The following is a 276,566-nucleotide window of genomic DNA, read 5'->3' as shown; positions in this document are numbered from 1 at the left end:
AGTATAGAGTTTTTTTTTTTTTTACAACACAGGGGGCAAACGAGCATGCGGCTCACCTGATGGTAAGTGACTACCGCCGCCCATGGTCACCCACAACACCTACGGCATTGCAGGTGTGCTGCCGGCCTTTTAAAAAGGAATATGCTCTTTGAATGAATAGTTACGTTACTAGTTATCTCTCCCTTATAAATAGTTCGCTATTTTTTATTACAAATAATCACTAGAAAATATAGAAAATTGTTAAATTTCTTTTAAAAATTTACAGAGAATTCTGATGATGCTACACTTCAGCAAGCTACGAAGAGGATACGAACTCTTTTAAAGCTAAAATAAAGTGGCATATATGTCGAGAGAGATATAAGTCACTTTAAAAATCTACGAACTATCATAAATTTAATTTGATCCTTCAATTTACTACTTTAGCTGTAGAGAGTGAGTAATTTTATCGAAACTGTACTTATACAACGGACTGTGCTCAGAGGAATCGTTCAATATGATGCCCACGGCTACTTTCTACCATCGAACAGCTCGCCATCGACAGGGGGATCATCCCCATACCTTAGTGTCACCTCACCTGTTTCACCTCAGTGGTATTAAGAAAAAAAAACATTTTTCACTTTCTTTGCTCACTGGATAATAATGTATTGGTTCAATAACATGTATCTATATTGATATTTACTTAACAAAATTGTAATAATATAACAATATTGCAGTAGTTGTTTATTCTCAGTGGATCTTAAATATTTTATTATGAAGCATAATTTATGATTGGAAATAGTAAATCTAAGTCAAACACAATAAAATTAATATTCTACAATGTTTAAAATAATGTTATTTTAAAATAAGTAAGATAATATTTGGATTATGAATTAGTTTCGAGTTGTTGATTTTATAAATAACTACTACTTCCTTTATAATTTAACCAGAGGGAGACTTTGTACAAAAGTCGATCGCTTGGGTACCTCTGTCCCATTCGTGTTTCTACCGTGAAGCAGTTGTGTTTGCATGGCTGTGTTTCGGTTTGAAGGGTGGGATATGGCGTGAATTTTCTGGGTACAGAGGAATAACACCTGAGTCCTCAGAAATAGAAACGCATGGGGGGTATCATGGGCGAAACAGTATACTCTGTTATGTCCATGGTACTGCTCATTTCTATAGGCGACGGTTACCACTTTCCATTAGGTGGGCCATCAGTTTGTTTGCCATTCTAAGTTGTATAAAAAAAAAGCAGAAGTAGATATAAAGTCAGCCTGTTTTAGTTAGTTTAGAATATTGGAAAAAATGAAGAAATGACATAAATTATAAGTAATTAACTACATACGTGTGTCAAAATTACAAATAAGTTCGTATTTCATGTATAGAGTATACATGAAATACACTGTTATGTCCATGGTACTGCTTATGTCTATAGGTGACGGTTACCACTTTCCATCAGGTGGGCCATCAGCTCGTTTGCCATTCTAAGTCGTATAAACAAAATGTGTTTGCAAAAAAACCTAGTCATCATATGTACCGCTCTAACGTTTTAGAAAAATAAAATCCTTACATCGCGTCAGTCCTTCTGTCCGCATGTCATATGTGTATATATGTATATATATATATATATATATATAAAATTTATCTGCACCATTGCTCACAATCTTTGTAAATTATGAATGTAATAAAGAATATAAAAAAAAAAATACTGTACCTTGTAAAACATGATGGCAAAATAATGTAATACAACTGCAAAAAAAAGAATGTCTCGATGTATTGTTCTTTAAATTCTTCTCTCAATATATAAATAATTCGAGTGATGAATGTAGTAATGAAAAGATTATTTTAACAAAAATATTAAAATGGAACTAAATCAACTATGGAACCAACACCCAGCAGCAGTATTTCTGAACAGATAAAACACTGAAACTTTCAAGAAAGAACGTATTCCTTTCTAAAAGACTTACGATTTCTCTGATAATGCGGGTTCTTATGGGCGGCGACTTATTACTACTATCAGGTGAGTAGTATACTCAGGTGAGTATCATAATAATAAGCCATCAGGTGAGTAGTATACTCACCATCAGGCTGTTGGTGAGTTTTCTCTCTATGTTTAGAATACAAAAATAAGTTACTGTCTAGACATTTAGTAAAAACTATGATATGTCTGCAACATCAGTTTATTTGTAATAAAGCCGCATACACAAGTATACGTTGCATACATTTTCACTAGAAAAAGTAGCCTTGTTTACAAAACTTTGCATGGAAAAAACATTCTGTTATTTGGGACTTATTATATATATATATATATATATATATATATATATATATATATATATATTGGTTATAATAAGTGTCTTATTTAACGCTTTTATTAGCATAAATCGAAACATTTGGACATACTATATCAACAAGTACCTATATTTTGCTCCACAAAATAGCTAATTTAATCATGAAGTTTTTTGTAGAGCAAAATCTGTTTGTTAATTTAATTAACTAAAATAATACAATGTAGACAACCTCAAATGCATTGCAAGGAGTCAGAGGATGCAGGTGGATCAAGACCTGTTACCTATGACAGACTATGAGGAAGGCCTTTGCCCAGCAGTGGACAGATAATGGCCGAGATGATGATGGTGATGGTGACACAACTCTGAGTATTAAATATTTTAAAAATAAAAATAATCTTGTTTTTAATCCATAATCTATAAAAGTTCATAAAATACGAGAACAAGTCAAATAGTATGAAAATTAAATGTTTCTCTCAAATTTAAGCACTTATTAATTATCTGCCAGTATTTAATTGTTTCTTAGTACCTGTAAATACTTAATTACAACATTTTACTTAAGTAGTTTAATTTATTACACGATAACTATAATTCTCTTCAAACAAATTTATTTATTCCAAACACTATTTTGATAACTATTCTAAATATCCAATGATTTAACTCCTATTTTCATGATACCTATAACGTAATAAGTTTTAAAATGACACATTCGTATGCAATTTGATGTATCGAAGAAGTTGTGAGTCCACTTGTTTCTATAGTCATGAAGTACCAGTAGACGTCACAAAATATACTGTGACGCATATTTCTCATATTTTTCTCATTGCGATTCCCGAGGACTATGTTGCTATGCCTCCGTATCCTGTAATTTCATTGCCATATCCATATTGCCACACCTTTGAAACCAAAACACAAAACTTGTGAAAATTGTATTCAATTAATTTGGTATTTCATTTTCAATTTCGTAATGCGAGAACAAACATATACAAAAAAATGTATTAAAACCCCTCATATATTTTATTTTAAAATATCACCCTTTTATACAGCGACTAGTTAGAATTTTATTACATTAATAAGTTTTTATAAGTTTTCAACCATTAAACAAATGAGAATGTGCTCTGAAATGTATGTCTTATTGTATTACCAGCTATAATTCACGCGTGTATATATTTTTCTCTTCACATACATGTATATTTTCACATATGTAAGTGATCATAATTTTCACATAAGCCGCGTGGTCTCGGTATAGGATAAGTCACCTCTTCCTATCTCGTGGGTGTCGTAAGAGTCGACTAAGGTTGGGCTTGGGATGGGCAGCAGCGTCCCTCTGAAAAATATCCCAAAGCCTAACTGCGGTTGCCAATCCGCCTGCCAAGCATGGTAACTAACTGGCGAAACCCCCTAAGATGGACGCTTATGTTCAGTGGATAGTTAAAGGCCGAAACGATGATGATAATTTGCACATGGAGATTTATTTGAATTAGTTAAACATGCGGGTAGGTCATAAATAATGAATAATCCCTTTACCTGCAACGGACGGACTCAAAGTTCCGTAATATTATCAAACAATGCAACCTCAATTCAATTATCGGGTTGATTTTTTTTCGAGTTTTTCTTTAATAAATAATAGCTTTGAGAAAAAAATTGGTTACCGTGTCGATGAAAGAATGTAATTTTTTATAAAAGCAAATTATTAATATTGAATACATTTTTGTTAATGTTTTCCCAAAAAATAATATTGAGAAGACTGAATGCACAGGATCGGAATTTTATAAATAAAAATGTCCCTTTTTTCATTTATAGAATTCAGACTCATTTTAAGAATTGAACATAAATAAACATATAATTTATGGCGTAAATATTTTTTTTTTAACTAGCGATTCGCTTCGGATTTGCATGGCTTTTTTTAATGAAATAAGAGTACAATAGTCAATGCCTATGTTAATCATAGATTATATAGATAAATGAATGTTTAAATATATTTAAAGTTTATCTATTCGAAACGGAAAATCAAACCTTTCTTGTAACTATGTATAACTATTTAAAAGTTTGAACTTTTAAATCCGGTCAGGTGGTTTAGTACAGGCTTTTAATATTGAGTTTTCCTTTGTTTTGTAATGGTATACTGAGCATTGAACTTGTAATCGTCTCTTCTAATCAAGAATAATCCAAAAAATATAATATATATAATATAAAAATTAATAAGAAATGCTCCACAATGATATATTATACTAACGATCCGCCGTGGTTTCACACGAATGCAATATTTGTTTATGTAACTTTCAAACTGTTGAACAGTTTTCAATACTTTTCGAAACATTTGCCATACTTCGGTAAGGATGGTATTTTGGCATATGTGAAAGTACTGCACTAATACTAATAATAATAATAATATAAGATTATAAAATGAACGGCCTATTTAGCAAATTGATATAGTTTTTATATATTTTTATACGCACGTTTATTTAGTTCTTCCTGCGCCCCTCACCTCCGCGCCCCGTGTACTGTTCTCACACGGCCATCGCCAGTGACAATGCAATAATTTTACCCGGTTATTATTTTTATTTCGCATTATCTTCTAGCCAATTGCATCAATTAATATGCTTTAAAAAATGAACTTTATCTCCATGGAATTTCCATTTTAAGTATTTGTTCGTATCAGAATTTGTAAAGTATACGTCAAACTTATACTTAAACTTAATGTTGTAAAATTTATTGTACTTATAATTTTTTGGTTGAGATACACTTATATATATGGCGTCGCTTACTTTTTTGTAAAACTAAATAGGTATAATGAATATATTTTAAATAGATTTTAATTCTATATTTTAAACCATTCAGCCAAACCAGCCATTAAGTCAACCAAGTCAGCGTCCGCCATATTATAGATTTGTGTCGATTTCAATTAAATTTATTGGAAATAATTATTGAAAAATATATATTTTTCAAAATAAAAAGTAGCCTATAATACATAGATATAATATACCTTTCTAACAGTGAAAGAATTTTAAAAATTGGATCAGTAGTACCGGAGATTACTCCGAATATCCAAACTCACTTCTTTATAATATTATATTTGTAGTAATAAAGTAAGATATATAGATTAATGTGAACCGTCATGATTTCTTTCATTCCTTTATTCATATAAAAACTTTGGGTGGAGGATGGAAACTGCCAGTCATAATTGTGAACTAGTCTTAACTTGCAGCAGGAGCACAACTTAGTGAACTATTTGACAAGCAGACGTCACAGTGGGGGGACGCTCCACTTATCGGCTAGTTAGCGATCGAACGCCCTTGCATTTGTCATTTCACATAATTTATGTACGTACAGTTAAGATGTAAAGTGAAATTTTATTGTGATTTATTTTTCCGACTAACTCTTCGGCGATGGAAAAGATCCAATGGCAGGCTCGCGCTTCGTGTATGGTCATCACAACGGCATCAGTCGATAAACACCTCTGACTACCCCATTAGGCTTATTGTCATGATTGTATTTAATTGCTGATTCGCTATTTCTTGCGACTTTGGCAACGTGAATCTGTAGGTAGTGAAATTTATACCAATCTCTACAGCTATTAAAGATGATTGAATAATAAATATAAAACATAATATTAGTGGGGTTATTACACATTTGTATAACTAAAAAAAAAATTATATCACTAGGTGGCAAACAAGCATATGGCCCACCTGATGGTAAGCTGTTACTGTAGTTTATAAATGCCTACAATACCAGGGGTATCTATTATGCCCGTGTTGCCGCCCCGCTCTTTACACCTTTTTTGAAGAACATGTTACCATACCATGCTGTAGTCTCTTGGGATAATCTTGGCAGGGAGCTTATAGCATAACCTGAGTATTGGTGGGAAGAAGCATCTTTGAAATGGCTCTGTACGTGACAATCCAGATTTAAAAGTATGGGGTGTAATCTTTATCGGCGGCGAGCAGTGCGATGATAGAAACAGGATTTTTTAAAATATTTTTATGCTATGTTTTAGAATTAATAAATTAAATATATTTATTACTGTTATTCAATACTTGGTTGAATGTGGTTTTAAACTTATGTAATCGATTTTTATTCCGACATCTTGTTAACACTTTTAGTCGCATATTCCTTAGTTACGTGAATTATTGAAAGTAGCCGAGCCTCTAACGTGATCAACTATCCGTTCGTGCATTATGAATTAGAGTTTTTCGAATGACGTCATCAAAATATTTTTATTTACTAACGTGATTTACAGATTAAATACATGTACACAATAATATTATAAATATGGATTCGTGATACGGAATCGTTGCTTTTATTATCAAAGATAGAAACTGGACTTCACGACACGGACTGGGTGTCCTAGTACAACGACAACGAGATCATGTACTTCTGTATAATATATATATATATATATATATATATATATATATATATATATATTATTGCACTTGTAAGTTACATATATTTTAGTTGTTAGTAGACTTCTTTCTCTTGTTTTTTTCTCTCGCCTTCCTTCAAATGTAATGCAGGAATTCAGGTGGCACAGGACTGTTCTTTAAGGCAGTCAGTGGAGGTTTATGTTCAATACTGTACAAGTAATGGCTGAAATGTTGATAAAAATGTGGATAAAAATCCTAAAAAAGTCCAGGGAAAATCTTATTTTAAAACGAAACATACTGCACTTGTTGTTTTTTCGACAGTTCTAAATAGTTTCGTTGTGTTGGTTTACATTGAAAAATACAGCAGGTTTAGTTTCAGTCTTCGTACATACGTATTTACCAGTGAAAAGTTGGACCAAGTTGTGCTCAATACCTGTAACAGAAATTGATGTTATTCTACTCTATAGATCGACTGAATGAATGGAAAGATTGAAACTTTATTACTCCCATCAAAGAAAGACGCAACATAAAATATGCACGTAAAAGAATCAGCATTGCAGGAAACAGTAACAATGCAAACAAGCAACAATGGGTAGCATTAGGATGTTTATGAATAATCTTATGACATATTACTTCAAAATGCCCTCAAATATACAGAATAACATATTTAAGAGAAATATCACAAACTAACTCGCGAATACTAGGACTGAGAATGACATTTCAAAATTAGTTGTATGTGTAAATAGTTAAAAAAGAAATCGAATCTAAGAACAAGGAATTACATAGGAGTGATAAAATTGTCAATTCATAGTAGGCTAGTGTATAGAAAATGTTAAACGGCCGTATAACCCTACCAAATTCAGATACAATCTGCTTGCATACTTTCTACATAAACTGTGTTGAATATATAATCTAGTAATGTAAAATTTGTTATTGATAAATAATTGACATATGAAACATTTACTATACAGTAGTCTGCTATGAATTAAATAAAATAGCAACTGATGGTTTATCTTTCGTCCCTTTTTTAAACGGTTTTATTTAGCTCGACCTGTACGGTATTTATTTATTTGGGTCAAAATTAGAAATTGGAATTTAAGCACCTTCCCGTTGTCAGATTGATCTGAAATTTGGTACACACATTTAATTCAGATGACAATACAATATAATAAAATCAATAACATTATAAATCTAAGATGGCCGCCGATACAAAATGGCGGATTACATATTTTTCCTTAACCCCCGCAATATGGGTATCAAATGAAAGGGCTACACTAGTAAAACACGATGATTATGTCAAAATTTAAAATTCAAGATGGACGCCGTTCCAATATGGCGGACTAGGTACATATTTTTCCACAACCACCACAATATGGGTATCAAATAATAGGACTACACTGAGACACCCAGACACTAGACACTCGGACACTAGACACTCAGACGCTAGACCCTCAGACACTAGACACTCAGACACTCAGACCCTAGACACACAGACACTAGACACTCGGATACAAGACACTCAGACACTAGACACTCGGACACTAGACACTCAGACACTAGACACTCGACACTCGACACTCGACACTCGACACTCAGACACTAAACACCAGACACAAGACACTCAGACACTCGACACTCAGACACTAGACACTAGACACTCGTCACTAGACACTCGACACTCGACACTCGACACTCGACACTCGACACTCGACACTCGACACACAGACACTAAACACTAGACACTAGACACTAGACACTCAGACACTCGACACTCAGACACTAGACACTCGACACTCGACACTCGACACTCAGATACTAAACACTAGACACTAGACACTCAGACATCCAGACACTAGACACTCAGACACTGGACACTCGGATACAAGACACTTAGACACTAGACTCTCAGACACTTGACACTCAGACACCCAGACACTAGACACTAGACACTCGACACTCTGACACTCGACACTCGACACTCAGACACTAAACACCAGACACTAGACACTCAGACACTCGACACTCGACGTCACTCGACACTCGACACTCGACACCCGACTCTCGACACTTGACACTCGACACTCAGACACTAAACACAAGACACTAGACACTAGACACTCAGACACTCGACACTCTGACACTAGACACTCGACACTCGACACTCGACACTCAAATACTAAACACTAGACACTAGACACTCCGACACTCGGATATAAGACACTCAAACACTAGACTCTCAGACACTTGACACTCAGACACCCAGACACTAGACACTCAGACACTAGACACTCAGACACTAGACACTCCAAACTCGACACTCGACACTTGACACTCGACACTCGACACTCGACACTCAGACGCTAGACCCTCAGACACTAGACACTCGACACTCGAGACACTAAACACTAGACACTAGACACTCAGACACTCGACACTTGACACTCAAATACTAAACACTAGACACTAGACACTCCAAACTCGACACTCGACACTTGACACTCGACACTCGACACTAGACACTCAGACGCTAGACACTCAGACACTAGAGACTCAGACACTAGACAGTCGAAACTCGACACTCGACACTTGACACTCGACACTCGACACTCGACACTCGACACTCAACACTTAGACATAAGACACTCAGACACTCGACAATCTGACACTAGACACTCGACACTCGACACTCGACACTCAAATACTAAACACTAGACACTAGACACTCCGACACTCGGATATAACACACTCAGACACTAGACTCTCAGACACTTGACACTCAGACACCCAGACACTAGACACTCAGACACTAGACACTCAGACACTAGACACTCAGACACTAGACACTCCAAACTCGACACTCGACACTTGACACTCGACACTCGACACTCGACACTAGACACTCAGACGCTAGACCCTCAGACACTAGACACTCGACACTCGACACTTGACACTCGACACTAGACACTAGACACTCAGACACTCGACACTCAGACACTAGACACTAGACACTCGACACTCGACACTTGACACTCAAATACTAAACACTAGACACTAGACACTCCGACACTCGACACTCGACACTCGACACTCAGACACTAAACACTAGACACTAGACACTCAGACATCCAGACACTAGACACTCAGATACTGGACACTCGGATACAAGACACTCAGACACTAGACTCTCAGACACTTGACACTCAGACACCCAGAAACTAGACACTCTGACACTAGACACTCGACACTCAGACACTAAACACCAGACACTAGACACTCAGACACTCGACACTCGACGTCACTCGACACTCGACACTCGACACTCGACACTCGACACTCGACACTCGACACTCGACACTCGACACCCGACACTCGACACTAGACACTCGACACTCGACACTCGACACCCGACACTCGACACTAGACACTCGACACTCGACACTCGACACTCGACACTCGACACATGACACTCGACACTCGACACTGACACTCGACACTCGACACTCGACACTCGACACTCGACACTCGACACTCGACGCTTAGACACTAGACACTCAGACACCCAGACACTAGACACTCAGACACTAGACACTCGGATACAAGACACTCAGACACTAGACTCTCAGACACTTGACACTCAGACACCCAGACGTTAGACACTCAGACACTAGACACTCGACACTCAACACTCGACACTTGACACTCGACACTAGACACTCAGACACCCAGACACTAGACACTCAGACACTAGACACTCGGATACAAGACACTCAGACACTAGACTCTCAGACACTTGACACTCAGACACCCAGACGTTAGACACTCAGACACTAGACACTCGACACTCAACACTCGACACTTGACACTCGACACTCGACACTCGACACTCGACACTCGACACTTAGACACTAGACACTCAGACACCCAGACACTAGACACTCAGACACTAGACCCTCGGATACAAGTCACTCAGACACTAGACTCTCAGACACTTGACACTCAGACACCTAGACACTAGACACTCTGACACTAGACACTCGACACCCGACACTCGACACTCGACACTCGACAATCAGACACTAAACACTAGACACTAGACACTCAGACACTCGACACTCAGACACTAGACACTCGACACTCGACACTCGACACTTAGACACTAGACACTCAGACACCCAGACACTAGACACTCAGACACTAGACCCTCGGATACAAGACACTCAGACACCCAGACACTAGACACTCTGACACTCGACACTCAGACACTAGACACTCGACACTCGACACTCGACACTCGACACTCAGACACTCAGATACTAGACACTCAGACACTCGATACTAGACACTCAGACACTCAGACACTAGACACTCAGACACTCGACACTAGACACTCAGACACTCAGACACTAGACACTCAGACACTCGACACTAGACACTCAGACACTAGACACTCAGACACTCGACACTCAACACTCGACACTCGACACTCGACACTCGACACTCGACACTCGACACTCGACACTCGACACTTAGACACTAGACACTCAGACACCCAGACACTAGACACTCTGACACTAGACCTTCGGATACAAGACACTCAGACACTAGACTCTCAGACACTTGACACTCAGACACCCAGACACTAGACACTCTGACACTAGACACTCGACACCAGACACTCAACACTCGACACTCGACAATCAGACACTAAACACTAGACACTAGACACTCAGACACTCGACACTCAGACACTAGACACTCGACACTCGACACTCGACACTCAAATACTAAACACTAGATACTAGATACTCCGACACTCGGATATAAGACACTCAGACACTAGACTCTCAGAAGCTTGACACTCAGACACCCAGACACTAGACACTCAGACACTAGACACTCGAAACTCGACACTCGACACTTGACACTCGACACTCGACACTCGACACTCGACACTCGACACTCGACACTCGACACTCGACACTCGACACTTAGACACTAGACACTCAGACACCCAGACACTAGACACTAGACACTCAGACACTAGACACTCGACACTCGACACTCGACACTCGACACTTAGACACTAGACACTCAGACACCCAGACACTAGACACTAGACACTCAGACACTAGACACTCGACACTCAACACTCGACACTTGACACTCGACACTTGACACTCGACACTCGACACTTAGACACTAGACACTCAGACACCCAGACACTAGACACTCAGACACTAGACCCTCGGATACAAGTCACTCAGACACTAGACTCTCAGACACTTGACACTCAGACACCTAGACACTAGACACTCTGACACTAGACACTCGACACCCGACACTCGACACTCGACACTCGACAATCAGACACTAAACACTAGACACTAGACACTCAGACACTCGACACTCAGACACTAGACACTCGACACTCGACACTCGACACTTAGACACTAGACACTCAGACACCCAGACACTAGACACTCAGACACTAGACCCTCGGATACAAGACACTCAGACACCCAGACACTAGACACTCTGACACTAGACACTCGACACTCGACACTCGACACTCGACACTCAGACACTCAGATACTAGACACTCAGACACTCGATACTAGACACTCAGACACTCAGACACTAGACACTCAGACACTCGACACTAGACACTCAGACACTCAGACACTAGACACTCAGACACTCGACACTAGACACTCAGACACTAGACACTCAGACACTCGACACTCAACACTCGACACTCGACACTCGACACTCGACACTCGACACTCGACACTCGACACTCGACACTTAGACACTAGACACTCAGACACCCAGACACTACACACTCAGACACTAGACTCTCGGATACAAGACACTCAGACACTAGACTCTCAGACACTTGACACTCAGACACCCAGACACTAGACACTCTGACACTAGACACTCGACACTCGACACTCGACACTTGACACTCGACACTCGACACTCGACAATCAGACACTAAACACTAGACACTAGACACTCAGACACTCGACACTCAGACACTAGACACTCGACACTCGACACTCGACACTCAAATACTAAACACTAGATACTAGATACTCCGACACTCGGATATAAGACACTCAGACACTAGACTCTCAGAAGCTTGACACTCAGACACCCAGACACTAGACACTCAGACACTAGACACTCGAAACTCGACACTCGACACTTGACACTCGACACTCGACACTCGACACTCGACACTCGACACTCGACACTCGACACTCGACACTCGACACTCGACACTTAGACACTAGACACTCAGACACCCAGACACTAGACACTAGACACTCAGACACTAGACACTCGACACTCAACACTCGACACTTGACACTCGACACTTGACACTCGACACTCGACACTTAGACACTAGACACTCAGACACCCAGACACTAGACACTCAGACACTAGACCCTCGGATACAAGACACTCAGACACTAGACTCTCAGACACTTGACACTCAGACACCCAGACACTAGACACTCTGACACTAGACACTCGACACTCGATACTCGACACTCGACACTTGACACTCAGACACTCAGATACTAGACACTCAGACACTCGACACTAGACACTCAGACACTCAGACACTAGACACTCAGACACTCGACACTAGACACTCAGACACTAGACACTCAGACACTCGACACTAGACACTCAGACACTCAGACACTCAGACACTAGACACTCAGACACTCGACACTCGACACTCGACAGTCGGCACTCGACACTCGACACTCAGACACTAAACACTAGACACTAGACACTCAGACACTCGACACTCAGACTAGACACTCGACACTCAGATACTAAACACTAGACACTAGACACTCAGACACTGGACACTCGTATACAAGACACTCAGACACTAGACTCTCAGACACTTGACACTCAGACACCTTTTTGGCCTCAGTTCCGTCGAACCCAAATGTACGAAACAGATATATCATCAGTTTTAATTGACTTTGGCACAGACGGCATGCACGTTATTTACCCTAAAGCCATACAGTTTCCAGCAAAATTCAATTATGGTACGGCTGAAAAAAGGATGTTGCCCTTAGTTTTGTCATGAGCATTCACCGTCCATAAAATGCAGGGCAGCACCGTCGACCATGCAGTAGTATATTTGGGCTCAAAATGGTTTGAGGAAGGACAAGCATACGTGGCTCTAAGTCGAGTCAAGTCTCTGGAAGGGCTATGTATTGAGGAATTAGATTGTACTAAATTATCAGGTAAGAAACCATGTAATAATGATGCACTGAATGAATTAAATAAAATGAGGAATATTCGGTAAACAATTTCACTAAATACTAAAAACAAGAAAATAAAAATCGGTAAAAAAACTTTTAAGTTAAAACGTGGGGCCCCTCTGAAATCATACCTATAGCAGAGCATATCTTATACTTTGGTAGATCATGAGCTCGGCGTTCGCTGGTGAAGCCGTAACGGCTGGTTATTGATGGTCAAAACCTCCAGTTACGATTATAGTAAGTCGATTCAGCGGACCCTGGACTCCGGAGCTATGAGGTTTTGGCTGCGACCGGGATAAACTGCTAGGATGATGATGACGATTATAATAAGTCGATGCAATCCACACTTAGTATAGTAGAAAGTAATACAGAAATAGTTAATGGGCCCCACGTTTTTATTTTAGTCTAATATGCCTAAAAGCTATTCTGCCTAGTACTAAAATATTTCTGAACTAGAAGGTCAAAATACCTACTTGTTATAGTGCGGGCTGCTTAGTTTACCTACCAAGCAAACCCTGGTGTTAGTGTTCTCTCATGAACTGCCTTTCGGCCGCTGACATGGTTCATGTTATGACAACCACTACCATCAGAGATATTAATGACCGAGATCACCTACGTAGGTTGATAGGTAAGTAACTATTTATTTATTTTGTAGTTTTCAGTGCACATAAAATAAAACCGTTTAACTTAAAAGTTTTTTTACCGATTTTTATTACCAATTATATTCGCATAAGAAGACAGGAGGCAACCATATGATTTACGAGTACAGTTTTTATTTTATTATTCTTTCTATGACCTATTCCTAGTCCTTAGACTACGACTGAGGATGATGTTCCAAAATTAGTTACATGTATAGTTTAAAAAAATCGAATCAATATAACGGAAACATTAACAAAGGCTTATTCATACTCATAGAGGTACTTATCGTTGAACAAACGTAATAATCATCGTGAGCCTTACTGTATTATTTTTTATCAATTATTTAATAAATATCGTACTAATTAATATTATATAAATTATTTATTATTATTACTCAACTCGTGAATCGCGCTCATGAATAAGGGCGCCTATTGTGTTCGAAACTAGTTTGGTATCTCCGAATTTCAAACGTGAATATAAATGATTACAATAAAGTACAGGTATTTTAAGCAATATTATCTTAGATTAGTGAATGAGTATTATATTTTTTACATTTTATTATTATTATTTACATTTTAAATGATAAAATTGTAATATTTAAATTAAAATTTTAGTTTTAGGGATAAATGAAGCAGCTGTCTGTTTTCATGGCTGTGTTTCGGTTTGAAGGGTGGGATATGGCGTGAATTTACAGGGTACAGAGGAATAACACCCGAGTCCTCAGGAATGGCAACGCATGAGGGGTATCATGGGCGAAACAGTATACTCTGTTATGTCCATGGCACTGCTCATTTCTATAGGCGACGGTTACCACTTTCCATCAGGTGGGCCGTCAGCTTGTTTGCCATTCTAAGTTGTATAAAAAAAAAATGAGAACTCAACTGCCACAATTAAAGGTTTAATTGTATAACAGCTACCGTTGAGTGTTTTACGTCCCCTTGTACTCGTGTGTCTTGATGTCTAAGTATACTTAGTTGTATACTCTTCTTACTTGTATGGTAGTTTCCATAGTGTTGATGTGCGCTAATTGCTAGCTGAATATTCGGTACGAGGAATGCGGCAGATCTCCTATTACGAGATGGTCGACCCACTCGGTAATTTAAATATTGTTTGGAGAATTTATGCAAATGCATACTATTATTCATCGACTCAGAATTATTCCTGAGTTGGGAAATACGACCTACAGGTAAGATGTTTTACCTGAGTGACTTCCAAGGAAAGGGAGTCCTCACTTCGTCCTATTTTTTACGAATATGCCACACGATTGATACACCAATTTCGAACGGAATTCCACAATTATTTTTGCAGTCGATAGTCTTTACTTCTGTTTTAATTTTGTGACGATGGAAGCTGTCGTTTCTCTTGATTGTGAAAAATGATTGTTACAAAATAAAAACTAGAAGTAAATATGTTATTTTACATTCTAAATTCAAAGTGTACTTACTCGAAACTACGAAACATCTTAGTATTTATTGGTTTGTTTGTATTTATTTATTCATGACTAGGTGTGTCCCGCGGCTTCACCCGCGTGAATCAGTACATAATGTATTTTATGTGTTAAGTTAGGATATAATCTACACGTGTACCAAATTTTATTAAAATCTATTCAGTAGTTTTTTTGTGAAAAAGTAACAAATATCCATCCGTCCGTCTATCGTTACCAACTTTCCCATTTATTATATTTATAGGAATGAAGTAGTTTTTTTTTGGCCGAGCACTATTATTGAACTTGTCTTTTCCTCTAAAACTTGTCGAAGTCGTCACGAGGGGCTGACCTGCTTTTTTCCTCACCTAATCAAATTTCACTGGTGCCCTACCAGTATATATCGATAACACAGATGGGGTTACCATCCAATTTTCACCCATTATAAAATAAACATTACAAAATAAGTACCTACTTATGTAAACAAAACATGGCGTCTTGTATTATTGACTAGCTGTGCCCGACTTCTTCTGCGTAGAAATCAAAATTAGCTATGGTTTTTTTATGAAGTACACAGATGCCTTTATGAGTTATACGTGATCATGCAATGTTTGAAGTCGCATAAATATAAACATTTGTAGCGCCTTATCAAATATAAAGTCAAACATGAGTCGATATTCGATGTTGCTGCATTTGTTTCGTCAGGCTTTTAAAGGATTTGTTTTTATGCGATACTAGCTATATGGCCTGGCTTTGCACGGATAGATAAAGGTTTCGAAAATAATGTTACTGGCTATAATAATATAATATAACTTTATATAGACGAAATTTTTAAAATACGCACGCGCACGCACGCACGCACGCACGCACGCACGCACGCACGCACGCACGCACGCACGCACGCACGCACGCACGCATGCACGCACGCACGCACGCACGCACGCACGCACGCACGCACGCACGCACGCACGCACGGTGTGAATTTACAGGTTACAGAGGAATAACACCCAAGTCCTCAAGAATGGCAACGCATGGGGGGTATCATGGGTGAAACAGTATATTCTATTATGTCCATGGTACTGCTCATGTCTATAGGCGACGGTTACCACTTTTCATCAGGTGGGCCGTAAGCTTGATTGCCATTCTAAGATGTATAAAACAAAAAAGTTAAAAGCTATTATTAACAATCTTTTTTTCCCTCTATAAATGTCTATTGATTGAAACAACTTAAGATATAAGGATAGTGTTTACTTAATAAGAAAAACCCGGTAAGTGGCGATAGAACAATCAACTATTGTACAATATATGTACATATACAGTAGCAACAAACAATACGCGTACGTTGATTGTTGTTAGATAAAACAAAACTGTAGGTGATCAAAGGGATCACTCAAACAATTTGTGTTACAAACAACGAGTATAGTGTTATCTAACATAATAGTTGAAGGCGTACATGGATAAAGGTGATATTATATGTATGGATGGATGGAGGTATTGTGTACATATTAACAACTAGAAGTTATGGTAATTGAGTGTAAGTATGAATTATGTTAGTAGATACATAGCAGCTTCTGAAACCATGACTGGACATCTATATCCATCCAAATCAGCCGTTAAGTGTCCATTGCTAAACATAGTTCTTCCCTATTGAGAGGTTTTGTCAGTAGGTACTACGCTCGGCAGGCAGGTTGTCAGTCTCAGTTAGGCTTTGGTGATGTTTTAAGAGGATGCTTATCCCTCGACCAATAAGTTCCTTTAGTCGCATCTTACGATACCTATGGGAAAGGAAGGGTCCATTCTATGCCGGGACCACACTGCGAATGAAATGAATAGACATAGTATGGGGGGAAAGGGATTGTTAGTAATGGAGACTGAGAATTCCATTGCTAGCAATATATCCAACCAGGTCGACCTCCTTGCGGGTCTCCCTGGCAATTATCATGGTTAATTCCTGATGAATTCATCATGATTGGCTAACTGGTCTGTTTTCATTCTCATCTATCACCCTTCACTGGTGCTCCGCCAGCGTATCCCGTTAGCGCAGGCGGGGCTACCATACCATTTTCACCCATCAAAAAAAAAAAAAATTGAGCTACTAATCCTCATTATTAACGATCCCTTCTCTCCTCAAGTCCGCCGTTTGTACCATTATACTTCATTGAAAATTTTATAGGTCAATTATGTTTAGATAAATAAATAAACAGAATGCGTGCAACGGGGCGCGTCTAAAACATTACTTTCAAAATTTCTTGATATTTTTTTTTTATCGAGAGAGCGGAAGAATTTCTTGCATACCGATCGACTGATATTTCAAAAATTAAAGCAGGTATTCGTAACGGGAGCCTTAAGCAAATTTTTAATAGCGAACGATGGAAACGCAGACTACGATAAAATGTTGGTATTTGCATTCGTGACATCGCAGAAGATTTTACGATGTTTTTTTTGCAAATGGCTCTTCTAAATATGTACTCAAACTAATGTATTAATTCCTCGGTATCTATTTGACCGATGTTTGAATTCTTAATGTACACGTACGTTGCATTTATGAATACTTCTATTAATCAGCAGCGAGTTTATTAAATTCAAGCTAAGAATAAATTAATATAGGAAAGGGAAAATAAAGACCTGCTAGTTTAAACATAGTCATTGTCACTGCCTTTTAAGTAAAATGAAGAATACATAGAATTTTAACGTAATATCTATACTTTATATACCAGAGGGAGACTTTGTACAAAAGTCGATTGTTTGGGCACCTCTGTCCTATTCGTGTTTTAACTGTGAAGCAGTTGTGTTTGCATGGCTGTGTTTCGGTTTGAAGGGTGGGATATGGCGTGAATTTACTGGGTACAGAGAAATAACTCCCGAGTCCTCAGGAATGGCAACGCATGGGGGGTATGATGGGTGAAACAGTATAGTCTGTTATGTCCATGATACTGCTCATGTCTATAGGCGACGGTTACCATTTTCCATCAGGTGGGCCGTCAGCTTGTTTGCCATTTTACGTTGTATAAAAAAAACTCAAATTTTAATTAATGGTTGTATCTATATACAACCATAACTATGGTACTTTATCCGCGTGATCCCGGCATGAAATAAGCCACCCCTTTTTTTGCCATGGGTGTCGTAAGAGGCGACTAAGGGAGGGCGAGGGATGGGCAGCAGCGTCCCTTTTAAAATATCCCTAAAAGCCTAACTGCGGTTGCCAACTCGCCTGCAAAGCGTGGCAACTACTGGCAAAACTCTCCTTTATGGGAAAGGCTTATGTACAGCAGCGGACAGTTAACGGTTGAAATGATGATGGTACAGTTACTCATATTTAATTTAATCATTCACTTTATTGATACTTATTCTTGTAGCCATTTATATTAACAGGTTACCTAATACTACATTGTTCAACACTTAAGGAATAAATATGGATCTAAATATTAGTACGATAGGATTAAAGACTGCCTTTTGTTCTATATTCCCTAATCTAGTATTTATAAGTACAAAAGATTCGCTCAGTAACTTACTTCATTTTTATTCTCTCATTTGTTCCTACGCGTCTAACGTATTTATTAATTCTGTCTACAGTTGGCCTATAAGTTCTGATTATTACAGATAATTAGAACTTATAGGCTAACTGTAGACTAGTTTATACTTGCGACTTTGTCCTAATAATCGGGATATATTTATCAGGATATAAAAAGTAGTGTATCTCCTTTTTTTTTACACAACTTAGAATGGCAAATAAACTGACGGCCCACCTGATGGAAAATAGTAATCGTCGTCTATAGATATGAGCAGTACCATGGACATAATAGAGTATACCGGTTCGCCTATAATACCCTCATGCGTTGCTATTCCTGAGAACTCAGGTGTTATTCCTCTCTACCCTGTAAATTTACTAAAACATAGCCGTGTAAACACAACTGCTTCACGGTAGAAACACGAACAGGACAGAGGTACCCAAGCAAACGAATTTTGTACAAAGTATTCCTCAGGTTTCTCCTTTTTAGAACTAAAAACAAAGCATGTACCTACATACATATCCGTCAGTATTCTACGACTATGACGATTTATATTAGTAAGAACTAGCTGTATATCGCGGGTACGCCCGTGTCAGAAAAGGCAATTTATTATTTATAATATTTATATATATATATATATATATATATATATATATATAATGATATTTGGGGTACTACGTAATACTAACTTTACATATATGTATATAATATATTCTTTAGCAATATAAAGGTTGTAAGCCTCTTAGTAATAAATAGAAATAAAGCACAAGTTCACTTACTTTAGATATCATACTATTAAATCATATATTTACTTATTTTCCTTTATATTTGATATATAACAAATAATATAACATAAATACCCAACTTCTGTTAGTCCATTGACACTTATTTAAATATAGCTTCTTTAGGACTTCCATTAACAAGAATTGTGATATATTTTATATAATGACCACGTGGTTCACTATACCTGTTCTCTTGATACGGTAGGGAGCTCTGCTCTGTTCAACGGTTGGATAAGAAGTGTTGCCTCCCCACCCAAGTAACGGTCTTTTATATCTACAGGCCGAATTCGAGTGAACAAGTCAGTGAGACCACGTGTTCTTACAATTTCATTACTTTTTGTTTAAGTATCATGATAATAAAAAATTATAAAATTTATTAAAATATAAATTAGTGTTCTATATACATTACAAGAGTAATTTATTACCAAATTTGGTATAATAACAATTTTAACGTTATATTATATTTAAAGTAGTTAGTCTGATTTTTATTAATAAATGTAGGTACACATTTTAACACAATATGTTTAATAAAGTTAATATAATTTAAAATAAATATCTAACACCAAGCATGTATAAGCATGTAACGTATTCTGTATGTTAAGTCAATATATATCAGTGTACTAAATTTCATGTCTTAATTTAAAGCGATATAAAAATGTAAAATCAAATTCAAATCATCTTTATTCAAATACACTTGTTTTTTTTTAATAGGTGATAATGGTATGATAACCCCGTCTGTACTATCGGTATACACTGTCTGAGCACCAGTGATAGATGACTGATGAGGATGAAAGCAGGTCAGTTAGCCCACCCTGACGAATTCAACTAGAATTAGCTACGATGGTTTCCAGGAGGAACCACATGGAGATCGATCTGACAGGGTATATTGCTAGTAATGGGGCTATTTGACCCCATTACTAAAAATCCCTTTCCCCCAAATACACTTGTTTACAAGCACTTTTAAATCGTTAATTTTTTAATCTACTACAGGGTTCGCAAGGTTGTTATCTGTTGAGAAGAGCCCGCAGGAAATTCAACAGTATGTTAAGTAAATATACCATATATCGATGCACCAAATTTTATATTTATTCTATCAGTAACAAACGGATGGATATCCATACATCCTCATAAACTTTTGTGTTTGTTATATAAGTAGTAGTGATGTTTTTTTATACCATTGAGGTGGCAAACAAGCATACGGCCCACCTGATGGTAAGTGGTTACCGTAGCCTATGAACACCTGCAATACCAGAGGTATTACGCGTGCGTTGCCAACCCTGAAGAAACCTCTTTACCCTCCTTTTAAGAACCCCGTGCTATATTTAGTACAATTATTTATTTATTCATTTAACTTTTTATTGCACCATAAATAAAAATCTACAATGACAAGTGAATAATTCAAGTGAAATACAGTAATATATATACAGATTGAAATATACACATAAAGGTACAAAAGGCGGTGTTATCGCTAGGACAATCTCTTACAGACTACCTTTGGTTACAGGAGAACAGATAGAAATGTTATGTTATATTTAGTACAAGTTTACAAATAAATATAGGGAATCCCGTTAAAAACCTGCAACGGTCATATATGTTACCTACATAAAACAATTTCATACGAGTATCCCTTCCCCTCACAGCAAGGTAATAACATATTTTGTTACGAATTACCGACTCGCAATGAATTACCCGCGTGCAGTTTTATGGTATCTAGTCAGAAATTACATAATAAAAAGAAATATATTATAGACGTAAATATGAGGTGTTTATATGGTAGTATTAGCTGAATAGGCAATATTTGCTTTGGTGACGGTGTGGCCAGAGGTGCGGATTCTATACTTGTCACTTCGATTTTTTTTTGTTTATTTATTCATTAGTACAAATATGTGTACATGGCGAACTTAATGCTAAAAGCATTCTCTCCCAGTCAACCGTAGGGAAGTGTCAGAATACTCGAATGCGGTACTAGTAATTATTGATATACGTACATACTAAAATTATATATATAAACGAATAAATATATATAAATAACAAATATACTTACACATATATGACATATACTATATTATACACGAAATTGAGAATAATATAAAGTACTTTTTTGTCTACAATAAAATCAGATTTTTTTTTGTTAATCAACTTAGAGTAAGTTTCACGATAAAAGAAATAACATCATATTAAGTAGATTCTTTAGTCATAAAAAATTAACTAAAAACTCGAAAATTTTTCTGTATAATAGACAGCTATATATTAATTTATTATGAACCCGTTTTAATAACTGTTTTTAATCGAAACGATTTATTAATCCACTGGGTATTGATCCCATATAAATTGTCAAAATTAAAATTGCTTATTGACTGTAAAAATATTAAATTAATAATATTATTATTTATTTTATTTTAATATTACATCTGGAATCAACAGCTTATATTTAGAATAATTAAAAATATAATGTTTACCCAATTAGCCAATTACAGATTCCCGATTTGTATACCAAACAATATTATGCTTAGTTTTGGAGAGTAGGTTAAATTAAATAGAAAAAAATAATTACATTAAAATTACGTTTTATATTTTTATTATTATTTCTATTATACTTTTATTATCTAAATCAATTTTAGTAAATACAAGTATCCGACACAGCATATTATAATATTTATTTTAAAATAAGTTGCTCAAACTGGGTACTGGAAGCGTCGTCACGTTATACGAGTATTGTGTGATATCGAATTAATTGCTGACAATCGTACTTCAGAACGGCTTTGTTTCTATTAATACGAGGGAAAACAATCGCATTGTCTATTGTAGAAAATAATTATTAAAGTCATTATATTGAACTTATTCACCAATTACAACTGTACTAGTGTTATTTCACGGCTTTGTGAGCGTGAATTGGCATATAAGTAGTGTATATGTAAACTTTGCATGCGTGCATTAAGATGGTAACTGAGGCATTTAATTTGCCCGCATAAATTAAAATAATGGAATCCTATATATTTGATTCGCCTATATAAATTAGGATAAAAGTATTTTATATTATATTATTTGTCTTATATGAATTAAGATAAAAGTATCCTATGTGTTAGCTTGGCCCATATGAATTATGATAAAAGTATCCTATGTGTTAGCTTGGCCTACATGAATTAACATAAAAGTATCCTATATGTAAGCTTAGCCCATATAAATTAGAGAATTATATAGGGTACTTTTAGTACCCTATGTGTGTTACGAATATCAATTATCAATAATTACTACATTCAAGCAAATAAAGTTATCATTCATTAATTCAATTACAATAGTTAACTAATGCCTCTAACAACCCCATCAAGTATTACAGTCGTGATTATATTTATTATTTTTTTATCTGGATGTATAAAATATATATTTTTTACAATTACAAGAAGGCAAACGAGTTGACAGATATGGAAAATGGCTGTAATTATCCATGAACCCTTTCAAAGAAGGTTGCTAGTCCATTGTGGGCGCTTTAAGATTAACCAAGCAGACATAATAAATGGCACCGAATATGGTAATAATGTGTGTGCTGGCTTAGTGCAAACATTCGAAGTTGTTTTACTTGGGGCCGGCATATCAATTGCGGTTTAAATTTCTTTCTTAATTTAAAGCGATATCAAAATTTACAATCTTTAGTTAAACTCAAATTAACTTTTTTATTATTGTACATTAGCTAACGCAAATTGTTCATGTATTAATAATCTATGGTTTCATTTAAAAAAAGAATCAAAGAACTTGACATCTGTATTTACATTTTGGTTTTAAAGAATATTATTTGCATATTTATTTTCTAATATTTTCTGTTTTAAAAAACAGATAAGAGAATAGTTAACTCTGTTATCTGAACAGTTTCAATAAATAGTTGATTTTATGTGACAATTTGTTTAATGGATATCCATTTAATACAGTGTATAGATAGGCGACGTTGGAACATTGACCTTTTGGTTAATCTCAGAATATTCAATGTTTTAATTGTAGGTAACACTGTACAAAATATATACGCTTTGGTTAATATTTGTAGCTGAATATTTTTTAAATATTATCTTTTTATAAAATCTATTAAAAAATTTACTGACTGTTTAAATCATATAACTCAACATTTTAGCTATGTCTTTATCTTTAAATATGTACCAATAGCTTATGTTATTTGTGTGCTGTGATACAAATAAATTATCTACCTATTTATCTATCTATAAATATTTACTGAATTTTTAGAGGCTGTCCCTTATAATTATATATTAATGGCTAAGTAAATATTAAACGTTTATAGGAATTTCCACGGGAACGGAGTTGTGCGATGAGAAACAACTACTCCGAACTAATATGATAAACACGAAAGTTTGTAAAGATGTTTATGTTTAGCTGTTTGTTATTCAACGGTGCTTAAACTGATTCACTGATTTGAATAATGTTCGTTTATTAAAATCTAATACAAATATAATTCTTTTTTTTTTTTACAAAATTCCTTAAATACTAATAACAATTAAAAGTAATCTCCCAACGCACCACACCGAGGCAGCGTACCCAAGATACTGGCAGCATTACCTCTTTGGATTGCCAAACTTATCTTTTGGGCAAAGTAGCTACCAGCTCTTGGGTCACCAGTAACCTCGATGAGGCGCGCTGCGATCGTCCGATAAAAATAATGTTCTGTACATAGATAGATCTTCGAGAATTAAATAGGATATTTTTTTCCAAATGATGTTGCAAGATGTTGTTTTCATTCATAAAGTTCAAAGATAACAAATTGACAGATGTGTTTAGTTCTCTACTTTTGATTTTGTGTTTTAAAAATGTAAATATTTTATGAAATGTTAATAAATGTCTAATTATAGGCTGATAATGTAACGCGCCGCGACTGACCGTGTAAACGTGCTAACATTTCAAATAAACTTTGGATTACAGTTACGAAGTGAACGAAGAAGATTATTAACTTGCAATCATGGTTTAAACCACAATTGATATCACGGCCCATAGCAAGTATGAGAGGGTTATCTTTTGATCATCTCGAGTCGGTAACCTAACAAAACAAACCGAGTTTAATGTATGTAATAACTGTGTAATATATAGACGAACTTAAACATTAGTACAGTGAAAAAATTACTTGTTGAATATTTAAATCAATTGAGTAGTTACGAAAATTAAAAATGTCATAGTGTTTAGTGGATTTATTATGAAACCTAATACCAATATTTCAGGCGTAATATTTCGTACAATGAAACACATTCATATCCAAATCGGGTCCATAGACACATAGACAGACTGCACAGTGTTTGTTACTTGTACAAAGATTTATGTTATGATCGTGTTCACGTTTACTCGATAAGTTTACAGGAAATTTGTGTTCCCGTAACTATCCGCTGGAGGCGCAGTTAAGTTCTTAATACAAACTTGGTCTTCCTCTAATAAAGGTATTTTAAATAAATCTGCGTAAATCTAATTAGATTTATTTAGTTTTTTTTTTTAATGTTGATTTATATATTCAGATATGGTTACTAGTGACGTAATAGACCAAACTTGGTAACATAGTCATTAAGTTAATGAACATAATTATTGTCAGTAACTATCTATAATAACTATCTTCATTATATTAACTAAGTAATAGGTCTATTAAATTCGATCACGGGCGGCCTTGTTTGTACGAGGCCGTATAATTCTGTCAAAGTAGTCTATAAAGTACGGATATTAGATCCTCTTTAAATAGTTCTCGCGTCGACTCTTTGAACCCACATTATAAATGGAGCGTATGCTCTTCATGTAATATAAATATAGTTGTAATATTAGTGACCTCAAACTCACGTTACAATATAGTGTACAGGGTATCTACGGGTATATACTTCATTATGACATAAAATTGTTCTTGATTAAAAAGTCTAAATTAGATTTTGTCGGGATAATTTGTAAAAACCATACAGGCTTTTCTTTATTTTCAAGTAATGTTTTAAGGTCTTGTTATAAATATTTCTAGTACTTAGATGTAATTGATGTAATCTTATTTACTTTAAAGTATGTATATTACATAATCACCTTGGAAATTACCTCGTAGTAAAAAATATTATCTATTTAAAAAAATCTATTTAAGACCAATCTGGAACACTTTTCTACAATTAACAGAAACATAATAATTATAATGTTATGGTAAATAGTTCAGATATAAACATATTTGAAAATTTCAATACATTTAAATCTCATTTTAATAAAAAAAATCAAATAATTATCAAATAATCATCCTCTTTAATATACAATGAATAAGCATATATTGAAGCTTACCTACATAAATTTTATGCACGATATATTTTTGTATTATTTTGGTTAAAATAAATAAATTATTCCTTTTCTTCTGGAAAATAAATTAATGCCATGGTAATCAGTAATTAAGCCAACACTGTACCTGAATTATTTGCACGAAATAAAAATTGTAATTATAGTGGATACACACATAAATAAATAAATAAGAAAATAACTGAAAATAAATGAGATTTTCTAATTTAATATTTTTCATAGTTCCACCTGTAACAATCCTGAACATGTGCAGGAATATTTAGTATATTATTATAAATTTGCGAAAACTTGTGTTTAATAAGAATTGGACGATTAAATTATCAGATATAGTTTACCAGATGGAGACTTTGTACAAAAGTCGATTGCTTAAGTACTTCTGTCCCATTCGTGTTTCTACCATGAAGCAGTTGTGTGCATGGCTGTGGTTCGGTTTGAAGGGTGGGATATGGCGTGAATTTACAGGGTACAGAGGAATAACACCTGAGTCCTCAGGAATGGCAACGCATGGGGAGTATCATGGGCGAAACAGTATACTCTGTTATAGCCATGGTACTGCTTATGTTTATAGGCGACGGTTACCACTTTCCATCAGGTGGGCCGTCAGCTTGTTTGCCATTCTAAGTTGTAAAAAAAAAAAACATTTCATTGTATGAAATGTAAGGAGTAGAATATACGTAGAATGTATGGAGTTTGGTTAATTGGATAACTATATTTACGAACAAATCTCTAGATATATCCGTTAAATTCATCACCACGGACCAACTGACCTGACCTCATCCTCACTTATCATCAGTCACTGGTACCCCGCCAGGGTATACTGATGGTGTGGGCGTGATTGCCATTTCATTTTTATGTATGTACATATATATATATATCTGTCACGCCTGTCTCCCATTAGGGTAGGTAGAAACAATACAACGCCAAATGCTTCGATTCTCATATATGTATATTATATGTATATATAGGTTTTTATTTATATATAAGTATTGTACATTAGATGATATTCAGCATATGATATTCGAATGTACAAAATACAAAACACAAAGGGAAGTACTGATACAGAAATATAGTCTCAATAGACAGGATATTGGTTTATTTTCAAATATACTCGCAGATCCACATTTCGAAATGGTAAAATCTTTAATTGATATATTTTTGTATCAATAATTCTCTCTATTAAAATAGACTACTAAGGTATTATTTATTATTTATTTATGTATTAAGTATGTGAAATACTTTTTAAGATTAGGGTATGATGGAGCTGACATATCCTTATACGATAAAAGCCTCTAAATAAAAAAGATAAAAAAAAGTATTGTATCTTTTATTTATTTATTTATAGCAAGGCAACAGATTACAAATTAATACATTTATTAAATAAATATAACACAAAACAGCATTAAATTTGCACTCCAACAACTGCTCTGCATAACATTCGATATTATATACATTAAAAGAATAACGGCTATAAATTTAAAGTAACAAATTGGCAGCCTTAATGTAACATTGCAAGGATTGTTGGAAGATATCAAGCTCCTTGCATACATTGTTACATTTTTTGCACACGCGGATAATTGGATTGTGATACGATACATTATTATTACAAATCGGTATATAAAATAATTTTTGTATTCTCTTATTACCTGTACGAATTGAAACGAGGCTCAACAATGTGCTACTGTCCCATTTATAATTTATTATTTTATAACCTATTATCTGTCAATAAGTGTTGTAATATTTCATTAAAATAAATTGTGATTATTAATTTTTTTCTTTTTTTTCCGGCCTAGAATAAGCCGCCCCTTTCTTTCCCGCTTTTAACCAGCTTGTCAAGCGTGGCAAAAACTGGCAAAACCTCCCTTATTGAGGAGGCTTATGTTCAGCAGTGGACAGTTAAAGGCTGATATGATGATGATGATGATTTAATTTTTTATAATTTTTCTTAAACAATATATAAATAAGGAATATTAAATAAGCTACTGTATAATAATATACTGTATTTCCCATGGTATCTCCATCTGTTACCATTCCTAAGGACTTTTTTTTAATGAATGATAATGAAATGGTAACCTCGCCTGCGCTATCGGTATACGCTGGCGGGGCACCAGAAAGGAATGATAGGTGAGAATGAAAGTCAGTTAGCCCACCGTGATGAATACACCTGGAATTCAGCACGATGGATTCCAGGAGGTATTGCTAGCAATGGGTCTGATAGTCCCGCATTAATAACAATCCCTTTCCCCCTTTTTCTAAAGACTAAGGTGTTATGCCTCCGTACCCAGTAATTTCCTTGGCTGTAATTTAATTCAGTTAATTTTGAGTGCCGCGCGAAGTCGCAGGCGCGACTAGTCCGCAATAATACTTCCAAAGTAGCTAATCTAAACAAGAGGAATCGATCCGTTCGAGGAATTATTACGATGGATGCTTTAAATTATAAGTTTAATCTCTTTCGTACCTACTTAATTTGGATTAAGCTTCATCGTGTGATACGACTTCTTACCTACAGCCCAAGAAAGGAGGATAATGTATTTTCGGATTTTATATTTAAAATTTTAAAATCTTTGATATAATATATATTTTAAATAATAGCGAGAAGGGTTTGTTAGTAACGGAAACTAGTCTTGTACCTGATAACTATTACCATATTTACCAGAGGAAGACTTTGTACAAAAGTTGTTTGCTTGGACACCACTGTTCTATTCGTGTTTTTACCGTGAACCAGTTGTGTTTGCATGGCTGTGCTTCGGTTTGAAGGGTGGGGCATGACAGTGAATTTACAAGGTATAAAGGAATAACACTTGAGTCCTCAGGAATAGCAATGCATGAGAGGTATCATGGGCGAAGCAGTATACTCTGTTATGTCTATGATACTGCTCATGTCTATAGGTGACGGTTACCACTTTCCATCAGGTGGGCCGTCAGCTAAACAAGCCATTCTAAGTTGTTATACCTTAGCTGGTTGATCTCTGATGGTGAAGTTTACTCCCCTCAATTATCGTGGTTAATTCTTTCTTGCCAGTGTAAAACAATTACGTAAATGGGGTAACTATTTTATTTATATTCAATAAAAAAAAATGTGAAGATTGAGACTAGCTTATTATATTATTATTAATAAAGTTATTAGTGTATTTAATATTAGTATAACATAAAATAGAATAGGGTTTTGTCGACATTTGCGGTGTTTACACTCTCCCTTACCTTCCTATTACTCTGTTTGTTTGTGGGTTCGATTCCCACGCAATACAAACATTTATATTCACGGGTCTGTTTGTATTTGTTTGGGTGATTTTATATACTAGATATAGTGTACAGTTTATGGACCAGGTGGCGTTATGTAATATACCAGATATTTTTTTTTGTGTTAGACAATAAATTCCATTACATTTCCAGGCCAAACAATAAACTCGTTTGCGAGCAATGCAAAATATTAGGTACATTTGCTTTATGACAGCACAGTAAGTTCCGCTTATAGTAACCTGTTTTTAATCTACATTATAGTTCTTAATTTAATTTCGTAACGATTACGCGATCCCTTCCGTTACACTTCGGTATTGACATTGACTCGCCCGACAACTTTCTCTCCACCACAGCTCAACAGCAATTATGTATGATTTTTAGCAAAAATGTTCCTAATATACACAATGGTAATAAGACTCATCAAATTTGATTTTGTTTGGAATTGATGAAAACATTTAAGATTGATTGACCCAAATTTCCTTGTGATACGGGCTCTTTGGATATCCAGTTTAGGCACCAGTTCTCTACAACTTTGATGTATCTATGGTATTATTTTAAATGTTTCATTGTACTTAAAAAAGTTGTGAGATAAATAAATAAACGTTATTATTAGTATTCAAATTACGTAATAGTTTAACGATAGTAATTTGGTCAAATCAAGAACGATAAAAAGTGTTGCCTCTCACTCAACTGTAAAACACACCACATTAGTATGGGAGACTCAATAATTGCTTGTCATTTATAAACACATGTTCATAATGTTTTAGGATAATTAAAAAAAAGGAAAATAATAAAGATCTACTGCACAATAACTAAAAGGAAGATAATAATTTAAATTTCAATAGAAAAATAGAATTTAATTGAGAAATTCTGACATTTTTAAATTAGTTAATAAATAGAAGGACATTTTTTTATGCAACTTAGAATGGCAAACAAGCTGACGGCCCACCTGATGGATAGTGGTACCCGTCGCTTATAGACATGAGCAGTACCATGGACATAACAGAGTATACTGTTTCGCCTATGATATCCCCCATGCGTTGCCATTCCTGAGGACTCAGGTGTTATTCCTCTGTACCCTGTAAATTTACAGCCATATTCCACCCATCAAACCGAAACACAAGCATGCAAACACAGCTGCTTCACGGTAGAAACACGAATGAGACAGAGCTGCCCAAGCAAACGTCTTTTGTACAAAGTCTCCCTCTGGTACATTAGTAGCACGCTGGGGTAAGTTAAGTTTATGTTTAATTGTCCAATAGTAATTTTTTTTTTTTTTTTTCTCTACTAACATAGTTTAAGTCAATTGTTACTAACAAAAATGGATCTTAGTAATCCGTAAATAAAGAAATATTATTATTATTATTATTATTATTATTAAAACAGTTCCGGTTATTGAGCTCCTTGAAATTATAGTTGGAAGCAATGACGCAGGTTGGTCTCATCTGTCATGCTTGTGAATGGGCGCTACTTGTAGGCAGCGATCTGCTCCAGTCACTACGGCCGAATTATTTTATTACTTAGCACGTGTTTCATAGATATAATCTCGGAATTTCGAACGCGAATCTTGATTAAAAGCAAATTTTGCTTTGGAACAAACAGTGCTTGCTGTATAAAAAAAATGTGTACAAATCAACTCATAAAATAAATTTATATGTTACATTAAAATGGCGTATTTTGAATACTTACTTTACCAGAGGGAGACTTTTGTACAAAAGTCGTTTGCTTGGGCACCTCTGTCTTATTCGTGTTTCAACTGTGAAGCAGGTGAAGTGGGATATGGCAGTGAATTTACAGAGTACAGAGGACCTGAGTCCTTAAGAATGGCAACGCGGGGGGGGGGATCATGGGTGAAACAATATACTCTGTTATGTCCATGGTACTGCTCATGTCTATAGGTGACGGTTACCACCAACATTACATATTGCCCAATAATGTGGTTTACGTAAACGTTACTTTATACATTTGGGCACCCTAACGGTTCCATTTTATCGATTGTAATAAGCATTATGCAGTTTAATTCTGTGCAACAGCGAGATAGGATTTTCTTTATACAACGAGGATAAAGATCAAGTACGTGTAGTGGAATTTTACAGTAAACCATAGAACCTCTTAAATTTTGTGACATTAAAGACATTGCTTGAGCATTACCGACCCTTTAGACTTTTGAGTTATGGTTCAATTTGCAGAAATTCACTACCACGTAGTTGAATAAATGGATAGGAGAATAAATAAATACGTAATGGAATAAATGAATTATAACTTTATATTGTACAACATAGATATTTAACAAAAATATAAAAATTCTCTTGTACAAGTCCATATTATTGCTGAAAGCTATCATTGCAGGGCGATCTTAGAATAATCGATTTTATTGTCGAACACATACTTATATTATCACATATCGTACCTTATTATATCTCTCCTTTCCAATTTGAACAAATCATATGAGTAGGCTGTTATTGGCAGAAAGAGGTACGATCCATGTAGACGAATTTCTACAAAATTACCCAATAAATGTAAATTGAAACTCATTTTTCGTGCTTAACCTCTCATTTGGGCTGATGTGCGTGTAAAGTTACCCTAACTAAGCCAGGCAAGTTCCACCAAGAAACACAGCACCTTTCTTTTCTATTATGAGCCATTAATAGATTAAATTGAGCTGTCCTGTAAATTGACACTGAAGTATATAAAAAATAGGCAGGTTTGTAGTTATACTCGTATGACCTGAACCTATTAAGCCCCCTAGACAAAATTACATACCAATCTATTAACGTAATTATATTGCTGGCGAATACACGAGATAGAATGGCATGGCGATATGGGCTGTCTTGACCTTCTCATGTAAGTGTTGACCGAAATGATTCTATCTATAGATTCCTTTACATCTTGTTTATGGGGCAGGTTTTTAATGTTATTGTTTTAAAAATTTGTTCATGGGAGACCACAGATACTGATTCAAGGATTGAGTGAGCAGATATTCTTCGGAGTCAAAGCAGCCTCCACATACAGGACTGTTTGTGGCTTCTATTGTGTATAAGTATTTAACAGATATCTAATATTGTTCATTGTTGTCCCTAGCCATTTATTCAGTTTGATTTTATTTCTCTCGAATATATATATATATATATATATATATATATATATATATATATATATATATATATATATATATATATATATATATATATATATATATATATATAAGAAGTAAAATAAATCTATGCATAAAAAAAATATTGGTCGTACCGGAAATCTGTTTATTTACGAAAAGCAATATTCCGCCGCTGCCTACAAACGCTATGATGGAGGACGCAGAAATTGCATGTTGCATAACAATGTGGGTCACGTTTCGCGTTCATAGGTGACGATGTGGTTGTATGTATTTGGGTGTCATATACAAGTAGCTTCTATAACCGGTATAGGTTGTAACGTGCTGTCTGTCTGTACAAGTGAGACAGGTGTAATGAATGCGAGTAGAGTGCAGTGTAGGGGGGACATTACTGACGTAACAGCTGAGCTGAGCCACAGCTGAGGTGGGACGGACAGTCAAACGAACGTCATTGTGCAGTAGTGAATTGGCACCGATCGCCGACCTCTCGCCGCTAGCGGTAGGTTCAGTGAATGTTCATTATTATGTGATTTGTTTGTGATGTGACGAAGTATTAATAATATTATGTTTGATTAATTGCGTTTAATTAGCAATGAGTTGCAGTACAGTGTTTAAAGGGATCTACGAAGAGTACATTGTCTGTCAAAATACATAAACAATTTTCAATTGTTTACAAAAGGGTTATCAATTTGACTATATATTTTTATGTGTATTTATTCTTTGCCAACAAAAAAAAAAAGGTTTGTGCATGTGTGTGTATTTTAACCGATTTAGATGATACATTTTTAATTGAAAGAGTTTTCTCTCCTGTTGATTTATTATAATTTTTTTTAAGTTGTAGGTTACATTTTGTGTAACAAAATTTTAAAATAGTCCATTTTTGTAAATTGAACAATAAGATTTTTAATAATTTATTAATAAAATATTGATTTTTCCATATTAACATGGTACATCCAGTTGTCCAGTTAGTATGGGGATAATTTATTGATGTTTTTCGACCCATGTCCCTTTAAGGGAAGTATCTAATTCCATTGGTTGAATTCTGCTTTAAAGGGATTTCAGTTAGATTTCACCGTATTGAAAATATATATCTTCTTTTTAATTTTAGAAGATTAAGGTATATATTTATGGGTATTAGGAAAAATTTAGAAAAACGTTTTTCCCGGTTACGTAACTCATAAATTTATCGCGATGGTTTCCATGGGGAATCGCTTGGATGATGAGTCGACAGGTTATTTTGCTAGCAACGGGGTTGGATCCTCATTACTGACAATTTCTCTTGTAGTTTTAATGGCAATGTAGTAATGCGTGTTTAACAATAGGTTGTAGTGCGTAAGGACGCGAAACGAACAATAGCGCGGGTCAAAAAGGCAGGCAGTACACGGCACACGCGATTGGCGCCGCGCGGCGTGCGACACATGGCATTCGGGCAATTCAATAGTTTCTACTACTTTGTATGGATATGTAATCCGACGACTCCTTACACGGCACATGCTTCATTCATAATAAAAAAATATTAATAAACATCACTAATCATATTTTTTTTTAATGGATGATAATGGAATGGTAACCCCGCCCGCGCTATCGGTATACGCTGGCGGCGCACCCGTAAGCGATCATAGGTGACGATGAAAGCAGGTTAGTTAGTCCATCGTTACGAATTTCACTAAAATTAACCACGATGGTTCCCAGGGGGAACCGCATGAAGGTCGATCTGATTTGCTACCCTAGCAATGGGTCAGTTAGATTCCGTTACTAACAAATCCTTTCACCCAATCATATTATATTAGGTATTTGTTTATACTTAAATTTTGCGAATTTCACTCTTTACATAACTTTTAGATATTACGACCTTATGTATATGACGATATGTTTTTTTTTTATAAATATATATTTAGAAATATTATAGAACAATGCAAATATATACTCATGTATATAAATGATTATATTGTGCTGGAATCGAATCCGCAACCATCGGAACGTAGAACAGTGTTGGCAATACGTATTAGAATATATATATTACAAAATAACATTGAAATAAATCTTTAATTATGTTTTTTTATTATAATAATTATCTTTATTATTATTAACCTTTTTTCGCACGAATCAATCTAAAGATACATTGAATGAGTATATACCTAATTGATTACAAGGAAACTTCATAAGAAGCAGACAAACGTCCAATTCAGCACCAAGCAGATTCAGGCCACAATAACAATATCGTCATAGCCGTAGAATACTGACGGATCTATATATGTAATCATTGTCAGATCCGTCAGTATTCTACGACTATGACGATATATGTCTTATATGATACATGATTACGACTTCTTTAAACATTTATTTATTTTGAATCATTAAAATCGACATTGATTATACGACATTTATGTATACATATATAGGTATCTTTGATTGTTTATAAGATTCATTTTTTGTTATTACAAAACATCAGCTTCTTCAATTTGTCTCTGCGATCATTCAGTAGCAATCAGTCGAGTGGATAATATTCAGACAATGAAAATTAATAAACAAAATATGTACATAAATTATCAACTCATTTTACCTTTAACGTTAGTACGGGCTACAACTACCTTTCTACCTACTAAATATTTATTAGACGAAATGCATAAATTTACCACAAAATATATACATTCATCATCGTGATTAAAATATAATTCCTTAATTAATGGAAACTAGAAATAATTACTTATTCATCATTTCGTTTAAAATTTATATTGATAAAGTCAAGTGGTACATTTATTAGGTAAAATCTAATAAACTAATTTATTATTTATTTAGTGATACAATAAATTAATAAAATATAATATATTTAATATGTAATATATATTAAATAATAATAATAATTTATTTATATATTTATAATTAATTAAATATGACATTCAAAATAAATAATACACTGAGTATAATTTTAAAACAAAACAAAAAAATTCTCCGTGTTATAAAACAGCGATTGCAATCGTGATAAAACAAGTTGTTGAACAATCAGATGTTTCATAAACACTTCATGTGGAAAATATTTAAATTTGCAAATCAAAATCGTGTTCAAATTATAGATATTTTTTCGCAGCACACAGTACTTTTTGTACTGCAAATAAAGTCGTCAACTATTATTGATTTAAAATTAATATGGGACCAACAAGGGAGCAAACCCTATCAGTTTCAAAAAGGTATCAATACATCAGAAGTAGTAATGTAACATAGACATATAAATGTGCAGACAAATTGGGAACCTCCCACTTAATGCAGTACCTTAAAAATTGTATCCATACAGCGCCATCATCATGTTTCTGCCCTAAGCCCGTACCGTTTGAATATATCTTTCTCCTGTATCGATCGACATTCAATCATCCCAGGATTTCCTACCTTTTCGGACCATATCATATTTCATACAGTACATTGGTAGATATAATTTTAGGTCTTGCTCTTGATAGCTATAAAAACTTGAAAGCTACTGAATTAGTGCCAATGTAGTGAAATTTTATCGGGTTTAACTACCTTATTTTTCTAGTTAAAGTAAAAATACATATTTTCAAAGTCTAGACAGTCGGTTATGTAGTTTGAGATTAACATGAACGAATTATTTTATATGTATGTGTTTTTTATTATACAACTTAGAATGGTAAACAACAAGCCCACCTGATGGAAAGTGGTAACCGTCGCCTATAAACTTGAGCAGTATCGTGAACTTAACAGTAGTACACCACAGTATACTGTTTCGCCCATGATACTCCCCATACGTTGCCATTCCTGAGGACTCAGGTGTTATTCTTCTGTACCCTGCAAATTCACTGCCATATCCCACCCTTCAAACCGAAACACCGCCATGCAAACACAACTGCTTCACGGTAGAAACACGAATGGGATAGATGTGCCCAATGTTTACTCCATAAATGTTTGTATGTAATTACCATCTTATACAAATTTATAAATAATTATATTTTTTAAACCGCCATCGAGTGTTTCTGCATATCCTAAAGGTTGACTGGTAGAGAATGTCTATAGCATTAAGTCCGCCTTTTGTACTACTTACTTTTTATTGGTACATAATGTTTTAATAAATAAACAAACATACATTACGCCCTAGAATTTTTGTAGAAATATTAAAATTGAAATTATAAGAATAAAATTTTATTTATTAATTATTCCATATCTAATACGATAACATAGTAATTACGCACTAGTTATATCAACGAATCTGAACTCCAGTACAGGTCTATAGCAATTGCGCGATTATCCATAAAGAACGATGCTCCGTGAACAATCGAATTATTGATTGATAGAGTTTCTGATAATACAATTGTATACAAATACTACTATTCAATACGTATAAGTGGTTTATATAATTACTCAATACATATAAATATTATTGGAAATTATATAATGAATAAAAAATAAGAAATGACGATGTAAATGATAGCAGTTATTAGTTAAATTATGTATCCTTATATAATAGACTGTTATTTATTTATGTTATAATAGTGGCAAACAAGCTTACAGTCTATCTGATAACAAACAGTTATTATAATTTATTTATTTATTTATTACATCCACTGGGTGAGCCTTACAGTCTCCCAATACGCCCACCCAGGAAAGCATGAATACAACAACATATAAAAAAAGGAATATTACATATATACAACAAGAATAATATAAAAAGACTTAAACAAAAACGTCTGAACACAAATACTCTGTGGTCACCCGACGAATAATGTATGGATACCTACGCTATTATATTTAATTTTACGAGTAACTTATTACACGTCAATGTCAAAACTTAGATTGACAGTTCACTTTTTTAGATTTAGTTTTATTAAATATAGCAACACTATACGAACGCTTTAGTCGCAGTATTGCCGTATACAGAAAATAGTATCTACGCAATCATCCAGAAATAGATATGTTGACAAGTTGGCAACTGCTTTTGTCACATTCTAGTTTAGTTTTGTTCTATTATATAATATAAATTTTCTACAATTGTGCACTTCTTTCTTAAGTTTTATTTACGCCCGTCCCGGTTTTGTACGGGTGTACTAATGAAGAGAATGAGACCAAATCTTTCGTCTCACTCACCCACTTTTTTGTATGGAGATTTTTAATTGTAATTTTTCTTTTTTCCATATTATTTTTCAAACATTTTCACACACAAAAAAGTACTGGCCGAATAGTCGAGGTAATGTATTTACATATATTTGATAATAGATTTTTGTTTATATAGATAGATATTATACACTTATCCCTTGACTGGAACAATAAGAAGCCAATATCTCGTATCGTATCCAGAATAATCCCGACTAGTTGTGTATTTAAAATTTTATGTTGATCGCTTTATCGCAAGAGGTAATAAATAAAAACCTTTTTATTATCCTGTTAAAATTATAAACAAATTGTTTATAATTACTCCTCTCCATCCAAAGGTTGCCTGGAAGAGAACGCTTTTAGCGATAAGGTCGCCCATTGTTTTCTCACTGTGATTATTTCTTACAATTGTTTGTATCTATAATAAGTTACTATTGTAATCTTTTGGAGGTAACAATAAAGAGTATCTATCTATCTATCTATCTAAAAGTTTCTAAGGAAATTTGTATGTTTGTTACGCTACCACGTTATAATGAATGAATGGATTTGTATGAAATTGAAAAATTTATGCATAATAGTAATGATAGTTTATTGCTTAATAAATGACACAAATATTTTTAAAATTAAAACGAAACCCTGCTACCTAAATAGATAAATCCTGTACATTAGAATAAGATCTTTCCAATTAACACATTAGATATTTTTAAGATATACACGGCTAAAGTTACCGTTACACTGTAATTAGTAATCATTATTTAAAGTACAATTGATATTACAGGTGTAAGTTAAAAAATAAGTACATTAAGTAAAAGAAAAGCCTAAGATTCACTTTTTATACACTTAAAATGTTAAAACTGTTTCGAATTAAAATCAAAAGCATGAGCGGAGTTGAATACTTGGCGTAAATATGAAATTCGAAGTTTAAATTTTAAATTTTTAAATAAGTTATGAGACCATTTCGGTACGTTTAACTACAAAAGTCACTGGCTGGTTCGAAATGAATACATAATTTGGTTGAATGTATTCCGTTCGACTTTCAAAAACAGAAGGTTCATTTAATTCGTTTACATGTTTATACATTTACGTATGCCACACGATTAAATCGCCAATTATGAATCGATTATTTATATATTGCTTTTTGTAATAGATAAGGTTTACCCCGTGTTAGTCCAATATTAATTCTGTAATGGTATTTTTGTTTCCGTACTGTAAAATCCATCTGTATAAAAACGATTTCGCTTTATAAATACATCAGTACGTATTATTACTTTTAAAATAGTAAGATTGTCATGTGGTCCCGCCATAGAATGGACCACCCTTTGCTTTCTCGTAGGTGTCGTAATGAAATGAAATGAAATGAAATGAAATGAAATGAAATGAAATGAATGAAATGAAATGAAGTGAAATGAAATGTAAGAGGCGACTAAGGAAACTTTATGGTCGAGGGATGTGCAGCTGCAACCAAATCCTAACAAGTTTAGGGGAGAAAAGGGATTGTTAGTAATGTAGACTGAGAATCCCATTGCTAGTAATATACCCAACCAGGTCGACATCCTCGCGGTTCCCCCTGGAAACTATCATGGTTAATTTCTGATGAATTCATCATGATGGGCTAACTGGCCTGTTTTCCAGCAAGCGTATACCGTTAGCGCAGGCGAGACTGCCATTCTATTTTCACCCATAAAAAAAATGGGTCCAAAAAAAATCGTCCGCCACTCGTAGTAATTATTGGCAGAGTCCCCCGTATGGGGGAGACCTATATTAGTTCAGCAGTGGATAGTACAGTTAATAGATGTACTGTCCACTGATGAGACATATGATGAGATTTATTATCAATTTTTTTTTATACGACTTAGAATGGCAAACAAGCTGACGGCCCACCTGATGGAAAGTGGTAACCGTCGCCTATAGACATTTATATTATGACTATTTTGTCGGTTAACATTACTTATAATTTTAAATTGTCTATTCTTTTTTTAGAAGCAAACTCTGTCAGTTCCACTGTTTAGTCTCTACATCAAGGGTCTTTATGTACGTACGCAACTAACAAAGTATAGTACTTTACACTATTATAGAAATACTAGACAGAAACTACGCGGCTTTCTCCCCGCGGCTCATTCCGGTGGAAATTTAAAACCTTTTGTTAGTGGATGCCTACCTACATCACACGAGGAATTTCAGTTTAGAATTTCAAGTTTCCAGACTTGATATATTTGCAGTAGTTTTGTTAAAGTATTTCGCTTTTATGAATAATAGTGAGTGACCTTGATCGTATTAATATAATGTGGATATTCGGGTGTCTGTTATTCAAGCAGGCTGCAACGGCTGAATGGGTTTGAATGAAACGCGGTACATTGAACGTATCCTGAATTAACACATTAGGATTGTTTTCAATGTAATTCACGCGAGAACTGCGTATTACATCTAGTTTAGAATATTAGTAATGGGATATGAAGTTCCGAGAACATGTTTGTTACCTAATTATATACAGTTACTGGTATACTGAATTTACAAGGTACGGAGGCATAATACTGTGTTCAGGAATGCATGAGTGATACCATGGACATGATATACATAATAATAATAATCAAATTTATTTATTGTGATTCGATACATTAGCACGATTTAAGTACACACATAGATCTTACACAATGTGATGGCTTAACAGCTAGAAAATATTAAAACTTAAGATGTGATAATTATGGTACTGTTCTAGTTTAGAGTCTACGGTTATTATTTTTCATCATGGGAAACGTCATCTTGGTGGGAGGCAAAGGATTGTTAGTAATGAGGAGGTTAGTCCCCATTGCTATTAATATACCTCATTAGGTCGATCTCCACGCAGCTCCCCCTGGAAACGAACATGACTAATTTATTATTGAATTCGTCACGATGGGCTCACTGACCTGCCTTGTTAGCTTCACCAATAATCCCTCAATGGTGCCCCGCCAGTGTATACCGATGGCGCGGGCGAGGCTGCTATTCCATGCATTAAAAGAAACGTCAGGTTTCAAAAATAAAATTAATTGAAGTTTTAATTAAAATGTAATAATCTAGATTATGGAACGAGCTCCCTACCAAGGTTTTCCCTAGAGATTACAGTATGGAACTACTTCAAAAAGGACATATTAAGGTATCTTCAGGGTCAGCATGATGCTCCTGTTTTTACGGACATTCAATGCCTAGAGCGACCGTTTTATATCAGATGGATTATACGCCTGTTTACTACCTTTGTGGTATAAAGAAAGCACAGTTAGAATATAATAAATATAAGTCCTCAAGAATGGCAATGCATGGGAGGTATTTTGAATGAAACAGTTATGTCCATATATACCCTGTTATATCCATGGTACTGCTCATGTCTATAGGCGACGGCTACCACTTTCCATCAGGTGGGCCGTCAGCTTGTTTGTCATTCTAAGTTGCATAAAAAACAATTTAGTGAAATGACTTTTATTGCAATTTAATTGAGTTCATATTTAAAATCACATCGATTTAATGACAAATAAGTAAGATAATGTTCACTTAACGTTAAATGAATGTAGTGATAATTGAATTCAATTAGATGTTACGTCATAAATTAATTTGCACATTTCATATATTAATATTTTTTGTTTTAATTAATGTTAGTAATTCTACGGATATTAGCTGTCGTCATCATCATATCAGCCTTTAACTGTCCACTACTGAACATAAGCCTCCCCTTGGGAGGTTTTGCCAGTAGTTGCTACGCTTGGCAGGCAGATTGGGAGCTAGGCTTTGGAGATGTTTTAAGAGGGACGCTGCTGCCTGTCCATCGTCCTCCCTTTGTTGCCTCTTACAATACCCAAGGGAAAGGAAGGGGTGGCCTATTCTATGCTGGAACCACACGACGAACTTTAATTACACATAAGTTGAATTACATTAAAGTTTATTTATTTATTACAAAATCTAAAGCTCTTAAAAAGTTAAAGTCATTGTAGTGTTATTTTTAGCACTTATAGCTAATTATGGATCTAACATATTTCATATTATCCTTATTAAGCACTAGTGACCCGCCCCAGCTTTGCACGGGTGCACATTACATCACATCACGATAGAAATCTTTAAAATTATCAGTGTTTCTCTACAATATTATGCATGTATTATACATATAAACCTTCGTCTTGAATCATTCTATCTGTTAAAAAAACTGCTTCAAAATCCGTTGCGTAGTTTTAAAGTTTTAAGCATACATAGGGACGGACAGACAGCGACATCGACTTTGTTTAATACTATGTAGTGATTTACAATACTTAAGTTATATACGAATAAGTGAGTGCGTGTACGTAAGTGCGTATGTGTGTAGGTATAGTAAAATAAAATACCCTTAAAATTTCAGTCTCTTCTAAATCATTGAAAATACCGCACAACGCACATATAAGCAACCATACTGTAAGTCCTTCTTAAATTTATTAAAAAATAACGAATATATTGTTTGTCAAATATCTATAGAAGATATTGCATAACACAGAGGTCACAGGTGTTGAGCAATAAGATTGAAGGTACACACGCAAGCGACCTCTGACGGATAGTTTTAACAATATTAGCATGTTCGATGAAATATTGTATAAGTAGTGGTAATTAACATAACTTAAAATGTTGATGATTAGTGACTATAATGTAATGATATAACTATTAAGTTGAACTAATAACTATCGTGAGTCATACTCTGTTTTAATTATTTATATCGCTTTTATTCAAGCATTAACATCGGAGTTGAGATTAGGTTTGGACGTGTGAAGTGCATTTATTAAAAATCTCGGATAACCCGTCTGTTCAATTCGTGAGTAAAACCTATGCAAATAATTATAATAAGTTATAGTAATTATTAATATTAAGTCAATGTAGAGTCATTTTTTAAAAAGGGACAACTATGCTGTCTGAATCTGGATTGTGGTTTGATTTTGTACATTCCGTCAATTCTTTTAATATAAGTTCTTTTGAGGACCTCCAGATGAAGACTCCAGTTCACAATGGAAGCTGTACGGCTATAGAACAATTTACCAGTCTCTATACAATGTATAATCTATATATGTAAATGTTTGCCTAGTTTTAAAACAGACTACCAGAGCGAGACTGTACAGAAGTCGATTGCTTGGGTACCTCTGTCCCATTCGTGTTTCTACTGTGAAGCAGTTGTGTTTGCATGGCTGCGTTTCGGTTTGATATGGCGTGAATTTACAGGGTACAAAGGAATAACACCTGAGTCCTCAGGAATGGTAACGCATGGGGGGTATCATGGGCGAAACAGTATACTCTGTTATGTCCATGGCACTGCTCATGTCTATGGCGACGGTTACCACTTTCCAACAGGTGGGCCGTCAGCTTGTTTGCCATTCTAAGTTGTGTAAAAAAAAATAATTAAGGATTTTTATTTGAGCAAGTTGTCATCTTCTTAATTAGTTTATTTGTCGGTGTAGCATATTTCTTCAGATATTTAAGAATTATATAACTTTGTGTTTTACGTATACATGTGTAGTAAGCAGTATTTATATATTTTTATGTATTTATGTAGGTATATATACGAAAGATTTAAATTAAAACAGGACAAATTAAAACTGTAACTAATTATGGAAGTAATAACTACAATTAAGGTGGAAATAGTTTTAAAAAGATTTACTCGACTAGAGATAGATAAATTAAAAGGTAAAAAACAAGTAAGGTGCTGATTGCTATCATCGTCTTATTGAGTAAGACAAGTATTGTAAATTGTTAGAGATATTTCTGTTTATTCAGTTCTAGTTAAATATTTTAGTTTTTTCTTTTTCTTTTTAATTAACAGTCTTATAATATAATGCATATTCTTCTTCATTCTTTATATGTCAATCAAATTCTATGTTTTTTGTTGTAATTTTTTTTTGTTTATTTCTCTATCAGAACGACATACTGCGCCAACCTCAAATAAGGCAAGGAAATGTTGATTTGTCTATCAAAATGTTTGTTTGAAATTACGACTACAGTGACTTTTGATTTATAAAAAAAAGTTCCTACAATCGTAATACAATTAACATAAAATTGATACGTTACAGGCACGGGCATTAACAAAATCCGTTTAGAATTGGGGAAGATATCGCGTAGCATACGAAAAATACAGGTAAAACGAGGATTTTAAAATTGCATTAAAGCAAAGAGATATTGAGGTCGCGTGTGGAACGTAACATTCGATTTTTATCTTACTTCTGCAAAAAATACAACGCTCGTTATTCCTGCCAAAAAATAATTAACAATTTTTTTATTATAAATAAAATTATATTCCATTCTCTTGTTCTCAAAGCTTGTGTAGAAACTTGAGGTTCAAAAATGTTTTTGCTTGATTTGTTTTAAAAAATCAAATGAATGGCCACGTCTTTTTAGCACATTGTTTTATTGCGAAATAAACTCAAATATTTTTTACTAGTACTTGTATAATATTAGGTGACGGCGTGTAGTATGTTTGTGTGCGTAAGGTATAGATATAAAAAGTATATCGAATGGATTGGTGTGTGGACTGTATGTTACATTTTACATATATTCCTTTAACTCTATAAACAGTATACTTTAAATAGCTACAACAGTCTTGTTATAAAATATGCTTTAAAAAAAAGATATTTTTAAGATTCAATGTACAGTAAATATTATATTATCTTAGTAAATGCTAGCTAATACGATGGAAGTTGTAATGAATACATTTTAAAATATTATATATTTTCTAAAAACGTTTTTTTAGTGAATATATCAAATCGAATAGCAAAGAAGCCGGTCTATCTATTGATGGTTTACTTGATGGAAAATGATAATTGGATTATTAAAAATAAAAAAATAGGAAAATGAATACTCGACAGACGTTTTGTGAAAATCCCATTTCTTTCCTTTCTCTAAAAATCTTAATAATTTTAGTTACATATTTTTATTACGCATTTTAACTTATTCTTAATAAGTATACAAAAAATCGAGCTGTCCAAAGTGTATACAATTATGTAAATATAGATTCCTTATTAAGCGGCGGCTCTATGTAATGAAGCTTGTTAACAAGTTTGAAATATCTTCATATTAATTAACAAGCAACAGTGAAGTAACACAATAAGGAATCACTCAGGAAATCGAAAACCATGTACTTGTAAATAAATATACTGACATAAATATAACCACGTAAATATCTTATTAATGCAAGAAAACTGTAGCTAGACGATATCTGTACATAGGAGATATTGTGGTTTTAATGAGATCAGTAGATGTTAATATATTCTTTTTAATTTTAGTTATTTGCCTGTCTCACTGTGTGCTAATTTTTTTTTTTATAAAAGAAAGATGGCAAAGAAGCAAACAACTTTTCTGATGGTAAACAGTCACTGTAGCCTATGGATGCCTGTAACACCAGGAGTATCAGTTGCACGTTACCGACCCAGAAGAAACTTTAATATACCTTTATTGAAGAACCCCATACTGTAGTCTTTAGGAAAAACCTCGGCAGGGAGATCATTCCACAGCTTGAGTGTTCGTAGGATGAAAATTTCACTGAAACCGCACTGTACGTGACCATTTAGGTAGGTTCAAGTTTGTTCCGGCATTATGCTAAAACTATTACATCAAATTGAATGTAATTTTAACAGTTGTGTTTCTAAAGGTGTACCACAAAAAATGGTACATGTTTTATTTTCATACCCTATTTATATGTAACGTATGTCTTTGTTTTCATATTTTTAAAATTCACATGTACGATGTAGCGGGCAAAAAGTTAGTACATGTTAAAGTCTTTGGTTGCATATAATATTTTAATATGTGATTTTGTTACCATCATTTTAACGGCTCGATCAATAAAATTTTGTTAAAACGTAGTATATACGATGGAAAAGGGCCTAGGCTACATGGGTTGCGACTAATAAATAGTTAGTAATCTATAAATAGAGAGAAACGAACGTTTCTGTGTGACCCAGCTGTATTGGTGAGTTGAGAAAGACAGAATCGCTGAAGTGGACAGCTCGACCCTGAGTTACATTATGAAAGTAGATTCTCTAGTCACAGATCGCAACAAAAAATGAACGCTGTCTGTCGTCTTCGTTGTGTGTTGATTGGCTTACTTAGTGGGCTAGTTGGGGACATAATCTAAGAGTTCATTTTTGGCCACGACATAAAATCAGTGTTATGTCCTATTGATAGTAAAGTAATAAATTGATTTGAGGGTATTTTGTGCTACTGTAGTACACAAGCGAAAAAAGTCTTTGTTAATATTTTTTTATGTATTTTCTCTTCTTTTTTTTTGATATTTTTTTCTCTTTGTGTGTATGTCAAATTTAAATTTAATATCTAACTTTTAAACTGATGAAATTGCATACAGAGTTTCAAACACCTTTTTACTCCTTTAGAAATGAATTTACAAAATTACTTTTTTATTATTCGACTACGCTATATAAAGAAACCTTTTGTAAAATTTTAAAATGATACATTCAGCAGTTTCGGCTGTGCGTTGATATATAAGTCAATCTGTCAATCTATATCCTCATTTATATATGAAGATTTTTGTGGTAATGTTACGCGATTACGTCGTTAATTTTAACAAATCGTTGTTGCAATTAATATTGTTTACATCCGTGTTGGTTGCTTATTAATCTTGTGATACTCGAAGCCATTTATCTTTATAAATTAAACACTGCATATTGAGAAATAGGATCTACCTGTAGACACATTATAACCTAATGAATTACTATCGAGTACTATAGAATACACATCGAGTATCCGAATGCTACATTACAGTATTCATTAAAATTTTACAGGAAAAACTCTAAAATTGTCTGGTTTTTTTGTTATCTATCAAACAATAATGGATACCAATTTTATATTCCATTAAACGAGGTGTCGTTATGGGGATTTTTTTTAATGTAACTAGAATTGTTCTATTAGTTCCATTTTCGGTAGCCATCCTCGCGACCTACAAGTCTCCAGCTAAAGAAACCGACCACCTGTTGAAAGTAATAAAAATTTTGCGAATGACTTTTTTACAGCTACGCATGTGGCCAATATAATCTACCACAATAGGTATTATTACAGCTTGCTTGCTCACAAAAAAAAATGCGTAAAAAATGCGTGGAAATCCTGACAATATTGTAATTTAAGACTTTTCTCTATGTTTCACGTAAAGAATTCAATCTAGGCAAAATTACTATGAGATATACAGAGATTTTAGATACATCAAGATTCAAAATTAGAAAAAAAATTGCTAAATATTGTATTTTTTTTAATAATAAATACTCGTTTAAAAAATATGAAATAACTTTTTTTTTTTATTTAGCAAACAGGCTTGCGACTCACACATAATGGTAGTTGTTATTTTCGAAGTTGATGGAAAAACGAGTATCAGTTACATCATACATACACCTTTAATTATTATTCCTTTATATAAGTATTTAGAGTGCTTGTCTCTGTACATCTGTTTTAGAGGATTAGAAAAGATTAAGTAATGTTCCTATGTTCACATAACACCTTTTACCTATCATAGGTACATCACGTTTCCATCTCAAACATCCATTTATGCCCTACGTAGCCGCTATTTTCTTAGCTATTCGAGTTTAGTAGACCGCGCTCAAATTCATTGTACCAACAATACTTTGTTACCTCGAAAAGGGACTTGTCTGCATACGCCATTTTGTTGTACATTAGGATAATCCTCGGATATAAAAATGAACATAGAAATATACAAAAACATGGTGAAATAAAATGTTTATTTCCGTTGAATATTCATTTTGTATGTCGACTCTTGACAACCTTCCGGTGGGTGTGGGTTCGATCCCCGCATAATACTGACATTTGTATCCTCTAAGTTTGTTTACATTAGTTTGAGCGTTCTTTCATGTATAAAAATAATTGTATTTGTCTTGTGTAGCTTTATGTATTAGGTCTTTATATATGAAATTAGCGTTTTGTTGTACTGATCACTTTGATCTAAAATATCTCCTCTATGGTTAAGAATTCCAAATTTAAATTTATACATTCATTTAGCTGTATATTATATTGTTGCATATTTAGGGTAAAATAGAAGTCGTTAGACATAGAATATACTTAGGATAATTATATATATATATATATATACTCTCTTATGTCTATGGTACTGCTCATGTCTATAGGCGACGGTTACCACTTTCCATCAGGTGCGTCGTTAGCTTGTTTGCCATTCTAAGTTGTATAAAAAAACGTGCATAAGAAACATGCTCGTTGAACTGTATTAAAATTTATATAATTTTTAAAATTTATTAAATCGAGTGTTACGTTCACCACAACGGCGACAGTTGATATTTGTCACTACTAATGGGGTCGTCAAAAGCATTTGTTTTTGACTATTCCATTAGCGATTATAGTCGTGAGCATAACTATTTTATTTTAATTTTAGGATTTCTATTAACGGACTTTTTTTTTAATGAGCGATAATGGATTGGTAACTCGACTGCGCTATCGGTATACACTGGCGGGGTACCTGTGAGGAATTATAAATGAGGATGAAACAAGTCAGTTGGCCCATAGTAACAAATTCATAAAAAAATAACCACGATGGTCTCCAGGGGGAACAGCGAGGAGGTCGACCGGATATTGCTAGCTATGGAGTCGTTAGATCTACAATACTAACAATCCCTTTCCCCCTCAGTCAACGTATATATATATATATATATATATATATATATATATATATATATATATATATATATATATATATATATACATACTATACGTACTCGTATGAAAACAATATTTAAAAGTAGAACGTTTAGAATTTATCCCTGATATTTTGTAATTAATAAACATAAATAAATAATAAATTATTTATTCAAGTAACCAACAATCACACTATTTAGACTATTTACTATACAGATTGTTATATATCATATCAGCTTTTAATTCTCTACTGCTAAATATAAACCTCCTCCAAGGGAGGTTTTGTCAGTAGTTGCCACACTTGGCAGGCGGATTGGCAACCATAGGTTAGGCTTTGGAGATGTTTTAAGAGGGACGCCGCTAAGTGGATTAACAACAGCAGTTAGGGTTTGGGAATACTTTAAAAGGGACGCTGCTGCCCATCCCTCGCCCTTTCTTAGTCACCTCTTACGACACTCACGGAAAAGGAAGCTGTGCCGAATTTTATGCCGGGACCACACGGGAAAAATTATAAAGCTTATGAATAAAAAAAGCCTAGCGAACATAGGACGAGGAAAAATTTTTTTAGGTACTTAGTACACCTATCCCCCGATTTACACGGTACTTGTTTTACACGTTTTCGCTTTTACACGGTTTTCCAAATAAGTTTTTTTTTTGTTTTTATCGCACTCTACTAAATGCTACTGTGTTTGAACACGTGCGCTGTGTACACATCTCACGGGGAATCCCGAGCTTATGTGCTGACTTGCTGCACATGCACACTGTGTCTGTATTTCTTCGCATAAAATTAAAGTTTGATCTACGGATATTTGAGTGAAAGTTTCACAGTGTCAGAAAGATTTATTTTTTCATATTCGTAAATTACAAGTGAGTGCATAATTAAGATTTTTATAAATTAACATAAATAAAAAAAAAAATATAGGCTTATAATGTCGAAAGAAGTTAAAAGAAAAGTTATCTCTTTAGAAACTAAAATCGAAATTTTGGATCGCTTACGAAAGGGAGATAGAGTAGTAGATGTTGCAAAATCATATAACATGAACGAAGCTACAATAAGAACTATTAGAACAAATGAAAATTTTTATTTTTATTTCTGTGTACACGTAAAAATATTGAAAAAAATCACAACTGTTAAATAGCAAAATTATGCATTTTCTGCAAGCTTTTCGATTTACACGGTTTTGACTTGAAAATTTTTAATTTTCGATTTACACGTTTTTCTCAGGAACGTATCTACCGTGTAAATCGGGGGATAGGTGTATTTGAACAACCGAATTTTACAAAGATATCTACCTAGTATCGCGCATATCACAAAATTAATATTTCGTTTTATATTCTAGACATAATAAGATTACCCAGTAAACATTAAGAGCATAATATATCGATGCCGCAGAACGTTCAATAACCGCAAAAGAGTACTATTTACCTGAAACATTAATTATTCATATTGTTACAGACGTGATGTACGATATCCATTGAGGAGTTTGTATTGGCTTCTTATAACAGTACAATAACAGAGACGTTAGTGCATAAGTTGTTATTCCAAGATATAACACATTATGTTCGTATAAAGAGCTCCTCATACGCGCGTTGGAGGCTGTCCTTTCACTTTCGAATAACCAGTCACGTATCTGGTTTTTGTCATAATAAACGAAAATATTACGTTTGTTATTCTTATTGCAAATATTAGATAATAGTGAATCCCGTATGTATGTCATAAAAACAAATATAGGAGGCAATCAGCACTGCGTTGGCTTCGTCCCTTTATTGGAGCGAAGCAGGGCGTTGCTTCAAAGAGACTTGGTGAGGTTCACAATTGTCCTGCATTTCTTTTGTAAATATGTTGCATTTCATTACTTTATATGGTTTTGTACATTCACTTATAGTATACATATTAGGTTATATCAAAATATACACAGGCCGACTTATCCTTCAAAGGATTTCTGCCAGTAACCTTGAGATCCCGAAAGGGTTTTCAAGGGGTGATTTATAGAGTTTGTAGATACACACATATATATACATATACATATATACATATACATATATACATAAATATGTATATAAAAATGTATATATATATATATATATATATATATATATATATATATATATATATATATATATATATATATATATATATATATATATATATATAGTACATTTTTGTCAATTCTGAAACTTTTTTGATATTTCCTTTTCTAATTTCTAAGTTATTTTTATACCTACCTGCGCTAGGTAATATCGACTATGTATTGTTTGATTCCTTGTTTTATATACATTTTACATTACCTACACGAAATCTCATGTTAAATATTCAACTTTATCTTTATGGGGATGTTGCTCTTCATTGCCTGCAATAAAGCCTGTCAGGTCAAACTTCTGGAAACCACCACGGTTAATTGACCTAGTATCCGCATTGTTTCGTCTTCTCCTAGTGCCCTGCCATTGTATACCGTTAGTATAGGCGTTTTTTTTTAAATGGACATTAATGGAATACTTACTTCGCTTGCGCTATCAGTTTGTTTGTTTGTAACACTTTATTCTATAGCAAAATATTAAATTATAGGATACAGAATTTTTAGGAAAAGAATGAGGTGTATGCTGGTAGGGAATCGGTGAGAGATGATAGGTAAAGAACTATCGTGGTTATTTGGCGGAATAACCATGATGGGCTCCAGAAAGAACCAATTGGAGGTCACCCTGATAGGGTATATTGCTAATAACCGGAACCGGCTATTCAACTTCATTACTCACTTCAGCATAGACCGTTAGCCTAGTAATTTAGGTTGCACCGTTTCATCTTCAACTGTTTAAAAAAAACCACAATTATTCCAGAAAACATTGCACTTCTTTTATTCTTCTTTATTTCACTTCTTTTAATGCTCCGTAAACATATCACAAATTTCTCTATTTGAAACCGACCTCTTTCGTCTCCAAAACATATCTCAATCTATTCACACAAACTCACCGGTTACGTACACTTATACAATATACATAGCTGTTAAATTCATAACCCTTTCTTTATTCGCCAGTCAGGTAAAATATGGTTGGTTTACTTACAAACAGACACGTGGGAAAGACCTTGTTGCGTCACATCGGCCATCAGAATTTTAATGAGCCCGCGCCGAGCGCCGTAGAAAGTAGCCGTTGCGTGTGTTTCCAGCCAATCTTCATACAGTATCTGTCGCGCTTGTTAAATTAAATAATACTCGCACATAATTAGCGAGATTTTATCGTTGATCAACGACCTTCATCATCTCATAGGTGTGTTTTGTGTAAATGAGTCTTTAGGTTTAATTCTTAAGTGAACCAGTTTGAGTAAACGATTTTCTCTAAATAATCTGAGTATTTGAAAACGTTTCTGAGTATTTAAAATACTGTATTTTTCACCGTGAATATATTCAAGGATGTGTCTAAGATTATTATTGTTCCTTTTCTGATAATAATATAACTTAAAAATCAAGCAATTAAAGTATTGCAATTATTGTCTTAAATAAAAAAAAAAGTATTTAATAATACATACTGCACTTATATCTAAAAATATTAATTTCCTTATGCCCCTGTCTGTAGTTATGCGTGTATTAAATCTACAGAAAATAATTAAATTTCACTTTTCTTTCAAATGTAATATTTAATAATAGTAGATTTGAGTTGTCTATTAATACTACTTTCTTTTGTTTACAGACGATGCACCTGTTACAATATTACTGGTTGGCGACATCGTTATTGACAGTTTTCGCTGCTATCGATGTGGAAAAAACAGTAAAACAAGTTCAAAACATACTGCAAGCTAATGCTCAGCTACCGCGTTTATCCAGAGAAGAAATAATTGAATTATTAAATAACATTAGAGATGAAGATGCAAAAAGCATATCTTCAACAGAACGATCACAAGAAATTAAAACGTCCCATAGCTTTGAAGAAAATGTAACAAATATATCAACCCAAATACCAAATATAAATGATAATGTCATTAATAACGAGAACGAGTTTGACATCTCATCACCTTCCATCCTTACAACTGTTGCACCTACTACATCTTCTGAAGTAATTACTACGGCTATTGAAAGTACGACGAAAAAAGGTGAACCAACAGTAATGGTAGTTTTACCATATACACCTCGCGATGGATCATCTTTGCAAGAGTTGTACACCCGCCCACCAAGAGTAGAAGTGGTACCAGTGTCAAAAGTTACATCAAATCCTAATAAATCATCAAGTTTAATTAAAAAATTACGAGATAATAATAAAACTTCTCAGGATTATAAAGAGAAAAAACGAGATTTTCCGGCTGAGTTACAAGCGTTCCTTGACGAACATGGTTTAAAAGGTACTCCGGGAAATGATCATTTCCTGTTACCTTTAGAAGGGTTCAAGCCTCTACCTCCAGCTAAAGTTGTAGATGGCTCAGTTCAGTTACCTGAAAATATTTTGCTGACTTATGATTTGATTTCTTCAAACTCCGATCAAATACCTGTCATTAAAAACTATGACGAATATCCATTGACACCAAATTATTTGAAAGAACCATTTTACTCTGGCATACCATTTGAATTGCAAACATCGTCATCAGAAAATGAGAAAACTGTATTACCGTTAGATTTGCCAAAAAATCGGAAAACAAAGTCAACAGACAATAAACCAAATTATGACCCAATATCATATGACTCAGTCAAAGTTATACCTTTACAACAAGGTATTAATCCATTAGATAGTGTAATCGATAAACTGAATGCTGACAGTGAACCTAATAAGAGACAAATAAATGCAAGTATTGAAATTTCTAATAACGAAACTACCAAACCTATTGATGCGAGTGATAAAGATATTGCGGTCACTACTGATGCTGCCCAGTCCATGGATTCAGAAGCAGCTGATACAGGGGCATCTATTACAGATTTAGAAGACTCTTTTGGTGGTGCAGCACCAGAAAAACCGGGTGACTCAGAGTTACCTCCTCCAAAGAAAAATGGATTTTATTGGATGCTAGACTGGAATAGTTTCCTAGAAGTAGGCGATGGTGACACAAAAGTAAACATTCGCTTTGAACCAAAATTGGGTGATCCACAAATGTTTATACCTGTAAATGTTCCTTGAAAAACAAGCGTTGGAACATTTAAGCAATATTGATTCTAGTCTTACGGCTAAAAATTAAAATTTTACTGTACGTTAGACTTATAGTGTTCATTCCATGTCTGGAAAGGTACTTGATTTATATTTTTTTATATTAATAAAATTAATAGGGTGTCACTATATTACACTTCGGAGTGTGTGACTGTAGTGGGAATTAATGTAATTTATTTTCTACGAATTTTTAGTGAGATTTTGTAAATTAAGGTTGTATTTACAATAGTAAAAACTTTTTTATACTCGTCATATATTTCAATACAATGTTTGGGTTGGACGTATCTATACGCGAAAAAACCATTCTGTGGTATTCGGATAAAGAATAAAATATATATTTTTACGTTTACCTATCAATAGTAATAATAATTCTGAGAATTCTCTAATGCCTTCTGGAATAGGGATACGATTTGTAAAGGTCGCCTATATTCGTATACGACTCAATAGTTCAATTACTGTCATTTATACTATCGGATCGTATTCACTCGATAGAAATCTAACGTCTGTTGCCAGCCTTAGTATTGTATGTAACACGATGTATAAATTAGTGTAATAGATTACACGGTGAAATGAACCATTGGAATGTGAAATAGGTCGAAGTTACCAGACCAAAACGAACAGATTGAAAGTGAATATCATAATGTAATTTATAGTGAAATACACAGTATTTTTTGGTAAATATGAATTTGAATTGACTGTTTTGCAGACAAATTATTTATCAAATTTATATATTCAGTACTAGTATGAGTCTTTATACACCATTTAGTCCCCTTGTTCATGGGATATGCTGATTCCGGATAACAAGAAGTTTTTGCTTTTCCTTATTACAAATATTATGTATATATTAAATTTCATAATAATTGTGAGCCTCTAAGTTGGTATAAGGCAACAAATAATTTAAGAAACTCACTTTCTCTATATATATTAGTAATAATTTAATTTTTAAAATTACTAAAAGTAAATATTATAGAAATAACCACAAGAGTTTATAAAAAGAGTAAAATATAAGATGGTATGGCAGGTAGCTTTAAATATTGATCCTGAATTGAAATAAGAGTAGTATGTAACGTAAAATTTATATAGTTAACCTGTAAATCTAGTGATTACGGACAAAATCCTAAAATTAATCCAGCTTTATAACTCAAGCTCACCAGAACCAAATTATTTCGTTAGTTAAAATAATACAATAAAGTTACGTTAATCCCTGATACTCAGAGGATACTCAAAGGAAGTTTATCGATTGTTGTTTGTTTGTATAAGCTTTATTGTACTCGTATTCATAGTTGAAAAAATGGTTATAAAGAGAAAAAAAGGTAAAACACACAGGTGGAGTCATTTCTCGAAAGAATTTGTATCAACCACATTGTTTCAGGGCACTAACAAATAATATATTGCTTTTATAGAAATAGTTGCACCCTTTTATAATAACAAATAAAATATTGCATTCCTACAAAAGCAATATGTTATTTGTTATTATCAAATGTAACAAATATAAGTGGATTTAGATCCGTAATTAAACGGCTTTGCAATCATGAAGAATTTCATATTTATTAGTAAAATCGCTAAACTGATTTTAAAAAGAATTAATTGAATGAATGTGCGATGTGACATTTCATAGACACATTTGAACAAATAGATGTTTGCTATACATATATAGCTGACACGTGATGAAAGAAAGTTAGATTAGAGACAAGAACAGCACCGTGACACCACGGAGTATATGGTACTGCCCATGTATATAGGGGACGGTTACCACTTTCCATCAGGTGGGCCGTCAGCTTGTTTGCCATTCTAAGTTGCGTAAAATATACACATTTTACAAAACAGGCATGTACCTAAAATTAGGTTTTGCTTTGCTTGCTACAATATTTTGTATTATAAAAAAAAAATGGAGACTTCAGTTGTGACAATTTTAATATAACAGGACGAACACGGGAGCGATTCAAAATAAGTTTAGAATTAGCCAAGATTGAGATAGAGAGCCCCTTGCTTTTGCAATTTACTTAAAAATAATTACTTAAATGGAATGTTAATGAGTCTTTGTTTCGAGTTGTAGCAGCAAACGGATCCAGAACTTGAAGGTTTGTTAACTAGATGCGGATTAATATGCTATTTACCTCCGTTCAAACGGATTATGTCACCTCTCTAGGAGCACTATAACTAACACCTCTGCGTATATTATAAGCAGTGTGTTCACAGCTGCTACACAAAATTAGTCAGTAATTCACAAACTTTGAAACTGTTGTCAACTATTATTAAGGATTTCTGTATAACAAACTTTAGATTGGGATTTTGAAACAATGCGAACAGCAATGTTTACCACTGTCAATAGAAACAAACAAAGAATTATATTAAAGCAAGTCATAATACGGAATGAAAGTACGAACAGGAGTTGAAAATATATGTTTTTTTTTTGTTTTTAATTTATAACTTACCTATCATTTTCTTTGTTCTTTGAATAATTTCTATCTTGTGGTATTTCGAATTGTAAAAGTTTCACTTTGAACTACAATACAAGGTATAAATATTTCGAGAGCTGTTGGAAAGTTTTCTTGTAAATAAGGTCGTTTCGGTTAAAAGTTAAATAATACCACTTCTAGATGAAGTAACGCGTAAATGTGTCGCAGCAATTTTGTCTTAGATGGCTCAGATGCCATTTTAAAAAGCCTCATTTTCGGAAGTAAACGACTTATAACTGCAACGATGATGCATTTACTATCATCATCGTCATCGTCATTTTAACAGATCTAAGTGATGTCGGTAGGTTGTTTATATTGAATTATACTCAGTAATACATTCGACGAATTTTGGGCATATCTATGGAGTAAAAATTGTAAGTATTACTTTTTCTGCGAATATCAATAAATGCATCTGACTTATAAAGAGATATGTTTACGACTTAGCAATTATCAATGTGATAATTGCTAAGTCGTAAACATATTTATTTCATCATTCTAATCAATTAGTTTCCGCTAAAAGAATGGTAAAAGATTGGTATCTTTCATATAAGAACTGTCTCATTTACAGTTTAATCTCTATTTATTTGAGATCCCTATATGGTTTTAGTAATTTAATCTTAATATCAACAGGATTAATTAATTTATATTTTTAATTAAAAGGATAAAAAATAGATATATTTTAGAAGTATATATGAAGAATGTATTGTGTTTACAAGAAGAATTGGTCGTATGGTCCCGGCATAGAATAAGCCTCCCCTTCCTATCCTGTGGGTGTCGTAAGAGTCAACTAAGGAAGGGCGAAGGATGGGCAGCAGCGCCACTTTCAAAACATCTCTAAAGACTGACTGTGGTAGCTAATCCGTGGTAGAAAAACCCCCCAAGGGGGAGACTTATTTCAGCAGTGGACAGCTAAGGGCTGACATGATGATATATGAAGAATAAATATTATATTTAGTAACACAGTAGGATAAAGATACTTGCTTACGTACGCACGTTACGTACTTAATAAAAAACAGACAAGCAAACAGAATCACTTTTCTGCACATTCGTGTGATTATTTCAAATCCTTCTAAGAATATTTAGAATGTAATAAGAGCCCGCTAAATCAAAATGGAGACGAGACATAATATCCTTGAAATATCTGATTGCCAAAAGCCTTTGAACCATTGAGCCAAGAATTTTATAATATCTTGAGTCGGATAAGTGCTGACTTAAGAGAGAAAATGATTAAAATTTCATTATCCGAAATGTAAGAGAGAGATTCTTTTAATAATTGAGCGGGAAACCAGTAGATAGCGAGTATAGTGGCACAGATATTATATTTATACGTAGCGCTGTGGCAAGGGAAGACTGCACTTATATTTCATTAGACAATATTATACTACACTGGGAGATGCTCTATTTGAATTTACAAATGAAATATTATTGTATAATTAGACAGCGTAGACAGTGTAGTAGTTTAACAGATTGCCCTATAATTTCAGCCATTATTCGTCCACTGCTGGACACAGGCCACTCCTATAGATTGCCATGAGGAACGATCCTAAGTTACCTGCATCCACTGACTCCCTGCAATACTTTTGAGGTCATCACTCTATTTAGTGCGCGATCGTCCTACACTGTGTTTGCCCGTACGGGGTTGTCACTTAAAAACCTTTCTTCCCTATCAGTTATCGGTTTTTCGAGCTATGTGACCAGCACATTGACACTTGTTTATCCTTCGGGCTATGTCGGTTACTTTAGTTCTTTTGCGGATATCCTCGTCTCAGATTCTATCTCGCAAAGAAACTCCAAGCATAGCCCTTTCCATAGGCCGCTTAGTAATTTGAACCTTTTGCATACGGGCAATCGTGTAGGACCATTTTTCGGTTCCATACGTCATCACTGGCAACCTGCATTGGTTGAAGTCCTTCACCCTATATTCTAGTGTAAATACTTACATTTTTGAGTATAACAGCTTATAGTAGTTTTTTCTAGAAATCTGAGAGATTTGCGAAAAAGGTTTTGCAAAAAGAAAGCAGTGAGTTCAATTGTGCACACCGATGAACGACGACATATTTCACAGACAAATAGATTTTGCTTCGTAAGAAGCGGTATTTGAAAGAGAAATAGCTGTTTCAATAGTCACAAAATTAATTTGAAAAAAGTTAATCCACTGAAAATGAATCCTCAAAATCGGATTAGTATTGGCTACGTAATATATTAGAAATATGGACGAATTGGAAATATCCTTATTTTGGAAGTCGCTTCAAAATTTATAGAATTTATCAAACTGTTTATAATAACTCCTTTATATCCTAGGGTTGTTTAAAAGCTATTATATTCACATTAAATACTGCTCAAATGTTATGAATAATGCTAAAAAAATGCGCAAAGTGTCGCTATTTAGTTTTTCAAAGTATGAATTCTGACTGAGCAAGATTTATACTGTTTCAACTTGAACTTTGGCGGAAAAACTTGACAACATTTTACATTAATTAGCGCAGCGTAAGTTGATTTCCAAAGTTGTTAATGCGAATTCTTCAGGCAGTAGTGTTTATCAGCTCACAGCATCTTTTGTCTCCAAGATTCTCTGTTCTGAATAATGAGAAAAGTTCGCCTATGAATGCCGTAGCACGAGGACGCTTCGCTCCGCTATTTTTGATACAAAATACAATTTGTCCAAATTAAGATACACTTGTAAGTACTTTTATCGTGTACCTGCATCTACTATCTTGATTATATTACAAATGTATTTGTAACGTTATAAAGATATTTGCATATTTGTGACCCGATCACTCTTAAACGACACAACTTATATATGACTTATAATATTTCAATGATATTTAAAGAAAGCAAGGAAGTAAACATTAATTGCCAACAACACACATATATTTGGTACACAATATATTTTTATTATTTTTATTTCAGCCGTTAACTAACATAAGGGGAGTTTAGCCAGTAGTTGCCACGCTTAGCAGGCGGGTTGGCAACCGCAGTTAGTAATTTTAAGAGGGACTCTGCTGCCCATCCCTCGCCTTCTCTTAGTTATCTCTTACGACACCCACGGGAAAGAAAGGTGTGGCCCATTCTATGCCGGGACCACACGCCGAACATTAATATAGCATATAATAATAACAATAACAATAATATATAACTTAAATTACCACTTGAGTTATATTTTCTAATTTCCAATATGTAGTCACTACATGATTCATGGTACTGTTAATTCAGAATTTATATATTGCAAAATAATTCTGTCTGAAGTAAAACTACAAATGTAATTTATTTTTAGTAACTTAGGTCACTAGCATTTATAATAAATAAAAAAAAAAAAAAATAGAATCATCAAATCACATTAAGTTTTATCAAAGACATTGCCTAATATAGCCAAGCATACAAATAATACAATCGACACAAAACATAATCTTTCGAAGGCAACTTAAAAATCGGTTAAAATTTGCTGTCGAATATTTGGCTCACAAAATTATTTGACGTTTTATAAAATATCTAAAGCAGTCTGAACAAAGTCAAGTAAGAACTCCTAATTTTATAAATGTAAAAGTTTGTAAAGATGCTTAGATGTTTGTTAGGCGATCACGCTTAAATGGTAGAATGAAATTTGGTAGAAGTTTGGTAGATTATATCCTAACTTGGCCGTATGGTCTCGGCATAGAATAGGCCATCCCTTCCTACCTAGTGAGTGTCGTATGAGGCGACCAAGAAAGGGCGAGGGATGGGCACCAGCGCCTCTCTTAAAACATCTCTAAAGCCTAACTGCAGTTGCCAATTCGCCTGCTAACTGCGGCAACTACTGGCAAAAACCCCCAAGTAGGAGGCTTATGTTCAACAGTGGACAGTTCAAGGCTGATACGCTGATGAACATATCTTAATTTAACACATAGGTACCTCGTATACCGATTCATCTAGACAAAGCTGCAGGAAACAACTAGTTTTTTTTTATTATTTTTTTATACAACTTTTAATGGCAAACAAGTTGACGGCCCACCTGATGGAAAGTGGTAACCGTCGCTTATAGACATGAACGATACCATGGACATAATAGAATACACTGTGTCGCCAATGATACCCTTCATGCGTTACCTTTCTGAGGACTCAGGTGTTATTCCTCTGTACCCTGTAAATTCACGCCATATCCCACCCTTCAAACCGAAACACAGCCATGCAATCGACTTTTGTACAAAGTCTCCCTCTGGTAGTGTTTGTCTATGTTATGTTATGGGATGTAAAGTACATTGCGACGATCCCATTAGTTTTCCCCTTTGATCGTGATTATCTAGTATCGAGCGATATCTCGGAGGCGAGTCAATAAGTTTACAATCTCATCAGATCTGATACCGTCACCGGGAACACATCCGGAGAGTTGCGAGATAGTCGAAGTTCAGTAACTGCCGCCGTAGCATACTACGACACGACTCCTCAATCTCGCTAGATTAATGTGCCAAAGCTAAGGGATTAGTGGTTTATTACGAAACTACACGGTCGAACTTCATTACCGAAATGCTTGCACGAGTCTTGAGCTGAATTGGCATTCTTTTTGCCTCCACGATACTGTCTAAGCATGAATGATTTGTTTGCGATAACGAAAATGTATGAAAACAAATAATAGCGTCGACCATGAAACAGTTTGTTGACAGTTAATTTTAAACTTTAGCGTTGTTTACAGCATTGTTTACACTTTTTGTTATATAACTTAGAATAGCAAACAAGTTGACGGCTCACCTGATAACCTCACCTGTAACCGTCGCCTATAGACATGAAAATATCTCTGAAACTGCACTGTACGTGACCAAGGTTCAAGCGTATGATCGCCTAATCAAAAGTGATAATTATTACCTGTAATCATGAAATGTATCATGAAGTTCTCTATTTACTTTGACGTCCTTTATACTCCTCTTACGTTGCTATTCCTGAGGACTGAAGTATATGCTTTTGTATCATATAATTTCATTATCGTATCTCAGCATTGAAACTGAAATAGAGCAAAGACTTCCGCGAAAATCTAAATAAGCATAAGTTTTATATAGGTAAGTTCGGTTGTTCAGCGAATATTCCTATTTACAATTCTTTCACGCTAACTTATTAATGCCATTCTAAGTTATTAATTTAGCTTAAGTGCCTTTGAGTGTTGTCGATTGGTGAAATCAAATTTTATTCTATCATTTTTTGTTTCAAATTGATATATCACCCTGGTTTGGTGGTACTAATGAAGAAAATGTGACCAAAGGGTCTCGCCGGGTTTCCTTATGCAATTTACACTGGCATTTTTGTTGATAATGGTACCTTTAATATATTGCTAGTTGTTGGAAATAATTCTTGACCAATTATTAATCCCCTAACTTTATCCGTTTTTGAAAAATGCGGGTTGCAACTCCACATTTTAAAATTATTTTTCTACGAAACTATGATAGGTATTTGAATAAAACAAAAGCTACATGGAAGCTCCTCACTAGCTGTATATTACATATTTTGTTATTTTTTCAAATAATTATAAGGTCGCAAAAAATATTGAACAATATAGGGGCGGTTTTTAGCAGCTATTTCTTGAGGTATACTTATTTCATAAGGAAACTCAGCGAGAACCTTTCTTTAATACAAACTTTGTCCTAACAATAACAAAGATAACAAAACAAGAATTAACTAATAGGGGCCTTTCTGCAGTATTGCGCTTACATACCTTCGGTAATTGATTTTCATTTATACAGACTGGTTTCGCATACTTTTTATAGTAAAATAGAGTCACGTCAAGACAAACGAATGCTCGTAGTTCTTTTATATTTCCATTTTTAACCGACATTCAAAAGGAAGAAGTTTTTGATTCATCCGATTTTTACGTTCATGATATGAGAGTAATTGTGAATGGATTGTTATTTATTTTAATTATTTTTGTTATCGTATCGTAGCCGTGTGGTCTCCTCAAAGAATAGGCCTCCCCTTTCTTTCCTGTGGGTGTCGTAAGAAGCGACTAAGGGCGGGCGAAGGGTGTGCAGCAGCATCCGTTTTAAAACATTTCCGAAGCCTTATTGCGGTTACCAATCCGCCTGCCAAGCGTGGCAACTACTGGCAAAATTTCCAAGGGGGTAGCTTATGTTTAGCAGTGGACAGTTAAAAGCTGATTTTTGTTATCGACAGAGTTTATTTTCGCATTAGTTTCTCGTTTATTTTGTGACGGTGGCTTACTAGTTTTCTTTTAGTTTTACAGAACAAAACCTGCTTACTGTACATATTCTATTTACAGGCATACAGACATGCGAATCTTCTTACTAAATCTAAATATTTACAATGTAAGGTGTCTGCGAAACATTGTATCGTTTATTGGTAGTAAGTAGTTTTTTGCGGAGTGAAATACAAAAGGCATTGTTTTACAAGCAAAAAATGATTTTGAGAGCATTCGTTTTATGACGATTTTGCAATAACCCAAAAATGTTCACGTAAACATTCACACAAAAATGTGAAGATTATAGTACAAAAGTTATAACACTTGTGTAAGTTGTTAAAACCTGCTTGTAGGGCAAAAGGTTCTAGTTGCAAAGTCAATTGACCGCCGACTCCGCTTTTAGTTGAGCAGCGAGCGAGCGGTTGAACGCCAGCTCCTGCCAGCCATAACCATCTGTTTCTCGACATAATCAAATTTTGTTTAATTTATGTGTACATTTGTACAATTTATTGTTATTCCGCTATTGAGATATTTACTTGTAGGGATTTAATATTACTTACTTAACCGTATTAAGTACGTTGTAAGAACTGATTTGTACAATCGTATTTTTTTTTTGATGGGTGAAAATGGTATGGTAACCCCGCCTGCGCTAATGGGATACGCTGGCGGAGCACCAGCGAAGGGTGATAGATGAGAATGAAAACAGGCCAGTTAGCCCATCATGATGAATTCAACAGGAATTAACCATGATAGTTTCCAGGGGGAACCGCGAGGAGGTCGACCTGGTTGGGATATTGTTAGCAATGAGATTCTCAGTCTCTATTACTAACAATCCCTTTCCCCCCTGTACAATCGTATTGGAGACCTGTGGGCGATATTATGGACTGTATATTGATGTATATGATGTAATCAAACAATGGGTTTAAAAGGAAAATAACTATAATAAAGAAAACTACGAAAGATAGACTATGACAGCAAAGAGCAAAAAGTGACAATAGTAAAAACAAAAGTATAAATATACAATAAAAATATAATCTTTAAAAATAACGAGGAGTTTGAACAAGACCATTTGAGAATTTGTTTCTTCATCATCACCATCATCAGAGAATTTGTTTTTCTATGAGGAAAAAGACGTGTAAACACTTTCCATAATTAGGTTTATTGGATATTTATGGTTTTTATGGTAATGGGGTGATAGTAATAGTAAAATGTGAGGTCATGCTTGAACGGCTGAATGTATTTGTGTGAAATTTAGTACACGGATAGGGTATTTTATAAAGTACCCGATGTATTACGTTAAAATGCTATCTTTCCGCATATATTTTTTTTATTTATTTCAAGTAAACAATTACATAGACAATACATATTGTTAGTGTTGCTAAGCTGCTTAGCAATTTGTCTGCAGCTTTGCACTATTGTGATTTAGTTTATGATTATTATTATAGTTTATATATTTTTTTTTAATTTTTTTTTATACAACTTAGAATGGCAAACAAGCTGACGGCCCACCTGATGGAAAGTAGTAACCGTCGCCTATAGACATGAACAGTACCATGGACATAACAGAGTATACTGTTTCGCCCATGTTACCCCCCATGCGTTGCCATTTCTAAGGACTCAGGTGTTATTCCTCTGTACCCAGTAAATTCACAGCCATGCAAATGTAACTGCTTCAAGGTTGAAACACGGGAGAGAGGTACCTAAGCAATCGACTTTTGTACAAATTCTCCCTATATATATATGATATTGATATATGTATAAAAAACTGAAGGAACCAACTAGTCGCGCATAAATAAAAATTAAACGAATTAAGAGTTGTCGCTTAAAATTCACGTTACGAACAAATAGTAATGGTCACGAAGTATTCCATATTGATGTGCCATCAGCGAGATAAGGGCTCCGATAAGTGGGGCCTAAAACTTGGCAACTCACTGATAGCACCAACTTCTTCCACAGTTTGCGAATCGCTTAATACAAGCACAAACTTATGTTTTTGTCGTTAAACATTCTGCTTTATAAACATACCTATTAGTCTTGCTCAAGTTTGGCTTTTAGAAATTGAAATCTTTGAATAATTTATTTTTATATTTATTACCTCGTAACTCTGTTAGTTTTAAATCGATTTGGAAAATTCTTTTTTTTTTTAACTGAAAAGATATAATTACAGATTGGTCCCATAGAAATTTTATCAAAATCGGTTTAGTAGTTTAGTTTTTAGATCAAAATAACTGGGTTTGTCACAATTGAAGTCGGTTATTTGTTGAACACAATATTTAATTAATTTATATTATTAATAATTTAATTATTAATATTCAATATTGTATTTATTAAGTTATACTTAAAATAGAAGGAATATATTAATTCAATTACTGTCGTATTTAAAATTTTTCACAAAGAGGTTTTGTCTCCATAAATATGTTAGACATGTAATAAAACATAACAGAAACAAAACAGGTTTGCACTTATCCTGGTGTAGTTTTGTTTTATGCAATCTAGAATGGCAAACAAGCTGGCGGCCCATTTTAAGAAAGTGGTAATAGTCGTCTAAAGACATGAGAACAGTACCATGGACATCACAGAGTATACTGTGTTTTCTATGATATCCTTTATACGTTGCCACTCCTGAGGACTAAAGTGTTATGTCTCTGTACCTTGTAATTTTACTACTATATCCCACTAGGCAAATCGGAACAAAGCCATACAAATAACTGCTTCACAGTAGAATTATGGATGGCTGTCTTGACTTTTGTACAGTCTCTTTGATTGTGTTCATGACCGTTACAAAATGGTATTAGTGTAAAGTTATTTAAATAAATAAATAATGTTTACCAGATGGAGACTTTGTACAAAAGTCGTTTGCTTGAGCACCTCTGTCCTATTCGTGTTTCTACCGTGAAACAATTGTTTTTGCATGGCTGTGTTTCGGTTTGATGGTTGGGATATGATAGTGAATTTACAAGGTAGAGGGGAATAACACCTAAGTCCTCAGGAATGACAACGTATGAGGGGTATTATGGGCGAAACGGTACTGCTCATGTCTATAGGCGACGGTTACCACTTTCCATCAAGTGGGCCGTCAGCTTGTTTGCCATTCTAAGTTACATAAAAATATGTTACGTTAATAATGTCATCAAATAGCTGTCTCCCGCAGCTTTGTCCGTAGAAACTCGTTATGTTCAAGATCTCTTGAGATTAAAACAATATCCTTATTACCATAGTATAATGCATAAATATTTTTGTCAGTTACTCGTGCCGTCTGCTGCCTGCCGCCTAATGCTTTTATGCTCTGCCTCATAAATATTTTTTTTTTACCTGTTGTCAATTTCTATAATTTTGTATTACAGTACTCAATATCTGATTAATAGAAGCCGAAACGAATTTGAGAATTTTGTTCAATATTCAAACAATTAATCATTTATTTGCATAAACATGGGAACAGTTATACATTTGATGTTGTAAGACATGTAGACCGCCTTTTGTACTTTCGTGTATATATTATAATCTGTATTTTATGTCACTGTATTTCACTTGAATTGTTCAATTGTCATTGTATATTTTTATGTTCCTGGTGCAATAAAGAGTTGAGTTAAATAGTAAGTTATGTTTTACTATCATAGGGGGTACAAATATTTTTTTGCATAATGTTTACTCTTAAATTACGATTTTTAATAATAACACTTTCATAATTACGTAATAACTTATGCCAATTCAAGATTGAATTATCACATTATGTTTACTATCTTGTCCTAATATAAGCCAAGCGTGTATCTACTATGGACAGTTTAATACGTTTACTAAAAATATCCAATCAAATATTGATGTATACAAATACTAATAATGTGTACGAATAGGTAGTAATAACTTTTATATTTATTTTGTTTTATATTTTTTTTTTACATTTTTAATGAGTAAAAACTAAATTTATGTATTAAATAAATTATTATAGAATTTTACTAAGAATTAACATCTACGTGCTATAAATATCAAGAACAATTAATTAAAAAATTAAAAAAATATTTAAAAATAAAAAATTTAACTCGCGGTTTAACGAAGGTTGCCATAAAGCCTACTGCTTTCACAGGTAAGACAAATTTAACGATCTATCAAACTATTTTTGTTACACAAAGATCCTGACATATTTTCACTCATACATCTCTATTAATATAATATAATACGAGGTCTGTCCGGAAAGTTCGTATAAAAGTGTTCTGGAATGCGAGAAAGAGGAGTGGGGAGGCCAGGGAAGCGCAGGACCCCTTCCTTATGTCCCTAACAATGCTTCAGTTCTGGTCTGCGAGTTCTGCGGTGCGAACTGGCTTGTCACGCCATCTGTGAAGTTACCTCTTAACGAAACCCCGTCGGCATGGAGCCCGCTTCCGTTGAAGAGCAGCGCGTCGTAATCAAGTTTCTCTCGAAACTCGGCAAGAATGGCCGTGAAATTTTTGCCGATCTCAGAACAGTTTATGGGGATGATGCTGTGAAGGAACCAACCGTCCACAAGTGGCTAAAAAGATTCAGAGAGGGCCGAGAAAGCGTTCAAGATGACCCACGTTCAGGACGTCCTTCCACTTCACATTCCGACGAAAACGTGGAAAGAATTCGAACTTGTGTTAATGGGGACCGTCGTTTAACGGTCAGACAGGTGGCTGAAGAGCTTAATTTGGGCAAAACCGTGGTCCACGAAATTCTAAGAAACGAACTTCAAATGAAAAAAATTTGCGCCAAGATCGTTCCGTGAGTTTTTGAGTAAAAATTCCATTACGGTGACCGAACACCCCCCTATTCGCCGGATTTGGCCCCGTGTGACTTCTTCTTGTTCCCAAAAACCAAATTGGTACTTCGGGGGCGGCATTTGGGGGACATAAATGAGATAAAAAAAGCTACGACGGGGCAGCTGAGAAACCTACAACCAGAGGACTTTCAAGGAGCCTTCTCACAGTGGAAACGGCGTTGGCACAAGTGCATTATGTCACAGGGGGAGTACTTTGAAGGGGATAAAATTGATTTACCTGAATAATTGTAAAATAAAATTTTTAAAAAACTTTTATACGTACTTTCCGGACAAACCTCGTAAATATGAGTGAAATTTATGTCACCTCTTAACATTTTAAAGGCTCAGTCAATCGTCATGAAAGGTATATACTTACGTAGTATTTAAACGGAGGCACAGGTAAAATTAGTACATTCGTAAATGCATACCTACGCTTCATTGTTCGCGACCCCGTGCGGGTAAGCGCAGTATGAAGCGACCGAGATGCAGTAACGATCTTAATAGTATTACAGAGTTGCTAGGATCGTACTCTGTGATGTAATACGGGGAAAATCTATGTTCAGGAGTGGGCAATGAATGAAAAAAATACGTATCATGAATTTTACCCTCGTTTTTCTGTAGTCTGAAAAACAATAGAGCAATTAACATTTCAAGGCTGACATTGTTTCACAACATGTCTACTGTCATTATTTGCTAATGAAAACAAAATATTGTCGGGAAAGAATTATATTTTCTTAACGGCGAAACTTTATTTTTGTTCGTGTATATTTTAACCAAATTTCCAGTAGACAACGACTTCGTTCACCGTGTACATATTTTATAAGCGTATTAGGCATGTTGTCTTTACGAGCTAAGGAGATATTTATTTTATGCAAAGATGGGAGGAATTTTCCATTTATGTTGTTGTATAACGGATCTTTATAGTTTGCGTACCAGCATCTGCTGTATACATATCTAGTCATAACCGTACTTTAGAAAACTCTTTGTTTTGGTTGCGGTTATGTTTTATTTAAAATTGCATAGGTATAAACGATACGACTGTAATTTTATCCATTATTTTCTTTAACTTGTAAACTCGATTTTGTTTGTTTAAAGCAACAGCTGTTTCTTATATGTTCTTCTCCAATTGTAAACGTTTTCACTTTGAACTGAAATAACACTTCGTCCAGACTTTTGGAGTTTGTACTACATATATTCTAATAATGTATTTTGGTGCAAGTTATTAGTTTAACCACGAGTATTTTTAATCGTAATAATAATAAAGAAGCTCAATGGTCGAGGAATTGGTAGCAGCGTCCCTCTTAAAACATCAACCAGAGAGACACTTGGTACAAAGGTCGCTTGCTTGGATACCTCTGTCCCATTTGTGTTTTTACTGTAAAGCAGTTGTGTTTACATGGCTATGTTTCAGTTTGAAGGGTGGGATATGGCAGTGAATTTAGAGAATACAGAGGTATAATACCTTTGTCCTTAGGAATGACAACGCATGGAGCGTATCATGAGTATAACAGTATACTTTGTTATGTCCATGGTACTGTTCATGTTTATAAGCGATGGTTACCACTTTTCATCAGGTGGACTAGCTAGTTTGCGATTCTAGGTTATATAAAAAAATTACTAAAATCCTAACTAAGATTGTCCACCTGTCTGCCAAGCGTGGCAACTATTGGCAAAATTGTCCAATAGGGGGAGACTTATGTCCAGCAGTGGACAAATAATGGTTAAAAAGATGACGATGCAAATATGTGCATCGTAATTAAATTCTCGCAGGTTCTCTCTTTATACCTGCATGAAATAGTAATTTTAAATAGATTTTGAAATAAATGTAGCCGGTACTAAACTTAGCTCTCACGAGTTGTTTATTTTATATTCATTATCATATTAATCGAGTTTCATGGCCGGTGATACGAGAAGACTCTCAAGCTGCTTCTTAAATATTTTATCTTCTAATTCGGTTAATTAAAAAAATCTTACCAGATTAATTAACACAGAAAATTTCGTCTTACTATGCTATAGTATTATATCACGTATGGTATAAAAACAATACGGCGTTTTTTTTATGCAAACAAGCTGACAGCCCACCTGATGGAAAGTGGTAACCGTCGCCTATAGATATGAACAGTACTATGGACATAACAGAGTATACTGTTTCGCCCATGATACCCCCCCATGAATTGCCATTCCTGAGGACTCAGGTGTTATTTCTCTGTACCCTGTAAATTTACTGTCATATCCCACCTTTCAAACCGTAACACGGCCATGCAAACACAACTGATTCACGGTAGAAACACGAATGGGACAGAGGTGCCCGAGCAAATGAATTTTGTACAAATTCTCCCTCTGGTACGGGATGAATAATAAGGTTTGGAGGGTGGGTATTGTGATAGAAAAATTCCTCGGTACGGAAGCACAGTACGAGTACATTAGTCCACTTGTATATATGAAAAATACTATGAACGCCATTGTATTCTCTACATTATTATGCTATAAAGTGTATTCCTTTACAAAGGAGCCAAGTTGTAATGTAAAAGTAATTTGTAAGTACTAGAATAAATTAAGTCTCTGTCCAACAAAAAACTGACTTCAGTTCTGATGAAACCTTATTTAATTTTGATTTTAAAACTAAGTTACTAAATCGATTTTGATGAAATATCTATAAAACAAATTTGTAGGTATATGTATTATTTATTTATTTATTTTTTTAATCTACGTTTAATTTGGGACTTTTGTTTTTTAACATGTCAATCCCATAAAATCTAAACAAGTTATCTACTATTATAATTATGACTAAACAATACTACTTACTAATTCACTTAAGCACAAAGCAATATTGGTAGTAGGAGCATGCATCATGCTCTGAACAATACCCATATCAAATTTATTAATATTAAATGTTTTTAAAAAAGTTTCCCTTTCCCTTCGGTTCCTATCACATTCCATCAATAGGTGCTGTACATCTTCAACTTTTCCACAGACAATGCAATTTAGTGGAGGTATATCCTTTCAGTTAAAAAAGAATTTTGCAAATCGGTTTACAACTGACGGAGTTGTGAGGTAACAAACATTAAAAAGTATAATGGAATTGGGAACTGCTTTCTTTTTGATGTCGATTCAAAATAAAAGAAAAAGTATACTCATGTCTATAATGTTTAATAGAATAGTCGGAGGTAAATTTCGTTAATAGTTGACGGTGTGGTGAGTTGAATGTAACATTCGACATTACCATATTTCGCCGAGCATATTGCAATCCAAAGTGGCAGGGGACAAGTGTACCACTGTCAATCGGATTGATTTTTTTATGCAACATAGAATGTTAAATAAGCTGACGGCCCATATAATGATAAGTGGCAACCGTCGCCTATAGATATAAGCAGTACCATGGATATAACAGAGTATACTGTTTCGCGCATGATACCCCACATGCGTTGTCATTCCTGAGGACTCAGGTGTTATACCTCTGGACTTTGTCAATTCATTTGATTTGTTATCATTGTTTTCCATTACCGAACAGATAGTTGAGTTCTAGATAGACTGTTTAGAAATATAGTATATTACTGGTATCATGAATTAGTTCTGAAAATGTCTGTAAACTCTACGAAGTATTTTTTTTTATACGACTTAGAATGACAAACAAGCTGACGGCCCACCTGATGGAAATTGGTATCCGTCACCTATAGACATGAGCAGTACCATGGACATAACAGAGTATACTGTTTCGCCCATGATACCCCCAATGTGTTGCCATTCCTGAGGATTCAGGTGTTATTCCTCTGTACCCTGTAAATTCACGCCATATCCCACCATTCAAACCGAAACACAGCCATGCAAAAACAACTGCGTCACGGTAGAAACACGAATGGGACAGAGGTACCGAAGCAATCGACTTTTGTACAAAGTCTCCCTCTGGTAAATGTAGTATGTAGTATATCTATATAGTATATATTAAATATAAAGAGAGAAATCTTGATTAACTGACTGACGCGAGTACATATGTATACGAATTAATATTTGCGGCATTTTCATTAAAACCGCTGAAGCAAAATCCGTCGCATGTATGTAGATATATAACTGGAAGCACTTTGCTATTATAAACATTTGTTTTATATTTGAGCAATGTTATCTTTGTTTACAGTCGCATAGATATTTATAATACGAAATGAACTTTAGTGGGACACTGACATGATTTCCGAAGCAATTTTTTTATACTGTGCGGTTGGTGCAACCTAAGTGTTTGAACACGAAAGTATTTAGAAAGTGCATGTGGCCAGTGATGAGTTATGGAACAAGACATGGTCCTACACGATTGTCTGTATGCAAAAACTTTAAATTACTCAGCGATCTATGGAGAGGGCTATGCTGGGAGTCTCTTTGCCTGATAGAATCCGAGAAGAGGATATCCGCAAAAGAACCAAAGTAACCGACATAGCCCGAAGGATAAGCATGCTGAAGTGGCAATGGGCTGGTCATATAGCTCGAAGAACCAACAACCGATGGAGAAGAAAGATGGAAAAGGAAGAAAGATAAGAAAGAAAGAAGACAAAGTTTATTTCAAATGACAATTTGTTTATCCGTGCGAAGACGGGGCGGATCACTAGTTTTTTTATAAAACTGTCACTGCTGCTGGTCATAAGTATGTTTTTAGAACATTTTTAATTGTAGTTGTTTATGTCTTGCCAGGTCGACCTCCACGCGGTCCCCTTTAGAAATTCTCGTGGTTAATGCTCTGTGAATTCTTCATGACGCGTCAACTGGACAGCCTTATTTCTCATGATAATAACAGCGTAATTCAGTAGCGCGGGCGGGGTTACCATTCATTTTTATCTCTTAAAAACCCATCCTGGGCTAACTTGATAGATCCGTATTCATTACATGGAAATCTCTATAGAAATATACGTTAAAATATGAACGGTAGGTACATATTTTCTTTAGCGATCCCCCAGATTATGGGAACAGATTTATCATCTTTTAAGCTATAAATAGGCACTGAATGCCGGATTTGCCATGTGCCACTTCACGCTCTCGTTGAAATATATTTGATGTAATTGAATCAGACGTGAGTCTTAGGGTTCCGTAGTTATATACAAGCGAAACGCAGCTACTTTCGGAGAGCCGGTGGTGGTGTGTTCGGCGCTATGTCACATGTCAGTTTTCTCTCACGCTCAAATCAAATTAATATTATAAATGTGTAAGTTTGTAAAGATATTTGGACATTTGTTGTTTGAGTAATATTTGAACGTCTCAACGAATTTGAATGAAGGCAAGTTATAAGCCAACTTAACTTATATTTACATGATGATGTATGAGGATGAAACCGCGGAAATAGTATTAGAAATTTGGAAGTTTATAAAAATGTTTAAACATCTGTTTATGAAAATCTCCTTTTATGAAAATTGTGCGAATGGAGGAGTATGTAATTTGGCACATTTATACTTTACGTAGAGAAGGAATGCAGATAGCTAATATTTTTTAAAAATTATGCATAAAAAATAAATAAAAAAGAAAAAAAAAAACATTACATACACTAGCATGTATTTGACACACACATATATACTCTTTTGTTTATTGTTCAAGTCTGTGGTGAAATTGAGAATAGATTAATTAAATTAATTAAATAGATTAATTGAATTAGATTAACATTGTTTGTCTTTAATATTATTTGTTTACAGTCTTATTGAATGTCAAATATAACCATAATAAATTCATTTATTACAATATATGTTATGGTCGAATTTTGACCACGGGACGATCACTAATTATGTTTAAATAGCTAAACAGAATTAAAAAAAATTGGTGCACGAGTAGATTATATTGTAACTTAACGTAAAGGAAATATTATACTAATGTATGCGGTGGAAAAGTCGCTACAAATAGCTAAGATAAGCTTATAAAATATGCTACAAGTTTATCTAAAGTATGGATATATTGTATAAAATATTATATACTTAATTGACCTCTAGTCAAATAGATTTTTTTTATGGATGATAATGGGAAGGTAGCCCCGCTTGTGTTAACGGTATACGCTGGCGCGGTACCAGTGAGGGATGATAAGTGAGAATGAAAAGGCATGTCAGTTAGTCTACCGTGATGAATACACCTAGAATTTAGCACGATGGTGTCCAGGGACACGTGGACCACGTGGAGATCGACCTGACAGGGTATATTGCTAGCAATAAGACTGGTAATCCGCATTACTAACAATCCCTCACCCCCAGTAAAATAGATTCGTAAATGGGTGATATATTTTTACTCCAGCTTATGTTTGACATTCTATATATGTATTTGTGTATGTGAAATATAGCTGTTATCGGTAACACATTGATATTCCACGAGTGTGTGTTTGTATAAAGAGCTAGTAGGTAGGTATTCTATTTTTAGTTAAGGATGTGAACATACCGCAAAGAAAATTTCATTTAAACCCGTTTAGCAATATTTTCACGATTGAGTAACACTCAAACCTTAATCTACGCTCGGCCGAATGTATATTTAATATTTTAAGCCACTTTGAAAAGAGTGAATCTTAATTCGCATGTATTTTTTCCGTTTGTGATGCACTATTTTATATATATAATAATGAGTAGGGATAATTTTTATATTATTATATGTATTACATCTCCCATATCTAGAACTAACAAAATTTTTCATCGTGCCTCCCACCAAATTGTTTATAATTACTCCTCTCCATCCAAAGGTTGCCTGGAAGAGATCGCTCTTAGTGATAAGGTCGCCCATTGTTTTCTCATTGTGATCATTTCTTGTAATTGTTTATATTTATAATAAGTTGACTATTGTAATCTTTTGGAGGAAACAATAAAGAGTTTGTCTATCTATTTGTCTTATTCTATATGTATATCTATTTTTATATATACCGAATTGACTTTAATAGTTCTTACTCATTATTTTGTTACGACTGACGCCGCTTTTTTTAATGCATAAATATCAGTGTAAGTAGTTTTTCACTATAACTCTTTCAAAGAAGCCAATAGACAACATTTCTAAAATAATATTACTTGGTTTCTACTTTTAAAGTGGTTGACATAAAATAACACTCTGCTTATCTTGATAGTAAAATATTATATTCAACAGTTCCATTCTCTTACACGATCCAAACACGACTGCCCTCTCCAAAAGTGTATCGCCATTTTTATATACATTAATAACTACTATTTATTTACTAAATATTTACTAAAAATTTATAATATTTAAAAAAAGGTATATAAAACTATTAAATATTAAAATATAATCTTTATAACGTAAATAAGATTAATTAATTGATATTTCATATTAAAATAAACAGTGATTTGACATAGGTTCGTAAAAGAATCACTGACAAAATGGCAGTTCATATTAGACAACCCCTGCCGAGGTTTTCCCAAGAGACTACAGCATGGGGTTCTTCAAAAGGGGGGTAAAGAGGTTTCTTCAGGGTCGGCAACGCGCGCGTAATACCTCTGGTATTGCAGGCGTTCATAGGCTACGGTAACCGCTTACCATCAGATGGGCCGTATGCTTGTTTGCCACCTCAGTGGTATAAAAAAAAAACACTATATTAACATAATTTTACTACAGTATACAGATAAAGGCACTTTAAATTATAGTCCGTTGCAATATAACTTAATGATAAGGAAATGTAACTAATTGTAACAAATCGAAATATTTAATCGATTAATTCGATTTTAGTATTAATTATAAACATCAGCAGTTCGTGCCAGAACGAATATACTAGAATTGAGAATATTATTTTTAAATCGGTTAAAAATATGTAGAACTGATCTTTCTACAATTTTGTTAAGAACACTCAGCACTCTGCAATTCTCTTCTATTGAAACAAGATAAACTAAAAGTTGCGTTCTCAGTTGAAATGAATTTCTAGTGGTTACGGCTTATTGACAGAAAACTTCAAGCTCGAACTAGTTAGGCGCTGTACTGACTGACTTCTCGCTTTTCCGGTTTGCCTTATATTGCTTCCAAAAAGTGTATATTCAAATTCATAAAGTAGTATTAAATTCTGGTGCAAACTTGGAGAATTAGTATTCTTGAAGTTCTTTAAGCGTTGCAGACGTTCATAAGCTACGGTGACCGTTTACCATCAGACGGGCTGTAAGCTGAATAGACGATATATTCCAAAATGATACCTCGAAGCGATTTTGCCACTTGTCCATGACGAGTATACTCGTCAATCACAGTTAACTGGTGAGGCTACAGTCAACACAAATCGTAGTACTACGACACCCGCCTTCAAAACGTTAATCATTACATTAAATTTAAAAAAATGCATAAAATCATACCTGCTGCTGATTTTTACCATCGTATAACCCGCCATAAACTAAAGTTTCATCCCAATTATCTGTACGAGTGGCGGTCTTCCACTGTGCGTTTTTCAAAGCACTTTCTTCCACGCACAACAACTCTTTGGAATCAACTTCCAGCAGCAGTATTTCCGAACCGATACGACATCATAACCTTCAAGAAAAGAGCATATTCCTTTTTAAAAGGCCGACAGCACACCTGCAATGTCGTTGGTGTTGCGGGTGATCATAAGCAGCGGTAGTCACTTACCATCAGGTGAGCCGCATGCTCGTTTGCTCCCAGTGTTGTAAAAAAAAAATTTTTCTTTTTTAAATATTCTATATGGCTTCTTTCCAGCCATTACCACTAAATAAGATTGTTTATTTGTTACCTCTTGGTACTTTGACAGTTCAAGCGATCATTATGAAGTTGCATTTTTTGGAGTGTTAAAGGACCTAAGCTAGTTTTTATCGCGGCCAATTAATATATCTCGATATATTATTAATTTGCCGGGACGAAAAATATTCTCGATAACACGGACAAAACCGCGGGTAAAGTAAACAAAAACTTGAAATTCCACCAAGTGCCAACAATGAAACACCACAATATAAGCTTATTAATCAAAATGGCGGCCGCTTTCAATGACTCTGACAACAAATAAATAACGAACGACAAGAAATATATTTCAAATCTATTCTTAGATATTGATCAAAATGCTCGATGAAAACAAGCATTATTACGAATCGGGACGCGCTGTCTACCCTCTTTTACCAAATATACTGTATTGTTTATATTTTTCAACTTGAGAAAAGAATACATTCAGCAATAAGACCGTCATGTTGCACTCAAACCAATTGTCTCTGCGTACGATATTGTTATTTTTATCCAAACGTATGTGAGGTGCAAATAAAGCATATTCTTTCTCTCTTAACCTTAAAATAGAATCTTAGTATTTTCTATTTATTGCGTAGTAACTTTACATCTGGTATTCTAATTTTACTAAAGTTTGTTGTATGGTCCATTATTTTTCATGTAGGCAGGTGTTTGAACGAATGAACTGAGACCTAAATCCTGTTACTATTATAAACAAGGTAACTTGTGAGAATAGATGAATGTTTGTTACTTTATCACGCAAAAACTATTTAAAGGATTATGTTATATTCTAAATTGATATGTTGGATACTTTATATACTTTATATTTCACGGATAATGTCACGGGATTTAGGTAGTTGAAAATATACTTTATAACTAAAAATTAGGTAAATAAGATCGGTATAAAAGCAATCCTTGTAAGGATTCGTTTAAACGTTTTACGTCTGTCTATTCGTTTATATTAGTACTTTAAATTGTCTAGTACTTAATGTTAGACTTGAAAGTTGAAATTATATTTTCATCGTGATTCCACTGTAGTTTAGTTAGTTTTAATTTAAATTCCATTCTGTTACAAAGTTTGTAAGTTTATAAAGAAATCGAGATAAACATCTCGAGTTACAAACGTAACTCAATAATTTTAAAACGACTCAATATTATAAAGTTTTATACGTAGACTGAACATATTAATCTGGATTAATTATTAGGATTTTAACTTAGCCATTTTTTTTTATACAACTTAAAATGGCAAACAAGCTGACGGCCCACCTGATGGAAAGTGGTGACCGTTGCCTATCGACATGAGCAGTACCATGGACATAACAGAGTATACTGTTTCGCCCATGATACCTCTCATGCGTTGCCATTCCTGAGGACTCAGGTGTTATTCCTCTGTACCCAGTAAATTCACGCCTTATCGCACCCTTCAAACTGAAACACAGCCATGCAAACACAACTGCTTCACGGTTGAAACACGAATGGGACAGAGGTACCCAAGCAATCGATTTTTATACAAAGTCTCCCTCTGGTAGACTCTCTCCCTCTCTCTCCATTTAAATTAAAAGAGGGAATTTTCCACCTTACGTATGTTGCATTGTATGGAGCTACACACATAAGTAGGTATGTTTGTAAATAATACAGAACGTGAAATGTTGCGATTCAAGCAAACCTCATTCGCCACCTCTACATCCATCAATCTATTCATACAAGCTCGGCAGTTACAAGTACTTCTAACTTGGTCCTTTCCCGCGCGTCATCTATTTGGTAAACATATATTTCCTAGTGCGGCCCCTATATACCCCTACCAATTGACGTATTGTGTGTGAATATAAATACCTATTATACAATAGGATGAATATTTATTGAAAAAACATATACACAATTGAGTACGTCCACTTATCGGCACATTGGCTATGGTAATTGGCAATATACCCTATTGTTAAGCTTTTGTTAGCCTGTACTATTGTTATAAGTCGTACTTATTTATTTTATACTAGTTTTGGGTCCTCCACTTTGTACGTGAGGATTTCAAAGGAAAAAAAAAGTAATGTAATTCGTGTTTCAAACGTAAAGCAGTTGTGTTCATATGGCTGTGTTTCGGTTTGAATGGGTGGGATATGGCGTGAATTTACTGGGTACAGAGGAATAACACCTGAGTCCTCAGGAATGGCAACGCATGGGGGTTATCATGGGCGAAACAATATACTCTGTTATGTCCGTGGTACTGTTTATGTCTATAGGCGACGGTTACCACTTTCCATCAGGTGGGCCGTCAGCTTGTTTGCCATTCTAAGTTTTATAAAAAAAAATAGATCACTTCTAAATGACATACAGACAGTCTAGAGTACCTGATGGAGTACTGCTCTCATCTGTAGGTCGGAGCATCTGGATATCAGCTTGGTCTTCTTGACTCGATTCAAAGATGGGCTATGAGAATTGTTGACGATCCTAAGCTCACAGGAGGTCGAGTTCTTGAGTCTATGCATCGATGTGGGACAACAATGAAAGCTGGCCAATGAGCCCATTTTCGGGGAGTTAACCTGACAGAGCATATTGATAATAATGGGGATGCTAGTCCCCGTTATTAACAAACTGTGCCCTCCAAAGTACTTGCTTTGTCTACCTCTATGTCAATGTATAACTTATTACTGTATTACTATTTAATGTATTGCAATTAAAACATACATGCGAATTGGAATCAGCTGTTACTACATACCAATATATATTGGCCAACGTAAGATGGCACGTTACTTTAATATGTTAGCATACTACTATAGTGAAGGAGTACCAATGTCCGTTTAAGTTTACGGGTCTTACTAAGTTGGTGATATCCCGAGTTTACTCAGTAGATCTAAAATGGCCACCCTCTTGGTGGGTCTGTACCGACTGGGATTAACTGTTAAGGATTATTTGAATTGCTTAAGTTCACGACTAGGATCCGACGTCTCTAGTCGCCATGTAATGCTACTATAGATTATTTGATTTAACTCTTAAATATAAATACGTATAGACGTACCGGAGGGAGACTTTATACAAAATGCGGTATCTCTGTCCCATTCGTGTTTCAACTATGAAATGGTTGTGTTTGCATGGCTGTGTTTCGGTTTGAAGGGTGGTATATAGCAATGAATTTATAGGGTACAGAAGAATAACACCTGAGTCCTCAGGAATGGCAACGCATGGGAGGTATCATGGGCGAAACAGTATACTCTGTTATGTCCGTGGTACTGCTTATGTCTACAGGCGACGGTTACCATTTTCCATCAGGTGGACCGTCAGCTTGTTTGTCATTGTAAGTTGTATAAAAAAAAGTAGTGAAATTATGGAAACGGAGCTTGAGAATTGTCAATGAAATTATAGGGTACGGAGATAACTTCTTAGTCCTTAGAAATAGCAATGCATAAGAGGTGTCGTGGGCGACACAGTATATTCTGTGAAGTCTATGAGACTGTTCATGTCTATAGGTGACGATCACTATTGTCTATCAGGAGGGCCGTCAGCTTCTTTACTATCAAAGAAAAATCACATTAAATATTGAACATATCAAATTTTATTAAAAGGAAATATTAGATTTGAGATATTAATTTATTGATTGGATTCAAAGTTTATAAAAAAAAGATCACTAGTATCGAATAAAATAGAAAAGGATCATTATAAAAAAAAAAAAAAATACACCAATCTTAGGAGTGAGTTTTATCAATTATTCAGACATTTATTTATTTATTTAACACTTTATTGCACCAACATAACAGGATTTGTGTAACAATTTTCAATACGTATAGTGTAGTACAAAAGGCGGTCTTATTGCTAAGCAATCTCTTCCAGACAACCTTTGTGTTTACATACCTAAAGTACAGGATTTACCTATTTAGGTAGCAGGGTTTCACCTATATTTAAAAATGTTTGTAACATTTATTTTGAAATAAACTTATTAAACTTAAAAAAAAAGATTTTGATTATATATATATATATATATATATATATATATATATATATGTGTATATATTTTTCAGAATATACAGAGTATTCGTACTGATAATTCATTGTAATTTTATTGGGGTAGACAGGAACACAGGAACATCATGTGCTCCTATTAAAATTGTACATTATAAAATAAAGTATCTTGTATTTGTTTTCCTCTATATCCCGTTCCTTTTTTCCTGTATACCGTGAATTTGTACCCTTCTCTACAATGATAAGATTTAGTTTATAAAACCCGAGGACGCATGAAAAAGTTGTTTTATTTGATACCAGAGGGTGACTTGCAAAAAACCATTTGCAAGGGCACTTTTGTCTCGTCTATTAATTGTAATGTCAAGCTGCTTGTGTGTAATGTTTTAGATTAAAGTAAGTAAAATATGTCAGTGAAATTACTGGGTACTGTGTCTCAAGTAATTTATAGCTTATAAGAGATGGGATTTAACGTGATACATTTATGGTTTACAAGAGATAGAAATTAACACGATCATATAAGCAAAATATAATAATTTACTTAGGGTCTCGAAATTTCGGCTAACCTCCGTAGAGAACTAGCAACGAATGGGACAGAGGTGCCCAAGCAAACGACTTTTACAGTCTCGCTCTGGTGGTCTGCGATTTTGTCTACGTACCTGAAATATGTTAGTGATAATCCAGAATAATATACGGGATGATAGTGATAATAATAATACGAGATAAAAACTACGTTATGTCCTCTTCTGTCACAAATAGCAATTGTATGGCAAATTTATAACAATTGGTTGAGTTGTTAAGGTGTTAAGAGATAATAAATAAATTCACTTTCATGTTTATAATATTAGTAAGGATATTTGATCAGAAAGTCCTAAATAAACAATGCCAACCTTTATACGTGCCAATTTCGACAGTATTAAGTTATTTTGGCTTCAGTTTTTGATTCGTAAACTAAATCTTGAATCAGCAGATTTAATAGAGCGAGAGCTGACTCTCCATTCTTATTCCTGTGTTTGTGTTTGTTCCGTGCCGCCACTATGAGAGTATTTACACGACTTTTCAAAAAAAGAAGAAATATTTTCTTCTATTTCAGTTTTTATAAATATATTGATAAGAATAGAGTCTCCCGTATTGACAGTTGGTCGAAGTCATGATGTCATGTTAATATCTGATCTATCTCTGTCCCCAGTCTTGGGTACCATTATTTCATGGCCTTTATCCATCGTCTGACCTCCTAGCTAAGACCCATGCCCACTTTAACTTTGTAATTCGCCCACCGATATCATCGACTTTATACTACGTCGAATTTCGACATTTGGTATGCGATCATGTCAGTAAAATACCTAAGGTTAATATGTTAAGCTTAAAATAATTTGATGTTTTTTTGAGTCGTGCACCTTTGGGAGCTGTGTTCAGTTTCATTAGTAATTCTTAAGAATGTTTATATCAGAACTAGTTGTCTGCGGCTTTGCATGCATGGTGTCGTGTTCGCCTTTTAAGTTAAAATTTTCAATACGCTTTTCTTAGCAAATACTTATAAAATAAAAATATTCTAAACTTCAGCTTTCTAAATTTAGTAGTTTAAGTTGTGCGTTGATAGAACAAACGACTTTATAAGTATAGATATAAAGGTAGAAAAGTACCATATATAATATATGAATAATTGAGTTTTAAAATTAAGAAGACTCACACGAGGCAAACAAAGGAATGATTCATAAAACGGATTATGCACACACAGTGTACTAAATAACAACATATTCACTGTGCTTCTCTAGCAATCTTTTCGTACAACGTAAAAACTTTATGTTCTGCGTCAAAATAAATTACAGCACGTATTTATGTTAAGCTGGCTATACACTGGAGACGCCTAGAGTGGAAAAACTGCCTCAAATTAAGGCACGCCATGCCACGATTTAAATTTTGTCGCCTTGGGACGGGCTTTTATCTGTTCTTTTTTTCAAACTCAAAGATATCTCAAAAGTTCGAGAATAAACACAATGTTTATTAAAAATTATGTTTGGATTTTTGCATAACTATACCGTTTCACCATTAAGTTACGATTGCGACACGTCTCGGGATCTGCATTAATAGTAAATATGCTTAATTGAAATTGGTTTTATTAAAATGCGATTTTAGATAAATAATACAGATATATCTACTCGATTTTTTTATGTTTTTAAGTAGACTGCACCCCGTTGTGATCATGACAGGTCTAAGGGAAGGTTATCTTATTCTGACAATTGGTGCAGTTTTTACAGCAACATTCTGCATTATTACAGCTTACATTTTCTACTTTATTATTCATATGTACTCTATCTGTAATAAAATACTAAATCTATATAAGCTATTAACGGTCTACTGTTGAACGTAGGCCTTCCCCTTGCGGGTTTTGTCAGTATTTTTTACGCTTGTTAGGCGGCTTCGCACCGCACTTAGGTGAATTTTAACCGCCCTTAGTTGCCTTTTACGAAATCAACGAGATAGAAAGGAGTGACCCATTCTTTGTAGGAACCATATGTCTAATAGATCTACATCGCGAGACAATTATTACATTCCATACTGTAAAAACTTAACAATAACCTTTTTAGAAGCTTTTTTTAATAACTAAATTGATATTAATTATGCAAAAAAGTGATGATTTATTCAAAATTAAATCTCGCAAGTCTATAATCATCATTATCATCGTTCATAGCATGTTGTCTCTTATTATTGAGCAACGACAAAAGCTGATTTTACCTCTCACATTTGCTGGTTATATTTTTTCTTTAAATTTCATTAAATTAAGGCTGCACGGCCTAAGGCTACATAAATGGAGACCCGGCTTTATAAACACAGTATATAGCTGTACTGGTTATTTTAAAGCACAATAACTATTCTTATGTTTCATAAAATTGTTATAGAATACTGTAAGGGACAGGTGTATGAGAATGTGCATTAGGGCGATAATTATTGTCTCGCGACAATGTTGCCGTCGCTTACATAATTTGTATTGATTGAAAAAATTTATGAAAAGATATAATATGGCGGTGAGAATTTTTAATAATCTTCCAGATGATTTAAGACTCCACTCTGGAGTGATATTGAAGAGAAAATTGCATGAATGGCTAGTTAAATCGTGTTTTTACTCTATTAAGGATTTTATATCAGATTAAAATGATGGAGATTTGTACGTATTGTTAATATTATTGATATTTTACTTTTTTTTATTACTACATTTCATTTTTATTGTTTATCATTTGACTACTTAAACGTACTGATTTACTGAATAATTTAAATTACACTCCTTTTTATTTTAATTAATGTTGTTTTATTATTATGTAAAGTTGCAACGTTTATTATTAAATAATTGACTTTTTAATACTACAACAAAATTGAAATAATTTTTTTTTAACTTTTGTTTTCAATATTTGCACGTTTGACCTAAGTAGATTTTGTAAGGTACCTTTTTAATTTATAAGATCTAATATTTTATACCCAAAATCAAAGTAAATAAAAATGTTAATATATTAAGAAAGTTCTCAATTTGAATGTCTTTTTTATGGCTATGTTACAATGGTTGCGGAGCAAAATCCACTTGTTGTGACGTCACAAGTGGGGCGCGCATCCACATTAATAAGAGTGTATTGAACGAGTCCAACAATAATTATCTTATAATGAATCAAAGATCTAAGGTATTAAGGGAGATTTATTGGCTTAAGGCCAATAAATCTAATATCCTTAATTTAAGCTAATGACAGTCTAATTAATTGATGCACATCTTTTTGGCCCAATATTATAGTAGATTAAAAAATTCATTACCGACTTACCTGACTGCCAAAAAAAGGAGTATAATATTTTTTTGGTTTTATGTACTTTGGTGTCTACATGTTGTAGGAAAATGGAAATACCGGGGATTTTTGATAGATAGATAATATATTTGCATTACTTACAGTACACAAATAACAATACAAATACACACATAATACAGACATACACAGTAAAAAGAGATAAAAGAATGAAAAATAAAAATCAACAAATAAGCAACATATATAAAAAAACAATTTCCTTCTTTCATGCGTGTGCCATAGTAACATTTAATATTTTGTGAAACACCTAGCTAGAGACACTACGAAATCACTGAAGATACTGATTTGAAGATATTTCAATCTATTACATGTTCTTGTAGAAAAAATGTAGTCATGTGATAAACAAGTACATTATGCTCCGCAAATTAAAGAGACAATTAAGATTGATTAAAACTAGTAATATTAAAAAAATATATAGCCAGAGTTACTCGGGATGATGTAAGGATTCTAACAGTATCCCATATATCCAAATCTGTTCAGTTATTTAAAAGTCATGTTAGAATAAAATAACGTATGTATCTTGAAGTTATTACATCCCTTTTTTTGGTTAGATGTATAAATACTACAATAATTCAGTGATATTATATTAATAATATATTAATGTAATAATATATACAATATATATATATATATATATATATATATATATATATATATATATATATATATATATATATATATAAAAAAAATATGTACAAATGGCGAGTGTGTATAATAGCACTAAGCTCGCCATTTGTACACATTTTTGTCCAATAAAGATTAAATAATAATATGTCGTTATAGCTAAATCTAGTGAAATACGGGAGATATCAATATATTTCGTTATTATATTCGTATTTTTGGTACAATGAATGTCTATATACATTGCCACGAGGTGGCGCCACACTCTTCTTACTTTAGGAAGTGCTCCAAGCTGCACGTAGATACCATGGGCGTTACTTTATCTCTAAAGCTACGTTATGATGATAAGTAAGAAAAAATGGCTGCTATAAATTGTCATAAAATGTCTTTATTTTAAGCCCTTTGACTTATGAGCATAAATACACTATTTCGATATCTAAATTAATATTTTAAAGAGGGATGATTTATTTTTTTATTTGTAATAAAAAAAAATACTTAACGGATTTCAAAAGTTCTTTTACTTATAGAAGGCTACATTATGAGCGAGTAAAGTGGACTGTATTTAGATTTAATAAAAACCGTGCAAAGCTAGGACAGGTTACTAGTTCTAGATAATATATATTTGGAATTGGAACGTTCAATGCCAATATAGATATGACCGAGTGTTTACTGACACATTTTTGGAACAAAGCAGCAAGGATCTTCCGGCCCCTCCCAAATAAAATGGGCTATCAAGTCTTTTAAGCCCCACACATCATCGGGGGAAAACGGAATATTTCCAGGTCTACTACAGCAGGGACTTGAAATTCTGACACCAATTCTATTTATATAGAATCAACTTCTACCTGGGGACTAATTCCAGAAACACTCATAAAGACTAATGTAACCTTTGTACCAAAAACTGGTCGAACGAAACTATGTGAAAGGCGAACCGGTATGTGAAAAAGCAGCCAGCTTTCTATCATACTGACAACTAAGTAACTGCATTGTTAATTAATAATAAAATTAATAAATAAAGAGACTACTCGCATCTAAAGTTTCACAGACCAATCAGTCTTATCTCTTTCTTCATCAAAACGATGGAAAAGATACTAGATCAGCATATAAGTCCTTCTGTCCTCAGTAAGTTTCCATTGCATAGGAATCAACATGACTATTGCAAGGGACAAATAACTGAAACCACCTTGCACGAGGTCACCGATGAGGTCCAAAAATTTCTTGAAGACAAGCAAGTAGCACTAATAACACAATGTGCTTTTCTTGACAATAAGGATACATTTGATACAATCCCTATTGACTCTATTATACAGGGTCTCTCCCGAAAGAGGTCGACGAAACATTCATCCAACGAATGAAAATAATGCTCTCCAACCGGATAATAGAGACAAACCTTCATGATAAATTACATGAAATTTATGCTACTAGAAGATGACCTCAAGGAGATGTCTTATCGCCTTGTCTGTAGCTTCTAACAGTAGATAAACTCTTGGAACGAATAACTGATAACTACATCAAAGTACATGGTTATGGCATTGACCTTGCAATTAGGGTCAGAGGTTTCTGTGAAGATACCAAATCAGAACGTATCCAAACAGTTCTTAACATCATAATAAAATGGTGTAATGAAAACAAATTATCAGTAAATTCTGATAAAACTGTAATCATTCCATTTACTAAATGAGAAAGAAACTAGAAAAGTTAGTTACACCTACAGTAAATGGTGAAGTTATCAACTTTTCTAAAGAAGTTAAGTACCTGGGTGGAACCATAGACCAAAACTTGATATGGAACCCACATATGGATAATATTATTCAAAAGGTTAAAGTTGCTCTGGGCATTAGTCGTTGTTTAGCTGGATGTAGATGAGAGATATATAGAAAAAGGTTAAATACAGTGTGCTTCGAAATAGTTCTCATAGAAGGACGCTCAAAACCCTCGAAGAATTAACAATGAGAGATCTCATTCTGGGAATGCCAGAAGACATGATTACAGAATGCAATTTTGAAAAATACTATAGAATTGAAATTTCTGAAAGAGACAAATAAAGATTACCTACTATTTCAATCAGAACACAACTTAGTTTAGTTCACAGATCACAAATCACGAAAAACAAGGAAATGTGGGATATGGTATCTATGGTATAAGAACAATAGTCCACAGCTCTTTAAATTATTGGCACGTATGCTACAATCTTTCAGGAAGAAACTATGGCCATAATAAGGTGTGTAGAACTAAATTTAGGTTTTAAATACATAACTAATAATATATTTATTTATATTTCGGATAGTCAAGGGGCATTACTTGTACTTATTAAATCTAACTATTAAATTACTTGGACAGCAGAAATAACATTTTTTTGAATGGAACCCAGGTCACTCAAATATTCATATAAATGAAATAGCTGACCAATTAGTAAAGAATAGGGAAACGATACCTCAAAGCTTAATGCTTAGACATCTCAAACTTGACGCTTAGAAGTAGCAAAAAATAATAGAAGTAGCAATCCTGACTCTTGCTGTCAGGATTGAATTATTCGAAAGCTCTGATTAAGGGAGTTTCAGAAAATTACTCTAAAAAATGAATTATTTTGAGTAAAAATAATATGTATGTATTAACAAGGTCTCTCACTGGACATTGCAAACTAAACAAGCGCGTGGCCGAATTAGGCTTATCCTTAAAAAGTGTTTGCAGATTTCATCACAATGAGGAAGAAACGCCGCAGCACTTAATTTGTGGCTGTAGCCCACTCATACATAAACGATATACGTGTATCTTCTTGGAAAATACATTTTATATCCTGAGGAGTTAAAAACATCGCTACAAAAAACATCTTAAATATCCTGTCAATGATAGGAATTAGCAGTGAACTTTAAAAAAAGGGCGAGTGCGAAAGATCATGGAAAGGTCGCAATGTCACAAGCTTTTTTTGCCTGAAAAAGCCCTTCAATAATAAAAATATTAATTATAAGATTTATATAAAAGCTGACTCGGCAAACGTTGTTTTACCATATACATTATTTTGAGAACTATACATGAAAATTCATCGTTCTACAATTATTTATTCAATTGCCATCTTGAAATCCGCAATAGGATTATAAAATTTGAAGTTATATGTATTTTTCAATGCTAAAGCATAATAAAATAAAAATAATAAATTTTGTTTAAAAATTAAAAAACAATATTGAGGGGTAAGTTACCCTTGTCATTGAGGGGTATGAAAAATAGATGTGTGTTTGTGTACGTGTGTGTGTGTGTGTGTGTGTTATAAAAGTCACCAATTACAAGATTAACTCACTTTTACTCTTTTGGATCAGTGAGTAATTGTTAAGAAAATTTTACGTTTTATCGAAGAATTTTTAGACAGATACCATCCGAGTGTTATTGATCAAAGAGACATACCGTACAATTGAAATTTATTTTATACTTGAATGCGTATCATCCTATAAACCTACATCTTTAAATAAATATAATCAAATTATTATACGTACAAATATACTCGTGAAAGCTTTGAGCTATCAGTTCGCTTCCCAGAAATGATACAATTATTATGAATCCCCGATATAAATTCTCAAATATTCCGGTCATATGAACACATTCGGGTATAATGCGACAACTTCAAGTGAGTTTACCTCAATTTTGGAGAGAGCGAGAAAATAACCCCAACTAATTAAAACAGTGTTAAAGTTTAGCCCTAGGGCGTCGTAAAAACTTCGCGCAGTCTCTGTACAAAGGAAAGGTTTTAAAGCGTGAACATTTTGGGGCGTAAGTAACTAAGGTGAGTGCCTGTCGTACGTTGAGGTTTACTGTATGGTGCCGTTATTTTATCCGACTGGCTCAAGTTCAGATATAAGCCGAGATTATGGCGTCTCACGCTCATCTGCTTATCAAAGCAAGTATCATAATAATAAGTTATTATGACATTGTTTTTATTTTTTTTACTAATATATGCGTGTATGCATTCTCGTGAAGTGCTGGCATAGAATAGGTCAACCCTTTCCTTTCCCGTGGGTTGTGTAAGAGGCGACTAAGGGCGCTTATGATGGAGAGGGTAGCAGCGTCTCTTTTAAAACATTACCAAAGTCTAACTGCGGTTGCCATTTCGCCTGCCAAGCGTGGCAACTACTGCCAAAACAATGTTCAGCAGTTGGCACTTAACGGCTGATACAACAATATCTTGTACGATAGTATTTTTTTTTGTATTTTATTTATCTTTTGTGTTTTATTTTTTAATTATGTAATCCATTTATTTCATTGTAAGAAGTTTGTTAAATTTGTTTCTAATTTTAATGCGCCATATAGAATACCCCATTTCTGACCATCGTCATTAGAATTAAAGCCGCGAATACCTTTTACCTCTATGTTTTGGGTATTTTTTTGGGTATTTTTTTAATATTCGTCTTAAGAATAGAAATCGAAATTCACTATTTTTAAAGTTCTATAATGAACTCCAGCCACAGTGACGTACAAGCAAAATTTACTGAAAACATTATATAAACCCTCAAATTCATTCTAAAATACATTATTGGATTAAAATATTACGTGGTTTAATTTAGGAATCATGCTGGATTTCTAAATTAAACCTCCAAACAATTCTGTTATTATGTTTACCACACCTTTTATTTTTAATAACGACCTCCTTGAAAATATTATTCAGACACGTTTTCAATTACAAAACTGTTTTTCTCGTAATGCACGATGCGACAGTATTTAATCTCCTTAAGATTACAACAAATTTAATTATAAACGGTACAGTCAATGGGGGTGTAATGAAAAATAAACATACGAGCAAATATTTCAACATCAACTTTTAATTCAATAATTCAAAGTAACTGTACAACAAATGGTGTATATTATTCAAATTGTCAATTTAAATGTTTAATTTTGTTTTTTTTTAACATAAATTATGATTTTATGTAGTTTTAGAATCTACGCAGATTTGAAATCTACTACATTTATCTGTCCCCCTTACGGGGGAGAGATATGTTCAGCAGTTGACAGTTGACGGCTCATAGACGATGACATTTAGTTATACAATATTTTGTTAAACTGCATATAATAACTTTTTTTTTTGTAAGTTTGCAGAGATTGAAATTGACGACATATAATATTTACTATTTGTATTAAATTCTATTGGTTTTAACTTGTAAAAGTATAAAGTAACATAATGGTGGCGACATAAAATAAAATTGATAAAACATTCATTAAATATTTCAAAGTAGTATTTCAATTTAAATTTGATTTATACATGTTAAAAATTAATTCCTTTTTTTTTTTAATAAATGGTATCTACATCCCTGATTATATAATTGAAAATGCATCGTGTTGTCTTGTAAATAAACGCAGTTTTAAGTAACTTTGAAAAGTTGCATATATATATGGTATATATATATTATCAAAAAGTAAGCAATTTGATATTAAAAAAAAACACTGAACAATTTTCAGCATAAATCTTGGATAGTTAATTTTACACTTTCGCGTTGTTTACACATATTTTAAATATACAATCGGAACCTAACGCGATGTCAGTTCTAGTGGATAGTCAGTCCTAATCCGTGTCATAGTCAATGCATTCCATATCGAAACGTCGGCAATAAAGAAGCAGGTATGTAGGTACAATTTACCTGCAAAGGTTATCCATCGCGCTAAGTCCCGTTTGTGTATTTAAAATCTTTGCTATGAACTATATGAACAAAATAAAAAGGAATGTTACAGATTTAACAAAATTATAACACTATAACACTAATTTCAATGAGACTTAATGTTTACGTGTAGTTAATTTATTGAATTACAGTTACGTTTGTATTGTATATTAAAATATTCGACATTTGTAGTTCCTTAATAGTTACGAAACAATGTGATAAGTATCTATGTACATTAAATATACACATTTAGAGATTTAATTTTAAATACTAACGTATTTTAAACAATGTATACAATTGTTATACATGTTTGTAAAATAAAAATATTGTTTAAAGTAAGTTTGTAACAAATTTATTTTAATTTTTATACGTAAAAAGGATAATACTTATATAAAAACAAGAATAATACACAAAGTTAAAATAATACACTAACTGCGGTTGTCAACTCGCCTGCCAAGTGTGGCAACTGTTGGCAAAACCCCTTAGTAAGGGGAGGCGTATATTTAGCAGTGGACAGATAAGGGCTGATGTAAAAAAAAATTGAAATATATTAACACTAATATCGTGTAATTAATTTAATACTGAAATTTAAATAACAGCGAGTTAGTGCATAGATTATGTCTGAATTAAGTTTCAAATGTATGACCAATTCAATAATTTTATCATCACCCTTACTATAATAAGTTCGAGAAACAATGTTATAATTATTATACATAATACCATAAGGATTATGTACATACGTTTTTCTATTTATTCGTACAACCTAAAATTATGTTTCAGTTTTTGGCGTTGGCGAAAACAATTTTGAAATAATAATTTGAAGTAATTTTACAAAGAAGGTTAATGACTTAGTGTGTCCACATTGACTATATTTTTAACTAACTGTATTTCGCGGATCTAGGATAGAATATAATATACTCGTATAACAAATTTCGTTCAAATCTGTTCAGTAGTTTAAGCATGAAAAAGTAACAGACACTATGTTTACAATGTGTTTATAATATTAATATATTTATGTATTAATAAAATCACATAGTTTGAATTTGTAAAATTTTATAACATTATCACATGTTAGAAATATAAATTATAGCACATATATTAGTTATTTAAAAAAATCACTGTTTATAATGAACGATATAATTGTGTTCCTTTGGTTCCCAAAGGTTATACCACATCTATGTTTCACGCTAGGTCCCATACCGGGTATGTAGAGAAAATTATATTTCGTTGCGCAGCTAATCAAAGTAACAACCTAAGTATAGTTAATGCACGAGCCCCTATCTAAGAACAAGAGCACTGTCACCATGCTACCCATTGGAGTAATCCTGGTTTTATAGTAAAGATTTTATTATAAACAATAAATACAGGAAAAAGTAAAGAAAACAACAACAATAAGAATAATCATTAAAGATTTTAGTAATAAAAACTGTACTACTAACAAAGAAATAATAACAAATAATCAACAGCGAAAAAAATATATAATAAAACAACAAAAACAAAAATGAACAATAAATATTTTAATGTTAAAAACAATACTACAGCAAATATATCGCTTCAACCATACGAGCTTTTTATCATTCTAGCAGATATCGGATCGTTTCCCGAATATTTTTCATACTTCGTATCACCTGTTCCATTTCTTACATTCTCCTTGACAAGCTTTTATCATTCCACTTTTGGCCACGTCTACGAGTATTTCCTACATGCTGGTATCAGTTTACCTTGTGCTCAGAGTTTTGCTACGAAAATGTTTGTTTTTATGTTTTCATATTTTTAGCAAACAAGATAACATATTCACAAATGATTTATTGAATGAAGAGAATGTTAACAATATTGGAATTTATCCATTTTAGAAGTTAGCTAACCACTCCAGATCCAAGATTTTGAGAGAAGAAGAGAAGTGAGGGTTATTTGTTTTATCTACCTCCGTAATTTTAGTGTTATTTGATTACTTGGCGTTATTCTCGTTTTTGTCACGTAAATCTTTACAATAAATCTTGCTTTACCTCTTTTTGGCATTACTGTACTGTCGGCGCATCGGTGATAAACTTTTACATTAAAAGAAGATACACAATTCTGTCATGCTTTTCCTTCGACGGGGACAGTCGGTCTAGGTCCAGATTGCAGTCAGTTGACTGGCAGGGGTCGCGACGGGCACGCTCTGGACATGACCCCCGCATGACCCAGTATTATAGAAACGTCATTTGAAATGTAAATAATCATGCATGTTAATTGTCCAAAATGATTATTTAGTTACCCGCTGTAATAAATGATGAAAGTTATAAAAATAAAAACATATCTAATGAAAGATATAAGAAGATACACGTAATGTATTGAAATTTAAAAACAAAAATAATTTAAATGAGTTTATAATAATATAAATAAAATTTTAATATTAATTTAGGTACATTGAAAATTCTTTGGAAAAATTTCACTGATAAATAAGTATGTAAAATTTTAACCGGCATTTATGTTTTTAGTTTCTCTTAGAAAATCACAATGGAATATAACATTATAGCTTAATATAAATTATGCCTAAACGTTCTTTTTAAAGTTACACTTAACATTTATATCACATTTTTTTTACATAACATTAAATAACTATTTACATTTAAAATGTAGATAACACACATTTAACAATAAATATATAATCTAGAGATTAATATAATAAAAAAAAAACCGATCAAAGTATAATATAGATATTATATAAGAACAATTAAATTTGATAAATTTTTGGGATACAAAATACTGTAGTAAGAAATTATCTATTTGGAATTATTAAATGTAATTCTTAGCTATATATTCTCCCACAAAAAAATACGATTTAGGAGTAACGAGGAATCCCTTAACATATCCTAATATAATACATGGTCCTCGAAAATACATTTTGTCCAAAAGTTCAATTCAAATATGTGGAAATTATTAAATTATATCAATTTTATATTTATTTTTCAGTCCATTGAATAACATAATATGTATGATTAAGTAGTTAATATTATCAGTAGTACAAGGAATATTAAAAATGATATTGAAATATTAGTATGAAGCTGAGAAGTTTTTGACGAGTGGATTAGATTTCTGTAATCTTTCGCTTCGTTTTGTGATGGATAGGTGTATGTCCTGTCTGTCACTTTTACGTCTTGAGGACAGGGTAACAAATCAATAGGTATCTGAAGTAATGTACCTTCGTTCTCCTTTTTGACAAGTTGTACTTCCTGAGCGCTAGTTTCGTCCATATCATCTTGAAAAATATCATCAGAATTATCATCAAAATTATCAGCATTCTTATCGTCTATGTTATAATTGTTATTTGGACTTATGACGTTCTTTTCAAAAAGGGCAAGTTGCGAGTTTAGAGCTAGGTCGGGGCTTAATTTGCAAATGAAATTTTCCAACGATGTTCTTGTTTTGATACTCTTCGTTTCATGTCGGAGTTTATGCATCCAAGCCAGGTGACAATCGCAAAGTAGTTCGTTGCCTGTAACAATTGAAATCTTAATTAACTCTAATTGGACTAATGATGACTTTTGTACGCTCTGACTGAGCGTAATTGATTTTTCTAAGATAATTTAATTATATCCAACGCGAATATTCCAATTTTCTAATTAACACACGTAATGTTCTTGATACGGTATCATATTTTTTTATTATGTTACATTCTCTGTTAGTAGCTATTTGATTTCCTGTCGCATTAGGTATGCAAAAATCTTAGGTCAGGTAAAGGAAGATTTTTGATTTAATAATGTCTCATTATTACACCTCTTGTTTACAATTATTATTTTAGATATTTAGAAATGAAGTGGTAAATTATTGCACTATACGAAGTTGTAGTTGGTATAGGTAGTGACTCTTAAGGTACTAAATTAAATGTAGTATTATGGTTGCTATATAATATGTAAGTTGCAATGTTAAAAGCTCCAGTAAAGAAATCTCTTTCATTTATATCAAGTAACTTTGTTTATAAAATGGGAGCTTATGTTTATTTACCAGAGGGAGACTTTGTACAAAATTCGTTCGCTTGGGCATCTCTGTCCCATTCGTGTTTCTACCGTGAAGCAGTTTTTTTTATACAACTTAGAAAGCAAACAAGCTAACGGCAGTTATGTTTGCATGACTGTGTTTCGGTTTAAAGAGTGGAATATGGCAGTGAATATACAGGGTACAAAAGAATAACACCTGAGTCCTCAGGAATGGCAACGCATGGGGGGTATCATGGGCGAAACAGTATACTCTGTTATGTCCATGGTACTGCTTTCCATCAGGTGGGCCGTCAGCTTGTTTGCCATTCTAAGTTGCATAAAAAAATCCTTTAATTAAATCGGATAGATAATACAAATAATAATTACAATTGCATGTGATATGCAAGTATGATCTTTTCTTGTAATTTTCGTGTCTTGATAAGTTTACTAATGTAATCTTTTGGAGCGAATAATCTGTCTTAAGTTAGTAACTGAGTGGGCGACAGAATCTTCTTTTATAGTCTATCTCATTGTTTTAGGATGTTAAAGTTCATTTTATAAGTAATAGGTGTTTCCAAGACAAACAAAGCTAGCCGGCACCTTATCTAATAAAATGTTTCATAGAGATGTTTACATAAAACTTCACAGTTGATAAAGCAGAGCGAATATTCTCCTACTGTATCTTACAAAATGTCGTTATATTTATCCTGTCAGTGTTTCGCAGATCAAGTAGCGAAGCTTAGGTAAAATTTATAGGTTACATAATATTAATACGATCCATAAATTCGACTGTACCTTTCGCCGCAGGCTTGATTTGCGGAAATCCGTTGACGGTTTGCGGTGCTGTATCGTATAAACACTATAATATATCTATAAATAAATATATTATGTAGTTTGTAGTTGAAATATCTTAAGAATCTGGTCGCGTATAGTGCGGTTGGTGAGAAGTATCTTTCCCCGAACGCGGTTTGGGATGAGCTTCCTGCCAAGATTTTCCCGAGAGGGATAGGAATCTATAAAAAAATGTGAGAAGGTTTCTTCAGAGTCAGGAACGTGCACGTGATGGCTCTAGTTACAGGGATTCGATGTATGGAATTGGTTAATAACATATGTGCGGGATTCTTGTTATCCAACTTGTGTTCGAGTTTCAAATAATTTTAAGACGGCCAAAGGTAATCGGCGTCTATCGTTAGCTAACACATTGTGAACAAGTTTATGACAATAACGTTGCTTAGTACCAATTTATTTAGGAATGTAAAAAATTCTATATACTTAAAAAATAATTTTATTATATTATATATAAATGAATTAAACTTTTGAAAAGATAATATAAATCATATTAATATTAGAATCAAACTTAACAGTTACTTCTAACCGATGACTGATAATGATGACCAAATGATTTGGAATCTTTCCTATTTAATTTTTTGTTTGCCTTATATCAGACTATTGTCTCAATTTCTGTTCATATGTGAATGAATTTTGGATTGTTTATTTTAACTAGATCTATTTCAGTCCATTAAAATGACATTCTTATTACAAAATTTTGTAGAACGTTAATAAAAAAAGGACTTCATTAAAATTACACATATCTATGTATATATGTATGTACGGACAAATACTATATATTTCGGCATATCAGTGACATGTTGCGGCACGCGTAGTTGACTTCGTTATTACAACTTTAATTAATCACAGTCCATGTCAGTTAAGTAACGCAAATGCGATTGCGCGTGCCACAAAACAATATCCATTTATATCAAACAAATGTAATAAATACTTATAAATATTTATATTTCAAGAACTCCGCAAGGAGTTACATTTATCAAGAGAACGATACAGCAACAAACCTCCACAATCTTTTAAATGGTTATTTCTAATGACGATTTTAACTTACTGCTCGATTAGGTTGTGATTTATGCATCTTTAATTTTTTCATTAAATATTTTAATAATGTTGCAGCAGAAAAAAAAATATAATAAATTGCAAAATAACTAACAACAATGAATAAAATGCGTCCTCTATCATATTTTAAAGTGATAATATTTTTATTATCATTCTTTTGAATGAAAGGAGAAGAGTGCTCGGCGAAATGTGGGCAATTGAAATGAATTGAAAATTTGTGGTTAATTTTGTTATGCAACTTAGAATGACCAGACAAGTCGCCAGTCCTCCTAATAGAAAGTAGTAACTGTTGCCAATAGACATTCACAGTGCCATAGGCATAACAAAGATGCCCACGATACCCTTCATGTGTTGCCATATTTTAGGACTAATATATCTGTATACTCTTTATCCTGTAATAATAATCATTTCGCTCACGACTACAATGCCGGGTACAGTATTCACTGATTCATGTAAATACTAGCTGTTTCTCGTGATTTTACTCACTGGAATATAAAGTATCCTAAATGTTGTGTTAAGTTAGAATATTCTTCTGTATCAAATCTATTCAATCTTTTAAGAGTGACTGAGTAAGAAATATATATATATATATATATATATATATATATATATATATATATATATATATATATATATATATATATATATATATATATATATATATATATATATATATATATATATATATCGATATATATATATATGGAAAGTGGTAACCGTCGCCTATAGACGTGAGCAGTGAGCAGTACCATGGACATAACAGAGTATACTGTTTCGCCCATGATACCTCTCATGCGTTGCCATTCCTGAGGACTCAGGTGTTATTCCTCTGTCATTCACATTTGTAATATTAATTGAATGGTGTAGTGTGAGTGATAGTATTTATTACCAGTGTGAGTATATTATTTTAGAATAATTAAATTCAGTATTAAAATACGTACCCTCAAGATATATGTAACTGTTCTCTTTTAATAAATTTTCGTAAATTGGATTCACATCATCAAATGTAAATCTCTTCAGGATATTATATCTTAAATCTAATCCAAGTAATCCTCTTACACCTGCAAAGAGCTCTCCTGCCAGAATTATGAGGTTGTTGTGGCTCAAATTCAGCTTTTTTAATTGCGATAGTCCATCAAAACTTCTCTGAGCCACAATGCTTATATCATTGTAATGTAATAACAACAATTCCAGATTCCACAACTCGGTGAATGTAAACGAGTTAAGAACAGATATCTTGTTGTGACTTAGATCGAGTCGCTTCAGTTTAGCGAGCCCTTCGAAGCATTCTTTCCTGAGTTCACTTATATTGTTCTTATCCAATTCTAGCTCTAGTAAATTGACAAGATGCCTGAATGCTCCATCTTGTATTATACTTATATTATTACTTGTAAAATACAGTTTCTGCAAGTTGGGTGTCTTATAAAATGTATCAGTTACAAGTTCTTTTATATTGTTCTCGTCTAAAATGAGCAAAGAGAGGTGCGGTAGATTGTTAAAAGAATGCTTACTTAAATATTCTATTTCGTTTTTAATCATTGTTATTTCTTCTATATATGTTAGATTAATAAATGTATTCTCTTCTACTTCTGTTATGGAGCTAAATTTTATGCTAATTTTTTTCAGTTTTTGCAGGTACCTTAGCACCTTTGTTGGCACAAATTTTAGTGCACCGTCAGCTCTCACGTTGAAAGCTAACGTCTCTATATTAGTTTGTGTACTGAAACTTGTCCATACTGGATCTGATTTTTCTATGCCACCGTTGAATACCCAACATTCTGTTTTAGATGCTCTGTTTATTTCTTGATTTAATTCACAGTAACAGTGAAGTTTTGAGTTTCTGTCTCTTATATCACATACATTAATTATATTTTGTGTGGCTTTTTCCTTCTCTTCATCGTTGCTCCTGCTTGCACGAAGTTCCGCTAATGCAAGGAGGAACAGTAGCAAGGTAGCGGGTACCCTAGAAGCCCGCATACCTTCTACCTGTAACAAAGAGAAAGTAACAATTAACGAACGCATACAAGATATTCCATCGTAGACGTCATACCCACATTGATCGTGGTTTCTTAATTGGCATTTTTTCTGAGAATCATGTTGAAACGGGAATATTCGCATCGGCGATTTTAATAACATTTGCTCTAAATTAATTGAAGTATCATAATTTTCTTTTTTATTACAAACTATAAATGTTAATTTTTAAACGATATACAACTGCAGAATGATGGTATTCATACTGATGACTCATAGAAAACTTAATAAATTTGCTGTAAGTAGTTTGTAGTACTGCAACATGTAGTAACTAAATACAGCTTGAAACTAAAGAATGTTTTTCTTAGGCTTACATTTTAACTATAATTTGACATTAGCTAAGTACAATATTGTTGTCTACTAAAATTATAAAGATGACTGATTAACTTATCATCGTTAAATCAAAAAAATATACGCTGAAGGACTTAACGTTTATAAAGTAAGTACGAGGCCGATATAGGAATAAAGATTAAACAAAGAATCAATCAAAAGTTCTCAATTGGCAAAGATATCGTGAAATGTACGATCAAAGACATAGATACAGCCTAATTGATAATGTATTCCTTTTTGAAATATTACAATGGCTCCGATTGATCTTACTCGAGGTCATGTCTTTTGCAAAATTATAACAAGCATTATATAATTCACTAACAACCTTCTGAGTTTGAAGCACAATCAATCATTTTGTAACATTTATAATTAATATGATTGATGCCTACGGAAAGAAATGGAAAGTAATTTGCGAAGTTTTAAAATGCCCATACAATTACTTCAGTATATTATGAAAAATAAAGTTTAAATACAATTTAGAAATTTAAAGACGAGCGAAGGAAGCGAAAAGGGAAGAGCCTCCCCACTGACACAGGTAATTGTCCTACTTCCATCTAATAATATAAACGAGAAAGTTTGTAAAGGTTTCTATTTTTTCTTATGAAAATTGAAATGCCAGATAAGCTGATGGCCCGCCTGATGACTGTGACCTACATGTAAACGTGGTTTTTCCTGAGGACTAAGGTATTATATATATTTTAATCTATTAAATTGATAATAGTGAGGGATGATAGGTGAGAATGAAAAGGCATGTCAGTTAGCTTATCGTGATGAATACACCCGGAATTCAGCACGATGGTTTCCAGAAGGGATCACGTGGAGGTCAACCTGCCAGTGTAATGGGACAGGTGGTCTAGCACTTTCACCCCGGACTAAGGTATTGTGATGCTGCACTATGTTATTTCACTGTCATATCCCGCTTTTCAAATAGAAACACAGCTATGTAAACAAAGTTGCTCGATGGCGGAAACCCAAGCAGGGCAGAGGTATCCATGAACGTGACTTTTGCAGAAAATTTTTTCTTGGTAAAAATAAAACAGATTTCTTTTGTAAACAAACATAGATGTAATATGCGAAGAAATATCCACATCTTAGATTATATAGATGGAGTGCCTCCATACAAATGCTTCGAGAAAAGCATGCCAATTTTTCGTACATTTTTGCTTAATAAATAGTTATGGGTTATTTCTTTATAATTTTTATATTTATTTTGTCTTATAAATTCTGCATTATTTTTAATGCGTAAATACTTATTTTATTTATTAAATAATAAGTCAAGATTTTGTATGCATAAGTATATAGAACACTGACAAAAAAAAACGGGTTAGTAGTTAGCTGATAAAAAGTTGATCCGTTTTTGAGGCTCGAGGCTCTATCTATGTAATTTGGGGCCCAGATTTACACAAATAGAACGACTAAGAAATATGATGCAGATTCACATTATTTAGAAGGAGTACCAAGACTGTGTTAGCGTATATCAAACGCATGAATCGTTTGTATCTCTAATTTTTTTTTTCACAATAGAACAGACACAAAAGACATTGAAATACTGAAAATGAACTTATATTTAATTTCCCTACATTCATTACTCTACAAAGTCTAAACGAATGCAAAAGAATGAGCGAGAATTTCGACCGAATTTAAATTAGAATTTCTTAATTCGATTTCCGAACGACTAATTTATTTTTTAATTCACATTTTTTTCAATGATGTTTTATTTTCTGCGGAGAACGGAATCGGTATTTTAATAAAAAACGCTTTATCGTTGTTTTTACAATGCTCTGAAGTAACAGGATGTACGACATGCCAGCTAAGCTAACATATTTTTGAATAATACTTTTTGCTACAACCTCTAACACTATAGATTTAACAAGCTTACTAATATTATGAATGTCAAAGGCAATCTTTATGCTTTATCAGCTCAATCAATCGTATTGTTTTGTTTGTTGTAATTGTTTCATATTCTTCTTCCCTAATTCTTTATTGTACACAAAAAATTACAAACATATAATATACAAAATGAAGATGTACAACAGGCGAGCTTAACTCTGTAAGAGTTCTCTTCCAGCAATCCCTGAGTGGAAAGGAGCAGTAATTACCAGCGGGCATTGTGCGTACAGTAATTGGAGGGAACAGTATAGTTGTTTCTATTAAGAAATAATAAATATACCTTCGTTCCAATATTACTCTCCAAACTATATTTCCCCTCTCACCGTACTGGTTTCGCTTCAAACTTTTTTCTCCTACATTCTTCACGACTCTGGAACGCGCTTCCTGATGCCATTAAGAGGCTACCGGCTAAACCGTCTTTCAAAAAAAACGTTCACGCTCACTTTTTTACTATATCCGAGCAGTAAGTGCTTTATATTATTCTCAATTTCGTGTATAATATAATATATGCCATATATGTGTAAGTATATTTGTTATTTATATATATTTATTCGTTTATATATGTAATTTTAGTGTGTATGTATATCAATAATTACTAGTACCGCATTCGAGTATTCTGACACTTCCCTATGGTTGACTGGGAGAGAATGCTTTTAGCATTAAGTCCGCTATGCACACATATATGTACTAATGAATACATAAATAAATAAATATATACAAAATAACTCATATAATTAAAATCAAAATAGATACATATCTGTATATAATAATACATATACATATATTCATAACTACACATTATAAATGTTTTAATGTAGTAACTACCTCTGAGCGCAAATTGGAGACCGACGCGCGCAGTCATGTTCGAGACACAGCCGCTCAAGGTTAAAGGTCCCGAATGATCCCGAAACTAGTCGAGCTTTCTCGACCAAATTACACGAAGCTAAATCGGTAGTTATTACATTGGAGTTCATCATCATCATCATCATTTCAACCATTATCCGTCCACTGGTAGGCATAAGCCTTTCCCATAGATTGCCATAAAGAACGGGCTTGAGCCACCTGCATCCACTGACTCCCTGCAACGCATTTCAGGTCGTCACTCCATCTAGTGGGGGGTCGTCCTACATTGCGTTAATTACAGTTACAGAAGTTCACTTGATCGTCATAAAATATGGTATACACGTATGTAGTTACAATTATTTTTAATGGGTAAAAATGGAATTATTATAACATTAAAAAACACTTTTTCCATGATCTTTTTTGACACGCCGACTTTTCCATCAGTATCTTTTTTGCTCTTTGTAGCGTGTTTTTCATCTTCGCAGAGTGCTCGGATTTCTTATCAGTGATAGGAATTTTAAGATGTTTTTGTAGCGACGTTTTTTATCTCCTCAGGGTACAGAGTGTGTTTTCCAAAGGAGATATATCGTTTATGTATGAGTGGGCTGTAGCCACACATTCAGTGCTGCGGCGTTTCTTCCTCACTATGACACAATCTGCAAACACTTTTTGGGCATAAGACTAGTTGGGCCATATGCTTGTTTTGTTTGCAGTGTCGTAAAAATGGAATAGCAACCCCTCCTGCGTTATCGGTATACGCTGACGGGGTAACAGTGAGAGATAATAAGGGGAAGAAAGCACGTCAGTCAGTCCATCGTGATGAATTTAAGAAGAATTTGGGTACGATAGTTTCCAGGGAGAACCACGTGGAAGTCAACCTAACAGTTTTTTTATACAACTTAGAATGGAAAACAAGCTGACGGCCCACCTGATGGAAAGTGGTAACCGTCGCCTATATACACGAGCAGTACCATGGACATAACAGAGTATACTGTTTCGCCCATGATACCGTTGCCATTCCTGAGGATTACCTGAGTCCTCAGAGAGTTATTCCTCTGTACCTAGTAAATTCACGCCATATCCCACCCTTTAAACCGAAACACAGCCATGCAAACACAGCTGCTTCACAGTTGAAACACGAATGAGACAGAGGTACCCAAGCAATCGCCTTTTGTACAAAGTCTCCCAGTATATATTGGTAACAATGGAGTTTCTAGACTCCATCAGCAATGATACCTTTCTCTCCGGTAGCTGTAGTATTTGGGATAGAGGAAGAAGGTAGATTACTTTTTATTCTGTTCATACAAATGAAGTCGCGAGTGAAAACTAATATTACCATACAGTTTTATCTTCCCAAATGAGGTTGTAATGTATTCTAATTGTAATTTACGATTTGGTCCATTTGTGCTGTGTGTCGAATTTCATTTACATTTGTAACAAATCTGTGATTATTACAGGCACAAATGTGTAATAGCGGACTACAAAATTGTGTCACCAGAGGGCGACACTCTCATACGTAGTAGAATATAAGTATTGATTAAAAATTAATTAATAATTACCCCTTTATTGTGTCCATTTTGATTACAAAAAGAACAACCATTATCGGCTTATAATTGGTTTCAAATAGTGAAATGTAGCAACTGTTATGTAGTATAAAATTATTTAAATTTGGCTATGATCATGGTTGGGGGCCTTGAGTAAGTCGTGCTCACTAAAAGGTTCAAACACGTGGTGAAGTGGTGGGCTGGGTTATTGTATTCCCTAAAATATAGTTGAGCGCAATGTTGGCTGGCTCACCCGTCATACTCGTGAACGGTTGCTACCTATAGGGGCTGGTCTGCTCTAGTCACTGCAACTAATTTATTTTATTGATTTGTCTTAATTATATACTATATACACCTATCCCCCGATTTACACGGTAGATACGTTCCTGAGAAAAACGTGTAAATCGAAAATAAAAATTTTCAAGTCAAAACCGTGTAAATCGAAAAGCTTGCAGAAAATGCATAATTTTGCTATTTAACAGTTGTGATTTTTTTCAATATTTTTAGATGTACACAGAAATAAAAATAAAATGCATTGACAGGTTAAAATATGTAATATATTACGGAAACACTGTTTTTTTATTTAATTACAATACATTAAACGATCCAAAGCGATCCAAAATTTCGATTTTAGTTTCTAAAGAAATAACTTTTCTTTTAACTTCTTTCGACATTATAAGCCTATAAGTTTTTTTTAATTTATGTTAATATATAAAAATCTTAATTATGCACTCACTTGTAATTTACGAATATGAAAAATTAAATCTTTCTGACACTGTGAAACTTTCATTCAAATACAATTTTCCGTAGATAAAACTTTAATTTTATGCGAAGAAATACAGACATAGTGTGCATGTGCAGCAAGTCAGCATATAAGCTCGGGATTTCCCGTGAGATGTGTACACAGCGCACGTGTTCAAACACAGTAGCATTTAGTAGAGTGCGATAAAAACAAAAAAAAAAAATTATTTGGAAAACCGTGTAAAAGCGAAAACGTGTAAAACAAGTACTGTGTAAATCGGGGGATAGGTGTATTTTAAATTTTATGATCTGATACTGCTTAGTAGTTTATATTCACACAAATTCATTATTTATATAGTTGAACTTTTTGAAAAAAGTAACAGCTAAGTTTCTTTGTCGTTCTTCATGGCTGAAATTGTGTTTCGAATGGGCGGTAATTAAAAAATGACTATTCAAAAATGCTTAAATCTAAGTCTTCTTGTTTTCATTTAAGAGCTTTCTCTTGTCGGTGCAACTAATTCATGCATCTTCCTTCAGCCAGCTCTATCCCAGGCCATATCCTTTATCTCCCTATACGACATGACGCCTAGTGTTTCCTTTATCTGTCCCATGTAGTTAATCCTCGGTCTTCCTCTTCTTCTTTTGCTCTCTATCTTTCCTTCTACTATGCTCTTAAAATAATCGTCATGTCGTATAAGGTGGCCCAGCATTTTGCCTCTTCTATTCTTTATTATTCTTATTATTAAATCTAAGTATACGTGAATAAAATAAAAAAAAAGAAATACCAAATGTATACGAAAGTAGAGTCAAATTCAGAATCACCTCTTTTTATAACTCGGTTAATGAAAATATTACTGTATGGAAACGAAAACCGATTACTTAGTCTCGTTTATTAACAAAACCCCAATTAACCTCGATACCACATGAAACATATTCGTTACATTTTGTGTAATTAACATTATTAAGTTGCGATGGACATAAAATAATATTAATATTTGGTTGTATTCCGCGATGTTTTCTCTGGAATTAAAGTCATTATTAACAAAGTGTCAGTTACTCTGTTTGAGTGTTAAATTTCTATTTGTTCTTCTTTTACAGTTAATCGATTTATATAGTAATATTTTAGGAAGACCGCCTACGTATTTCTCTGTATGCCCAATGGTTGACTGGTAAAGAACACCGTCCGGTGTTAAGTCCGCCAAATGTACATAGAATTTTACTGTGCATTAAAGTTTAAATAATTAAAGATATATAAATAATTAATGTCAATGTTAATTCAGTGTAGATACTGATGGATTGTTTTTGCATAAAAATTTATTTAAATCCGTCCAAGCACGACTGATTAACAAATATCTAAACATTTACAAATTTAAATGAAATATTTAAAAATCAAAAAGTTATCAAAAAAATTCAAAAAGTTTCCTGGAAGAGATTGCTTTTAACAATATGGCCGTTTTCCCTGTGTAACCACGTCAATGAAATATTATTTGTGATTTCTGCTTCTGCTATTCTGGTGGAATTTCTTATTTATCTGAATATGCTTTCCATTTTTCATATTTATACATTTCTTTGCGAAGACCGGACACTTTTTTTTTTGTGAGGAAAACAGTTATTAAAACATATTCTACTGAATATAAAGGTTTTTTTTTTATCGAAGTCTGGCCAAAATCTCAGAAAATTCCATTGGAACGATTATTTTTTGTTGGTGAGATTAAACTTTGGCTATCACTGAACTGCATTAACAGATGCACGTACACGACTCTAGCAAAATGGAAGAAAGAAAGAAAAATATTTAGCACATAACATAACAATTAAAAACTTAAAGAAAAAGGAAATACAAAAATAAACTTATACCTAATTAGAAATTATGCCATCAAAATGGTCACCAAATTGGTGTTATAAATTTTGTTTCACAAAATAAGAGAGCACTGACGCCTATAGCACAGGTTTAAAACCTAGTTTAGGCATACAGGGTCCTCACTGTTCAAGGGGCCTGGAAGAAATTGCTATTTAGCGATAAGGCCACCTACCGTTGCATATTTATCTTACTTTTGTGTCATTTTTTCTTAATATTATTCATTTTGTTTGTGTACATAAGTGGTGAGGCATTCATACGTAACGTGTAAACGCTGATTTTCTGTGGAACCAATGGGAGTGGTAGATGGCGCTACCGACTAGACATATAGATACATATAACTATTTATTAACACTGTCAATTATGCCATAATATTGTTTAGTTTTTTTTTATACAACTTAGAATGACAAACAAGCTGACGACCCACCTGATGGAAAGTGGTAACCGTCGCCTATAGACATGAGCAGTACCATGGACATAACAGAGTATACTGTTTCGCCCATGATACCCCCCATCATGTTGCCATTCCTGAGGACTCAGGTGTTATTCCTTCTGTACCCTGTAAATTCACGCCATATCCCACCCTTCAAACCGAAACACAGCCATGCAAACACAACTGCTTCACGGTTGAAACACGAATAGGACAGAGGTATCCAAACAAACGACTTTTGTACAAAGTCTCCCTCTGGTAAATTTGTGTCGTAATGTTTATAATTTGATGTGGTTCTCTGTAAATACATGTGTGTGTACTGATTTGTTGAATAGATGGATCATAAGTTATTTATTGCAAGTATATATGTATGTACAATATATGCATATATATAGATGAATAAAATGCATAGAGAAGTTGAGATTGTTATCGAATACATGTCAGGTATACTCATAATATACACTATTATGAAAATTAATTGCATCGCGTTTCATTACCTCTATATAATACTATGGTTTAGTTGTAAAATATAAGGGACAATAAACAGATTATGTTATACTTAATTATTTATATTGGATTTACTCACGTTCGTATCGTTTTAAATTCAAGGATGCTGGATTTTTATATACATATTATTAAATATAGATAGATATTACTATTTAAATATGAGTAAAGTTCATATACATATATACATATCTGTCACGCTTATGTCCCATTAGGATAGGCAGAAACAATGGAACGCCAAATGCTTTGATTCAAATAAACCTCGAAGCATACAAATAAATACAATACAGTATGATTCACTTTAGTTACTATTAAACGAATTATATTATTATTATGTAGTTAATTCATCATCATCACCGTCATATCGAATAATAATAACATGCTCTTGTTAATCATATAAATGAAAATACTGGTCACATACATACAAAAACACACACACACACACACACACACACACACACACACACACACACACACACATACACACACACACACAGACACACACCACAGACACACACCACAGACACACACCACAGACACACACCACACACACACACAAACACACAGTCATTCATAATACTTATTTATACATGTGTATTGGTGGTGAGAGAAAGAAAAAAATAAATAAATAAAATAATTGTATTATACAGATTAGTTACACAATCGTGAGTACTGCTAAAAAGCCTATGTTTAATATCTATATGCATGTATATGATAATTCTGCTTCCTGGACAGGCTCAGCCATGTAGGAAGCAATGATAAGTTCGAATACAAACATACTTTGTTAAATAAATAAATATCTAAAAAAAAATATCTAAAATATATAAATAAATAAAATATAAAAGATTATGATTAGCTACTATCGTTGTAACGAGTTTATAAGATGAGCGTGGACTTTTGCTTTGAGCGTAAGCTAATCTTCCGTTTATCTATATCGATGATATTCCAAAATCAAAGTTACAAGTTACATAGAAGCGTTTAAGTAATCCCATATGTGTTTTACAACAAATTAACCCGAAACTCGTGTGTCTAACAATAAATTTTCCAATACAACTTCTAACCCAAGTCACAACTGGCTTGGTTATGAGTTGCTTGAATAATTTATGATTTGGCGAACCGCGCCACTTGGGACCCACGAGTATGATGGAAGCTGTGGGAGGGCTGTCCCTCTAATACAACATAAAAGATAATGTCTGTGTGCACACCGCCGATACGAGTTTTAATCGTCATTAAGCTTATTTTGTCGCTCATGTGATTTTAGAGGTAGTTAACTTTAGGTTCATCTCGTGTCCTCAGTATGCGGAGGTTGGAGGTATGGTATGTTTTAAGCGCCATATGGAGGTGGTGTTAATTTATCTCAAGTACACATTACATTAAATCTAAATAATTTTTGAACACATTTTTATGATTCTTTTTTACTTACAAGGATGTGCTTACATTAATTTCGGTGCGGTCGATCCTGAGACGCCATTTCTCTAAATCTATCACTGAAAACAAGATTTTAAATTAATATAAAAGCTATAGCTTTATTATAAGTATCAATATGAAATTAATTTCTAGTAGAATTTAAGTATGAAATAAATTAGGATTACCAAGACTGTTCCTTGTGGCAGTTTGTAGGGAGGCTAATGTTTAGCAGTAGAAAGATAACATTTATTTTAACAAGTCTAGTTTACCATACTCCATAAAATTTTGTCTACTATTCATTTATCAAAGTAAAATATTAGGTTAAAATATAGTTTCTCAGAATTAACCTCAGTGAGTTACAAATAACTTATTCTCTCCCCAATATTGATTTTTAGGTCTTATAAAGTCTTATTTTGTTTGAATCTTTGTACTTCAATCGCTTTTAGTCCACAGAATGAATATGTATGCAATTTGGTACAAAGATAGATTATATCCTAAATTAATATTAAGAATACTTTTAACTAGTTTATGTAAACTAAGTTACAGTAAATAGTTAGTTAATTCTAAAACTTCTTTCACTAATAGAACTTTCACTACACTACTTCCGATTTACAGAAAATAACTGTAATATTCCCAAATACCGAACGCAAGCGATATTTTATTGCAGAAATCCTCATTGGAACGGGCGATAACGTGTTCGCACGAGCGAATCCACAAGAAATGGCTAGTCGTAATGTCAATCGATTCGTCTTAACTCCAAGTTGTTATTAATAATTCATATTGCGATATACGTAGCAAGTCGGAGACTAAAACTGCTAACTCCATTTTCGTGATCATTGATGTTTTAGTAACCCTTACTAATATTATAAATGTACAAGTTTGTTTGTTTGTTTGTTGTTATAATAGTTTAATTGTATATATTTTACAGAGCAGACATGAAAAATATTTAACTTAAGATCATTAATGATCATTAAACTAGATATTACCTCAATAGAGTTTCAATTTTTGAGTAAATAAGTCCCTTTCAGTAAGTATAAAATTGTATTAATCTTGTATTAAGATAACCGTGTGGTTCTAGCATAGGATAATCTTTTTGGGTTATATCCTAACTTAAAACATAAGATATTTCATAGAATGATTCACTTGTCGAAACTGCGAAATACAGTTGGTGTTACATGTACTAGCTGCCCTGGTGGTCTCCTAGCCATCTACCGGTTCAATTACTTCTTATTGAAATAAAATCCTCTCTTACGAGTTAAAGCGATCAATACACATTTAGAAAATTTCAATAAAATTGCTTGACATTATCGAGCGAACGCACGTCATGAAACTTATGTATATTAAGATCTGAATGCTGAATTTAAAGTACTAAGTCTGACACACATCAGTGACAAAGAAGTGACAGTATACTGTTATCAAAAACTAAGGCTATAAGAGGACGTCTCTTTCACTGACGTTTAGTTCACGATATTATCAGCCTTATTCTAACAGTTTAGTGCGTTAAGTGTCCCCCGGGAACCAGAGTAGAGGTTGGGACCGTGTCCACTTTTCTCTTTTTAACACAATATATTACTTTAAGTTCACAAATAGATGCTGTTGTTGATGTAAAAGTTAAGATATAAATTGCGTCCTGGGACACCACATTATATGCGATAGTATCTACATGTAACAATATCGTACCGAAGTGAAAATAGTATATTCAATATCTTAAGAAATGTAGCTAATGAGATAGATAGATAGATAGATACTCTTTATTGTTTCCTTCAAAAGATTACAATAGTAGACTTATTATAAATATAAACAATTACAAGAAATAATCACAATGAGAAAACAATGGGCGACCTTATCGCTAAGAGCGATCTCTTCCAGTCAACCTTTGGATGGAGAGGAGTAATTATAAACAGTTTGGTGGGAGACACGATGAAAAATTCTGTTAGTTCTAAATATGGAGATGTGATACATGTAATAATATAAATATATATCCCTACTCATTATCATGTATCATTATCGAATCATCATCATTATCATATCAGCTTTTAACTGTCCACTGTTGAACATAAGCCTCCCCCTTAGGAGGTATTGTCAGTAATCGCCAGGCTTGGCAGGCGGACTGGCAAACGCAGTTAGGACTTGGAGATGTTTTAAGAGGGACGCTGCTGCTCATCCCTTGCCTTCCCTGAGAATAATACTTAAAAATTATTTTTGCACAAGTGATCCAGAATCGAATAGGAAACTTTAAAAATTTTTCTTTTATATTTATGTCAAGTTTCCAGACTGCTTTCGTTCTAGACGAAGGCCTCTGACGTGAATTCGCAGACGGCTACGTGCTCTGTGAAGTGAGAAAAGAGATAAAAATAATTTTCAAACGATTAAGACATTAATTTGAAAATTCGAAGTTTTAGTGCTAGAATCTTGTGATCTCCGCAGTCAAGCGCTGTCCAACTGAACTGTCTACACTCTAAATAACATTAATACCGGCAGAAAGACTCAGCTAGGGGCTACTCGAAAATATATACATATTCAATGAATTATGTATACCCAAAGTAATGAAGTTACACACTTTGAAAGATTGCTTGGTAAAATTTTCGGGAGTGCAATTAAATTAACTCTCAAATATGAGTAAAATAAAATACGAGTGTATAGTTGCCAATTCGCCTGCCAAGCGTAGCAACTACTGGCAAAACTCCCCAAGAGGGAGGCTTATGCTCAGCAGTGGACAGTTAAAGGCTGATATGATGATGACGATATAGTTCTACTATTCAGTTTTAACACATTACAGATAGTAGAACAAACCTGATTGTTTTGTCCGTTTAATTCTCTTATTTCTAGTACAATTTTAATAGGACTAAATAAACAAAAAACTATACTTAGTACTTTACAAATATAAAAATCGATTTAGTCCTAAGAATTTAATAGGTCAAAATGACAACCGATAGGGAAGACAGGTTCTTGAGTGGAGACCGCGTATGGGCAAACGCAGTGTAGGATCTCTCCCTACTAGATGGAGTGACGACCTGAAATGCACTCTAGGGAGTCAGTGGATGCAGGTGGCTCATCGTAGGATATGGCGTGAATTTACAGGGTAAAAAGGAATAACACCCGAGTTCTCAAGAGTGGCACCGCATGGGGGGTATCATGGGCGAAACAGTATACTCTGTTATGTCCATGGTATTGCTCATGTCTATAGGCGATGGTTAACACTTTCCATCAGGTGGGCCATCAGCTTGTTTGCCATTCTAAGTTGTATAAAAAAAACAAAATATCCAATATACTCCTCATCTTTAAAATAATAAAAAATACACCCGGTACCGTCCCACCCAAAAAAATAATTAGGATTTCGGAAGACATTATTTCAGCGTAAACAAATTTGCAACAGGGGTTGGAAAATAATTATTAGATTGAAAACGAAGAAGACCAGGAAAGGAAAACATAATCCCATTTGCAACCAACGGGAACTACCCCCGGGCGGAAAAATAAATCGAGTCTATAAAGCCAGCTGAAATCTGATTGATCAGGACACCGAGCAACGATTATAAAATTCGACGCATCGATTCAATTCTTTCAATTATAATTTCTATAGAGCAGAACAAAAAAGAAAAACGTGGCACTTGAAATGACTATCGAGCTAACGGCCTACTTAATGGGAATTTATAACAGTTGCCTATAGTACTTGGATGTCATCATGAATATTATAGAATATACTGTGATATTCTTGACACCCCTCAGTGGACTGGTAGACAGCAGAGGTCACCAGTTCGGAGGCCGACTGCATACTCATTTGTTGCAGTATCCGGCCGTAGTACCTTCTCAATGCTCCTCAAATATTGCGTCTAAATATTGCGTCTAAACTGCGCCCACCATGTACCCTCTTGTATAGGCATTCCGTCACCCGTATCTAATAGCGAGGACGGGATGCCTTAAATACTGTACCGCAAACCATAAAGAAAAGACACCCCTCAGGAAAAAAATGCATACCCTGGACATTACAGTACATTTTCTGATATGGCCGGAATAAAATAGGCCACCCCTTCCTTTCCCGTGGGTTTCGTAAGAGCCGACTAAGGGAGGGGAAGGCCCTTTTAAAACATCTTTAAAGGCTAACTGCGTTTGCCAATCCGCCTGCCAAGCGTGGCAACTACTGGCAAAAATTTTCACAGGGGAGATTTAAGTTCAGCAGTGGACGGTTAAAGGCTGATATAATGACGGTGATGATGATGGTACCATAAATGCCGTTCATGTCAACAGGCTACAGTTACAACCTTTCATCAGGGAGGCCATTAGCTTGCTTGCCACACTGAGCTTCATAAAAAAATCCAATAGCAAACTTTTATGTCATATCAATAAGGAAGTTATGTAATATCGTATACTTGAAATTAAGAATGAAGCTCCACAAATGCGCTCCAAATGAAATTGAGTAGAAGCCGTAGACGACTGCACGCCAATACAATGATGTTAACAAATATAATTAATTTTCTTCAACAGTGGTTGTAATATGAGTATCAAGTTTTTTTTTATAACACAGGGACACTGTACAAAAGTCGATTGCTTGGGTACCTCTGTCCCATTCGTGTTTCAACCGTGAAGTAGTTGTGTTTGCATGGCTGTGTTTCGGTATGAAGGATCGGATATGAATTTACTAGGTACAGAGGAATAACACCTGAGTCCTCAGGAATGGCAACGCATGGGGGTATCATGGACAAACAGTATACTCTGTTATGTCCATGGTACTGCTCATGTCTATAGGCGAGGGTTACCACTTTCCATCAGGTGGGCCGTCAGCTTGTTTGCCATTCTAAGTTGTATAAAAAAAACAGGGGGCAAACGAACATGCGGCACACCTGATGGTATGTGACTACCGCCACCCATGATAACCCGTAACACCAGAGGCATTGCAGGTGTGCTGCCGGCCTTTTAAAGACGAATTTCTTGAAGGTTAGAAATATTTACTCCCGTGGTAGTCTCATTATGTATTAAAAAAAACTGTTTTTCTTTTACCTAAATTTTTTTATACAACTTAAAATGGTATACAAGCTGACGGCCCACCTGATGGAAAATGGTAACCGTCACCTATAGACATGAGCAATATCATTGACGTAACAGAGTATAATGTTTCGCCCATGATATCTCCCATGCGTTGCTATTCCTGAGGACTGAGGTGTTATTCCTCTGTACCCTGTAAATTCATTGTCATATCTCACCCTTCAAACCGAAACACAGCCATGCAAACATAACGAATTTTAAATTCATGTTATTTTTCCTCTCCTTTTTTGGAAGTAGCTTAAAATACAAACGTATTGAGTACGTATTCTCTTTTGCAGGTATTTAAAAAGTATGCTGGGTATATCTTTGACTGTGACATGAGAATAAATTTGACGGGTCTTGATGTCTCGCAAATAATTTATATATTAAAGCATACTTCCTCCACATTATGTATATATTATGTATAACTAATATTATAAAAAAGAAATATAGAAATACGGATACATATGTATGTATGTTTATATACAATAGTTATTAATTTTTCACCGCATATTTACATTTCTGTTTTGCCAAATGTTGAGTGGGAGAGGATGCTATATAGCATTAAGTTTGTCTTAACTCATCAGACATTTTTTGTAACGGGGTCAATAAAGAATAAATAAATAAATAAAATAAACATAAAAATCTTGTTTGTAATAGATAAATTCAAAAATACTTAACGAATTTTAATTTTTTTTTCACTTATAGATAGTTACATTATTAGTAAGTAATGTAGAGTGTATTTTATAAAAAAAGAAATAACTGTACGAAGCCGGAGCGAGTTGCTAGTTATTATTTAAAATAATAAAGCATAACAACTTTTAGTATAACCAACTTCTAAATTAATATTTAGAAGTTCCAACTCGCCAACAAACCTGTGAGTAGACGGATTAATAACTCTCCGTTCGTCCATTAACAAGCTAATAGACTCCCATACAGAGTTTTGGGTGCGGAACACTGATTTGGCCAAAAGATAAATGATAGTTAAATTTAATTGAGCTTTCATTCCAACAATTATTTCAGTAAGCCACAATTTAATTATGATACAAAATATGTTAGCAGCTAACGTTGAAATAACACAATACATTAAGCCAAGTCCATATGTCATAGAGCCAGCGCACACTCAAGTCGAGAGGAGACAGCGCTAAATTAATTAATTTGGACATTCTGAATGAAGTTATTGTGAAAATAAATTTAAGATACATTTATACTAGATTTAATGGCTTATGGAAAATTATTGTTATTCTTTGCGACAACTTGTAACTATCAAATATATATTACCAGAGGGAGACTTTGTACAAAAGTCGTTTTCTTGGGCACCTCTGTTCCATTCGTGTTTCTACCGTAAAGCAGTTGTGTTTGCATGGCTGTGTCTCGGTTTGAAGGGTGGGATATGGCAGTGAATTTACTGGGTACAGAGGAATAATATCTAAGTCCTCAGGAATGCCAACGCATGGGAGGTATTATGAGCGAAACAGTATACTATTTTATGTCTATGGTACTGTTCGTGTCTATAGGCGACGGTTACGACTTTCCATCAGGCAGGCCGTCAGCTTGTTTGCCATTCTAAGTTGCATAAAAAAAAACAAATTGGGTAATTTAATTGTAATGAGACATCATTAGCTTTGTTGGCGAGGAGAGCAGTGTACAAGGGTATTCTCTTCGTACTTAGTGACATAAGGAAAGGCTAAATATGCAGTTGAAACTGGCAACATTGTATGAAACGATGTATGAATGTGGAGAAATTTGGCAGGTATATCAAGATAAATACAAGTGACGATCTGTAGTTTTTGTCTACTCTAAAATGAAGCAAGGTTTGAGAAATATATTATAAAAAATAAAAAAAAAAGTATATATGCTCTATAATTCATTGTAAGTTTTTTTATAATTAACTTGCTGTGTGTGGTAATGGCTAGAAGGAAGCCATATAGTATATTTAAAAAAAAAAAGAAAAAGAAATTTTGAAATTTATCATACCATTCTTGTATCTCTTAATGTAAAGTTTAATAACTATAAATTTAATATGTAGTTGAATAACACAAGTGGAACTATAGAATAGGTATCATTTTAGAGTACGTCGTCTAATGTGTTTATTTCCTTTTTTTAATATTCGAATAATAAGTTATGTGCAAATTATGGATAGATAGATAGATAGATACTATATATTGTTTGCTCCAAAAGATTACAATAGTAAACTTATTATAAATATAAATAATTACAAGAAATAATCACAGTGAGAAAACAATGGGCGACCTTATCGCTGAGAGCGATCTCTTCCAGGCAACCTTTGGATATATTATGTACTTATACCTTACAATGTACATATAGTCTTCAGGCAATAATGATGAACTTGCAATTTTATAAATATGGTAATTTTGTGCCCTCTTGTGATTTGTATTCGTGGAGCGAACGGATGTCTCCTGCCATATTAGTGTCTTTTTTATTTAAAAATATTATTTTAACGGTTTCGTCTGGGCTGTGAGTTCAAGAATCTGCCATAAGTAGCTAACTTTAAATATTTTATTTCTTGCAGAGCATCTTGATAGGCGATTAATCCCATCGTGACTAATTCCACTAGTATTAACCACGATGGTTCCCAGGGGAACCGCGTGGAGGTCGACCTGATACTGCTAGCAATGGGTTCATTAGACCCCATCACTAACAATCCCTTCACCCCCGGTAGCCGAATATCTGCCGAAGATTCTTAGCACCCTGCTCCATCGCTACTACGACCGTTACTTTGGTTAGGAATAGGGAAACTGTCGGAAACTAGAGGCTATTTCTGTTTGGTGTTTACCATTTGGAGGTTTTGCCAATAGTAGCCACGTTTGGTAGGCGGGTTGACTACCGCAGTTAGGCTTTTAAGTGTGACACTGCTGTCTGTTCCTCGACCATAAGTTCCATTAGTCGGAAAGGAAGAGGTGGACTATTCTATGCCGGGACCACTCGGCATAGTAAAGGATATGCGAGGATGAAAAGGCAGTTAAGTTAGGCCATAATGATAAATTCACCTGGAATTAACAGGATGGTTTCCAGGGAGGCCAGAAGGAGGTCGACTTGAGAGGGTATATTTTTAGTAATGGAGCTCTTATTTCCCCTTACTAACAATCCCTTTTCCTTATATAGGAGATTTCGTTTGTATGACTAAGACATATTGTATTGTAGAGCAAATAAAAACATATAACAAATAAATATAAATAAATAAATTCACTTACATATTGATACTATTAGTAAAGATCTGATAGTGTAATAAATTCGAGAGATATTACTTCATGTAACGGGGGAACACGTTATTTATTATGAAATTGTGTGTATTACAATAAAACTTAAAAAGAAACAGTATTATAATGACGTCACTGGAACACTCATCGCCTTACTACTATATCGTCCGTTAGCCGCGAACCTGCGAAAATGGAAGCGCGAGAGGCGCGCTCCTATTGGTCGGTCGCGCGGTATACGCGCGACGCGCATGCGCTGTACGTTTAGATGGATCTCGCGCCGTAGCTACTTACTATACATATGTAATACGTATACATTTCTGTGTTACATTCATTATTAGGTCTTATGTGGATAGATATGACTAAATGTAGATTAAACAAAATTATAGGATTAATCTCCAGAATTCATTTTGAATTAAAACTGTGTAATGTATGAGCATGTCTGCCATATGCCTGATTAGTTAATTAGATTTAACACTATAATTAAACGAAGAGAATATTACATAGCGATCAAATTATATTGTAAGGTCAGATAGCTGCGTCATCAAATACCAACGATAATTATGTATTAAGTGTATACTCGAGGACACAGTAATGTTGATGAGTTTCGTCACGTAAAGGACTTGGCTAAATTACTTCTGATGAAACGAACTAAACTTAAATTCAATAAAATTAATATCAAAGTAATTTCTTTACAATTATGAACGTCGCACACACTGATAAATGATAAGATTTCTCGTATATACTTTGCCATGTTGCGTAAAATTAAACGTGTTGGAATGAAGGTGAAAATCATATAATTCTCTCTCTTTTCTGCTTGAGCCGAAATTGTCTGGATGAGCGCTCTTGTAACTTTTCTTTAAGTAAATAATTTCTTGTTATTATACTCTCATTTGCTTCAAAAACCTATTTGATATTACATTGAAAATATTTGAAATTAGAACGCCTGTCTATGTATAAATATATTTTAATTGGTTACAAATATTTTTTTTGCTCCGCAAAAAATAATCTTATTTTCAATTCTTACAGAATTTTTATAGGACTAATACTTAGGAAGTAAACCCTATCGATTACCAAAAGAATGGTAAGCGCGTAATATAGAAGAACCTTCGAAAGAGGTTTTCCCTAGAGACTACAGTACGGGGCACTTCAGAAAAGGCTATTTAGGGTTTCTTCAGGGCCGGCAACGAGTACGTGACACCCCTGGTGTTGCAGGCGTCCATACACTATGCTAATCATTTGTCGGCACACGGGCTGTATGATTTTTGCCACCCTTGTGGTATAAAAAGACGGTATAAATACTTAGTAACAGCTGAATCGAGATCCTTCACATTAATCACAGAGATTTTTTGTCTGAAAGTAAATATTAATTTAAAAGTTGGAAGCGTATTGCGGATTAGAAACTTTCAAAGTCCTTGTATCATCAAAAACATTTTAGCTGTCAAGCATATACGCATTTGAAACCAAGTTACGGTGTTATGGCCCTCAAAACAATTACGGAATCAAAATTTAATATAAACCGCATTATAACTCGGCGCCCGGTGTAGGCTGGAGGCGACTGGCTCGTTATTAAAATATAAATAAAGCTCCCATTTCGGATTAGCGCATCACTCTGCCATCGTAAATAGTGTATGTATATAACAGAGGGATTTTTAAAATTCTATATTTTACACAAAGAATTTAATATTTACTTGCTACACTAACACTAGATTATTCTATTACGAGATACAGTCTAGTGTTTACTGAATTCGTAGCCATTAACGGAAACTAAATAGACAAAAATAATCTATCTTAAAACGGACTTGTTTATGAGCTCTTTTAAATCGTCAATCTTTTATGATTCTCCCCCTGGGTTCGGAATGTTGTTATCTGCTGATAAGAATCAGTAGGAAACTCGACAGTTACTCTTCACAATTTATTTATGTACAATATAATTTTACATTAGAATTTTAAATCAAAATTTTTTTAGACAAAAATTAAATTAGTGCTGGGAAAATCGAGAGAATTTTTTTAAAGAAAAGAATAGAAAGGAGAATGGTGGATATATTTCCGCAAAAAAAAAAAAACAATGACTTCCTCAAACAAGTAACCACTATTTTAAATGAATAAAGTACATAGCTGAACAATGTAATAGAAACATTTTATTTGTTTTTATTTAAATTCTTTTAACTTTGAACACGGAATTGTGTGTCTATAGTATATTTTGCTCTGTAATTTTAATTCTTCGTAAAGAAATATTTTTTTTACGGCACTCAATGAAAAATTTGCTGATTCCATCTGATGGAAAGCGGTAGACGTTGCTTCGTATGGACTGTGATGCTTGTGGTACCACTCATGCGTTGTCATTCCTGAGGTTACGATTTCATTTTACCCTCAAACCTCAAATGCTTCATGCATGCATGCGAACGATTGTACTAAGTCTTCCTCTGGTTAAAAAGCTACTTTAATTATATAAATTATTTATATATCCAACAAGAGAATAAGTATTGAGTACAAAAAATAGTTAACAAAATCAGTTTAAAATTGGGGATATTTTTGTGTAATGCTAGTAATAAGGGAAGAGGGAGACCGAGACATAGTTACATCAGGTAGATCAAGGAAGGAGTTGGTGTCGTGTCGTATCAAGAGGTGAAGAGATTCGCTGGAAATCGTAGTGAGTGGCAAGAGCTCCACCGACAGGAGCGCAGCTCTTAAATACGATAGATAGATAGATCTAGCAAGTAATAAAAAATCAAATTAAAGAACTTCTTCGTTTGGAATTCGTTTATAAATAGCAACAGAAATATTGACAGTTTTATGTATTTTATATCGTTTAAATATCATATTTAATGTAATATAATTTCATTTCATTTTAAAAATTATATGTATTTCGAACAGAGTTTATTACACAAGATGAATTATTGTAATCAATAATCGCAGTATGTAAAATCAATAAGACTGAGGTATATATATATATATATATATATATATATATATATATATATATATATATATATATATATATATATATATATATATATATATATATATATATATATTATACCACTGAGGTGACAAACAAGCATACGGTCCACCAACGGTATACGCGTTCATAGGCTAGCGGTTACCGTAGCCTATGAACGCCTGCAATACCAGAGGTATTACGCGCGCGTTGCCGACCCTGAAGAAACCTCTTTACCCCCCTTTTGAAGAACTCCATGCTGTAGTCTCTTGGGAAAACCTCGGCAGGGAGCTCATACTTTTGCATACATTAAAGTATGGCTACATGGCGGACTATATCTCCACTCATATGAATTATATCAAGTTTGAAGTCGATGATTTATTTTTTACTATTGAAGAGCCCCACGAATTATCACGATCTCACCCGATGAAAAGCGATGATGTTATCTAAGATGGAGCTTGCGAGCCCACGAATAGCCTAGAAAGGATGAACACTCAATTTGTTAGTAGAGATCTAATATATTTTCTATACCAATATATAGAATTGATATTGCTTTCTGTTTGTAACGATAGGTACTGTGGCAATATAATAGGACACGTGTTCAGTGAGCACGACGGTTTACAATATTGTTAAGTAACTCACATTTGCTTTTATGAGATATCGCAAGAAATATTACGAATATATGGAATGAAACTTATATATATATATATATATATATATATATATATATATATATATATATATATGTATATAACATAACTTATCATCATTATCATACCAGTAGTTGCCATGCTTAACAGTCGAATTGGCAACAAAGAATATTTTTACAGACTAGTCTTATAGAAATTTTATCAAAATTGGTTTAGTAATTTAGTTTTTAAATTAGAATACTGGTTTTTCTATATTTTTTTTATGGAAGACAATTATAAGCTTTTTCTTCTTGAATTTATTAATAAGTGTAAGAGTAAATTTGTGACAAAATAAAAACAAATAATATAAAAATATCAAAGGCAATAAAAACAAATATATATAATACCTATTACCAGTTTTTACCAACGACTTCGTGTGTTCGAGATAAAAATGTAACCTATGTTTTTCTCCAACCCATTTTTTTATACAACTTAGAATGGCAAACAAGCTAATGGCCCACCTGATGGAAAGTGGTAACCGTCGCCTATAGACATGAGCATGAGACATATGAGCATATATCCATAACAGAGTATACTGTTTTGTTCATGATACCCCCCATGCGTTGCCATTCCTGAGGACTCAGGTGTTATTAATGTGTTACGTTTAATATTACGTATAAGTTAAAAACGATTAGAGGAGCCGTTAAAATGGAGTTAACTAAGAAATAATCTTACTTACATTAACATTAGTAAGGATCGTAGGAGATCCAAAGTGCCAGTAATGAGTTTTCACATATTAGACAATGCTTTCTAAGCACGTATCTAAATGCGTTGAGTACAATTTTATAACTAAGTAAAAGTCGGAATATAATAATATACTATATAAGAGGCGAACACAACACTGCGACCCGCTGAGCAAATGGAGGTAAAACTTTACTTAATGGCAACCACACTTGCCGTTTGCCGGATATTATCATGGACCCGGGCAAATATAGGGTGTTGTATATAATTGGAACACGCAAAATATTGCGGGAAACATCCTGTAGGGAATTACTTCGATATAAATCGTCCGGTGGGACGTTCGTTGAATTATATATGAGCATTTAATTGGTATTGTGTATGCAAATGTACCGTCTTAATTTGGGAATAATATGCTTGTGATACCATTGGAGCTTTTATCTGGCAATTCTATCGATCTCTCTCCTATTTACGCTTGAATTATTAATTTTGATCAATTTGTATGTTTATAAAATAACATATGTATTTATGCAATACTAGTCTTCATTGATTATGGGTTATCAATTTACAGGGTACAGAGGAATAACACCTGAGTCCTCAGGAATGGCAACGCATGCGGGGTGTCATGGGGGAAACAGTATACTCTGTTATATCCATGGTACTGCTCATGTCTATAGGCGACGGTTGCCACTTTCCATCAGGTGGGACGTCAGCTTGTTTGCCATTTTAAGTTGTATAAAAAAAAATATCAAACAAGCTCACTTTTATATAAAATTAATAAAGCCGATTATATATGAAAATAAAAGCAAATTTATAACAATGCTGTATCTACTCATGAACACAGCCTTTGTATTCTGATCGAAACAATTCGGGTAAATTATCACAGTTTACCTAATAATTGCGTTAAATCTTGTTTATTTTTTTTACAAATTAAAAGAATGTGACCCGACCGACTTCAATGTGAACTCTGTTTTACCTTCGCTGCCGGTTTTGAATCCTGCTCCCTTTCTCGCGCCCTGGCGTACTTGCCTGGTCCAGTCTAAAGTACTAAGATTATCTACTTGTAAGATCCAGTTTTAGGGAACTCTTTCTCATTCCGCACTGCGTAACTGCGAAACGGACTTCCTTCTTATATATAGGATAGTTCTTCCATTACTTCCTTCATGAAAAGGTGGTTTATATAATTTTTTGCTTATACTCTCTTTACGGTGCACTTGTTATTATCTGTATTGTATATTATTATTATTTCAGCCGTTAACTATCCTCTGTTGAACATAAGTTTTCCCCATAATGGGAGTTTTGCCAGTAGTTGCCACGGTTGGCAGGCGGGTTGGCAACCGCAATTAGGCTTTTAGAGATGTTGTAGGAGAGACTCTGCTGCCCATTCCTCTACCACTAAGTTCCCCTATTCGCCTCTTACGCCACCCACGGAAAAGGAAGGGGTGGCCCATTCTATGCCGGCACACACGGCGGTATTGTATATGTATAGATATTATTAGTTATTATACACACACACACACACACACACACACACACACACACAAATATAATTTGTGTACGTTTATTTTTATTGTATTCTATTTATCTTGTATTTAGGTTCTTTATTTTCTTGTATTTTTTTTCAATTGCAATAAAAATATATATATATGTATAAATAAATTATTATTACATGAGCAGTACCATGGGCATAACAGAGTATACTGTTTCGCCCATGATACCCCCATGCGTTGCCAATCCTGAGGACTCAGGTGTTGTTCCTCTGTACCCTGTAAATTGACGCCATATCCCACCCTTCAAACTGAAATACAGCCATGCAAACAACTGCTTCACGGTAGAAACACGAATGGGACAGAGGTACCCAAGCACTCGACTTTTGTACAAAGTCTCCCTCTGGTTTTTTTTTCATTTTATAAGTTGCTTAAAATGAATAAATATAAGGTTAATGCATATAAATTTATATTCGGTACGGTGAATCCGGCTCTATAAGTCTTAGCGAACGTATTAGTTTCATGAGCCCGCTATCGAGAGAGACACTTGGCCGAGTACAAAAGCAGCCACTTTTCTCGCTCAACGGATTAGGTTTATGTATGTTATTATATTTATATTTAGAATTTGACCATTTACGAGTAGCGAGCTCTTGGAAGCTTATTGCAATCATATTGCAACTTATTGCATCAAATATATACATACAGTATTTATTTTACATTTAACAATAGTATTCTAGAATATGCTGGTGGTCACTCTGTTCTCCCAAATTTGAATTTAAAAATAAGTCTGTATTATTGTAAAAATGTATAAAATTTATTTGAAAAGAATACGAGCTGAGTTTCTTGTCAGTTTTTCTCATCTCGAAATCATTCCGAACTGACGGTAGATTTGACATGTCATAAGAGTCTGGTAATAGACCTACATGAATAAAGATATTTTGAATTTGAATTTGAATTAAGGGAGTACAGAACATTTTTTTTTATAAAGAAACACTAATCAAATATGGCAAAAATTTAGGGATTTCCATATTAATACGGTATATCAAGCTTTCGTGTTAGAATGGGAAGATCTACATATATATATTTGTCATTTCTTGACCCACTATTTTTTGGGACACATCCTTAAAACTGTGATTTCAATTCCACCTTTGAATTTTAATACAATTCGTCTTCGAGACTTTGTATAAAGGTTGTCTGCTTGGGTGCTGTGGTCCCACTTGCGTTACTGCTATGAAGCAGAGGTGCTTACGTAAATTTTTTATCGTGCCACCTACCAAATTGTTTATAATTACTCCTCTCCATCCAAAGGTTGCCTGGAAGAGATCGCTCTTAGCCATAAGGTCGCCCATTGTTTTCTCATTGTGATTATTTCTTGTAATTATTTATATTTATAATAAGTTTACTATTGTAATCTTCTGGAGGAAACAATAAAGAGTATCTATCTATCTATCCTACGTTGCTGCTTTAGTTTGAAGGCATATTTCTTATGAATGACAACGTTTGAGGGGTACCGTGAGAATTACAGTGTCTACAGTGTGTCCATGTGTATAGGCGATTCTTACCACTTCTAACCATACCATATACCGTATCAGCCGTTCACTGTCCAATGCTGAACATAGCCCTCCCCCTTTGGAGGGTTTTGTCAGTGGTTGACACGCTTGACAGGCGGCTTAACGACTGCAGTTAGGTTAGATGGTGTTTTTACAGAAACGGTGTCCTATCTCTCAACCATTAAATTTCCTTAGTCGTCTTTTACGACGCCCATGGAAAAGGAAGGGGAGGCTCGTTTTTTGCCATCACTATATGTTTTATATACGAGCCGTCAAACGTATCATTCGATATTATAAAAAAAATGGATTATAGCTTATTTTTTGCTGGAATCATGGGTAAAATCAGTACTGGAGTAAAAAAGGGAGGGGGGGGGGTGGACAATGTCTAGAGGAAAACATTGACCATTGACCTATCACCTATAGCTGTCAGATATTTATATTCACTTTGATCAAGTCATCCAATTGTATATTTGTACAATATTATATTATCAGTCTAATATAATATTGTAACTGTATATGTTATATATCGTCCACCCCTATTTTATATTAAATCCAAATAAATTAGGCACAATAACTATTACATTATAAGCGGCGCGAGTCCGTGGGTGAGTGCCGTTTCCGCCATGTTATCTATGTTTCCGCACAGTCGCGCACCAATAATCAACACGCGCCTCGGCGAACACTCTCGCCGCTACATAACAGCTGAAATGGTGACGTAGCTGTCAAATTTGTTACAACTGAAATCGCGTTTTTAAATAAGTGTACACAAAAATCCTCGTAGATAGTTGTATAAAAGTTGTTTGCATGAGTACTCGTGATTCACGTTTTTGCTGCCAGGCAGATAGGTATGTTTGAATGGCTAGTATTTTTTTTATGCAACTTAGAATGGCAAACAAGTTGACGGCCCACCTGATGGAAAGTAGTAACCGTCGCTTATAGACATAAGCATATTTATTTTTTTAACACATTCACGCCGGGGCCGACTTTAATGTTTTTTGCTGCGAGGCGGCGCTCTAATTGATGCTACGCTTTATCATCGAATACGCACCACTGGTGGTACGCGCCGCCAGAATAGACAGTCTAGTGCGGGCCACCGGTGGTACGCGCCGCCAGATAAGACAATCTAGTGCGTACCGCAGGTGATACGCGCCATCCAATGAGACAATCTAGCGCGGGCCACCGGTGACCCGCGCCGGCGCGGCGTGAACATGTTAATAAAACTGAGCAAACAAGTTGCGGCATGTCTGGTAGTTTATGGTCATCGCTGCCCATAAACACCTGTAACATCGGAAGAAGTGCAGGTACTCTGTCAGCCTTTAAAAATAAATGTGCACTTTTCTTGAAGGTTATGATGTCGTATCATTTCAGAAATACTGCTGCTGGAAGTTTACTCCAAAGTGTAGTTGTACGTGGAAGAAGTTGCCTCAAGAGAAACAAGGTGGAAGATCACCACTCATTCAGAAATTTTATTAATTAAATTAGAATTCAATACTTTTATATTTTTATTTAATGCATCCATTTGTTCATGCATTTATTTCTTATCAAATTAACGATCTACTATTGGATACAAACTAGAAATCATTTTAGGTTAATATAGATTAGTTTTTATAACATATATACAGTGCTATATTTCCTAATTTAGTTTTATTTAACTAGCTTTTACCTGCAACTTCGACCGCAGATTTGTTCGTTGACCACGATAATGTCATTCTACATTTCATATAGTACATATTTACTAAACTTCATAGTGATTGGTTTAGCCATGAGGTAATAAACAAGCAAACTCACTTGCCAGACACAGTATAGATTTTTAATTCGTGTTTTACTTCACATTTGTAAGTACGAGTAGATTTTTTTTATGCATCTTTGAATGACAAACAAGCTGACGGTCCACCTGATGGAAAGTGGTAACCGTCGCCTATAGACATGAGCAGTACCATGGACATAACAGAGTATACTGTTTCGCCCATGATACCCCCCATGCGTTGCCATTCCTGAGGACTCAGGTCTTATTCCTCTGTACCCAGTAAATTCACGTCATATCCCATCCTTTAAATCAAAACACGGCCATGCAAACACAACTGCTTCACGTTTGAAACACGAATGGGACAGAGGTACCCAAGCAAACGACATTCGTACAAAGTCTTCCTCTGGTGAAAGAATATAATACTTTGTTGCGGCTTACAACATTCTAAGAATGGGCTGGGAAGAGGAGGGACGACACATTGTGGGTACACTCTTCACCGCACACATGTGTAACGAAACTAACAGTAATATCAAAATATTTATGATTTTAACGCAAACCGTAAACACAACTGGGAGGAAAACAAACACAAGGGCACTTGTATCACTTCCTATTTATCGATTTGAGGAAAATTCACGTATGTATGGTACATTATATATTATATACATGCAGCTGATTGTGTAATAAACAGGTCGTATTTGTGATTAAATAATGTATCTCTCTTCTCGAGAAAATATGTTGAAACGTCACAGTGATATCGAATTTGCAGATAATTTATTAAATTTACTGTGATATATTTACATCGTAATGAAATTGTTTAAGTACATCCATGAGACGGGCGTACATTGAATACGTTAGATATTTTTAATCGGACCCCTTCACTTTCATATGGTGAGATCCCCCCCCCTGACTCTTACGTGGAATTTACCTGATGATTGAATTTATTGTATATATTGATGTATTTATTTCATGTGCTTCTTTCATTGAAATAAGAGAATAATAAACAGTTGGCATAATATTACTATGCGTTTCTCTCTTCCATGTCAGAGAGAGAAATTTTAAATAAACAACAATAATGTTCTATTTAAAATTAAAAGACAATACAAATAGATGTGAAGAAAAAGAAAATTTAAATATTTCATACATAAAGTATATTATAGAGTATAGATAAGAACAAATAGTTGGAGTATAGTTTTCATTTGACAATTTTATTTATTTATTTATTTATTTATTCTTTATTGCACAATAAAATTTTGTACAAATGGCGAGCTTAATGCCATATGGCATTCTCTACCAGCTAACCATTGGGTAAAAACAGAAAGCGTATGAAGGGCAGATGTGGTGAAAAATATGTGACAATTATAGTAACACATTAAGGAAATACACAATATAAATATAATATACACATAAGAAATGCACATATAAGAAAAAGTACATTTTTTATGGAACATTACTTTTAATATATATGGATAAACTAATACATATGAAATATATACACATATATACACATATACACACACATACATATATATATATATACATATACATACATATATATACACATACATACATACACATATACACATACATATACATAAATTAAAACAACGATAAGCATTATGAGATATAATAACTATTGAGTGACCTGTAATTTTTTATGGCAACATAGAATGAAGTAGGTTATGGAACAAACATAAATGCAAAATAATAGAAAGAGTATTAATGAAATATGAAATTAATATTATTATAAAAAAAAAAATATTTTTCATTGTATTATTCATTCCTTGAACATGAAAATGTTAAATTAACATCACGCAAAATAATTAAAAACCATAATAGAGCGATCCACAATGAACCCTTCTAACAGTCGTAAGTCGGTCGGCCTCATTAAAATAATGTAGGGACTGAAAAAAACAACTTCCGCAGATATTTGGGACGCGAATGTTTGTTTTTGTAGGGTTGGTGGTATTTTTCATTTAACCCTATTCCCCAGTGAAAGCGGATGAAACATTAGCCGGGGCAATTGCCGAACTCCGGCCCGTTAAACATCTCTGCGTGCCGCCCTCAAACTTTAAGAAGCTTCACAATTAAGCGCTTAAAGAAAACAGAAAAAGTGTTGACATTTTTTTTTTTTAGATCGATTCATTGTTCGTGGTTCTTTTTCTTGTTTTCCATTAATCGTGTTAGGAACAAAGAGAGACGTTTTAGGTCGCATTTTATTTTGTAAATAATTAAATTTTGTACGCAACACTGATAAATGAAAATGTAAATAAATTAACGTCTTCTATCACTTTATTACAAACATTAATTGCGTTTCTAATAAAGTAGAAGTGTTTCTTATTTAACGTGTTAATAAAAAGTTATTTTTTTTTGTAAATTATCAAGTACTTCTTATTATGTTTAAAAAAATACAATGCAAAACAAGTATTGCTTCAGAATAAAAAATAAAATGAGGTCAATCGTAAAAAAAAATACATTGATGGACGATGCAACGTTTCATAGATACTGTAAATTATATTGTATTGTATAAGCTTTATGGTATATATACATTTGACATAGACATTAAGTTTGGTAGAAAATGACAGAGTATACAGACGGAATCCTTTAAAGGGATTTCTTCCAGGCAAATTTGAGAACACAAATGGAGAAAGTGCCTATAGTGACATATATGGTGCATAAAATACGAGTAAATAATATTATAAAGAGAAAATTATTGTTTTTTTTTAATGAAATTAAATTTTTTTTTTCGTGAAAAGTGTAATGAACCAGACTTAACGCGACCCGATTACAGGTAAATCCTACATCATCATATCATATCAGTCTTTAGCTGTCCACTACAGAACATAATCCTCCATTTAGGGCGATTTTGCCAGTAGTTGCCAAGCTTGACAGGCGGATTGGCAACCGCAGTTGAGCTTTGGTGATGTTTTGAGAGAGACGCTGCTGTCTATCCAAGCCCTTCCTTAGTCGTCTCTTACAATATCCATGGGAAGGAAGGGGTAGCCTATTCAATACCGAGACCACAATTTGTAATGGTGAAACTTAAAGATTGATATGTAATAGTAAATAATGAGTAGGGATAATATTTATATTATTATATGTATCACATCTCCCATATTTAGAACTAACAAAATTTTTCATCGTGCCTCCCACCAAACTGTTTATAATCACGCCTCTCCATCCAAAGGTTGCCTGGAAGAGATCGCTCTCAGCGATAAGGTCGCCCATTGTTTTCTCATTGTGATTATTTCTTGTAATTGTTTATATTTATAATAAGTTTACTATTGTAATCTTTTGGAGGAAACAATAAAGAGTCTATCTATCTATCTATCTATCTAAATTCAAGTATTATAATTTATAAGAAAAGTATCTATCAATTTCTAATTCACGTGGCGTCGTCCGTGCGTAAATTTCTCCATTTCCCAGTGGAATTTACTAAAACGTTCTCCCCTTGACGTACGTTTCTATAGTGGTTACCGTAAGGAACTACCTGCCAGAGTTCCGTTTCATAGGTCAAATAGTTGTTAAGCGACGTTCAAGATGGTTCACAATTTGCCTTATATTTTAATGCGAAATGTTTGCCCCATTTTGATAATTTCTTTTTGCATTTTATCTAGTATTGGTTTCGTATTAATTTGTTATTATTTAGTTTTCGTATTAACAAAAAAGCATAACTATAACATGTTAAACATACTACCAACAGTGGCTAAACAATAGATTTAGCTTTCACTAATCCCGCCCACCATAACATATTAATTTAGACTCCAAATTTATTCAAATTCAAATTCAGAATATCTTTATTCATGTAAGTCTATTACAGATTCTTACGATATGTCAAATCTACCGTCAGTATTTATAATATAATATTAATTTACGTTAATAATGATATTTTATAAATGAAGCGTCAATAATTAAAACGTAAAACGAAACTCTGTATTTCAATTAATTAACAATTTTCGATGTAATATAATTTTTAATTTAATTTATAAATATAGATCTTCCAACTTAAATTGTATGTTAATTTTTAATCCTGAATTAGGTGCATAATTGAATACAGGTAAATTTTAATTCGGAATTTTCGTAGAAAATGTGGGTACATCTAAAAAATTATTGTTAAATCTATACTTATAATAAATCTGTAGAGAGAACAATTCTGTACATGAAATATATTTCCAAAATAACTATCAGGGGGTGATTAGTGATCGATACTGATGCCAAAAATGCAATCAGTAAAATTTTTGTCTGTCTGTCTGTATGTTCGTTATAGGAACAAAATCTACTCCACAGATTTTAACGAAACTTGGTACAATTATTCTTCATACTCCTGGGCAGGTTATAGTATACTTTTCATCACGCTACGATCAATAGGAGCAGAGCAGTAAAGGGAAATGTTGGGAAAACAGGAGAAGTTACTCCATTTTGAAGCTTCCATCGCGTGTGCAGCCTTAATGGCCACTTTTTAAAATGTAAAAATGTCCACCCGTGCGACGCCGGGACGGGCCATTACTTTGTAATAAAAACAGTATTAAAGATGACATTTACTAAAGAGCATATGCAAACACAGCTGCTTCACGGTTGAAACACGAATGGGACAGAGGTGCCCAAGCAATCGACTTTTGTACAAAGTCTCCCTCTGGTATCTGTACCTATGTATTAGTTATTTGAAATAGAAACAACATTGTCAATGTCGTAGAAAATTATATTCGCGCCAGATAAATTTCAATACGAGTACCTGGCAATTATAATGCTGAAGTAATATCTATGCTCCAAAAACGGATTCCTTTGAAATGTGCCGGTAACATACGGAAATATCAAAGGGGATCTATTCTGGAATGTTCAAAGGGTTTTAATTTATTGAAGCAGTTCGCAACGGACGGCATACAATCTTCAAGGATCTCAATACACCAAAACAAGATTTAGCTTTCAATGTGGTAATCACTCCACTTATTTTACAGCGCCCTTTATGGTGTGGTACGTTTGATGAGGGTTTATACTTTAACACTGTGGGTCTGAATGCCTTGCAACATTCAAACATAATTAAATTATATTAGCTACTTGTTTTTGATCTTTAGTATTGCGTTTGATCATTTGATCATAATAAGATTGGTAATAAGTATTCAAAAAGACATTTATACTGTTATTATATATATATATATATATACTTATATATATATATATATATATATATATATATATATATATATATATATATATATATAATATTAAATATATTAAACTTTAATGCACAGTAAAATTTAGCGGACTTAACACCGGACGGTGTTCTCTACCAGTCAACCATTGGGCATACCGAGAAATACGTAGACGGTGCATTTTAAATAGACGATAAATAAAGCAATACTTGATAAATTCACATAATATAAACATACACATAATACATACATACACTAAATACATATATAAATAAATACATAAAATATTACCATATAAAACAAATAAAACAACTGCAAAAGAAGAGCAAATAGTAATCTATGACTCAAATAGAGTAACCAGCAGAAGAACCTTAAAGGGAATGTGATTTTTCTAAAAAATAGGTGTGCAATTTATTCAACAACAAAATTCAACTCTTTGTCAAATTAGCTGACTCATTTATGTTCTAATACTTACGCGCACAATGTATCTTGACGTATCTATATTTCATTATTTAATAAATATAAATGAGTTTTCACGTATTAAAAAAATTCAGAATTTATAAGACATAATAAATATAGAAGTTATAAAGGAATCATTCATAACTATTTATCACACAAAATTGTTTGGAAAAGTTGACCCGCTTTACTCGAAACATTTGTATGAAAACACTCTATCTATATAATAAAATATCGAACAATCCAAGACAACATCTTTAATTAAAAAAAAAGTACACCATAAATTCAAATCCAGCACGCTATGGTGAATATATGGCGTAACTTCTCTATGAGTTATGGTTTAAACAATCATCTATTTGTAATTTTGTAGAGCAAGTTTATACAGATATCATTTGCGTAAGCAGCTTACCTTACCTTATTTATGCCCGCCGTGTTTGGATTCTGAAGGATAAGGTTTGTAAATTTTTATTCATAATAATAATAATAAATTTTTACGTAGATGAGAATGGTATTTTAACATCACTATACGATTGGTTTATACTGGTAGTAAATTTATTTATTATTTATTATACACTTTATTGCATCAAGTAAAAAAATAATGAATACAGTAAATATTAATGAGAAGTGATACAAAAGTCCGCATTGCTAAGCAATCTCTTCCAGACAACCTTTGGGTAGAGGGGGGAAAGGGATTGTTAGTAACGGAGACTGAGAATCCTATTGTTAGTAATATACCCAACCAGGTCGACCTCCTCGCGGTTCTCCCTGGAAACTATCATGGTTAATTCCTGATGAATTCATCATGATGGGCTAACTGGCCTGTTTTCATTATCATCTATCACCCTTCACTGGTGCTCCGCCAGCGTATCCCGTTAGCGCAGGCGGGGCTACCATACCATTTTCACCCATCAAAAAAAACCTTTGGGTAGATGACAATGAGAAAAAGACAAAGGGTAGGTACCAGTGAGAGACGATGATAAGCATGCAGTTAGGTTTCTTTTAATGGATAATAATAAAATGGTAGCCTCGTCTGTGCTAATGGTATGCGCTGGCGGGGCACCAGTGAGGGACGATAGGTGAGAATGAAAAGGCAAGTTAGTTAGCCCATCGTGATGATTACGTGCGATCACGTGGAGGTCGATCTGACAGGGTATATTGCTGGCACTGGAACTGGTAGTCCATATTACTAAAAATTCCTTCCCCCTTCATGAAATTCGGTTGACGAACATCGGTAAATAACTACGTAGGCTTCTTGCAGGATCGTTAATCTATTTTAATCATTACAATTCAACAAGTGGATCGCTGACCAAAATGGAAAGTTTTTTTTCAATCTTATCTTTATCTTTATCAGTCTTAAAGGCATACAAAATATTATTGAGTTCTTTTCATGTTTTTTATACAAGTTTGCGTGACAAATAATTATAAGTGATTCCTTTATAACATTTATATTTATTTTGTCTTATAAATTCTACGGCTTTTTAAAGAGCAAAAATTAATTTTATTTATTAAATAATTAGATTTAGATTCGTCAAGATATATTGCGTGCGCAAGTATACATAAAAATAATAAAAAAAACGAGTCAAATTATTTGATAATTAGCTGAAAAGTTAACCCGTTTTTGAGGTTCAATGCTCTATCTATTGTAATCTAAAATAAAAAATGTATTCCCTTTTATATAATCAAGGAATAGTCGCCCCTAACTCATAACTTGCGTATAGTTGTTCTGTTTCCTCCACTTGTAGGATGTAATAGTTCATTAACTCTATAAGCATGCACAGGGCCCTTAAGAGGATTGTTAAAAGAAGATAGGGTTTGCAACATTACACCTACCTTTGTATTGTTTACTCCCAACCGGGGTACGGAACCTTTTGTTTCAAACCAATACAAAGGTCTCCTTTAATCGAGATCGACGTTTATCTCTCTGGGGTTGTTTCGAAATTGATGTAGGAAAATAGGACAATGTTGACAGCTATTTGACGGATAGTGATTTATTATATTCGAATGGGACGTTACTGGAGCGAGCAGTCAACTAGATACTTGGAAGGTAGTTAAAAATACGTATATATTATATATAAGGATGGAGAAAATGGTAGATAGAAAAAAGGTAGGCAACTTTACTACACGCCTGTACTACTTCCTAATATTTTTTTTTTTACTATATATTAAGAATTTATCTCTCTTGCCTTATCAATCATCTTTGATATCTGTGGAAGGGTGCTCCAACTTATAAAGGAAGAAAGTTCCAATATTTTGATAAAGTAGTTAAAATAATTGGATAAAGAGGATGGATTCCAAATTTCACCAAGCGAACAACATGAGTAGGTATTTAATTTCAGATAATATTTCTTTTACCATTTATTTGGAAAATGTTTTATTACTAAAAAAAAGTACGTACTTTTTAAATAATAAAGTATTTTCCGAATTTTTCGATCAACATGCCAATAATTATTGAAAATTGATGGATGTTTTTTTTTTTTCATTTTTACTCACATCCCAATATGATAATACAGAATACAGTTGCCAGATTTATTTTTTAATTAATATAATTTTAGACCACTATTAATTTATTTTTATATGCTAACCCTATAAATACTTTCTCCTTTCGGGTTCTCGAGGTTCATTGGAAGAAATAAATTTAAGAGATAAGTCCGCCTGTGTACATTTTGGTATAACCTAAACTATTTCCTTGATCTGCGTGATGTATACCTTGTATATACTATACCTTAATCTTCCTCTTCTCCTTCTTTCTATCTTACCTTCTATTATAACGTTCATAAGTACGTCGTGTCATATCAGTACAGCTTTCCATTGCTAATAAAAATATAAATAAATATACATGTACCCGTATATAATGGGGATCATAGGGGTCTTGAGCTGTATGACCTTGACCTTCACACATTGCTTACAATAACGTTAACACATTCAGCGTGTTCCCGGTATTTGTTTATGTCTGACAATGATATATGACAGGGCCTAAGGATTAGTTTGTTTACATGTAACATAAGAACATATATTATTCTAGATTTTCGCCATGCCATTTTATGGGCCTTGTAAAACTATCATATATATGATCATACGTTCTATGTTAGTCATAAACACAGCTCTTCTTCTTATGGTTTAGTTTTTGTGACAAACACGAGACAGAAAGAAAGATGACGTACTTTGCTTTTTCCTTCTATCTTGTTAATTTGATAGCGAAAACGTGTCTATTGAAAGGTTCAATTGCCTGGTAGGGGTAGTGTAAAACGTAAATAGATCTCGCTCGTTGATGATTTTTAGAAACAAAATCCTAGTATTTGTTTTACAATTTGTTTTGTTATAAAGTTTATTGTAAGCATCAGACTTAAGGTGATTTTGAATCGATTCAAACTTGAACAAAAGTAATGTTAGTGGTGAGATTTAAATAAAAAAAATGCATTATATAAACTAGCAGATAAACAATTATCAGTAATACTAAAAAGCCTATGTTAATCTCTGTATGTATGTATATGATAATAGGATTTCTGTTTCCTGTAGGACAGGCTTAGCCTAGTGTAGGAATCAATGATAAATTCTGTGCTTATACAAACATACTTTGTTAAATAAATATGTTTATCTTTACCTTATCTTTAATATTTTTCTTTATACCACTGAGGTGGCAAACAAGCATACGGCCCACCTGATAGTAAGTGGTTACCGTAGTCTATGAACATCTGCACTACCAGAGGTATTACGCGCGCGTTGCCGACCCTGAAGAAACCTCTTTACCTCCCTTTTGAAGGATCCCATGCTGTAGTCTCTTAGGAAAGCCGCAGCAGTGAGCTCATTCCATAATCTGAGATAATATTTGACCTTTTTGTAAATAAACAGAAACAATAATTAAAATGCATTTAATATACAAATTGAGAAGATATTGCGTAAAATATAAACAAAATACAGTTGATTGTATAACCTTCTTTATCTAAAATATGTTAAAAAAATAAGGGTGAAGTATAACGAAGATGACGCAGCGAAAACAGGTGCTTCCGTAAATATAAACATACAAAAACTTCACGGGCCCCGAAAGTTAGAAGACAGAATAAAGTAAGGTAAGGCGATTCAATCAACGTTCACTGGGAAGTTTACCTCGTTTTTTATTCCATATAGAATCATAGAAAGTTCCCGCCAACTATTTACATTTTATTTCAGGCACGCAGCTAATATAAAGGGAGCAAGCATTCAGCTTTATTAACAACTTTTTGCATTAAACTAAGCTGCGTACTTTCAAATAATAAATGGACTTTGAATGTACTTTTTAAGTAATATCGTTACAAAGATAGTTTTCCTTCGGAGACTACAGTATGGGGTTTTTTAAAAAGGGTATTACATTAAGGTTTCTTCAGGGTTAACAACGCGTACGTGATAAAGGCGTCCATAGATGATAGTGACCGTTTACCATCAGACGGGACTTTCCCAAAGAGGGTTGACGTCAGGCAGGTGACCGGTCGTAAAACTAAAAACCAATTCTTTTTGTAATATGGATAAAATCATATTACACCGACCCCAAATGATTGAAAGGGTAGGAAAATGATGATGATATTTACACCATACATTAGCCAATTACAGATTCCCAATTTGTATACCAGACAATATTATGATTATTTTTTGAGGGTAGAGTATTTGTCGATATAGTCGAATACAAAGGAGCTGACTCACCCAAAGTAGCAGACATGTCTTCATGTACAGCTTTTGGAGTTAAACCTTTCAAATTCAGGTATTTTATCACTGCACAATGTTAAATTTTATCCATTTTCAAAAATAGCTCTGACTTGACTTACGGTGTCACGTGTAAACGAACAATGAGTTACTGTGAATAAACTAAACTGTGCATACTTGTTGCTAAATAATGTAACTACAAAATGAGGGTAGTTATAAAAAAAACCAATGACTTTAACCATGTTAGGCTAAGAACTTTTCAAATGACCCTCGTAATATATATATATATATATATATATATATATATATATATATATATATATATATATATATATATATATATATATATATATATATATATATATATATATATATATTTCTGATGCTTATCATCAATCCCTATGAAATTATAGAAGATAAAAATATTTTTTTTTATTCTAGTCAGATTTTTGTCATCTATTAATAACGCTTTCGCAGATGAAGCACGAATGCATTAATGCACTTTCATTCTAAGTCACGATTACAGCGGATAGATCTACACAAATGCAATCTCTATTTTTATTTTCAGATTTCCACGGTATTGTTAACGCGTCTCCCTACCGCATATAAAACGCCGGCTACAATCAGACATAAGGGCTTAAATAAATATTGTGTCGTGATAACACTACGAATGCTTTGCATTTGCATTTTGAACTCAAATTTTACCAGAGAGAGACTTACAAAAGTCGCTTGCTTAGGCAACTCTGTCCCATTCATGTTTCAATCGTGAAGCAGTTGTGTTTGCATGGCTGTGTTTCTGTTTGAAGGATGGGATATGGCAGTGAATTTACAGGGTACAGAGGAATAACACCTGAGTTTTTTTTTTTTTTTATACGACTTAGAATGGCAAACAAGCTGACGGCCCACCTGATGGAAAGTGGTAACCGTCGCCTATAGACATGGGCAGTACCATGAACATAACAGAGTATACTGTTTTGCTCATGATACCCCCCCTGCGTTGCCATTCCTAAGGACTCAGATGTTATTCCTCAGGACTCAGATGTGAGTCCTCAGGAGTGCCAACGCATGGGGGGTTATCATTGCCGAAACAGTATACTCTGTTATGTCCATGGTACTGCTCATGTCTGTAGGCGACGGTTACCACTCTCCATCAGGTGGGCCGTCAGCTTGTTTGCCATTCTAAGTTGCATAAAAAAAAATGCTAATTTATATTCAAATTAAATACCCGAAAAATAACTGAAAGTAGCATCTACGTATGAAAATCTTGAGTCGCCATTGTTTCAAACAATAGAGCGAGGCAATGGGTTCTGTTTCGATATTTCGCTGGATACTTCATTATCTACGCTATACTGTCAAACAAAGAAGCTTTTGTGCTATCCTCGATAGGAATAATGAAGCTGCGATAGCTTCCAGTGGCAAGTCATTATTACGTTTGCAATTTTATGTTAAGATATCCACTCCAAAGGGAATTGGAGATGTTTGAATGATGAATCGCTAATACTAATTATACTATAGGACTTGAAATGGCAGTTACAAACTTCAGACTTGGAGTAACTAGTAGGCTTAGTGTAATATTCTATTTTTACATAATGTTTTATGTGTAAGGTGACTGTTATTGAAAATTTTGTTTAACAAAAAATATATTTATTTATTTTATATTGAGCACGTTTCAAAAAGAAAATGTTTGGTATAAAAAGCATATACATAAAATGCTACATACTCGTAGCATTCTCTTCCAGTCAACCTTTAACTGGCTTTGGTGAAAAATTGTTGAAAATTATTTTTCAGCTGTTAACAGTTCATTGCTGAAAATAGTCTCCCCCTTGGGAGGGTTTTGCCAGTAGTTGCCACGCTTGGCAGATTGATTGGCAACCGCAGTTAGGCTTTAGAGTATTTTAGGCATTTCTCCAACCTAATCTCCCTGGGGGGAAAGGGATTGTTAGCAATGGATTTTGACAGCCCCATTGCTAGTAATATGCCTTATTAGGTCGACCTCCACGTGGTTCCCTCTAGAAACCATCGTGAACAATACTTGTTGAATTCATCACGATGGGCTAACTGACCTACTTCATCCTCACCTATTATCCTTCACTGGTACCTCGCCGGTATATACCGATAGCGCGGGTGGAGTTACCATTCTATTATCATCCATTAAAAAAAAACCTAATCTCCCTTAGTCGCCTCTTACAAAACCCACGGGAAGGGAAATGGTGGCGTATTCCATGCCGGAACTTCCACGGCTAATATTGGACACATAATTACAGATGTATACATACAAATTATATAATATATATGGAGAACTACTATGCAATTATCTACTTTAATCTTGATATAAATCCAATGCATGAGAGTATCATGAGCGAAACAGTATTCTCTGTTACGTCCACGGTACTGTTCATGTCTGTCGCCTATAGACATTACGCCTATATGTTACCGCTTTCCATCAGGTGAGCCATCGGCTTGTTTGCCTTTCTAAGTTGTATAAAAAAAAACTCAATTCAACGTAATTACCTTTTTTTAATTAATCAATAAAATAAGTCTAGAATTGGGAAATATATCCTTGGAATGGACTCACAAAAAATAAAGGAATACATTTATCAATTCATATGTTTTATACAATCTTCAAACACGTGGAGTTTTTTTTTTTTCAAATAAATATGTTTTTCAGTAGAACTTCCTTCTTTTTAAATGATTTGATATTGTTGGTAAATCCTATTAATATTACAAATGCAAAAGGTGGTAATGATGGCTGGATGAATGGACAGTTTATTACTTTTTCAGGAAAAAATACTAAACAGATATGAATAATACCAGAGGGGGACTTTGTACACAAGTCGCTTGCTTGGGCACCTCTGTCCCATTCGTGTTTCAACCGTGAAGCAGTTGTGTTTGCATGGCTGTGTTTCGGTTTGAAGGGTGGGATATGGCGTGAATTTACTGGGTACAGAGGAATAACACCTGAGTCCTCAGAAATGGCAACACATGGGGGGTGTCATGGGCGAAACAGTATACTCTGTTATGTTCATGGTACTGCTCATGTTTATAGGCGACGGTTACCACTTTCCATCAGGTGGGCCGTCAGCTTGTTTGCCATTCTAAGTTGTATAAAAAAAAATAAAAAAAAGAATAAAATTTTGACACACGATTGGGTTTTATCCTAGCACATAGAATATTTTGAACATAATGTAACTAATAAATATTTAAAAGTTATGTAGGTTAGTATCAGTATAATGTAATATATAATGTAAAAAGAATGCATGCCATGAGAAACAAAACAATTGTATCTAAAAATATATGTAATAAAACGTATGTAATTCATCTGCCTATATTTTTGCAAAATAAATGATTTGATTCAATTTATAAATTGGTTCACATTGGCAAAGCTGCGATATAAAGTTACTATACAAACAATTTACAACACTGTTATAAAATAAACAGATATCAATGAATTATACCAGAGGGAGACTTTGTACAAAAGTCGTTTGCTTGGGCACCTCTGTCCCATTCATGTTTCTACCGTGAAACAGTTGTGTTTGCATGGCTGTATTTAGGTTTGAAGGGTGGGATATGACAGTAAACTTACAGGGTACAGAGGAATAACACTTGAGTCCTCAGGAATGGTAACGCATGGGGGGGTATCATGGACGAAACAGTATACTCTGTTATGTCCATGGTACTGCTCATGTCTATAAGCGACGGTTACCACTTTCCATCAGGTTAGTCGTCAGCTTGTTTGCTATTCTAATTTGCGCAAAAAAAAAAATTAGAAAAAAATACAAATTTGGTATCTGTGAAAATTACGCATAACTTTTACTTTAATTGAATTATTTACAATTACAATTCGATAATGTAATTATATAATTTACAGGGAGGACAGGCCTTCGCATTGTAAACGAAGGTAGATAGATGTTCTCTATCGAGAATGCTCAAGTGAAAGAATACTTGTAGAAATTTCCGAAACGACATCTGCAATGAAAATTGAGAATTTTATTTCCACAACGCTCGTATTCTGTGTAAAAGGTTTCCTTATTTTCTATAAAACGTCCCCGACAGGCCGGATGTTGCAAGCGTCATGTTTGCCATCTTTGTCATACACTCACTGTGTAGTATCAGTATAACTTTATCAGTATTACATTAAATTAGATTTCGAGTCGTTATCCTACATATTTAGTGAATCTACTAATTTTTAGTTAAGTTTAATTTGATATCATATTTTTTTTTAGAGAGAGATTTTGTACGAAAGTCGTATGACTTGTATGCATGAGTACCTCTGTCCCAGCCTTGTTTCTATCGTAAATCAGGCCCTCTAGACTAGTGGTAAGCGAATTCGTCGATGGAATCGACATCGCTAGCGAGTCCGTGAGTTGGAATGAATCACCCGGCGTTGCTATCTCATTCTATCTCACAGACTCTCTAGCGATGTCGATTCCATCGACGAATTAGCTTGCCGCTTGTCTAGAGAGCCAATGCTTTCATGGCTATATTTTGGTTTGAAAGGCAGTGAATCAACAGAGTACGGTTGTATATTTTAGTCCTCTGTAATGGAATAGCATACTAAAGGAATCACATCGTATTTTCTGATATCAATGCTACTGTTTGCTGCCTGTAGGCGACGGTTGCGATGTTCCACCAGGTGGTCGTCAGTTTGTTTGAAATTCTTTATTGCTTAAAAGAAACAAAGCTGTTTCTATATTTATATAAATTCATACCTGCGGGACAGAGTCATTGTAATGACATTCGGTAGAATGCGTGTAAATATTGTAGATTGATTCGTTGATATTCTTTCTTATTCGAGTGAACTCTTTGATGTGAAAACATACATGTTTCGTGTTTAACAGAATAATGAATTCTTGAACATTCAAAGGAAATATTTACGTATAGTTAAACATTACGATACAAATATCAATTAATTTATCGAATTTATTCATGTCTTTTTTTTTCAAAGTATGTTATTTTTCAATCTTGAGTTCTTTTTTGTCAAGATAATTATTATATTAGTATTTTACCTTTTACTTGTAAATTCTAAAATTGCATTTATAAATAAATTTTAATAAACTACACAAGTTCTTTACCGTTTCATCAATACTGTGGGCGAAAGGACTGTATGCTGGTATGGAAAGACGGTGTTTTTAGAAAGATAATATAATTATATAAAAAATATACAAAGCAAACCAACGGAGCAAAAAAGCGAACGAAACAAAAACTAAACTGACACAGAATTCAGATAATAAACAAAACATCCTATTAATAAAATTAAAAAAGAAACTAAAAAGGTGCGTCGTTCACAAATACTTTAGATTTCTTTAATTATTTTTTTTTATATTCTGAAAAAAAAAATTAACTCAAAAGCTTGCAAGTTATATTGGCACTTCTTTTTTTGCAGCTTTAGTATTTATGTATACTTTAGTCATTTTATACTATATTTTACATATAGTATATGTATGATCCTTCATTAATTATATTATAAATATCACATTTAAACCACTGCTGTTACCACTGTACAGGTCTTTACTTATTAAACTATAAAATGTATTGTCTTATATTTACACATCACTGTTGTGTTAAAGAAATAGAAAAACAGAATAAAAAATTAAAATATTTTTTACTCAACTTGGTATGGTAAATAAGACTGATGGAAAGCGATATAGTAACTCCATAGTGTATATCATAGAATACATTGTGATGTTCATGGAAGTCTCTATAGTGTGTAATTTAACTGTCATCTCCGCCAGCTGTATATCTTAGTAAGCTTAGCTGCCAGGCGACAGATGCAGGAGTGGAACAGATATGTCTATTCAGACGGCTTGTATAAAATCTTACTTTGGTACTTTATTCATATACCTAGAACGTAAAAGCCTGTTTTTACCTTTAACTTTGTGCTCGTAAATAATGACTTCTAAATTACATACACACATACGATTTTAAGTTACAGATTCAGTTATACAACCATGAAAATCAAGTATTATGTTGTTGTGGAAAAAGCATACAAAGAAACATTCTAAATATTATATTTATATATATATATTATATATATATATATATATATATATATATATATATATATATATATATATATATATATATATATATATATATATATATATATATATATATATATTACACCACTGAGGTGGCAAACAAGCATACGGTCCACCAACGGTATACGCGTTCATAGGCTAGCGGTTACCGTAGCCTATGAACGCCTGCAATACCAGAGGTATTACGCGCGCGTTGCCGACCCTGAAGAAACCTCTTTACCCCCTTTTGAAGAACCCCATGCTGTAGTCTCTTGGGAAAACCTCGGCAGGAAGCTTATACTTTTGCATACATTAAAGTATGGCTACATGGCGGACTATATCTCCACTCATATGAATTATATCAAGTATATATATATATATATATATTTAAATAGGTATCTTCTATGTACAAATATCATTATCATCGTCATCTCAGCCATTATCTGCTTAACATAACCTTCCCTTTTAGATTGTCATAAGGAACGCTCCTGAGCCACCAACATCAATTGTCTCCCTGTCATGCATTTGAGATCGTCACTCCATCTAGTGGGGGGTCGTTTACACTACGTTTATTCGTATTTGGTCGCCACTCAAGAATCTGGTTACCATTTTATTATATTAACATGCTTTCTAACTGCATTGGGTTGACTGGAAGAGATTTCTGTCAGAGATAAGTCCACCCTTGCTCACAACATTTATAAATGTATTAACAATGTAATTTACAAGTGCAATAAAGAATATATATATATATATATATATATATATATATATATATATATAAATATATATTAATAAGATTTTCGTCGCATTTTCATGCACGTCATATATCGTCATTGTACTCCCCCTCTGTCACCATAAGCCGGTGTGTATCACCTCATATCGTTAATTACATTGCCTTACTTTTTCATTTACTTCAGCCGGTCTTTGTCCGTGGCCGGACATAAGCCTCTTTTATACACTATCACATAAATGGTTCTATGCCACCTACGGTATCTACATCTATCGATTGCCAGCGACACAATGTGAGTTTTTGTGTCGTTTCGTTTAGTTACTTGTGCTGTTATTTATTCTATGATATTATCAGAACTGGCTCTTCACTGCTTTCCCTCATTATTTGTTATAAGTTTTTTTATTTATGTGTTATTTATTTATAATGTTAATACGTATAAATAATAATTACTACAAAAAATTTCCTAATGTTATATTATTATTCATGTACTTTTATTATTTACATATATGCCCTCTCCATAACTCGCCGTCACATTTGAAGGTTTTTGCATACGGGGAACCATGTATGACCATGTTTCAGTTCCATAGGTGATTACTGAAAACACGTACTGTTTAAAGATAAGAGGGAGACTTTGTACAAAAGTCGATTGCTTGGGTACCTCTGTCCCATTCGTGTTTCAATCGTGAAGCAGTTGTGTTTGCATGGCTGTGTTTCGGTTTAAAGGGTGGGATATGGCGTGAATTTACAGGGTACAGAGGAATAACACCTGAGTCCTCAGGAACGGCAACGCATGGGGGGTATCATGGGCAAAACAGTATACTCGGTTATGTGCATGGTACTGCTCATGTCTATAGGCGACGGTTACCACTTTCCATCAGGTAGACCAAGAGCTTGTTTGCCATTCTAAATTGCATAAAAAAATAGTAAATAACAAAAACATTTTAATAAAGTCAGTAAAACAAAGTGCAAGTATGTAAAATGTAAGTAAAATGTATGTATGAAACATCTAGTTAAAATTCATTTTATAAAAGGTACAGTCAAGTTATTAGTCAATATTAACGTTGTCAAGGTAATGGTAGTTATTTTTTGCTAAGTAAAATGTAATCTCAAATTGTAAACGTAGACGAGTTCGCCTGGGAGCTCGCAGACGCGCCTGTAGACCTGTATCGCTGCCAGATAATATTATTGCCATAATTTTGCTCGCGGTGTTATGTGCTCGGAATAAGATAAATATTTCATTTCATATTCCTTTTTATCTCTTGTTGGTTTTTTGATTCTGATGGCTTCATCGTTGTGTTGAGCGCGTAATGTTCTCTTAGTACGTAATATGCATAGACATATATTTACATTTTGCCGTAAGTGTGTATTTCAACTCATTCCGACCGTTCTGGCAACTAAACTTACTCTGTAGTATGAATACATTAGACTGTCCATTACATTCTGAATGTTTTTCAGGGGATTAAAATGAGTAACTTTTCAAATTGTATGAGTTTTTTTCTGTTATTTGATCTCTATGGAAATTTGAGAAATATTTTAAAAACGATTTTTACATTATATATAATTTAATGCCATATTGACCTTGTATGATTTTTTTTGTATAATTAATAATAAAATATGAGTAATATTTTAAATTACTGACATTGCTTTGCTATTACAGAGACTATTTATTTGGAGTACAGTCTCATGGAAGAGCTACAGTTATGTTAGTCGAGATACAGTGGGTGTATCACAGTTTATTATAACACTAACAAACCTCACAACTTCTCGTGATTTTTTTGTAAACAATATGTTATGTTATATCCATGTTATTCGCTGATAATGTAGCTTTATACAGGTGAATGAATTGTTTAAATCGGTTAAGTAGTTATCGAGTTTATTCATTACAAACGAACGGGAAAAAATAAAATCTTTTCTCTTTATTCGTTCAAATATTTAATTAAACGTCAATGGCAATTGAAGCGATCAATTCTTTAAAGGCGTTTCGCAAAGGGTTCTAGTTTACATATATTTAATTTAAAATAGGTCGGTTGTACAGTTGTAGAGCCTAATTTTGAGGTCCATTATTTATTCTGTGGCTAGGGTGAGGCGTTTTATAGAAATCCTATAATGGGTTCAGGCACTAGGTATTTAGGTACTAAGCGAAGTATCTACATTGAGAGAATACAAGAAATTAATGCTCCGTTTTCAATAATTACAAAGTATGCCGACAATCGACGAGATATTGCCACACACAGACACATTAAATAATGTTAAATATAACCATCATATCAGCCTTTAACTGTCCACTGCTGAACATATGTCTCCCCCATAAAGGGAAGTATTTCTTATAGTTGCCACGCTTGACAGGCAAGTTGACAACCGCAGTTAGTCTTTAATAATGTTTTAAGGGATGTGACCATCTCTCGACCACTACATTTCCTTTGTCGCTTCATACGACATATGAGGAAGGAAGGGATACCGTTATCACTTTCAATCAGATAGATCATTGGCTTGTTTACCATTATAAATTTCATGAAAATGACCTTCATAATTAGCTCAATCTCTACCTCTTTATATTCAGCAATTGGGCAAAAATCTTTGTTTTCATGTATAAGTCATAAACTTTTCAGTCCAGATATTTATTTACCTGTTAGTTTAGAATTTAGAAACGAAATGACTAATTATTTATAAATTGTCTACCAAACTACGAAGAATATGGAACAATATGGATGTGTCGTTACCTGACAGTGCTAAATTAATAATCCTTATGTCTTCACTGTGAAGTAACTGCTATTAAATTGTAGTTTACTATTGTCTATAAGTTTTGTACCAATATTTTGTCTAGTAAATGCACAGTTTTCCTTAAAGAATTCTAGTATTTACGATCTCTCGGCTAATGGGAATTAAATGACTCTTTCATAATTATTATATATGTGTATACATTTATGTTTAGGTAAAGTATAAAATATATTAATACAGTATACTAATAAAGTGTCCAAATAGACATCTGAACGATGTTTTATCTAATTTCTTTTGGGATATATATCTAATTTTTTTTACTTTATTTATTTATTTGAATTACACACGCCAACAGCGTACATATTATATATAAATTAAATGAGGTTTTTTGCGTAGCGTGCTGATATGCATACCTATTTTTTTTATTGGTAACCCCGCCTGCGCTGATAGAATACGCTGGCGGAGTACCAGTGAAAGGTGATAGATGAGAATGAAAACAGGCCATTTAGCCCATCATGATGAATTCATCAGGAATTAACCATGATAGTTTCCAGGGGGAACCGCGAGGAGGTCGACCTGGTTGGATATATTGCTAGCAATGGGATTCTCAGTCTCCATTACTAACAATCCCTTTCCCCCTTATGCATACCTATTGCTGGCGTACACAATATTGACTACAGATTACATGCAATAAATGTCACAATGCAATTAATATAATAAATTAAATTTACAATTACGTCTTAATTATTATAAAATTCGAATATAAATATAAACTTTATATAATATAATTATAAGTCTATATCTTATAGAAAATCTGTGCTGATAATTAACTTTTTATCTATAAACAAAATTTCCTTTAATGTAAGCTGTGTATTTTTAACCTACTTCAAAAAGGAGATCTCAATTTGGTTATATATTTTTTTTATGTTTATTACCTTATAAATGTATTCGAGTATAAACTATCAAAATCGATTCTGTGGTAAAGTAACTTACTTTTGAAATAGGCGGTGACTAATTAGTGCTGCATCCAATTTTTTTTCGATTAGACATTTGATCGATCGTAGAGAATTCAGTAGGAATTAACGGCGTCTAGGGTGGACTGCTCAGAGGTCAACTTGACAGGCTATATTGCTAGCAATAAGGAAACTATAGAATAAAACTCTTTTCATTACATGCTACCACAGTATTCCATTGTGTAGACGTATGCACTCAAAAGGGCGTAATGTAAGTGGACGAAAAAGTACGTCGCGTATTGTCTCTCATCCGGCTAAAAAGTTCGAAAAACGAGACAAATATAAAGGGATAATTTGTCCGTTAGCAAAACATCAATCCATTACAGAGACAATCCCACCATACGTATCGATCACAGTACAGGTATATTCAGGTGGTAAATGGAAAACAATGAACGATGAGGCCCATCAAGGGCCCGGGGGAAAGCTGAGGCTGTTTTATAAAACTCATAACGGATTTCGTCATTAAGAAGAATAAATTGGAAGAGTGGGAAAAAACTGATCGTTTCCCGTAGCTTTGACTGCATAAATCATTAATATAAATATGCTGTGTATCGAGTTAGGATATACCCTACCCGTGTACAAAATTTGTTTTAAATCCGTTAAGCCATTTAAGCGTGATTAATTAATGAATATAAACATTCTAACAAACTTTCACATTTATAATTTTAGTATGATTATTACTTTAGCCAGGCTGTTAGCTATGGAAAGTCATTTCGAGTTTTTCTTCATTTTTTTCTCTCTGTTTCTATTTCTTACGATTTCCTAAGAATAAAAGGCAGTAATGATAATATTTCTACTCTCAACGTGGACAAGAATATATGAAAATAAATTTAAAAGAATTAAAAAAATACATGAAATTGTATCAGTTTTTATTCGCAACTTTTGCTGTAACTTCAACTAGGATATATTCACAGACCGGGACAAATTAGCTTATGTCCTTCTTAGGCATGAAATTTATTGTTACATTTAATTTTTTATCATGTAATGAAATTGTTATTTAAATTCACAGTGATATCACTAGTGACAAATACCAAAACGTGATTTTATTTATAGTGATTTGTATCACTCCTGTGATGCGACGTAGCAGATGTGACGTGTGATTTGGCGCGGCAAATGAAATTTCACAACTATACCTCACATGGTAAGTGTATTGTTTACTAAATTTTATACTCATTAATTAATCCATTGAGGTGTTAAGATATAACAAACAAACACACTCACTTTATAATTCATTATATTAGTAATGATATCGTTTCTAAACTAAGCAAACATCCTACTGTAAAACAAAAGTGATTCGTATTTGCATATTTAACGAGAACACGCACCGTTTGTAAATAGGTCTCTTATTATTCGAATGCCGAAACGAAGAGTTGTAACTTGTAATGCTTCTACAAGCAACTGTGAAACTTCGCAAGTTGTCGACCTTAGTGAGGCAAACTGGTGCACAAGTGTCGTTTATTGCTACGACAAATGCTACCGTAACATGTGAGCAGCAATCTGTATTATTGTTTAAGTTATTACGATTGCGTTGTGACTCTATATATTATTAACAACTAACAGTTTTTCGCGGCTTTGTTTGTGTGAATCAGTATATAACATGTATTAAGTTAAAATATAATCAATACTTATACCAAATTTCATTTAAATCTGTTCTGTTGTTTTCGCATGGTAAAGCAAAATACATTTATAAATCCAAACATTTTCACAACCTTTCACATTTATAATAATATTAGGTTAGTTTTTTAATTAAAATTATCAATTAATGTATGGTAATTTAAAAATAAAATATTAGTCATAGTTCACTCTTTTTAGAGGAAAATATTTATCACTTAATAATATAAATATTTATGAACGCTAATAACAGCATCACTAGCATTTATTTGGAATATTTAAATGGTCTTGATATTTTGTAAAGTTTATGGTTTGATTTCAGATAAAAACAATATATCGGTATCATTAACTACTCACATTTGATACATTTCGAGACTGGAGTTAATTAAATTGAAAACAGCCATCTTCACCATAGGAGAGTGTTTTTTTTTATACAACTTAGAATGGCAAACAAGCTGACGGTCCACCTGATGGAAAGTGGTAACCGTTGCCTATAGACATGAGCAGTACCATGGACATAATAGAGCATACTGTTTCACCCATGATAGCCCTCATGCGTTGCCATTCTTGAGGACTCAGGTGTTATTCCTCTGTACCCAGTAAATTCACGCCATATCCCACCTTTCAAACCGAAACACAGCCATGCAAACACAAATGCTATTATTATTATCATCGCTATGGCTATTTGGCTTGATATAGTCTATGATACATATAGTGATTTCAACTTTTTCTTGTACTTACTGGAGATATTGCTTTGTTTTTAAAATTAACTCACATGAAATCCACAGCGATGGAGAGGCATAATAATATATTATTAATATAATAATTATATGCTGACGATTAACAATCACTGCCAATGACTCACTGTTAGATACAGAAATAGTACTCGAGTTAAGTCGCGTAGGTCCCGGCATAGAATAGGCTACCTCCTGAGTCTTCTATCCGGGAAATATGTATTGGCGACCCACACGCATGCTAAAAGTAAAGGAGTTAAGGGGCCGCCTGAAAATCAGCGCTATATAGGTACATCTCGCTGGAGCTGTACATATATAGCAACAGCTGAGGCGGCTCCTATTACCAACAACATTGTTTTTTTTTTTGTTGTTTTAATTTTTAATTTTCTTAATACTGGTAATAAAAGTTATCTGTCTATCTATCTATCTATCTCTTCCATTCTCGTGGATGTCGTAAGAGGTGACTAAGAGAGGGAGAGGGATGGGCAGCAACGTCCCTTTTTAAACATCATCAAAACCTAACTGTGGTTACCAGTTGTGGCAATTATTGGCAAACCGCCCTTTGTGTCAGATACCTATGTTCAGCAGTGGACAGTTAACCTAAATATATGTGTTTTATTACTATTATGTAACTTGAACTATATATTGACATTAAATGTGTTTTTAAATAAATAAAAGCTTATTTATATCAAGTCGCGAACATTTTCATGAGACACGATCATTTACAGACGAATTTGAAGATGTCTTCGAGCCAGTGGGCGGAATTGATGAATTGTCAATACGGTTCGCATGAATACATTTGACATATTTGATTTGCAAATAACACAGTTATGAGACTAACTAAACGGTAGCGAAACGACCGACATAGAAATATATGTATATCCAGGTGGAAGTGACACTAGTGTAGCTTCCTTTACGAGAGAAGGATTGCAGGAAGAAAGAGAAGAGATTATATAATATATAATGCCCTGTATGTCATATTGGCATACTAGCTGTATCTCGCGCCTTCACTTGCGTGAATCAGAATATAAAGTATCCTATGTGCTAAGTTAGAATATAGTCTACTCGTATACAAAATTTCAAATCTGTTTAGTAGCTTTTGTATGAAACAGTAATAAACATCCATCCATCCTTACAAACTTTAGAATTTAAAATATTAATAGAATTTAAAATAGAAGTATTATAATGCAACTTATTCGATCAAACGTAGTTGTCTCTATATTAAATTAATTAATTTTGTATTGGTGCTACTATTGGATATCACTAGACTCTTTATTGTTGATTTAATGTCTTATTTTATTTGTTAAAAGTTACGTAGGCGTATATTATATTTTAATGTAATAATTATCGATTTAACTTATGTGTTATTTGATCGAGAAATCTCAACTAGTTTTGGGATCAATTCGTGATCCTTATTAACGAGCGACTGAGACCCGAGCACGAGACTGACCAGTCGAATTTTCTTTATTTAATTATACGTAAATTAAACCGGTAGTTAATGTAATCATTAAATTATAATGTCTTATTTATTAAACTTTATTAAAATAGACTATAGAATTGTGTTATGAAGTGGCCGGCTCCAACTGATTATGAATATTAAATTGAATGGATACGTCGCACGGTTGTATCATTATTGAATTTGCGGCAGTGTCACTTCCACCCAGTATTGATTTTATGTATCCTTACTGATGTAAACTTGACTACATGATCATATCATGTTTAATAAAAATATGGCGCTCTACGGGTTATACTAAAAAGAGATACATGTATGATTTTTTTAAATGGAGACATAGATTATTCGGTTCAGTGTTTATATTTATTTTATTTATTTAACACATAAAATAGATCATAATCATAAAAAAAACTTAAATAGTAGTTATATTTGTGATTCGGCTAGGTTACAATCCATTTACATTATGTGGACAGCTTGAGTAATTTATGTGAAGCAAGAACATAAAATAAATAAAATGCTATGTAACATCAAATAAATATAAAATATAAAACTATGTAAAAAAATCATATGTTCAATCATATTTTACAAAACAGAGAATAAGTTTTTTCTAAAGAGTAAATATTTTGTACCGAATATGTCGATGGGTTTTTGGTCGAGCAGTAAGTCGTTATTATTCACAAAAAGCTGATAAGTATTGTTTTGTTTATATATTGTTATTGTATCAGCCATTAAATATCCACTGCTGAACATAGCCTTTCCCATAAGAGGGGATTTGCCAGTAGTTACCACGTTAGGCTACCGGGTTGGCAACCGCAGTTAGGCTTTGGAGATGTTTTAAGAGGGACGCCGCTGCCTATCCCTCGCCCTCCCTTAGTCGTCTTTTACTCAAGGGAAAAAAAGGGTGACCTATTCTATGCCGGGACCTACACAGTTAACCTAGGTACATTTGTTTATATAAAGACTAGTTTTTAACCGCGACTTTGTCTTTCCAATGATTTAGCTAATTGTCGTGTATTTATGATTTCACTATCCCAAATACATGATAATTGGCTGAGTTTCGTTAACGAGCCAAGAAGAAACAAACAAACAATATTAGTAAGAAATATTTTCACCCGCTTCTTCGACCTCGTGACCGGGATATATTGACTAGCCGGGATAAAAAGTAGCCATTCTCTTTCTTCACCCCAAATAAAAACAAATGCTGTAACGAAAATAGGTCACCATTACCTACAAGTATGTAGTAAAAATACACGCAGATTACGTTCATAAAATATGAAAAATAAAAAATTTACTTACCTTACCTACAACGGAATATAAAATAGTGTTTTATTATAACTACTTCTCTTTCAAAATAAAGAACAACTGTATTCGTGGAGTTTTTAAAATTATTTTATTCATAAGCGGCTACTAGGGAATAAAAGCATAATGCGCTAATGCATGAAAATGAAAACTCGGTATCTATACATTACTATGCCAAGACAGTTGGCCAGAGTAATAAAAGTAGGCTTCTTTACTAATATTTTAACTATAGTCTATTGTTGAACATAAGTTTTCCCTTTGGGGGTTTTTGCAAGTGGTTACCACACTTGCAGGCAGGCAGACTGGCAACCGAAGTAAGGCTTTAGAGATGTTTTAAAAGGGACGCTGCTGCCCATCCCTCGCCCTCCTTTAGTGGACTCTTACGACATCCACGGGAAAGAGAGGGATGGCTTATTCCATGCCGGGACATAGCCTAATTAAAATGCCGAACCAAAATTTTATAATAGTGGTAACAGACTCTAGTGGGAAATTCAGCTAACAGAAACAAAACGGAAAATAAAATATGTATTGTACTAATCTACAAAGTCAATATTAGCGATACATTCTAAAAGAATACAGTGTGCACTGTAAACAACAAACAAACCGATGAAATGTATTGCAGCATTTTTTTATGTTAAATAAATACATTTTATTGAACTAGGTGTTATTTTGTGGAAATCCACACTACTAGTTAATTGATATAATTATTTTGTTTAATTTACCAGAGGGAGACTTTGTACAAAAGTACATTGCTTGGGTACCTTTGTCCTATTCGTGTTTCTACCGTGAAGCAGTTGTGTTTGCATGGCTGTGTTTCGCTTTGAAGGGTGGGATATAGCGTGAATTTACTGAGTACAGAGGAATAACACCTGAGTCCTCAGGAATGGCAACACATGGGGGGTATCATGGGCGAAACAGTACACTCTTTTCTGTCCATGGTACTGCTCATGTCTATAGGCGATGGTTACCACTTTTCATCAGGTGGGCCGTCAGCTTGTTTGCCATTCGAAGTTGTATAAAAAAAAAATCCGCTATCATTAGTATGCGTGCGACTGCCAACACTCGAAGACTGACTATTATTATTTTACCAGTCCCTCTTTTTACAATTACTATTATTAATCCTTCTTCATTTATTCATACATATCATACATACATATCTGTCACGCCTGTCTCCCATTAGGGTAGGCAGAAACAATGGAACGCTAAATGCTTCGATTCAAACAAACCCCTTTCGTTTCTTCCACATCCATCAATCTTTTCATACACGCTCGCCTGTTACGGGTACTTTTAATTTGGTCTTTCACGTCGTCAGTACGTCGCCTATTTGGTCGACATATGTCCATCTAGAGCGGCCCCTACCGACATCTTCATTCATCCTTCTTAATTCTTACTCCAGTCCCTCTTTATAAGCCATCAATCTCCAACAGTTATATAGACCACGCACGTTTTGTGATACGTGTTTCACTTCTAAATGAGGCACTTTCAAGTAAATTATTAGATCGTTGCTCGGAGCCTTATGTTAACCGTTCGGCGTTTGGACACCCAGCGTGGACTGAATGGCGGTTGGAGATTGATGGCTAATATGGAAAGTTATAGAACTTCTGCTAATAATATTCGTAGATAATTTTCGAGTGTTAGCAGTCACACACATACTAACGGTAGCAACGTGTTGTAGTATAAAAAAACCAAGTTTTCATTACGTGTATATTTCTTATTATTACCTATGTAACGCGATCCGAATAAAGGACTAACATACCTTTAAACTTATTTCGATATGTTCAGTAGAGTCATACATATATACATAAATAAATATTATTTCTTATCTCCTTCAAAATATTACAGTACTAAACTTATTACAGATACAAACAATTACAACAATTGATCACACGGAGAAAACAAACTTTATTGCTAAAAGCGATCTCTTCCAGACTAACTGCCCGGAGCCATGATGAAAATTCTGTTGATTTCAAATACACATGGAGATGTAATACATGCAATATTGTAAATAAATAAATATATATATTTCATTATTATCATTTCAGTCATTATCAGTCCACTGTTGGACATAAGCCTCCCTCATAAACTGCCACAAGGAACGGCCCTAAGCCGTCTGCATCCACTGACTCCTTGCAATGCATTTGAGGTCGTCACTATATATATATATATATATATATATATATATATATATATATATACTTACTTTTAATTATTAGGTATATATATCTAAATACCAACATAAATACATAAAAATGGGGGTTAGGTACCTCCGAGATGGTCGTATATTAATTTAGTGGTGCCTGTAGTAGTTGTTTCTTTCTCTTTATGGAGTAAAAACCTGTTTGTTGTGAAATAAAGTCAATGTAATGCATCTAAGAAACATCCGGTTTACCGCTGTATTATGCCACTAACTATTGATTTAGTTTCGTTTAGAAAGAAAAACATTTCGTATCAAAAGGTTACGATTTCACTTACTTTTTTTTATACCACTGAGGTGGCAAACAAGCATACGGCCCACCTGATAGCACCTGCAATACAAAGGGTATTACGTGTGCGTTGCCGACTCTGAAGAAACTTCTGTACTCCCCTCTTTTAAAGATTACTTATAATAATAATAATTTATAATGAATAACATAAAATTGTGCTCACAAAAAAACCGATTTCAATTGAGGTAAAATCAGTTATTTTGATTTAAAAATTTTTTTTTTTATTTTGATAAAAATTTTATAGGTCCAATCTGTAAGTATATCCTTTCAGATAAAAAAAAAGAATTGTTCAAATCGGTCTATCAATGATGGATTTATGCGATCATAAATATAAACAAAAATACAACTAAATCCAGCAATACAACCTCCTTTCTTTTTGAAGTCAGTCGTAAACCCGCTAGCTGCGCTCGCATGAATGTAAACGTTACTGTTTGTAATCTATGTACAATCATCCCTCATACTAATTTGGGCACTGGACAGCGCGAACAATAAGTTATCACTCATGTCTGGCGAGTTTACTAGCAGTGCGTGCGCCAAAATGGTGAAACTTTACTCGGCTCATTTAATTCAACTTTATAGATATTAAAATAGAATTACTTCTCTCCGTTCCCAGCGGGGTGCTTGCGTTAGTTGGCGGTAAGTGCCCAGTTGAAACATTCAACCGAATAAAGAACTAAGTTCTGTATAATTTAGACGCAATGCAGTAGTTTTTCTGAAAGTATAAGTAGGTAAATTTAAGGTCAATGAATCATTTTTATGATAAAGACTCGAGAAGATTATTTGCCTGTACAAAAGTAAAAAACTACAATGCCAAGATGATTTTTTTATTTATGCCAATATTATAAATGTGAATAGTTGTAAAAACCTTTGTCTATTTGTTACTCAATCATTTTGCTTGTACATCTACACGGATTTGATTGAAATGTGGTGCACGATTAGGTTAGATCCTAACTTTTAAAATTTCAATTTCTTTAAAATTCTAATTTTATCATAGACTTAATATAACATACTGATTTCATAAACTGCAGGAAACAGCAGAATAGTAAATAACATACATACATACATATCTGTCACGCCTGGCTCCCATTAGGGTAGGCAGAAACAATGGAACGCCAAATGCTTCGATTCAAACAAACCTCTTTCGCTTCTTCCACATTCATCAATCTTTTCATACACGCTCGCCGGTTACGGGTACTTTTAACAGTAAATAATTACTTAATTATTTATATAAATAAATAAATACTTGTTTGACTTGCTATGAATTATATGTAGTTTTATTTTAATAATATATCACAGTTTATAAGACATTGCTAATAATGTTTTTGTTTTAGCTTCTACTTAATTATTATTTATTTTATAAAGAAGCGAAACTAAGTGTCGTTCTTTTCTTTCTTCACATACAGGAAACTTTACACATCTAAATAGAAATATACGAGAATATTAATTTTCATTATAGTAAATGTTATAATGTGTTTATTTATTATTATTATTATTATTTCAGCCCTTAACTGTCCACTGCTGAACATAAGCATCCCATAAGGGAAGTTTTGCCAATAGTTGCCCCGATGGCAGGCTGGTTGGCAACTACAGTTAGGCTGTTACAGATGTTGTAAGAGAGACGCTGCTGCCCATCCTTCCACCATAAGCTCCTTTAGTCGCTTCTTACGACACCCACGGGAAATGAAGGGGTGGCCCATTCTATGTGAAGTAGTTGTGTTTGCATGGCTGTGTTTCGGTTTGAAGGGTGGGATATGGCGCGAAATTACTGGGTACAGAGGAATAACACCTGAGTCCTCAGGAATGGCAACGTATGGGGGGTATCATGGGCATAACAGTACACTCTGTTATGTCCATGACACTGCTCATGTTTATAGGCGGCGGTTACCACTTTCCATCACGTGGGCAAAAATGTTGGGACCGACATGGCGGTAATGTGTTTATTATACTCTTTTAATTTTCAATTCTATAATATAGTTTACAATCATTTGATTATGACGAATTTTACATTTATAATTATTACATAACGAACAGCGCCTGTAAACCGTAAGGCCGTAATATTTGGCGTTTCAGCTCTGTAAAACATCAAATATGAGTAGACGGTGCTGGGAATTTAATAATTTCAAAGAAGAATACGACGGAGCAGTCTCCCCTTGACAGTGAGGAGCGCAAAAAAAATAACTACTTATATTTTTGCGCCACTTTCCGTCGACGTTCCGTACCTAGTGGATCGTACCTCATATTTATGATTATGAAGCTTGTCATTTTACGCGGTTTTGACGGCAGCTACAGCTTAGACGCCGATCCCTCGGGATGTGACCTCACGATGTCGACACAGGTAGCATCCCTAATAAGGGCCCGACCCCGTCCCACGGGATCGTACTTTATGTTATTTTTAGTATTAACTGGATATTATGTTACTAATATAATAAAATTGTTACTGGAAGATGGATGTATATAGGAGTTATTTAAGACAAATTTATATGAGGGTTTTTAACCAGAGGAATAGGAGATAAAACTGCAACTTTTAGATTTTTTTGTTACTATGTACGTATATTTGTTAGACGTGTGGTCCCGGTATATAATCGGCCACTCCTTCCTTTCCCGTAAGTGTCGTAAGAGACGATTAAGGAATTTATGATAAAGAGATGGGCATACGTAGCAACGTCCCTCTTAAAACATCACCAAAAGCCTAACTGCGGTTGCCAACCCGACTGCCAAACATGGCAACTACTACAATGCTCTCTCAATTATAGGAAAGACCTATATTAAGTAGTGGACGCATAATGGCTGAGATGATGTCGATGATTTAGCAAAAAGTACTGCACCTATTTGGATATGCTTTGCACAGTTGTGTTCCTGAAGGTACAACTTAAAATGTGATGTATGTTTACCTTGATACACCATCTAGAAATCTATTTTCAAAATTTACGTCTATGAAGTTGTGGGCAAATACTAAAAAGAAAAATATAACTAACAAGTATATAAGAGAAGGCATGTTAGAGTTTTGCCTTTGGCAGTACAATTTTTACCCTCGAACATTCTTTTGATTCCTTTCAGCTTCACAAAGGTTGACTGTAGGAGATCCCTCTATGGGATAAGTCTCGCATTGTATATTAAATCTTCTTAATATAAAATATGTTCAATAAAGATTTACAACAACATTTTATTTCGCAAAAGAAAATAGTATTGAATTATGTGACAAAATCGATAATTGAGGAGATGTTTCATAGATACATAGGATTGAAAATAATTTGAATTTAGAACACAAATACGCTACACTACGCTTACCAAATTTGCTTCGAAGGGAAAATCGGCAGCTTCCATCACCATAAAATTAATATAGTACCAACACGAGAGCAAATTCCACCACTTACAATAAAATATGAAAATCAGTGCGGATTTCACGAAGTAATTGCGTAATACGGTCACAGGAAATAAATTTAGACGAAATGAGGTTATAATCGCTGATAGAATGTGTAAATGTGAATAAGTTTTTTTTATACAACTTAGAATGGTAAACAAGCTGACGGCCCACCTGATGGAAAGTGGTAACCGTCGCCTATAGACATGAGCAGTACCATGGACATAACAGAGTATACTGTTTCGCCCATGATACCCCCTATGCGTTGCCATTCCTGAGGACTCAGGTGTTATTTTTCTGTACCCTGTAAAAACACCCCATATCCCATCCTTCAAACCGAAACAGCCATGCAAACACAACTGCTTTACAGTTGAAACACGAATGGGACAGAGGTACCCAAGCAAACGACTTTTGTACAATGTCTCCTTCTGGTTTTATTAGTTTAAAACAAAATTTATTAATTACTAAAATAATTACAATATTTAAACGGGAGTGATTCTATCAATTGCAAAGTCAAAATTGTTTTAGAATACATGCACGAACGCACGCACTTAATAAAATATAAATAAATTGAAAATCTTCTTTTGAAATCGCAAAAAAACAATTGTATTATATGTGTGCTAGTTATGTTTATAATTAACCGGGAGTTTTCGCTACTTAACTCGCGTGGAGTCTATTTACTTGGCTCATTTACATTATTTACGGAGGCTACTTCATTTAATAATTTTTCTGCGAAAATTTTCAAGTTTTTAACTGTGTCTAGATCTTCGGTTACGCGTTGGTCGGCTTTTATAGATTAATAATGATAATAATATTTATTTATTCAGACAACATAAGGTCTATTTTGTTAGTTATAATTTACTTAACCTATGTTAGTAAATGAGCGGTCATGACACTCTTGCATTGATAATCTGTCCCACCCAATATTTTAGGATGGGACAGTCCATTTTATCAGCAATTGTCTCCAGGACACTGTTTGAACTAACACGTACCCTGCCTAATAACGAAATAATTCGTTTGTGTCGTATTGCGTAAAATCATCCGTGCGCTCTGGTGCAAACATGTGTGACGCACTACAGCGACGAGGTAGCCCCAACAGTGCCCTGAAGGCATTATTATATTGGACTCGAAGGGCATTGTAAGTCTTGATTATAGTTGATCCAGAAGCTACTCGTGTAAAACACCTGACAAAAAGTTTTAAACAGCGTTGTTTTTACTTCTTTTGTGCACCTAGCAAACCTGCGGACCAACTGTTAATAAAGTTAATTAATTTTTTTTATGCAATTTAGAATGGCAAACGAGCTGACGGTCCACCTGATGGAAAATGGTAATCGTCGCCTATAGACATGAGCAGTACCATGGACATAACAGAGTATACTGTTCCGTCCATGATACCCCCATGCGTTGCCATTCCTGAGGACTCAGGTGTTATTCCTCTGTACCCTGTAAATTCAATGCCATATCCCACCCTTCAAACCGAAACACAGCCATGCAAACACAACAACTGCTTCATGGTAGAAACACAAATGGGACAGAGGTGTCAAAGGGAGACTTTATACAAAAGTAAACGACTTTTGTAAAAAGTCTCCCTCTAGTTAACTCGTTAACTGTTACTTTACATGTGTAGACGTATGAGTTTTTTTTTATACAACTTAGAATGGTAAACCAGCTGACGGCCCACCTGATGGAAAGTGGTAACCGTCGCCTATAGACATGAGCAGTATCATGGATATAACAGAGTATACTCTTTCGCCCATAGTACCCCCCATGCGTTGCCATTCTTGAGGACTCAGGTGTTATTCCTCAGTACCCAGTAAATTCACGCCATATCCGACCCTTCAAACCGAAACACAGCCATACAAACACAACTGCTTCACGGTTGAAACACGAATGGGACAGAGGTTCCCAAGCAATCGACTTTATTATTTGTTTCTCGACGATATTACCTATTATTTTTATAAAGATATTTAGATGTTCAGATACCAATATTGTTTAATAACAATATTCAAACTTGATTAAATGCCTGACTATTTGGTATTAGTACATAAATATATTATTACTAGATTAACATATAGGACGTTTTTCATCCAAATTTTCGCAAGCAAAGTCACAGTCTATAGCCAAATATCTCTGTCTACGTAATAAACAACTGCGGAATATAAAAGTTTTTTAAATTAATAATTTAATTCCAATAACGTTTATCGGTATTGGTCGATTTTTGCATTCCTCTTTGACGGCTTTGTAAATACAACTTTTGTTCCGTATACTTTTTTAAAAGGAAATAATATTTCCGTACAGGCTCGCTGTCTGTTTCAGACGTTTGTTTTTTATCGCGTTCGGAAACTTTCAGTGAATTTCATTGCATTATTTCTATAGCGACTGCCTTTTCTTTATTCTAATAATTCTAATACTCTGTAGCGTTAGGTACGTTTAGCTGATTTCGAAAAAAGAGATATGTATAATGATTTCTCTGATAAGTTTATTTGTATGATTCTTTTTTAATGGAAATGTTGATAATTTATTATATTTCATTTTAATTGATAATTTTTTATGGAACAGTATTTTTTTACAGGATGGCAATGGAACGGTAACTCCACCTACGTTAACGATATATGCTGGCGGAACATCAGTGAGGGATGATAGGTGAGAATGAAAAGACAGCTCAGTTAGCCCATCGTGATGAATACACTAGGAATTCAGCACAATGGTTTCCACGAGAGACTACGTGGAAGTCGACTTAGCAGAGAATATTGCTAGAAATGGGACTGATAGTCTGCGTTACTAACAATCCCTTCCCCCCAATGAACAGTGGTATATAATTGTCACATGAATGTATAACAGAATACTCTGTGATTGTTATTTCTTATTTTTTGCCATTCCTAAGGACTGAGATTCCTAAGGAGAGAGACAGCCGCGTGTGCCCCGGCATAGAATGGGCCATCCCTCCCTTTCTCGTGGGTGTTGTAAAGGCGATTAAGGGCAAGCGAATGATAGGTAGCAGCGTCCCTTCGCCTGTCAATCGTGGCAGCTACTGGCAAAACTCCCCTTATGGGGAAGGCTTATGACCAGCAGTGGAAAGTTAAGGGCTGAAGTAATAATAAAAAAAAAACAACTGAGACGTTGTGCTTCCGTATTCTAATCTAAGTGACCTTCAAACCGAAACACAATCATGAAAGTTACTTCGCGGAAGAAACATAAAAAAATATTATAACGAGTAAAATATTTTTATTAATTACTGTTTTTTTCTGCTCTATCGGCCATCGTGTACACGGAAAACGTGGAAAATAAATTTCCTTTTACTGTTTTCCCTGGCTTGATAAAGATTTTAATAAAACATCTAAAAGTAAACTGAAATGGGAATATTTAAAAAAAAATCAATACGAGCAAATCTTAGAGTGAATTTACGTGCTATTTCTATATCCAGCATCCCGAAAGGTAACGAGCAATGGGGAAAATAGAAAATTATGTGAACGGAAAGTAATTAGTTCGCTGCAAATGCACTTGTATATATTTTTAGTGAAAATATTTACTGGAAAATTGTCGAGTAAAGGTAACATTAATCAAATATTAATAAACTTTTACATCTATTAAAGATATATCAATAAAACGCTGGGATCCAGCTTTGATTCCTCGGATAAAATTTCTAGAGAACTAAGCAATTGGTATGATTCATCATCGTCATCATATCAGCCTTTAACTGTCCACTGCTGAACAAAAGCCTTTGACATTAGGAGAGGTTTGCCAATTTGCCAATAGTTCCCACGCTTGGCGGACGGGTTGACAACCGTAGTTGGGTTTTGGTGATATTTTAAGATGGACGCTAATGCTCATCCTTGACTATTAAGTTCTCTTAGTCGCCTCTTACAACACCTACGTAAAACGGAGGGGTGGTTGTTGGAAACACTAAATTTAATATTATACTATGGCAACTCTAAAATTGCCTTCGCTCTCTTTCGTTACAACAATCGTCCAATGTGCAAGTCTTTGTGTAAAAATATAATAAAAATAATTACCTTTTAATTTTAAAATATAATAATATATTGTAAAATTAAAAGGTGGTTTTGCAATATAAAGTACAAATTACAACATCTTTGTGATCCTTCGAGCCGGATTTGAACCAGTAAAATAAATAATTTTTAATGATTAGAGCAGACCGGTCCCTACAGACAGCACTCGTTCACGAGTATGACGTATAAACCAGCCATCATTGCGCTCAATGATATTTTAAAGAACTCAATAAGTGACTTTCATACTTATAATATATACTCGTATAAATTAATATAACATATTAAGAAATATTCTTCAAGTTAATGTACGACTTAGTCTGTGTATCAAATTTCATTTAAATCCGTTCAACTCTTTCAGCCTCATTGTGTAACAAATATATATATATATATATATATATATATATATATATATATATATATATATAAATAGCTGGAAGATTATTTACCGGCTATTATCAGAAATAAAAGATATTTTTAATCTTGAATACGAATGTTTAATGTGTTCTCTCGGCAAAAATCAAAGCAGGAATGAATGACAGCCAGTCTATTCATTACTGCCCTCTCCAAAAATTATAAAATACAAAAAAATATGTAACGGATACATGATCGAATCAATTGCAATACTTAAATTCAAAATTAAAACAATTGACATTCCAATAATCTAATTAACATTTACGTGACAATATTTTATTAACATTGTAATATAAAATATTGTATTGTATTTATTAAAATAATATAGTAACATTTAATAATTGAATTATAACAACGTCAACAACAATCAATTGACTATCTATTTATAGTGTTTAGTTAATAACAATATGTATTTGAATAAAATATAATCATATAGTCTAACATTCGGCCATTCTGACAAAAGAAGTATGTATATATATAATAAAATACACACATATATAATATATAAATATTATCCATAATAACTATCGCTAATTTCATCCAAATCAATAACTATCGCTATTCATCATACACACATAGACACTTGCTTCAATCTGCAGCGGACCCCTCGTCGTAAAGTCAGATATTTTGTTCACTACCGGACTTTACGACCGTGCCACGCATTCCAGATATTGGCATCAATTCATACAACTCTATCTGCAGCGGACCCCTCATTGCAGAGTCAAGAGTTTTATTTACTACAAGACTCCACAACCGTGTCACGCATTCCAGACTCATTCAGCATACTATCTGCAGTGGATCCCTCATCGCAAGTCAAGTGTTTTTATTTACTACAAGACTCGACGATCGTATCTCACATTCCAGATACTAGTATGCACCAACACACTCACTCACAACAGAATCTGCAGCGGACCCCTCATTATAGAGTCAAGAGTTTTATTCACTACAAGACTCTACAACCGTGTCACGCATTCCAGATTCTTTAATAAATTACTTTCCTTTAATTCGAACTTATTATTTTATTTTAACTTTTATAATATATAAATTCTCTTTTTATTATATTGATATAAATACATATAACTATTTTAACTTTTCTCTATAATTATAACTGTACACAAACAATTACACTTTATACGCTTGATTATTACAAACATAATTACTCTTCATATATTGAAGTCATAAAATGCATACACCATTCGTTAACAACAATAATTCAGTACACCTAATAGAACACTGATATTCTATGAAACATTTGTGTAAATAATTATCATATTTTCGTATATAAAAATAATTGGTCAACTATTACTACGAGTATCCTATATTAAGCCCGTGCCATCATCATCTTCATCAGAGGACTTACTATTATTATTTAGAGATTTAGATATCGATCCAAGGTTGTATACTATCTACTGACCACACATTTCTATATTTACCTCTAGAAACATGAGACCCTGGTATACTATATATTTCATAACGACCATTTCCTAGTACCCTACTAACTCTAACTCTACTAATAGTTTACGCCTTTTCCATCATTAGAAGGAGTAGTTTCTTTCTGGTTTTATCAAATCTTGATATGTTCATATATCTTATAATGTCAGTTTGTTCATTTGTTATATATATATATATATATATATATATATATATATTTGTTCGTACAGTGTTGTATCATTCTGCCTAGTTTCTATGACAGTATCACCTAATATCCCTTCACCACGATTAAGAAGCCGTTTGCAAAATAAAACTTTAGCGTGTGTTTTCCCTATTCTTTTATTGAGTGTATTATTAAAACCCCATTGAATCTTTCCTAGGTCTATATTCAATTGAGCAATCATATTCCTGTAACGCTACCCACCAACATGCCACTCGGAGTATCAAGTCATGTTTTGTAAAAGTTGATAGCAACGCACTGCAATCAGTTACAATTGTAAAATGTTTACCTAGTAAGTAAACTCTAAACCGATTCAAGGACGCAACAACTACTAGAGTTTATAATTCGTACGCATGTAACTTTCATAAATAAAAATATACAATGACAAGTGAATAATTCAAGAGAAATACTGTAACATAAATACAGATTGAAATATACACATAAAGGTACAAAAGGCGGTCTTATCGCTAGGGCAATATCTTACAGACAACCTTTGGTTAAAGGAGAACAGATAGAAGTGGGCAGGTGGCGCAAGAGTGAATTAATAATTTTTCGTGCATAAAATACAAAAACCTGTAATGCACAAAAATATCAAATATATATCATTTATTAAACTACTTACTATAACAATATATATAACATACATACAAAATACATAAACATACACATATAAATACATACATAGTACACATAAGGAAATACGACAAATCTAATTAAAAAAATTACATAGGAATGGAAAAGAAGTAACTACAGTGAAAGAAAATGTGATTTGACTTGTCCTTTAAATGAACATCTATCGTTGTTGTACAACTAAAGAAAGCAACTGGTTGCAGTTTTGCAGAAACGGATTCTTTTTGCAATAAGATACCTCCTAACCTGATTTTTGAAGCGTCACAATTCAATTCTGTTATATGATTCGGATTGTATAATGCTAATATGGGGCGCTGTATTAATTTTTCCTTTAAGGTCGTAAAAGATTTGTTCTGATGTGGTCCTCACTCCCATGGAACATTTTGACGCATAAGGTCAGTTAATGGCCTTGCTATGACTGCAAGGTTTTGAATGAATCTTCTAAAGTAACTAGCGAGACCAACAAATTGTTTAATCTCGTGAATATTCTTTGGTTCAGGAAAGGATCACATTGCTTCAATTTTAGCTTTACCAGGTTTTACTCCTTGGGCTAATATTTCAAAGCCTAAATAATCAATAGTGGTATCAAAGAAACGGCACTTTTTAACATTTAAAGTCAACCCTACATCTTTTATTAATATAAATATCTGTTCCAATTTTTGCATACAATCATCAAAACTCGTCCCAGAAATAAGTAAATCATCCATATACGCTATGGCACATTTATTCTTAGCTTTGTTTAACATTTTATAGATAGTATACGTTGAAAAACCGCCGGGCACTTAGCTAATCCGAATAGCGCCCGTTTAAACTAAAAGATCGGGTGTGATCAATGTTTACAGTTCTCTTTAATAGGGATTTGATAATAACCATTAGACATATCAAGAGATATGAAAAAAAAATGTTACCTCTGTGAAGGTCTAGCTGATCATCAATGCGCGGTAATAGATAAAGATCTTTTATTGCTTTTTTTTTTTTTCAATATGACTTAAATGATAAGGACGGTATACTACGGGTGTATCATCAGATAATTTTATATCTAACTCAGTGGTACTTGTACAACCTATCTCAGACAAATCAAGTCGAACACTTTAAATTTTTGTTCTTCATTTAAATCATGATTTATGTTAATTTCACTCTTATCAATAGGTTCCAATAAATGTGTTTTAAGACAAGTCATTGTATTTGGAGATATTGTATGTAAAAAGTATTGTCTAAATGAGTTGGGTATACACGAGCAATTAAAGAATCTTTTATAAAATAAAGAAGTTGACCAAAATTATAAATTCTTATAATTACTAAATTACACTTTCCTTCTTTTAAACTATACGACTTCTTTTTGTATATAGTATCCTTTCCTCCCATACTACGATAACTACATTTACATATACATCGGCGTTTTTATAATCTCTACAGTACAGGCCAGTAAGTCTACATTATAAAGATCAGAGTCAGATGCGACATACAGCTCACATTTACCGTATGTATTATCATTCAAATCTATATTAAATAATTCGGGATCAAACACGCGGGACATAATACTCAAGGAATCTTTATTCTTTGTGACAACAACATCCAGCAATTCGGTGAAGTTCTGACCTACTAATGACGGTATATCTAGTTGGTCATTGTTAATAAGGTATGCAATAATCTTAGCCTTCACTGAATCGATACGTAACTGGAATGATGTTTTGCCTAACAGTGGTATGTTAACATTAGCAACACCACGTATTGTGGGTAAATTCCCAGTAATTATAGATAATTCTAATTTGAGGGTAGTCTCATGAGTAATAAGCGTGTAATCACTCCCCAAATCAAATGAAACATCGGATTGGATGTGAATTATTAATGAGGGCTTGTTTATAATATTTTTGATTAACTGAAGTAACACCGCCAATGTATAAAACACGCTTCTCATCATTCTTAGGCTCATGTTTTTGAAAACAGTTATTGATCATATGGCCAAACTATTTGTATAAGTTTCATTTTGTTACCGGTTTAGGACATTGATGTACCCTACGTCCTTTATCTTTACAATTAAAACAGACTATAGGTTGATTAGATCCCTTTTTTTTTTTTGGGGATTGGTTGCACGACTTTGAGATGCTTTATGACCAAATTCATCGCATTTACTACAAACTATATTACTAAATCCTCTGTTTGTATTCAAACGTGATGTACGGGATATGTCCTGTTGTTCTTTACACACATCTTTCAAGTATTTAAAAAGGTCCTCGGGTGCAGTAAAACGCGCAGAAGATGCGCCTGCACGACTAGTCCTATCATCAATTCCGTGAATGATACAATCCACTGCCTGTCTACCCGATATGTTACATGCATTCAATAACATAATCTTATCATAATAATATTCATCTAGATTTTCTCTAAATTTAAATCGACGTTCAAGCATTTCCGTCAAAAGGGCTCCATAATTTGTTTTAGTAGGAAAGGCTTTTTAGTATTCTGTCATTGTTGCCAAGTATGTAATTATTTTAAAAAAAATGTTTATTATTTGACAAAAAAAAAACACAAAGTTACAAACACATGATACAATGGGCCCCACACTAGGCGAACCTATATCGTGAGCACCCGACAAAGATTAACAAATCACAATGTGTTATAATAAAAAGTACATAGCGGGCGGGTATTAATATAAAAAGGAATATAAAATTGAAATAGTGAAAGAAGTAATAAAATCAATATTATAAATACACAAGCAATTATAAAACACTAATAATATATTAAGAGAAGCTTATAAGAAGAAGCTTATATGTAAAATAGATGTTTGAGCCTGATACCATTTTTTCGCATTACCCGACAATTTGAGTAAAGCATAATGCATAATTTGCATAGTGTCCCAATTATATATTCGAGCACACTTATTAACTTTTGCTATCCACAGGTCTATACGGTATTTTTTTTTTTATCGACGGGTCAAATTCGGGTATCATGTTTGCACTATAATTAACCGATGATGATGATGGGTTAGGCTTAATAAAAGATTGCAACAATTTCGAAAAATCATTAAAATTTACTAACGCATTAGGAACAACATTAGCATTATACTCACAAAATGTGCCTGCTTCTGGTGGAGGTTCCATGGTAGGCGTGGCGGCCACTAACGACGCCCGCACTTACGTCGGTTGAGACTGGTCTGCAAATTCTGCTGACCGCTCGTTCACCGACCACTTCTCTGGAACCTGCTGGCATCCCGACGTTGCCAAAGGGGTTCCCCTCTCTCGTCCGGTCGCAGAAATTCTTGAATTTACAGATTTTGAACTTCTACAGCGTCTTGTGCATGATTCTTCGTTTGTAGAGGAGTCATCTGATCAACCGAGGAATCGTCAGTTGAATATTTTCTATTCCGTCGACTTTCTTTTTCATCACTAAGGCCGTGACCCTTTTTTTTTTTTTTGCTTTTGACACATTTTATGTGGGAATTTGTGTGGTTATCCCACTTCTGATAATAGCTGGAAGATTATTTACCGGCTATTATCAGAAATAAAAGATATTTTTAATCTTGAATACGAATGTTTAATGTGTTCTCTCGGCAAAAATCAAAGCAGGAATGAATGACAGCCAGTCTATTCATTACTGCCCTCTCCAAAAATTATAAAATACAAAAAAATATGTAACGGATACATGATCGAATCAATTGCAATACTTAAATTCAAAATTAAAACAATTGACATTCCAATAATCTAATTAACATTTACGTGACAATATTTTATTAACATTGTAATATAAAATATTGTATTGTATTTATTAAAATAATATAGTAACATTTAATAATTGAATTATAACAACGTCAACAACAATCAATTGACTATCTATTTATAGTGTTTAGTTAATAACAATATGTATTTGAATAAAATATAATCATATAGTCTAACAATATATATATATATATATATATATATATATATATATATATATATATATATATTAGTACGGCAATACTGTCAACAAAGTTGTGTGTCATACAATATATGAGATATCTATATTATCTGACTCCCAAAAGATTGATTCTAAAAGTATATGGAGTACGTTTTCCTATTATTTCGTTTCAAACTATTCGAGTTTCGAGAGCGCGGACCAGCGGAGTAGGGGGACCTTTCGAGGCCATCGTTTCGTGTCAAGTGTAATACCACATTTTACTCCGTCGAGAGGTTGTTTTCTGTATTCCCCATAGCCTATTAACCTATAATTGGTTAATACTTAAGAAGTGCTCCAATTTTGAGCATAAATAGTCGTTATTGGCTTTCACAAACCTATTAACTTTTATGAAAATAATTTTCTATGTGGTTTTACGCGTCAAGAAAAAGTTAATTCTCTTTAATGTAGATCAAATATTAAAGTAATTGTTTTTATAAGGTGATAATTAAAGTATTGTATAGTTTTATCAAAATTGAATCAGCGACTTTTTAAATAATGACAAAAATGTTTGGTATTCTTATAGATTGTACACGGAAGGTTTTTATGAGTTTATGACATTTGCAGATTGTTTCAATAATTGAAAAAGATCACTAAGAAATATATAATTCAGATAGTAATAAAAATCTGCAATTATTTTTATATCTTATTATTTGCAATGTAATTTCTTGGGTTCTTATACAAAATGAAGAAAACAAGAAAGAATGTAATTACCGCATAAAATATAAATATGGTAGTACCACGGGCGTCACAGAATACACTGGTACTGCTCATGAGTGGCCATTCTTGAGAATTTTAGATTTTTTTTATACAACTTAGAATAACAAATAAACTGACGTCCCACCTGATGGAAAGTGGTAACCATCGCCTATAGACATGAGCAGTACCATGGATATAACAGAGTATACAGTTTCGCCCATGATACCGCCCATGCGTTGCCATTCCTGAGAACTCAGTTGTTATTTTTCTGTACTCTGTAAATTCACGCCATATCCCACCCTTCAAACAGAAACACAGCCATGCAAACACAACTGCTTTACGGTTGAAATACGAATGGGACAGAGGTACCCAAGCAAATGATTTTTGTACAAAGTCTCCCTCTGGTAAACTAGATTAGATTAGATGCTTTTACATTTCGTAATTTCATTAACTACTGATTATTGTCTTTCTAAAAATAATCTTCAAAAAAGCAAATATGTAATATACACGATCCTGCGTCATTTTCCTACGTTATAATGAAACTTCCCAAATGATAAATCAACGCACGCACCAAATCGTTGAGGCTTAAAATTTTCGATTTGGAAAATGTACTTTACTGATTTTACTTTGATATATTTGAATGTATGACGCTTTGACGCGGTTCAAACCTTATTCACGACACTCCATGTCACGGTTTCGCTCACATGAAAATTATTATAGGGAGTAGGTGTCTTAATTATGCAACATATATTTGTAATATAATAGTAAATATATAAATTAACATTATATATTTACATTATTGTATATATTTCCGCTCTTCAATGTATCCGTATCGTGCCGGCATAGAATAAGGCATCCCTTTCTCGAAGGTGTCGTAAGAGGCGACTAAACTACTGGCAAAATCTCCCCTAGGAGGAGGCTTTGCCAGTAGAACCATTGCTGAACATAGTTAACAGTGGACAGTTAAATGCTGATATGGTAATAAAGAGTGTATGTATTTCTTTGTCTATATTTAGACACGAACAGAATTTCATCATGCACCGACCAAATTGTTCTCTGAATTTAAAATGGCTCAGAACTGAGTGTTTTGAATGCCCCTAAATGTTTTATTTTATGCAACTTATAATGTTAAACAAGCTGACGTGCCACCTGATGGAAAGTGGTAACCGTCGCCTATAGACATGAGCAGTACCATGAACATAACAGAGTATACTGTTTCGCCCATGATATCTCCCATGCGTTGCCATTCCTAAGGACTAAGGTGTTATTTCTCTGTACTCTGTAAATTCACTGCCATATCTCACCCTTCAAACTATGTTAGTTGCGTGGTTCTTCTTAACAGAGGAGGTCTTAGTTTGAGCAGCAGTCGACTGTTGTGATTGTGGAGTGCTTATTCTTATACATTATTATTAAATTATCACGTTTATTATATAATAACAGTCCTTAGAAATGAAAACGCAGGAGAGGTACCTTAGCTGGCAAATTATATATTATTTGCGCTGTTTACGTCTGTAGACGAAGGTCACTTGTCACTTTTTAAAGTAAATATAGATAGATAGATTATTTACATTATTTACAGCACACAAATAACAATATATATATAGATAGATATAAATAGTAAAATGGGACAAAAGTATACATATACAAAATACATAAAAGAACTAACAATATTTACTTTCCATGTCTGTATGCCATAGTAACATATAGTTCAAGTAATAATATTATATTGTTGCTAGTAAAATATTATCTTTCTTTCTTGCACGTTCTTCCAGAGAGAGAGAGAGAGAGAGAGAGAGGGACTGGCTGAAAACCAGCACTGTGCAGCTGTTTACATTGTGCTGGGATACTCACAGCATCAGCTGAGCCGGTTCCTTTTGCCTAGTATGGGACACTTCTTGTACATATATTTTCTCTATTTTATATTGTGATTGTTTACTGACAATAAATGTTTTCTATTATATATATATATATATATATATATATATATATATATGTATATGTATATATATGTATATATATATAATAAAAGTTTATTCGTAAGATAATATATATCACATAATATGTACGCTAAAATACTCGTATATAGATAGACAAGTTATAATAACAGATCGATTAAAAGATAAAAAAGGTAATCATTGGACGTGGTATTACAATTTATTATGACAATCAGAAAGTTCTTTCATCGACCAAATTAGTAGCGGAACTACTAATTTGGTAATTCTGGCCGTTTGCCAAAACCGCTCGTACTCCGTTTAATGATAGTATTATTTCCAGCAATGTTCCACTGGTGATACCTACTGTCTTTGATGTTTTTGTTTTCATGAAATACTTTCAGTGAAATCATACATATATACATACATATCTGTCACGCCTGTCTCCCATTAGGGTAGGCAGAAACAATGGAACGCCAAATGCTTCGATTCAAACAAACCTCTTTCGCTTTCAGTGAAATCAAATATGAATTAATTTATTGCAAGAGGTAATATGTAAAAATTTAAATAAGCACCCTTTAAGACACTTCTAGAAAGGTAAGGTTTATTAATTTAGTTACTCTTTTAAAGAATAATAGTAGAAATAAAATAAAAGTAAAAATCTAATAAAAGAAAGTGTTTAAAAAATGACTTAGAAAGTACAAGAAGCCGTCTTATCCTTTAAGCATTGTCTAAATAATCTATTCTTTTATGTCTATCCATCATTTATCGATTATCGATGCTGTTTACTTTTTATAAAATAAAAATACAGATTAGATAGAAGTGTCGACTAAAATTAGATGTAGTGACAAGGATTAAAAAGGAAACGTTGTCTCGATTTGGTTATTTAGAGAGGATGGATGAAAGAAGTATTACAAAAGAGATATATTGGGCACGACCGAGTAAATATGTCGGTAAAGGGTGCCCTAGACGGACGTGCGTTGATTAAATAGATGATGTGTTTAAAAAGGGTAAAATTAGAAATACTCGTAACCGGCGAACTTGGAGGAAGTGAAAGAAGTTTGATTTCCTTCTAATTTTTTGTTTTTAGATATGTATATATATATATATATATATATATATATATATATAAAGACGAGTTGCATTATGTGTAGTATATTATGTAAATACTGGCCGGTAATAATTTGTTCTATTTATTCTTTCAATGAATAAATTAGTGTTTAACCAACTCGCTTGCGTATCACTACATTATGTAGATAGATTCCTATTATATAAGTAAAATAAAGGACAGGTATTTTTATGTATAACATAATATATATTTAAAACAACATAGTACTAACCCTGCTTAGTTTGGGATTAGATGATACTAAGTCCAGTATGAACAGAATTTATTTATTAAATATCAAAATTGTATTGTAATAAAATATCTTATTTATGTATTATTTTCTGATTTATTATTTATTTGTTTCTTTATTTATACTTTATTGTACACACTAATAATACAAGTACATAAACAAATGTGGAAAGCAAACGTACAAAGACGAGCTTAGCTCTGTATGAATTCTCTTCCAGCAAAACCAGACTCCTTTCTAGTTTGGTTTTGCTGAACATCAATATTAGCAGGTAGAATGGTATACAGTGACAATTTATAAACAAAAAAAATTACAATAGAAAAACTTAATTTCATACATAGCTGATTATATTACATATATTTAATTATATTTGTAGCAATTAAATCGATGGAAAGTGGTCACCATCGCCTATAGATATGATACCATGGACATAACAGAGTATACTGTTTCGCCCATGATACCCCCCGTGCGTTGCCTTTCCTGAGGATCCAGGTGTTATTCCTCTGTACCCTGTGAATTTACTCCATATCCCACCTTTTAAACAGAAACACAGCCATGCAAACACAATTGCTTCACGATAGAAACACGAATGGGACAAAGGGTACTTTTGTACAAAGTCTCCCTCTAGTTATTTATATATTTATTTACACTCGAAAAATACTTCAAGAGGAGGTGTTTATCAGCAGGATCATTAGTTCAGCCTTATATAGGTAATATAATGCTCCGTCTGCGGATGCTCGTTTGAGTCTGTAATGATCTATTCTCCCGAAGGACCCTACCATCCGTTTACTGTACAAACAATACCAATAATAGGGAAAATCACCTACACAGGCATGTTTTCTTCTGAGAATTGTATTATTTATTTATTTAAACTTTAATGCATAGTAAAATTCTATGTACATTTGACGGGCTTAACACCGGATGGTATTCTCTACCCGTCAATTATTGGGTAAACCGAGAAACATGTTTTTTTATCCAACTTAGAATGGCAAACAAGCTGACGGCCCACCTAATGGAAAGTGGTAACCGTCACCTATAGACATGAGCAGTACCATGGACATAACAGAGTATACTGTTTCGCCCATGATACCCCCCATGCGTTGCCATTCCTGAGGACTCAGTTGTTATTCCTCTGTAACCAGTAAATTGACGATATATCCCACCCATTAAACCGAAACACAGCCATGCAAACACAACTGCTTCACGGTTGAAACACGAATGGGACAGAGGTACCCAAGCAATCGACTTTTGTACAAAGCCTCCCTCTGTAGGCGGTGCATTTTTAAATAGAGGAAAATTAAAGCAATACTTAATAAATTAATATAATATAAACATACATATAAATAAATAAATATACACATACAATAAATTCATACATAAATAAATACATAAAATATTACTATATAAAACAAGCAAATAAAACAACTGCAATAGAAGAGCAAATAGTAATCTATGATTCAAACAGAGTAACCAGCAGGAGAAGCTTAAAGGGAAAGTGATATTATCTTTGGTAGTTTTTTTTTATTAGATGAAAAAAAAAAACAAATATAATGATTATGTATGATATGATGGTGAAACATATCACACTACCTATTCTATAACATTAAACATATAACTGTATCTATGTGTATGAAAATTTATGATTGATTGATAAAAATGAAATGGTAATCCGCCTGTCCTATCGTTATACGCTGACAGGGTACCAGTGAGGGATGACAGGTGAGGGTGAAGTCGGTTATTTTTTATGGATAATGGAATGGTAGCCCTGCCCTATCTGATATATACTGGCGGGACACCAGTTAGAGATGATAGGTAAAAATAAAAGCAGTTCAGTTAGTCCATCGTAAAAAATTATACAAGAATTAATGATGTTTTTTTTATGGGTGAAAATGGTATGGTAACCCCGCCTGCGCTAACGGGATACGCTGGCGGAGCACCAGTGAAGGGTGATAGATGAGAATGAAAACAGGCCAGTTAGCCCATCATGATGAATTTATCAGGAATTAACCATGATAGTTTCCAGGGGGAACCGCGAGAAGGTCGACCTGGTTGGGTATATTGCTAGCAATGGGATTCTTAGTCTCCATTACTAACAATTCCTTTCCCCCCTCTGAATTAATTATGGGTTCGCATTTTCAACGTTCCCTTCCTTTTTCCTCAATCCTTTCCTCCATACCGTAAGTAGCGGAAACCACCAACAAATAGAGGGAAAGGGATTGTCAGTAATGGAGTTTGCTAGCCCCATTGCTAGCAATATACCCTATTACGTCGACCTCCACGTGGTTCCCCCTGGAAACCATCGTGAACAATTCTTTCTTGAATTCGTCACGATGAGCTAACTGACCTGCTTCATCCTCACCTATCATCCTTCACTGGCGCCCCGCCGGTGTATACCGATAGTGCGGGTGGGGTTACCACACCATTATCACCCGTTGAAACAAATCATCAATAAATGCATTACCAAAATTGCATTGGATTCACGTCAGGCATACGCCCGGTCGTAAAGTTATAAGCCAAATCTTTTTGTAATATGGATAAGAGAAGAATGGAAGAGGAAAACATATTACGCCGACCCCAAATTATAATTGGGATAAGGGTAGGAAGACGATGATGATGGTTTCCAGGGGAATGTTTTGGAGAAGTAGATATCTGAATTACGGAGATGTAGATACAAGCTAAGTACTAGCATTGTATAACTACATAATTTATACAGCGGAATGAAATTTTTAGTAACCAAGACTTTTTTGAATCTATGGGGAAGAAAGGTTCTGAGTGGCGAACCCATACGGCCAAACGCAGTGTAGGACAATCGCCCACTAGATGGAGTGATGACCTCAAATGCAGTGCAGGAAGTTGGCTCAGGTGGTGGCTCAGGACTGTTCTTTATGGCGGCCTATGGGGGAGGCCTATGTCCAGCAGTGGACGGATAATGGTTGAAATTATAATGATAAGTGTCATTTCTATATATATATATATATATATATATATATATATATATATATATATATATATATATATATATATATATATATATATATATTATATTCTGCTGTTTTACCAAGGTTGGACAGTAAATAAGCTTTCAGTTTAAATTTTATGTTTTTGACAGTGATATTGTTTCGTAAGTCGGTAGGTAGAGAATTTATTAATCGCGGTATAAGGTAGGCGCTCGTTCGCTCGCCATAGTAATTTTTTGCTCGAGTAGTGACTAGCTTGTTTTGCGTGGCGGAGTGAGTATGTATAGCATGATTTATTTTTGTTTGAATTTCCTGTTTTAATTCCTGTTGTCCTGAATTAATAAAGTATTTGAGATTGTACTATCAGTAAGAAAATACTATTAAATATATGTATTACCAATCAATCAATTAATCAATTAATAAATATATTACCAATCCTTACTCAAAAAGCTCTATATATTAAGTCATGCAAACAAATCCGCTGGCAACAGCTAATATAAATAAACGTATAAAATATAAATATATCGCATTAATAGCGTTGATCGGCGCTGAAACACTCGGACAAATTCGATACCACTGTTGTTATATGATTCCCTTCGATCTTAGTCGTTCTTAAGTAGTCGATTATCCGAATTAGGTCATCTTAAGTCCGTCTCAATTAGTAGCCGTTTGTACTATTTAACCTTTAGTTTAGCCGCCGGATTGTGTACTGTTCTCATAGGAAGAACATTTCGGTGCATTAAAAAAACTGATTAAGCGCAAGTTGAACTCACATGCCGAGGGTTCCGCATATAAACATATAATTATTAGATAAAATTATTGCTCTTTTTAATGTCTAATAATTATTATTATGGCTATTATTGATGTAATTTCTCATTTTGGGTCAAAATTGTGGTTAAAAATTGAACCTCATAACTATGTTTGTTTTTGGTGGTTTTCCGACAATTTCTCAGAAACGGTACTAGTTAGAAACATTGTTCTATTTTTTTTTTTGTTATATTCAAATCTTCTTCAAATTGTTCGCTATAAAAACTTAAGAGATAAGAGGGAGGAATTGTTATTATTATTTACATTTTACGGTCATAACTAAAAAAATAAAATAACATAAATACTACGCATAATAAAAATAAATAAAAATTGGATTTAAAATGTACGAATGACCCTATTTCATATATATATATATATATATATATATATATATATATATATATCCTCCACTTGGATTACTAGCTATTAATATAAAACTATTTTTTCAGTTATTTATATTGCCATATATGTGAGCCAACGATATGTAAAACTATTCCAAATTTAAAATCGATAGCAGTAGTAGTTATTGAGATATAGTGTTGTGACAAATGGACTAACGGACGAACAAAGTCACATCGTAAGGGTTCCTTTGTAGCTTTTATAGTATGGAATCCTAAAAAGAAGGATAATTAAGAGCTGTTTTCTCTCGACTTGATATTAAATTATATAAATCGATAATAAAACTAATATGCTAAAATAATATAATTTATAGTTGAGAAAGAGAAGAAATAATAATAACAATACAATACAAATTATATAAATAAAATTAATTCATTATATCATCATATCAGCTTTTAACTGTCCACTGCTGAACATAATCCTCCCCCTTGGGGGGTTTTATCAGTAGTTGTCACGCTTTGGAGACGTTTTAAGAGGGACTTTGTTGCCCATTCCTCGCCCTCCCTCAGTCGCCTCTTACGACACCCACGGGAAAGGAAGGGGTGGCCTATTCTATGCCGGGACCACACGACCATCTAGTAATATACATAGAATAATTTAATATTTTACTCACAAACTAAACGGAATACAATTATAACAATATTATAATGGCACGAACATGGAAATAAAGCCGTTTTTCTTTGGCATAGCTTCCCTCCAAACTAGTTATTAACTAGTTATTATATAGCCACAGCTAAACCTTAAAATAAGATTAATTATAACACTAAATTCATTCATGAATAAAGAAAAACGCCTATCAATTAAAACATTTATAAATGAATGAGTATACTTTATTTGCATTATACAATATATTATGTGTCTAAACATCTCTTAGGGCTTTTATGGAATCAAGAAAATCTAAGCAAAATTATAACAATCAAAACTTTGTTGTTTTTAATTATTGTAGGTGAAATTTCAAATTGCAGGTATGCTGCTGGCCCTTCAAACAGGAAAATAGTCTTATCTTGTAGCTAGCAAATGTTTTACAATGTGACTTCTTACGCGAAAGAATTTGGATGTAATCGTAGTCACATCGAATAGACGTCAAATAAAGGTTAAACGTGACTTTGATTTGAACCCAATTCAATTGCATCAAAATTGATCCTGCTGTCAGTTTGCGAAAGCGTAGGGCAGAACAATCACCTGCCGGGCTTTTTATACTCGCTTAATGTTACAGTTTAGAAGCTGAAGTTACTCTGATCAGAACCATGGCTGCCAGTCAAAAGGCCGTGTGAGGTAAATACTTTATTCAGTGTTAGCCGTTTTTCACGGAATTGCCTGCGTTCATTAATGTATAAAGTATTCCATGTATCAAATTAGGATACACCTACACGTGTACCGTATTTCATTAAAAGTCGTTTAGCCGTAATTGGTTAACAAACAAGCAGCCAAATATCCTTACAAACTTTCACATTTATAATGTTAATAGGATTAAATATAGAATTGATGTCAGAAAAGTGATAGCTCTTCTAAACGGGTATTAATCACTAAACACTAAACTGCTATACAGATGATGTATAGAGGTTAAGGAAATGAGCAGGTCTCATGAAGTGATGAAGCTTGGTCAATAGATGGACACGAATTTTTGGATCCCTTTTGCTTTTTGCTCTAACAGTATAATTTAAGTTGACTGGCATAACTATACTGTCACGTACAAAGGCCCAATTATGGGGGGAAGGGATTGTTAGTATCAGGCACTAGTTGTCCAATTGCTAGCAATGTACTTTGTCAAGTCTACGCGGACCATCTTAAAAACCATCATGGTTAATTCCTAGTGAATTCATCACGATAGATAAATAATTCTAACCTACCATCTTCCACTGGTGCCCCGTCAGCGTATACCGAAATCTCTGTACAAACACTAACTTGCCATTCAATATATTTGTATATAAGGACGCAATAAATTATATTAATAATTGCACATTATCTCGAACAGTCGTTTCTTATACGGTCATTAAGTCGTTATGCGTCACATCCATCTTTATATCATTTTCACACTCGCGTCATATTCGTAAACGTCTCTCGTCCATTGCTTTAATGGCCCGACATTAAGATCCATACAGAGAAGTACCTAGGTCTTATTATGCTATCCTTTAGTTTGACAGGCATTTAGAGGTCACATTGTGATGCTGCGGGGACAATATGTGACCGCCATTCAGTGCTATTTAATTCATTCAAAGGTAATTCAAAGCCTTACATTTCAGCCTATTTCGAACGGCATTAATCTATGTAACTAAGTGAATAGGTTTGCTATTTAATACTGGCTATTCCTGCTTCTCTCGTTTACAATACCAAAATTTTTTTGTTAACAAACCAAGAAAATATTGTATATTATTCTCTGTACCAAAGACGAGCTATATTTCAAATTTCATGATGCGTTAACTGGCATTCGCAGACAAAATGACTTTCATTTAGGAAAATCATTTCGTCGGTTCTTATTAAGTATTATTGAAGGTGAAAGAGTATATGTGTGCCTATATATTTTGTGACTTATTGCTTTTTGTGTTATGATACTGTCGCTACCATGACGCCACTGTGTACTCACTTTATGTTATTTAAATGTAATAGTATCAATAGTATATGTGTAAGTATATTTGTTATTTATACATATATTTATTCGTTTATATATGTAATTTTAGTATGTATGTATAATATATCAATAATTACTAGTGCCGCATTCGAGTATTCTGACACTTCCCTATGGTTGACTGGGAGAGAATGCTTTTAGCATTAAGTCCGCCATGTACACATATTTGTACTAATGAATAAATAAATAAAAAAAGTATACAACAAAATTACATAGTGTTTTGTGTACCTTAAAATATATAGATAGAGCATCGAGCTCAAAGGCGGTTCAACTTTTTGTCAGCTAATTGTCAAATCAACTGACTCGTTTTTTTAATCAGTGTTCTATATACTTACGCACATAATGCATCTTGATGTATCTTTATTTAATTACTTAATAAATAAAATTCGTTTTTACGCATTAAAAATATGCAAAAAATATAAAACACATTAAATATAGAAGTTGTAAAAGAAACACTTATAACTATTTGTTACGGAAAATTGTATAAAAATGTTGACCCATTTTTCTCGAAGCATTTGAATAAAGACATTCTATCTATGTATATAATCTAAGGTACCCACTTACCTTAGTATTGTATGTTAATTAATCCGGTAAGCGCTGTTTTGCCTTTTAACTGAGTAAATTTGTGAAAAAAACTACTTTATCTCTCAATTTATATCTATATATATATATATATATATATATATATATATATATATATATATATATATATATATATATATATATATATATATATATATATATATATACATACAGAGAAAGAACGTAAATAAACTAAGTTAGCCCGATCCCCGTCACCGTTGGATCGAGGAAATGATCTGTCCCCACAAAATCTCCGCTCCACCGAACGCGTCGCCCGATTACTCTGCGTCGAATGCCGGGTACCCACCGCAAAGGATGATACAATTTCGGTTATGATCCGAGCAGCCGTGTATCTCGAGATACGCGCCTTTCCATCACATCCTCGTACTAGTTCAAGTGTGAAGAGAATAGTAAAATCTTGTGTTTACTCGATATAAAGTTCAACTCGTATGCTGGAAGAGATACGTTGATTTTATTACGCAAAAAAAATTGTGAATTCTATCATAAAAATATTGATATTGATCGTTACCATCAACTGTTACTCACTATATACTTGTATTTTTATTTTAAAAAAGTTATTAAAAAAATGTCCATATTCATTTTTATACATTATGGAAGCAGTATTATTTGCTATTCTTATATTTGTGTGTAACATAGTATATCTTATACATGTGTAAGTATATTTGTTATTTATATATATTTATCAATTATTACTAGTACCGTATTTGAGTATTCAGGGGTAGTAAATAGTACCTACGTAATAGGAAGACAGGACCATTTCGTGACCACGACGTGGTGCAATCCACATTGAAACGACGGCAATAAAGAAGCAGGTATGTAGGTACTGTTTATCTGTAAATACTTTTACATCGCGTCATGACCCAATAGTGTATTTAAAAAATGTGTAAACAACGCGTAAGTTTAAAATTACCCTGTTTCGTTTGTAAATATATCAAATAATACAAATTTCTGGTGATATACATCAATTAAGGGATGTAATAGGAATTTGTATTTATAAAAAATATTGCTCCCCGATCCCTTATCGTATCTGTTACGCACTTAGTCGCCGTACTTTGTCGGAGCACAGAGCTCCCACAGGGCTAGTGTCATACTTACTTTAGATTCATTTCGTTTTATTAGGGGCGTGTGAAGTGAGTAATGGAATCGTATTCTCATGTCGACTGCTGATCAACTATTCGATTCACGATTTTAGTAGACGATGTAAGTTAATGATGTTACGTATAGGGCTTTTTTTTGTACAATAATATTTTGCAATCAAGCTTATGTATTTAAAAAACGAATAGAGTTTCGTGCTTTCAGTCAAACTGTTTTTTTTTTATACAACTTAGAATGGCAAACAAGCTGACGGCCCACCTGATGGAAAGTGGTAACCGTCGCCTATAGACATGAGCAGTACCATGGACATAACAGAGTGTACTGTTTCATCTATGATACCCCCCATGCGTTGCCATTCCTGTGGACTCGGGTGTAATTCCTCTGTATCCTGTAAATTCACTGCCATATCCCACCCTTCAAACCGAAACATAGCCATGCAAACACAATTGCTTCACGGTTGAAACACGAATGAGACAGTGGTGACCAAGCTAACGACTTTTGTGCAAAATCTTACTCTGATAAAATTATAAATGTTTATAATTATTCTTCTCCATCCAAAGGTTGCTTGGAAGATATCGCTCTTGGCGATAAGACCGCTCATTGTATTCTCAGTGTAATCTTTTCTTGTAATTGTTTGTATTTTATAAGTTTACTATTATAATTTTCGGAGAAAAAATATAAAAAAATATCTATCTATCTTATGAAGAATAGGTAATTTTGTTTACAAAACGGTGGCGGGATACAAGTTATGGATGTAATGAAGTAGTAGTAAATGCAAAGAGGTAATGCTGCCAGTATCTTGGGTACGCTGCCTCGGTGTGGTGCGTTGGGGGATTACTTTTAATTGTTATCAGTATTTAAGGAATTTTATATTAACTTTAATTTATTGTTCTATTGTTTTTATGTCATGAAGTAGCTGAAGATGAAATAAGATCAGTTGGGTCGTGAGGAAATCAGCGAGATTTAATTATGGTAGTGTCTAGAGAGATCGTGTGGTGAACCTGACTAGGTTTATCGTTAGCAATGGGGATACTAGTCCCCATGTTTTGACAATCTACACCTTTCAACTGTCGCTTGTAGACGTAAACAGCGTCATAGTGCTCAGAGGTACTGTGAAGCTCGCAGTACGTCTCAAACGTTGCGATTCCTGAGGCTGAAGATTTTACACCCCCGCACCCTGTAATTTCACTGGCACACTCCACCCATCAATTTAATTAATCCACGAAACTACGTACGGAGACTACTATAATTGCAATATAGTGTTATCTGTACTGCGCAGTTTCGGAGTTCAAAGAGGCTCGTACTGTAGACCTGTTATTACTGTCTCATATCGTAAATGTAAGCAAAGGATTATTATATTATAAAATAGTTGTAAGTATATAATATAAATCATGTTCTAGTATGCTCATTATCATCGTCATCATATCAACTTTTAACTGTCCATTGCTGATACGCCTCTCCCTAAAGGGGGTTTTCCAGTAGTTGCCACGCTTGTTAATTGACAACTGCAGTTAGGCTTCGGTGATGTTTTAAAAGAAACGTTACTGCCCATCCCTCGACCTCCCTTAATCGCCTCTTATAACACTTACGGGAAAGGTAGGCATGACTTATTCTATATCGGGACCACACATTATTTATTATGCTGTTAAAATTTTTTTAAATTATGAATTTTAATGGTAAAATATAATTTGAAAAATTCTGACGCAAAATACGAAGCAAGTGCTAGTTTTTAGTGGTACATTATTTTTTTTTTTTATACAACTTAGAATGGCAAACAAGCTGACGGCCCACCTGATGGGAAGTGGTAACCGTCGCCTATAGACATGAGCAGTACCATGGACATAACAGAGTATACTGTTTCGCATTAAATTCAACGTATTCTGTGATTATCATTTTTATTCGCTAGCAAAGTACTTTTTTAACAGAAAATTTTAGAAATATTGATAATTGTTCAATTGTTTTTGTAAATTGACAGATAATTGTGACAGCAGTAGCACACTTAAGTAAGTTAAAGTAGGAACGCTTTTAACAGCCAGCACTTATGTAAATCAATATGTGGTATATACCTACTTAATATCACATGTCCTCAATGCTCGCATATATTAATAGCACTGATAAGGTACAGGAGTTATGTCTTATTCATAATAGAATTCCATTCTAAGGATTTTCCATACAAACATTTCATGAACTCCCTTGAAAATAATTTTTCATGACATTATGAATCATTAAAGACTCACCAAAGAATCTGAATCATTCAAGTTTCCAGTTAGGTTAATTAAAAGTATGTATTCGAACTTAAAATTTGACAGACTCATACAAATTTTTAATTTCTTTGTACTCTTTTAGGGAGTGAATTTAAAAAACATTCATTATCTCTCTAAATGTATCTTCTTTACCAGAGGGAGACTTTGTACAAAAGTCGATTGCTTGAGTACCTTTGTCCCATTCGTGTTTCAACCGTTAAGCAGTTGTGTTTGCATGGCTGTGTTTCGGTTTGAAGGGTGGGATATGGCGTGAATTTACTGGGTACAGAGGAATAACACCTGAGTCCTCAGGAATGGACCGCATGGGGGTATCATGGGCGAAACAGTATACTCTGTTATGTCTATAGTACTGCTCATGTCTATAGGCGACGGTTACCACTTTCCATCAGGTGGGCCGTCAGCTTGTTTGCCATTCTAAGTTGTATAAAAAAAAAGTGTATAATATTGAAATAAAATAAACAAGCAATGTTGCTTTTCTGCTGAATTTACGTTTAAATTACATTACTTTTTTGGTGATATAACAATTTATTTAGACAGCAATTTCTAGTACAATTTGGAATAGTTCTTACAATAATTAATATAATTTTCCCATTGGCCAATATTTTTCTATTTTCTTTCTATTAATGTTAGTTTCAAGGATATGAGAAATAATATTATAATAACAGTCTCGCCCTCTGCTACACTCGAACAATATTATTCTTTCTCGAGAACCGGAGGCATCTAGTTAGGAAGCTAGTATTGTAGATACTTTATACGATTCAATAGGGACACGCAGACGCTAATGGGCGTATTGAAGTCATGAATACTGCTATACAATTTACAGTTGCTATGTAACAAATACATACGTATTATACATACCAGACGATGTAGTGACAGAAATCGAAAAAGGAATGTTGCGTTGGTTTGGCCATTTGGAGAGGATGGAACGAAAGAAGAATTACGAAATAGATTTATAGAGCAAGAATGAATGGAGATATTGGTAGAGGCCGCCTTAGATGGACATATGACGACCAAATAGGCGACGTGCTGAAAAAGGACTAAATTAAAAGTAAACCCGTAACCGGCGCGCGTGCATGGAAAGATTGATGAATGTGGAAGAAGCGAAAGTGGTTTGTTTGAATCGAAGCATTTGGTGTTTCATTGTTTCTGCCTACCCTAATGGGAGACAGGCGTGACAGATATGTATGTATGTATGTACCTATCTTTTAGTTTTGTATCCTATCAATAAATCAACAAGGGCACATTATCATCATTTTCCTATCCTTATCCCAACTATTATTTGGTATCGTCGTAATATGTCTTCAAGGACACACTAGTCGAAAAATATTTTAAACATTTAACTTGACAGCGATATTACTATATTCTAATAGAAAGATAAATACTCTTTATTATATCCTCCAAAAGATTATATTAGTAATATTATATTTATTGTGTAAATCAAATTTGAATTGTATCTAGTTTAAAATTATTACGTAATTATATATATTGTCTAAATCTAACTTGATTATATCTAGTTAACTTTTTTACAATTATCCGTTAACTTACTTTACAACTCCACCAAGTGGGGGGATAGGGATTGTTACCAATGGAGTTTGACAGCCCTATTGCTAGCAATATACCCTATTACGTCCTGCAGGCCATGGATAGCCAGGCATGTAATAGGATATGTCATGCCCTATCAGGTCAACCTCCACGTGGTTCCCCCTGGAAACCATCGTGAACAATTCTCGTTGAATTCGTCACGATGGGCTAACTGACCTGTTTCATCCTCATCTATCATCCTTCACTGGTGCCCCGCCGGTGTATACTGATAGCGCGGGTGGAGTTACTATTTCATTATCACCTATAAAAAAAAAACTCCACCAAATAGGTCGTCAGTTCATTTCTAGTTGTATAACTCTAACATAGATTACGACAACAGATAAAATGCTAATGTGATAAATTCATAAACTATATATTATATTTATATAAATAAATACTTTTAAGTATAGATCTAAATTTGTTTATTTTTAGACCTTTCGAAAAACAAAACTATTTTGTCGGTACATTAGTATCATACAATTCGGAATAATGACTTCGATTATGATAAATACACTAAAAGAGCTTTATGAAAAAGAAAAATAAAGTATGGTAGAATACCATTATTATAATATAATTACCCAAATGGGTCTAACGAGTGTGAACAAGTGAATAGTTTAGCATTGAATATTATACAGATGGAGAAGGTGATTTGACAGTGTACAATATAGCAATGATATTTATAAACATGAATAACTTTACCCCATTGGTCACGCACAATGGTACAATTACGAGGCTGAGTGCGGAAATAGTAAATGGGAAATAGCCCTCAGACACGTTACGTGGCGCCATCTAGTCTAAAAATAAGTAGTCCCTGTAATTATGGTAATCGGCATATAATACATAGAATACAAGCACACCAAAACAAATAGATGGGCATGAATATAAACGTTTGTATTATGCGGTGAACGAGAGAGCGACGACCAAAAAACAGGTCGGAAAAATTAACTAACATTCCTCACGGAGGCGCGTGGATCACACTTTACTAATTTGATATTAATTTGTTTGTGTCGCGTATTGAAAACTCAACATTTTTTGTCGTCTTACGACCCATTTCTATGAGAGACAGTTTCACTGTTCGAATAGAGGGGGTATTTTAAAAGGACTCATGAATTTGTTTTAACCTATATAGAGATATTAATGAGCAACTTTGGAGCAGTGGGGGGAAAGGGTTTGTTAGCAATGGAGTCTGATAGCCCCATTGTTAGCAATTTGCCCTATTAGGTCGACCTCCACGTGGTTCCCCCTGGAAACCATCGTGAACAATTCTTGTTGAATTCGTCACGATGGGCTAACTGACCCGCTTCATCCTCACCTATCATCTTTCACCGGTGCCCCGCCGGTGTATACCGATAGCGTGGGTGGGGTTACCATTCCATTATCACCCATTAAAACACTTTGGAGCAGTGAAACGACAGGGTATGTAGATAACATTTGGGTATCACAGTGTATTATGTGATGTTTACACTAGAGTGTATAGTTCTAGTCTATAGGCGACAGTTACTATTTTCTTTGAGGTGGGCCGTCAGCTTGTTTGCCATTTTAGGTATCATAAAATAAAATAACAAAATGCTGTTAGGTATATATCGTGACAAACATTTTATTTCTTTAACGGTTGAAAATGTTTGCAATAAAAGTATGTTCACCAGTTTTGGACTAAACAAAACATTGGGCTTCAAAGGAAACTATTAAAAAAGGTATTGAAAGAATTCGATTAAAAAAATTCGAATTCCAAGCTAAAGTCGTTGGTTTTACACACAATACGTCTACCTTTATTGAAAGGAAAGCGGTGCTTATAGAATTTCTGGCGATAAATTCATGAAAATACAAGCGATGTTATCAGATCCAGTCTTTATGCTGTCTCATTAAATTTCATACTCAAAATATAAACTCTTCGGAGCCGCTGATTCTATGAAAATCAACATTTATATTCATCATAGAATTAGAATTTATACGATTTTGGTAAATATTCTTAAAGTTAACGTCTAGGAGATCAAAGAGTTTTTGCATTTTTTTAGCGTACTCGTATCTGAACGAAGTAAATATAAATATTTAAATACTAGTGCCACTATGCTAATAGATATATTTGATTTGATATGCATTTGATTTGATATGCATTGGAAAGTGGAAATAGACATGAGCAGTACCATGGACATAACAGAGTATACTGTTTCGCCCATGATACCCCCCATGCGTTGCCATTCCTGAAATATATATCAAACACAACTGCTTCACGTATTTTCGACTTTTGTACAAAGTCTCTCTCTGTATTTTTAATCAATATCCTTTTTCTGTTTGGGGAATATCTTAAAGCTGAAACTAGTTGAGTGTTCGAAAAATAATTTCGTTGCTCGTTTTTCTTAGAATCCTTGCACCTCTTGTCCTTTCGGGTATTTCCAAAATACTTTCTTAATGTATAAAGCCATAAAGTTTGTATATGTAGTAGATTTTACTTTGTTATATCTATAATTGATTTGAGTAAGGTAATTTGTCTTAGCTTACAAGAAGAAAACTTCGCAGACTGGCTTGAACTAAGCCTGTTATCGTTTTTGTAAAAATTTCAAAAAAGTTTTAGTGGATTTTAGGTTACTTTAGGAAGTCTGTTCTATTATGGGAGAACATAATATTCTAACGAATGGATGGAGACTTCAAGTTGTTATATTTTGTGGGCGAAAGGATTGTAAGCTGATAAAACACGATGTCTTTAGAAAGGTAATATAATTATAATATATACACAAAGCAAAAAGAAATAGCGAAGTATCAAATATAAATATCGAAATAGTAAGTACGAAAATTTATGTCATAAAAATATTTTTAATATATAAAAAAGAAATTAAATAGGTGGGAGACTATTTACAAAAGTTGTTTGCTTGGGTACCTCATCCCATTCGTGTTTCTACCATAAAGTTGTTTGCATGGCTGTGTTTCGGTTTATAGGGTGGAATATGGCGGTGAATTTACAGAATTTATAGGATATAGAGGATGAATACCTTAGTGCTCAGGAATGGCAACGCATAGGGGGTATCATGGGCGAAACAGTGTACTGGTATGTCCATGGTATCCGCTCATGTCTATAAGCGACGGTTACATGCATGCATGTTTGCCATTCTAAATGGTATAAAACAAGATTTGGACAGTATTAGTCCTATACAATCCTATATAATTGCGAAGGAGGGCCTTATTGACGATCCACTATCATTGTAAAAACCACGACCACTCTGTCAAGAGTGTACGACTGAAGAGAGAGTCCTGTGTAATGAAATTAAGAAATACATGAAACCTCTTTAGTGCGGAGATTTTTAACTTTAACTGATAAAACTGTAACAATGTTAAAATTTACGACGCATTGTTCTTAAAGATTAATACTTCTCAAAAAAATCCGCTAAGCAAAATTGTCAATCAACAACTTTTTCGTAACGCAATTAAAAAGCATTGTTGGATAAGCAAAATCCCGTTCAACGTTGCCCCAGAAACAGAGATGTTATTATCGACGGGCTGCGACTAATTTCGACTTTGTTGTTTCTAAACGACTTCCCGGTAATTTTTCTTCTTTTTTTTTTTGACAAAATTTTACCTAATAAATAAATGGATAAAAAGAAATTTACTTCAAGAAACTTTGTGCGGAAGACTGATATTATGGTAAAAATTTTAAGGTGGATTAAAACCAAGTGAGCGAATACTTTGTTTTCTCCTATTCGGCTAATTTTTATTTGGCGTAAATGTATTGTGAGTATTTTTGAGCGCTATTCGGCGAATTTACATACATTTACTGATGTATTGCGTTAGTGATGTGAAATATACCAAAAATGTACTTGGTATTTGTAAGCTTGATAAAAAGTATATGAAAAAGTGCCTTTATCGAATATGCCAGTTTTGACAAAAACAGATGTACCTGCAGAATATATGAGTTAATTTATGTCATCTACGTACCCATAATACTGTTGACAAGTTTAATGGCTATAGGCTAATAGTTGTAATAGTTTACAGTAAAGTAAACCTTTATCTCTTCCTTTGAAAATTGATGCTCTAATATCAGATATGCAGCAAGAGATTTCCTGTTACATACAGTTTGTTGAAGACATTATCTTTCTTGAGAATGGAGACAAGATTTAGAGTTGGTATTTAAAATACGAATAGCAACAAAAGCTATAGACTTTTATCAGAAAATTAGCAGGATTATACTGGTACTATATGTAAAATATATTCTGCAATTAAATGTATCCTGCAAATTGGACAATCTTAGTTTAAGTTTTTATACCAATCTACTCCAAATCTAGGGGTTTTGGTGCAAACAATGGTAAAATAATATCTAATCGATATTATAACATCCATTTTTGAAATATCAAATTAATGCAGGGTGCATGAAGTCGCAGCATATTCCTGCGTAAACGTTACGAACAAAATATGACGAGATACAGCAGAAGTATATTGATAGAAAATACTGTTAATAGTTTAAATATATTAGTGAACATTAGCTGCCCGTTAGGCCAATTTTGATTTAAGCGCTCTCAGGGAAAATATCGACAATTTAAATATTTTGTTTCCCACAATGGGAACAGTCAACACAATGGGTTTAACTATTACGACAACTGTATACTCAGGCAGATTATCTCGGATTATATGTGTATGCGCTTGCAATTTAAACTGTATTTCGTTTAACCACAGGTAGAAGTTACAAAATCTCGACTGTTTCCTTTTATAATTTTTTTAGTTTTATGTCAGCCGTACTTACTCTATGCTCTTGTAATACAATTTTATAGTTTTACTGTAATAACATCTCATCTATTATAATATTTATAATATACATAGATATCATAATTTTATGTATTATATTTTGAAAAATTATATAAAATTATATACCTAAAAATTGTCCCCTTTTATTAGTAGTCTGGCAAAAATAGGGCTTTTAAAAATATTGGCAAAGAGTATTTTTATTGGGTAACTATCATTCACATTTTATTTATCTGTCTTCTTTTAGAATATGAGTTATTGCTCGGAAAATACCATATCGATCAAATAGGATACAATACAATGGATACTGTCAACATTTTATGCATTGACAAATGCTTAATATTTATTTCATTCTTTATTCTCGTGCGAGACATTGTACTGTGATTTGCTCTTAGATATATTGTTAGTTACTGACGCATTTGACAAAGACCTAAAATCTTATACTACGAAATTGATACTACAAGATTGATGATAATTCATTATAAATTCTATCTACTTATATACATCTAGAAGTAATCCGTTAAAAGTTTTGACTACTTAGTAACCTGAAACTTGTTAAAGAACAACTAATTATCAAAGTTAAAATATTTCGTTTCGTTCGCTTACAAATTGGTTTCTAGAATTTGTTTGCAACTATTGTCACTTCGCAGCATGGTTACTGCAACACATTGATGTGAGTATAGTTCGAATTAAACTTAGCGTATCACTAAAGTAGATGTAGTTTTACAAAGAACAACAGCTGTTGCTATTGGCAAGAAAAAGTTTTCTCGAACCAAGTAAACTGATTAAATAACAAGTACTTTTGCTTGTGAAATATGTTCAAACGTATTTTGCTGTAATCCTCAACTAACTGAAGGTATAGCGAATGAAATCTGTAATGTTATTGAAGTTACTTGTATATCGAATAATCAAAATGCTATTTGTTCTGATACGTAGACAAAGACAACTCGATAAAATATTTTTGGCTGATGCCCAAATGGCCTAAAGTGAATATACATTTTTAAATTCATTTCATTTTAACTCAGATACAGTTGGTATGTTTGAGTAAAAAGATATAATATGAACTATAGAAAACAAAATGGCCACCATAATAATCGATATTACATCATCTTCATTAAACTTTTTAAAACTATATTTATTTTTTAAATTTATTGGTTATTGTAAATTTACATGTCTTTAGGTACGATCAAGTAATTGTAAACAATTTTATATGTCTTATTAATATAGAAGAAATAGGATCTCAACTTTTTCGATTTATAGTCATTAGTCACTTATTCAAAAAACAATGTACATTGTGTCTGAAATAAGAGATAAACATACAAAAATCATTACATTAATCTGAATATTACAACCATCCAATAACTATAATAATAACAATAAATTATAATAAATAAATTCTGTAATAAACAATGTCAACTTCATCGTAATATTATATACATATGTCAAATTCATTTTTAATTATTTATATTAATCATCAGTATAGTAGTCATGTACGGAGTAGTAACATTACTCCAGTAAAAGGGATCGTAATCTAATCTTAAAAGAATTGAGGCTTCGTATAATTTTTAACTGGACAGGTAATTTATTAAATAACCCTACTGCCTGATGACGTGTACCGTGTTTGACTATGTCCAGACGGGGCACAAAGTTAGTACTAACATCCTTCCTCCTAGTACTCTCTCGATTTTTTCTATTTTGCTCCGTTTATAGAGTGTAACATCGAATCTAAATTATATTATGTTATGTATTGATAAAAATCTCGATTCTTCGATCTCAGATTGCCATGCCTACTCCATACTAATATTATAATAGTAAAATTGAGTTTATTTGTTTATTACTTAATGTACCCGATCAATAATCATGAAATCTGGGACACTATTATATTACCATAGTAATTAATACATATATTATATATACTATTTGGGATAGTAAAAGGAGATAAGCCAATTTTTATCACAGTGTTTATTTTAAACATATCCAATTCAAGCGAATAAAATAACTGGCAAAGGCTAGGAGATCACATAGTTTCATAAGTTAAATAGTTCTAATATGTAGCAGGGGTAGTTGGCAATAAGATATTGAAATTTTATAGGATGAAGTTACGTTATGTAGCAAAATGGTAACATAGTAGAATTATATTACCTTAGAGTTTAAGAAGGAGACAAGATCCGATGAAACAATTAGGAATATTACATGAACCTATTAAAACTACGTGAATTCAAATTGGATGCAGATGGAACCTATTAACATAATTTAAGATTTTATGTGAAGAAATTTAAGTTCTTGCAAATCAAATGGAATTCTAAGACTATACCGTTAAAGGTGAGATTATAGTGCAATATAAATAATTGCAGAAACGTCAATACGATCATTGTCGACCGCTAATTAAAATTCAAGAATCAGATTTGTAAAGATAAAATGATAGGAGATGACTTCAAATTTTACACAATACTTACTTGTATAACAAATAGAGTTATATTAATTTGCTATACCACATACAAGATGTAAAATTTTGTCCCATCACTACATATTTTACTGAAGAAGTCTTTGAAAGATGATAATAATTATCAACTCGATAAATTTCCTGCGCTGCTAAAATTTAACTGCGTACTAAACAAGCGTATCAAGTTACATTCGTTCAAAGAACTTTCTCCGCAATAAGCTTTACATTAGGTAAATCAAACCGACGGCCCGAAACCAGATTATTAAGGAAGTTTGATAAACCAACTGTTTTGTTGACTTATCCAAACCGCTTGATTCTGTCAACTAACATAAATTATTCAAGACCCTTAAGATTCATATTCAATACCCGAGATGGGTACACTAATAAAATAAATACATCTTCTGAGGCAACGTTACCAAGGAAAAAGGTCCTGCAGGAGTCTAATATCCCATTATGAATAAATTTACACTGCAGCCTAAGGGCTCATCAAATATGTATTACAATTCGTATACCTTTTTAATAACTGCACTGAAATTATTTTGGAATATATCTTTGAAGACTGGTCTTAAAGAATGTTTGCCAAAAAGAAAAAGAAATTTAACTCCCATAATAATTTGTTTTCGAGTCTTCTATTTACTTTCTTTCTATACTAGAATTTTTATAAATATTTTAAAAAATAGAAAGGGATAATGGGGTATCCAGGTTCTGAACGTAATCGATGATTATTGTTCGCACCAGTTGAAAATGCGATTCAATAATATCATCATTTTTACATTGCATTTGTTACAGTATCTGAGATCCTCTTTTAGTGATCTCTATCAACTGTTATACTGTGACTCGTTCTTCTCTTTTATCACCATACTGCATGACGAGAACCTCATAAAAGCTGAAGCCGAGAAAAAGAGAAAATATCTCGACCTGGCTCACGAGGTGACCGAAATATGGGGTGACGTCCACCGAAATCATTCCAATCGTTTTGTCGGTGAACGGTCTTATCCCAATAAGGGATTTCGAGGCGGCTCACTTCCGGAAAAGATGCAGAAAGCGGTGCTCTTAGATACTGCCCGCACTGTACGCCGGTTTCTCTCCCTGGGGCCCTGAACCCCGGCCGACTATGCTTCTATCGGGGGTAAGTTACCATCTCCTCTCCTAAAGAGGGGAGATGAGAATTTTTGTAAAAATAAAAAAAATATAATATATTTATTTATGCCTCTTATAAATTTACACATGAGATATATAGGATAAAATAAAATTAAAAATAATACGAAACTCTATTGTGAGGAGGTGGTGTCTGAAATATACCTGTAACCAACATGTCTTTAAATAACAATAAAAAAAAATACATTTCACTGAAATTACACAATCCAAAAACAAAGATTAATTAATAGTAGGAGATAAAAGAAGTATTCATTTACGTAGTAGTAGAAGTTAATGAATGTCGTATGATGGAATGGATGCTGCATCGCATGATAAGCTAGAATGTGAAGCCAGAATGTAAATACCGCAAACCGACACCGCATGACACGTGATAGTTGCTCTACACCGTAGATCGATAGCCGCAGAAAACTCGTATGGAGGCAAACTGTTCGCCTGTGTAGGCTTTACTCTAGACTAAGTTAATTAATCGATGCTTCTAATAAGGTAGTTAATGTATTTATAGATATTACATACACTACTACAAATATTAAAAACAAAAAAGACACCAGGCGTTTTTCATTGCATGGCAATGAAACGATAACCCTATATTCGCTATTGATATACGCTGGAATGACACCAATGAGTGGTAGTAGGCGAGGATGAAGGTCATATAGTCCATCGTGGTGAATTCATTAGGAATCAACCATAATCGGTTTTCAAGGAAAACTACGTGGAGGTCGACCTAATAGGATAGATTGCTAGTAAAGAAACTATGAGACCCTATTGCTAAAAATCCCTTTCTCCCATAACCAGTAGATATTATTTTGTTTTATCTCATCCAAATAAATGGTATAAATAGATAAGTTTATCATTTATCAGAGGGTCAAGTGAACCCAAATACAAAAGTAATATAATTACATATATACAACTATATAAGTGCATTTAAGACTAAACGAAAAAGTTACTGCCACCTGAAGTAACGTAATAAGCCTCAAGATATTAGATAAACACATTACATTATTGTATTACTTGCCCAGAAAGGCAATTATTACGAAGTAAATAGTGAAACATAACTTTCACAGACGGTGTATTTTATTAGATCAACAAGTACTCTTCGGTCCACAAAAACATAGGCTATAATTGTGATTAAACGTGCCGATGTTTTATAGACATCGCCATCATTAGGCACATATATTTCTCCCATAAAGAAGGGTTTTGTCAATAATTGCCGCGCTTGGCAAGCGGATTGGCAACTGCAGTTACGCTTTTGGTGATGTTTCAAGAGAGACGTTGCTACCCATTCCTCGACTATTGAGTTAACTTAGTCGCTTTTTACGACAACCATGAGAAAAGAGGGGGTGGCCCATTCTATGACCTGACCATATGGCTATATACATATTAAATACAAAATATTTGAATTTAGACTACGAATTCGTGTCTATGAGGAGATTTTGCTGTTCAATAAACAGTTTATTTGCTCTAGAGATAAACGACAGCTTCGATCGTTGCAAAATTAATATGAAATCGACCGATTGAAAAAGGAATTATCCAAATAGGTTTACAAAAGAATTGAAAAGCACTTTTCATTTTACTTGAGGAAAGTGGACGATAGAATGGGCAGACATCGCTTTTTCAAATGCATTCATAAGTAGTAAACTTAATTTTAAACATATTTTAAATTTATTTTACTTTATGTATAAGTTTAGAATTAACAAAGATATCAAGTATATCTTTGTTAATTCTGAACTTTAGTTCTGAACTGATTTTAGTAAATATATGTACATATACGTACATATCTGCCACACACACACACACACACCTGTTTTCGTTGGGGTAGGTAGAATCAATGGAAGAATCACCAGAGGGAAATTTTGTACAAAAGTCGTTTGCTTGGTCACCTCTGTCCCATTCGTGTTTCTACCGTGAAGCAGTTGTATTTGTATGGCTGTGTTTTGGTCTGAAGGGTGGGATGTGGTAGTGACTTTACTCTGTATCTTGGATGAAACAATATACTCTGTCATGTCCATGTTACTGCTTATGTCTGTATACGACGCTTGCTACTTTGCATCAGGTTGGCCGTCAGCTTGTTTGCCATTCTAAGTGCATAAAAAAGAAATGGAACGCCAAATGCTCCAATTCACACAAACCTCTTTCGCTTCTTCCACATTCATCAATCTTTTCATACACGCTCGCCGATTACGAGTACTTTTAATTTGGTCCTTCTTTAGCAGGTCGCCTATTTGGTCAACATACGTCCATCTAGGTCGGCCTCTACTGACATCTCCATCTATTCCTACTCGATATATTTTTTTTTGTTCTGCTTTCATTCGTCGTCACTAAATGGTAATTATATGATTATTTTTTTAATCCACATGAGTTTACTCTCATGTACTATGTAAATAGGTCTCATATTAATTTTGTTACGATTGTCTTCGTTTTTTTTTTGAATAGACTATATATTTTTTATTACTTAAATTTATTAAATGAAATGAACTTATTTTGCTAGAATGCAGGTAATTTTAGATGATAGAGGTTTATATTTCTCGTGTATATTCTGCCTCTATGTCGGCGTGGAAATTTTTAACAATATAAGAAATTTATATATATATTCTACATTATATTTCCTTTCCTTTGTCATACAATATATTATTATTATTTATTACAGTAAACGGAAAATAAAAGCTTGTACAATAGTTGTCGAATTTAATAAAATATTTTAACAAACTGTGATATTATTTAGTGTATAAGAACAGAAGCATCAATGGTATCTCTAGTGTAGGTTGTGAAGTGCATTTGTTTTTTTAGCGAAATATTCATTAATGGTATAAAACCCATTACATAACAGCCAATTTTTAAGTTTACGTTTAAACAATATAGCAAACATGTTTATAATATTGTAAACATGTTTGCTATGTAAATTCTATAAGTTATTACATTGTATTTTTTACAGATATTTTATTATGAAATACAAAAATGTTCATCTTTTGAAATAAAATGAATATTTATTTGGCAAAACACTTTCACATGGATGATTATTTATAAGAATTACACACTAGGCATGTAAACCCGTATCGTGTAATACAGAATTTAATAGATAAGGTATTTATAATTATTATATTTGCGTGTTTTATTTTATTACAGTATAATTTATTTTTTAAATTTACAAGTTAACAATAATATAGAATATTATAATGTTAGCAGGAAGTAGGAATTTACTGCTGCTGTGTGACTTGAATTGCATAGAGACTCGTTACTTCGCTTTCGCCTCGAGGGAGACGACGCGAGGACCGGTGTGTTGGTAACCGTAGCGGTAATTAGCACACATGTGTAATCTTTCATAATTATGACACGATTTGCTATAATCAGACCTATATTGTGTTTAATGAAAAAGAAAATAGCCAGTACAATATCTATATAAATAAAGATCAATTATATATCTTTTTTTAATGGATGACAATGGTATGGCAACCCCGTCTGCGCTAACGGTATACGATGGCGGGGCACCAGTGAATGATGACAGGTGAGGATGAAAAGGCAGGTCAGTTAGTCGATTGTGATGAATTCACTTAGAATTGAACACGATGGTTTCCAGGGAGAACCGCGAGGAGGTCGACCTGACTGGACGTAGTGCTAGCAATGTGGCTACTAGTCTACATTACTAACAATCCCCTCTCCCCCCAATTATCTAATGTTTGTAAACGCATAAACGCAGCCGTTCTGACTGCATCTATTTGGTTAATATTTTTTTTTGTGTTTGTAATTACCAGGACAACGTTTGTTTGAGAAATCGTATGAAAAATTGAAAAATTTGTGTTAAAAAATTTCCGTATAAAAAAGTGAGTGAGCGGGAAGGTTTGCTTTCATTATCTTTATTGGGACACCTGAGCGAATCCGGGGCAGGCAGCTAGTATGATATAAAACACTATCAGAATATATAGATACCTAAGTAATCTAGTAATATCACTATTATTGTAATCATATCAACCTTTGACTGTCCACTGTTGGACATAATCCTCTACCTTGGAGTGTTTTGCCAGTAGTTATCATGCTTGGCAGGCGGATTGTTAACCGCAGTCAGGCCCTGGAGATGTTTTAAGAGGAACGCTGCTGCTCATCTCTGGCCATCCTTTACTCGCCTCTTAAGACACCCACGGGAAAGGAAGGTGTGGCCTATTTTATGCCGGGACCCCACGGCCATCTAGTAATATACATAGAACAATTTAATATTTTACTCACTAACTAAACGGAATACAATGGTAACAATATTATAATGGCACGAACATGGAAGTTAGAAGTTTACCAGAGGGAGACTTTGTACAAAACTCGATTGCTTAGGTACCTCTGTTCCATTCGTGTTTCTACCGTGAAGCAGTTGTGTTTGCATGACTGTGTTTCGGTTTGAAGGGTGACTTTACAGGGTACAGAGGAATAACACCCGAGTCCTCAGGAATGGCAACGCATGTGGGGTATCATGGGCGAAACAGTATGCTCTGTTATGTCCATGGTACCGTTCTTCTTTGGCATAGCTTCCATTCAAACTAGATGTTATCATATAGCCACAGCTAAACAAAGTCAGCATTTCTTGAGCCGTTTACGAGACCTAGAATTATCTCTATGGATTTATTTCTTACTTCAATTACGAACAAACACCGGCGACGATGAATGAAAAGATGATTCGTAAATAAAGTTACAAGTATGACTTTTAATTTAGAACACGGAATTGCGTATATACGAAAGTATTTTACTACCCAGCAGACAGTTTTTTTTGCTCCGTAAAGAAAAACTAAAACTTTGTCACAAAATAAACAGGAATAGAATAGAATATATATTTATTGTGAGCTGTATATTATAATTATTTGTAGTTCTAAGGATGTTATTAATGTCATAAAGGAAAACACAGCCTACCCATACATCGGGCATACAATACAACTTAGGTACTTAGCATTAAGGGGAGGGAGAGAGGGAGACTTTGTACAAAAGTCGATTGCTTGGGTACCTCTGTCCCATTCGTGTTTCAACCGTGAAGTAGTTGTGTTTGCATGGCTGTGTTTCGGTTTTAAGGATGGGATATGGCGTGAATTTACTGGGTACAGAGAAATAACACCTGAGTCCTCAGGAATGGCAACGCATGGGGGGTATCATGGGCGAAACAGTATACTCTGTTATGTCCATTGTACTGCTCATGTCTATAGGCGACGGTTACCACTTTCCATCAGGTGGGCCGTTAGCTTGTTTGCCATTCTAAGTTGTATAAAAAAAAATCATTTTACAATAAAGTCATTAGGACTAAGTCCTATCAGTTACAAAAAGAATTACGAAAATAATTTCAGATTTGGCAACGTCAATAAAGGCTTAAAAAAGGTGTCTCAAATTCACAATCCCCTTTTTCTGGAAATCGCCCAAATTTGTTTACAATAACTCTTATTGGAGAAACCATTACAATATTTACATTGTACATTACAAATCAAGCAAAAAAGGTAACCATTCCAGCGACTTCCCCACAAAATAGTATTAAGAAACTTTTCGAATTCGTAAAAGTCATTAATTTTAAGCGTTCAAACGAAAATTAGCGGTCTCCAAAAAGATAAATTTTCTCACAACGGAAAAATAACCATTTATATTACGAAACTGGATATCACTCAACGTCAGGTGGAATTGAGTACATTCAGGGTTTTCTTTTTAGGGCTTTCCAGAGTTTTGTGGGAGAAAGGGTCTCGAGCGGTGACTTCTTTGCAAGTTTCCGTTTTGGACGACCACTTACTATAGATGGAGCGAAATTTAAAAAGTTGCCAAAAGTGATTGAATGGGCAGGCATCTTGAGGCTGTAAACACGATCTGTGTTTAGCATTAGACAATGAATTGCTAAAATGAGGACGAGGAAGTAATAAAGATCACATATAAAGGAATGATTTGCGATAGCTAAGGATCGTGAGATGAAAGAAAAGTGAAGGGGCTTTTGTTACTGCATCCAACTGCGTGTAGTAGGACGCCGACAACAAATAAAGAAAAACTAAGTTAGAATCATCTGTGTAGTGATATGTTAGAACATAATGTGCCATTACTTCATTGTATTACGAGATATCTTATCAAGTGTGTTTGATCTTAGCTCATTTAATAGTAAGTTTTTATTTATAACACAATTGGCGAACGAGCATGCGGCTCACCTATTACTAAGTGACTACCGCCGCCCATGATCACCCACAAAATCAAAGGCATTGCAGGTGTGCTGCCGGTCTTTTAAAAAGGAATATGCTCTTTTCTTGAAGGTTATGATGTCGTATCGGTTCGGAAATACTGCTGTGTTGTGTAGTGATGACATGTTTTAGAATACGATCTTAATAAGGATATTATTTTTTAAATGTATGTTTATTTACAACAGCGAAGGCACGAGTCCTTTACAGTAAACTATAGCAACATTGAAAACAACATGTCCGACAACACCATTGTTCGTCGCTACCGCTATCTCCGCCTCCAAGCCCACCTACATCGTTGTCTTCACGAAATCTGCGAGCTGTATCTCACAGTGTCAGGTGAGACGTTGTGACGTAAAGCGCCGTGCTCACCACGAAGAAAACTTCCGAACAAATTTAAAACAGTTGGCGGAAACGATAAATATAGTAAGTTTATGAAATTAATGGTAACTTTTTACAATTATTTACCATACAACAGCGACATACATTCATTTAATTTGTATATTAATGAATCGACTTCATGGACACTCATTGCTATAGTTTCTTTCACATACAGCCACTCTAACCTGCCTTACTTGCTTTAGACTTATAATTTTCATAATCGAAGCATTTGGCGTTCCATTGTTTCTGCCTACCCTAATGGGAGACAGGCGTGACTGATATGTATGTATGTATTTTCATAATTCATTTTCATTCAATTCATAATCCATTATTAGTTGTTTTATAAGAGATTTGGCATGTAAGTTATTTTTTAAGAGCTCTGGATTTTTGTAGTAAATAAATAAAAAAAATTTTACCTTGCTTATATAGAATACAAAGATTAATAACCTAATAAATAGTATAATAATAATAACTGTCTTTATTTAATAATAAATTACATTTAGTTAGATCTACTAGCCATCGAAATAGGCCGAGCCTGTATCTTAGTGGATAGTTGAGTAACTTCCATTAACTTAAATCTTTATAAAACCCGTTACAATATCGAATATAAACACACTCAAATTTGCAATGTTTAAGACACTTTTGGTGCAACATTGTCAAATCTGAGTAGCATTATATTACCTCTCTTATAATTATAGTTTACTCAACCAATATAAAAAATAGTTTTTTTTTTTATTGAATGATAATGGAATGGTAACACCACCCGCGCTATCGGTATACACCGGCGGAGCACCAGTGAAGAATGATAGGTGAGAATGAAGTAGGTCAGTTAGCCCATCGTGACGAATTCAACAAGAATTGTCCTCGATGGTTTCCAGGGGGAACCACGCGGAAGTCGACCTAATAAGGCATATTGCTAGCAATGGGGCTGTCAAACTCCATTGCTAACAATCACTTTCCCTCTGATAAATAGTTTGCCAGTCATCTTAGCAATAAATGTAGGTAAATAATCACAGTTTTGTTGCGAATCAATGAGTGCTTGAACCCAACAAATTTAGGGCAGAGTCAAGTGTATTAGGGCTAATAGTGTACGTGTGCTACACCTGACCTAGCCGCACTCTAAAACCTCTCCAATCGACTATCCACCAAAATGAAGGTGCGCCATCTTCATTTTGGCCAATACGAGATTTTATACTAATTTGATTTATCTTTTCACTACCTGTTATAGTAATTAAATTTTTACTCGATTGGCGAATAATGAAACGTAATGTTTTGAGGTATTTTGGACCATAATACCTCACAGTTTAAAGACGAACGTCTTTAACCAGGGCTTTTTGCCCAATAATGACTTATGGAAACGAAACATGATCCTATACAGTTTCTCGTATGCAAAAGTTTCAAATTACTTAGTGAGCTAAGAAGAGAGACATACTCGAAGTTTCTTTCGAAAATCCGAAATGTAGATGTATATTTTTTTTATACAACTTAGAATGGCAAACAAGCTGACGGCCCACCTGATGGAAAGTGGTAATCGTCGCCTATAGACATGAGCTGGTACCATGGACCATACATCCAATAAATTTAATAAAAACTAAAAAAAAGAATCAAAGTAACGTACATAGCCCGAAGGATAAGCAAGCTAAAGTGGTAATAGGCTGGTCACACAACTCGTAGAACAGATGACCGATGGGGAAGAAAAGTTCTTAAGTGGCGACCTCGTACGGGTAAACGTAGTGTAGGACAACTCCCCACTAGATAGAGTAACAATGCATGGCAGTCTATGGGGGAGGTTTACGTTCAGCTGTTGACAGATAATGGCTAAGGTGATGACTACATGATGAGAAAAAAGTTATTCAAACTAATAATTTTTGTTTTTGTTTTTTATTGATAATTTTGCTATATAAAGATACAAATAAACATTGTTACTGGACTAAGTAATTGTTAATCATTCAGGCAGAGTTTAATTAGACATTGCTCAGATAGGCAGTACTTTAATTTTTTTTTTTTAGTAAGACTGTAGAAACTTGACAACGTCAGTTTGAGTCGTGTTTTTTTATAGCACCACTTTTTTTTAAATTTATATTATATTTTGCATCAAACTACATTTTATTATTTTCATTTTGTCCTTTGACGTCAAAAGTATCCAAATAGCCCGAGGGGATAATTGTATTGTTATGACAGTGCGGCGCGTTCGTTCCGTTGTAGAGTCGTCCCTGAAGCTATCCGTTACATTGTCGGGACTTCTTCGAAAACAGGCGAGGTCCCTTATGGTGGCGAGCAAATAGAGTGAATTGAACGTCAACGACCCCTGTCGAAAAATACATCTATGTTCAATTCGTATAAATTGTATTATGAAGGTAGACAAATTTTTGCAAAAAATTTCTATATGTCTATCAAGGTTCCGGATATGTAGTGAGGCTACCCTAGATGTATGTCGACCAAATAGCTAACGTGTAAAAAAGGGCCAAGTTAAAAGTATTCGTAACCGACGAGCTTGTACGAAGAGATCGATGAATGCGGAGAAGGCGTAAGAGGTCTGTGTGAATCGGGGCTTTTAGCATTCCATTATTTCTGTTTACACCGATCGGAGATAGGCGTGATGTAAATGTATGTATGATCTACCTGATTCATTGAAGTATTTGATAACACTAGTTGAATGCATTACTCATCATTACACCTATCTCAGTTTTACACTTTCTTCTATATTCGGTTTGAAGGGTGGGATATGGCAGTGAATTTACAGGGTATAGAGGAATAACTCCTGAGTCCTTAGGAATGGCTATGCATGGGGGGGTGTCACGGGCGAAACAGTATACTCTGTTATGTCCACGGTACTGCTCCTGTCTATAGGCGACGGTTACCACTTTCCATCAGGTGGGCCGTCAACTTGTTTGCCATTCGAAGTTGTATAAAAAAAAAATCATTAGTTAGTTGATTAGAATTATTTTGTTTAATTCCGCTACCATTAGTATGCGTGCGACTGTTAACACTCGAAGATTACTATTATTATTATCAAAAGTTCTATAACCTTCTACATTAGCCGTAAATCTCCGACCGCCATTCAGTCGACGCACGTATTGCGATACGTATTTAACCTCTAAACGAGGCACACATACTAACGGTATCGGAATTAAACAAAATAATTCTAATCATGTTTCTAGTGATACAGACTTCAACAAAACATCACCTATTTTACTCTGGCAATAATGTATCACAAAGTAAATAAAAACGGAGCCATAAATCGGAAAAAACTAAATCATATATCTAATCTGTGTGATTGTATTGCCAACGCCCGGTATTGGATTTCCTCACTCAGCAGCTTGTTTGCAGCGCTCGCATATCAGTAGCGTTTATATTTAATTCTTTTTTCTTTCATATTCAACTCAGCTGAAAGCGATTATATACAGCGGGTGGGTTTTTTGGCAAGACTGGTAATTAATCATAGGGTCCGCTTGATTGTAAGCAGCTACTACAGACTATAAATGCGTGCAACACACGCATCAGGCCTGCGTTGGGAAGCTCGAGTAATAGTAAGTAGTTAGAAATTTTAACTGTATAAATATAAAAGCAAAATTAAGGTTTTTAAAGACGAATTATATAATTAGTCATTAGTTGGGCTGCAAAATTAAGTAAATTACCTATTTATCTACCTTCACGCTAAGTATTTTGGCTATTTACTTTTGATTTTTTTTTTTTATATTACTAAAGTTTCTAATAATAATATGAGAGGCGATTAGGGGACAATGCACAGCCTACCAGTGTACAAGGGGAAAAACTTGAATTAAAATTTTATACTAAGCCGCTCGGTCATCCTCTTCAATGGAAGGCTCAGTGTAAGAATGAAACCGCTATTCAACTATTTTCTTCAAGTTTTATTGTAAGTGACAATCTCTATTGTATTTTTCGTAATATTTAATATAAATTGTTATTATAATTATGTACGGTAGGAAATTTTTAATTCAATATTATGTCAAAGTTTTGATATTTTATTTTGTCCAATTAATATACTTATATAATATTTATTTGATATTTACATGTAAGTGGGGGTTTACAAAATATATTTTAAAGGTCAATTCTGTTATGTGTTACGTCTATTTTAATACTCATCCAAATTTAACTGAAGGCAATACTCCGAGGTGAAGATTCAGTGAGTAACTAATTGCAATAACACAGTTGACTGGATTCATTATGAATTCTATAACGTACTTATATTTAAGAGTTATAATATAATATAGAAATACATAACTTATTAAAATATTTTATTGAGGAAAAATATATAAGAAAAAAAATAATAACTTACTGTAATCTGTATCTACCGGAAACACAAAAACAACATTCCCCTCGGAATCTTAAACACCACCACTCACTGTTTGATATTTATTCACATTTGCGGACTATGGTCATTTAACACGAGCGTAAACGTATACAAAGTGCGTAACTTTCAATCGCGTAAGGTCTGTGCGTAGCAGTCGTAGACACGGTAACGTCCGGATATGCGAGCAGCACGCGTAGCACTGTCCGCCGCGCAGTCTCCTCGTAGCTCCGTCACACGCGGCGCGTAGCTCGCGGCTGCGGTGCGCGCGCGTAAATTATGATGAACGCGCCAATTTAATTATGACTTAGCGCTTTTTTTTTATAGAAAGAAGTTTCAACAGATCGACCCATAATTATCACAATTAGCCTTTTGTCTAATATTCCGTTTTAAATGAATTTTGTTAAATGAAATCTCATTAATAGATACTTACAAGAATTTATTACGATTAATGTCTAAATTGTAATAATAAATTAGGGGATTTTTTTTATTCAGTGTAATTTGAATAGAGAAATAATAGTCAGAATTAGAATTTTGTCTTATGCGTATTTGGTTTTAAAGGAATTTGATAGAAATGGTTTTTACAGTTATATTTATACAATCTTTCTCAGCTAATGTAAAAAGAGAATATGAAAAGAGAATTTAAAAAAATATTATTTTATTTACACAACATATTAATTGTTGCAGAGATTTTATGGACGTGAATAGTTCAGGATTATTTCATGTGGCGGGTCTATGAAAGTTCAAAGTATGTTCTGTAACGTTTGAAAAATGAAAACTCAAAGGCAATTATGTATCATTATTGAACTATAATGTTGAGACTAATTTGTAAAAAGAAACAGCATTTTCAATGGCAACAAACTTAACATTGATTATTTATTTGTATTTATTCAATTAGCATGTATATACATTCAAAAACTAAGGATTTTTAGTACCACTTAAACCTTGTGTATGCCACTTTACATTTCGTTCTCAAATAGTTAGTACTGGCTATTCTGCTGTTTTAGCAATTAGTAATCTCAAGCAATTAGCTATTCTTAGTTAAAAATGAACTGAAAGCAACGATAGCTGGCGGGATATTTCATAGACACAAAAATTTTAATATTTCAAATTATCTGTGAAAAAAAAACAGAGTTGTGTTCTGCAAAGGTAAACAGTGTTGAAGTAAAAAGAAAGAAATAATTTATTTAGAGACCATATAGAGGAATGTAAATTAATATATTTAAACATACTAAGAAATAATAACAGAGGTAGGCATATTACTTTGACTAGGTCTAATCTATTGAATGAACTAAGTAAAATTGTGTAAGCAGAAATAATAGTGAGAGGTGAATGGGAAAATCGATCAACGACCACTAGAGGGGCGTAAGCACGTGATTGATTCGCGTACGTTCGTCTTGGAAACTGTCGTTTAGCAATACTCTAAAGAGGTTACATTACCTGTAACGTAAACTTACTAGAGGTAGACTTTGTACAAATGTTACCTGTGCGCGTAAGTTTGTTACCCCCATGTTACTGGCGTCACGCAGCTATATTTGTATGGATGATTCACTTTAAAGTCTCCAATATTATGACTAGAGGAATAAAATATTTTCAATTTTATATGTCTATAAAATATTTCGACATCTATCGGTGTTTTTATTCGAATATTTTTTTTTCGTGTCTGGTACATTTTGTACCAGACTTTGTTCAAAAATCTGTCTGCTTGTGTATCTCTGTCCCATTCGTACTTTTACCGTGAAGCAGATGTGTTTTCATGGCGTATTTCATTTTAAAGGGTGGGATATGGCAATGAAATTGCAGGGTACAGAGACATAACACTTTAGTCTTCATGGCAACGCAAGAAGGATATTATGGGCGACACAGCATTATTCTGTTATGTCCATAATATTATTCATGTCTATAGGCGATAGCTGCACAACAAATTAGTCCTCGGGAATTGCAACACACGATGTACTCCTCACGCGTTGCTATTTCTGATTGTAATACCCATGGCGCTCCACGTATATTACAGTCTATCATTTGATGCCTGTGGAACTGTTCAAGTGTATAAATGACTGTTTTCATTTTCCATCAGGCGGCCCATCAGCTTGTTTGCAATTTCAAGTTGCATAAAAAAGGTAACGAGAATTTAAAGAGATAATGAATAGCTGTATAAATTTCCCCTTCACATAATGACGGAGCGAAAACACTGGGTCATCAGGGGAATAATCGGGCTCATTTTGGCATAATTAAAAAACAAAATAAATATAAAAACAGATCCCAAAAAATGATGTTTTTAATAAAGTAATAGTACGTATTTATAAAAAAAAAATCTGAAATTTGTTTTAAGTATGTATCAGATGTTTATTATACTTAGCACAACTTTGTTTGGGTCAGAACTAGATTTTCCAGAATTATTTTTAATATTTACTTAGTAATATCTTCCCATGTGGTCCCGGTATAGAATAGGCCACATTTTTCTATTCTGTGGGCGTCGAAAGAGTCGACTAAGGAACGACGAGGGATGGGCAGCAGTGTCTCTCTTAAAACATCTCTAAAGCCTAACTGCGGTTGTCAATTCGCCTGCTAACGTGGCAGCTATTAACAAACCCTTCCTAGGGGGAGGCTTACGTTCAGCAGTCGACAGTTATTTGATGATAAATAACTAAAATTCGAAATGTTTTTGCATATTTTTATACTCGTATTTTATTTTTAACAGTGCTGCCCATCCCTCGCCCTCTCTTAGTCGTCTTTTACGACACCCACAGGATAGGAAGGAGTGGCCTATTCTAAGCTGGGACCACAAAGTCTAAATTATTTGTACGCCTAAAGAAACTCGAATTAAAATTCGCATATATAATGACCATTATCTTGATTTACGCGGCCAAAGTCGCGAGATACAGGTGGTCTATTGTCAACCGCAACATCGAGCAAATCAACACCAAATGCATTTTAGAACTCAGTGTTTTCTTTCAATCGGATCTCAATTTCCTGCGCGTCAAACATCAGTATGCTTAAGTCAATCCCAATAAAATTACTTAACGGTCCGAAGGGCGGATTAGGTACAGAGATCGGATTCGGTGAATAACAAATAAACCAAACGATAAAAAGGAAATGAGGGCTCGAGGCTTTATCTAAAGATTCCGAGAGGATCATCGATGTAAGCGTTAAAATTGGATAAATATACCATGACACTGCAGCTTCTAAAAATATTTCGATGACGTGGATAGTGTAGCGGCTTCAGGCATTGCCTCACCTTCAAACGGTCGCTAGTTAGAGCTGTGCATAATCAAACATTCTTATTCATGAAGTACGTCTGTTTGTATTGATCTGGTCGTTTTATACGTATTATAATTATTTATATCCACTTTCCCGGCGTATTTATCTTCGGTGTTGCTCGATTGGTTTCGAATTTGATAGGAGACCTTATTCATGAGCTCGAGTTGTATGTGTGAGAGTATTAATAAAATGTTGTATGTATTTGCAAACAAAAATATTCATGCCTATGTGTAATGATTAGCACATACAAAAATGTTTTCAGGCCGTGAATTTATACAATATTATTGTTATCAATATTATAAAAGTAAGTTTGTTTCTTATCTCTTGGCGCCTTGACGGCTCAAAGAGTCGTTGTAAAAGTTTTGCAAATACTTAGTGTTTTGAAGAGAAAAGGACAAAAGTTTGTACGAGTAACAAAATTTTTATGTTGAATTGAGAAAAATGTAGGGTAAAGTAATCTTCACAATACTTAATTATATACTTAATACAGAAGGTAAAGGAATTGATAATTGTGTAGTTCAGGACTGTTGATTTTACCAGTTTATTGCGAAGGCCAATAATCAGTTCAGATTATTTATTTACAAAATTTTATTCTTGTACCTTCTAACATTATTTACTCTGAAATTTTTATTTCGAAATTTAAATGAGGAAGGTTTTTACTAAACCTTAACGCAGTATCAAAGAAAAACACTGATCTGTGTTGTTTATCTGCCATGGCCAAATCTTTTATCTTATTTATTATTTTTTCTTTTATATATTATATTATTATCTTTTATATTATTAAATATTAATATTCAGATTTCGAATTTTATCGTTTTTGGAAGCTAATACGATTTTACGGACACTATCTGTATTACAAACTAATTACTGACTTATGATTCATTATTTTAAAGTTTAAAATTCAGAACATCCGAATGTAGAACACCAATTATTAATAATAATATCAAATAAAATCTATTTATCCCATTCCCTATCGTTATAGGAAATATATAATGAAACAATTCTGTAACTGAACAGTTTCGGATAAATTATTATTTGCTATATCATTTTCTATGGGAACACTGCTCGGAGCACGCATTTCGTGTCGTTATTAAAATTTATTAACGTTATTCAAAGGCCCAAAAACGTTATCCCGAGGACAATATCGGATGTCCCTTGGTTCGTTACTAATGACGAAAACCATAAAGGATTGGGAATGCTCACGATAAATAGGGGGATACACTCCGCAAAAACGTTATATAAAAACGCCTTTGTTATTGTCCAAACCGCGAGTCGGTGAAACTATTAGAGCGGAATTATCCAAATGAAATAATGTTAAGCTGAATTTACATTTAGTAACTACATCCTTTTTTAGATAGATAGATAGATACTCTTTATTGTTTCCTCCAAAAGATTACAATAGTAAACTTATTACAGATATAAACAATTACAAGAAATAATCACAATGAGAAAACAATGGGCGACGTTATCGCTAAAAGCGATCTCTTCCAGGCAACCTTTGGATGGAGAGGAGTGATTATAAACAGTTTGATTTTAATGTAACTTATAATTGCGAACACGCTGATGGTTCCCATAAGAATGAAAATATCCAAATTGCCTAAAAGGAAATAACATTATGTTGAATTTAACCCTTCTTTGCATGATTTTTTTTATTGGTGAAATAAATCAAGGTGATATAATTCATGTTCAAAATTAAAGGAAAAATGGTTAAAAAATAAATTTGACAGCTATGGATTTTTTCTGCAAAGAAGGGTTAATTAAGAAACTAGATTTGTGCAACTTAGAATGACAAACATGATGGCTCACATGATATATATATATATATATATATATATATATATATATATATATATATATATATATATATATATATATATATATCACATCACACGCTACAATGTGATATTATAGCTTTGTGATTTATACAGAAGAGTGATCTAGGTTTCCTGTTTCCATACCCCATAATAAATGCATGGAACTAAATTAACATTTATAACAATAAATTAAGTTGGCAATAAGCTGGTTACATAGTTCAAAGAACCGAAAACCGATGGGGAACAATGGTTCTTAAATGGCGACCCCGTACAGGCAAACGCAGTGTAAGACGACCCCCCCACTATGCAGGTGGCTCAGAACTGTTCCTTATGGCAGTCTATTGGGGAGGCCTATGCCCAGCAGTGGACAGATAATGGCTGGAAACAAGTCTGAATAGTCCACTAATAGAATTTTTTCACAAAAAGGAAATGTATACAATTATAAAATTGATATGAGACTTCATGAGATTAACATGAGAGTAAGTATTCTATGAAATACTAAAAGAATTATCAAATTTGGTTCAATAGGCAATGGAATTGGGTCGACCGAAATCATATTAAATGTATAGACGTCGAATGAACGTTACCGCATCAAATGGCATGACGTCTTTTTGACGTATTTTCAATTTTAGTCCGAAGAATTGACATATATATCATATAACATACAGACAAAAATGTACCGGAAAAAATTTGAATATTCGAGATAAATAAAAATGTTGACATTAGCAGTCATTATTAATCTTCTTCGCCATTCTATGGACAGGAAATTCATTCTTACACGCTTGAACCATTGTATAAGCAATAGTACTAAACTTTCGCGTTGTATGCACGTATTTTAAATACACTATCAGGACTTAATGCAATGAAAAATAATGAAAAATAAATATAAGAAATAACGCTTCTTCCACGCACAACCACTCTTTGGAATCAACTTCCAACAACAGTATTCTCGAATCGATATGACATCATAACCTTCAAGAAAAGAACATATTCCTTTTTAAAACGCCGGCAGCACACCTGCAATGCCTCTGGTGTTGTGGGTGATCATGGGCCGTGGTGGTCACTTACCATCAGGTGAGCCGCATGCTCGTTTATCTTCTGTGTTATAAAAAAAGTATTAATCTTACACTATTTTTTTTTATACCACTGAGGTGGCAAACAAGCATACGGCCCACCTGATGGTAAGCGGTTACCGTAGCCTATGATTGCCTGCAATACTAGAGGTATTACACGCGCGTTGTCGACTCTGAAGAAACCTCTTTACCCCCTTTTGAAGAACCCCATGCTGTAGTCTTTTGGGGAAATCTCGGCAGGGAGCTCATTCCATAACCTGAGTGTTCGTGGGAGAAAACATCAACTAATAATATTACAATCTAATTTTTTTTTTAATTGTACCTCAAAAGACTGCTCTATCAACTATTGTTAATATAAAATTATTATATTTCACAGTTTCATGATATAAATGAATATATAAGTAAAGTAGTAAAATCAACGGAAGTTACAGCAGCTGGCAATAATACAAACCTCGAACTAGATACCTTGAACTGTAACTACACAATGAAACATCTTCCGCTCATCCTTTCTTGTCCCTCCATTAATAAAGGTCGGCGGTCAGTTACGAGAACTTTGCTTTATCCAATGGAAGTTTGTATAATAATAATTGTTCCAGAGATTTGATACCGGCTCGTTCTCTGACGTCGCTGAATCAGGCCATCTTTTATCTCTGCGTGTTTTTTATTTATTTAAACTTTATTGACCAATAAAACGTGGTACTAAAGGCTGGATTAATGCTGTCGTTGGCGTTTCCTACCATCCAAACATTGGGTAATGTTTGTGAAGAATCGAAGATGATTTAAAATGGACAATTTTTGGCAATAAAAAGGAATGAATATATGGGAACGTGTTAAAAATTAATAGGATTAAAAATTTATCAAATTGAATAATCTAAAATTCCGTTTACAATCTGGGATGTTTATATTAATTGCCTATAATACACACACACACACACACACACACACACACACACGCTCACGCATATACGCACGCACACACGCACGCTTGCATGCACGCACCCACGCACGCTTGCATCCACACGTGCACGCACGCACGCCCGCACGCATGCATCTACTCACGGTCAAGCGAGAAAGAATTTGTTTTTTTTAATAGATTAAAAATAGCGATTTTAAAAAGGAGTATGTAATCACGATGTCTATAACCTAAACGAGATCTTTACCAATTTTGAACGAAATACAATTTTGAAATAAAACTTAAGATTTGAAAAAATAAAATTTGAAACGAGTAGGGTTTTCTTTCTTCTCCGTTTTATATTAACTTTGTTAAGATTGAGGTCGCTTGCGCTTTTGCGGAGTAAAATAAGCAGGCAAAATAACTAGATTTTACCTGCGACTTTGTCCGTGTGTCGGGGATAAGTTGATTGCCTGGGATAAGTAGTAGCCTATGTCTTTTTCTGTCCTATATAGTACAAGTATGCCTAATTTCGTGACGATTAGTTGAGCCGTGGCGCTAAGAAGTACTAAACAGATAAATAAAATATTACATCGATAAGAATTTTGAATGAATGAATGAATGAATTTAAACTCTTTATTGTTCCCTTCAAAAAATTATCAACAATATAAACATGAATATGTACATGATAACAAAATAAGTAATTAATACCATAAATTCAATTAAATAAAAGCCAGATATATAGGACATGATGACTAGCCTTACCACCAGCTGTCTCTTCCAGACGACCTATATGTTTTTTTTTTCATTTTATTGTTATTTTATTTACTGTAATTATTATTTTTATTGTTATTGGCAATAAAGGATGTATCTATGAGTATTTATCTAACCTCAGGATGGGGAGGGATAATTAAAATTTTGTCTGGTCAAGGCATAATAGAAAAATAATAATGTTAAAAAAAAAAGAGAGAAAAAAGGGCTAAAGGTAATTTTAAACGAAAACAATAATATGAAAGTAATTGTTAGTAATATTCATATGTAGAACATAATTGTACCATATAAAACCATCTCAGCTGTTAACAAGTCGAGTGAATTTAGAAAATAAACCTTTAATAACTGCTATGGAATCTGGAACCTCAATTAACCGAAGCAACGCAATTAACCAAGTACAAGTTGTTTCAATTATATTATATTTAATTACGTACCCAGATAGCGCAATATTTAAAGACATACATTTAGATGTTGCCATTGCACCTACGGAACGAAAATCGAATTGAGTTTACATCTTACTTATGTAATAAAATTGTAACTAAACGTCATCTGTACATGGGAGATAGATACTCTTTATTCTTTCCTCCATAAGATTACAACAGTAAAGTTATTACAGATACAAACAATTACAAGAAAATATTACACTGAGAAAACAATGGGCAGCCTTATCGCTAAGAGTGATCTCTTCCAGGGAACCTTAATATTTAAGGAAAATTAATATGAAATGTATAAGACCTGAGAAGAAGAAGGTATAACAATGTTTTTTTAGAAATTTTGTGTCTGTCTGTATTTATATTACAACATTGCACATAAATTATAGCATAAATTAAATGCAGTTTCCAGTCATATATTTAAAGGTCTAACTTAAAATCTGGGATCAATATACTCTATCAGGTCGACCTCCACGCGGTTCCCCCTGGAAACCATCGTAACTAATTTATCGTTGAATTCGTCACGATAGGCTAACTGACCTGTCTTCATCCTCATCTCTTATCCCTCACTGGTGCCCCGCCGGTATATACCGATAGCGCAGGCGGGGTACCATTCCATTATCATCCATTAAAAAATAAAAACTTAAAATCCGTTGTTTGTTGATACGCCATCTCGAGATGATCTATGAGTATTGGTTGGTTTCCTTTCTGGTGGTTTACTTCTTGGTAATCCACGTGTACCAAGTAGCGGGCTCAAGCTAATAACTGATAAAGTTAGTACTTTGTTGTCGGGTTTGGAGTAAAAGAATGTTTGTTATGATAGTTTCCTGCCTGGCAGATCTTGCTTGTATGGTTGTTTCGGTTTGAAAGGATTGGAATTACAGAGTATGAAAAACTAAAACGTTAGTTTTTAAAATGTCTTACAGTTATGTAAGGATAGTTGCTTGGTTAAACAGATACGAGAAGGAAAGAAGATGGAGAGGTAACTATCAAAAAAACTTTTTCACTATACTAAATTTATAATAAATTATTTACCAGAAGGAGAATTGGTACAACTAATTCTCTGCTTAGATACACTATCTCTCTATCTTTTTCCCATTCGTGTTTCTGCCGTGAAGCAGCTGTATTTGCATGGCTGTGTTTCGGTTTGAAGAGTAAGACATTGCAATGAATTCACTTTGTCCTAAATAATACGAACGCATGAAGGATATTATAGACGATACAGTATACACGGTTATGTCCATGGCACTGTTCACATCTATAGGCAACAGTTACCACTTTCCATCAAGTAGGCCGTCAACTTATTTGTATAAAAAAATTATTAAATTTTTTTTTTCTAATTCCGGCCTGCATATCAGTTACATGAATTTAAATGCTACGAATAGTTCTGGGTTTCGAATGATTATACTATTAACTTTTCCATTACATCATGATAAATTATATATCTGTGTTAATAGCTTATAGTATATATATTAGTGAAAATGTTATAGTTTGATACCTCGAGAATTAATCTGAGTTTAGAAAATTAATCCCTCATCAAGACACACGGGCACGTGTGAACCAAGATACAGGGAACTCCCACAATATCTGTCATGGAGTGTTTGAATAATGTCTAGTGATTATTAATTATAAATTATTTTTCTTTTGCATACAGGACGCTACGCACAAAAATATTGTATCTTTTTTATGATGTTTAGAACTAGATTTTGCTGGTGGCTTCGCTCCCTCCCATTTAGTCTTTCAACACTCCTTTTACTCCTTTAGGAGATGAGTTTTTAAAATTTCTTTCTCATTGTTCACCTACGCTACATAAAAATATTACCTGCAAAATTCCAAAATTTCAGAATCAGTGGTTTCGCCCGTCCATTAATATATGGGTCAGACAGTCCATCAGCAACTTATTTTAAATAAAATAATTATAAAAAGTTTAAAATAGCTTTAAAAAAAATTTAATTATACAAAATTGTTATACACTGCAGGAATTTTTTAATGAAAACATTTAATTGTATTTGTACCTATTTGTTTTGTGTTGATTGACTATGCATGCATAAAAATGAAGCTGTGTATTTTACATGACAAACATTTATTAATATGTTTGCTGTGCCCTTCTAGGGTTCAACTTGATGCTTCAAGCGCTAATGTTTAAGATCTATGTATATTGTTACAACATGAAAATGCAATAAATAATTGAAATGAATTTAATATACTTGTATATGTAGATGTGTATCAAATAAAGTCGTCCCGGCATAGAATGGCCGTCCATTCCCTTCCCGTGGGAATCCTCATGTCTATAAGTTATAGATAGAACTTTTCATTAGGCGATTTGTTAGCTTTACTGCAAATTTATACTAAAACAGTTATTCCAGTATATAATACCAGAGGGAAACTTTGTAAAAAAGTCATTTGCTTGGGTACCTCTGTTCAATTCGTGTTTCAACCGTGAAGTAGTTGTGTTTGCATGGCTGTATTTCGGTTTGAAAGGTGGGATATGGCAGCAAATTTATAGGGTACAAAGAAATAATACCTGAGTCCTCAATAATGGTGACGCATGGGGGTTATCATGGGCAAAACAGTATACTCTATTATGTCCATGGTACTGCTCGTGTCTATAGGCGACAGTTACTATTTCGCATAACGTGGGCCGTCAGCTTGTTTGCCATTCTAAGTCGCATAAAAAATCCTTTATAAAAACATATAAAAACCCATAACCTTCACGTGGAGTTGAATAAATCGCTACGTTGATTAGACAAGTATGTTTAACAATGATGTATTAACGTCAGGTAACGAAGTATAAAGTTGGTGATTGTTCTCTAATGTACTCACTCCCTCCAGCCGCACACCGCGTGGATGGCTTCTTCGTGGAAGTATACTAAATTAGTTAATCCATATTCACAACTTTTGATGCCTGTTATCGATACCGTGACGTTTATTAAACGTGAACTTCGTGGAAAGCCATTGAAACCGATTCGTTGTTAGGTAACTTTGTTAAAGCGGTGTAAGTATTTAGTTATGGTGTAACGATGAAAGGTTTTGACAATACTTGACATTGGTGGGTGTTTTCATTACCATATTGCATTATAATCACGCCACAAGTATTGTCTTATAAGAGTTGGGTAGTTTAATTAAGGTAATTGGATACTTCGCTAGCCAGGTGTTGTAGTATAAAGTTTTATGCAGATTTTTCATTCACTTACATTTATATAGCAGATTATATATTTATATACCAGAGAGAGACTTTGTACAAAAGTCGATTGCTTGAGTACCTCTATCCCATTCGTGTTTCAACCGTGAAGCAGTTGTGTTTGCATGGCTGTGTTTCGGTTTGAAGGGTGGGATATGGCGTGTATTTACAGGGTACAGAAGAATAACATCTGAGTTCTCAGGAATGGCAACGCATGGGGGGTATTATGGGCGAAACAGTATACTCTGTTATGTCCATGGTACTGCTCATGTCTATAGGCGACGGTTACCACTTTCCATCAGGTGGGCCGTCAGCTTGTTTGCCATTCTAAGTTGTATAAAAAAAAATGTGCTCAATACCATGATGATACTATGTTGATGATGTTTTATGCAATTGGAATAAAATGACTAGCTGGCTAACTATTCACCTAGTAGAATATAAACTGTCGATTATGAATATGAACAATACTATGGACACGACAGTGTAAAAATTGTCAATCATTCTAAAATATAGAAAGAAGAAAGAAAGAATGCTTTATTGACAACCAAATGTATTTACAAAAAAGAAAACAATCATATTAATTTATACCAATTATTTGCTAATGTGGCAAGTACTCTGTGTTATGCTGTGGCAGTTTATTTACCATCACAGCGCTGTTATTCTGTGCAAGCCACACAGTGACTTCACGGATGACTACAGTGTACTTTACAGTGTTAAAATAATAAAAAAAGAGGGGAAAAATATTACTGTATAAAAGTGACATGGTTTGCAAACCAATTAAAAAAAAATATATCCATTATTCTGTCAAATATATAAGTGAAATTCCTAAGATCATACAGGCCACCTACGTCTTATTGATCATCCAACAATCTAGTCTCGCTGCCTGTTTGGGGGCAGAAAAGTAAGTAATTACCATTTTTCTGTTATTTTTTTAGCAAATAATTTTGATAGCGTTTATATTTTTTTTATATTTTGTTATTTTATTTATTATATTGTTTATATATTTTAAAAACTTTTGTTTTGTTTTTAAAGTACTTATCAGTGGCGGAAAATTGTTTCAGCAGGATGTAGTGGATTAACAGAAAGAGCAGTGGAGCCTAAAAGATGCAGTTCTATGTTTTTGAACAGGTGAATATGATATAACGAACTGTGTGTATCTTGCGGCTTTGATCATGATAGTATTGTGATGTTGAATAACCTATTAACCTTCCTTAAAAAATGATCTATCAAATGTAAAAAGAATAATTCAAATTCGAGCGGAACTTCCAGAGATTGACGTGTTCAAACAAACAAACTCGTTCGCTTTATTGTATTAATACGAGTAGATTGCTTGTTTTTGTAAAATTGATTGATAGATAGATCGATACTATTTATTGTTTCAATCAAAAGATTACAATAGTAAACTTTTTTTTTTATACCACTGAGGTGGCAAACAAGTATACGGCCCACCTGATGGTAAGCGGTTACCGTAGCCTATGAACGCCTGCAATACCAGAGGTATTACGCGCGCGTTGCCGACCCTGAAGAAACCTCTATACTCCCCTTTTGAAGAACCCCATGCTGTAGTCTCTTGGGAAAACCTCGGCAGGGAGCTCAACTTATTATAAATATAAACAATTACAAGAAATAATCACAGTGAGAAAACAATGGGTGACCTTTTCGCTGAAAGCTATCTCTAAACAATCTAAACAATTTGGTGTGAGGCACGATGAAAATTCTGTTAATTCTAAATATGGAGATGTGATACATGTAATAATATAAATATACATCCGTACTCATTATTAAAATGGTAAATAATTCAAAAGTTATACAAAATATAGTTAATAAATACAGGCTTCTCAGTTTCAGGTATATCTAACATGATCTCTCTTCGGGTTATTGCTAACTTGATCGATGTAGGTCCAATGTGAACGCCCTCGGCACACTTGCTAAGTCACTTTTCCTCTGCAAAACTAATACCACGTCATCTATCATTCATTGTCTCGATATGCCTGAACAACGTTATTTTGCTGTCCGTAATTGCGAATGTTTTTTTATTGGATATTCTCTATCTTATCATATTTTTGTCATGATAATGTATCATTTGTAATACGAATATTTTATTTCTTTAATATTTGCTCTGTTTCTACTTTTTTTTTTATAATAGTACCGTTATACATCAGTATCGATTAGCAAGATGTTACGAGGCATAAAAAAAAACAGAAATGTTGTTCTTTGTGGAAACGCTGAATATGAGGCGACGACAATCACTGTCAAACGTGTTCATATTACTCTGGTAACGTGACTTCCTGGTAACGTGTTAGGTTAAGATTTGAAATAATATTTATACTTATATTGAGCGCTCTTATAATTTTATTTACCGCGTGATATGATATCGAAAAATTTTATCGCCACGGTACAATAGGAGAGCAAAATGAATGCAATAGTATTGAGACGTTTCTAACTGTTTGTGACGGTATCTTAGATATGCACAGCGGGAAGATATATCCAGACATACTCAGAAATTTAAAAGCATCTTTATGTAATTGCCTACATTTTACTGAATGCCGTGGAAAATAGAAATCGTGAAATGTCATGGAAAAATATAAAAGCGTTTATTCTCAATATATACGTGGGTGTACGATAATATAATCCAATAGATATCAAGTACATGTTATTCAAAACAAATATGGATAACGAGTAAGTTACCTCACAAGGATGTAAGGTAATTACGAACACATGATACCTTTGTATTTACAAGCTTTTTTATTTATTTACTAGCTGACTCCGCGAACTTAGTACCGCCTAACAGTCGATTTTTTTATTTTTTTTTTAATCTGCTATTCGGTCAGCTAGTAAGATACAAAAAAAAAAGATAAAAAAAGTTAATAAGTCAAAAATTACATTATGTTAAAAAATAAAAATTATAAAACACGCCGTGCCACGTGACGCAAATGTTTTGCCTTCCCGGAACCTCTCTACTAATACTTGAACTTTATCGTATGGTACTCAAGTTCAAATTGATTTTTAGATATTACTACGAATCGTTTGTATGGTAGTGTAGAAAGTGTTGTTATTAAAAAAAGAATTAGCGAAATCAGTTCAGCTGTTCTCGAGATTTGCGCTTAGCAACACATTCAACGATCCATTTTTATATTATAGAATTATTTATTACATCACTGTCCTATGGATTTATACTACACAGATTTGACACATAATTATGGAGGCATTGTTATAAGAGCGAGAGAGATACTACTTTGAAAAAGTCGTTTGTATGGTAGTGTAGAAAGTGTTGTTATTAAAAAAAAAAAAAGAATTAGCGAAATCAGTTCAGCTGTTCTCGAGATTTGCGCTTAGCAACACATTCAACGATCCATTTTTATATTATAGAATTATTTATTACATCACTGTCCTATGGATTTATACTACACAGTCAAATTTAGAACAAAATGACACATAATTATGGACCTTTTTGGCATTGTTATAAGAGCGAGAGAGATTTACCAGAGGGAGACTTTGTACAAAAGTCGATTGCTTGGGCACCTCTTTCCCATTCGTGTTTCAACCGTGAAGCATTTATGTTGGCATGACTGTATTTCGGTTTGAAGGGTGGGATATGGCGTGAATTTACTGGGTACAGAGGAATAACACCTGAGTCCTCAGGAATGGCAACGCATGGGGGGTATCATGGACGAAACAGTATACTCTGTTATGTCCATGGTACTACTCATGTCTATAGGCGACGGTTACCACTTTCCATCAGGTGGGCCGTCAGCTTGTTTTTGCCATTCTAAGTTGTATAAAAAAAAAAGATAGACATTCTAGGCTAAAGGACTAGAGGTTCTTTATCACTAAGAAAATCTTTTACAACATAATAGGCCTTATTTTGTAGAAGCTTTTTTAATAATCTAACATATTTACTAAATATATTTTAATTTTTTATATATGACGGTAGTTTATTACAAATTAATACTGATATTGATTAAGGGCCGAAACTATATAGTAATAAATTTGATTTTAAATTTATTAAGTTGTTATTATAACACGATTCGTAGCGACGAGGCATGTGACCTTGTAAAATGAACGAATTATTAACAGCTTTTTCATACATATAAATAATTTGTAATATAAAACAAAGTAACTAGTAAATTTTTATTAACCCTTTAACCGATCGACTCAAATTTTCCTCTTTATATTATTAATATTTCTACCACGAAATGTATCTACAAATATTTCAAATTGTCGTAAATTTTTGATTAATATTCTGTGTTCATTTTAATTGTTGTATTCATATTGTAGGCAATTGAACAAAAGGAAAAAAACAAACATAAGAACTCAGGTCCACTGGCGGATAAACCCAACAGGGGCGGTTAAAATGTTAATATTTGTAAATAATTCATAACTTTATCAATATTAAAATTTTATTTAATGTTATCTTTTATCAAACATCGGAATCAGATTTATTGCAGTTGTACTTTGACTCATGAAATTTTAATATATTGTAGACTTTGTCCGTTGTGTTGGAGGTTTAATACTGGCTGTTGACACGGAGGTTTTTTTTTAGAACAATGTATTTCTTTTTATGTTTGTTCTGTGTCAGATTTTTATAAGACATGTCTCGTATTTTTTTCACTAAACTTATTATTTTATATCTCAAATACATATATGTTTTATTACCGCATCCCGCTATTTACAACACGTTAACCTTCTGATAACGATAAATAAATAATAGGCTCGTTATCAGATGGTACGGAAAGTATCACTTCGTCGTTACTGCTTCTATAGGGTCAATAAATAAGTTTGATGATGATTAATCTTTTAGTTAACTAATGGCTAATCTTGAATAAATTACTTGTTAGATTGAAAAATGTAATGGCTGAAATTGTTTTCAATTTCCTATCTATAGCGTCGATAGTAAATTATTTCAAGGAAAATCTACTTAATCAATTCAGAGTCTAATTGCAAACATCCTTAGAAACTTGAATAGAATTCATAGAATTAAAACTCTAGAGAACTTGATAACTAATTAAAACTTTTGTTATATTTAAAAATAAACAGTTTTATATTTTACTTTAAAACAATTTAACTTCTTAAAACTTGGACCTTGCTAGAATAAATAATAATAATGATCAATGTCAATAATTTAACACAAAAGAGGACTAAAATTTTAAGCTTAAAAATGCTTTCAATTCTTTTTAAAAGCATAAAAATCATACACCAATTGCAGATTTTGTATTTCGCTTTTGAATTTCTTAATAATTTTCAAAATAAATTCTAGTAATTTTGTTGTGAAATTCCATGTTTAGATTCAGTTCGTAATAAAAGCCCTTTTCTATTGAGAATTAATATAAAATTATTTCATTTTTTTTAATGTTCTTGCTTATTTACTATTTTATTTTATTTTATTTTAATTTTTTTTTATGTAGCGAAACTGTTTTCGCTATATATTTTATTATATGATGATAAAATGAAATATTTGTTATATTATGTTTACATGATTGTTTGTTTGAATACTGGTACCTAATAATTTGCATACAGCGTTTCCAGTACTACGATATAGAACCTCTTACCATTAGAATACTTAGATTATTATCATTTAGTGCTTCTTAATTCATTGCCAGATAAGTGTTTAATCACACAAAGTAACTTTACAAATTGCCATCCCCATTGAAATTTCAACAAATCATACAAATGAAATATAAACTCTTTCACAAAACAACAGTATCCTAAAACAATAAATCGCGCTGATCCTGTACTCTCTAAAATAAAAATACACTCACACAATGAGCAGGTATTAGAGGACAATTCACACGGTCCTATATTGCAATGTGGGATTGAAGGATCTCATGGATCGAGTGCGATTTCACCGGAGCCCTTGAGCCTGGCCAGTTATAAGTTATTGCAGTGCTTTCAAAGGCTTTATCCGTGGATAATGTTGAGAGCAAACCACTGCGATTGGATAACTTTTATGAAAAATACATAAATGTATTGTTTTTTTTTTTCTTTGCATTCTTTTTGTTTTGCTTTGTAACACGAATAATGTTAATTTTTGTTTCTGATCTTAGAGCATGTCTTTGTTATGATTGTAACAAAAAAAAAAACAGGTTTTACTATCTTTTTTATATACTTTTTTATATATGTTTTATACATATTTATACTCTGTTAAAATATATGTATACTCTGTTATTCTCATGATACTGCTCGTGTCTATAGACTACGGTCACCAGTTTCCCTCAAGTGGGCCGTCAGCTTGTTTGCCATTCTAAATTGCGCATCTTGCATCAATTTATTTTATTTTAAGTAATCTTTTTGCAGTTACTATCTGATCGAACTGAATCGAATTGAAATCAAAGTACAAAATCTTAAAACTACTACCAGTCAATATTAATCATTACAAACCAGTCTCATATTAGCCAAGTCTAAAATGTAGAACTATTGCTGTTGTTACATTTATTTTTAGTATTTAGTACTTCTAATTTATGATAAGTATTGTATTTTACTTTAGATAAATTAATAAATGTTAAGTAAATTAACCGCTCTTGACTGAAAGTAACATGTTAATGTTAATACGTGAAGTCACTCAAAGTAATTATAAAGCTCCTTACAGAACAATGTAGGTACATCAGTGAGCTGCTCTTGCACGCATACAGGCGCCATTGTGAGATCGTACTCTCATGAACATCTACATAATCTTGTAGAAAAGCGAGAAAACGGGCACATTCGTATAATTATAATGCGTATTAGGTAAATTCTAAAATTGTACGCGTCTACGAGCGATCAATAGTGAGTATTATCTAGTATTTTAAATGGCTGAATCCTTGCATATATTTCGCTGTTTGGTTTCTTGCTCAATTCCTCGTAAATGACGATTATGGTCATGAGCAATCTCTTCCCTTTCAGCATGGCCCACCACGATCACCAGCTGATCCCTTAAGAAGAAGAATAATTTATTTGCTCGAAATGTGGTACAAAGGTCTTAAATGGTAACTGAGCTACACATTTCGCCTTATCTAAAGGCATGCAAATTTTATCTTAGCACATGTTAAGTAAAAATTTATCAATTACGTATGTCCAAATAATTATTCTAAATACATATTAATGTAATGTAACAACATTGAATTAGTTAATTATGTCAACATTTAAAAATAGTCGATATTATAAAATTCAAAAAAATTCAAAATTCAAAAATCATTTATTCATGTAGGACATTTTGTATAGTTATAAAGCATTAAAATTGTACATGTCATATTATTAATATTATTACCAAAAGTGCATTCTTAGTCTAATCTACCGTTCAGACTTACAAATTATTTATCTTATTAGCATCAGATCATCTGGCAGGGACATTATCAGAGAGCAAAGACAACATGAATTCACGGTCATACGAGAAACGTAATAATAAACACTAGCGTGTAGGTTACGTAGACTGGAAAGGTCGATCCATGGGTACTCCACGCCGTAGTGTTAAGCGAGTTGTGGGGCTTTGCTGAAGCGATCTAGTAGTAAATCGCTTCAGCAAAGTGTTTGCAAAGTTCAAAAAACTTGCCACATGAGTTCTCAGCTGTTAAAGCGTTAATGTCTGTTTCTCTCAAACTAATCTAATACATATAAGTAGCTTTTTATATAGTGCCTTAGTGAACGTATCTTAATATAACCTTCGTGGTCAACAAAGATCATCCACAGTTCTCTATTCATATAACACGAGTATAAACATCTAAAAATTCTAATCTCTTTGTGCTATCAACTACCTTTGTACTACAACTGTTGTGAATGTGCAAATATTAATATACAAAGGAATTTAAGATTCAAAAGTTTTTATGTTCTGAATTAAATTTAAAAATATGTAAGTATTTGTCGATCCGATAAAGAGGCTTTCGATTTGGCTCCATACCCGTATTCGGTGGTTTTTCTCTGTTCGATGCATTCCTGATTTTCTTACGAAAGGTGTACCTGCTTTTGCCGGCGAAACTGAATATGTTTAGATTCATTTTAGTTTTTTAGATAAATATAATTGAAACCTACATTAGTTTATACCAAGAAAACTTTTTGCAGGTTACATTTTAAATGCTTGTCACATCCGACGCGAAAGCACGGAACATGTAAAAAGAGAATTTTTAAAAATGTTTTAAAAATTTATACATACGGGCACAGCACGCATTTGCTCGCAGTTTCTAAAAAAAGATGACAACTAGTAAAGGTAAATCAACTTGTACTTTTTACAGCATGGGTTGATGATTATATATTCTCCATTTTACTGCTTCTACGGGAAGTCCTTTCGTAATAAAACAGAAATAAACTCTTTTTAATTTGCCTTTTTTTACTGCATTTGTTTCGACAATTGCCCGTAAAATAGCTTTTGTTTCTATAGAGTTGTGTAAAGATTTTAAAAGGATTGGATTGGATACTTTGTTCCTTATCAATAATTTAGCGTCTAAAGTTCGATTTTTTTTTATATTGTAAGAGCTATTTAAGATCAGTACAAAGCGAACTTTAACCAATAATATAAGTGTTGAACGGCTTCGAACAGTTTTATAAGTAAAATCAATAAAATATCAAATTACCAAACTGGAGTGAAAACATTTCCGTGTTCAAATAATTGTTCAGTATGCCCTGTGTTGCCGGGTCTTTAAGTCACAGTATAAATAATAAAACCAATTTCTGCAGTATACCACTCACTGCTTCAATCCCGACATGATGTAATATAGTAAAAAGAAGAGGTTTTTAAGACGTGTATTTGCTCAGAGTATTGCGACACAAGTGAAGTGTAAAACAAAAAATAAATTCTTAATGTGACTCTAATAAATGTAGTTACTTAGGTCTTAGGAGAGATTTTGGCTCAATCTGCGTGTTCTACCGCTTTTACAATAAACTGTGTTTCGAAAAATTGTTCAATATGATGCCCACGGCCATTTTCTATCATCGTACAACTCACCATCGACAGAAAATTTACGCTCATACCTTAGAGCCTAGATTGTCGTGTACAGCGCAATTTCACAGACGTTTCCTTCCACGAACGCTCAGGTTATGAAATGAGTTCTCTGTCGAGATTGTTCCAAGAGACTACAGCATGAGGTTCTTTAGAACAAAGGTAGAGGTTTTTTCAGAGTCGGCAATGGGCGCGTAATGGACCTGGTATAGCTGGTGTTCATAAGCTACGGTAACTGCTTACCATCAGGTGGGCTGTAAGCTTCTTTGCCACCTCAGTGGTATGAAAAAATAAAACATAAAACACTGCCGGACGTTTTCATTAAAGGTCTAATAACTATTCCACTCTTACTCCCTCGTCTCTTGTCTATTGTCAGTCATAACTAATACTTTCTTTTGTAAAATCTACATATTTAAAATACATAGAAAGTGCCAAGATCAATAAAACAGGAGTACTTATATTGTACGAAGCTGTCTTTTCTCACAGTAGATTATTGTATTTTTTTAGACATTTTGTATATACAAAGGTATTATAAGTTTGATGTATAATGGAAGAAAGATATGGAGAAATTCACGGAAACAACTTTATCGTATATATTTATGGTTCAGATACGTAAATATTAAACTTTGCCGCTTAAGGACAAACCAGGAATGGCGTTGTTGTAATAAATTATTAAATAGTTAAGTAAAATAAATAATATACACAAATTTCGCTCGACGTCTGTATGTCTCTACAAATGCATGTAACCTTAACACTGTCAAAGTAAAAGGAGTCAATAAATCATTCCGTTTGACGAATGTTACAAAAAGTTGCACGCGCGAGACAAAGAGGAGCTATTTCCTATCATTTATCAAGAAGTTCGAGTAGCTATGTGTCGAGTAAAGGCATGATTTGATAATAATTGTACCTTTTCAGGGTTCCGTAACAATATAATCTTAAATTAAAATAAAAAAAAAAAACAGATTTTACAAATTCCAAAAGTTGGGAGACTTAAACTCAATTACATTTGTATATTCAATATTTATCTCTTTTTATACTTTAGTGCTTGGATTCTGAGAATATCAAACAACGCGTTTAACGTAATAATAAACATTAATATCAAGTTTCAAAGAAATCTGACCAGAAAAATATTATAGCCCATAAAAACTTTGTCACCCCTCCTTATAGGAACTTGATAACGACAGACGATTCATAAAAAATGGACATGGTATAATAAAATAATATTAATTGTAGCTTTTACGAATAGAACGTTATGTTATTTTAACGTCTTTTAGAACAACATGAGAAATATTTCAGTCTTTTGCTCTTTTTTCAGTTTGTAAAACTGATGGGAACGTGGTATATTTATATTTATAATAAGTTTACTATTATCTTTTGGAGGAAACAATAAAGAGTATCTATCTATCTATCTATATTAATAGTAATATGCTAAAGAACTTTATATAGTTTTTTTTCTATATCTTACCCTTCTAACAACACATGGCAAAACGTGAGACAGAAGTAACAATGCCAACTACTTTGTACCAAGTTTGCTTCTAGTCCTACATATATTAATATAAAAAAGTTTATTATATTTTATTACAATTAAAATTAAGATAAGACGGTGAAACTTCGGAAAATAATATTGAATGAAAAAAATAAATACTGCAGCACTTTACAACGCTGTGCCGGAGAGGTGCTGTAAAAACAAGAGGAATCTATTGGAAAATGCTTAATACCACACCTAAGGGAAATTTGTTTTGCTTCGTGTCGGGAGACAAGTGGCGTAACACTTATAGTGCTAAAAGGTTTTTAAAGATCTTTCAGATTTTGTATTTACTTCATCCTAAACTTTAGTCTGTTACACATTTTTTAAAGTGACATTAAAGATTAATATTCAATATTTTTTATACAACTTAGAATGGCAAACAAGCTGACGGCCCACCTGATGGAAAGTGGTAACCGTCGCCTATAGACGTGAGCAGTACTATGGACATAACAGAGTATACTGTTTCGCCCATGATACCCCCCATGCGTTGCCATTCCTGAGGACTCAGGTGTTATGGCAGTCTATGGCGGAGGCCTATGTCCAGCAGTGGACGGATAACGACTGAAATGATGAGGATGGTTTAATATTTTAATGAAATAGAAAATAAATTAAACCAGACAGAAATAAAATTTTAACAACATTAATACGTTTTATTTTGTAAAGTTTAGGATTTTTGATGTAAATAATTAATGGGACACTGTGTTATTAGAAACTAGTTAAGACATATTTTGGGGCACAACCCGGAACACCCGAACTGAATTTACGTAGGCGATTAGTGAAAGGTATTTATATCAATGTACAATTAATTTGAAATTTAAATTTATATTAATTTTTTGCATTCGACAGATTCGAACTTGAGATTTTTGAACTGTATAAATCGGTCGACAGAAATGTTAAGTATAAGTATCAAACCACGATGCTCTCGCATTTATATAAATTATTTATACATATATACTTACAATTGTTCTCAATTAAGTATAATCGTTATAGTTACATTTTACATTACAACGCCATTAAAATGTACTCAATTATTAATGTAGACAATGTCTTGAGAACTCTGCCACGCGGACCCAATTTTCTGCACCTATTTCTGTCTTACTGTAAATGAAGGTTATCTTTTTTCATTTCTTTCTTTTTGCTAAATGGATATTATTTTAATTTTTAATAATATATATATTATAATAAATCATTTATTTTTTAAGAATATGTATCATTGTATTTCGATACAAAGTTTTTGATTTATTAGATTCGAAATTAATGCATCAGTTTGGTTTAACAGTTTAATCAATTCGATTCATTTTGATTTTGGTATATTTTGTAATTACGAAACCACATTTATTTTATTAACGAAAAAGAAAGTTATTGTATTATATTACAAAAGCTATGTTACAGAGAGAACGTAAAACAATTAATCAGTTACTAGCTACAGCGCCATCTACAAACAAAAGCATGTAATATTACGCCGCGCGTTTATTGTCCTATCTACTAGCGCTATAAAATATGATTTACATGTTGTCGGGCCAAATTGATAAGATGGAGATAGGTAGGTACTTTAATATAAACGTGGATACGAGACAAATAGATGTCTTCTTTCGAAATTTACGAATATAAGTAGGTAAGAACACGGTAAGTACAAGAATCTTTAGAATCAGACACAATACAATCGCTGAATAGACGAGACTGTACTTGTAATATTTCTTTGTAATATTTTTTGTTTATTCCGACATCATAGAAAAACAACTGCAATGATTTTTATGAATCTTTATAGATATGATATTATTTTTAAGATATTATTCTTAGAAATTGATATACGGGTACATTGACCTGTACTATATAGGTCAAGACAGATAAAAGATTATAGCTATGTAGTCCTTTGTATATTAGACGCTCCTTTGTACAAAAACTTTTTAACTGTTTTATGACAATGTTTGTTATTTAGTATTTAATATTACTGCCTTGTCCTGTGACGGTTGCGGGTTTGATCTTAGCACGGTACATACATAAGTCATGGGTACGATTATTTGTAGATTATTCGTCGATTTTAAGATATACATATATTACAAATATCCATTAGTTTTACGACCACCATTTAGTTTGGGTCTAGATGGCGCTTTTTTTTTTTACAACACAGGGGGCAAACGAGCATGCGGCTCACCTGATGGTAAGTGACTACCGCCGCCCATGATCACCCACAACACCAGCGGCATTGCAGGTGTGCTGCCGGCCTTTTAAAAAGGAATATACTCTTTTCTTGAAGGTTATGTGATATGTGTAAATATTTGTTTTATTTATTCAGTACTGGTATTGTATTGTATTGTATTGTAATGTATTGTAAAAACTTTATTATACATAATTCACATTGAACACTTACTATAGTAGTAGATATAATCATATTTCGAAAATTTTATTGTTTTAATAAATAATGTGCACACTAAAGACCTACTTTGTTCTCCACGTTTCAATTTGTCAGCACTAAGGCTTTTGTATATTACGTAAATAACTTGTATATTAATAAAGGATTTTTCTTACGTTAGTAACAGACCGACTGCTCTACCAACTCATAATATAATTCACTGGATTTAGGATGTTGAAATCCCTACTTATAAATGTGTACAACGAAGATCACCTAAGACTAACATAGAAGACCTTTTTATCTTACTAATCATACGTGACATATAGGTATTTCACATTTTTTTAATAACCAATGCAACAGTTTCGTTACATAAAGACAAGTCAATATTTATGTTAATAGATTTTTAAATTTACAAAGTAAATAACAATGATAAACATCAATATTTGAAATAATTTAGATTATATAGATAGAGCATCGAGCCTCTAAAATAGGTAAATTTTTTGACAATTGCGTTTTTCAAGGCACCTTCTTTCACGTACAACCACAGTTTGGAATCAACTTTCAACAGCAGTTTCGAATCTATACGACATCATAACTTTCAAGAAAAGAGTATATTCCTTTTTAAAAGGCCGGCAGCACACCTGCAATGTCTTTGGTGTTGCGGGTGATCATGGGCGGCGGTAGTCACTTACCATCAGGTGAGCCGCATGCTCGTTTGCATGTTCTAAAAAAATGACTAAAAAAAAAGATTTCCCAATCTTTTTACAGAAACGAGAAGTAAATAGATTCGCGCGGTTGAAGCTGCAGTAAAAAGCCACATAACATATTTAATTATTCCTGTAATTTTCCTAAACATCGAACATAATCTATACAACTTTTTAGACTTTCGCGGCTGTACAAACACTTAATATGCATAATTCACGAGTCTCGGCGGTTTGTCATAAATAATTGTGTTAAGAACTTGTAAATTATGCATGATAAGGCTCCGAACACATAGAGCGTTTTTTAACTGCCGTAAGTTCAAGCGGCAATGTTTGATACGTGAAGAACAGGCGGAGCGAAGAACAGGACAACATTCAAATAAAGAAGTAACATGTAATTAAAGCGTTTTAAAGTTCTAAGTTAAGTGTTAAATAAAAAACCGATAACTGATGGGAAGAAAGGCTCTTGAGTAGTGACACCGTATGGTAAAACGCAGTGTAGGACTACCCCCCATTAGATGGAGTGACGACCTGAAATGCATTGGAGGATGTCAGTGGATGCAGGTGGCTCAGCACCGTTCTTTATGGCAGTCTATGGGGAGGCGTATGTCCAGCAGTGGACGGATAACGGCTAAAATGACAATGATGATGATATAAAGCTCTTTAAAAAACCATCTGTTTTTGATATCATTTGTGTTTTCCGATGCCAATCAGCTGTGCTTATATGGTTAACTTTCAATTTAAAGAGATGTGGCAGTGAATTATAGGATATGAGATATAGCACTTTAGTTCTTTTTTATAACACAAGGAGCAAACGAGCCTGATAATGGTCAATGAATAATATTTAGGAATGTTAACCCGTGAAGAGTATCGTAGGAGATAGAATGCGTGCCGTGATATTTGCGATACTGTTCATGTCTTTGCTGATTGTGACTACTTTTTATTAGATATAGGTAGTCTGTAGGTAGGTTTATTAGCATTTTGGGGTAAAAAAAAACTGATCACACATGTATGGGTATGGCTTTATGGTAAGTCTTGTTCTATTTTTCTCCATTGGCAGTACTACTGAAAATTCCCAGGTAAGCTAAACCAGCAAAGCGAAAAGTAAATTGACGAGTGCGGACTTCATGCAAATAAATTGGACATTGAGAAGTGAATTCTATAGAAAATAGATAGGGAAATATGTCGATCGGAAAATGGTAACCGTTTGACGCAAAATTTGAAAGGCAGATGGTTAAAAACAATAATTTTAAAATTCGAATATGTTACAGACATGCCATTTACGGTCCAATTTGAGTCTTAATAAGTAGATTATTTTCCTAAAAAAGATAACAATGAATCAATCATAAGAAATGTGACTCATCAATCTCATTATTCTTATTTTAAAACAAGTTTTAGTGAATTTTTTTCCCTTATTGAAAGGGTCCCGCGATTGATCACGATCTTACCTGATGGAAAGCCCCCGAATAGCCTATCCACGTTTGCCTTAAATTGGTGCAGATTATATTTATTTGGTAGATACATTAGATTAAAAATATTTTAATTTAGACTGCGGAATTGTATATCTACTCTATCGCTACAATTTCGAATATTAGCAAAGTGAATAATGTTAAAAATTAATAAGATAACTTTCAAAGACACGACCTTCAGTAATGAAGTAGACGAAGAGAAAGAGCATATGATACCAATAGGAAGCGGTGCGTATAGCACATAAACACATACAGAAAAGCGTAGTTTTCTTTTTTATCATGGGCGAAACAGTATACTCTATTATGTCCATGGTACTGCTCATGTCTATAGGCGACAGTTACAGTTTCTATCAGGTGGGCCATCAGCTTGTTTGCCATTCTAAGTTGTATAAAAAAAATATAAAACTCATAATAAAACTACAACTAAATTTAATAAAGGTAAAGAAAACGAACGTGTAACCCAGTAAAATTATATTACAATTATAATAAATGGCTGTTTCTAAAGTAAACTTAGCGACTAATAATAAATAATAATTTTAGAACATTTTGAAAGCATTAGCGTAGTATACTTCGCATTGGCTCGTCTTTTTATATTCTTCAGTCAAGTCTGAATCTAGCATACTGTTGATAATGTTGGAGATTCTGCAATCATTCGGTGCCAAACTGTGATCAGTTTCGATATCAAAGATTTTCACCGGTTGTTTTGTGTATTTCGATAAATTGTAATCTTCTGCAATATTTTCAGCTTTAGGATGAGCAATACCACGAATTAGAACCAGTTGGGATTCCAACTTGAAGTTAGGTTCATACTCCTTAGCCATTTTAATCCTTCTGTACGCTTCATCGAATATTGAGTTTTTATACTCCAGAGAGTAATGAGCTAGACCTTTAAGCTTCAAAGTGCAAGCTTCGACCTTTTGTGGCCAAGTATCAGCTATTTCCAAGTCTTTTCTGAGCTCGTCACTGTGTTTTCCAGCCATCAGTTGATAGAAATGTTCAATGATAGCATTTTCTAATTTAGAATCTGACAAATTGCCAACGTAGGCATTCAAATGTACTCGGAGTGCATCTGGGCTGCTGTCCAAACAGAACACGATGCCTTTGTGACCTGGAAATATATGTTCTTGTAGACTTTTCTACACAAGTATTAGGAATAATTAATTTTTTGAAAAGTTTTTTAAAAAGTGAGTTCTAGATTTGACATTTGTTAATAATAATTATTTAACATTTTAAATTAATACGGAATACTTTTGAGAATATTTGATATATTTTTACCCATAATCAGTTAAGTAATGAACAAATTTGGTAACTTGAAATAGCATTTTTTTCTTATACAGGATATAAATTTATCAATTACATAAAATCAAGAACACTATACCATCTTTTTCCATTAAAGCTGCCAATTCCAGTGCGATGTTTACTCCAAATGAGTATCCCAAAATATAGAAGGTTTTTTTCAACTCAAACCTTTTCTTTACAAACTGAAAGAATAAAAATTTATATTAAATAATATATCTTCTAGTATCATTTGAGTATAAGTAGTAATGAACAGATTTTTATTTTTCATTATCTGTGTAAATAATTCTGAATGGATTTTCGATCAAAATTTATCAGAAACACAACTTTTATTTTTAAAGTGACTTTAAAAATATAAGTTGGGTCGCAAACCCAAGTTACTTTAAAAAAATTAATAGGCTACAAGTTATCATGATTTTTAATACTTGAAAATTTTTATTTTATCAGTAAAGTAGTAGAATATGTATTGTTTAGGCGAAATGGTAGTAGAGTTTATGACGAATAAAGCATAACTTTAAAGCAATGAACTCGAATGTTTTCACAATAGGAAATTGTACAATTTTGGAATAAGTTTCATAGTAAACTCACAATGGTAGATCCTAGTTATTTGATTTCTTGTAACATGTCTATGTTATACAATATATCAGAGTAATACCTACTACTCTGTGTTGTAAGTAATAAATAAGGTCTAGCTAAAATTACCTAGCGCACTAATAATTTAGTTATGATTTCCTACCGTTAGAATGTTGCTAGCCATTTGTGGAATTGTTTGATCTTTTAAGTCCGGTCCCAGTTGGAAAGTCATAGCTTGGATTCTAAGTCTCTCCGATATAGTTCTGAATATACTGTAGTGGCCTTCAAAACCTGGTATCATCGCCAGGAAATTAGCATTGAAATCCAATTCTTCTTCATTCTGTCAAAATAGAAAAAATATGTTTGATAAAATTATAAATACACAGAGTATTAGTTATGTATATATAACATAGATATAGATTAAGAGGATATATTAGTTCTTTGGTAGATTTTTAACAGAAATAATGACATTGATTTTGATAATATAATAACAGGAACAAAACTCAATTAGACTTAAACTTAAAAGAAATAATTCTTGTGAAGTAATTCGCCAACATCAAAGCTAAGTGGAATATTTGAATTGCGAATTTACATCTTGTCAGAACTGAAACAGTTCTGTGATATTAATGCTGCATGCATTTATTAAGTAAATTTACATTTTAATATTCCAACATTATTTAGTACATTAATTTCACATATTTTTCGTTATATCATGTAATTTTGATTACTTAATAAATCTTATAATAAAAATCCATCGACGGCATACATATATGAACAAGATCACAAGTTAAAATAAATGTTATATGTATAAATTTACCTGTTTATAATTAGTAAAATACAGACGAACTGATCCACGTCCAGTTTGAAGTCACTAAAAACGTTATTGCTTACCTCGATAGTGCTGTTGAGTTTCGTTGGCATAACAACCATAGGCTCAGTCGCTTTACATTCGTCATCATCAATAAAGGTATAAAAGGCACCTAAGCCACTGTTGAATTTAGTGTTTTGTACCATGACATCGTTCTTTAAATTTTTAAGGCTAAAATGAAAATATATATTATAATTATTATTTTTTTGTTCATACCACAAAGGTGGCAAACAAGTATACAGCCCGTGTTATGGTAAACGATCATTATAGCCTATGGTCGCCTGCAAACCTAAGGGTGTCGCGTGCGCGTTACCGACCCTGAACAAACCTTTATATACCCTTTTTGAAGAACCTCATACTGTAGCCTGAGCAATTGTTTTATGTGATTGTATTAAAAAGATTAATTTTTTAATCGGATTTGACTCATTTCTTCCAGTTGTCTAGATTGAGTAGATTACCAATTACATCATAAATTATTTACGAAATTCATTCTGCTGTAACTCTTTCTGCAGATCTTTATATGTGGAAACGGACGTGAAATTTATTATGACCTTAGTACTAATTTAAGTATAAAAAATAAAAGTAATACCTGGCAATCGTCATTTCTTTTATTGTTTTAGTAGGATAAACTATGTGATAACTTTCTTTTAAAACAGACTTTATTTCCTCTATGCTTACTTCATAGAGGCCCAAGTCAGTCAAAGAGACATCATCCGGTACATCATTGATATTTTTAATACCTGTAAAATTAAATCGAATATTCAAATAAGTATTATCAGACTGTTTGATTTTACGTTTATTAAGTCAAGAATACAATATTGTATGTTCTTGTACATCACAGCAAAGTATGAAAGTTTAGTTTTTAATTATATAAACGAAACTGTTATCAAATTATTAAGCTTTATTTTTTATTTTAATTTGGAGTTAATAAGAGACTCTTAATAATTCTTAATTGAATATTTATTAAAAAAATTCTATGATTTTGATTTGTTTTGAACTTTGCCAATGAAAAATTCGACAGATTTTGAGATACATTGCTTATATCTATCTTTTCATTTAATACATTTTACATTATAATATTTACTTTATTAATTACTTATATATTAGTAATATAGAAAATATTATTAAATTGTGAAAAAATGGACAAGGATTTTTTCACTCACAAATAAACATTACGTTTTTTAACATTTTAATAACATTTTCTATCACAATTATCTGCAGACGATAACTTGTAAATATTTTAATCGCAATAAATGTAGATTCGAGTAGTAATAATGTAGTAATTGTACCACTCACCTAATATTGTCTCAATTTTACTTATGGCATTTTCCGAGATTCGTTTATTAAGATTAAACGATATAACGTTACTATTTTCGAGTTTGAGACTTGTTTCGAGGGCGTTTAATATAGAAAAATATGATTGTAATTGTAATTTATGTTGTTTACTCGAGTTTGTACTCAGCTGTGAAAGAAACATATTAAATCAGTACGGATACTAGAATATGGAAGTATAGTATAAATTATATGGAGGCGAAATATGTTTTGTTTATATAAATAACTTTGTATCATGCGAGAAAGAATTCGAAGCCATCGACAGCTTTGTGATAAATCGCTACACTACTTATTTGTCGCGCGCTACGAAAACTATTGATGATACATAAAACAAGTTCGTTTTTGTACATTGATATATATATATATATATATATATATATATATATACTCATTATTACTTGCAAAATCCATAATAGTATATACCTAACTATTATGGTTGTCACAATAAACGTTTTTTGTTTCTAATTAATTGATCACAATACGAAAAGAATAGAAAAATAATGATATTTGTACCATGGTATTAATTGTTATTCAATTAAATATTTTCATAATCATAATTGATTTATGTAAACACATTCTTTAAATTATTCATATGATAAATTATTATTATTAAAAGATATTAAAATGTTAAAATCAATACAAATGCCACGGTATGTGTATTACGCTTAATATTGTTTTTGTCTCCTACTGATCCAAGTAAAGTACCAATATAAACTAGTAATTTATCTATCTATCTACCAGGTGAATTGCTAATTACTTATAAGATTTTTTTCCTTACTGATTAAAACATAAATAAAACGATTAAGTTTTGAAAAATGAAATTTGGAACATAAGTTTATTTTATAACGTAAGCATTTAACGTAATCATCAAGAATCAGTAATTAGTCCTGCTTAGGGTTTAGGAAAAGAGACAAATTATTAGAAGTATTGAGGACAGAAGGGGAAAAATGTTGGGACACTTGATACGACACGACGAACTTATGAACATTATAATAGAAGGTAAGATGGAAGGAACGAGGGGAAGAGGGAGACCGAGACATAGTTACATCAGGCAGATCAAGAAAAAGTTGGTGTCGTGTCGTATCAAGAGGTGAAGAGACTCGCTGAAAATCGTAGTGAGTGGCAAGAGCTCCACCGACAAGAGCACAGCTCTTAAATAGGATAGATAGAAAGCATCTAACGGATGTTAGAGATAAAGGACTTATGAAAATTTAACTTAAAGGGGGAACACGGCAACACGCATGCAAAGTTCGCAATAGCTAGTTATGTATAAAACTAGAATACCTCATCGGTCCAATCGACGCGGTAAAAGAGAGCCGGCAATCCAACTTCTGTTCGCATTTCGCACACTCTTTCAGACACCGACGTCGAATATTCGTCGGTGGCATTCTCCGACGAGCGAGCCAGGACGACGAAGTATCTGCAAATTTAATTCACTGTTATCAAATATTCATTAACCCAATTATAAAATGCTGTACATAGGCTTCACCCACAAGTAGGGGTTTATTAGTAGTTGCCACGCCTGGCAGGCGGATTGGCAACCAAAGTTAGGCTTTCAATTATGTTATAAAAGGGACGCTACTGCTTATCCCTCGATCATTAAGTTCCCATAGTTGCCTTTTACGACGCCTTTTAAAATTTAATGAAAAACTTTACAATTGGCTTATTTAAAAATGTTTTTATTCACTTGAAGACTAGTTTAATGCAAAATTTTAAGAATTGGTTCCAAATGATATATTTGCACATCACACGGTTGAATGCAGAGTCTTTTCTTTAACTTTAAATACTTCTAATGTATTAACCATTATTTCAGCAAATTAATTTATCATTAATGCATTCATTCACCTACAGGAACGACATGGGGTGGCCCATCCTATGCCGGGACCAAACAGCCAATTTTTGTCTATCTTAGTTAATAAAGAAAATTATCTATTTTATAATAAAATACACCGGGAGAAATCGAAATTGTTAGCGGTATATAAAGCTAAGAATTGATACTTGAACATATTGGGAGAGAAATGTAGTTATTTTAAAATCATCAGTAATCATACTTTAACTCTCTGCAAACATTCCTAGATATCAAATCCAGGTTAGCAACGACCAAAGCTGTTTCTTTAAACTTATTAGACGCATCCTCTTTCTTCAATGTTTCTTCCTTGTTGTTGTAATGTTTCTGTGCAACAAATATTCCCTCTACATTTCCCAACTTCATGCCTTCACTAAAGAGATCGACGCAACCTTTTTCAGTTTGCAAATTAACTGATACTAGTTTTATTGTAGCGCCGTGAGCTCTCCACGACCTGTCAGAAAAAAGAGATAGATAGATAGGTATGTAATTTATTTATGTCACTTACAACACACAAATAACGTTAGCTACTGATACATATTTGAAGAAATAAAACAAAACATATACAAAAAAAACAAAAAAAAAGTGAAGCAAAAAAAAAATGGTATAGTAGAATAAGAGAATTCTAAATAGAAGTAAAAATCATAATTATCAATACGGAAATATTCAGAAGAAATGTTATTATATTAAAAAAAATCTGTTAATATTTCATTGTCGTTTAGTTATTAATGATAGAGTCAGGAAGATAACAAGGTACTAAAATATTAGATAAAAAATATATTTCTTCCATTGATTAATTCGCACGCATTGTTTTAAAAACACTGCCGAATGAAATAACGAAATCGTTTCCGCAAAAATTTCATAATGGAATAGAAGTAATATATTTTTTTTTATAAATTTCTTAGTAAAATAAATAGTGTCAGTAATTAAATAAAAATAGGTGTGTAACATTTTTTACATTTTTAAATTCAATCCATTGGGTTGAAATTTGATATAACAAATTATAAATGACCAGCTTTTACCCGCAACTTCGTCCGCATGACCGGGATATGTTTATTGACTAAGTTAAAAATAGCCTTTATCATTCTCCATCAGTAAGTGTATACCAAATTTCATAGTGATCGGTTAAGCCGTTAAGACGATATAAGGCAACAAACAAACAATCTAATTCATTTTGATAACAACTAAATTCTACCCACTATATTTGTTATTTAATCACACTTAAAAGGCTGAGTGATTTGAATCAAATTTGGTACACGGATATGTTATAACCTAATACTTTATATACGTATTCACGTCGAGAAATCCGCTGTAAATGTAGAACATTTTATAAACACAATGCCAAAACCTTAAAATAAAATAAAGGATTTTGATCATTCAATAGTACTCACTCTAGTTTCGACTGGAAATAACCAGTTAACGAATTAGGCTCAGCCTGAACAAGCACATTCATTGCTCCCCTTTTCACGAGTCGATCTATTAACTCTGTCCCTAATATGATTTCGTCGCACACAACTATTTGAGATTGTGTTGGGGAATAGGTTATACTGAAATGTAATTTTGAATCAATTGTATTGCATGACATGTTTTATAAAGTTATAATTTTACTTAGTTTCAATAGAACTCAATGAAAATGTAATCAAATTTTATTTAAATCAACACAAAGACACTCTCTAGATCAAATTAGTAATAAATTGAAATATTCTATCTTTTTCTTTTAAGAGTTTACTCTTGTCGGTGCAACTAGTTCATGCATTCTCTTCCAGCCAGTTCTATCCCAGGCCATATCATTGACCTCCCTGTACGACATGACACCTAGTGTTTCCTTTATCTGTTCCATGTAGTTATTTTATTGAGATATTAAAATATTTAATATAAACTGCTGTAGGATATCTGCAAATCGTCTTATACGCTCTGGAAACCATCGTCCATTCCAGGTGTATGGGTTTACTGGCCTGCTTTCAGTCTCAGTTTTTAGTCAGAGTATACGGTAGCGGGGTTACCATTCCATTATAATCTATTAAAAACTGTCCTATAACGGTCGAATAATTATTTTTTACAACAAACAAATATTTTTCATCAAGTTCTATTCACACTACAGAGATCGATATATATTGCACACTTACATAGGAATGCCATTACACCCAAAGTCTGTTGTTACAGGATCCCGCATTCTGATCAGGACCCGGCCTCTGTGTTTACCTTGCGACAAGAGCCTGAACGCTTTGATTATATCATTCGGTGCATACAGCACACGGGTTAAAGGTCTTATTATACCGCTGGCTATGCCTTCACTGATGTACAGTTGCAATGTCTGAAAGCAGAAGTAGGGCAGAGGTAGTCAGTTTAAAGGGGGGGGGGGGAGAGTCACAGACTATAGTAATACATACACACAGTAGCACTAAGTGGTCTAAGTCATAAATTGTTTGTCACAAGGTTTTTTGTTTATTTAAATTCCCAAAATATGTTCTTTATCTAACTTCATATTTAAATTAGCGTATTAAAATATTGTCGTGTAGGTCCCGGCATGGAATAAGCCACCCCGTCCTTTCCCGTAGGTGTCGTAAGAGGCGACTAAGGGACGACGAGGGATGGGCAGCAGCGTCCCTCTTAAATCATTTCTAAAGCCTAACTGCGGTTGCCAACCTACTTGCCAAGCGTGGCAATTACTGACAAAAACCACGAGAAGGAGGCTTATGTTCAGCCATGAACATAAGTTCGGTTTGAAGGGTGGGATATGGCGTGAATTTACTGGGTACAGAGGAATAACACCTGAGTCCTCAGGAATGGCAACGCATGGGGGGGTATCATGGGCGAAACAGTATATTCTGTTATTTCCATGGTACTGCTCATGTCTATAGGCAACGGTTACCACTTTCCATCAGGTGGGCCGTTAGCTTGCTTGCCACTCTAAGTTGTATAAAAAAAAAAATAGCATTATAGATAAATGTTATAGTATTTATATTTATGAACTACTTTAATGGACTAATTTGAACAATTAAATTAAAGACTTACGTACTTCAGTGAAATTTTTAACTATAAATATTATTATTTTACAAGGAACATAATATACCTTTCTTATATTCACATTTTCCGGTTCAAATATATAAGACATGTTAACAGACATGAAATTTCTTTCATCTGTTAACTTATTCATTCCAAAGCTGAGGTTTTCTTGCAAATCGTAGTCGTTTACATTGAATACAATGGAACTGCGCCCGCCACACTGCATTGCAGCCTAGAAATAAAAATTAATCGTACTGTAAACAGTTCGTTATAGACGTATAATAATATCTTTGAACATATCATGCAGTATTTAGTACCAAAATAAGCAGAGTTCCTTTTATGGCCACTAGATCACTACCTACTTTGCTGATGTGAAGGTTGTGCTTTTTGGTATTCTGAGTTTCTAGTTATTATAGTTTTGGTGGGACATGTAAGCACATACACATATGTAAAATGGCCACCAATATGTACATGACACCTCGCAAATAAATAATTTAATTTTATTCACATTCTGCTTCAATAGATTTTAATAAAAAGCTATAAAAAATCGATTTATGCAAGAAATTAATATATTTTTTTTTATTTATTACTATTGGACTTCAGCAAAATATCATAAAATCGAGTCGATTTGTTTAAATTGTTATTAAGAATGTTCATGACTTTTGCTCACGGAAGTGTCGCAATTGTCTGCCAATTAAAAAAAAATAGTTAATGTTTTTCAATATTTCTGATTGATTACTTATATTCTAACTAAATCATTGTTGATTGATCCAAATATAAGTTTAAACTAAAAAGTGCGTACCTCACATATCGTGCCAGTGGCGCAGTTTATAACTACATCGCATCGTTGGTTCTTGGTGCCCGCCAACACCATGTCTTTGAATGAGATGTCACTAGAGTTGCCAATTTTGTTTGCTGCGAAAATATTTCATAACTATAAAATCTGGGGCATTTTTATCTATCACTTTTAGTATTTTATGCTCGATGCTCTTGTGTTTATTTCCTTCATATTCTTTAATATTAACAATTGAATTGGTTTTAATATACATAGAAAAAAATTGGGAGGATAAAAGTACAGAATCATAGAAGAGTAGAACAAGGACAGAAGAGGAAAATAGAAGAGAGAAGGAGAGAAGCGGTGAAGGAGAAAAGGAGAGAAGGAGAGGATGAAAAGAGAGGAGGGAAGAAGGGGAGAAAGGGAGGAGGAAACTATGGAAGAAGGGAAGGAAGGAGGAAGGAGAAGACGAAGGAGAGGAGGAAGGAGAAAAGAGAAAGGACGAAGGAAGAGGAGGAGAGGAAAAGGAGGAAAGGAGGAGAGGAGAGGGAGAGCGAAGAGGAAGAGTGGAGGAGAGGAGGAAATGGGAGAGGAGGAGAGGAGAGGAGGAATGAGGAGAGAGGAGGAGAGGAGAGGAGGAGAGGGGGGAAAGGGGAAGAGGGGGAGAGGAGGAGAGGAGGAGAGAAGGATAGGAGGAGAGGAGGGGAGGAGGAGAGGAGAGGAGAGGAGGGGAGAGGAGAGGAGAAGAGGAGAGGAGAGGAGAAGAGGAGAGGAGAGGAGAGGAGAGGAGAGGAGAAGAGGAGAGGAGAGGAGAGGAGTGCAAAAGAACAGAGGAATAGAAAAATAACATTCCAATTTCAGTAAAATACTCCTCCATAAAATAAGTAATGGTAAGTTTACCATCAAGAGTGGGGAACAGTTTGAGTAAGAAGTGTTTCTTCCTGAGGTCGCTGACGGCCGCGTACACCGTGCAGCCGAGCGCCGTGCACACCGCCAGCGCCGCCTGCCCCAGCGCGCCCGCGCCGCCCACCACCAGCACCGTCATGCCTTTCAGTAATTGCATTCTTATAGCCTGTCAGGGAAAACATGCATTGGAATAACTATATTAACTACATACATACATTCATTATAATACTTACTGTATTTTCCGTTATAAACATATAATATAAACGTAATAAATATTGTTGAAACATAAGCCTTTAGAATAAGTAAACAGAGATGATTTTGTTTTATATTATTTAAAAATAAATATGTTTCTATCAATTTCCATTGCATATATTCGTCACGATAAATTAATTATTAAAGACAGTACACCCACAAATCAAAAGATCATTAACAATCCAAACAAAGTAAACAAAATTAATGCCTTTTACTATATAAGATTGAAAAAAATACCAGCTGGTGAGAAAAATAACAGCTAGCAATAAATAACTAATTAGAAGAAAATTAACAATATGAACAAAAAAAAAAAAAAAAACAGATAAATAAATATAGAGATCTCAAACCAGTTGGTTTCCGTGGAATTAAAGCCCAATACCTCGTCGAATATACACATAAAATGCAAATGCAAAAGAATAAAAATAAAGAAATATCCAAATAGAAAAACTTTAGGGAAAAACTGAATGTCACAATGAGAAAAATAATAAAACATAATGGAAAAGAATAATAAAAAACAAAATTGTCATGTATATATTAAATATGAGAACGTTATTGGAAAAGCCAAAACTGATAGAACTTGAAGAGGCAACAAAAAACCTCAAATGGTTTGCTATAGACATTTATGAATTGAGAAGGTAAAATGATAGAAAAACATTTAAACTACATACTTTATCACACGGCTAGTAGTACAAGATAGTGAGGATTGGAAAATTTAATTAAGAAATATCTAAAAAAGTATTTTTAGAAGAAAATGGCTGCAATAGTAATAAAAATGTCAAACAATTTACTATTGTCTCCGATAGAGGTGTATGCTCTCAGCGAATCCAAAATTTTCGACGAACAGTTAGATCTTTTTTACCAGAGCGTGAAAGACCTACCTTAGAATCAATTAATAACAGAAACTTAATAAATTGATTATAATGCACAAATAGATAAAAGGAGAAGAATTTGTTTCTGTGAATTATACGGAAAAAGAAAGGTTACATTATTAATTTAAAAACATATATAAACAAACTCACCAGACAGTAGTAAGCGTGTATATAAGGCAGCGGCACTGTAGCCGCATCTTCGAGACTCCAATGTTGTGGCACCGGCCACAGTAAGTTTGAATCCACTTCTACAGTACTGGACAACGCGCCTCCAGAGATTAGGCCCATTACTTTCTCACCTCTACAAAACATGTTGACGATAAATAAAGATCTATCTTCATACAAAATCTCTTGCGGGGACAGAGAGAACTGGGAGCCAAAGCTTTCTGTCCTTACGTACATCTCTTGCTTATTGAACATGCATAGCTCGTCACATGCATGCATGCAAGATGAATAGTTAAATAATATGCCCCAAATCGAAAATGTAGAATATATTGTCAAGGTAAAGGGGATTTGTTTAAAGACAATAGAATGGATGGATCAGGCATTCGCCTGTACTGTCAGTATACACTGGCGGGAATAGTGAGTCATAATAGTGAAAATGAAATCAGGTTATATGAATTTGTAAAGTAGTAAAGAACTAGCCTGACTGTTTTAACATCTTGGTGACTAATTTTAAGTTGGAGTGATATATAGCATTCTTATTCCGTTGCCACACGGATGTTCGCGGTGGTTTATGAAGATCTGATTAAAAATTTAACTCACTTGTTTGTAATACCGCTGAAGTCCATTCCAAATTCCTTATTATCTCTCACTCGGCCGACCACTCTTTGTACATCCCTCACAGATGGTCCAGCGTAGTGAACCTACAAGGTAAGTTTATGAGACACTTATTAAACAAGCATCCCTTATTTAAAATATTTGAGGTTTTTTTTTTCACAAAAATAATAAATCAAAACAAATTATTAAAGAACTAAGGTGGCTTTTACACGCGACTTCGTTCGCGTAACCGGGATATGTTGATTGTCCGATATAAATACCAAATAGTACTTAATTATCAAATTTCATGACGATTGGTTTAATAATTTAGGACGCCAAGAGGTAGCGAATAAACAAATCCACTTTTACATTTATAATATTAATAATGATATATTGTGTTATTACAAAATCGTACCGTCACTGAAGTCTTGCTAGCCGAGGGCGTGGCAGCCTCTGTCCACGTTAAACTAGCGAGTTCACCTGGCACTGCACTTGTGAGCTTTATGCTACGAAGTTGTGTTGACTTACCACTTGGTACGTAGTAGTATGAACCCCATTTGCCCTGTGATTTTTACATTATTTATAAATAATAAAAAATATGCTCAGGACTCTATATTGTAGGGGGGAAAGGGATTGTTAGCAATGAAGTTTGACAGCCCCATTGCTAGCAATATGCCCTATTAGGTCTACCTCCACGTGATTCCCCCTGGAAATCATCGTGAACAATTCTTGTTGAATCCGTCACAATGGGCTAACTGACCTGCTTCATCCTCACCTATTATCCTTCACTGGTGCTCCGCCAGTGTATACCGATAGCGTGGGTGGGGTTACCATTTCATTATCATACATTAAAAAAAAAAAAAAAGACTCCATATGGTATAATCCGAAGTTTTTGTTGAATGGTACCGTTATGGTAAGCGTAGTACTCGACATGTCCACGTTCCAACAAGCATATTTGAATCCAACATGAAAGTGAAATTACCGCCGTCGCTCGAATTAATTTAATTACGTGTAGGTATTTTACTTTACGGAGTAATAGTGAAAAATGTAAATTGACACAAATATTTTGGTGCCGACCAGATTCGACAGTTTTGTGATTTATAAGTCGGAATAATATGCCAATGAGTTATAGAAGGTAAGCTTCTGAAACTCATTACATTATTTGGTGTTATGAAAAACACGATGTTACGAGAAGCGAAAGAAAACAACGTTTTCTCTTACTTATATATTACTATTGCTATAGACAGAAAGGTTTGTAGATCGAATTCGCTCGACAAACAAAGACTTGTAAAACAATTTAATTTAAAAAAAACATTTTGAAAAAATAACATTGACAGATGCAGGTGTTAGTAATTATCATTACCTTAATATATAATAGCATTATATAATGTAACAAATATATAACAAATAGTATATCATGAGAGGTAAAACGTAGTATCTAATATATCTAAAAATGGATGCAATTAATGCCCATGTAATTAATGCCTAGGTTGTCTGGAAGAGATTGCTTAGCAATAAGACCGCCTTTTGTACTACACTGTACGTATTGAAAATTGTTTAACAAATCATGTTATGTTGGTGCAATAAAATATATATATATATATAATAAAATATATATATATATATATATATATATATATATATATATATATATATATATATATATTACACAATAGGAGCCACAGACAGCCTTCTATGTCGATGCTGTTTCGACGCCGAAGAAACGGCTGCTCACGTAATCCTGGAATGTGAGGCTGTGGCCCATCAACGTTTAGAAATCCTCGGAACGGTGAGGTCGCTCCGTGAGGCCTGTGAAGAACCCAGGAAGCTTCTGCGCTTCTGGACGGAGCTAGGTTGGCTGCACTAGCCACGACTCATACGCACAATGGCCCAAATGAGAGGCTAAGCGCAGAAAACACAGTCTTTCTCACATTCACATTTTATTTGCCTATGTAATTTATTCACGTATATTTATTATATTTATGCAAAATGCGATGCAAATGATTTGACTTGATTTAGCATCGCAAAGTGAACCAGAACATTACAATAATGATATCACAAATATACAATTACGTTATAATGATTTGATAGGCGCTGAAATTAGAATTTCTAGTCCAGAATAATTCGTACTGGATTACATTGCGTAGCGGAATAACAATGAATTATTACATGCAATAATGACGTGTCTGTTCACATGCTCTTTTGATGTTAACAATTCAGTAATTTGCAGGATAATAGAAAATGCATCTTATTTGTTGAATTATGACACAACATAATACGTAAATATATGTATGGCAAGCAGTATCCCGCGGCTTCATTCACATATAATCAGTGTATAAAGTATCCCATATATTTTTATAGCATATTATATGTGATTATTTAGAGTGATAGAACTTTTTTATTTATGAACCGATTGAAATAAAACAAACACTAGTACAAACTGTAACATATTAGTGAAAACCGCTTTCAAATGGCTTAAGCCGTTTTTGAGATTTACATACACAAACGTACAGACAAACAGACATGGAGACATACGAACAAAAATTCTAAAAATCATTATTTTGGGTTCTATTACATTCAATAAGTCCCACTATAACAGTTTTTCTTATATATCTTCTATGTACAGAAAGCGATCAGTTACGATTTATTACTATGTTTTGATAGCTGTTGACGGTGTCTAGTATTTATTTATTTATTTATTTATGTACACTTTATTGCACCATTTATAAAATAGTAAACACATTTAACTGTAATAAGAAATGATACAAAAGGCGGCCTTATCGCTAAGCAATCTCTTCCAGACAACCTTTGGGTAGAGAACATTGAGAAAACAAAGAAAAATAAAGGGTCACCTACCCTACCATAATATTACGCACTATTATATTAGTACTATTATATATAAACAAATATATACAAAGATATATACATATATATGTATATACATATATATACATAAACAAATACATACATAAACATACACAAACTTAAAAGTACACATACAACAGGAGAGAGTGACACTGGAAGATGAAGATAGAACATGGGAAAAAATAGTTACTTATATATGGGCTTTAACAGAGGTTTTGAAACTAGCGAGAGATTGAGCGCACCGAATTATTATTATATTCCACAGCGAACTTGTATCAGTAAAGGAATTGGAATAAAAGGAAGTGGAGTGAGTTGGAAATTTGAGACGGAGATTATTGACACTGCGTGAAGTTTGGCCATTGGCCTCATTAAGAAACACAAATCGGTCTTTAAGATAATCAGGAACAATGGGGTTAAAAAGAATCGCGTAAAGGAGAGATAGGATATGTAAATTACGACGAAAACGGAAAGGGAGCCACTTGAGTTGAGTACGAAATTAAGAAATGTGATCATACTTGCGAAGACCAAATATGAAACGAATACATAAATTTTGAAGACGCTCAAGCTTGTTTAATTGCTCTTCAGTAAGGTCTAATAACATTTACATATATAAGAATGGATTTTATGCAAGCGCAATTTTGGTGGTAATAGGAAGGAAATTGCGTAATCTATTCAAGGCGCTAGTAACAGCAAACATTTTTTTGCTAACCTCTGAAATTTGCGAAGACCACGATAAAGTACTGTCAAAGATAATGCCAAGATTTTTTTTTTTTTTTGTAATCTATTAGAACCCCATCAAAAATCAAGTCGAGAGACTCTCCAATGGAAAGTGAAATAAGCCTGGGGCTACCTATAATGATGGCTTGTGTCTTTAAGGGGTTTACAACAAGACCATAAGATTTACTCCAGGCTGATATATGTGTAAGATCAGTGTTAACAGTAGATATTGCTAAAGCGATATCAGTATTTCAACTAAGAATTTAATTTCATATCCTATACTAACAGCCAACCCCGCTTTGCATGAGTGTAATTTTCCCTATGATTTTTCAAATATTTTCTAACATATAAAACTTGTTATATTATTTTGTTTTATTATATAATTGTTGTATTATATATATTTATATATATATATATATATATATATATATATATATAATGACGAATATAGGATAATTATATATTTTAGCTAAAAACAAATAGTATTTCTTTTAATAAACATAAAATATTAAAGAGTTATAGTGTTTCTAATATTGTAAGCAGGAAAATATATATCTCAAAACAAGTTCTGTCAGTTTTTAAGTAACACCTGTGTAGAAATATACCTATATCATTAACAATACTAGTTAAATACAAAAAAAGATGCTTTTTTTTTTAACTGAATAAAAACGTTATAATTCTATTCGTAAACTTAAACTGGTAGCTTACCTGTTTTAAAATATTAAAAACTAATTGCTTTTGAAGTTGATCTTGGTACAAACTGTCTTCGAGAGTAAACGATGGTGCATGATAATCTTCTATCACCACTAGTCTGATATTACCCTGGTACTTGTTTTTAAGTCTTTTAACTAGTCCTGTAGTAAAAAATATAATTTTAACTTCTAATTCTGTACCAACATTGATATTATATTATTATTTTCCTTGGCTTAATAACTTATAAATTAGACGGAGGCGGAAGCCAAAAAAGAGCAATACTTTAAGATAAGTAATCCATTTTTAACTTCCATTAATAAAAAAATGAATTGAAATTGAGTAAAATAAACAAATTTTCATCCAATACTAATTTTCCGTGTACCGATAAATTTTTCCAATATTAAAAGCGCAAGTGAAGGCAGTATCGCTAAGTTATATTTTATTATATATCGTTGAAATTTAATATAAGATTAATGATTTTTTTTATGCAACTTAGAATGACAAACAAACTGACGGCTCATCTAATAGAAAGTGGTAACTGTTGCCTGTAGTCATGAGCAGTACCATGGACATAACAGAGTATACTGTTTCGCCCATGATACCCCCCATGCGTTGCCATTCCTGAGGACTCAGGTGTTATTCCTCTATACTCTGTAAATTCACTGCCATATCCCACCCTTCAAACCGAAACAGCTATGTAAACACAACTGCTTCATGGTAGAAACACGAAGGGAACAGAGGTACATAGCAAAACGACTTTTGTGCAAAATCTCGCACTGGTAATGTTATATAACTTACCTATAAGACCACAATAATGTTGTTTATCAGAAACTAGAATAACATGTGACGATGACCGCAGCTCTTTTTCTACTTCGGGCACCCAAGAAAAGTTCAAATCGTGAGCTATAGAAATAGTCTTTATGTTTTGTTTCTCCTTAACCACATCAGCTTTTTTAAGCAAAACAATGAACTGGCTTTGCATCGACATAAGAGTGATAACATCGAATAATTTATATTTAGGATATATTTTGGATGTATCTTTCTCTATAGTTATAACGAATGTATTTTTATTCAAACCACTATGAAGATTATTCATTTTCTGTAATTTAATTAAAATGTACATTTAGATATCGTAGTCTACTTCATTGCCTTTAAAAATTACAATAATACTTATATTTATTACATTTACCTTTTCATCACTCAACAGATTGTCTACAATAACAACGTTAGCTTTTAATACATGTTTATTCGTTTTTATTGAAGAAAAATCTTCAATTTCCTTTGTAATCATATTAAATTCTGCTTCTGGTATCTTATTAGCTGCTTCTTTAATAGCATTGTTTGTAATTACAAAACTTGGAGAAGACAAATTCACAACATTTATATGATTCTCTACCACATTGTCGGCTATAATTTGTAAATTTATTTGCAGAGCTGATATAAGCTGTAAAAAGATTTTTTTTTCTTAAAATACAACAACCTGATTGTGCAAAACAATATAATCATGTCATTATAAATATCAACAGTTAAAAAGTGTTTAAATAAAAAAATAAACAAAAAAAATTAAATGCATTTGAACAAAAATAAAGGAATTATACTTACATCGATATATCCTGTTAGAAAATGTGGAATAAACTGTTTTGTCTGCAGCACATCAGGAACTTGTTGTTTGAATGGTTTTTCATAAAACTCTATATTTTTTAGCTGAATTCCGCCACATCTTTAATAACATTTATTAGATAATTAATATAGAAAACTTTTTTTATTTGTAATGACAAAAATTTTAAAATAAATTTTATATTTACCTAGTCACAGCTGATATAGCGTTATACGTAACGTCTATACTGTCAGAGCCTTTTGGAAGATTTTCTACAATGCGATTATGCTCTATAGGATTTATTGTAAGACTTTTTATGACTTTTGTAGTTGATAACCCGTCGTAATTCTTTGCTAGTATATTTATTTGTATCATTGAGTCCAACAATGTTACCCACTCGCCGGTCCATTTGACGCTTGCTTTAGAAAAGTTATTATTTATTGTTCGTACCGACTGAAACTCACCCCTGAAATAAAATCCGATAAAGTTTCAGATTTACAATTAAATTGTGATTCTGTATTATTATTATTTGCTAACTTATACATTTTAAATAGTTTATTAAATAAATGCAGTACTAAATTTATTTGTCAGAAGAATGGAATATTGCAAACTTTGAAATTTGCAAAAGGGATGCAATTAAACATATAATGCATATTAATGAGTTTTCAATACATTAAGACAAAATAAGTAACATTAATTTTAAGTAAGTCAATGATTATTAAAATTTTACCGGTAAGCGAGTCCTCTTTGGTTGAAAAATCTATAAATTTCATTGGAATCTAAAATAATATCTTGATCAGTAGCGACATTATCTACTGGTTCTTCGTTTTCATCTACAGAGACATTAGGTTCATTATCTTGTATGATATAGCCATCTACAAGACATGCGTTTTCATATATAACCTAAAACAAAATATATAACGATACTGTATTGTAGAATAGCAAACAAGCTGACGAAAAGTGGTTACCATCGCCTATAGAAAGAACAGCCCCATGAACATAATAGAGTATTTTGTATAGCCCACCCATATGTTGCCATTACTGAGGACTAAAGTGTTATTCCTCTATATCCCTTAATTGCATTGTCATATCCCACAATTCAAACTAAAATATAATTACTTTACAGCAGAAACACAAATAGGACAGAAATACCCAAACAGACGACTTTTGAACAAAGTCTAGAACAAAATGTAGTAGACATGAAAAAAATATTCGAATAAAAACACAGATAGATGTCGAAACATTTTATAGACATATGGAATTGAAAATATTTTAATTCAGAATTCGTTATCATGTAGGTATATACAATATGACATCGTCACAAAAAGAAATATAGATAAATTAGATACCTTCTACATTTGAACATTCAGGTGTATAATCAACCATTAAAACTATTTTTGTTATTAAAAACAGAACTCTATGTACACAACTATAAAATATATTTTAATATGTGTAAGCAACGTACCTCAAAAAAGTAGCTACCCTTGTATATTAAAATTTCAAATTTCAAGGGCACTTCTTTTCTAATAACCGCCTCTCCGTGGAAATTTATGTCTTTGAATATAACAGACATTTCTCTGTAGTCCACCTCTTTGTACATAGCTAAAGTTTCCCAGACCAGGAATAAAATTGCAGCTTCGGGGAACATGATGAGACCTGGAAAATTTTCATTTATATTTTTCATATCATCAGATCTCGAGTCGCGATGTTCGTTCACGTTGATCTTCCAAACTATTTAATCGGTTTTAATGAAGTTTTGTAAATTTACATTATATGCATCCCGTTAAGAGATTTTAGATAAGAGATCCCGTGAAGAGAACTTATCCTGACAGGAGAAAATGGACATTATTGATGGTTGTAGGAAGCTAAACCACGTTTGTCGAGCCAGCTAATAATATTATAGAGCAAATATAATACTACTAGCGAAAAAGGCAAGGATTTTTTTTATGCAATTTAGAATGGCAAACAAGCTGACGGTCCACCTGATGGAAAGTGGTAACCGTCGCCTATACACATGAGTAGTACCATGGACATAACAGAGCATACTGTTTCGCCCATGATACCCCCCATGCGTTGCCATTCCTGACGAATCAGGTGTTATTCCTCTGTATATTGTAAATTCACTGCTATATTCTACCCTTCAAACTGAAATTGTTAGTAATTGTATCTAATAGTCCTATTGTTAGCAATATATCCTCTATTAGGTCAGTTTCCACGCGATTCGTTTTGGAAACAATTGTGATTAATTTTTCTTGAATTCGTCACGATGGATTAACTGACCTGCTTCATTTCATTGTGCTCCATTTTGAATCTTTTGAAAGAATAAATTAATTTTAAAGCATTTTGAAAGGTTAAAATACAACATATAAAATTGTAATTACCATCCCTAACATGGCCTTCAAAATATTTGTAGTCGTCGTCAAAAATAGACATAATGAAGCGGCGATTTGTTGCAACCACTCTCTTTTTAGTATTATACCTGGCCTCGGGCCTGAAAAAAGGAAAATGTTCTATAAAAACCTCAGTAAACGTCGCTGTAATTTATGAGTCTTTTCGTAGTTTAAACAACTCTTGTTATATTTTTTCTGCGTAAAATGCAATGGTAAATTAATGGTCCATATGATGGAAAATGATAACCGTCGCCTATAACATAAATATCACTTTATGGAACACTCTGTCATGTTCATGGCACCTCGTGTATTGTCATTTTAGAGGACTATGGTATTATCCTAAAACATCACCAATGTCTAACTGCGGCTACCAACCCGCCTGCTAAGCGTGGCAACTCCTGGAAAAATCCTTTAGAGGACTTCATAGAAGAAAGCGCATATTCAGCAGTGGAGAATTTTTTTTGATGTGTGAAAATGATATGGTAACCCCACCTGCGCTAACGGGTGATAGATGAGAATGAAAATAGGCCAGTTAGCCCATCATGATGAATTTATCAGGAATTAACCATGATAGTTTCCAGAGAGAACCGCGAGGAGGTCGACCTGGTTGGGTATATTGCTAGCAATGGGATTTTCAGTCTCCATTACTAACAATCCCTTTTCTCCCGCAGTGGAGAGTTAGCTACTGATATGACGATGATGTATACCTAGTAATTTTAGTTTAATTGTAAAACATTTCTTTCTAACATTAGATATGTAAATAAACAAACAAACTTCTCTCGGAAGTTAATAACCTCTGTGCTACTTTTCTTTGTGTGATGAGGTCCCGGGTTCGGATTTCCAGTCGTGTCAATTTAGGAAATGAATTATTCTAAATTGCTTTAAGTTTGGGTGTTGTAGATTGTGCCCCCAAATACTCGCTATTTAGTTTATTGTAATACAGGACAATTGGGGTGATTGTGTGACACTTATTTATTATAAATAAAATTTATTTCGTTATTCTTAACTTGCATAATTGTATACGTTTATTTTTAAAAATTTTATCCATTTTTCATTCTGAGTCTCTTTAACTTGGTAATAACATAATGGGAGGATAACGAAACAAATGAGATTTTTAAAATGTGTGAATGTTAAACCATCTCTTTGTGTCTTAGTGAAAATAGTTGGGGAATAACTTTAGCTGTTATATTATGCTATGGTATTTATTTATTTCTCTTATTCTACGAATACTATTAATATGAAAGTTTATATATATTTTTAGATATGTGTTCTTTACTTAGTCACGTTAAAAAAAAAGTAGATTTGAATAAAACTTAGTACATGCGTAGGTAACATCTTAACACGCGTTACACAACTAGTTTTTCTTTATAAAGTAAAAAATAAATGTTTTCACTTAAAGAATTGAGCGGTGATTGGGATGATACGTAAAATATGTAACTCACCAGTCCTCGCTGTGCACCCAGTCGACAAAATGGGACAGTAACGACGTGCCCGTCGCTACAGGATATTCGATTTTAGGGTACAGGATGTCCAATTTGGGATTCAATCCGGCTTGATACAACCTGTTAAGGAATACACCTATTTCAAAGGACTATTTTTATACGTTTGCTTTTTTGTGTTTGTATCTTTACCAATTGTATTTTTTATTTTCTTTTTTTTTTAATAATAGATTCTCTTCTTAGAATTGTTTTATTACAATTTTTTTAGATTAATTTTAATCAAAAGTACATAATTAAACAATTTACGTTATTATAGTAATAGCAAATTAATATTCCGTAATAAAAACATTAATTACATTTGCTCTGCAAAAAAGTAACTACTTTCTGGATACTTAGACATATTTAAGTACTAGTGAATACATATTCGTAATATATAAATATTTATCATGGGTGTACGATACAAGCAGAATCTTCCACTATCAAGAAAATGACTGTTTTAATTATTATAAATTTAACATAGAATTATTTTAAATTTATAACAATTAATTTAATTACTATAAATTTAATATTGAATGAAACCACATCTACTGCAAAATTCAAAATTATTTTAAAATTGACATAATAATGTATTTGTAATATAGTGACAAAAAAATCAGACGAATTAAAAATCTCCTCTTTTTGAAAATAATTTAAAAAATATAGTGGTTTACCAACTTTAATGTGTTCTATCTGAGAGTGAAATAAATTAGCAAATTGCAAAAAAATTATAATTTAGAATTTATTTCCAAATATACATCAATTCAATCGTAGTAGAACCAGTTGTTTTTATTTTAAAACCAAACGATCGTATTGTATATGCAATATTTGTATCAATTTTGTTAAGAAATAAATATTTTTCATTTTCACTATTGATAAAATTTCTATGAAAACAATCTGAAAATTCTTTCAAATAAAAAAGAAAATTCAAATCAGTTTATAAATTGCAGAGTTAAAAAATTATTTAACAAACATAAAAGAAATGACAGCCGAATAGAGGACCTTGTCCTATTCCAAGATCGGTTGATAAGAGATTGGTCTTAGACATTTGATTCTCTTCGCCTAAACTATAAGCAAGTTGATATAATGACAAGTAATAAATTTAAATAACAAAATGACTCACTTGCCGATGGCTTCCAACAGATACTTGACGGGGTCGGTGCCCCCCCTCCTGGTGAGCGGCACGTGCACGCACTCGCTGAGCGCCCTCTTGAGGATCGCCTGCAGCAGCCCGTGCGGCGCTACCTCTATCACCAGCGCGTTCGAAGGTATCAGCTTCGATGTTTCCTCAAACAGCACGGCATTCTGTTGAACGTTTAGAGGCGGATTAACTTACATCAGTACGAGACATCTAGTACAATATTGATGACGGCCCACCTGATGGAAAGTGGTAACCGTCGCCTATAGACATGAGCAGTGCCATGGACGTAACAGAGTATACTGTTTCGCCCATGATACCCCCCATGCGTCACCATTATTGAGAACTCAGGTGTTATTCCTCTGTACCCTGTAAATTCACGCCATATCCCACCCTTCAAACCGAAACACAGCCATACACACACAACTGCATCACGGTTGAAACACAAATGGGACAGAGGTACCCAAGCAATCGACTTTTGTACAAAGTCTCCCTCTACTTAATGACGATGTTGTTATTATTTTTGAAGTTATTTTTAGAGTTAATGATGTTTGTTAAATTCTAAAACTAATAAAATTGTCTCGCGTAATGCATGTCATATATAATGATGATAGCATTGTTAGTTCTTTTTCGTTCGGATTAGCGAATTGGAAATTTCTGTATAAAATAAATATATATTGTATGAAATAAAGAAAGAAATATTTTTATTTAAGTAAACTTAAATTTAAACATTTTAAACAAATATTTTTCTATGATTCTACCACCTATTCGGAATGCAATCTCTGTTGTTTTTTATACGCATATATGGTTCACCCTGTACTGCAATCACCTCTCTCTTCGTAATTATATAGATACGTTTTTTATAATACGAATGCAAACGAGCATGCGGCTCGCCTGATGGTAAATGACTACCGCCGTTCATAAACACCCGCAACACTAGACGCATTGCAAGTGTGCTGCCGGCCTTTTAAAACTTACCAACAGGTTATTGGTGTGATATTCAGCGGAGGAATACTTTGCTTTGGGTTCCCCCCACTGGTCCTGCGGCACCGATGTCGACACCCATTTCGGGCTGCGCTCCTTTGGCTCTTTAATCACCTCGCTGAGGTATTTCAATAAAGCCGGCCCTATAAAAATCATTATAATTTATTTTTTAACATTTTATTGCAACAATAACGTATATAAAACGTATGTAGAAGTGGAAGAGATTGTTAGTAATGAGATCTAACAGGCCTATTAGTAGCAATTTATTGTAACAGGTCGACCTCCACGCGGTTCTCCTTGGAAACCATCGTGGATTATTTTTAATGAATTTTTTTCCAATAGGCCGACTGACCTGAAAGCCTACCATGAAATGTTTCCCGAAATTTCGGGTCCGAACGAAACACAAATTTGATGTTAAAATTACATGATACATACCGTTTAAAAATGCTAAAGTACTGTTTCTTTGGACTTTTATGGTAGGATTTATGATTAATGAAATGTTAAGCTCTTTGTACCGGGTCGATTTCGATATGAAGAAAAACACGAACTTGAGTCCGAAAATTCGAAATTTAATTTCATGGTAGACCCCCTGCTTCATTCTCACCCATCATGTCTCATTGGCGGCCCGATAGCGTTGCTATTCCTGAGGACTCAGACCTTAATCCTCTGTACTCTGTAAATTCACGCCATATCCCACCCTTCAAACCGAAACACAGCCATGCAAACACAACTGTTTCACGTTAGAAACATGAATAGGACAGAGGTACTCAAGCAATCGACCTTTGTACAAAGTCTCCCTTTGGTAAAAACTTTTCACTTATCTTACCAGCTTCGGCGATGTATCTGGAATGATACGCGATGTTGGAGCACGGCACCTCCTTGGCGAATATGCCGCGTTTGGTCAAGTCGCTGACGAACTCCTTCATGATGTCCGCGGGGCCGGATATCGTCGACGATTCGGCGCTATTGTGACATGCCACTTCTATCTCTGGCGGGCACAAATCCAAAACCTGCCATAATAATGATGTATTTAATTCTACTTATCTATTTATTTAATTGTTCTTTACTCTATATGAGCTCCCTGCCGAGGTTTACCCAAGAGACTACAGCATGGGGTTTTTCAAAAGGGGGGTAAAGAGGTTTCTTCAGGGTCGGCAACGCGCGCGTAATACCTCTGGTATTGCCAGGCGTTCATAGGCTACGGTAACCGCTTACTATCAGGTAAGCCGTATGCTTGTTTGCCACCTCAGTGGTATAAAAAAAATTAGTACAGTCCATGTCTACTCGTTTATGTCACGGTTACCACTTTACATCAGATGGAATATCTATCTATATTAGAATATTATTATTTTTATTTATTATTATATTTTTTTTTATATTTCATTATTTAAATTTTATTAAGTATAGGTAAAAATTATCAAAAATGTAGTTTTATATAGCCGTGTAGTACAGGCATAGAATAGGCCATCCCTTCCTGTCCCGTGGGTGTCATAAGAGGCGACTAAGGGAGGGTGAGGGATGGACAGTCCCTCTTAAAACGTCTTCAAAGCCTGACTGCGTTTGCCAGCCCGCTTGACAAGTATGGCAACTACTGGCAAAACACCCCAAGGGGAGGCTTATGTTCAGCAGTGAGCAGCTAAAGGCTGATATGATATATATATATATATATATATATATATATATATATATATATATATTATATAGTTATTACTAATATATAAATGTATCAATAAGTTTGTTTATTATTACCTCATAACGACTTAAAAGCTTAACCAACCACTATGAAATTGGATATACAATTGCTGTATGGGAGTGAGGGCAATGAGGTCATAGATTACTTACCCTGTGTCCAGGTCAGTAAATATATCCCATGAAAGCTAGTAAAAGGCAGTAGTAGCGTAAATAGTACGTTAACAACTGTGGATTCTGTTCCAATCTATTTTACTGTATAGTTAAAATATTATTGTAACCTGTTATTTATTACGTACTGTAGTGCAAATAAAATTACATCAATCTATATAACATTATGTTTCTGCCGTATGGTCCCGGAATAGAATAGGCCACCCCATCCTTTCCTTTAGGAATCGTACGAGTCCACTAAGGGAGGGCGAAGGGTGAGTAGCAGCGTCTTAAAACATTTACAAAGTCTAACTGCGCTTGCCAATCCGCCTGCCAAACTTGGCAACTACTGGCAAAACACCCCAAGGGGAGGCTTACGTTCAACAGTGAACAGTTAAAGGCTGATATGATGACATAACATTATATAGACGTTCCAATAGTATAAGGACAAAAAATTGTTGTAAAATTATTTTTAACAGGATATTTTATTTATAAAATAAAGCAGTAAGACAAATGTACATATATGTATATTAATTGGTATGATATTAACTTAGTATTTCAAGTTTATTTTATAAACAAACTCATGGTGGGCGGTTTATAAATAAGCTCCTGATAACTAGTAAGTGCACCGCCCACACAGTTCATAAACTCGTGATACTAAGAACATTAATTTATTTTATATAAATATTTAAAGTATGTTATTGGAGACACAAGGACTAATATATATTATATATATATATATATATATATATATATATATACATTGTGCACAGGACAGATATTATTAAAGTAAAATATGTTCGGAGTTTATCGTGTGGTCCCGGCGTAGAATGGGCCACCACTTTAGGGGACTTAATGATCGAGGCATGGACAGCAGCGTCCTTATTAAAACATCACCAGTCTAACTGCGGATGTCAACCTACCACCTGCCAAGCATGACAACTACTGGTTATGAGAGAGGCCTATGTTCAGCATTGGACAGTTAATGACTGACATGATGACGATGATTATATTTGGTAAGCATATTATTTGTATTTGACGTACAGGTAAGTATTAAGAAGTTATTTTTAGAAATTTCAATTTAATGGGATTTGTAACACGGAATAAAAGATTGTATGTATATGAACATGAAAATTTAAATGCCTTTGCTATTATTAATATATCTTGTATTGTAATTTAAATATGCGATATATACGTTAAAGATGTCGATGGAAGATTTGTTAAGGATATTCCATACAGTCCTATAAAATACAACATCATATAAGAAGTAAAGTAGAAGAAGAAAAAAAAAAGTGATAAAATATAGAAACTGCAATTTTTGTGTACATAAATATAATTATCAATTTGTTGCAAACTCATTAATTATTTTAAAGATTTTACTTTTGTTGTATTTTTATACTTTATTTTTACAATTGTCTCGGCTCTTTTTCACTGTCGTAGTCTGTCTTCCGTAATTTTATTTATTATAATTAATTTCCTTTAAACCTATTATTTAATTTTTTTGATATACAACTTAGAATGGCGAACAAGCTGGCGGCCCACTTGATGGAAAGTGGTAACCGTCGCCTATAGACATAAGCAGTACCATGGACATAATAGAGTATACTGTTTCGCTCATGATACCCTCCATGCGTTGCCATTCCTGAGGACTCAGGCGTTATTCCTCTGTACCCAGTAAATTCACGCCATATCCCACTCTTCAAACCGAAACACAGCCATGCAAACACAACTGCTTCACGGTTGAAACACGAATGTGACAGAGGTGCCCAAGCAATCAACTTTTGTATAAAGTCTCCCTCTGGTAAAATTATTGTTTAATTATATCAAATACATCAATATACAGTCCATATTATCGCCCACACAATTAATGATATTTGTTTCAATTGATCGAATACAACAGCTTTTAAAGATAATGGAGGAAGACGCATACGTCAGACGTAATTACGTTTGAAAAAAAGTAATTGAAAGGTTTATCGACCGATAGTATTACTTTTAGGGTAAAATTGGAATTATACACAGTCAGGACAGCAGCGACGGAAAGAATAATAGTTTACTTAGTGAAAATATAGTAACGTAATAGTAAGAACAAATTCTAATCATTAAAAAGGTTCTAACTCAGCATGTGTAAGGAGTCTTTACGGGTCTCTGACGCTGATTTTCTGTAAGAGCCTATACAGAGGGTACTGTGTGTTACAATGAAATTAAATAACAAACGAAACAAGAGAGATGCGAATTCAATTCGTACGTTGGAAGGTAAATTTTAAGCGAGGAAAAATGGTATGGGATATTCTTATTAATTAATAAAATCGAATGTGAGTTTATTTGATACGTTTTGGCATTTAAACAGCTTAATCAATTGTCATGAAATTTGGTGTACACGTACTATAAGGAATGGAGAAAGACATAGTTTACTATTTATCTTCGTCACGACAAAGTCGCGAATAAAAATTAGCCTCGCTTGTACAAGTATGATCTAGATTGTAGAATACAAATAAATGTATATTTATTTATTATTCCATCTTGTTTGTATAATAAGATTGTAACTAGACAACATTTGTACATGAGAGATATTTAAGAACAAAATCTATCTATTTTGCGTATTTGTTTAGGTATCACGCAAAAAAAAACTGCTCCAAATTAGATGCGATTTTCATAGTTGTATTTCTGAAGGTTTAACTTAAAATCTAGTATATGTTTTATTTAAATATGCAAAACGAAAAGTTTCTCTATTTCTGAAATAAGTATATGTAAGTACATATGAGGTACTGTTCATGTCTATAGGCAACGGTTACTACTTTCCATCAGCAGGGCTGTCAGCTTGTTTGCCATTATAAGTTGTATATAAAAAAAAAATACAAAGTAGGAACGAACAAACGGTTAGTTGACAAATAAGTGACTGACCGCCTGGTGTCCGATGCCGACGGCGGCCATGGAGCCGCGGATGAAGGGCGTCTGCACGGACACGAGCCCGCGGCTGTACGCGGCCAGGATCATCTCCTCCGTCGTGAAGCAGCCGTCCGCGTACGCGCAGCCCAGCTCGCCCACGCTGTGCCCTGCCGGGGCAGCACAGTATAACCGTACAGTATACGATTCACACACACACACACACACACGCACACACACACACACACACACACACACACACACACACACACACACACACACACACACACACACAAGAGCATGTCGATGATTATCTAAATTCACAATAATATTAGACAGAGAAAACATTTCATTTTTCGTTTGTAGTAGACCAATGTTTAAAAGTGGAAAGTTAAAGACACTGTTAGACCGACACTGCTGTACGGCAGTGAAGTGTGGCCTACAAAAAAGCAAAAACTGCACACAGCAAAAATGCGTATGCCACGGTAATGAATACGTTAGGGGAAATTTCAGAGTTGTTTTAACAACTAACAAGATTATAAACACAAAAAAATTTTAACCATTTCAATAAATAAATCTTTCATCTATAGAAAGCTACATATCATAGATTTACATATTGGCAAAAAACATGAGCTATATTTTAAGTTAAAATTAAAAGAAATCTAAAAGCCTTTAAAAAAATCATTAATTCTACTGTAACCGTTTCTTAATTAAAGTCGATTAATTCTGTTATTATTGCAAATATATATAAGTGTTGCTTATTTAATATTTATTAAAATGTAACCGACATAATTATTTAATGAGATATCTTTAATTAATTACCATCAATCTTCATACGTACCAATAATGTTGTCAGGCACGATTCCCAGCTCTCTGAGAATGTCAGTCAATCCGATTTGGACGGCCGCGATCCCAACGAAGGAATGCAATATATTATCATAAATGGCTTTGTCCGGATGAGTTAGGATATGGATTAGATCAATGCCCTTCGGTTCCAATGCTTTTTGGCATCTGAAAAGTAAAAACTTATATAATTTTGCAACATTTCTCTCTCTCTCTCTGAATACTCGTATACATATACACACATATATATATATATATATATATATATATATATATATATATATATATATATATATATATATATATATATATATATATATATTATATATACTTTAGAATTTTTATAAAAATATAATTTGACTTGCACCCAGTATAGAAAAAACTGTTTTATTATAAGAATTTCTGTTCTGTCTTTAATGATGTATATACTAGGGATAATAAAGTCGATATATTTAATAGTAGCAGCAGTTGTCTATATTATTAATACGTGAAGCAAAAACTAATTTTTAAAAAAATTACGCGGATGGAGGAGTGTGAAATTTCGTACACTTATAGTTTATATAGAGAACGAGTAAAAAATGCAAATTTTTAAATTACAAATAAAAAGTATATTAAATCAATAAAAAAAAAACTATTACACACATTATCATGTTTTTGATATACACACGCATATTTGTTGAGAATAGATTAATATTGTTTGTCTTTAATATTATTTGTCTATAGTCTTACTGAATGTCAAACTTAAGCATAATAGATTCATTTATTACAATATATGTTTAATCGAATTTTGACAACAAGGCGACCACCAGTATAAGAAAAACCGTCATAAATTATTCATCCAGTTTTAAAAATATATTGCTTGTATAATAAAAAAAAAATAGCCACTTGTTTGACTATTGGTATTAGATATAGTCCAGACAGGACTATATCTAATATCAATAGTCATTAATTATTGTAGCTGTAAGCTACCTTCGATATACATATCTATATGGATTATTATTCTGATTGGTCAAATACTAATATACTAAATTCATAAGTCTACGAAAATATCACACGATTGTATATTTATCAAATAGAATTACGAACTCTGGCGCAATCAGATTCTTTAGTTGTTATTAAATAGTGGTAGTAGAGTGAAAGGAGCTTCATATAGTTATAGTCGGTTACCACTTTCCATCAGGTGGGCCGTCAGCTTGTTTGCCATTCTTTTTTTTTATCTATCTTATTTAGAGGCTTTTATCCTATAAGGATATGTCAGCCTCATCATACCCTAATTTTATAAAATACGACATATACTAAAACATTAATACATAAATATATAATACATAATATCTTAGTAGTCTATTTTGATGAAGGGAATTATTGATACAAAAATATAGTAATTAAAGATTTTGCCATTCTAAGTTGTATAAAAAAAATAGTTATGAAGCTCCTTATATTGTATATAGTGATGATAGATGAAATTATGAATCTTTGTTCTGTACACATTTTTAAATGATCATAGTGTTGAGTGACGATGTATCGTGTATACGGATTACGGAGGGTAGGACTACTTGTGTTGCAGATTCAATTTAATATGTAAGAATGAACTCTTTTTATTATTGCACGTACTGGCCACTTGTACTTTTTTACTATTAAAAATGTAATGCATTCAGTGGATTCTATTCAAATTTAGTAAAAATGGATGTTGGAAACGTAATATGTATTTTATTGTTCTCGTCGTCTTTATAAATATATAATAGTTTAACCGCATTTGCATCGCAATTATCACAGTTTTCAACAACTTGTACTTCCGATTTATTAAGAATCAAAAGTTTTCCAATTTATATGATATCGTTATTAAAATACCATATATACAGCATTTCTATGAATATAAAGGATAAGTCGTTTTTATTAACGACATAATGTCTAGAGTCAAAAGAAGAAAAATTAAATGTTTAATTTTTATATGTAGAGTGCTTGAACAGAGGGAGACTTTGTACAAAAGTGAATTGCTTGGGTACTTCTGTCCCATTCGTGTTTCAACCGTGAAGCAGCTGTGTTTGCATGGCTGTGTTTCGGTTTGAAGGGTGAGATATAGCGTGAATTTACAGGGTACAGAAGAATAACACCTGAGTCCTCGGGAATGGCAACACATGGGGGGTATCATGGGTGAAATAGTATATTCTGTTATGTCCATAGTACTGCTCATGTCTATAGGCGACAGTTACCACTTTCTATCAGGTGAGCCGTCAGCTTGTTTGCCATTCTAAGCTGTATAAAAAAAAAAAGAACATTAAAATGAAAGTTTTGTCTATCATCACCGTAATAATATCTCTCACAGGAATTTGTTAAATTATTTCTTGATATTACACTCCTAAATACACTATCCGGTCGTTTCAGTTAAGAAATGCACAGTTCGTCAGTCCATGTGCGCGGCCGTTCGCGCGCGCCCTAATCACCGCACGTCGTCAGTCCGGCCGCAGCTTGAGGACTCGGAAAATAGTACCTGAGCGCAAGCGTACCACTTAAGCAATAATAGTTTTCGTTGTATCTGCGTTATGGACGAGCGTATTATAATTATGTAAAAAATAAAGGCAACCTGTGCACGGCGGCGGCGAAGATGGGCAGGCGCATGAGGCCGGCGGCCATGGCGGGCCACTGCGAGCCCATGCCGCTGTACGCGAGCCACAGCGGCCGCCGCGCGCCCGGGAAGTGCTCCACGCTCTCCGACACGCACACCGTCTCCTTCTGCTCGTTGCTGTCTGCAAATATTTACTTATTCGTTCACACCTCGACGACAATCCGACAATCTGGACAAACTAGTGGTTGTAGGCAAGATAGAGAGAAAAAGACCACGCGGACGATCGCCTATTCGATGGTCGGACCAAGTAACCGCCGTTACGGGACTGTCAGATGCAGCTGCCCTGCAAGAGGTTGAAGACCGCGAGAAATAGAGTAACATCATAAGAGAGGCTACAGACACCTTTCAAGGACACGACCGTCAGTAATGAAATAGATAAAGAGAGAGAGAGATTTATTCATTTAATACAAAAATTCACAGCTCTTAAAAAATAACATTAGTTTAGTCTTCTTATAGTTTATAACAAGAATAACACAACCACTCTTTGGAATCAACTTCCAGCAGCAATATTTCCAAACCGATATTACATCGTAACCTTCAAGAAAAGAGCATATTCTTGTGTATTATATGTTTTTATGTATTAATACATTTAAAAACAGGAAATAGCAGCAGCGAGGACGAGAGTCCTTCACAGTCGCGACAGCTTTGAATCAAACACGTCTCGCTCACATTTTGAAGGAAACGATTAGTTCTCATATTACGTTGGATATATGGTATATGATATGACATATTCTGGCGTGAATTTACTGGGTACAGAGGAATAACACCTGAGTCCTCAGGAATGGCAACGTATGGGGGGTATCATGGGCGAAACAGTATACTCTGTTATGTCCATGGTACTGCTCATGTCTATAGGCGACGGTTACCACTTTCCATCAGGTGGGCCGTCAGCTTGTTTGCCATTCTAAGTTGTATAAAAAAAAAAATCTTTTTCCCAAGAAACATGGATTAAAATATGTTTATAAATTTACAGTTTCTCGTATTAAATAAGCAACTAGATACGCTATAAAATAATAAAGGATTCAAATTTTTTTGTCGTTTCTCGACTCATATACGTTTAGGAAAAATATTCAATTTTACTACTATAACTACTGGAATAGTTATTTAAATACACTATCGAGACTTGCCGCGATAAAAAACGTCGGCAATAAATGAAGATGGTATGTAGTTACTATTTACCTGCAAACTTTTTCATTGCGCTAAATCCCGATAGTGTATTTAAATAGGTGTAAACAACGTGAAAATTTAAAATTAAGTACTGGAATGCGTCTTTAAAAAAATATTTTATATTTATCTTACATACTTTTAATTAAATAAATCAGAAATAAAGAGTTGTGTTAAGGATAAGGTATGGTTCTGAGCCACTGACTATCTGCAATGCATTTGAGGTTGTCGTTTCATTTAGTGGGTAGTCGTTCTACATTGTATTTGCTCGTACGAGGTCGTATATATATATATATATATATATATATATATATATATATATATATATATATATATATATATATATATATATATATATATATATATATATATATATATATATATATATATATATATATACAAAGCGATATATATATACAAGCGATACAGAAGCGATATAAATAATTACAACAAAAAGGGACCTTAAGAGGCAATGTAACAAAATTAGACACTAGAAAATTATAAATGTAAATGTAAAACGAACGTAAAATTCCACTGTATACATTCATTCATAATATACACAAAAAAAAATATTAAAACATAATTTTTTATAGTAATTTCAAAACACAATACGTAATTATTGTAAATATAAATAGAAACAAATATCAAGTAATGTGACGCATAAAGCTCGCGTATAATTCACTAAACAGTAAGTACCAAGTATAAATAGGAGCCACACTGTGTAAGAAATATGTCTCCAAGAGCGCGACTATAAAAAGGTAATAACATTTACAAGCTCACCGAGTATAATGTATCCCCTGCACATGTGTCCTGGTATTTCGTTTTCATGGATGTTATGTAAGAGGCCGATTTGTTCCGGATCTATGGGCTGATTCTTCAGGAAGCCAAATACGTGATTGACAGATGATTCTTGTCGTCCAGAAATGAATACCATACGAGGTATATTGCACTTGTAACGTTCTGGATCCTAAAAGTTAATATATGTATAAAGCAGAGAGAGACTTTGTACAAATGTCGTTTGCTTGGGCACGTCTGTCCCATTCGTGTTTCTACCGTGAAGCAGTTGGGTTTTCCAAGCTGTGTTTCGGTTTGAAGGGTGGGATATGACAGTGAATTTATAGGGTACAGAGGAATAGTAACTGAGTCCTTAGGAATGGCAACGCATGGGGGGTATTATGGGCGAAACAGTATACTCTGTTATGTCCATGGTACAGCTCATGTCTATAGGCGATCGATACCGCTTTCCATCAGGCTTGATTGCCATTCTAAGTTGCATAAAAAAAGTTTTTAACAATATAGAGTAGCAAACGGCGACTGACGACACGCCTAATGGAAAGTGGTAACCGTCGCTTATACATAATCTACACTGTGATAATCATTGATAATAATAATAGACTTATATCCTCTTTACAATTCATTACAATACATTGAAATACATTGTTTCATGCTTATACTAAAGTGATCAAATTAATATACTTGCAAATTCGTTGTTATTTCTGAACCCTGTAATTTTACTGCCATATATATTGTACATATATTCCAATTTTCCTACTGAAATACAATCATGGAAGCCCAGCTGTTTGATGGTAAAATACGGGTGGGACAAAGATACCCATACCCTAAACTTTTGTACTAGTAAAATGATTTTATTTATGATTATTTATAATGTAACATTACGTATTGTATAAGTATTTTGTCCTTGTTACCATTTCCTCAACTAACTCTGTTATTTCTGACAAATTTTTGCGTCTCACATAGCGTTTAATAAATAATACACTTCATGAACAAATGTAGCTCTTTAGAACAAGTTATAATGATATAAAATAATTATATTTAAGAGTCTCAACGTTGTATGGATTTGGATATAACCTTAGATTAAATAGATAAAGCATCGAGCCTCAAAAACGGGTTAACTTTTTATCAGATAATTGTCAAATTAGCTGACTCGTTTTTTTACCAGTATTCTATATACTTACGCATAAAATATATCTTGACGTATTATTTAATAAATAAAATAAGTATTTACGCATTGAAAGGATGAAAAAATTATAAAACAAAATAACTATTTATCACGCAAAATTATATGAAAAAGTTGACTAGTTTTTCTCAAAGCATTTCTATGGAGACGCTCTATCTATATGATCTAAGGTTATGACATTAGAAAAACCTGGCAAATAGTCCACAATAGAGAAGACTTTGTGTGTCTCTCGATGCACATAAAGAGTTTATCTATGTTATTTAACTGACCTTTTCTTTGTAATGCCCTTTTAAAAGAACATGGATGTTGACACCGGTGTACGAGAAACAGTTCAATGCGGCGAAACTTCTCCCGAAGGGGGTGTGCTCGTTCACCACTTGTATTTTACCTTCGCGCACTGCAGGTATTTCATCATGGGGCTCGTTGAAATGGAGGTTTGGTGGGATTATACCTTGATGGTATGCGAGGCAGACCTATGGAAAGAAATAGCTGATAATGCAAGCTGCAAATAAAATAAATATATTCACGACTGTAAACCTTAATAGAGTAGCAGGGCATTTGCCGATTGATCCCTTTGTAGTGAATGTAACACTCGACCTATTAACACATAGAAAATATTGGAATTAAAAATTTTACGAATCAATAAGAAGATTTATAGACGCTTGGATGTTACTCAATGTTTAGTTAAATACGTGAGTTCGTTATACAAAATATATATAAAGATTAACATCGTTTATATGTCATTGTTTATTTTTGTTTTTGGTTCAATAAAGAGTTAAATAAAAAGTAAATAAATAGTTATAGGATATTTTTATTATATTTGCGAGAAAAGCCCATGTGGACCGACAGTGTTAAATAAATTTTTATGCTCAAAGCGCCCAAGCAAAATTCACTTTTGTGTAATTTAACACATACATAAGTGAATTTTGCTCGCTAAAACGGCAATTTTTGTCGTGATAAAAAATATAATCTAAAATTCTCACTATTATGTTTTAATATGCATAAAATGCACTAAAACATGGCGAGATGATGCAAAGACACATTTCATTTAATATATTTGATTTTAGATTGCGCAGTATGCTTAGAAACAAGCGGTTTTTGTCTGCAAAAACAAACGGCTCCAATTATCATAAAACGAATGTAGGAGCAAAATCGATTCAGTACTGGCGAAGTAACCACGTAAAATATATACATAATTTAAGGTTTGTTCTAAAAAAACTCAAAAAAAAAAAACAAGTAATTGAACTAATTTTAATAACATTTTTATGAGACCAATTCGAAAGTATATTCTTTAAAAAATATGAAAATAATTTGTTAAATCGATTTAAACGTTCACGCTCACTTTTTTACTTTATCCGAGCAGTAAGTGCTTTATATTATTCTCAATTTCGTGTATAATGTAGTATATGTCATATATGTGTAAGTATATTTGTTATTCATATATATTTATTTGTTTATATATGTAATTTTAGTATGTACGTATATCAATAATTACTAGTGCCGCATTCGAGTATTCTGACACTTCCCTATGGTTGACTGGGAGAGAATGCTTTTAGCATTAAGTTCGCCATGTACACATATTTGTACTAATGAATAAATAAATAAATAAATAAATTGATTTTATGACGAAGTTATGAAAGACTTCGCGTCTTTTAAAATTATAAAAACAGAACATGACTATAAAATAAATTAAGTTTTATACTATATAATACATAATGGTTATTGAGAAGATGTTAAAGAAATAATAAAAACCTTAGTGAGAGCGCAGGTCCCGAAAGCAGGTTCGCTGTGCCCCATGTTGGACACAACGCTGCCGACTTGTATTGGTGTGTCTTTTTCAAATACATTTGCGATTGCTTGCAGTTCGTTTCTTTCAGCTGTGGCGTTGGCTGGTAAAATAAATATATTACTTCATATACAACCTGGCTGACTCGGCAAATAATCTATTGCCACCTTGCAGCCATCTAGTTTTTATTTTTTATACCACTGAGATGGTAAACAAAGAGACCGCCCACCTGATGGTAAGCGGTTACCGTAGCCTATGAACACCTGCAATACCAGGGGTATTACGCGTGCGTTGCTGACCCTGAAGAAACCTCTTCACCTTCCTTTTGAAGAACCATATGCTGTAGTCTCTTTTAAAAACCTCGACAGGGAGCTCATTCCATAACCTGAGCGTTTATAGAAGAAAACATCTTGGAACCGCATTGTATGCGACCATCTAGGCTGTAGGGTATGAGAGTGAACTCCCTGTCGATGGCAAGCTTTACTATTACTATCTACTGGGGTCATTTCTCTTATCAGGGTAAACACTTTTCTATTTCTTAAGTTGAAGCTAACAATCTAAATTTAGGGTAGAGGGTCAAGTTAGTTTAAGCCAAGAACTGACGACTAAGTAACCGTTATATGAACTATTTAAAGTTCAAATTAATAAGATTCATTAAAATCGGTTGATCCGAAACGCATTAATCAATTAGCGTGTACGATCATCTCGATACTTTTTTTATATATTAAGGATTTTTTTATATGAAGATTACTATCATGAATAATTGACCGCATACTAACTACTAGCTGGTAATTAATGCTCCTTTCCACTCAGAGTTTGCTGGAAGAGAACTCTTACAGAGTTAAGCTCGCCTGTTCTACATCTTCATTTAATATAAATTATAAGAATGTAATTTGTGTGTACAATAAAGTATAAACAAAAAATAAAATATTAATTCGTGAATATAATATTTTTTTTATATAACTTTATTGCATAACCATGATTGTAACAAACTCAGCACTGGAAAGTACAGTAAAAGTGGATACAAATTCATTTGTACATTTGGATTAGTTTAAACATCTGTGTCTGAACTAGGTTATAAAACCTGTATCTCAGACAACAGCGCTCAATCCACATTACATAGTATAATATAAGTTCAGCTAAATTTTTAGTGCTACATATAGAATGTTGAAATATTAATTTTATGTTATGTTCAGGAGAGGTACTATTAGATACAAATAAATTAAAGTAAAAGCATTAAAGTCATATTATTCGATAATTGAATTTAGTTACAAATGTGATATTTAATTTTGTTTTCATTTGCCAATTTGTTCGAGCATTGTTAATAAATCTAATAAACAAAAGCCGGCTGTTTGATGTGGGAGAACACACTGGGGATTGTTAATATGAAAATATTATATCTCATTAACAATGTTTTTGGTATATTAATTTCAAATTGTGCAGCGTATTTCTGTGCTATTAACTAAAACGTTAACTGTACACTTAAATAATAACTATAGATAGACCATTGAGTGTCAAAAATGGAACAATTTTTGTCAAACACACGTCAAATAGGCAAACATAACTGTACCCAAGCAATCGACTTTTGTACAAAGTCTAATAAAATAAATAAAATAATATAAAGGAGTTAGAAAATTTCAAAATTCTTTCTAGTATTGCAATTGATTGCACTTGCATCTTGACAAATTACCTAAACGCAGTTGAAGAACATTAAAATTTATTACCGTTACTAGTTGCAACTGGAATCGTTAACTAGTTGTAGAATAGCAGAACCACTCACTGGTATTGACTCCTTAATTTATCAAAGCAGTCGCAGAAGTAAACAGTTTCTAAATAATTATGTTGCTTTAAGGGCGTTCATACCTAAACTATTAGTCAATTTTTTAAACCATTCAACAATCCTATTTGTATTACAAATGCGAAAGCTCGTAAACTATGTTTGTTATTTTTTCACGCAAAAAGTACAGAATGGATTTGAATGAAATTTTGTATACAGGTAGAATATATTTTTTTTTATACTATAAAGGTGGCAAACAAGTCTATAACCTGTCTGATGGTAAACGGTCACTAGCTTATGGACGCCTGCAACACTAGGAGTGTTACTTAGCACATAGAATGATTTATGATACAGCTTGTTTTTAATAAATATGACTGATTATTTACACAATAAAGTACTCTAAGATCGTACTAAAATTATTAACGCAAGATTGCATTTTAAAAACAAAAAAGAGTATATCTGAAAACTTTAAAAGTAAAATGTGAAGTAGGTGTAAAAATTCTTATGGTAGATTTATTTGCAACTTGTTCTATGCTTAATGTTTCTAGTTCACTATTAGTAGAGCAGTATTTATATAACCAACCATAAATAATGAAAATTGTTAAATTATTTTGAAAAATTGACAGATAAATTATGACATTTTAAAACCTCGGTATGAAAGCTCTTAAGTTGTCGTGTCTTGGACCGAAAAGGTGATCAAAGCCAAAGACCGCAGAAATGTATGCCAGTTAAAATAAACAGCTTGTAATTTCTTACCGGATCCGTGCCCTTCGATATATTCCACGTCCTTTGGCGATACGTTTATTTCGGAGTAGAACGCTTCCAGGAACTCCTGAATCTCTTTCGGTTCACGGATCGCGCAAAAGTTTTCCCCCTCCCCTTTCAATCCGTACTTCCCTTTGACATAATACACTTCTGAATAAATTCTGTAATAAAATAATAATTTTATTATATCTTATACATTTAACGCTAAGTCGTTAATTGATTAACAAACAAACTCACTTTCATATTTATAATATTAAATAACGCTAACTCCCATACAATAGACAGACAATCGAGTATCTTTTATATGATATAGGGGGTAAACAAGCATACGGCTTGCCAAATGGTAAGTCACTACCATTGCCTAGGGGGGAAGGGATTGTTAGTGCGGACTATTAGTCCCATTGCTAGCAATATACCCTATTAGGTCAACCTCCACGTGATCCCCCTGGAAACTATCGTGCTGGATTCCAGGTGTATTCATCACGATGGGCTAATTGATCATTTCATCTCACCTATCATCCCTCACTGGTGCCCCGCCAGTGTATACCATTAGCGCGGGTGGGGTTACCATTTCATTATCATCCCATACAAGTACTACCATTGCCTATGAGCATCCGCAACACTAGAGGAATTGCAGATATGCTATCGGCCTTTTGTAAGTTGTTTAAGTTTTCCATTTTTTTTTATACAACTTAGAATGGCAATCAAGCTGACGGCCCACCTGATGGAAAGTGGTAACCGTCGCCAATAGACATGAGCAGTGCCATGGACATAATAGAGTATATTGTTTCGCCCATAATACCCCCCATGCGTTGCCATTCCTGAGGACTCAGGTGTTATTCCTCTGTACCCAGTAAATTCACGCCATATCCCACCCTTCAAACCGAAACACAGACATGCAAACACAGCTGCTTCACGGTTGAAACACGAATGGGACAGAGGTACTCAAGCAATTGACTTTTGTACAAAGTCTCCCTCTGGTTTTTTTTTTAAGTTTTCCATCATATATTGTATATATTCCTGTCAAACGACTTCAAAAAGAATGAAGTCGCAATTCGGTTTTATTTTTTATGTTGTGTTGTTTTTTGTTTTCTTTATGTGGGTTCGTAACTCTGTAAGTTGTAAATCGATTTGGAAAATTCTTTTGTTATCTCAAACGACATACTTACAGATTGATTCAGTAGAAATTTTATCAAAATCTGTTTAGTACCTTAGTTTTTTAAACAAAATAACTTGTAATGACAATTGAAGACGTTTTTCTTTTGTGAAACACTACTTAATTATTTTCATAAAAAAATTAATGAATAAATATGAAATCACAATCAAATAAAACACAGAAAAACCACACGGGAAAAAATCGGTTAATTTTCGTTTTTAAGAAATAATGTAAAATTAATTGTAACAAAACCAAGTTCAATATATTAGGTATATGTTCATTGTACGTACTCGTATATATTAGGTACCTATGTTATAAATTTCATATAATAATACAGAATTTAATTAAACAACTTCGAGTGCTATGGTTTAAGGTAGATAATTTGTTCAAAACCAAAAGGGAACATACCTCTTCGCGTGTTTGGCTTTCTGCAAGAACAGCACGCTAATGGCGTCAGATCTTACGTATCCATCGCTGTTCTTGTCGAAACATTTACTTTTCCCATCCATGCATAGAAAACCGGCCCTGTGGAGTAGAGACTTCATTATTATTTCAAATCAGGTTATTTTAGGTTTCAGAACTAGGAAAATATTTACAAAGATCAAGATAAAAGATATATTTTAATTAAATTTTATGCTAGATTTTAAGTTAGGCCTTTCAGTTTTCATATTCAGCGTGATGCAATAGATTTTGTGTGATGACGAAACAAACATACAGACATATATATCAAATATTAAAAAAGCATCAACAATGCTTTTTTAAAATGGTACATTTTTAAAATACATTATTCTTATACGGATTATTTGAATGTAATATCGAATTATTTATATTTTACTTGATAGATTTTATCCATTTGGTTTGTTTTTATATATTAATCAGTTTTTTTTTAACATAGATAGGATATATAAAAATAAAACAAACAGGCCAAAAGCCTCAATAGTAGCAGTTCCAAAATCATTCCATGCGTCTAGAATGAATTAATCACTATATTTACGTTTTCAATTAACTTTATATGTGTGTAGCCTACACAGTACCATATAGTTATGACGAAGTCATTTGTGATGAAATTATGAATCTCGGAATGTGACCCTAAAAATAAATATAAAACACAACCTTTATGGACGGTGTAAGCAATTATTGGAATTTGGCGGAATTACAAACTTGTAAGTATTCATTGTGTAAAACATTTGTACTATTTCACAATTGAATATTATATAGTGGAATAGAAATACTTTAGCGTTCCTTTAGGGGAGTATTATATATATATATATATATATATATATATATATATATATATATATATATATATATATATTTGAAGATACATTATTAATACATACATATGAATACAAACCTACATAAATAAGAATAGTATTTTACCAGTTAAAACAAACGTTTTTAATAGACTTCAAAAAGTACGAGACTTTCAATTCAGAACATACTTTCATGTTTGTTACATCCTAACTGCGTCAATTAGAAATAGACTTGGGTTTTTTTTTATATGAAAGGATATACTTAGAACTTAAAATTATACTTAGGGATTGGTCGAATAGAAATTTTATCAAAATTCATTCTGTTGTTTAGTTTTTAAATCAAAATAACCTGTTTGATCATAATTGAAGTCAATTTTTGGTTATCTTAGGTTCTTGTGCAAACTCTTATATGGTAAATTAGCTTTGATATATTTTATGCAATATCATCATCATCCTAGTCATTTCAGCCGTTAATTGTTCATTGCTGAATATAAGCCTCCCCTATTGGTGGAATTTGCCGGTAGTTACCGCGTTTGGCAGGTGGGTTGGCAACTGTAACTAGACTTTGATCTTAAATACTATTGTTATATTCTTATCGAAACATATCTGAATCGGATCTGATTACACCTATCCCCCGATTTACACGATAGATACGTTCCTGAAAAAAACGTGTAAATCGAAAATTAAAAATTTTCAAGTCAAAACCGTGTAAATCGAAAAGCTTGCAGAAAATGCATAATTTTGCTATTTAACAGTTGTGATTTTTTTCAATATTTTTAGGTGTACACAGAAATAAAAATAAAATGCATTGACAGGTTAAAATATGTAATATATTACGGAAACCCTGTTTTTTTATTTAATTACAGTACATTAAACTGAAAAATTAAATCTGTCTGACACTGTGAAACTTTCACTCAAATACAATTTTCCATAGATAAAACTTTAATTTTATGCGAAGAAATACAGACACAGTGTGCATGTGCAGCAAGTCAGCACATAAGCTCGGGATTCCCCGTGAGATGTGTACACAGCGCACGTGTTCAAACACAGTAGCATAGTAGAGTATATATATATATATATATATATATATATATATATATATATATATATATATATATATATATATATATATTTATATCTATAGAATAGATTTTGTTTTATAACAAATTTCTCTTTATTTTAAATAATTTTTATCTTAAAATATCAAATTTTAACTGCGGATGCCGACCCGTCTGCCAAGCGTGGCAACTGCTGGCAAAATTCCTCTTATGGGTGAGACCTATGTTCAGCAGTGGACAGTTAATGGTGATGTGATTATGATGATGATGTTTTTGAGCATGTGGGGATTTTTTGGCTGATAAATTCAATTTCAGTCTGTATTGATAGTAATGGGGACCGGCGGCCCCATTACTGGCATATACCCTATAAGATCGATCTCCAAGCAGTTCCCGCTGGAAACCATCCCGGTTATTTTTTGTTGAATTAGTCACGATGGACTAATTGACAGTACTTCTCTCTTACTTACGTACTTACCTCTCATCTCTTACTATTCCCACCAGCGTATACCGATAGTGCAGACGAGGTTACCATTCTATTATTATCCTTTTAAAAAACACTGATTTCACTTTATTCTCGAAGCTCTATAACATCATATAAGAGCTATTGTGACCCATGTAATTTTATTCGTACCTTTTATTATTCAAAGAGATGGTAGGCTGCATACAGAGGTTGCAGCCACCCACTATGGCGGCGTCGCATTGGCCCGAACTGATGGACTTGTATGCGTACTCTAAACACGCCATAGAGCTCCCGCAGCCGACGTCCAACGCGTACGAAGGGCCTTTACCATCGATCCAGTAAGAGATACGATTTGCGTACATAGCTTTGTTCGATCTGAAACAAGTTTTATATTTAAAACTAGCAACCCGCACAATCAAAATTGGCCGTACCTATGTTGAATCAACGACTATTAAAACGTTTATTACATCTAGACAGAAAAAACCTCAAAACAATGATAGGGACAATAACGGGTCATTATCCATTAAACAAATATCTATACACAATAGGAGCCACAGACAGCCCTCTATGTCGAGGCTGTTTAGACGCCGAAGAAACGGCTGCTCACGTAATCCTGGAATGTGAGGCTGTGACCCATCAACGTTTAGAAATCCTCGGAACGGTGAGGTCGCTCCGTGAGGCCTGTGAAGAACCCAGGAAGCTTCTGCGCTTCTGGACGGAGCTAGGTTGGCTGTACTAGCCACGACTCATACGCACAATGGCCCAAATGAGAGGCTAAGCGCGGAAAACAGAGTCTTTCTCATATTCACATTCACATTCACATTCAACCCGCACTGGCTTCGCACGGGTGGACATTTTTGCATTTTAAAAAGTGGCTGCACACGCGACGGAAGCTTAAAAATGGAGTAACTTCTCTCGTTTTCCCAACATTTGAATGAGCTCCCTGCCGAGGTTTTCCTGAGAGACTATGGGGTATGGGGTTCTTCAAAAGGGGATAAAGAGGTTTCTTCAGAGTCGGCAACGCGCGCGTAATACCTCTGGTATTGCAGGCGTTCATAGGCTACAGTAACCGCTTACCATCAGGTGGGCCGTATGCTTTTTTGCCACCTCAGTGGTATAAAAAAAAACATTTCCCTTCACTGCTCTGCTTCTATTGATTGTAGTGTGATAAAAAGTATACTATAACCTGTCCAGGAGTATGAAAAATAATTGTACCAAATTTCGCTAAAATCCGTCGAGTAGTTTTTGTTTCTATAACGAACATATAGACAGACAAATAAACAGACAAAAATTTTACTGATTGCATTTTTGCCATCAGTATAGATCACTAATCAGTCCCTGATAGTTATTTTGAAAATATATTTCATGTACACAATTGACCTTTCTACAGATGGCTATGTCGAGTGTTATGTTAACCACACCGGCAACAATCGACAAATGCCTCTGACTATCCCATTAGGGATTATAGTCGTGAACATATCTTACTAATTGTCTCCATTTCATGGTATACTCACCCAGTGATACCGAAGCCGTTCCGCTGAACATTTTCATAAATAACTATTCTCTCAGATTCAGAAAATGTTGATCCGATGAACACTCCGACTTTTAAACCTCGTAGTTGTAAGGGGTTGATACCTAGAAACATATTATATATAATATTAAAAGTAATTATTAATGGTAAGCATACAGAATTTATAAGTCCATATTTATAATTCTGTATACTTAAATATCTGTCTAGTTGCTAAATATATCATGTATTTAGCAATTCGACAGATATAAAAGTTAATAAAATAATTAAATAATAGAAATAATCATACGACAAGAAACCCATTAACAATTTGCTACTGGGTCCGAATATACAATAAGAGTATAAATAAAATATGTAATTTGGATTACAACTGTAATAGGGTAGTTAGAGATATTTAATTTTGTTGCATATTATTGAACGCAATATTCGCAAATTCATATTTCGACGCACATATTAATAATACAAAAAAAAATAGTGCTTATAAATATTATATAAGGATATTAATCTACTATTACTATTTTGGCCGGGCGGCATGGTATAGTTTTATTTCAAAATGTTCACCTTTTGCACTGATGTAACTGTTGCGTTTAAATTCATTGCGATAGCGAAAAATAATTTGGAGGGAAATTTGAAATTAGAACGTTCGTATTTCTTACTTTTAATTAAACCTATTTTTAAAATAAATTATAATTGGCCAGTTACTCAGAATTTTTATTTGTAAAACATTCTATACAGTTTCATATTTTTATTTAGTTAAAAAACGCTTTAATTATAATTTAATTAACGAAGATCAGTTTAATGAATATGATTCAATTAATAAGGAAGTATAACGTTTTATGTAGTCTTCAAAACAAGGTATAAGGGGTCTCATGGGTATCATACTGTGTGCTGTGATGGCATATTCAATGGTGTCATTTATGTCCATAGATGATGGCTACCTCTTTCAATCAGGCAGACCGCCAGCTGATTTGATTTTCTAAGTTGCAAAACTCACCTGAATCATAGATGGCGCTGTATGCGTGCTCCAAAAGCTTTCTACTCATGGGCTCCATAGTACAAGCTTGTTTGAAATGGACTCTAAAGAACTGAGCATCAAACTTGCTCATTCCATTGACTTTCCCCAAATGCTTGGGCACTTCTGGGTGGTTGAAGATCCATCGTGGATTGTCTGCGGTCACCATATCCACCTGTAATAAATTTGTCTTTTTGATTACCTCAGTGGTGTACTGTAACATATGACCGGTAGGTAGGCAATGGTAGGAAGTTCGATTCCCGCACAATATAAACATTTGATTTCACGACATACGTATGTATGCAATTTTCTATTTTTTTTTAAATAAATATAGGTATTTAATTTACAAATTAAATACCTATATTTTTTGTTTGACTCTGCGAGTCCTATATGGGCTCTTTTGAAAAACAAGAACAACCAAACCTTGTTATTTAGATTGTTCATGAATTCCAGAACGCTGTTGGACTTGGGAAATATCCCAGACAGCCCGCTGATGACCACTTCATTGCCAGTCAATGGTCTGTGAACAGTTTCTTTTGGTGTAGCATTCTCGTAAAACGTCTCTTGAGGTGTAGGGGCCATGGTACGACGTATTTCCCGTTTGATCACCGAAGGGCGACTAACGGCAAAACAATTATCTTATTAGTTTATATTTAACTGTAAAGGGCGCGGTACACGAAGCGGTTAACGAGCGGTTAAGCCGCTAGAACTAATAGAAGGAGCAGTCTTTTCTTATTTTTTTTTTAATCTGACAGTCCATATGATAGAAAATGGTGACCATCACCTATAGACATGAATACTACCGTGGATATTATAGAGTATAAGTCAACCCGCCTGCTAAGCGTGTGCAACTATTAGCAAATGATGACGATTCCACTCTTTAAATTTAAATACAACCATGTAAGCACAGCTGCTTCGCAGTAGAAACACGAGTGAGAGATTTCTGTACAAAGTCTCCCTCTAGCAATATTGTGTAATATTATAAATGAGAAAATGAGTTTGTAACATTTTAACCACTAAACCAATCGAAAATTTGGATGTAGTACGTATTCTGTCCCATTTTTATTTTATTCAACCGTGAAGCTGATTGTGTGATTACGACGTCGGCTGTGTTTTGGTTATTATATAACAATATTATGTATTGTCTATGAAACATCTCGCCAACTATAGCTTTATGTATATTTTCGAATGTTAATGATTTTTTTTACAAAACAGATACATAGAATGAAAGAAT

At 33.6% G+C, this 276,566-nt stretch overlaps 3 protein-coding genes across 4 annotated transcripts; 1 reads left to right on the top strand and 2 right to left on the bottom strand.

Moving 5' to 3' along the window:
- Positions 1-33,307: 33,307 nt before the first annotated feature.
- On the top strand, positions 33,308-56,217 carry LOC113518644 (uncharacterized). Of its 2 annotated transcripts, none has more exons than XM_052892645.1 (2): positions 33,308-33,424; positions 52,348-56,217. In XM_052892645.1, the coding sequence occupies exon 2, from the start codon at positions 52,351-52,353 to the stop codon at positions 53,758-53,760; it is 1,410 nt and encodes a 469-aa protein (XP_052748605.1). In that variant the 5' UTR covers positions 33,308-33,424; positions 52,348-52,350; the 3' UTR covers positions 53,761-56,217. The 2 variants fall into 2 exon arrangements, with proteins under 2 accessions (XP_052748605.1, XP_052748606.1); XM_052892646.1 differs by lacking the exon at positions 33,308-33,424 and adding an exon at positions 42,696-42,826.
- A 32,803-nt stretch (positions 56,218-89,020) lies between these two features.
- Positions 89,021-202,676, bottom strand: LOC113513963 (connectin-like). The gene is made up of 3 exons (XM_026897944.3): positions 202,476-202,676; positions 96,691-97,735; positions 89,021-93,363 (listed from the first exon to the last, which is right to left on the bottom strand). Exons 2-3 carry the CDS (start codon positions 97,724-97,726, stop codon positions 92,867-92,869), a joined length of 1,533 nt encoding a protein of 510 aa, XP_026753745.2. The 5' UTR covers positions 97,727-97,735; positions 202,476-202,676; the 3' UTR covers positions 89,021-92,866.
- A 26,653-nt stretch (positions 202,677-229,329) lies between these two features.
- Positions 229,330-276,162, bottom strand: LOC113523091 (fatty acid synthase-like). The gene is made up of 40 exons (XM_052892647.1): positions 275,756-276,162; positions 275,315-275,507; positions 274,307-274,427; positions 272,964-273,167; positions 270,430-270,546; positions 268,857-269,026; positions 266,290-266,426; positions 264,807-265,010; positions 263,340-263,526; positions 261,354-261,516; positions 258,771-258,940; positions 257,948-258,099; positions 254,034-254,217; positions 253,202-253,350; positions 252,209-252,390; positions 251,053-251,172; positions 249,602-249,711; positions 248,686-248,876; positions 247,951-248,123; positions 247,429-247,686; positions 247,226-247,343; positions 246,813-247,067; positions 246,422-246,722; positions 245,639-245,784; positions 241,764-241,910; positions 241,355-241,455; positions 240,740-240,890; positions 239,463-239,634; positions 238,590-238,702; positions 237,855-238,019; positions 236,908-237,095; positions 236,173-236,328; positions 234,987-235,235; positions 234,220-234,355; positions 232,900-233,065; positions 232,193-232,343; positions 231,627-231,774; positions 230,899-231,075; positions 230,245-230,347; positions 229,330-229,974 (listed from the first exon to the last, which is right to left on the bottom strand). Exons 1-40 carry the CDS (start codon positions 275,912-275,914, stop codon positions 229,403-229,405), a joined length of 7,059 nt encoding a protein of 2,352 aa, XP_052748607.1. The 5' UTR covers positions 275,915-276,162; the 3' UTR covers positions 229,330-229,402.
- Positions 276,163-276,566: the final 404 nt, after the last annotated feature.

This window comes from Galleria mellonella, unplaced genomic scaffold (genome assembly GCF_026898425.1).
Source record: "Galleria mellonella isolate WM207_F2 unplaced genomic scaffold, CSIRO_AGI_GalMel_v1 utg1634, whole genome shotgun sequence".
Classification (NCBI taxonomy): domain Eukaryota; kingdom Metazoa; phylum Arthropoda; class Insecta; order Lepidoptera; family Pyralidae; genus Galleria; species Galleria mellonella.
Note: the sequence above shows the minus strand (reverse complement) of the source record. Positions and strands in the feature narration are given on the sequence as shown.

Bases quoted from the DNA above. Each gene is read 5' to 3' on its own strand.
- LOC113523091 (XM_052892647.1), bottom strand. From the start codon at position 275,914: ATGGCCCCTACACCTCAAGAGACGTTTTACGAGAATGCTACACCAAAA. The intron at 258,941-261,353 runs GTTGCCTTTATT...TTTACTTTTCAG, and splicing joins TTCGCCGCCGCCGTGCACAG to ATGCCAAAAAGCATTGGAAC. The intron at 230,348-230,898 runs GTAGGAAATCAT...TTATTCTTTCAG, and splicing joins TGGCTAGCAACATTCTAACG to TTTGTAAAGAAAAGGTTTGA.
- LOC113518644 (XM_052892645.1), top strand. From the start codon at position 52,351: ATGCACCTGTTACAATATTACTGGTTGGCGACATCGTTATTGACAGTT.
- LOC113513963 (XM_026897944.3), bottom strand. From the start codon at position 97,726: ATGCGGGCTTCTAGGGTACCCGCTACCTTGCTACTGTTCCTCCTTGCA. The intron at 93,364-96,690 runs GTACGTATTTTA...CAATTGTTACAG, and splicing joins CAGTTACATATATCTTGAGG to GCAACGAACTACTTTGCGAT.